This window comes from Salmo salar, chromosome ssa10 (genome assembly GCF_905237065.1).
Source record: "Salmo salar chromosome ssa10, Ssal_v3.1, whole genome shotgun sequence".
Classification (NCBI taxonomy): Eukaryota; Metazoa; Chordata; class Actinopteri; order Salmoniformes; family Salmonidae; genus Salmo; species Salmo salar.
The window spans coordinates 17,854,983-18,143,340 of record NC_059451.1 but is presented as its reverse complement, the minus strand read 5'-3'; the positions used below and the strand labels follow the sequence as shown (position 1 = coordinate 18,143,340).

The 288,358-nt window shown below is 43.0% G+C and overlaps 4 protein-coding genes and 1 non-coding gene across 22 annotated transcripts in view; 3 read left to right on the top strand and 2 right to left on the bottom strand.

The window, feature by feature from the left end:
- LOC106613666 (unconventional myosin-IXb) overlaps window positions 1–72,009 on the top strand; it is a 114,175-nt gene extending 42,166 nt beyond the window's left edge. For 3 of the 12 annotated variants that reach the window (XM_045687433.1, XM_045687432.1, XM_045687434.1), the window contains exons 2-44: window positions 13,142–14,048; window positions 32,019–32,113; window positions 36,981–37,043; window positions 38,185–38,284; window positions 40,509–40,609; window positions 40,924–41,053; window positions 41,578–41,667; window positions 41,806–41,922; window positions 42,200–42,334; window positions 42,458–42,579; window positions 42,804–42,945; window positions 43,156–43,351; window positions 43,809–43,884; window positions 44,854–44,946; window positions 46,488–46,601; window positions 49,119–49,158; window positions 51,890–52,012; window positions 52,179–52,259; window positions 52,629–52,739; window positions 54,721–54,846; window positions 55,049–55,198; window positions 55,439–55,596; window positions 55,833–56,975; window positions 57,122–57,191; window positions 57,384–57,539; window positions 58,477–58,577; window positions 59,644–59,753; window positions 62,436–62,587; window positions 62,752–62,859; window positions 62,958–63,128; window positions 63,552–63,593; window positions 64,174–64,285; window positions 64,507–64,580; window positions 64,702–64,894; window positions 65,126–65,254; window positions 65,508–65,613; window positions 65,763–65,894; window positions 67,104–67,227; window positions 67,548–67,598; window positions 68,576–68,694; window positions 68,899–69,026; window positions 69,133–69,192; window positions 69,409–72,009. In XM_045687433.1, coding sequence (XP_045543389.1) covers window positions 13,209–14,048; window positions 32,019–32,113; window positions 36,981–37,043; window positions 38,185–38,284; window positions 40,509–40,609; window positions 40,924–41,053; window positions 41,578–41,667; window positions 41,806–41,922; window positions 42,200–42,334; window positions 42,458–42,579; window positions 42,804–42,945; window positions 43,156–43,351; window positions 43,809–43,884; window positions 44,854–44,946; window positions 46,488–46,601; window positions 49,119–49,158; window positions 51,890–52,012; window positions 52,179–52,259; window positions 52,629–52,739; window positions 54,721–54,846; window positions 55,049–55,198; window positions 55,439–55,596; window positions 55,833–56,975; window positions 57,122–57,191; window positions 57,384–57,539; window positions 58,477–58,577; window positions 59,644–59,753; window positions 62,436–62,587; window positions 62,752–62,859; window positions 62,958–63,128; window positions 63,552–63,593; window positions 64,174–64,285; window positions 64,507–64,580; window positions 64,702–64,894; window positions 65,126–65,254; window positions 65,508–65,613; window positions 65,763–65,894; window positions 67,104–67,227; window positions 67,548–67,598; window positions 68,576–68,694; window positions 68,899–69,026; window positions 69,133–69,192; window positions 69,409–69,470 — 6,546 coding nt within the window. In that variant the 5' untranslated portion in view covers window positions 13,142–13,208 and the 3' untranslated portion in view covers window positions 69,471–72,009. Of the gene's footprint in view, window positions 1–13,141; window positions 14,049–32,018; window positions 32,114–36,980; window positions 37,044–38,184; window positions 38,285–40,508; window positions 40,610–40,923; window positions 41,054–41,577; window positions 41,668–41,805; window positions 41,923–42,199; window positions 42,335–42,457; window positions 42,580–42,803; window positions 42,946–43,155; window positions 43,352–43,808; window positions 43,885–44,853; window positions 44,947–46,487; window positions 46,602–49,118; window positions 49,159–51,889; window positions 52,013–52,178; window positions 52,260–52,628; window positions 52,740–54,720; window positions 54,847–55,048; window positions 55,199–55,438; window positions 55,597–55,832; window positions 56,976–57,121; window positions 57,192–57,383; window positions 57,540–58,476; window positions 58,578–59,643; window positions 59,754–62,435; window positions 62,588–62,751; window positions 62,860–62,957; window positions 63,129–63,551; window positions 63,594–64,173; window positions 64,286–64,506; window positions 64,581–64,701; window positions 64,895–65,125; window positions 65,255–65,507; window positions 65,614–65,762; window positions 65,895–67,103; window positions 67,228–67,547; window positions 67,599–68,575; window positions 68,695–68,898; window positions 69,040–69,132; window positions 69,193–69,408 lie in introns of all 12 variants that reach the window. The other 9 variants (XM_045687437.1, XM_045687440.1, XM_014216158.2 and 6 more) reach the window with 9 other exon arrangements.
- Window positions 72,010–75,034: 3,025 nt separating this feature from the next.
- On the bottom strand, window positions 75,035–86,324 carry cgl (Cystathionine gamma-lyase). The gene is made up of 12 exons (NM_001139993.1): window positions 86,101–86,324; window positions 85,622–85,703; window positions 85,362–85,457; window positions 85,139–85,248; window positions 84,681–84,815; window positions 81,401–81,458; window positions 81,234–81,311; window positions 80,776–80,928; window positions 80,362–80,483; window positions 80,082–80,134; window positions 76,150–76,288; window positions 75,035–75,904 (listed from the first exon to the last, which is right to left on the bottom strand). Exons 1-12 carry the CDS (start codon window positions 86,275–86,277, stop codon window positions 75,890–75,892), a joined length of 1,218 nt encoding a protein of 405 aa, NP_001133465.1. The 5' UTR covers window positions 86,278–86,324; the 3' UTR covers window positions 75,035–75,889.
- Window positions 86,325–94,573: 8,249 nt separating this feature from the next.
- Window positions 94,574–174,238, top strand: LOC106613664 (ankyrin repeat domain-containing protein 13C). The gene is made up of 13 exons (XM_014216155.2): window positions 94,574–95,232; window positions 103,563–103,604; window positions 137,187–137,291; window positions 154,843–154,928; window positions 156,065–156,110; window positions 157,445–157,511; window positions 160,055–160,199; window positions 160,373–160,504; window positions 160,840–161,001; window positions 168,772–168,851; window positions 172,287–172,385; window positions 172,910–173,010; window positions 173,151–174,238. The coding sequence occupies exons 1-13, from the start codon at window positions 94,851–94,853 to the stop codon at window positions 173,279–173,281; spliced, it is 1,578 nt and encodes a 525-aa protein (XP_014071630.1). The 5' UTR covers window positions 94,574–94,850; the 3' UTR covers window positions 173,282–174,238.
- A 1,220-nt stretch (window positions 174,239–175,458) lies between these two features.
- Window positions 175,459–183,294, bottom strand: LOC106613665 (serine/arginine-rich splicing factor 11). Of its 6 annotated transcripts, XM_045687431.1 has the most exons (14): window positions 182,986–183,269; window positions 182,409–182,413; window positions 182,020–182,153; window positions 179,648–181,108; window positions 179,294–179,403; window positions 179,084–179,170; window positions 178,155–178,204; window positions 177,897–178,027; window positions 177,655–177,730; window positions 177,342–177,455; window positions 177,134–177,223; window positions 176,892–176,981; window positions 176,609–176,780; window positions 175,459–176,431 (listed from the first exon to the last, which is right to left on the bottom strand). In XM_045687431.1, the coding sequence occupies exons 5-14, from the start codon at window positions 179,336–179,338 to the stop codon at window positions 176,201–176,203; spliced, it is 1,086 nt and encodes a 361-aa protein (XP_045543387.1). In that variant the 5' UTR covers window positions 179,339–179,403; window positions 179,648–181,108; window positions 182,020–182,153; window positions 182,409–182,413; window positions 182,986–183,269; the 3' UTR covers window positions 175,459–176,200. The 6 variants fall into 6 exon arrangements, with proteins under 6 accessions (XP_045543387.1, XP_014071632.1, XP_045543385.1 ...); XM_014216157.2 differs by lacking the exon at window positions 179,648–181,108 and having other exon boundaries at window positions 182,303–182,413; window positions 182,986–183,272; XM_045687429.1 differs by lacking the exon at window positions 179,648–181,108.
- Window positions 183,295–190,614: 7,320 nt separating this feature from the next.
- On the top strand, window positions 190,615–261,669 carry LOC106613663 (uncharacterized). 2 transcript variants are annotated; one of them, XR_001330536.2, is made up of 3 exons: window positions 190,615–191,088; window positions 222,023–222,156; window positions 259,780–261,669. It is a non-coding gene; the product is annotated as an uncharacterized protein (transcript). The 2 variants fall into 2 exon arrangements; XR_006756908.1 differs by lacking the exon at window positions 190,615–191,088 and adding an exon at window positions 198,750–200,085.
- The last annotated feature ends 26,689 nt before the right edge of the window (window positions 261,670–288,358 follow it).

The window sequence follows — 288,358 nt, the reverse complement described above, 5'->3', positions numbered from 1 at the left end:
ATGCAGGTTGAATGCTGTGCCATGATAGTGACTGCACATTACTGCTTATCACTTTATTAACCATTTATTCACTTGAATAAAATAATTAAATTGTCTTTTTGTTTTAGGCCTATTTGATGACTTTATTTCAATCCAAGTCATATCTCATTAGAGCTGCTGCCTATGCTGTCTGACTAAATAAGTATTTGAGTAGTTCTTCAAAGTAAAAAAGGCTGATTGATAGTTGGTAATCTTAGAGCATGTATTTTCAGGTAGATACCTCATGAAGCAACTGCTCTCTATCGCTCTCAAATCTTTTCTCCATTTCAGACCTGACAAATAGAGATGACTTGGAATGAAATAATTGTCATCAAATAAGCCTAAAACAAATGTAAACTGTGTGTGTACTACCGTTCAAAAGTTTGGGTCACTTAGAAATGTCCTTGTTTATGAAAGAAAATCACTTTTTTTTGTCCATTAAAGTAACATCAAATTGATCAGAAATACAGTGTAGACATTGTTAATGTTGTAAATGACTATTGTAGCTGGAAACGGCTGATTTTCTTTATGGAATATCTACAGAGGCCCATTATCAGCAACGATCACTCCTGTGTTCAAATGGCACGTTGTGTTAGCTAATCCAAGTTAATCATTTTAAAAGGCTAATTGATCATTAGAAAACCCTTTTGCAATTATGTTAGCACAGCTGAAAACTGTTCTTCTGACTAAAGAAGCAATATGCTGGCCTTCTTTAGACTAGTTGAGTATCTGGACCATCAGCATTTGTGGGTTCGATTACAGGCTCAAAATGGCCAGAAACAAAGACCTTTCTTCTGAAACTCGTCAGTCTATTCTTGTTCTGAGAAATGAAGGCTATTCCATGTGAGAAATTGCCAAGAAACTGAAGATCTCGTACAACGCTGTGTACTACTACCTTCACAGAACAGCTCATTCTGGCTCTAACCAGAATAGAGATTGGGAGGCCCCAGTGCACAACTGAGCAAGAGGACAACTACATTAGTGTCTGGTTTGAGAAACAGACACACCACAAGTCCTCAACTGGCTGCTTCATTAAATGGTACCCGTCAAACACTCGTCTCAACGTCAACAGTGAAGAGGCGACTCCGGGATGCTGGCCTTCTAGGCAGAGTTCCTCTGTCCAGTGTCTGTTCTTTTGCCCATCTTAATCTTTTTTATTTTTATGAATCCGCTTTCAGATAAGTAATTGAAAGTTATGGTCTTTGTGCATGCTTCCCCCCCTGTTTAATTTTTTAATTTTATTTTTTTTAAATACATTTGATTGATATGAGTGCTACTTTCATGACGAATAGTAATGATCAGTTTATTTAATCACTTTAGGTGAGATTAATATGTAATTCTACATAAGAACTATCCTTTTGTACATTTTTAACATTTTTGAAAAATAATTTAAATAGATCATTTTAAGAGGTGGGCTAATTTGGAACACCCAAGGCCTTAAAAGGTACATTCGGTAGCCTACCCATTAAGCAGTCTGGACTTTTCACATATTTTATTAAATATTTGTACGTCTTATTAAAACATTTAAGTAAAATTCATAACTTCACATTAGAGAATGAAATATTAATCTCATTTTATTACAGAAATTAGGGCAGTATATGATCGAAATGTCTAAACGTAGATATTGGGCTCAATAGGTACTTACTACAGGAGGTTGGTAGCACCTTAATTGGAGGACGGGCTCATGGTAATGGCTGGAGCGGTGTAGGTGGAATGGTATCAAATACATGGTTTCCATGTGTTTGCCATTTGCTCCATTCCAGCCATTGATAATTCAGAGGCGATAGGGGTACCCTCTACACCAATTAGCTACTTCTAAGGAAGTAGTTTGTTTTTGTTTTAATTCCTCTTCTGCTCATAGTAAGCAGCTTAGCCTCCACCACACAGACAATCCATCGATCCATTATCTTTATTTCTGGAATTCTGGGCATCCTCCAAGTTTCCAGGAGGTTCTGCGTTTGGCTAAAACATTCGCAGTAACCCTTTTCGATTATGTTCTGAGACCCCTCGCACGGCATTGCTTCTCTGCTTTGAAGCCGGTGTGGGTATCAGTGGAAAGAGTTAAATTGACAGATTTAAACCAGACCAGCTCATAATGGAGGATAATGATAATGCTGTTTTTTGTGGTCCCAGTATTTTTGCAGGCCTTGGCATTTTACAGGCTGGATTTCTGGGGTTGTGGTCAACAATTGAGTCACTGGCTGCTGTTTTGTAGCAATTCCCCTTCTGAATGATTCAGTGTCTTACTATTGATGCCCATCTCTGGCTATAGTCTCTTTACAGCTTTGTTGCTGTTCTGTTTGGGAGCAATTTATAGTGAATGTGGAGAAGAGGCCTACATTTGGTAATGCAGGCTTTTTGCATGTTTACCAAGAGGAAACAATGGCTTTTAAGATGTTTTGATTACAAAACAAACCGATTCCTGCTTTTGGGAGAGGGACTCGTTTTTTGGGCATGTAGTTCAACATTTTGTATTTTTTCACATTGAAAAAAAAAGAACTCTGGCCTGATGACAGCAGTGATAAATGATACAGTAATTTACGTCTTGTCTCGCTCTCTCTTTCTCGGGGTTCACTCAGTAGCGCCACCAGTGTCAAGTTAGGTTACATGATATGTTACACGGGGCTATAATCAGCTGTTTTCTGCTTTTGGTTTTAGCTCATTGTTTTACATCAATATTAGTTATAGATAGCTATATTATATTCCTTTGCTTTCTTCCTTTTGGATGTACTTGGATATGGGCAGATCCACAGTAACAGAATTATGCTGAGACTAGGGCTGTTGCGGTCATGAAAAATTGTCAATCAAATAACTGCCAGACTCACGGTAATTGACTGACTGTTAATTAGTGTAAACACGTTTAGCATCTTCTGGCTTACACGCATAGCCTACAAGCCACTGATGCAGACCTTTGGAACATCTACTTTTTAAAAACTCAAATAAATCCATTTAATATAGCCTACACCATCACAATAAATCCATTATTTATTTTAGACAGGTCTTAAGAAACATGAAGGAATATGTAGTCTATTTCAGAAGAACCGACTAGCATACGGGTCAATGACCTGCCGTGAATATTTTGGCGCCTGACTGAAATATTTTCCAAAATCAACAACCCATTTATACCAATGTTATGTAACTATGCCCTTTCTCTTTTTAGTCCTAAAAGAGTTATGGTTGAATGTGAGAAAAAAAACTGTCCCTTTCGGTGCTCTAAAGTTCAAACAAGTAATACGGAGCGACTGTCAGACTAATGCAATCTATATAAATGACAGTTTTATGATTTGAGATGTTTTATTAACAAATGGTTATTCTGGCATGATTTAAGGGTCTTTTGCACTATACGTCTGTAAACAACCTTGCTGGAGTCAAAGGAACCATGAAATTGCACCAGGTCACCTCCACAGTGGCAAGCGAGTGTCTTGCTTCTGCAGCAGACCAAGCATCTGCAACACCTGTTTCAGTGCTGTGGAAGTGAACTTCATTGAAAAACACCATCAGGAGAAGACCACCACTGAGGAACAGCAAGATGAAGCTGTGGCCAAGTCAACACTTGCTGAAAGTCTAGGCAGTTTTGTCATTGTCAGCTACGAAGACCGCCCCTTTTGTAGGCCAGGTGCTGAAGGTGATTGGGGAGAAAGTGCAGGTCACTTGTATGCAGCAGCATGAAGTGAGGAATGTTTTTGTCTGGCCTGCTGTACAAGACATTACCTTCCACTGAAGGAGATGTGAAGTCAATGATCAGTGAGCCCGAGCCCTTCAACTCAAGAGCGTCTCGGCTGTCCGACACAGACTGGGCTGGTTTCTTGTCACGCTAGTGCAACAACATCAAAAGCACTGTTTTAAGAAGGCAAGTTTGATTTATTGGGAACTTCAATGAGTTTAACTTTTGCTACAAAGTGATCACTTCTTTGTCTTTTAATGTTTGACTCTCATGAAGTTTGCACAATTAAACTTAATTCAAAATTGTAATCTTGCAATGTTCTGCTCAAACTTAATCACAGATGTTTTAATATTAGAATTAGAAAAACTTTGTCTATGCAATGTGGAGATTTTAATGTTAAGACATTGCACAAACATTTGACTATTTATTACAATTGTAATGTAGAATGTTAAATTACTGTATTTCAAAAAGTTGACTATTCATTTTACAATGTTAACACTGTTTTTAACATTGTTTGTTAAAAAAATTAATGATGGTGTTTGGGGTTGTCCAGTGAAAAGTAAAAAAACAAGGATATATTAATTTTACTGTTAACTTTAATATTGAATATTTGAGGCCGTGCACATATTCATATTTTACTCTTCTTTGCTTGAATTAATGGCCCGAAAACATTTCTAAAAATGTTTATTCACGATTAAGTCATTTGGTGCAATCACAAACTCATTTTTGATAGTTTTTAGCGACAAACCTTGAATGTGCATGGGTAACACTCAAGGGAACATAAAAAGTGTTTTGAAATTAAATTGTTTTCTCTTTTCAAGTTTTCACTTTTAAAACTTTGCCATTGACCCATACTGAGTTGTCTGTGTTAGGCCCTGATCTGTCTATGCCATGTAGCTGTGGGCTACACTAGTTCATTTAGCAGACAAGATGTGCTTAGAATTCCGTGTCTTTATTAGTATGGAGAATACAATTGAACATAGGTTAATAAAATAGGATATTTTCTCCAAACAATTTCAAAGGAAGTGCACTATTCTGTGAGCGGTTAGCAAAGAAACTGGTCCTCCTATATGCTTAATTTAGTTATTTATGCAACTTCAGTTGTGATACAAATGTTGGGCTATATGTTTAATACATTCTAAGGCTGCATGATGGGACTCTAATGATGAAAGTCGCAAGATGCACACACGTCATCAGTCTCTCATTCACAATTTTGATAAGCGGTTGATAATATTCTCACCAGGCCGCAAATTTCCTTGCGTGGCCGTAATGCCCCCTGAAAAATCCATGCCTTTTGTGGCCAAAGTAGCTATTGTGCCCTTGGGCTGAATGTAATAGGCTAATTATAATTCCCGGCTGCCGTGCTCCAAAGAACCTCACTCACATGGCTCTCGGATGTGGCCAAGGCTACAAGTGAATGAAGACTGACATATCGGGGACACAACTGCGCGCGTCCCTCCTTATTGAATTTCGAGGCGCATATTGAAGATGTCACAGCTGTCCACATTTGGCCTACTTTTCATCAGCCAACAAGAAGGCCTAACGAACCGCAAAAGCACTAGCCTATGCCAATCTACTATTCCCCCATAGTACAAAAATTGACCTATTTTATTGGTTAACTTGTCCTTCTCTGCAAGAATGAAATATTCCAAACATACATAATTAATACAACCACTTGCATCAAGAAAACATTTGAAAGCAATGAGGCTGATTGTTTAGCCTAAAATGTTGATAAACAGTGTGATCGCAATCTCCGTAGCTGACGTAAGACCTTATTTTAAACAGGTCAACATTCACAAGGCTGCAGGGCCAGACGGATTACCAGGACGTGTACTCATAGCCTGCGCTGACCAACTGGCAAGTGTCTTCACTGACATTTTCAACCTGTCCCTGCCCAAGTCTGTAATACAAAAATGTTATAAGCAGAGCACCATAGTCCCTGTGCCCAAGAACGCCAAGGTAACCTGCCTAAATGACTACCGACCTGTAGCATTCACGTCTGTAGCCATGAAGTGCTTTGAAAGGCTGGTCATGGCTCATATCAACACCATCATCCCAGAAACCTCAGACCCACTTCAATTCGCATACCGCCCCAACAGATCCACAGATGATGCAATCTCTATTGCACTCCACACTGCCCTTTCCCACCTGGACAAAAGGAACACCTATGTGAGAATGCTCTTCATTAACTACAGCTCAGCATTCAACACCATAGTGCCTTCAAAGCTCATCACTACGCTCAGAACCCTGGGACTAAGCACCACCCTCTGCAACTGGATCCTGAATTCCTGACGGGCTGCCCCCAGGTGGTAAGGGTAGGCAACAACACATCTGCCATGCTGATCCTAAACGGGCCCATTAGGGGTGTGTGCTTAGTCGTCTCCTGTACTCCCTGTTCACGCATGAGTACGTGGCCAAGCACGACTCCAACACCATTAAGTTTGTTGACGACACAGCGGTTGTAGGCCTGATCACCAACAATGAGAGAGCCTATAGGGAGGTCAGTTATCTGGCAATGTGGTGCCAGGACAACAACCTCTCCCGTAACGTGATCAAGACAAAGGTGATGATCGTGGACTACAGGAAAAGGAGGGCCGAACATGCCACCATTCTCAAAGGGGCTCTAGTGGAGCAGGTTGTGCACTTCAAGCTCCTTGGTGTCCACATCACCAAGACAGTCATGACGCGTGCACGACAATGCCTATTCCCCCTCAGAAGACTGAGATTTGGCATGGGTCCTCAGATCATCAAAAAGTTCTACAGCTGCACCATCGAGCGCATCCTGACTGGTTGCATCACCGCCTGGTATGGCAACTGCTGGGCCTTGGACCGCAAGGCGCTACAGAGGGTAGTGTGTACATCACTGGGGCCAAGCTTCCTGCCTTCCAGGACGTCTATACCAGGCGGTGTCAGAGGAAGGCCCTTAAGATTTGCCAAAGACTCCAGCCACGCTAGTCATAGACTGTTCTCTCTTCTACCGCACGGGAAGCGGTACCTGAGCGCAAAGTCTAGGTCCAAAAGGCTTCTTAACAGCTTCTACCCCCAAGCCATAAGACTCCTGAACAGCTAATCAAATGGCTACCCCGACTATTTTAATTTTTACGCTGCTGCTATTTGCTGTTTATGCATAGTCACGTCAATATTTGGGCCAAATCAAGTCCGGACCGGACCAAAGAATGAAGTCTGTGGACATTTGAAATCAACGCCAGGGCCGAGTGAACAAATGTAAACTGCTTTTCGACATCCGGTGTAGGTCAGTGCTCAGTGGGTGAGGATGCTGATTACAGTAAATGGAAAGAGGGTAGGTGGATGGCTCGTGACGATATCAGGATATTTTTTTCCCATGCCCAAAAAAAACACAACACGAAGCAGACTACTCATTGGGCCTATTAAAAACCTGCTGTATGTAAAATGTGTGCTATAGCTTGGATAATGTTTGTTTTCCTAAAGAAGTTAAATCCACTTCGTGTTTTTTATTTCCTCACAATGATGCTAACCAGTATCGCAATACTGGTATCGTCCCGGCCCTAGAAGGTGGTAAGTGTCAGTTATGGTTGGGTGACGTCAACCTTTCTCCTGATGTACTCCGCTATACGATGGTATCGCCCCCCCCATTGGCAAATCCAAAAAATACATAAAAATAAAAACTCAGCTAAAACCACAGTCCGGCTAAATCACATGCTACAACTGGACGAATCATGATGAAAGACGAGGTAGTTGAAAGCCTGGGCAGAGGCAGGCAAATAAGTGCAGGCAAATATTTTCTAATATTCCTTTCTGGTGGAGCTTCAGCATGGAACAGTTGTCTGTCTCGCACACATGATGGAGCAAAGTGACAGTCAACTGATGTGGAACGGGCTGTCTTACCACATTAGTGAGCTAAGGTATAAATCATGGGCTGGATAGAAGCAAACGTCTAACGTCTTCAGAACTAGAGAATTGCCTTATTTGCCTCATCCTCTCTTAATAGGCCATTGTTTGTTCTATCTCTCATAAAGCTGTGATTTGAGAATAGCCAATTCCTAGGCCTATAGACTCCCAATTTCATTCTTGTCAGTTCGATTCATTCATTGTTTGATCGGGAGAAAGCCATGCATGCATATAAGGATGTAGGCCTAAGCCTAGCCCAAAGTCATATCCATATCGAATGGGGACAGAAGGGAATATAGCCTACGTTTTTTTTTTTTTAAACAGCTAGGCACAATATGTTTAAGGAGTGTCTGTTTTTATAAAATAAAATAAATCCTAGCTTTTGGCTGAAAGCCTATGCTATGATCTGACGTTAGTGTTAAATAATATTTTCTGGACATTTTGCGCTGTTTTTGCGGAATTCTCCATTTAGCAAACCAAATGCAAAGCTGGAGCTCTGAGCTGGATATACTGTAAGTGTTGATATGACACCAGAAAAAAGTGAATTATCAGTTAGAGCATGTCCGTGTCTCACAGCCTAAATATCAAAAGCTGTTTAGTGCGATTTCTGATTTTTATTTCTTGCTTGAGATTTAGGGCCTGCCCCATCAGCGGTGAACTGCATTGTTGGTTAAGGGCTTGTAAGTAAGCATTTCACGGTAAGGTCTACACCTGTTGTATTCGGCGCATGTGACAAATACAATTTTGATCTGATGACATTTTGTGTTGATAATGGACCGTAGAATTCTCATCGGCTTGTTCTGTCCTCTCACCGTTTCATTTGGTGGTGGCGTGGGCACCTGCTCAGTGCGCACACTTCTGGCGTTTCTACGCTTAGCTCTCGTAGGTGTAGGTTCAGGTTGAGGCTCAGAATTATAAGAATACTCATCAGAGATTGTCATGATGAATTTCTTTCCCAACATCTGAGTCGTTTTTATTCAGATGTTTTAGCAACGCTAACGAGTGCATCGGTTAGTCATGGTCTTCTTGCCATTGTACGTTACGCACGCTCTTGCTGTGTACTCCAAGTAGGCCAGAAGACTTATAGAGTACATAACATTTAAAGTATTAGAATAGATCAATACATTAACAATTATGCATCGTTCGCTTCCCTTCGCATCAACTCATCCATTATTCCGCCTACTTCATTTATTTATTGTTTATAAAACATTTATTTCGGTATAGATTAGGCTAACTTTCAAAGCAGTTATCGGGGGGATTTTCAAATAGGCACAGCATCTTCAACTATCGGGAGGAAGAGGCGCAAGCCCTACTGTCGAGAGGAGAGGGGGACAACGGGGAAAATCATATAAAAAATGACTGTCCTCCTAAAACTGTCTAACACCAGTTCTCTTTGATATTAAGATTCTTACGACATTGTGTATTATAGACGTATTTAGGAAAGGTAATAGATGGAGGGGGGCGTGACTTTTTAAAAATGGCAGAGATGTTTTTAATTCATGAGCTGTCCAAATGACTGCTTTAGTGGTTCTATTGTGTGTTTTATAGTAACATGTCATTTAACTGTAAAAATGTATTAGCCTAACTTTTTTTTAATGTGGCATAAACACAACCAGTCATGTTTCCATCTGATGGTAAAACAAATCACTTCAAAAAGTGGTTACTTTCGCAAAATAGCATCGGATGTACTGAAACAGCGCGTTTCGTTCTTACAATATGTAGCCCTATGTATCTGATGCGGTTTGGCTAAAAAAATCCATTTTTTATATTAAAATATTTTAATTGGACTGGTAAGGATGTATGGTAGGGCGAGCCAGGATCAATGTTCCCTCCTTTTTTATCGGCACTGAGCAAATATCAGGTCTACTGAGCACAAACTTGAAAGTTCTGAAAATGCTGTGCAACTTCCAGCGTGCATTTACTGTGAACACTGAGGCTGTATCCGGTTTAAGTGGCCAAGTAGGCTAATGTGGCTATTTGATCGTAATGTAGGCCTATCAGATTGGCTGCCATCAAAAACAATGGAGAAAATTCATCCCATAACATTTTAACATGGAAATAGTACAGCTATCATTCAGCCTACAGTAGCAACTGCAGCCAATGTGTGGTGTTCAATGTAGGCCTACATTCCATGAGACTTTTGGGGAAAAAATAAAATAATAATTGCTGTGGTGTTTGATGCAAGAAACCACTTTACAAAATAAAATGCATTATTCCCATACCATTACTACACGGAATAAGACATTTTGCTACCCTCTGCCATTAGGCATGTTGCCTGACTGTGCCATTCTCTGTTGTACACTCTTTACTGCATGGTGCCAGGCAAGTTCAAATAGGCAAAACTATGGTCAGTCACATCGTCTTCACCGTAGATGATGGCTGTCAACCATCCGTTGATTTACGGTTCTATCGTAATATCGCACAACCCTAGTGTCAGTAAAAGCGGAGAGAGATGACATTAACTGGATAGGTAGTGAGGAGGTGTTGTCCAGACCTTTAGTCTTGCTTTGACCACCAGATAGTGGAAAGAGAGACAGTTATAAGCTAAACATAACAGTATGCTAGTGGAAGGGAGGACCGGACTGTACCAGATGACCCAGCTGCGGTTTGTGACTACTATGAGTACCCATTGTTGCCAAATCAATTGCACTAATTCTGTTACTGATTTTCTTTGCTAATTCCGTTACCAATTTCTTAACAGAATTACGAGTTTTAGTCACTTAATAATTCATAAACTTTATCAGTGAAAGCACTAGCTAATTGGTAGGTCTACCTTTTTTTAATTGTTACTTCAGTGAACTTTATCCTCCCTCATGAGGGAGAGCAGTTAGAAAATATCTTTAAGATATGTGGGTTTTTGGTGGCGGAATTACAAGGCAATGTTTCTTAAACTTACAGAAGGCAAATCATTTCTCCAAAGCTAAATATTAATTTGATATTAGTTGGCAGGAGTCTTTATTTCACATTGTGTTTTTATATTACCTACATACTTTTTCTGGTAGATGTTGTCTCTGTTTGACTTGAAATCAAAGGTTTTGCTTGTTCCAAATTTTTAGGGTTGAAAATGGTTGAAAAATGTATATGCCTTCATTTCTCAAATATAGACTGTTAGCTTTAATTTGACATGCTCCTATGTACTTCACATGTTGGTGCTCATGGATCCTTCTACAACAAATGCCCATATGTAAATCTGGGGTCTCAAGTTGGCCTTGAGCCAGAAGCTATTGGCATCAGCTTAACGAAGCATGCCAGTCTCATCTGGTCGAAGAGCGGAGGAACCGTGGCATTTACTAGTATAGCAAAGCTCCATGCCAGTCTCTCCACAGTCTGCCACTGTCAGCTTGTTGGAGGCGGCTGTGAAAGGGACTCTCTTCAATTAGATTTACAGCTCCATGAACTAAAAGCTTTAAAATGTCTGCCTATTAACTTCCTATCTATTAGCATTGTCTTAAAACCATTCCTGTACATTTTGTTAGGCGACATTGTGTTTTTATGTTGATCGTGTTACTCATCATCATATTACTTTTTGAGTTTCTTTGGCTGTCTTGCGGTTGACCATAAAGTGCTGCCCAATGCTTGAGATGGTTAGTGTCACTTCCCTCAGGAAATCGCTGTCTTTTTTTTGAGTTTCCAGCCTGAACAGCTTCTCCACTGTTTCTGCTTATTGAATTTGTAGGGTCCATAATGTAGTACTACTGGAGCTCTGCCAATGTGGAAATGGAATCATCCATGAATGGGAAGACGAAGTGTTTGACAGAGTGGGTGTCTGCTATTCTCCTGCTGGCTTTCGCAGATTCTGCCATTACTCTCCTGAAGTTGCTGGTAATGGGCTACATGGAGTCGGTTAACCTTTCTCATGTGGAATGCCAATTTCTTACCATTTCTCCCGATCTGCGTGCCAGTTATGGTTTTCATATGCAAATTCCAGTCCAAGTCAAGCACTTACAAGAAGTAATCAGGTAGGCCTATTTTATGACGTTTCCATTGGATCAGAGCATGACATTGTCCCCCCCGTCCCCAGTGCGTACCTGCTTCTTGCACTTCGCGGAGCAGTTGTCAAGGAAATGAGTTTGTGTTTATACAGGATGTACCGCCTCCATCCACCTACCATCAACAAATCATGTCAATGCAGAGATATACAGAGCCCTCCGCATTGTTACAAACTTTGGGAATAGCATGGCGATGCGGTATGGAGCTCATTTTGCGTCACACCCCCTCTGACCACATTTTCGGATCAAGCATAAATTGGCTTTAGGTCTATGCCGCCACAATGGATTAGTTCACTGAGATGGGCGCATATCTAGTGTGTGTGTTGGTTGAGCAGTAACATATACAATCTCGGTCGACCAACAGCTTAATACCAAACAATCACCCAGTCGACTAATTGGGGTCAGCCCTAATTTGGAGGCAGATGCTGAGGTGACAAGTTCATTCGACCTTTCCTGCTAACAGTAAAGTTTCTGTGGTGGTGCTATTTTTAGAGTAGGCCTTTCACGTGACGGCTACTGTAGTGATGTTGAAACATGAGTCATTATTATCATCCCATTAACTTCTCACATTTAGGCCATGCATGGGTGTCTGATCTGTGTCCAATGAACCCAAATTCTCACTAGTGGAAAATCTGGAAATTCCATTGAGGGAAATCAAATGTAGGCCAACTTGGTCAGGGAGATTTTAGGCTGGGTTCTAGATGCAGAAAACCAGAACATTAGTGTCAGATGGACAGTAGCACAAAACTGAAAGTCAAACTTGAATATCAGTCAACAGTTTGGTTGTACTGGCCCCTACCCCTTGGTATAGCCTATATTTAGTCAGCTTCTAATGACATAACCTTAAAATAAATATAGATTTTTACTTGAACAAAGAACCTTAAATGCATTGCATGTTCATCTATTATCAAAATTTAAAGAAACCAATAAATACATTTTACTCGGTTGTATTTTTCTAATTATGTTTCTCAAACTTTTGAATATTGTCCCATACAATAATCTTAGCTCTGAGTTTTGTTATTGTATTGATATTACTCAACCATTAAGTGGAGGGAAGGATGTAGAATTCCCTTGATGGTAGTGTAAATTGCTTGAATCAAATAGTTGAAGGATCTTTTTAACAAAAAAATAATTCAGAACCATGTTTTCAACTGCCTGCCTATGTGCTGTGATGCAAGTCACATGTTCACTCTTCAACAGCTTAGTCAAAGACACAGACGTTTGGAGTTTATACACACTCAAAATGCTCAATCCAAGCTTTCCCTGTGGGCTGTGAGTCTTTTGTTTAAAACCAACCCATTTGTTAGCATTTTGAAACACAGGCATAATGCCATTGTGGCAAACTGTTTAGACCTTTTGCGAGGCTGCAATGGGAAACTTCCACAATCTGGAATAGCTCAATGTCTTTCATTTAGCCTAAATTAAACTATTCTTAATTGATGACTTTATCCCACACAGGGTCGTTTGGCACTTTTAACGTAGATGTGGCTAACCGTTTGCACCACAGCTCTTGTTGCTTTGTCAGCTTCAGTTTTTTTTCACCATATGAGCTTCAATGTAAAACTGTCTCTGAACACAATTGTCTTCCTGTGCTCCCCAGGTGCTGGGTGGTGAGAGAACAGAAGGCAGTGTGGACGGCATGCTGAGGCGACTACACCTGCCCCAGAATGAGTGTCAATGATGGTGAAGGCGGAGCAGCTAGCAAAGATGGACGGGCCTACAACCTGCAGGTTTACCCACGGCTCTCAGCGGACTGCCCACCTTGCTGTTCCCTCAAGGTGCCCAAGGAGGCCACGGCTGCCTCAGTCATCCAGGACGCAGCCTCGGCCCTGGGTGTGGACCCACAGCGCCTCTACGTGCTGGCCGAGGTGAAGGAGTGCGGCGGGGAGGAGTGGGTGCTGGAGTCGGGGGACCTCCCCGTCCAGAGGGTCCTGCTGTGGCCTCGCAAGGCCCAGGAGCAGCACCCCCAGAGCGAGGGCTTCTACTTCGTCCTCCAGGAGAGGAACCGCGACGGCACCATCCACTACGTCCACCTTCCCGCCCTCTGCAAGGAGCAGGAGGCACAGAGGCTGGCGGCCAGAGGCTTCCTCCCCCCGCGCCAGGAGGACTTTAATGACCTGTGTAACCTCCCGGTGCTCAATGAGAGCAGCATCCTGGATAACCTGCGCAACCGCTTCCACAAGAAAAAGATCTACACCTACGCCGGATCTATCCTCATTGCCATCAACCCCTTCAAGTTCCTTCCCATCTACAACCCCAAGTACGTCAAGATGTACGAGAACCACCAGCTGGGGAAACTGGAGCCGCACATCTTTGCCATCGCGGACGTGGCCTACTACGCCATGCTAAGAAAGAGGGTAAACCAGTGCATCGTTATCTCTGGGGAGAGCGGCTCAGGGAAGACGCAGAGCACCAACTTCCTCATCCACTGTCTGACGGCCCTCAGCCAGAAGGGCTACGCCAGTGGAGTGGAGAGGACCATCCTGGGTGCTGGGCCTGTGCTGGAGGTAAGACTTTTTGTACGCATGTGCAATAGGGCTGGGAATTGCCAGGGACCTCACGATACGATGATATTGTGATACTTAGGTGCCACATATGTACTACAATTCTCACCATTCTATATGTATTGCGATTCGATACAGATTTTTTTATTTGATGTTCCAAACATTTTGCTCACTAAAGGCTATGTCTGCTGCAGAGCGACAAGATAGCATTAGAACATTTTGTTTTGATACGTCATGGAAATAAAAGGGCCGAAAACATGTTGGCTCACTATTTAAAAAGATGGCGAAAGGCTATAGGATGAAAATACCGGAGTTTTGGCGCAGGTACAGCCGACTAGCGCTAGCTAACACTACCTAGCAAGTAAAAAAATATTGTGATATAATATCGTCCCCCAAAAATATTGTGATCGGTAACGGTATCTTATTTTTTTATCCAATCACTAATGTGCAATGAAGTTGGAGCTCATACCTAATATCACACCTCTTCTAGCAGGATGTCTGTGTGGTTGCAATGGGGCTAAGGATGTGTGTTTCTGACTCACTTTTTCTGTCCGGCTCAGTTGGTAGAGCATGGTGTTTGCAACGTCAGCATGGTGTTTGCAACGCCAGGGTTGTGGGTTCGATTCCCACGGGGGGCCAGTACAAAAAACCAAAAAAAATGTATGAAATGTATGCATTCACTACTGTAAGTCGCTCTGGATAAGAGCGTCTGCTAAATTACTAAAAATGTAAAAATGTGTATGTGAACACTCATTCCCCATTATTTGTCCAGTCTCAGTCAAGGTTAGCAGGGAATTAAACCCAATGTGAAATGTTTTTAGCTGAGATCTCATTCCCAAGGCAGATGATTCCTCTTCACAGGTGACTAATCTTGTCAAGATGCATGAGCCTGCACTCTGTCCACATGCATATTATTGAAGAGCATCAAACCTAGTTCTTCCAGAGAAGAGGACTTTTGAGATGCGCCATTTGTCAAATGTGTTTTCCTTGAGCCAGGAGTTGGAGATCTGTTAGTCGTCCGTCATGTGACCTGAAAGAGGATCTGAGGCTGGTGTAGATGTGTGCAAAAGGAAGAAATGAAAGAAGATGTGGAGATATTATCCCAGGCATCAGTTTAACCCTTTAAAAATGTTTCTAAATATTCTCAAACAACTCCAAATGTTCTATGTCCTGAAGAAAGATTTACTTAAATTATGATGTTTACGCATTCAACTTTGGCTTTCTGGAAGATGACAAGCTGCTATATCTGAATGTTTTTGCTCAGTGATCCTGCTTTGTGATATACCCCCTCTGTTGCATATCAATGAGTCATGTCGTGTGAGAATAGAGCGACGATCAGGCCCTTGACCAGGAGTCATTGTCAGTTATGTTGAACAGCTGTGCATACTAAAGGAAAGCTCATGGAAATACTTTCTAGACACCAGCTTTAGAATATCTCTGATTAACTTAGAGCTCCCATGTGGTTCATTATGTTCCATCTTGTGGTCTAGAGCAAAATCAAATTGTACATTCTAATTGGATCACTCACGTTATTGCAGAACAATGGCTACCATTCATTACCTATAATTGGAAAAATTTGAATCAATCAAGTTTAGGCCTACTATAATACAAGTTGCAACAAGGGAACAACAATCCGCATAGAGCAAATTGTGTGTGCCTGTGAATCAGTGTTTTGGATCAGGTGACTGAGTTGTTTACACACACACAGAGGTGTAGCCTTTTTTTACATCACAAGTAGGATTGTAGTTATGATCTTAACACTGCGGGATGTAGCCTATTTGACCTGTGGCCTGACAGGCTGACTACACCGCTCGTGTCGTGTGCTTTTAGAGATCTATATTATTAAATTTAGAGATTTATATTATTTGATCATTGCACCCACACTGCTCGCGGGCTAAAATAGAAGTCAGTTCTATTTGTGACGCAGATCGCACTGCAAGTCCTGCCTCTCCCATCTCTTCATTGTTTATACCCACGTGGGTGATTTGAAAGATGAACTGTGTTGTCGGTTTTCGTGGTAATTCTATGAAAGTTTAGATGCCAATCACTAAATTCAATGAAGAAAAGGCCTGGAAGGAGGAGAGGTGACTAGAAACGATTCGGTTGACCGTTTTATGTGTGGATTAATTGTCAGAGTAGAGGACCTTGTGCATTTCAGGTAAAATAACAACTGAATGTTTTATATCTCAGGACAAATTAGTTAGCAACAGCAAGCTAGCTAAATAGGACAAATGAGCTAGCAAGTGCAAGCTAGCTAGCTAAATTGCCATTCATGTTTTATGCTTTTCGACCTGTCCCCAAATTAATGTAATTGGTTCAGAGTTTGTTTTGATATTTTAACCTGCGTGTCTTGATCGCGTTTGGTGTAGGGGGACAAAATACATTTACACACGATGGCGCACGAGAACAGCCGGTTTGGGTTCCGTGTGAGTCATGTGTTGTCAGTGAACTCTGGGCCCCTGGTCATGTGACGTTATGAAGCACTTCCTGTTAGAGATGGTAATCGGGCTGAGTCAGTCGGTGATCACAGGAGGACAGGCATGCTCTTCTCTGGGCCCCAGGCACCATGTCACCTCTGAGTCCACCTGGACATCCCAATACACATTTCTATTTAACTAGGCAAGTCGGTTAAGAACAAATTCTTATTTCCAATGACGGCCTACCCCGGCCAAACACTAACCGAGACGACACTGGGCCAATTGTGCGCCGCCCTATGGGACTCCCAATCACGTCCGGTTGTGATTCAGCCTGGAATCAAACCAGGGTCTGTAGTGACGCCTCTAGCACTGAGATGCAGTGCTTTAGACTTCTGCGCCCCCCGGGAGCCCCACATACCAGCTAGCAGAACTCCAAGCCCTGCCTTTAACACACGCTCAGATCAATGGTCCTGTGTGGCTCAGTTGGTATAGGGTTCTGGGTTAGATTAGAGACACACAACTCAGCAGAATTGCCAAATGTCTAACCCAGATATCACACACACTGGTCATTGGTTGTAAATGAGTGTGGAGCAAGGGCTGCTTTGGTGTTTGTAACTAATGGGCCCCAGTTCTAATATGGTAGCAAATCCCTCTCACATCTGTTTTATGCCTCAGTAATGTGGCTAAAAATAGGTCACAAACTGTTAAAGGCCTCAGGAGGAATGCAGTTTATTGGAAGTAAATGCAGCATTGTAACTTATCGGTATTAAATTCTCAGACCCCCTTGAATTCTAACAGTGTTCATTCTGGTTTCACACTAGAATGGCAGTATTTCTGTGTAAATGTCAACTGGTCTGGTCAATTCACTGCACTGCAGAGTGGGCAGAATAGAATACAGTATCTGGCATACTATCTGTCAAACTTTCAGCTCTCTGCAATGCCTCATGATCCTTTTACAGGAGAGACTAGTAACTGTGCAATGTTCTGAGGCAGCAGCAAGATGAATAGATGGTCCCAAGGCTTTGGTTGGAGAGAACTGGAGATTTTCCCCTCAATCAGCAGTCCTTGTTGCTTTGGCAGGCTGGATGAGGCTGGTTCTGTCTCTCTGCTCCAGACTGCCCTACTGCTTCCCCAGGCCTGTGGTCTGACGGGCAGACTTAGACTGGCCTGTGAAACAACCAAGACCCAATTCCTGCAGGACTGAGCCAGGACCAGATGCTCTATCCTGGCTCCTCCGTAACAGCCTTACCAGCCCTTCGGTAAAGCACACAGACCTGCGCAAACACCCACACTCGCGCACACACACACACAACGTTTCCTCTTGCTCTTGCAGAAGGCTCTGCAAGGTTTTTTAGAAGGCATAGCAAACGTTCTGCAACAAGCCCACATGATGGCTGACGTGAAAATACATTTTACAGAGGATGTAATATCTTAGAAGTTATGTTCTGTATTCTTCCTGTTTTTCAGACAAGTTTTGCCGTTTCCTCTTCCAACGAGTCCAATTCCAACTAATGACTTAAATATGAGGTTGCTTTCAATCTTTACATTTTGGCATTGGCTCTTTTTTTCTTGGAGGCAGTCCAAGTTACAATGGGTAAAAAGTGAACTGTGTTTTCTCTCTGTCTGGCCGCTGAAGCTATGAGGAATCTCTTCAGCTTTGGTTGCGTTTTGATAAGGTGAGATCATTGGCGTGTAGCGTGACTCTTTAAACTACAGTGTGCCTTGTGGACTACCTTAGCGTTCAGACAGCATTCAACATTTACCTCTTGAACACAACTCAATCATTTACCGCTATCCCGTTGCCCAGTCACTTTATCCCTACCTATATGTACATATCTACCTCAACTACCTCGTCCCCCAGCACATCGACTCCGTACTGGTACCCTGTGTGTGTATAGCCAATTTATCATTACTCATTGTGTATTTATTCCCTTTCTTTTTTTTCTGCCGTTTTTCTCTTTATCTTTTTCTGCATTGTTGGGAAGGTCCTGTAAGCATTTCACTGTTAGTCTACACCTATTAGGTATGAAGTATGTGACAAATAAAATTGGATTTGCTCGACTACGCAACGGCCTCTGAGTTCATCTGAACTTCAAAAAAAATGTGGATTTGTCACATTAGCCGAATACAACTTTAGACTTTACCGTGAAACAATGCTCCCTCTAATTTTCTCTGGCACTGAGCAGATTTCAGGTCTGCTGAGCGCCAACTTGAACGTTGTGAAAATTCTGGGCAACTTCCAGTGCGTGTTTTCTGTGAACACTGAGGATGTATCCTTTTTAAGTTAGTTTTAAGTGGACATGTAGGCTAATGTGGCTATTTGATCGTAATATAGGCCTACCAGATTGGCTGCCATCAAACAATGGAGAAAATGCATCCCATAACATTTTAACATGGAAATAGCTGTTCTATCATTCAGTCTACAGTAGCAGCCAATGTGTTGTGTTCAATGTAGGACTACATTCCATGAGACTTTTGAAGAAAAAAAAAACATGCAGGGCTTGACATAAACCTGTTTCTCTACTTGTCCTTCAGACAAGGAGGTGAATGAAAAGGTTGTGTTGCGTGATGCAAGAAACCACTTTACAATTTTAAAAAAATCATTATTATTCCCATAACATTATTACAGAGAATCAGACAAATTATGCTAGCCTCTGCCTACTGGCTACTTAGCTTATTCAAAGATGTCTAGAAATGTACATGTTTTGTGCTCTTGTAGAAAGCAATCCTCCCCTATTGCTGACAAAAATAACTGGGCTAATAACTCACTAACTAGCAAAGGATATGAGCTATGTGCACATGTGGCTACATGCAGCTCTTGCTTTGATCTCAAACAAGCCCATCTACTCATGACCGCTCATGCTTTAAACACAGTCCAGTTCAAAGTAAATGGCACATCCATACAGTGAGGGGCATTCCTCCTCCTCCTCCAAACACGGCGAGTTGAGTTGATGCCAAAGAGCTCCATTTTGGTCTCATCTGACCACAACACTTTCACCCAGTTGTCCTCTGAATCATTCAGATGTTCATTGGCAAACTTCAGACGGGCATGTATATGTGCTTTCTTGAGCAGGGGGACCTTGCGGGCCCTGCAAGATTTCAGTCCTTCACGGCGTAGTGTGTTACCAATTGTTTTCTTGGTGACTATGGTCCCAGCTGCCTTGATCTAATCTCAGTTCGTAACCTGTATAAAAGACACCTGTGAGCCAGAAATCTTTCTGATTGAGAGGGGGTCAAATACTTATTTCCCTCATTAAAATGCAAATCAATGTATAACATTTTTGACATGCGTTTTTCTGGATTTTTTTGTTATTCTGTCTCACTGTTCAAATAAACCTACCATTAAAATTATAGACTGATCATTTCTTTGTCAGTGGGCTAGCATACAAAATCAGCAGGGGACCAAATAATTTCCCCCCTCACTATATATGGCAATGGTCTATTTGCATGTAATCCTACTGTAGCTCTGACTGTTTTTGCCGCACCGGTCTGTATAGAGTAGACTGTCAATGCAATAGAATCCTACTCCGATGCATTCTGCCAACAACAAAATCTCTTGCAGTTTGTTTTGGTATGTTGCATTGAAACTGGCTAATATTACATTGATTCGATCACAATTGCCACAGTAAAGGGAAACGTGTTTGAATTTTTTTGCAATTAGGTTTGTGCAGTGAGCTATAGGCCAAATACATTATCACCGCAGATTGGTGTTGCTTGAATTTCCCTGCCAATGCATTGTTCGGGACATTTTTTGCCCCATTGATATATTTTAAAATTTAAGGTAGGCTATATGATCACACCTGTAATAGATCTGTTGTACTACTTGTGAAGCACAGCTGAGGGAGCATACATTTGAAATAATTAGCTTTTTATTTTACTGGGCTGATTGTTCCTGCATCTGATGGTCAGTCTCAGCTGAGGGAGAGGGCAGCAGTGGTCTGCCTCTCAACATCCCTTCGCTTTCCTCCACTGACTCTGACCAAAAAGGGACACGGCCTTCCAGCTGATGGCCAAACTCAAGTTGCGCCGCAATATTTCTGCCTCATGCACAAATTCATGTTATTCCTATGAACAGAGAAAGTGAAATATTCCTTGATATTAAGAAAGACCCAAGCCGCTAACAACAACAACAACAACAACAACAACGCAAGCCTATAGATGTACTTTCCTATTCATTTGTTACTGCTGCAGTGCATGTTGTAGCACTAAGTGGAAATGGGAAGAACGCACATTTTATGGCTTATAAAAGTGTTGAATACAAAGTGAACTCAGTCATGAATCAGCAGCTCTTTGCTGTATTCGTTGACAGTCTGTCTAGTCATGGTTTTGAAATCTCACAGTATCAACTTTGCTGTAGCTTTCTTTTATGCCGGCTATGTTACTGCAGACACGGTCATCTGAGCCATCTGATTGGCCAGCGGTAGGCCTATAGTGCACTTGATTTGCTCTCTGGGCCCGACGGGGAGGCAGCGTTTGTACCTTCAGACACATGAAATGGTTCAAAATGGCAACAGTTTGCCTACCTGGCGCAGGGCAGTTGAATCGGGTGCACCTACTGCCAATAGCCTGAGACACAAGTTTTTAGCAAATAGATTTAGATTTTTTTTTTTTTGTCACTCATATCACACTAAACATGGCAAATTTTTTTATAGAAAATTAGCTGCAAAATTCTCTCCAACAAAAAGGCTGAGAATAGTTTGTCATGAACAGTGCTTGTGCCCATAGAAATATAGACGTGTGGGGGTGGATGTTCCCTAATGCTGTAATGGGGGCCTAGAGTGAAAAGGTTTGGGGACCCCTGTACTGGAGTATGAGGTAGTTGGGTGATTGAGCTAATATCTACATTTTGGTTTGGTTAGGTGATTGATTTGAAGTACTATGTACATGTAGGTGAAAAGCAAAAAGTCTGGGTAGTTGTTTCATGAACTGTTAAGCAATCTTATGGCTTTGGGGTAGCTGCTGTTCAGGGGCCTTTTGGTCCTAAACTTGGCACTCCGGTACCTCTTTCCGTGCGGCAACAGAACAGACTGACTTTGGTGGCTGGCTTCTTTGACAATTTTTAGGGCCTTCCTCTGACAGGTCCTGGATGATAGGTAGTGCGTACTGGGCTGTACTCACTACCCTCTGTAGGGCCTTGCAGTCTCCTGCCTCAGATTGTCCAATGTACACAAACTGAAAGCCTGCTCTAAAACTTGATTTGTTCACACAACTGGTTATACAGGTACCACTGTGTTTCACCTGTGTGTTCTCATGTGCTTTGAAGAGCTATTTTAGACTGTTCCCTCTTACAAAGAGAGCCTGATACAGGAAGATGTCACTGCTCCTTTTCTTTTATTCAGGTGTCGTATTCTCACTGCAGGGCTAAGACTTGAACATAAACAATTGCAGTAGAACGTTTGAACTCTGAGGTATTTTTGGCTTGCATACTTTTGACACTGAGAAGTAGATTGAAGGTTTATTTTACTGCGAATAACCACTGGGTGATTATCAGTACACACCATCTCTAGATCTGCAAGTCAAGTCTAAACAGTATACTGCGTGCTGACAGTGTTCTCACGGCACTCCAGTATTATTAGCTTAGACTTTCAGATCAACTCAGTTAATCTTGTAATATAACATGCAAGAGTACACTTATTGTTGGGTTTTTTGTCGAGTGCAGCAAAGGTTCCTATCCCTCTGCAGGAGAGTTTGTAGTACTGCAGGTTTTGCTCTGGGCTGGTCACTGCATGACATCATTGTAGCTCAAATATCACTGTGTGAATTCAGCCCTGGGCTCAGGAAGCTAGCCATCTACCCACCACCGCTCCTCCCCTCAGCCTCCAGTCTGAGACCTAGCCTTAGCCAGCCAGACTGTCACCCTTTCTTTATCTTTACTCTGTCTGTGAGTGAAGTTTTTGCATAAAAACATTTCTATGGCTTAATGTATATGCCGTTCCATGAAATGAGTAACTTTTGATTTCACCTAATATTAACATTCTGTCATAAGGAGCAGAAGTTCAACTTAATGAACTTAGTTGCGCACGAGTCAGTTTTGTTGCTATGGGGCGAACCAACTGAGTTGGCTTATTGTTGACAACATGTAAACTATATTTTATCTCAATGTTTATTAAAAACAAACATTTGCACAATGAGCACTTTTTGTCTTTCAAATCCATTATGGTTGTTGGTTAGCTAGCTAGCGAATGTTTGGTTTATAGGGTGTCCGAAAATGTGCTTTTGTGAGGAAATGTCACTTATGTTATAAGAGGCTTTTTTACCAAGACAAATATGATTATTCATGTTCTGAATCGTTCAGTGGGATGTTTCTCTAACATGTCATTAACGTTATATCCAAAATGTCAGGTTTCCTAACATAATACATCCCATAATAAGCATCGAGCTCATGTTAAGATCACTGCTACTTTCTCGAAGGAACTTGTTTGAGAATTAACCTGTGGTCATCTGTGACAGTTATAAAGCAAAAATTGGCATGACACAAGCTAAATTAAATGTGAAAGGCTTTAATAAAATAAAGCTTGCGGTACGCTTAGTGCTCTGTTGACATTTCAGATAAGCTTGTTTTTGTGTAATCATTAATGAAATGAGTCACTAATCACATTTAAAAAATATATAAAAGCAACATGCAACAATTTCGAAGATTTATCTGAATTAGTTCATATAAGAAAATCAGTCAATTGAAATAAATACATTTGGCCCTAATCTATTGATTTCACATGACTTGGAATACAGATATGCATTTGTTGGCTACAGATACCTTTTTGTTATTTAAAGGTAGGGGCATGGATCAGAAAACCAGTCAGTATCTGGTGTGACCACCATTAGTCTCATGCAGCGAGACATATATCCTTCACATAGAGTTGATCAGACTGTTGATTGTGGAATGTTGTCCCACTCTTCAATGGCTGTGTGAAGTTGCAGGATATTGGTGGTAACTGGAACACGTTGTCATACATGTCAATCCAGAGCATCCCAAACATGCTCAGTGGCAGGCCATGGAAGAACTGGGACATTTTCAGCTTCCGGGAATTGTTTACAGATCCTTGCGACATGGGGCAGTGTTTTATCATGCTGAAACATTGTTGATGGCGGTGGATGAATGGCACGATAATGGGCCTCATGATCTCGTCACAGTATTTCTGTGTATTTCTGTGCATTCAAATGGCCATTTAAAAAATGCAACGGTGTTTGTTGTCCATAGCTTATACCATAACCCCACAGCCCACAATGGGGTACTCTGTTTACAACATTGACATCAGAAAAACTCTCACCCACACGACACCATATACGTGGTCTGCGTTTGAGGCAGGAAGGACATACTGCCAAATTTTCTAAAACGATGTTGGAGAGGTGGCTTATGGTAGAGAAATGAACATTAAATTCTCTGGCAACAGCTCTGGTGGATATTCCTGCAGTCAGCATGCCATTTGCACGCTCCCTAAAAACTTGAGACATCTGTGGCATTGTCTTGTGTGAAAAACTGCACATTTTAGTAGACTTTTCCCAGCACAAGGTACAAGTGTAATGATCATGCTGTTTAATCAGCTTCTTGATATGCCACACCTGTCAGGTGGATGGATTATCTTGATAAAGGAGAAATGCTCACTAACAGGGATGTATTCAAATTTGTGCTCTTTTTTTGTTGAGAAACTACTTTTGTGTGCCTGGAATATTTCTGGGGAATTTTATTTCAGCTCATGAAACATGGGATCAACACTTTACGTGTTGCGTTTTATTACGCAGAACAACAAAATAATCTTCATAAATGACTGTCAAAGCAACAAAATAACTAGGTCTTTACAATGATGGTAAACTTGGAAACATGTTTGGGTTAAGTGGGAGAAAATCTTCCTAGAAGTCAGAGGGTGTACAGAGGGACAAAAGGCTGAATGTTGGTACTTTGGCAAGTCTTTATTCATATACAGAATCTGATGTATTGAATTTTCCATGTCTATATTAAAGGTTGCTTCATTAAATATTACAGGCTTTTAAAATGCAATATTGATGTCAGGGTGGGAAATCAACGACAGCCACCAGCCAAATGCTGTTAGATTGGAACAACTCAAATGTGACCTCTTCTTGGATAATACAAATTAGTTGGTTCATTGATTTGATTGGCTGATGGGCCGGCCTAGCAGAAAGCCCAGAGTTAAGCCAAGTTTTAACCTCTACCTGACTCTGAGCCAGTCTAACCAACCATACCCACCCCATGCAACACACCGTCTCCAAGCCCAGAGACAGGAACCTCTTATTAGTGGGCTAAAACTGCAGACTCTGACAGGAAGCAGCAGTTTTATGCTACAGGAAGAGCTAGCTGCAGGAGCCTCCCCTCGCCTTTGGCCAATCAGCCCACTAGGCGTGTCGACAGATGTCACATTGTTGCTCAGGAAGTATAGAGGAGTCGCGGCCATTCTGTGTGCCTATTGTTTATCTCCCAGCCTGCCTGCATTTTCACTCTTCCCTGGCTATATTTGGCTAGGCTGGATGCCCAGTGGCACTACAGTGGGTTGGTGGTGTGGGAAACTGGCTCCCTGGCATGACACACAATGGCCTCAGCTCCTGTAAGACCAGTTCTTTTGTTTTGGCCATTCATCAGCAGCTACTTAGCAATTTGTCAGTCATCTACTGTGAGCTAGGCTATGTCAAATTAGCCTAGCTCTCAAGGGATGTGATTGTTTGCTCATATTTTAGGTCATATTTGTATTCTTGCACACCATACTAGTTGACTCTGTTCACTGGTTAGGAACATGAATGGCTGTGTCTTATTTTCCAAGTTACCAGCACAGGTTCTCATGTAACAGGCCAATTGTACAGTATTCATGGAATTGACCACAGACTATCTGGATATGGTGCCCTGGGTGTGGCTCCTGGAAATGGGACCAGTCTGGTGAACCATGGCATTGGAGCGAGACTCCCTGCAGCCCTGCCTGGCTCCAGTACACTGGATCCTGTACTAATGTGTGGCTAGCCATCTTCTGACTGCAGTAGAGCAGATGCATGTTTAAGCAATTTAACCGGAGACCTCTCCAATCAAATCTCTTATTTCCACTGAGCTGGCATTCAACCCCTTTTTTGTTTAGTTTCTACTCAAGGCAAATGAGTGCAGCTTGTCTGTAAGATTACTAAGCTCTGTTAACGTGTTTATCTGAGATAGGGCTGTTCTTTCCAGCATTGATTTCTGCACAGTTTTACAGTGCAATGATATCCCACAATGTATAGTGATTCACACAGAGTTAGAATTGATCATTCTAATTCGATGTGATTCAAACAGGGGGACCCTTGTCACATGCCACTTTCAGTACTGAATCCCCATCAATGTTCTCTAAGCACTAACACTGCCTAACACATACAGTTGCATAACAAAATGAATGATTGGATGCTCAGTTGAGCTGTGCCTGGAGACCTTTGTCTGGTTAGCCATAGAGATGACCTGCAGCAAAGCCAAACATACAAGATGAGTTGCGCAGTTATATTTAACTATCTTCTGAATGTCCCACAGACAAAAAGAAAGGAATTAGTTTGTCACAAATAAAAAATGTCTTAATCACTTTTTTTATAAATTGTAAAATGTATTTTCACATACGGTCAAGAGGGTTGGCAACTATGCCACATAAAATTACAAATGGTTGAACAGATTTGATGTCCCAATACCATGGCATCGGCTTAATGAATTGATATACAAAACAATTCTTGCTACAAAAAGAATGCTCAGTATATGGGGTATTCAACAGTCAGACCGGTGCAGACTGCCATGCGGAAACAGTCTTTTGGTACTGTCCACCGGTGGCTTGTTTTTGGAGTCAGGTCCAGGAATGGTGGTTATGCCATAATATCTGGGTGCTGTTGGACCTGCAAACTGTATTGCTGGGGGACTTAAAGGACCAGTCAGTAGGAAATATCATTGGTTTTGGGTAAAATGTTTATTTTTGGAGCAATTTGGGCAGAAATGTTGCAAATGGAGGTCCCTAGTGAGACGCAATGGGAGAATGGAGGGATGCATTGCGAGAGGAAATTGTAGAATTATGATTTATTGTGAAAGATGGGTTGATCTGTGACTGTCTGAAGGGTGGAATTGATGAGTGTTGGAAAAATTATCTACAGTATAAATGTTTGAGGTCCTCCAATCAGGGGTGAGGGTGGGGAAGGGATAATTTAGTTTTTCAATTATGTTTTCTGATTTGGTTTCATGCTGAGAGTGGTGTGTGCTGGTCCTGGTAGTTATGAGTACGCTCGCTTCCATGCTTGGTTTTTCCCGCCCTTGGAAAATCCCTTTGGGCCTGGGGCATTGCCTTGCCTGCGTCTCGGGGCTGGTGGGGGCGAGCGCACCCTCTGACCAGAGCACCTTCTGTGGGAGCGGACATTTTGGTGTGTGTGTGTGTGTGTGTGTGTGTGTGTGTGTGTGTGTGTGTGTGTGTGTGTGTGTGCATACATACATACATACATACATTGAGTGAGTACATCGTTTTTTCTAATCATCTTTATCAAGGGTGCCCTTTTTCTCGGCATCTGACATTTTGTCTTTGACATGCTTCACCTATATTTCAGGATGACATTTTAAAAGTTCTCTCCACGAATAAAAACACTTTCTAAAAGCTTTAACAAGAACAAGGAAAACAGCATGACATTTTGTAAATGCAGAATATTTCCTCACCAACACATCTGATTCCAAGTTACAACCAATTGATTGCAGCAATTGGTTCTCACTCACTCCACTCACTCACTCACTCACTCACTCACTCACTCACTCACTCACTCACTCACTCACTCACTACCACCAGTCAAAAGTTTGGACACATCTCATTCAGAATAATAGTGACGACGTCAACATTATGATATAACACATAAGGAATCATTTAGTAACCAAAAGTGTTAAATATATCAAAATATATTTTGAGATTCTTCAAAGTAGCCACCCTTGATGACAGCGTTGCACACTCTTGGCATTGTCTCAACCAGCTTCACCTGGAATGCTTTTCCTTCACTCTGCGGTCCTCCCAAACCATCTCAATTGGGTTGAGGGTAATTTGTGGAGGCCAGGTCATCTGATGCAGCACTCCATCACTCTCCTTCTTGGTCAAATAGCCCTTATACAGCCTGGAGGTGTGTTGGGTCATTTTCCTGTTGAAAAACAAAGGATAGTCCCACTAAGCGCAAACCAGATGGGATGGCGTATTGCTGCAGAATGCTGTGGTAGCCATGCTGGTTAAGTGTGCTTTGAATTCAAAATAAATCAGACCATGGCACCAGCAAAGCACCATCACACCACCACCTCTATGTTTCACGGTGGGAACCACACATGCGGGGATCATCCGTTCACCTACTCTTGAGTCTCACATACACGGTGGTTGGAACCAAAAATCTCAAATTTGGACTCCTCAGACCAAAGGACCAAATTTCCACCTGTCTGATGTCCAGTGCTCATGTTTCTTGGCCCAAGCAAGTCTCTCTTCTTATTGGTGTTGCAGTAATTCGACCATGAAGGCCGGATTCACGCAGTCTCTGAACAGTTGATGTGTCTGTTACTTGAACTCTGAAGCATTTATTTGGGCTGCAATTTCTGAGGTGACTCTAATGAACTTATCCTCTGCAGCAGAGGTAACTCTGGGTCTTCCTTTCTTGTGGCGGTCTTCATGAGAGCCAGCTTCATCATATCGCTTGATGGTTTTTGCGTGTGACTGCACTTAAAGAACCTTTCAAAGTTCTTTTAAATTCTCTGGATTGACTGACCTTCATGTCTTAAAGTAATGATGGACTGTTGTTTCTCTTTGCTTATTTGAGCTGTTCTTGCCATAATGTGGAGTTAGCCCTATTTGGTAAAATACCATCTTCAGTATACCCAACCCTACCTTTTCACAACACAACTGATTGGCTCAAACTCATTAAGAAGGAAAGAAAAGCCACTAACTTTAACAAGGCACACCTGTTAATTGAAAGGCTTTCCAGGTGACGACCTCGTGAAGCTGGTTGAGAGAATGCCAAGAGTGTGCTAAGGTGTCAATGCAAAGGGTGGCTACTTTGAAGAATCTCAAATATACAATCTTTTGATTTGTTTAACACTTATTTGGTTACTACATGATTCCATAATGTTGATGTCTTCACTATTATTCTACAATATAGAACATAGTAAAAATAAAGGAAAACCCTTGAAAGAGTAGGTGTGTCGACTTTGGACTGGTTGAGTGTGTGGGGGGGGACATGCAGGCTTTAGAACCCCTTGACTTTTTCCACATTTTGCTACGCTACAGCCTTTTTCTAAAATGGATGAAATTGATGAGGGGGGCAAAAAACAATTTACACACTGTACCCTATAATGACAAAGCAAAAACTTTTTATTAATTTATAAAATATATTTTTGCAAATGTATTAATGTAATACTGAAATGTCACATTTACATAAGTATTTAGACCCTTTTATGCAATACTTTGTTGAAGCACCTTTGGCAGCAATTACAGCCTCGCATTCTTGGGTATGACGCTACACGCTTGGCACACCTGTATTTGACGAGTTTCTCCCGTTCTTCTCTGCAGATCCTCTCAAGCTCTGTCAGGTTGAATGGGGAGTGTTGCTGCACAGCTATTTTCAGGTTTTTCCAGGGATGTTCGATCGGGTTGAAGTCCGGGTTTTGGCTGGCCCACTCAAGGACTTTCAGAGACTGGTCCCGAAGCTACTTCTGTGTTGTCTTGGCTGTGTGCTCAGGGTCGTTGTCCTGTTGGATGGTGAACCTTTGTCCCAGTCTGAGAACCTGCTCCAGAGTGCTCAGGACTTCATCAAAGATCCCTCTGTACTTTTCTCCATTCATCTTTCCCTCGATCCTGACTAGTCTCCCAGTCCATGCCGCTGACAAACATCTCCACAGCATGATGCTGCCACCACCATGCTTCACCGTAGGGATGGTGCCAGGTTTCCTCCAGACATGACACTTGACATTCAGGCCAAAGAGTAAAATCTTGGTTTCATCAGACCAGATAATCTTGTTTCTCATGGGCAGAGTCCTTTAGGTGCCTTTTGGCAAACTCCAAGCAAGGTTGTGTCATGTGCCTTTTAATGAGGAGTGGCTTCTGTCTGGCCACTCTACCATAAAGGCCTGATTGGTAGAGTGCTGATGAGATGGTTGTCCTTCTGGAAGGTTCTCCCATCTCACTCTGTCAGAGTGAGCATCGTGTTCTTGGTCACATCCCTGACCAAGGCCCTTCTCCCCCGATTGCTCGGTTTGGCCGGGCGGCCAGCTCTAGGAAGTGTCTTGGTGTTTCCAAACTTCTTTCATTTAAGAATGATGGAGGCCACTGTGTTCTTGGGGACCTTCAATGCTGTATAGATTTTTTTTGCTACCATTCTTCAGATCTGTACCTCGACACAATCCTGTCTCGGAGCTCTGGCCAATTCATTTGACCTCATGGCTTGGTTTTTGCTCTGACATGCACGGTCATCTGTGGGACCTTATATAGACAGGTGGGTGCCTTTCCAAATCATGTCCAATCCATTGAATTTACCACAGGTGGAAACGTTGTAGAAACATCTCAAGGATGATCAATGGAAACAGAATGCACTTGAGCTCAATTTTGAGTCTCATAGCAAAGGGTCTGAATACTTATGTATATATATCTCTGAATGTCCCACAGTGTCTCTGACCTACATTAGTGTTTTGTCATTTATTCTTGTAAGTACCATTTGGTTGTTGTGGTGTTACAGTATTGGTGCTATCACATATCAGCCTCCAGTTATAGGTTACGCAGATAAAGCCTGATTTTGTTACTGTCAATGCATTCCCAATGAGTGTGGATATGTTTGTCGTAATAAGCAGCTTAGGAATCTATTGTGCATGTAGCCAAGTGGTTGTGAGGTCAGAGCCTGGCGGTGATACTGGGAAACAAATATCAGTCATGTAAACCAAGGATCTTTCTTCTGAGATGCCTGTCCGTACAATAACGATGAGCGTCTAAGGCTGTGATTAGTAAGGAGAAGTGGTAAGAGTCTGAGGTGGCTCGCTAAGGGACTGAATGGGGAACTGAGCATTGGGCTTCTGTAGTGGAAATATACAGGGGGGCCGGCTGCCAGGGAACACTAGAAAAAGGAGCCAGTCAAGACAGTCAGGCGTTCTATATTAAATGTGTGTGTACACTCTCGCTTAACACTGTGGAATCTTAAAATCATCTCCCCCTCCTTTCTCTTCCTCTTTCGATCTTCTACCTTTGCTTTTCCTCGCTCTGTTCCCCAATCCCCTTGCTCTCTCTCATCTGCTTTCTCTTAACCCCCTCTTTCTCCATTTAACAAAAAGGGGGGTCAGCCTTTATTTCACTCTGCTTGGGTAGCCAAGCCTTTGAGCCACTTCCTCTTAACTGATGTGCCTCTCAACCAATCACAAAGGCTGCATAGAGGGATGTTTGAATGTGAATGATGCTGTGACACATTTAGCATTCCCTCCATGGCGGAGAGGCTGAGGCACAGGGGAACGTTCCCAGGGTCTGCTAGCCTTCACCCTGGGACAACCGTTTGACAACACTAGGCACCATTCAGACGGATGGGCGGTCAATGCCAGCTGACAGTGCCTTAACCTGGCCCTGTGTCAATGTTATCGCCCCCCCCCCCCAGTAACACACACACACACACACACAACCATACATTTAGACACACACACAACCAGACATTGACACACACTAGCATGAGGATGCAGTCTCCTGGGAAAGAGGAGTCTAACAGGTTCATGTTAAACCACATAATCCTGGCCACGGATGACGACATTTCAGACAGACTTTTCGTCTCCCCCTGTCAACTCCTGCTTCTACACTCTATTTGCTTCAAGTTTTAGTTATTTTCATGAAGTTCCAACTCTTTTCTGTGCCCTCAAAAAATGTAGTTTATTATTCTTCCAGCAGCACTCATCCTGGAGCTTAAGTTGATATAGTGAGTGTAATTCTGCTCATAAATTGAGCAATAGGTAAAGACTGCATAATACCCAGGCAGCCAGTCTACTGGAACAGTGGAAATGGGTCAACGGTTCACTGTAAGGAATCTTACCCCCTCTTTGAGGACCCCCTCCCCTCTAAATCTATTCAACCACCACTGTATCAAATTCAGACTGCTCCCTGTACAATGTGGCTCCTATTTAAAATGCACTGACTCAACTTCCCCTGTGGCTGCCTTTTGTTGCCTGTGTGCGCGAACAGGGCTCCCCATTCAGTCTGGTGGCAGGGCTGGGTTTGTGTCCCTGGCTGGGGGGAGGCTTCTAGACCTAACAGTCTCCCCATACCCTCAGCAATCTCACTAGTGTCATCCCCTGGACTTCTGCAAGAGAGAAGAAAGGAGGGGGCAGGGAGAGTGAGGAGTCCGTCCCCCCCCCGTCCCCGTCTCTCAGCTGCTGTTTTCATTTAGTGTTGACTTCTGGACTCAGAGGTCCCTGTGTTGTCATTCTGAGCAGACTGTTGTTAGAAACATTGGCAGCTTCTAATAGCCCCAGTTTTAGCACAAGTGTAGTTTATTCCTATTTCTTAACTAGACTCATTTTATGGTCCACACAGTGAATGTAACCATCTCGACCTCTCTCTCGGTCTCTTTCTACCAGGCGTTTGGGAATGCCAAGACGGCCCACAACAACAACTCCAGCCGCTTTGGGAAGTTCATCCAGGTCAACTACTTGGAGAGCGGGGTGGTGAGAGGGTGAGTACTGACCGCTGGCCCACACTGTGTGTTGTGATGACACACAGTCAATCCTCTTGTCTGAGTAACCCGGTAAACACACACACTACATTCCTCCTGTGTGGATGTTCCTGAGAATGTTTGTAAAACTTTAAAACACACACACCCACACCATACTCTGCCCCTTCAACACGAACAACATCAGCACACTCACACCGGCTCTCAAAGGCAGCCACAAGGCAGTTACCATTGAAATTCAGTAGAACTGTAATGTGACTAGCAGAAACCTCCATGACAGCAGACAGTGGCTGTTACTTCCATCATACCATACAAGGCTAGTGAGAAGTGTATTAGTTGTGTCTTAGGTTGTTTCTGTTTGAAGCCTGCTGGCCCAAGTTAACCTCTCTGGGTAGCGTCCCACTCGCCAACAGCCAGGGAAATGGCACAGCGCCAAATTCAAAACAACAAAAATCTCATAATTCAAATTTCTCACACATAGAAGTATTATACACCATTTTAAAGATAAACTTCTCGTTAATCCAACCACAGTGTCCGATTTCAAAAAGGCCTTACAGCGAAAGCATAGCGTTAGATTATGTTAGGACATCACCTAGACAAGAAAAACCACACAGCCATTTTCAAGGAGAGGCGTCACAAAAACCAGAAATACAGCTAAAATGAATCACTAACCTTTGATCTTCATCAGATGGCACTCATAGGACTTTGTTACACAATACATGTATGTTTTGCTCGATAAAGTTCATATTTATATCCAAAAAACCCATTTTACGTTGGCATGTAATGTTCAGAAATGTTTTGTCTCCAAAACTTCCGGTGAATGAGCACATCAATTTACAGAAATACTCATCATAAACATTGATAAAATATACAACTGTTATGCATAGAATTAAAGATATACTTCTCCTTAATGCAACCGCTGTGTCAGATATCATAAAAGCTTTACGGCGAAAGCACACTTTGCAATAATCCGAGTACAGCGCTCAGACACCAAAACAAGCCATACAGATACCCGCCATGTTGTGGAGTCAACAAAAGTCAGAAATAGCATTGTAAATATTCACTCTACCTTTGATCTTCATCGGAATGCACTCCCAGAAATCCCAGTTCCACAATAAATGTTCATTTTGTTCGATAAAGTTAATCTTTGTCCAAATACCTCCATTTTGTTCACGCGTTAGGTTCACTATTCCAAATGCAGAAGGCGCACGCACTAAAGTCCAGACAAAGTCAAAAAAGTTCTATTACAGTTTGTAGAAACATGTCAAATGATGTGTAGAATCAATCTTTAGGATGTTTTTATCATAAATCTTAAAAAATATTCCAACTGGACAATTCCTTTGTCTTCATGCTCATGGCCGTGCGCGTGACTAATGGCCTACTGCCAGACACCTGACTAAAACGGCTCTTATTTTCTCCCCATTCACAGTAGAAGTATGAAACAACGTTCTAAAGACTGTTGACATCTAGTGGAAGCCTTCGGAAGTGCAATATGACCCCATAGACTCTGTATATTGGATAGGCAATCACTTGAAAAACTACAAACCTCAGATTTCCACACTTCCTGGTTGGATTTTTTTCTCAGGTTTTTGCCTGCCATATTTACATACACATTTTAGTCATTTAGCAGACGCTCTTATCCAGAGCGACTTACAGTAGTGAGTGCATACATTTTGTGTTAAGTGCTTTTGAGAGGGAGGCTTCGGTGGGCACCGCACGGCTGGATTTGCCCTTGTAGTCTGTGATAGTCTGTAGTCCTTGCCACATGAGTTCTCGAACATCAATTCAAGAGTCTGTATTGTCTTTTTGCGTCCCTAATGGATTTGCAAAGCTCATACCTGCTTTCCTTGTACGTGTCGCGCGCCACCAAGTCATCAGGGTTCATTCTACTGACATTGAATGCTGCAGTACGGGCCCTCATCATTGTACAGATATCTTCGTTCATCCAGAGTTTTTGGTTGTGGCATGTCCGGATTGTTATTGTGGGTAAAACATCAATACATTTCCTAGTGAAGCCTGACAATGTATATTCCTCAATGTAGATGGTTGAGTCCTGGGTGGATTAATCATTTGAACATAAATCATCTGTATTCTCAAAACAATCCTGCAGCACCACAAACGACTTAAACGATGGCAGTCTCAAACTGAAGTATGTATGGAACATGGAGCAGAGGAATCATTTAGTTTGAGTTGTCAGGCAACCTAAAACAGGGACGCATCACTTTTTATTGAATTGCTTAGCTTGAGAGGGGCTAAAGTAATTGAATATCGATGGCTGAAATGTTGCCATTGAGACTTCAGTGGCTGAGCTGTAGTAGTGCTGGTTGAGCTTGTTATGCTTGTAGTAGAGGGTCTGTCAGTCAGAAGCCATTGATTACAGCTGGACAGTGCTGACATTCTGCTGAACAAAGGCTTGTTGTGCAGCAGTGTGTGGAGCAGCAAAGGAAAGCAGGTACTGTAGCGTAGTGATTTAAGAGTGTTGGGCCAGTAACCGGTTCGAATCCTGAGCCGTCTAGGTGAAAAATCTGTCTCTGCCCTTGAGCATGGCACTTAACCGTAATTGCTCCTGTAAGTCGCTCTTGACAAGGGCCTCTGCTAAATGATTAAAACGGAAACCCTGGTTCTACCTCTCAGCGCCGCATTAGTCTGGCTGGCTCACTGGGTCTCACTAGCTTTCACTGCCTGGGATTTGGAGATTACTCTCACTGTGATACCTGGAGTGGCTTCTTAGTTTGAGGATCTATCCAATATCCATAGTCTGGCCTTGAACTGTGTCTGTGTCGGTCATAGTGTGTCTGCATTGCATATGGACCTTAAGGATGAAGATAATATATTATAGGCAGCAGCCCCTTAGCTTGGTTGTGGTAATGCATTAGTGCACATTCTGGCCTGGCATTGCTTTCTATTAGATCAGCTCTATAAAGAGACAGAGGGCCAGTTAGTGAAGTTTCCATGCCCAGCACTGGGCACTCTGCCTGCCTGAGCTACTAGTGTTAACCCTTTCCACTCACAGAACCTGTCATCCTGTAAACAGTTAAAAATGCCAGATTGTCTTTGAGAAGTGCCTACATTGGAACACAGTGGCTGTAGAGTAACATGCTATACATGTCAGCGCTCAGGTTTTCTGCTCCACATCGCTGTATTGGTTTTGACTTACAGACGTTATAAACTTGAGCACCGCGCGCGTGACAGGAAGATGCCACCATTCCTCCCGCTAATTGCGCTCCTTTTCCTCATTTGTTTTCCGAGTGAGGGGAAACGCTGTACGTCGAGAGGAGTCTGTGTTCCGAAAGACGAGACGCTGAGGATTATAATACATACCGCTTTGACGTCGTACAAGCAAAACCACACACCTAGAAGTCCAAATGTGCACTTCTCATTTCCATGTTTTGAAAACTCATGTCATTTACAGTATCAACCTTAATGATCACTGTTTGCTCCACAGTTGCATGGATGACATGCGTTATAGCCTGGGTTGTCCTGAACACAATGAGCCTGTGTTTGTTTGTTTATTGTGAAGAAAAGTAGCTGTGGAACACGCATGTGAATGCACTCACAACTCCATTCTGTGCGGACCAGTGGCGGTTCTAGACCATTTCAACTGGGGGGGGGCCAAGCTGGGCCAGTTGTACTGTTAGAGGGGCCAGTTACATTAGACGTTATTGTTGTCATGTCGTTTTCTTCACTGCATTGCAGGCATTAGCAGGCAAAAGACCATGTTCATAATCATCATCGTTGCCACTGTCTAATAAAGGATGTAAAAAAAGAACGATAGCAAAAATTAGTTATGTAAAAATTATTTCATACTCCACATTTAGGGGGGCCACAAGGGGGTCCAAAATTGTTGTCACAGGGGCACTGCCCCCCCCCAAGAACCGCTAGTGGTGCGGACCAAAATTTACAATGGGTCTGAAGTGCCTTTTTGTAAGCGTAACATGATGCCCACCGGACCCAGATTGAGAATTATAATGAAATGTATTTTGGATTGCGTAAACAATGACAGTAATTGTGTGCCGGTGGGGATGCAGGGCTGTGTTCCAAACAAAGCTGTGCTTGCTTCACTTCCTCAACGGCAAAGCTAGAAGAGCTAAAAGAGTTGAAGGCTCTCTCCTTGAATCATTAAAGTGTATTGAAATGACGTAGGAACTGTTTGTCCCAGTTTGGAGAGGTGTATGGCCACTTGGAGACTCCAGTTAAACCTCACTCAAACCCTTGTAATAGTTTTTTATTATCTTGCACCACCTACCTCAATTTCAATGAATACTCTGTTACTGACAAATGCTGTGAAAAGTACAGGAAATGTAAAAATGCACAAAATCAAGTGTAATATTTTACATTGGTATGCTTTTTATAGTTATTCTGTTAGAAACATTTCAATTTGGCCCTATCCATATAGGCCAATTTCCACGAATGTAAGGGGTTAATATACACACACCACTCAGCCATCACCCTGACACTCTCTATTTTTAGTGTGTCAACAAACAGGAAGATTAGCTTAATGTTTTCCTTGTGCCTGAAATTCAATTAGAGCCGTTTTAAACTCTTGCTCGTAGTGGCTATGTTGATGCACGTTAACATGACCATGCCACTATGCACCAGGCTAAGGCTGTCCATATCTGGACTCTTTGTTCAAGTCTTTATTGTTCCACTGACCATCTGCCTTTGCTTCCCCTCCTCCTCAGTCACTACCATCCCGCTTTCACTGTTACGACCCTTACACATGGACTCGCCCGTGCACGCACGTACACACGAACACGAGACCCTCAGTATACACAGAGCCAAGTGAAAGGACCAGACTAACTCCAGTGTTACTTGATTGATGTTTTCATTCTCTCTCCCCTTTCACCTCTCCCCTCTCCCTCATTCTCAGGGCAATCGTGGAGAAATATCTCCTGGAGAAGTCTCGTCTGGTCTCCAGAGAAAAGAATGAGAGGTAAAGGGCAACAGCAGGGGTCATGATCTTCGACCCCCATTGATCTGTGGAGGCCCTCTGTACCAACAGAGGGAGGATCCCCTGGGTGCCTTTTTCATATTCAGTTAACATGCCATGTCCAAGGGTGACTTTCAGGCCTAGACACAGAGCTAACTTTTTACCCAGCCAGAATATGTGCCAAAGAGTTGCATCAATATGGGAACTGATACTTTAATTTTTCCAGGAATAAAAATGAAATGTAATATTTATTTACCCGTGACTAGCACTGTGGTGGGGCGGCAGCATAGCCTAGTGGTTAGAGCGTTGGACTAGTAACCGAAAGGTGCAAGTTCGAATCCCCATGCTGACAAGGTACAAATCAGTGGGTTAACTGCCCCTGAACAAGGGGCGGTCATTGAAAATAAGAATTTGATCTTAACTGACTTGCCTAGTTAAATAAAGGTAAAATAAAAATTAAGTGCTACCATTTCTACTACAAGTGCCTTGGTTGGGGTTGGCATAGCCTATAAACAGAATGAACCCTTGTTCTCACTAGATGTGTCTGAGTTGTAGTATTATAGGAGTTGTAGTATTATAGTATCATGCACGACTCATGTTGTTACTCATATACCAACACGTCTGTTGAAATGAGCTTCTGTTTTGATCACGTCTGTCTGCCTGTGAGTCTGCCTGTGTCTGTGACGTCAGCGAGACTCAGTAGTAAACATGGAAACTCATTACGCCCGTGTGGTTTTACAACAATGCAAGCTGACCGGCCACCTGATGGCAAGACTGGAAAAACTGATAGCAGCATTCACGCTCATTACTAGGCTGGCACGTTATAGACACAGAGTCAATGTTGGGTGGTGGAAACTAATACTATCGCAGTGTTGACTTCTGATTGCTAGGAACACAAGTGTTTCGCTACACCCGCAGTGACATCTGCTAAATATGTGTATGTGACCAATAAAATGTGATTTATTTCACAATAAAAGAAGCACCTTTTTTAAATAAATTAATGATTTATTTATTGCCACCTTAAAATATATCACCTTCACCAAATAACGAAAGCAAACACATAACAAAAGCCGAAAACCACACTGTATCCACACACAAAACAAATTTTACTAAACGCACTAAACATTGTTTTGTGTTCCTGTAGGAACTACCATGTGTTTTACTATCTGCTGGTGGGAGCGTCAGAGGAGGAGCGCAAGGAGTTCAAACTCCTACAGCCTGGAGATTACCTCTACCTCAAGCAGGTACCACACACCCACAAACACACACACCCCCACAGGAGGTTGGTGGTACCTTCATTGGGGAGGACGGGCAAGTGGTAATGGCTGGAGTGGAAAGGTATCAACATATAACACATGGCTTCCATGTGTTTGATGCCATTCCATTCGCGCCGTTCCAGACATTATTATGAGCCGTCCTCCGCTTAGCAGCCTCCACACACACTGGATTTACGTAGTTACACTACACTAGTAATGTTTTTCTTAGCACAGTACATGTATTTCTCTACCTCAAGCAGTATATATCCAGTTACTGTATACACCACTACTAAATCTAGAGCCACATCCCCATTAGTTAGTTCCCTAGGTACCCCTATCTGGTCTTCTGTGGTGTTTTTTTTTGTACAGTACCTTTTATCGTCCTCTACCAGATGCCCTTAACTACATAGTTGTCAGAAGTTTACATACAATTAGGTTGGACTCATTAAAACTCGTTTTTCAACCACTCCACAAATTTCTTGTTAACAAACTATAGTTTTGGCAAGTCAGTTAGGACATCTACTTTGTGCATGACACAAGCCATTTTTCCAACAATTGTTTAGAGACAGATTATTTCACTTTTAATTCACTGTATCACAATTCCAGTGGGTCAGAAGTTTACATACACTAAGTTGACTGTGTCTTTAAACAGTGTGGAAAATTCCAGAAAATGGTGTCATGGCTTTAGAGGCTTCTGAGGCCTACCTTCAAACTCAGTGCCTCTTTGCTTGACATCATGGGAAAATCAGAAGAAATCAGCCAAGACCTCAGTAAAGAAATTGTAGACCTCCATAAGTCTGGTTCATCCTTGGGAGCAATTTCCAAATGCCTGAAGGTACCATGTTCATCTGTACAAACAATAGTACGCAAGTATAAACACCATGGGACCACGCAGCCGTCATACCGCTCAGGAAGGAGAAGCGTTCTGTCTCCTAGAGATGAACATACTTTGGTGCAAAAGTGCAAATCAATCCCAGAAGAACAGCAAAGGATCTTGTGAAGATGCTGGAGGAAACAGGTACAAAAGTATCTATATCCACAGTAAAACGAGTCCAATATCGACATAACCTGAAAGGCCGCTCAGCAAGGAAGAAGCCATTACTCCAATACCACCATTAAAAAAAAGCCAGACTACGGTTTGCAACTGCACATGGGGACAAAGATTGTACTTTTTGGAGAAATGTCCTCTGGTCTGATGAAACAAAAATAGAACTGTTTGGCCATAATGACCATTATGTTTGGAGGAAAAAGGGGTAGGCTTGCGAGCCGAAGAACATCCCAACCGTAAAGCACGGCAGCATCATGTTGTGGGGGTGCTTTGCTGCAGGAGGGACTGGTGCACTTCACAAAATAGATGGCATCATGAGGAAGGAAAATTGTGGATAAATTGAAGCAACATCTCAAGACATCAGTCAGGAAGTTAAAGCTTGGTTGCAAATGGGTCTTCCAAATTGATAAGGACCCAAAGCATACTTCCAAAGTTGTGGAAAAATGGCTTAAGGACAACAAAGTCAAGGTATTGGAGTGGCCATCGCAAAGCCCTTACCTCAATCCTATAGAACATGAAAAAGTGTGTGGGAGCAAGGAGGCATACAAACCTAACTCGGTTTTACCAGCTCTGCCAGGAGGAATGGGCCAAAATTCACCCAACTTATTGTGGGAAGCTTGTGGAAGGCTACCCCGAAACGTTTGACCCAAGTTAAACAATTCAAAGGCAAAGCTACCAAATACTAATTGAGTGTATGTAAACTTCTGACCCACTGGGAATGTCATGAAAGAAATAAAAGCTTAAATAAATTATTCTCTGTACTATTATTCTGACATTTCACATTCTTAAAATAAAGTGGTGATCCTAACTGACCTAAGACAGGTAATGTTTACTCAGATTAAATGTCAGGAATTGTGAAAAACTGATTTTAAATGTATTTGGCTAAGGTTTATGTAAACCTCTGACTTCAACTGTATAATCCTTTGTACCCTGATTCTCATTCTATTCCCGGGTTTCGTATGTCTTAATAATCTCTTTCCCTGTACTTGAACTGGCTCAAGGTAACATTCCCCATCTGATTCAGTGGTAGTAAACCTGGTATGCGGTGTCATTGTTATGCAGTGAATGGCCTGCATATGCTCTGTTCTCCGAGTTTCCTGCCCATATGTGCGCTGCATGTTAATGAACCGCTCTCGCTCTCCCCATTGTCCTGTCTCTGTGCAGCAAAACTTTAAGATAGAAGATGAAGAAGACCTGCGTCATGATTTTGAGAGGCTGCAGCAGGCCATGGAGATGGTGGGCTTCCTGTCTGCCACTAAGAAACAGTGAGTGACTGCCCATGGCATGTTCAATCTCCACTACTTTAAGGGCACCACACCCCATTTTGATCCATTAAATGGCTGTCTAAAAGGCAAATGGGTCATATAGATTTGCATATGCTGTAGTCGGTTGGCGTTACTTGGATCCACTTGAATCTCCTGCCCAAGCGTAGCCAGACAACCCTTTCCTCTGATGCAGTTGTTCCAGTAGTTGGCAGTAATGTGCATCCAATATGGCAGAAAAATAGAAATACTGCAGAAGGAAGGCCTGTTCTATTCATTGTGGTTCTATGATAATGACACTTGTCTGTCTGCTGCAGGATCTTCTCTGTGCTGTCGGCCATCTTGTACCTGGGCAACGTGACGTACAGGAAGAAGTCTACAGGCCGAGACGAGGGACTGGACGTGGGACCACCGGAAGTCCTGGCTACCCTCTCAGACCTGCTCAAGGTAACAATGGCTCTGCTGCGCTCGTCTACACATCAATGAGTGAGTAGTCTTTACTCTGGGTCCTGGAGTGATGCAGTATGTGTGGGAACACTGATTCAGCAAAAAAAAAAAAAAAAATGTTTTGAATTGGGGCCTGCGCACTAAGCATCTCAGTGTAGGAGTGCTGATCTACAATCAGGCCCCATGTTAATTTATTATGATCTAAAATGACAAACTGATCCCTGCTCCAAGGAGACAGTTAAAATGGGCCCAGGAGTGTTAGTGTTCTACTGAGACAAATGTAGTTGAGTTTAGAGCATTGTAAAAACCTGAACATGTGGCTGGTTATCCGTTTCATCCTAACTAACATCCCCAAACAGTGAGTGTGTTCTATTATTGTCCACTGACGATGCCTGGTTCTCCCCAATGATTATACAGGAGGCCTCCTCTAAACTAACTGTATGTATTTTTGGTCTGTCCCTAGTAATGTCGCAAGCTTTGAGAATTGTGAGTGTAATGTCATCTCTCTCTGTGTGACCTCCCAGGTGGAAGAGGAGTTGCTGGTCGAGGCACTAACTAAGAGGAAAACGGTGACAGTCAATGACAAGCTGATTCTGCCCTACAGCCACAGTGAGGTAGGCAACCATAGACCGATATTCAGGGCCTATCATTATCTTGCTGGATTTATTCCCCGGGATAATTGTGTCATGTGTTGGTCTTCTCCTTTTCTCTGTGTCTGTCTACTCCCATTCACCCGTCTCATTCTGTCTCAGGCCATCACTGCGAGAGACTCCATGGCCAAGTCTCTGTACAGTGCACTGTTCAACTGGATTGTCCTGCGCATCAATCATGCACTGCTCAACAAGAAAGACATGGAGGAATCTGTCCCGGTGAGAGAGAGAGAGAGAGAGAGAGAGAACACACACGCACAACATCACAGACCTAGGAATGCAGCTTAGAGTTCTCCTCTCCATGTTTCGTCATTGTCAAGGCCAGACATGTCGGCAGTTCCCCAGAAATGACTAGGGGAAAAAAGCTATTTTTACTACGCAAATAACTATAAACTAGAATGAACTAACCAGCGCTCTAGTATGACATAGGTGACATTATTAGGCCATCTTACCTACGTTTCTAACTGACCTACTGTATGCATTTGTTCTGTTCCAGTGTTTGTCAATAGGGGTCCTGGACATATTTGGCTTTGAGGACTTTGAGACCAACAGCTTTGAGCAGTTCTGTATCAACTATGCAAACGAGCAGCTTCAGTATTACTTCAACCAGCACATCTTCAAACTTGAGCAGGTGAGTTGGCCCTGGGTGCGCCTCATTGAAATAGAATAACACAGATTGTAATGTGCTGTAAGGACAGTATAACAGCCCTGATCCTCTGTCTTTAGCTCTGACTGTGTTATTGGTCTGTTACAGGAGGAGTACCAGGCAGAGGGCATCACTTGGCACAACATAGACTATACTGACAACGTGGGCTGCATCCACCTCATCAGCAAGAAGCCCACTGGTCTCCTGTACCTACTGGACGAGGAGAGCAAGTAAGGACTTCAAGCCCCCTCCCCCCCGTATTTCACAAAAAGGATCGTTCACCCAAAAATGTGTTGATCTTCATGTGCCAGAAGTGACTGCAGCCTAAAGATTTGCTTTCCTACATCGTTGCCTGTAAGCGGCAATAAATTACATTTTAGATGAGATGCAGGTTCAAACGGTATACATCTCCCCCCTCTTTCTCTCACGCCCTCTTTTCTCTCCCTCTCTTCAGCTTCCCCCATGCAACTGAAAAGACCCTGCTGGCCAAGTTTAAGCAGCAGCACCAGGAGAATAAGTACTTTGTGCCCACGCCTGTGATGGAGCCTGCCTTTGTCATCCACCACTTTGCTGGGAAAGTCAAATACCAGATCAAGGTAGGGATTGATGGACAACCAACCACCAACGCAGTCAGACTCCCTGTTTACTATCATGTAATGTCTAAGGGGTTGGGGGAGGCTTCTTGCATTTGTGTAACTGTTCATTGTTAGTGACATGTAATTATTGTTCAGTGCGTTAATAATCTTAGCGGCGACTCTAAAATGGCCTCAACATGCTTAACTGTCTCCTTGTGACTCTCCTGACAGGACTTCCGGGAGAAGAATACGGACCACATGCGTCCGGACATTGTGGCTCTACTGCGCAGCAGTGACCGAGCCTACGTGCGTCAGCTGATCGGGATGGACCCTGTGGCCATGTTCCGCTGGGGCATCCTGCGAGCCACCATCAGGGGAATGGCTGCCTTCAACGAGGCTGGACGCCGCTGGGCCGCCAAGACCGCAGGTACATGTACAGCTGGAGCAGTGGTACAATACGTGTACAGCTGGAGCAGTGGTACAATACGTGTACAGCTGGAGCAGTGGTACAATACGTGTCTCAGAGTTAGAACTGTACTACCCATGCACAGTAACCAACAATAGCAGTAGGCTTAATTAGTTTAGCAGGGCTTGGGGGGAAACACGAGGCTTTTGAAATGTCAGGTTTTTCCCTGCAAGCTTCAGTCATTATCCGGCAGAGAAGTTTTGTTGTGTTGACTAGATGAGAAAAGTGGCCCATTGACGTAAGAGGGTATTTTAATAGGGATTAATGGTATTAAATCAAGGAAAAACAAAGCAGGGAAATGGCCCCTGGAAGGACTCAACTGGATTATTCTGTTTTTTGACAGGCAGGAGTCATGCGGTGCAGTCTTTTTGTCTTTTTAGAACCTATATGTGTGTCTGATGTCTGTCTGCATCCACAGGTGTGCAGCGCCCCACTTCCAGGACTCCTTTGGGGGAGCTGCAGAGGTCCAACACGCCTGTAGAAAGGATGTACCGGTAAGGCACAAACCTCTGACAGAGGGACACACAGGGAAGGAGGGAAACAATATTTGTCCCAATATCCACATTTCCATACCACTTAGAAAGAAGTGACGTATTGCCCATGCATAGGCCCCTCGTGTGTTTTTCCTGTCAGGTCACATGGTCACAAAAAATGGCTGGCCCTCGCCATGCGTACTAGATAGTATGTTAGTGTGGAAATTGAGACATACTCTGGTAGTGTTGGGAAATGGGCCATCTTCCTCTACTGTTGTTTTGGGTGTGATGTCTTGATTGACAGATGGGTCTCTCTCTCTCCCCTGAGGCACAACGGCAGGTGTTCAGTGATTACAATCTACCAGAGCGCCTGTGGCGTTAAAGCCCACGTGCAATGCCTCAGTCTTCCATCAGAAATCCACTTTAAATGCACAAACCCGACTACCTTGATCCAAGACCAAGTCATCTCACTGAATCTATACTATACAGACAAAAGATTTGTATTTAGGATTAACCAGAATAACTTAAATCAGTTTGCCTTACAATAACACGCCCCTTACTAGTTCTTGTTTGGGGGCTTCTCACAGAGCACATGTTGTGATTTGGTCATCAATCTCCATTTTATTGGTAAAGGTCTTTTTAAGAAAGGGTGAGCATCCGTTCTGTGGGATCCGTGTCCCTGCGCCTAGGATGACATGAAGCAGGATCAGACAGTGTTATCATGATTATGAATCACAAGATTGTTCAGGAAGTGTATCTGTACTGGGAGCCAAATAGAACTCCCACTAGTCCCCCGCTAAATGGAACTGAATGAAACGGTTGGCTTCCATGTGTGCTTCCTGGTCGCTTGTAGGACACAAGCTCTGTCAAATCCATAGAAATCCAATAATATCTCTATGGTGGAATGAATCCTCCTTCATCTCATCCTGGCCCCTGCGTTGTTTCCCCTGCCCCTGGGTGACCCCGTGTGCTGTTCTCTCCCCTCCACAGACGGGCTTCTATGCTCGATTTCTACTTTGATCACTCTGACGAGCGCCCACTAGAGGCCTTCGAAGACATCTTTGCTAGCTATGAGAGTAAGAAGTAAGTGGACTGGAGGAGAGCAGGAAGAAGGATGGAGGGAGGTCAAGCAGGAGGAAGGGACAGTATTGTTTTTACGGGCAGTTAGTCTCTGTCTCATTCCCGCTCTGAGTTTGCTCATATTCATAATGTCAGAGATACACGAGAGACTCTACGTCATGAAGGTTTGCAGCAGGCATTATGTTTTTTTAGTTTGGAAAGGGACGTCCTAATATGAAACGTGCAGAGTCAGACTACAGAAAAAGACTTCATATAAACATCAAACACGGCAAACATTTTCCTTTATAATCATCAACAGGCTGCATCTTGTTCGTATTCTCTTCCCCCGTTCTAGCTCTCTATTTTCCACCACATTGCTCTCGTTACTTTCTCACCTTTCTTTCGCTCTTTCTCCATCTCTCGGCCACGGTAATCTGTCTCAACACCCTGGTTTATTATTGTTAATGTAGAACACAGGAAGGTCTTAGTGCTGCCCTTCTCTGATAATCTACTGATTTACTGTGAGGAAAAACTAATAAGTGGTTAGTACAGCGTTTAAGAACGTATGCACACTAATAAACAGTAGTAGTAAAGTTTAGTTAATGAAACAGGTCAGGGCCAGTGCTATACATCTCAGGTCCTGGACTACTAGTGATGAGGTCGGAAATGTAATAAACAATTGCCTAGGGAGAAGTTAAGTGCATCATTGTAGTTTCTAAATGGACCAAAAGCCCCTGTTCTAATATGAGCATTCTCTGAGAGGAACTGAGCAGTTGTGTTTAAACCACCCCTAGCTTCTTCCTTAGGGCCCTACCCCTTATGTGTTTGCAGAGATGATAGGTGTTAGTAATATGGGTATAGCTCCACCTAGGCTTTCGATTAGCTTGGGGGAGTTTCCTCCATACTGCTTCCCCCTATCTGGTTCCTTCAGACCTGAAAATTCTGAAGACGTCATGTCTAGGGGCCGTTTTTTTCTATGGTACCTTTACTTATGGCCTGTCCCTTGCTGCCTGACCTCCCTTGGTTTATTGATCAGAGTGGTAAGTACAGTAATGCATGGATCCAGAGGAGCAGCCATCTTAACAACACCAGTCCACCCCAGTTTACCACCAGTATAAAACCAGTCCAATGACCAATCCCAGTCGCCAGCAGTGTAACACCAGCATGGGGAAACGATGTCAACCACTGAAGCTTTGATTCAGGAATGCATGCTCACAACACTTACTTACAGGAGTATGGCGTGTGCAAACATCCACACCGTGCACAACCTCTCACTTTCTACTGCAGCAATGGCTGGGTGATCTGAACTGAAGTGGCATTGTCCCACATGTTAACCAGAAGTTTTACTTGCTCTCGACTTCAGACCTCTAACGGTTCTGTGTGTGTTTCTCTTTGGAAGTGGGATCTTTGGTGGTGGGGGGGTTTTCTGTCTTTCGAGGTGTCCTAACAGCGGTGTTCCTACATCCCCTGCCCTCCCCTTATGCCCCGTGCCCAACCCCCCTCCTCCCTATGTCTCCTACCCACCATCCTCTTCACCCACTGTGGCACTTGCTGGGGTGAATCAGGGACATGCATGCCCAGATAATCAGCTCCATTAAGGACTTGCAGCTGGATGGTGAGGACCCTCGCAAGCTGCTGCAGTCCTGGGGTCGCCTGCGGTTCCCTCGACACCTCCTTCAGTGAGTCTGTAGTCCTGACCCCTTCCAGCTCAGTCCAGCCCAGCTTGGCCTAGCAAATCCAACCCAGCTTGAACAGTGTTCAACCTTAGTCCCCCTGAGGTATCCCCTTAGTTGCACATTTTGTTCCAGCACTAACACACCTGATTTGAGTACAAAAAAAATGTCTTCACCTCACATGGTTGTTAAAGCTCTCAACCCGTGACAGACAGTTGAAAACACAGGCTAGGTAATTAGCTGGTTGACCACACCTCATGAAAAATGCACCTACGAACAAAGACCTCACAGGAATCCTAATTATTTGCAGAAGGATACCCAACAACACAAGACTGCTCGTGATAGTGGAATGCAAGGCCCAGAGAGACTGGGTCCCAATGTGATGTTGATTAGCATGAGGCTGACGTTGTAGTGCAACAAGGCTTTTGCCCATATGGGCTTTAAAGGAGATGCAGAGGCCTTGATAAAAGCTGAGGATGCACTGATGGCTTGAATATCAGCTGCTGCATGAACAAGGATATTACTCACCTGAATGCATTGGCTTCTAGATGAAACTGTGTATGAATGTGAAGTCAAAAAGAACTTAACCTCTCTGGGGTATGTGGGACGCTAGCGTCCCACCCGCGGGACACACTATTCAACAGCCAGTGAAATAGCAGGGCGGCAAATTCAAAACAACAAAAATCTCAAACATACAACTATTATATCCCATTTTAAAGATACACTTCTCGTTAATCCAACCACATTGTCCAATTTCAAAAAGGCTTTATGGCGAAAGCACAACGTTAGATTATGTTAGGACAGCGCCGAGACAAGAAAAACCACACAGCCATTTTCCAAGCAAGGAGAGGCGTCACAAAAACCAGAAATACAGCTAAAATTAATCACTAACCTTTGATCTTCATAGATGGCACTCATAGGACTTCATGTTACACAATACATGTATGTTTTGCTCGATAAAGTTCATATTTATATCCAAAAACCCCATTTTTACATTGGCATGTAATGTTCAGAAATGTTTTGCCTCCCAAAACTTCCGGTGAATGAGCACATCAATTTACAAAAATACTCATCATAAACGTTGATAAAATATTCAACAGTTATTCAAAGAATTATAGATACACTTCTCCTTAATGCAACCGCTGTGTCAGATTTCAAAAAAGCTTTACGGCGAAAGCAAATTTTGCAGTAATCTGAGTATAGCACTCAGATATCAAAACAAGCCATACAGATACCCGCCATTTTGGAGTCAACAGAAATGACAAAAATTACATTATAAATATTCACTTACCTTTGATCTTCATCAGAATGCACTCCCAGGAATCCCAGTTCCACAATAAATGTTTGTTTTGTTCGATAAAGTCCATCATTTATGTCCAAATACCTCCTTTTTGTTCGCATTTAGTCCACTACTCCAAATGCAGGATGCGCGTGCGAAATGTCACGACGAAAAGTCAAAAGTTCTATTTACATTCGTAGAAACATGTCAAACGATGTATAGCATCAATCTTTAGGATGTTTTTATCATAAGTCTTCAGTAATATTCCAACCGGACAATTCCAATGTCTTCAAAAAAGAAAAGGAACATGGCTTACTCTCACGTGAGCGCGCACCACTGAACTCATGTCATTCTGTCATCTGACTCCAGGACCTCTTATTTTCTCCCCAGTCACAGTAGAAGCATGAAACAACGTTCTAAAGACTGTTGACATCTAGTGGAAGCCTTAGGAAGTGCAAAATGAACCCTAAGTCACTGTATACTGTATAGGCAATCACTTGAAAAACTACAAACCTCAGATTTCCACGCTTCCGGGTTGGATTTTTCTCAGGTTTTTGCCGGCCATATGAGTTCTGTTATACTCACAGACATCATTCAAACAGTTTTAGAAACTTCAGTGTTTTCTATCCAAATCTACTAATAATATGCATATCCTACCTTCTGAGCCTGAGTAGCAGGCAGTTTACTACGGGCACGCCTTTCAGCCGGACGTCGAAATACTGCCCCCTACCCTAGAGAAGTTAAAAGTGTGTTACAAATTATTGTTTCTTTTAACTTATATAAAACTATAGTTGTTGGGTATAGTGTCTGCAAGTATTTTCAACACAGTCAAGAAACAAAACAAAAGTTTAGTGTTGACCTCACAAATAACACACTGTCAAGCAGTGTAGTCGGCACATGGCAACAATTCCACTATAAACCCAAGGCTTATATAATGCTCTATATGTAGTGATGAAAACAAGATAGCTGGGGAACAGGCATCGTAATCCTATAGGTCGTATGGGTCTCGGCCGGGCTGGCTGATTTTGGTTGGCTAGGTTCCCCCTTCCTCCATCCTGCAACCTCCCTCCTCCATCATCCCCAGCCCTTGTCATACAACCCATACTCCAGGTGCAAGCCCTCACACCTCACTGACTGAGCATGACTCACCATACTAACACGGCTCGCCCCCATGCTCACCCGTAGACCTTCTCAGCGACGTCTCTGAGCTGAGCCTCTCTCACTAACCTATCCCTTCCCCACAGGAAAAACAAGAACGCGAAGCAGAAACAGATCATACCCAAGGTAAGCTTCATACATCATACATACGCCAGCTATGTGTACGCCTACATTAATGTCATTTGAAAAATAGATGTAATATACAATCCGAGATATGAGATCACAAAATCATCTGATAGAAAATGTTCCATATACCGGGTCGGATCTCGCTTTGCCTCCAGAACAGCCTGAATTCTTCAGGGAATGGATTCTACAACCTGGAAGCGTTCCACAGGGATGTTGGTCCATGCTGACGCAATGGTGTCACGCAGTTTCTGCAGATTGCACGGCGGTACAGCACCGCCACCAGCCTGTACTGTTGACACCAGGTAGGATGGGTCCATGAACTGTTGCTGCTTACGCCAACTCCTGACTCTGCCAACAGATGACGCCACAGGAACCGGAATTTGTTGGACCATGCACTGTTTTTCCATTAATTTGTCCAGTGTTTTTAGCTCATAGGAGTGGAACCTGGTGTGGTCGTCTGCTGCAATAGCCCATCCGTGACAAGGATTGACGAGTTGTGCGTTCCGAGATGCCGTTCTGCACACTACTGTTGTACTGCACCGTTATTTGACTGTTTGTGGCCCGCCTTTTAGTGTGCACGATTCTTGCCATTCTCCTTCGACCTCATCAACAAGCTGTTTTCACTGACTGGATGTGTTTCGTTTGTCGTGCTAAGGTTGGGTGCTATCCAGATTTGTCCCTCTATTGCCAGAATGCTAACAAAATTTGCACAAGTAATAGTGAATTTCCATGGAGGCTGCTAGCTAGATATGCTAACAAGCGCAAATGAGAATAAACTAATTGCAAAGACAGGCAATCCAGCTCATAAAATTATACATATATAGGTAGGAGCTACCAAATTTAATTTTTGTTGAGTTTGGACATAATACAAGTGAATGAGCTGCATTGTGCAAATGAACAAAGTTTTGACATGCTTGTCAGAAGGAAAACGGTACTGGCTCTGGAGCAGCATGTGTACACGCTGTGTCTGTGTGGAGTCTGGAGTCGCTAGGGCAACGGTCCTGCCTGCTCTGGTCTGAGAAGATGGGGGAGGAGCAGACGGTTCAAGAATGGAGGACAAAAAACGCAAGGATATCAAAAGATGGCAGTGGCAGCTGTACAGAACTCACCCAAAGGGCTTTGACTCAAGCACGGCAGAAAACTAACACAATATGATGCCCCTTCACCTTGTTAACTAAGTAAGTGGTTTAATTAATAAGCAAGGTAACTTAGGGGTCGCGTTAATGCAGAATTCTTAGGTTTTTTTACCCAGGAAAATATAAAAAGCATAAGGAATAGCTTGCTGCGTTTTGTAAACAGATCTAAAATGCTTATTGTAATTTCTGCTTGGCATCAGACTGATTTTGTACTTATGTGAATTCTCATCCGAGTGGAGAAGTGCAAAACAGGCATTCTATCAACAGACAGCGCTCTGACTCGGTGTAGCCATCCTACTTTTCTCTGGTAAAATGCAAGATTAGCTTTAAGCAAAACATTAGGAAATGTATCTGCTACATTATATAATAAACATGATTGCCATGCATTGTTTTTGCAAAAAATATATTGCTTTTTCATTGTAAGCTCTGCCAGGCAAATTGTGTTGCACTTCTAATGTAATGAAAATGAAGCTATTTTCTGCCGAATGTACACTGAACAAAAATAAACGCAACATGTAAAGTGTTGGTCCCATGTTTCATGAGCTGAAATAAAATATCCCAGAAATGTTCCATACGCACAAAAAGCATATTTCTCTCAAATGTTGTGCACAAATTTGTTTACATCCCTTATAGTGAGTATTTATCATTTGCCAAGATAATCCATCCACCTGACAGGTGCGGCATATCAAGACATGATCATTACACAGGTGCACCTTGTGCTGGGGAAAATAAAAGGCCACTCTAAAATGTGCAGTTTTATCACAACTGTTGCCAGAGAATTTAATGTTAATTTCTCTACCATAAGCCACCTCAACGTTGTTTTAGAGAATTTGGCAGTACATCCAACCGGCCTCACTACAGACCATGTGTATGGCGTTGTGTGGATGAGTGGATTGCTGATCTCAACGTTGTGAACAGAGTGCCCCATGGTGGGCTTATGATATGGGCAGGCATAAGCTACGTGACTGGCTCAACTGTTCTGGGAAACTACAGTAAGCTTAATATTGTAAACTAATCTGACCGATTTTAATGAAGAACCCAATCTGCTTTATCTCCTAACGTATTGCACAAGTTGACTGCAGTTATTTACTTAAAAAGTAGCTAAAAATATTAAAAAGTTATTGAAAAACTTCAAAAGAAATATTCAATGGTATTGACAGTATTGCAAAACCATCCTGTGGCTATTTCCAAATACCCTGGAATTCAGTATATATGGTGTACTTTGCCTGCGTTGCATCGTTCTCGGGAAACCCTAGATGTGTGCAAAGCACAGAAGGGTGGCCGTTTCTGAGATGCTGGATCCTGTGTGTCTGGCACCGACCATCATACAACGCTCAGTTGCTTAGGTCACTTGTTTTGCCCATTCTAACGTTCAATCGAACAGTAACTGAATGCTTGTCTGCCTGCTGCATATACCAAGCCATGGCCACTTGACTGTCTGTCGGAGCGATTCATTTTTGTGAACTTGGGGTGTACCTAATAAACTGGCCTGGTGAGGGTCTTGTTCCTTCAAAATATTTAATTTAACTCCGAGAGTATCAATGAAACTGTTATCTGCAGACGTTTAGAACTCTGGTGTTGATGCTGTTCCTTAGAGCCTGCTGGACTCTCGCTCCCTGAAGTTCATCGTCGGTCGCACCATCCACGACCGCTCCACCAAGTCTCTGCATCACCTCAACAAGAAGAAGAAGACCCCCAGCATCAGTGCTCAGTTCCAGGTCAGCTGATCTCACCAGCAAATACCGCAGCCATGCAGCCACTAACATACATAATAGCCACACTTCACTCAATGCAAACTTCATACAATGCAGATGCAGAACATGGGGAAAAGTTTATTTGTTGAGTTAAGTCTTAATTGACATGAAATCTCTTTTACATTGACAGACCTCTCTGACAAAGCTGCTGGAGAATCTGGGCAGAGCAGAGCCCTTCTTCGTCCGCTGTATTCGCTCCAACTCTGAGAAGGTAAAGTCACTTCACTAAAAACATGTTTTACCAGAGTTGGGAGTTAATTCTTTTTTTTTTTTATAAGTGTCACTCCACAATGATACGTTAGTTGACAATACAAAATACAGATTTTAAAAACCATGTTGTGGACAACTCATAGTTTTGTGACACTAAAAGCAGTTATAGTAAAACATGGTACAGTTCCATCAGGAGTCATCTGTAACACATAAGCATCTATACATTATTGGTATCAGTTATTATACATTACGTTGTCCGTACATAGGTATGCATAAATAAAGAACATTTAGGCTACTACTTACAACCAAGATGATGAAAATGATTGAGTTTGTTCCTCTAACGACGTGCTGTGTGTCTGTGTGTGTACAGAAGGAGATGTGTCTGAATGAGACCCTGGTGCTGCAGCAGCTGCGCTACACAGGCATGCTGGAGACGGTTCGCATCCGAAGGTCTGGCTATGGAGCCAAGTACACTTTCCAGGTACACTGCACCTGTTCACTGACTCAGATAGCCAGCAGACACCGGGAAGGAAGCAATATCTGTTGTTGATTATTTACCAATAGCTAACTGCGTAACTTTGACATATATACTGAACAAAAGTATAAACGCAACATGTTGGTCCCATACTCACAAAAAGCTTATTTCTCTCACATTTTGGGCACATATTTGTTTACATCTGTGTTAGTGAGCATTTCTCCTTTGCAAAGATAATCCATCCACCTACAGGTGTCTTGCGTCAAGAAGCTGATTAAACAGCATGATCATTACACAGGTGCACCTTGTGTTGGGAACAATAAAAGGCTACTCTAAAATGTGCAGTTTGTCACACAACACAATAACACCGATGTCCCAAGTTTTGAGGGAGCGTGCAATTGGCATGCGGACTGCAGGTCGACCAGAGCTGTTGCTACATAATTGAATGTTCATTTCTCTACCATGTGCCGCTTCCAACATTGTTTTAGATAATCTGGCAGTAAGTCCAACCGTCCTCACAACTGCAGACCATGTGTAACCATGCCAGCCCAGGACCTCCACATCCGGCTTCTTCACTTGCAGGATCGTCTGAGACCAGCCACCCGGACAGCTGATAAATTGTGGGTTTGCACAACCGAAGAATTTCTGCACAAACTGTCAGAAACCGTCTCAGGGAAGCTCACCTGCTTGCTTGTCATACTCACCAGTGTCTTGACTTGACTACAGTTTGGTGTTGTAAGAGACTTCAGTGGGCAAATTCTGACCTTCAATGGCCATTGTTATGCTGGAGAAGTGTGCTCTTCACGGCTGAATCTCGGTTTCAACTGTACCGGGCAGATGGCAGACAGTGTATGGCGTTGTGTGAACGGAGTGCCCCATGGTGGCATGGTATGGGCAGGCATAAGCTACGGAAAACAAACACAATTGCATTTGATTGATGGCAATTTGAATGCACAGATATACCGTGACAAGATCCAGAGGCCTACTGTCATGCCATTCATCTGCTGCCATCACCTCATGTTTCAGCATGATAATGCACGGCCCCATGTCACAAAGATCTGTACACAATTACTGGAAGCTGAAAATGTTCCAGTTCTTCCATGGCCTGCATACTCACTAGACATGTCACCCATTGAGCAAGCTTGGAACGCTCTGGATCGACGTGTATGACAGTGTTCCAGTTCCCAACAAACTCCAGCGTCTTCGCACAGCCATTGAAGAGTGGGACAACATTCCACAGGCCACAATCAACAGCCTGATCAACTCTATGACAAATGTCATGCTGCATGAGGCAAATAAATGGTCACACCAGATGGTCACACCAGATACTGACTGGTTTTCTGATCCACGCCCATATAGATTTTTTAAGGTGTCTGTGACCAACCGATGCAGATTTCTATTCCCAGTCATGTGAAATCCATAAATTAGGGCTTAATTTATTTAAATCATCTGATTTCCTTTTGTCTGTGTTAATGCAACCCACTATCATAAATGATTGTGTAATAGAAATTCATGACTGACACAAAAAAAGTACAAAAATAATTGTCCACCACACGATTTTGTATACAGTACACTTCAATCACAGATAAAGGCAGTAGGTTACTTTATACAGAAATGAGAGGAGGGAGTTTGGTCGGGGAGTATGTGCGAATCACATGATAAAAAAAGTTGTCTGATATGCGCTAATCCCACCCCCTCCCCTCCAATGGTTATGTCTGTGATCGTGTACATTGGCGTGGCCAATTACCGTAACCTATAATTCCAAGACCCTAACAACAAATTGGAATTCATTATGAAGAAAATTGTATACTGGACAAGAATGTGTTATGAAGAAAATTGTGCGGTGGACATGAAAAATGACCTAAAGTCATGTGGTGGACCCCAATTGTTATGTGTGTCTGTTATGATTTTCAAATAAGTAGTTTGTCTATTTCACGAAAATCTGTGATTGTGTTGGTCAACGAACTAAATACCTTTTCATAAATAGGAATTCATCGAGCAATTCCGAGTGCTGCTGCCCAAAATCACCACACCCTCCAAGCCAGAGGACATCTCAGCCTTGTTCCAGAGGATGAATCTAGACCACACCACCTACCAGATAGGCAAAACCAAGGTTAGACAAGCGCTCCTTCACTCTTTTTACTCAGAAACCTCACTTTCCTATGATAAGTTAAAGATATAGGCTATAGTGGTGTTACTTTCTAAACTATTAGCATAAGGAAAATGGATAGGTAGCCTATTTTCACCAAAGAGATACATAAGCGGAAAACTGTATCTTATTATATCTCTTGTATCTCTTAAATTGCGATCCTCAGGTTTACCTGAAGGAACTAGAGCGTCAGCAGCTGCAGGACACGTTGCACAAGGACGTGATGCATAAGATCATCTTCCTGCAGCGCTGGTTCAGGGCGCGCCTGGAGAGGAGGTGGTACTTGGAGATGAGACAGGCGGCCATCTTGATCCAGGTAAGCTGTGTGATAACCCTTCCTTTGTGTTCCACCATAACACTGTCTGTACAGAAAAGGCACAGATGTCAGTTCAAAGATATTACTTTTCCCTGTATGGAATGCCTTAAACTATCATTTTCTGTGTCTATTTCTGTCAAAGAAATACATATAAATTGTCCAAAAGCCTTCCTATATGAGACAATCATATTTCTGCAGACAGGCTAATAATGTGTTCTTGCCCCTGTTCGTCCCTTCCAGCGTGCATGGCGTAGGCAACACAAGGAGAGACGGTGTCAGGCGGCCACGCTGATTCAGGCCGTTTGGAGGGGCTCTAGACAGAGATCACAGTACCTCCGCAGGCGGACCAGCATCAAGAAGATACAGGCTCTGGCCAGAGGACACTCAGCACGGAGGAGGTACAGCACCAGGCCACACCATTGAAATACTTAATGTAGTATTTATAACGTTTGAAATGCCTCGAGCTACTGGTAAACAGTGACTAAGTTATTATTAACAACATCTCATGAATTCTGGTACTGGTGTTGCCAGAATCCCCACAGTTATTTGTTATAAATACTTCGACAATTCTAAGAGATGCCTAACATTGTGATATGGATGTTGAACCACCTCTGAATCATGTTGGACTTTACAGGTGCCATTCAATACGGGAAGACAGGAGGAAAAAGGAGGATGCGGAAGAGGAGGCCAGGAGGGAGGAAGCGGCAGCTAGGCTAGTGAGAGAGGCAGAGGAGGCAACCCGACTGGAAATGGATGCAGAAGAAGAGGCGTTCAGGAGAAAGAAAGAAGCAGAGTGGGAGGCCGCGGAGAGGAGGGAGAGGGAGAATGAAGAGGCAAGGCTGAGGCAGGCAGAAAGCGTCAATGAGGAACCTGAGACACAGGAGGAACCAGAGGCACCGGTGGCAGCTGAAAGGACTCTAGATGAGAGCCGACATTGGGACAAAGTGCCTGTCCAGGACAAGGAGGAGCAGAGGGAAGAAGTGGAAGATGGAGAAGCTGCAGCTAGTTCACCTCCTGAGAAGGTGGAAAAGGGGAAGGCCTCTGCAGTCTCCCAGCCTGATAAGGGCAACAGTACACAGGCTGAGGCTGGGCCCCAGCTGGAGGAGGAGAGCCAGGCTGTGGAGGAACAGGAGGAAGCCCACTCCGAGGAGGAGGGGACCACAGAGGCAGCTGCCTCCCACTCACCAGAGAGAGACAAGGGGGCTCAGGCGGCTGCGGAGGCTTCCCCCTCAACAGACCCCCAGTCGGGCCAGAAGAAGCTACGACCTCCCACCCTCCACAAGGTCCCAGCCTCCAGGAGCCAGGAGAAGAGGGAGCTTCGGCGCCAGCGGGGCCTGGAGCACAGCCAGAGAGAGAGTAAGCGGGTCGCCTCAGCAGTTACCAAGGAGGAGCCGGCCCCTAAGGTCATAGATCAGGAGGCAGCCAGCCGAGCCGAGGGAAAGCCAAAAGGCCGGCCGGAGAGAACGGACAGCAAGGAGATGGACCAGTACACCTTTGTAGCTTGGAAGAAGGAAGACAAGGGGAAGAAGGAAGCCAAAGCCGCCACCACCCCTGCTCCTATACGCCCCAGCACCTTACCCCTGAACCCCCCTGAGCCAATGGCTAACAGGAACGGCCATGAGGTCCTGGGTCCAGGCAACCTGACTCGCTACAGCCAACAGGACGCCATGAAGGAGAAGGCAGAGAAATGGAAGGGGAGGAAGATTGATGTACAACAACCAGAGAGTACCAGTCCTCCTGAGGCCCACAGCAAGGACAGGATAAAAAAATATTCACAGTACGACATTTCATGTTCTTCTTGATATCTACACTATACTTGCTTCAGGATGTCATTGTTTTTGCAACATGAGGAAGGACTGATGATTCTCCCAGTTATGAGCATGAATTTCCCTCATCTCTGTATCATACTTACTTTATTTCCAGGAGTGTTGGAAACTCGTTATCTTTTGATGCTATGTCCCCTGGATCGGCTGGTGCTACGTCAAACAGAGAGGTAACATGCTCGTTGCTCTAGTATTATACCCACCATGTTGTGTGCTTTGCCTTTTCTTATTAACTGTTAACCTTTTTTCATCAAATATGAGGGCAGCACATCAAATCTGAACAGGCTGAAGCTAGCCAATCACATCCTTCCTGCAAGGCATCTGAATGGAAGCTCAAAGTGTCGTTGTGCTTTTCTGGCTAGGTCAGATCACGTTACCGTAAACGTGCCAAACACAAACGTCGGCTAGCTCGTAGACGCTCGCCTTTTCAGAAAAGTTCAGAAGTGGACTATTGGACCTGCTTCCCTTTGTCCCCTGTGGGCCCAAGCAGGCCCTTGCACTCAAAGTCCATGGATAAGGTATAATCACAAAGCCGGAGCACAGCTTGCCACCTCAGAGAAACTGAGCCCTGCCAGCCAAAGCAAACCTGGTGCATCCTCGCACACCTTTGGCTCTTTATCTCTGGACTCCATTTTCTGCCCTTTTCTGCCATAGTGTTTAACCCCATCATCATACACTTCCTTAGATGTAACACAGAACATAATAAAGAGGCTTAGGAGTGTATACACTCCAGGGTTGATCAACTCCACAATTAAACCCTTTCTGGTCGACCGTCATGATTTAGCTTTTCGGGAGAGTTTGGGCAAGCCGTGTGTGTCATAATGGGCTATTTCACCCAGCAGTTAATCTTCTTTTATCAAATGTCATGTCCATGGCAGCAAAAAAAAAGTGTGTGTTATTAGGCAATGACTTTCCTGTAGATTATTAACACAACTCTCAATCTCCAATTTAATGATTTCATTTGTTATTTAAATAACAAGTGGTCCTAGATTATTTGTGGACTCAATAATTTGGCTTTCCCCAAATCCACCACAAAAAAAGGTCAATGTGCTGATGGGAATAAACATGGGTGTATTTTTCAGGTAATAAAATGAGAACGTCATCCATATTTGTGTATCAATTATGAGAAGTGGTGAACTTTTAAGGTAATTGTCCCCAAGATTGGGTGTTTCTGGAAGTTGGGTAGGTTTGTAACTCATGGAAATCTTTTGGAAGTTGTGTAGGTGGGGTTCTCATGGAAGTTTATTTTTGCTATTTGGTTGGGGCCATTCTTGATTGCTGGCATTGTCATCTCTTTCCTATCATACCTGAAACAAATGATCTATCACCATTGAGTTTCTAACAAGGCCTTATCTTCTCAAACTGTGCTTTTGAACACCTGTTCAATGGGAAGGGAATTGTGCAGTGTAGCTTGATTCCTCACATTGTTCTTCTTTTTTCTCCCTGTATCGCCAGTCTCCTACAGAGGATGGGTCAAAGGGCAGCATGAAGAGGAGGACCCATGACGCCTCAGGCCACCAGGACACTGTCCATACTCATCCTTCCACCCCAGAGAAGTACGCTGCTTCAGGGAAACTAATGGGAGATATTGTACAGCAGGATGGGGAACAGAATAGTCCTGCCTTGATTCATGGCTGATTCCTTTTGGGTTGTGAAAAGAGACTGGGTTGGACCTAGAAATATTGGTTTTGTTTATTTGGTGAGTCATAAGAGCGTTCCAAAAGCTTTTGGCAGGTCACAGCATAAAATGGTTTGGGAACTAGTGGTGTAGATTAGAACCTTACTTGGCCAATATTATGGTTTGATGCCTTGGGTTTTAGATGTCAAATCGCATACTTATGTCCTAAGGGTCTTCTGGATAACCCCAATGCTTGTGTGATGGTGATGTATAGAGGCTAATATAGTAACAGTGGAGGAAAACACTTCAGCAGACAATTTTGTCCACCCAGGAGGTCTGACTCAGATGGCCCATGGGAAAACACTTTCTTGTGTAATCAAACTGTCCAGCTCCATGTGGCTTGCTGCACAAACTAGAGTTTCCCATATATAGCTTTAGAGACAGTTTGTTATTGGATGGGATAAATTCCTTAACTTCATTTACTCTTTCATGAACTTTTTTGAATGTGCTGTGCCATGAGTTATCGGATTGGAAGATCGAATATTGCGCTTTGTTTTGATTTTGCTTTGGTTTGTTACCATGGTTCTCAGTGAGCCGAGTTGTAAACCCTGAAAATATGTGGTGCAGGACTGTACCGATGAGAAAATGTAGTACTGTAGTCTTACATACAAAAACCCTCACTGGTCTGCCTCTTGATATTCACACTTCATAAAGATGCAGCATTCACATCTCCCATATCTGTTCACTAAAACAAAGCATGTTCTATCCAATTCTCATGCATGGTGGCAGATGTGATCTATGTCTGAACAACGGGTACTCTTGTAATTGTCATACATGTTATTAGGATTCGATACATTACTCACCTGTGCCTATTTACTATAGTGCAGTCTCGCACCAAGAATTAGTCAAACCCATTAAAAACCCTAACACACGTTAATAACCCATGTTAGACTTACAGTGCATTTGCGTTGACTGAGTGTGGTGACAGTTTGATTGTGCTGTAGACCCTCAGGGTTCCTGAGGAAGATCCTGAAGAAACGGCCCCATAAGGAGCCTCAGACCCCTGACGATGTAGAACTGACCATGGCCCAGGCCCTGATCGAACGAGGAGAAGGTAAGCGGCACCTGGTCACAGCCAAATATGTGACCTGACCAGGAATAACTCTGTGTCCTAGTTCTACAATAGGTTACACAATAAGGCTCACATTATTTGTGCTGATCTGGTCTCGAATTGGCAGCGTTCTTAATCATGTGAAGGTTCTGGAAAAGTGCAGTGATGTAGGTAGGGGTGGATACAGGGTCAGCCACTTCCTGAACATGGGACCCAGAGAGAAAATCCAGGTGTTTGCTTTCAGGGTAAATAATGAGGCAAGTAGAATTAAGCTCTTATCAAAACAAAAATAGTTTGGACCTTTCATGAATCTGGCTCTAGCCTCTTGCTATGGCAGTGCATGAGAGTTTGGCGTTTAAGAGGGGTAAAAAGGGGATGGTATATCTACACATATCAACTGCTGTTGTCAGAGAACTGAATGTTCCTTTATCTACCATAACCCGCCTCCAACATAGTTTTAGAGAATTTGGCAGTACTTCCAACTGGCCTCACAACCGGAGACCACGTATAACCACGCCAGCCCAGGACCTACACATCCGGCTTCTACACCTACGTAATCGTCTGAGACCAGCCACCCGGAAAGCTGATGAAACTGAAGAGTATTTCTGTCTGTAATAAAGCCCTTTTGTGGGTAAAAAACGTATTCTGATTGGCTGGGCCTGGCAGGTGGGCATATGCCCTCCCAGGCCCACCCATTGCTGTGCCCCTACCCAGTCATGTGAAATCCATAGATTAGGGCCTAACGAATTTATTTCAATTGACTGATTTCCTTATATGAACTGTACAGTGGCTTGTGAAAGTATTCACCCCCTTGGCACTTTTCTTATTTTGTTGCCTTACAACCTGGAATTAAAATGGATTTCTGGGGGGTTTGTATCATTTGATTTACACAACATACCTACTACTTTCAAGATGCAAAATACTTTTTTTGTGTGAAACAAACAAGAAATAAGACAAAAAAACTGAAAGCTTGAGCGTGCATAACTATTCAAAGTCAATACTTGTAGAGCCACCTTTTGCAGCAATTACAGCTGCAATTCTCTTGGGGTATGTCTCTATAAGCTTGGCACATCTAGCCACTGGGATTTTTGGCCATTCTTCAAGGCAAAACTGCTCCAGCTCCTTCAAGTTGGATGGGTTCCGCTGGTGTACAGCAGTCTAAGTCATACCACAGATTCTGAATTGGATTGAGGTCTGGGCTTTGACTAGGCCATTCCAAGACATTTAAATGTTTCCCCTTAAACCACTTGAGTGTTGCTTTAGCAGTATGCTTAGGGTCATTGTCCTACTGGAAGGTGAACCTCCATCCCAGTCTCAAATCTCTGGAAGACTGAAACAGGTTTCCCTCAAGAATTTCCCTGTATTTAGAGTCATCGTTCAGTTCTGACCAGTTCCCCCGATGAAAAACATCCCCACAACATGATGCTGCCACCACCATGCTTCACTGTGGGGATGATATTCTCGGGGTGATGAAGTGTTGGGCTTGCGGCAGACATTTTCCTTGATGGCCAAAAAGCTAAATTTTAGTCTCATCTGACCAGAGTACCTTTTTCCATATGTTTGGGGAGTCTCCCACATGCCCCTTTTGGCAAACGCCATATGTGTTCGACAATGGCTTTTTTTACAGCTTAGCGGTCCTATGGACAGATACTCCAATCTCCGCTGTGGAGCTTTGCAGATCCTGCAGGGGTCTCTTTGTTGCCTCTCTGATTAATGCCGTCCTTGCCTGGTCTGTGAGTTTTGGTGGGCGGCCCTTTCTTGGCAAGTTTGTTGGGGTGCTTAATAATAATGGATTTAATGGTGCTCCGTGGGATGTTCAAAGTTTCAGAACTTTTTTTTATAACCCAACCCTGATCAGTACTTCTCCACAACTTTGTCCCTGACCTGTTTGGAGAGCTCCTTGGTCTTCATGGTGCCGCTTAGTGGTGTTGCAGACTCTGGGCCTTTCAGAACAGGTGTGTGTGTGTGTGTAATATATATACACACTGAGATCATGTGACAGATCATATGACTCTTAGATTGCACACAGGTGGACTGTATTTAACTAATTATGTGACTTCTGAAGGTAATTGGTTGCACCAGATCTTATTTAGCAAAGTGGGTGAAGAGCAAAGGGGGTGAATACATATTCACGCACCACTTTTCCGTTTTTGATTTTGTTGAATTTTTTTAAACAAGCCATTTTTATTTTTTTCACCAATTTGGACTTTTTTGTGTATGTCCATTACATGAAATTCAAATAAAAATCTATTTAAATTGCAGTTTGTAATGCAACAAAATAGGAAAAAAACACCAAGGGGGATGAATACTTTTGCAAGGCACTGTAACTCAGTGAAATTGTTGAAATTCTTACATGTTGCATTTATATTTGTGTTCACTATATATATATATATGTATGTATGTATGTGTGTGTATATATATATTTTATATATATATATATATATATATATATATATATATATATAAAATGCGCCCAGGTCCCAACAATCTACATTTTACAGCTTGTTGAACTTCTGAGTTTTAGAGCTTTGATGGCTATCAGATTCTATAGCAAAGTTAGATATCTTTATTCCAAGCACTGTTTGTTTTCAAATAATGTATTATGGTATTTGTACAAATTGACAACACTGCTCTCTCTCTCTTCCACACAACCCCGCCTCTCTCACACATCCCGCTCCCACCCAGACCCGGCAGGTGGAGGTCGGGCGGTGAGCCGGAACCCCACCATCAAGATCAGCCGGGCCACGCGGGTCTCAGAGCAGTGGAACGCCTCACTGGACCGGGAGATTACCAACGCCAACGAGCTCCGACACCTGGATGAGTTCCTGGGGAATCAGGTCGGACCGATTTTCTGCTTCTTCATACAGCTAAAGCCTAACTGTTACGAGGGTTGTTCTCCATGACACACCTTGTGTAGTTTCCAGGTGCATAGAGGTAAAATACACTTACTGTATGCTGCGCGATATTTTCAATTGACCATGTGTTTAATCTCTCTCTGTAGGTGAATGACTTCCGCTCCAGGGGGAAGCAGTTGTCGGCAACCGAGCACATCTTCATTACAGCCACCATGCAGTTCAGAGAGACCATCAAGGGAATGTACTCTCTCCCAGTATGTGGACACACACACACACTATGGATTATGAATGGGTGATGCTTTATGCATTTCTGACTCCCACTCTCGCTCTCGTTCTTTCCCGTGGTGGACAGAAACCCCACATTGGCTACAACGGTCTGATGCGTGGCTACCAGAATAAAGTGATCAGCCTGGCCGGAGACAAGCAGAAGGGTGAGGTGCAGCTGGTGGTCAACCTCTTTCAGTCTGTCCTGGACGGCTTCATACGGGGAGAGATCAAGAAGGAGGAGGCAGAACCAGCTAAGGTCAACTTGCTTATTTTGTCATATGGCTATTATCAAGGTTTTTTTCTGCGTCAAGAAGAGGCTTGACTTAGGTGGTAGGGGGCGTGGCAATGGGCGCAGTCTGCCGGTCAGCGCGGCTGAACATTTTAAAGGCCACCATCTTGGCGGTGTAGGCATTTTTAAGGCAATTTCCTGCAATTCTACACATTTTGCCATGGAGCGGAGAGAACATTTTGCAGTTTTAAAGCTAATTTCCTGCAATTCTATGCATTTTGCTATGACTAATGCTGTGCTTTGCTCAAATAGAAAAACAAAATCAAAACCATTAGTCATCAAAACCATTCACAAGGCTTTTGTAGAACCAGTGCCTCGTTGTATGATAAACACAGCATTGATTGATATATGGATTAAATAAATTAGGTATTGTGTTTGTCTGTATTTCAGCCTGATAAAACTCGGAAGAAGAGGCGCAAAAAATACAAGAGTGTAAGTACAAAGGATCAGCCCTAAAATCTGTCCACTCTGTTCTCAATATGGCAAGAAACATGTAACTGCCAAAATAAAGGAAACACCAACATAGTGTCTCAATAGGGCGTTGGGCCACCATGAGCCAGAACACCTTCAATGCACCTTGGCATAGATTCTATAAGTGTCTGGAACTCTACTGTTTTGTTGATGGGGAAACGCTGTCTCAGGCACCGCTTCAGAATCTCCCATAAGTGTTAAATTGGGTTGAGATCTCATGACTGAGACGGCCATGGCATATGGTTTACATTGTTTTCATGCTCATCAAACCATTCAGTGACCATTCGGGCCCTGTGGATGGGGGCATTGTCATCCTATGGGGGCATTGCCATGGTAGCCAAAATAATGGCCTGCCCAGAACGTTTATATATGTTCCTAAGTATGATGGGATATAATTGCTTAATGAACTCAGGAACCACACCGATGTGGAAGCAACTGCTAATTTACTCAAGTGTTTCCATTATTTTGGCAGGTACCGGTATGTATTCAATGAAATTACTCTCTAAAGATTTATTTCAATGGTCCTGTGGTTATGGTTTAGATGGAGAACCCTTTGGACCATGTGTTCAGCACGTACCAGGTTAACATCATGCAGTCCTGTGACCAGTGCAGCTCCTATATCTGGGGCATGGAGAAAGCCTGCATGTGTAGCTGTGAGTACCACTCAACAAAAATAGAGCTACAATCTATCTGCAATATTAAAGCTGATTTAGCCCCTAGATCACACACACATACACACACACACAAATATTCAGACAATATTCAAGTAACAAGTACGACACTCCAAATGATTGTGAATGTTGAGAATAGTTTTTACATTCTTCTGAGCCCCACCGTGAACACAAATGCTAAGTTAATATTTGTATTCCTCCAGATTGCAAGATGGTGTGCCACAAGAAGTGCCTCTGCAAAATTGTCACAGACTGCTCCACGTTTTGTGTCAAAAAGGTAAACTTTTTAACGCTCATTCTTGGACCATGATTTAGGTTGGCTGATGTCAAGTCAGGATTGGTCCCTATGTTACGCCTATGTGACTAACCTGCCACTGATGTTTGGCATCTGAATGCAGAGTGATGAGGAGTCTGGAGGCCTGCACTTTGGGGTGCGAGTCTGTCACCTGACCAGCGACAAGAACCCTGTTCCCGTGGTGCTGGAGATAATGCTGGAGCACGTGGAGATGAACGGCCTGTACACGGAGGGGATCTACCGCAAGTCTGGCTCTGCCAACCGCATGAAGGAGCTCCACCAGCTAATGGAGACTGGTAAGGACCAGCCATAGCATAAACAGTATAGCAGTACTTTCAAGAGAGCTACAAAGATATTGAAGGGTAACACTTGAAGGGTTCTACGTAAGACGTACTTAACATGTACCGCCTGCACAAGCACCAGAGTATTTGTTTTTGTTTTATTTCATAAAGATCTTGTGTTTGACGAAGTATGCCTCTTCATGTTCCCATTCCATGACTTGTTTAATGGTTGATGTTGTGTGGCAGACCCCCACGCTGTGTGCCTGGAGGACTACCCCATCCACACAGTGACAGGGCTGGTCAAACAGTGGCTGAGGGAGCTGCCTGACCCCCTCATGACCTTCATTCATTACAATGACTTCCTTCGGGCCGTAGGTGAGTCCTGTTATAACGCTAGGTTTAGACAAAACTCTGCCCCGCTATAGACCGTGGCTCTTCTCCAGGATTGAGAGAGATGGCTACTCTTCTTTTCTTCTTCAGCCCCTATATCAGCCCATGTGGGTTATGCTTTCCTTTGTATATTCTACTGAGCTATTCTACTGCATGTTGAAATGTGGTGTAATATTGTCGCGTGTCATTGCGTTACATTTGTTGTTGATCCAAATGTTGGTATTTGTCTCCTTTCCAGAACATCCTGAAAAGCAAGAACAGCTACATGCCATCTACAAAGTGTTGGAACAACTCCCCAGCGCATGCTTCAACACCTTGGAAAGGCTCGTCTTCCATCTAGTCAGGTGCGATATTCATGGCCGGGGCTCTCGATTGGTTGAATAAAGGATTAATGACAAACAATACCATGCTCAGTGTATGTTGCTGGACGAATACAATTTCAAAGGACACATTTTCCCCCTCAAACATGAGTAACGTTTATTTCCTCTCCCAGAGTGTCTAAGGAGGAGTCTCACAACCGCATGTCTCCCAACTCCCTGGCCATCGTGTTTGCCCCCTGCATCCTCCGCTGTCCAGACAGCGCCGACCCGCTCATGAGCATGAGGGACGTGGCCAAGACCACCACGTAAGTCTCTCTATGATCACTGCATAGACCGGAACCACTGTTACTTTATATATCTGGAACAACTGTTTAAATCAATTAAAATGACACATTAAGCATCTCCAATCCAAAATTAAATCTAGAATCGGCTTCCTATTTCGCAACAAAGCCTCCTTCACTCACGCTGCCAAACATACCCTCGTAAAACTGACTATCCTACTGATCCTTGACTCCGGCGATGTCATTTACAAAATAGCCTCCAACACTCTACTCAGCAAATTGGATGCAGTCTATCACAGTGCCATCCGTTTTGTCACCAAAGTCCCATATACTACCGACCACTGCGACCTGTATGCTCTCGTTGGCTGGCCCTCGCTTCATATTCGTTGCCAAACCCACTGGCTCCAGGCCATCTATAAGTCTTTGCTAGGTAAAGCCCCGCCTTATCTCAGCTCACTGGTCACCATAGCAGCACCCACCCGTAGCACGCGCTCCAGCAGGTATATTTCACTGGTCACAAAGCCACTTCCTCCTTAAACTGCCTTTCCTTCCAGTTCTCTGCTGCCAATGACTGGAACGAACTGCAAAAATCTCTGAAGCTGGAGACTCATATCTCCCTCACTAGCTTTAAGCACACAGCTGTCAGAGCAGCTCACAGATCACTGCACCTGTACATAGCCCATCTGTAATATAGCCCATCCGACTTCCTCATCCCCATACTGTATTTATTTATTGATCTTGCTCCTTTGCACCCCATTATCTCTACTTGCTCATTCATCTTCTGCACATCAATCACTCCAGTGTTTTAATTGCTATATTGTAATTATTTCGCCACTATGGCCTATTTATTGCCTTACCCTACCTCATTTGCACACACTGTATATAGACTTTTTCTATTGTATTATTGACTGTTTGTTTATTCCATGTGTAACTCTGTTGTTTGTGTCGCACTGCTTTGCTTTATCTTGGCCAGGTCGCAGTTGTAAATGAGAACTTGTTCTCAACTAGCCTACCTGGTTAAATAAAGGGGAAATTAAAAAAGGGGAAAGAAATACAATAAGATAAATGGTCCATTTTTAGAATGAATTTGATTGATCTCAACCCTAGTCTTTTGCTGTTATCAAGTGATTATTTTGTTCAGGCAACTAGGTAGGACACTCACTCTATGGAAAACAATGCAGTGCCTTTAACACAATAGAATTGGATGACTAACATGTAATGTCTGTGTCCCAGGTGTGTGGAGATGCTGATCAACGAGCAGATCCGAAGCTACAACGAGAAGATGGAAGAGATTGAACAGCTGGAGTATGCCGAGGCTCTGGCCGTCAACCAGCTCAAACTCAAGAGGCAGAACACGGTACGCACAATGCTACGTGCCTTGGTCTGTCTGAACAATACCCAGGGTTGGGGTCAATCCCATGTCAATTCAGGAAGTCAACTGACATTTCAATGTGTTTTTCTCAATGCCTCGCTATGAGAAACATCTGGAATTTGAATTTCTGTTTACTTCCTGAGTTGAAATGGGATTGACCCTGACACTTACCAGGTCCGTAGACTCACTAGGCAAACCGACCATAGTCACGGACTTGATGTACTGTTGGGCAGTGTTCTACTCTCTATTGTCCCATGTCCACCATGGGTTACTGCTCATTGTTTTGTGGTTCTCCCTTTCTTCAGCTGCACTGGCATTTGCCCCTCAGGTTTTCTGCTCCGTACAAAGGAGTGGTGGTACGTATCCACTTAGCTCCAGTTCTCCTGGTAGCTAGATGCAGTTTGCCATGTCCACCCGTCTGTGCATGACGTGTAGTAGTTGATGACCCCCCCCCCCACCCCCTCCCCTCCTTTTCATACTAACTGATAGTATACAATATTGCAGGGGTCACCCAACTATGGTTTCGGAGAACTACTGGGCATGCAGGCTTTTGTTCCAGCCCAGCGTTAACACACCTAAGTCAACGAATGGTGGACCCGAGTAAAGACCATGATCAGCAGAGTTGTTAGTGCTGCACTGTGACAAAGGCTGCGTACCTTACCCGCTCTTAGTAGCTCTCCGGGAACTTGTTAGACCCCTGTAATACTGCATATTTGTTTCAGTCCCCAGCGTCTGTGATGGGAAGGTTCTTCAGGGTGATGCTGTTGGGTTGGTGTTGTTGGTCTTTTCTACATAGGATTTTGTGTATGGTTTGACTTTTGTATGGTTTGATTCCGCACAGCACAACCTCGGGTTTAGAGGGATGGTTTGTCGATTCTTCCTGCTAACCGGTACCAAGCATTGGAACTTAGGAAAATGGGGAATGCTTGACATGAGAATGACTTGTCTGTCTTGATGATTTACTTTTTTCTCCTGGTGTAAAATAACCTTGTATCATATGACATGACTTCTGCTTAGATTTGCAGTCTCAAGCTGCGTTCAATAGTGCATCAAACCCTTCCCGTCCGATACTGACGTTTTCCTACATGTTGCGTGGTTGAATAACATAGTGCCTGTTTCTCCCTACTGATCGTGACACAACCCCTGCCTGCCTTAGGGTACGGTACCATGGTTCCCTGGTACCTTATGCAACACTATGCATGATTACTTAACACAGGCACCCCCTCACCATTCCCCTCCATTCATTCATCCTCTTAACCGGTGTGGTGTAGACTTGCCATTGCGATAGCCCATTCATTAAGGTGTCCTGAGTAAACTGTGTGTTCTCTCCCAGGTGCATGAGAAAGAGTGCTCTGACCTGACGGTGGTCCCTGGGAACGATGTGCCGCTGGACTCCGATACGGAGGCTGAGAAGAACCTGATGGCGCGCATCAAGTCCATCAAACAGGAGAAGTAAGAACCGAGCAGAGCCTCTGAGTCACGCCTAGATTCATCACTCAATTCAGCACATTTTAATACTGTGATTTATACACTGGTTATATTCCTATCCAATGGTTATATCTGATTGTTATAGTTTTGGGTTGTGGAGATACACCAACCCTTGGTTACTTTTATGACCCCTCTGTTTTCTGTCTCTCTCTTCCCCCTATTTTCCAGGGAGGAACTAGCCTACAGACTGCCAGAGCTGGAGCAGCCTGGTTCAGACCAGGAGAACCTGGATTCTGAGGCGTCTGTGAGCTCTGAGAGCCTGCTGGACGAGCGCTGCCACAACTCTGAGCCCGAAGGTCAGTATTAAAGGTACCGTCTCACCCCCCCTTTCCTACCTATTCACACCTGTGAGATTCTCATTGGCCTACCCGGGCCCGTCTGTCCGTGTTGTCTCTGATGCAGGTCTGGACAAGCTGGTGGTGGTGCATTTAAGGAGTGTGGCGGAGGTCTGCTCTCTAGCAGGTTGGAGGCTCCCAGTTTCACAAGCAACGTTTTGTGTGTTTGCATGAGTGTCTGTGTGGCACGCAGAAATATTGACCGAACTAACATGGTGTTTATTTGTGGTGATATTGAGCCCTTTCAGGATGGCTGTTACTCTCGAACTCTCTGAGTGGATGATGTTGGTTTTTCCCCTCCTAACACTTACTTTCTCATCCCTGTTCTCTCCTGCTGAATTAGGCCAAGCTGACCTGGCCCAGAGACCTAAGGCCCCAGGGGGCGTTCCTCTCTCTGCAACCTAGTCTCCTCTGGCACCACCTCCCGGCTACAACGCCATCGCCCCATCATCCCTGGCACGGTAAAGCTGCCGCCAGGCAGCCCCCCGCTGCGGCCCTCAACCCTCCTGCCAGCCGTGGCTTCAGCCTGATGATGAGGCGGAAGCAGCCCGCCCGACGCAAAGACGGCACCCAGTCCCCGTACATCAGTCCAGACAAAGACCTGTTCCCCTCTCCCATCTCCTCCCTCTCTAGCTCCACCCCACAAAGTCTCCAGACCACCAGCAAGGCCCTCAGACGCTTCTCAGACCCCACATCCCCTATAGTGACCCAGCCTGACACAGACAGGAGGCAGAATAGAACTCGATACAGAACTGGATATCTATGGTGGGCCCCCCTCAGTCAGGAGCGGCCTGGAGGATACAGTATGGAGTCTGTTATGGTCCCTGTTGCCATGGACACGGATCATGGATGTGTGTTTATATACTTGTGACTTATGCCTGATAATAACAGGATGTGTCACCAAGCACTTTTTCTACACTTAATATATTGTTGTAGTTTTTTTTAAGAGACAAATTAAATCAAGTTTGCGCGGCCGCATGGACTCTATGGACAAATGTTTTCTTTTTTAAATACTTAGTTTTCATGAGGAAAAACTGCAGGTTATTGCACATTTCCATTCCAAGGTCTCCTTATGAGAAGACCCAAACAGTTTGCTCAATGTAAAGTCAATAGTGCCTTGATTTGCACATTGTCAGTGTACAAATTCGTTGGTAATTTCTACTTTTAATATTCGATGGGGGGGGATATCTTTGTATGATACTCTTGTGCTGATTCAAAGAAATTGTACCAACTCAAGACATGCTCGAACGAGGACCAAAACACTTGTGATCCAGTTATGGTGCCTTGAACAGCCTTCTCGTCGTAAATGGATTAACGCCACGTTCTTCCCTCTCCAACCATTTCCTCCCTGTATAGGAACTGCTTTCACTTGTCAAAGGGAAAATGGGAGCAGCACTAGCCACTTTCCTCCTGTATGAAAACCGTTAACCCTTGTCAAGGTCTGCATGCTATGTCTTATAAATGGACCTTTTTAGATTCTACTTTCTGTAACGTTTCTGCAGCCTCATACATATGGCTTACTTACATACTGTACCTGCCACTATGTCAATCGGAGGGTCAGGATCACTATCGACTACAGAGGACCCCCCTCTTCAAAAGTTGTTTGACATGTAATACTAATGAGTGATTCCTCACGGAACCAGACCAAAACAAATACCATGATTTGGGGGGTTTTCACGAAATGTAATCTATGGAATAGTCCTTTGGAGGAAGGATTGTTATCATCTATTTGACGTTTTGTATCGGAAGCATAATTGAGAAATAATGAATCAAAGTTGGCATATGTATGTCATTTTGGACCTCACCTCGGCTTCCTTTTAAGGCTCCATGATGTTTCATCTGTAGATGCGAAAGCAAAGATTGGTATAATATGAGTAGTATTTTCATTTCAATAAAACATTTTTTACATTAATTGATGAATGTTGACAAATATAAATTTAATATTGAAAATATAAAATGTTTGATTTGGCCCATTTTTCAATATACTTTAGTCTACGTGCATATCAAAGTTCAAGAGTGGGATCTCTGCTAGTTTAAGTTACGGCCCATTTTTATCCAGAGAAATTGGCGTAGTAGGCATTGTAGCCAATCACAGCCCTCCTTTTAATCTTGTATCATTGCACATCCTGAAAATCACCAGCAAGAATCCATTTTCACATTCACTCTGTTGGTAATGCTTACAAATTGGATCATAACGCTAAAAATGGCAGACACCCCAGTCTGGAACTTTGATATGCCCGCAGAGTATATTATGTATCGATAGCAATGATTCTAATCTATCACTGCATAATAATCACCGCTCTATCGGACATAACACCTGAAACATCGCATTTAAAACAAAATTCTTGTTCATACACAATTATTATTATTTTTTTTTTACATTTGAGCTATTGCTCTGGGTAGGAAATAGTCAATGCGTTAGCACAGAACGATAGCCTAGCTCCTGCATCGCTAGAGCTAATAGACGCTTGAGGGACCTGGTATTATGAGTCTAATGTATTATCAAATGGCTCCCTCTAGCGTGTAGAGGAGAACCAACCCAATCGTCCAAGCCATTATTAACGTGTCCAAAATGTGAACCTGAACTGATCATTTGGGTACCTGTTTGTGGTTATTAGTAGGACCCCAGAGCAAAGCGTTAAAGCTTCATATGACACTAATTGTTGCTTTGAAGCATCTACAGATTCAACATTATGGAGTGTTAAAGGAGTAAGGACAAAATGTCAGAAATATGCCAGTAATACTTCCTCCAATGGATTACATTTTGGGAGGGGGAGTCTGGGTTTCGTGAGGAATCACTCTGGCCTTCTGCCTGCTGTTTGATGTTGTCTGTCTGTGCCTGTGTACTGAGAATGCCAATTGGGAATGTCTGGGATTGAATGGTGTGAATTGAATGATGTGAGCTGTAATGAATATTAACAGGACAATACAGTACATGCTTGTATCCCATGCTGTGGTCTTTTAATTTTTGGGACTTACCATTGATTCACCACTAGGCAGAGACAAAGTAAGAGACCAGTGTAGTGAATCTGGATGTTCAGTGTTGAGGTCAACCCATGTAGTGAGGCAGCTAATTATATATATATGAACATCCAACACAAGTGATTCAAAAACAAAGGTGCTGTATGGTCTTCCTGATTTTTATGCCAGTGTATGTAAGGAATCCTACTGGTGATGTTGCCCAGATTATTCTCTCTAAACTAAAGGCAGAATCTTGTATCACATTTTTAGTTTTTGTCTGTCCTTACAGTATGAGGAAGTTATCAAAGTGAACTGGGGTAACAACCAGGCTTAAGACGACAACAGGAACTGTTAATCATTTACGCCAACGATGTGTCTATAGTTTCCACAACGCCGCCCACAGCAAAGTTTGATACTAGCCTACGTGAGGTTTCATAACTTTTATAAAACCATGACCAGCGAAAGACTGCTGTTTTTGAGTTCGTTTTTATCCAACACTATTACAAAACACAGCGCACTTCTCCCTACTTTCACTCGCGCTGCAATGAATGAGTAGCCAAGTGTATGGATAGCCCTGCATTGTATTATTATTAGCAACTTGTTTATTTTAATATCATGGAATATTTCACAATCTCTGGTCATAAGAACAACATTTGTGCATGAGGCAGATATGGAAGCGGTGTGTCTTCAGTTAGAAGAGGTGTCCCCTCTGGAGGAAAGGGAGGAGAGACGCGGACCCTCTGCTGAGACTAATGCCGTGTTCAAAACTGGGATCTCAGACTTCCGACTTCAGTGCCTTCTAGACAACTGGGAACTGAAAAAAATGAGATCTGACTGGGAAAAAATTGTTTTGAACGATCATCTAACTCGGGTATCTTTCTAGAGCTCCAACTTTCCGACCTGAAGATCACTGACGTCATTTGACATACCAACCCTGGTCCTGGAGAGCTACCCTACTGTGGGTTTTTGTTGTAACCAACCCTGGTCCTGGAGAGCTTACCCTACTGTGGGTTTTTGTTGTAACCAACCCTGGTCCTGGAGAGCTACCCTACTGTGGGTTTTTGTTGTAACCAACCCTGGTCCTGGAGAGCTACCCTACTGTGGGTTTTTGTTGTAACCAACCCTGGTCCTGGAGAGCTACCCTACTGTGGGTTTTTGTTGTAACCAACCCTGGTCCTGGAGAGCTACCCTACTGTGGGTTTTTGTTGTAACCAACCCTGGTCCTGGAGAGCTTACCCTACTGTGGGTTTTTGTTGTAACCAACCCTGGTCCTGGAGAGCTTACCCTACTGTGGGTTTTTGTTGTAACCAACCCTGGTCCTGGAGAGCTACCCTACTGTGGGTTTTTGTTGTAACCAACCCTGGTCCTGGAGAGCTACCCTACTGTGGGTTTTTGTTGTAACCAACCCTGGTCCTGGAGAGCTACCCTACTGTGGGTTTTTGTTGTAACCAACCCTGGTCCTGCTAGTGGCTAACGCTAGACCCGGATGTTGCGTAGCTGCCAAAACATAAGGTTGTTTTACTCCATTGTTTATATTAAAAGACAAAGTTGCCGGCTAGGCCATATTCTACACTGCGTACACAATTATTAGGCAAGTGAGTATTCTGATCTTATCATTGTTTCTATTCACATTTTCGAACTCCAAACCATATAAACTTGAATGCTTATTGGATTTAATCATTTTCAGGTGATATGTATTTGTGTAATGAAAGTTAATAACACCTTATATCAAGGTGTGCATAATTATTAGGCAGTCTCATTACCTCAGGTAAAATGGGCCAAAAAATAAATTTAACTGACACTGAAAAGCCCAAAATGTAAAATGCCTTTCAGACGGATGCAACACTCTTTAAATAGCTAAACTATTGAGGTGTGACCACCGGACATTCAAACGTTTTGTTGCGAATAGTCAACTGGGGCGCAAAAAACACAAATTAACTGCAAAAGACTTGAGAAGAATTAAACGTCAAGCTACCAGGAACCCATTATCCTCCAGTGCCACCGTATTCCAGAACTGCAACCTACCTGGAGTGTTCAGAAGTACAAGGTGTCAAGTGCTCAGAGACATGGCCAAGGTCAAGAAGACTGAAACAAGACCACAAGTTGAAGCGTGAAGATTGGGCAAAGAAATACCTGAAGACAGATTTTATGGACAGATGAAATGAAAGTGACTCTTGATGGACCAAATGGATGGGCCTGTAGCTGGATCAGTAATGGACACAGGGCAGCACTTCGAGTCAGGTGCCAGCAAGGTGAAGGAGGGGTACTGGTATGGGCTGATACATTGAGGTAGTTGGACCTTTTCGGGTTGAAGATGGACTGAAACTTAACTCCCAAACCTACTGCCAGTTTCTGGAAGATTCTTTCGTCAAACAGTGGTACAGGAAGAAGTCCTCAGCATTCTAGAAGGCCATGATCTTTATGCAGGACAATGCTCCATCACATGCATCCAAGCACTCCACTGCTTGGCTAGCCAACAAGGGCCTCAAAGATGCCTGAATAATGACTTGCTCACCTGACTTTAATCCTATTGAGAACTTGTGGGCCCTTCTCAAATGTGAGATTTACAGTGATGGAAGACAATACACCTCTTTGAACAGCATTTGGGAGGCTGTGGTTTCTGCTTCAGTGAAAATTGATCGTGAACAGATCAATAAACTCAGACTCCATGGATGGAAGGCTCATGGCAGTTATTGAAAATAAGGGTGGCTATATTGGTCACTGAATATTTTTGAAAGGCCAAAAATGTTAATTGTCATTGTGTTATGTTACACTTACTCTAAAAATTGAGAATAAACAAGTGAGTTGAGAGAAATTATTTTTGTAATTTAGTTGCCTAATTGTGCACACTTATATTTCCCTGAGAAAGACAACTCACTTTCCCTTTGTTAAACATTCAGGTTTGAGGTTCAATAACATTTTGGATTGACAGAGCATTGTTTGTTCAACAATAAAATTAATTGTTGACGCAGTGTACAGTGTTTCAGGAAGTGAAAGGCACAGGTTAATGTAATGCAAACTGATTTTATTGAGTTTGGTAATGATCAAACAAGGTCTTTCCCAAACGAAGCACATTCATTGAGTAGCAGGCAGATACAGTATGTATATGTAATAGATTATTACACCGTCAGATGAGAGAGAACTTCAACATGTGGGGTTTGTTCTCAGATAGAAAACCCTGATGTCACTGTGTTTTGATCGGAGAACAAGCCTGTTAGTGAACTCTGGGTCAAGTTCAGCAACACCACATAGCTCAAAGTATAATCCTACCACGGCACTAGTTTGTCATTCCATTAAAAATATAAAACTGCTCGGCCAGGACAAGCTGGCACTCCGTCACTGGCCAACTTCCTTTAAGACAAAGCTTCTCCCTTTACTAGGCATACATTTGATCGTACCAGACAGTTATATTTAATCAAAACTGCTATCCAGACATTTCCAGAGCAAGACCTTATGGTTCATTAGTCCTCGAGTTTTTCTGCTTAATTTAGTTAAAACAACTGTTTTGCCTTACTCTAGTGTCCCGGATACCAGTTTTGATTGAATAACAACCTCATTCACAATGCCCCGTCAACACCCTCCAAAACAAAAGATAACGTAAAAAAAAAAAACAATGCAAAAGCAGCCAAATGGATTAAAGTTCTTGGAAGTGCTCCTGATAAATATCAGCATCCAAAGAATAAATGAAATAATTAAGGTGTAATGTTTTAAAGAGAAGGTTGTTCCCTGATGATGCTTTCATTGTTTATGTGCGTTGTCCTAAAGCGCCGCTCTCTCCTTGTACGCGGCTATAAACACCGGGTACTCCTGCCTCCGTCCCGCTGACGACAGACCACCTCTGGTCATGGGACATCCCGAAGACATTACTTCTTTGCATGCTGCTCAAAGAAAAAGGGAATAAATTAGATGGAAACAACTGTGTGTGGTCAGGATATTCAAGAGCAATGGGATATTCAGATCTGCTACAGATGTGGGGCAAAATATTCTAGGGATAATTATCACTTCTTGACCAGGACCCATTTGTCTGGACTTGGCAGAGATACCGTACTTCGCGCTGGGCAGAAATCTGTGGTTCTTGGTGTTAGGCTAGCTGAATTTAGAGAGTGTACTCTAGTGTACTCACAGCGGCATTCAGGGCTTGTTCCAGGTCCTCGACGATGTCCTGCTCGTCCTCCAGCCCCACGGACAGACGGATCATTGTGTCACTGATCCCCAGGGCGGCCCTATCACTCTCAGGAACAGACGCATGGGTCATTATCGCCCTGAGAGAGGGGGAAAGAAGAGGGTAATAAATAGCTCAATATTCAAAGAGAATCCACGTCTTAAAGTACAACAAAAAAAAAGCTTATTTCTGATAAAGGACAAATTATGCAGGGGTGTGTATAACGTGCCTCAATTAGCAGAGTATCTTTGAAAGCACTTGGAAATAGACATTTTATCATGACACTATTGGACAGGTATGATCAGAGGCCGTCTGGGCTCTTTTAAAAAGGTCCTTACTACTGAAGAGTGTCTGTTCCAGGTGCATAGGAGTCCAAATAAGAATACTGGAAGAAAGAGACCCACACACTGTCAAAGGGAATAGATCCAAAACTGAGGCTTGAATGCCAAATACATTTACGTCATTTAGGAGACGCTCTTATCCAGAGTGACTTAGTGCATTCAGAGCCAGGTGGGACAACCACATAACACGGACATCGAAAGTACATTATTCATCAATTTCGTAGCTATCAGTAGAGAGAGCTAGAAGGGGGATTATTTAAGATACTTTTTGAAGAGGTGGGGTTTGATGTTTTTCAGAAGATGGGTTAGGGCTCTGCTCTAGCTTTGGGGGGGGGGGGGGCTGGTTCCAACATTGGGGTGTCAGGACAGAGAAGAGCTTGGACTGGGCTGAGCGGGAGGGACAAAAGACCGGAAGTGGCAGAACAGAGTGCTCTGGTTTGAGGTGTAGGGTTTGAGCATAGCCTGAAGATAGGGAGGTGCAGTTCCGTAGGTAAGCACCATGGGCTCTAGTGGAGTGTGCAGAGGACCATGAGAGAACTTGGGAAGGTTTAAAACCAGGTGGGCTGCAGCGTTCTGGATAAGTTGCAGGGGTTTGATGGCACAAGCGGGGAGCCCAGCCAACAGCGAGTTGCAGTAAGTCCAGACTGAATAGGACAAGTGCATAAATTAGGACCTGCGGCGCGCGGTACTCTACGGATGTTGTAGAGCAGGTATCTCCCCCCCCCCAAAAAAAAAAAATCACAACCGCTACTCTCACGGGAAACCTAACATTTAGAAACGAAACATGACAATTTGAAAAATAAGCCACGGGAGTTTGAGCGAGAATAAAGACGACCTTCGAGTTGTAAGACGTATAAACGCAACAGACACCATTAATAAGAAGAGTCTAGAAGAGTCTTAGCTTCCCGAGTGGCTAGGACAGGCAAGCCCCATACTATTGTGGATGACTTAATTATTCCTGCTACCGTGGATAAGGCTGGGACAATGCTGGAGGAAAAGGCCCCAAAAAAACTACAGACAATGCCTTCATCAAACAACACATCAGTGACATGGCAGGAGATGTTTTGAAACAATTACTGCTTCGCATACAAGCCAGTGAATTATATGCGTTACAGCTGGCACAGCTCCTGGTATATGTCCGTCACATTTATGGGGGGGGGGGGGTCAATTAAGGAAGACCTCTTCTGCAAACCACTGGAAACCGGGAGAGGATATTTTTTAAGTACTGGACAGCTTTGTGACATCAAATAGACTTTGGTGGTCAAGTCATGTTGGTATCTGTACTAATGGTGCAAAAGCTATGATATGGAGACATAGTGGAGTGGTAACACATGTGCAAGCAGTTGCTCCCGACTCCACTTGGGTACACTGCAGCATCCGTGAGGCTCTTGCCACCAAGGAAATGCCTGACAGCTTGAAAGATGTTTGTTTTGGACACTACAGTGAAAATGGTTAACTTTTAAAGCAAGGCCCCTGAACTCGTATTTTCTGCACTTTGCAATGATATGGGCAGCGACCATGTAACGCTTTTACAACATACAGAAGTGTCCTGGTTATCAAGGGGCAAAGTATTTTAAATTGAGAGATGAGCTTAAAGTTCTTTACTGACCATAATTTTCACTTGTCTGACCACTTGCATGATGAGTTTCTCACACGACTGGCCCATCTGGGTGATGTTTTTTCTCTCCTGAATGATCTGAATCTAGGATCACAGGGACTCTCCGCAACTATATTCATTGTGCGGGACAAAAATTGAGGCTATGATTAAGACGTTGGCGCTCTTCTCTGTCTGCATTAACAAGGACAACACAGTTCTTTACATTATTGTATGATTTTCTTGTGTGCAAATAAAAAAAGCTTACGGACAATGTCAAATGTGATATAGCGAAGCACCTGAGTGAGTTGGGTGCGCAATTACTTTCCCGAAACGGACGACACAACTGGATTCGTTATCCCTTTCATGCCGTCTCCAGTCCACTTACCGATATCTGAATAAGAGAGGAACAATTGTAACAAGCGGTTCTGTGAAAATGTAATTTAAATTAGAAGCCACTGCCAGATTTCTGGATTGGGCTGCGATCGCGCTGTTAAGACACGGATGCCCTTTGCAACCACGTACCTATGTGTGGATTCTCGGCCCTCACGGGCATGAACTAAATACAGGCACATACTGCGTGTGAAAAATGACTTAAGACGGACTCTCTCCAACCCAAAATTGCAGAGTTATGGGCATCCTTTCAAGCACACCCTTCTCATTAACCTGTGGTGAATTATTCACATTTAAATTAACATACGGTTTAATATGTAAGATAGCAAAATAATTTATTCTTATATTATTTGTGCCCTGGTCCTATAAGAGCTCTGTCACTTCCCACGAGCCAGGTTGTGACAAACTCACACTCATTATGTTATTGTACAGTGTGTGGCAGGCTTACAATGATGGCAAAAAACAACATTTGAGAGTGCGCTGACCCTGGTGCTAGAGGGGGTACAGCTGGAGGTTGAATGTTTGAAGGGGTACGGGACTATAAAATAAGTTTGGGAACCACTGTTGTAGATCATCAACCTGCAGGAGCAGGTCACTGCTTTGATGTTTGCAGAGAACAACAGGGTGTTGTCCATGGTCACGCCAAGGTTCTTTGCACTCTGAGAGGCCGACACTGTTGTTGTCAACCGTGATGGAGAGGTCTTTGAGCGTGCAGGCCTTCCCCCAGAGGAAGAGCAGTTCCGTCTTGTTGAGCTTGAGGCGGTGGGCCGACATCCAACGTTGAGATATCTGCCAGGCATACAGAGATGAGTCTCGCCACCTGGGTGTCAGAACCCCCTTCTACGGGGTGCAGACACAGATCTTCTCCACGTCACCTGGTAGCTACGGCCTGCCAGGTAGGATGCAATCCAAGAAGCAGGTGGAAGGCAATAAGAGGTTGAGTGTCATCCGTATAGCAATGATAGGAGACCATGTGAGGATATGACGGAGCTGAGTGACTTGGTGTATCGAGAGAAGAGGGCCTAGAACCGAGCCCTGGGGGACACCAGTACTGAGTGTACGTGGTGCAGACACAGATCCTCTCCACATCACCTGGTAGGTACGGCCTGCCAGGTAGGATGCAATCCAAGAAGCAGGTGTGGGTGCCAACAATTTACACTGATGATGGCCTGAGGCCACAATGTTTGTTTCACCTTTTATTTATTCCCTTTCTTGCACTGATATATTCTTTGGGCACCATGATGTTTCTATAAACATCTTTATTTTGCATTCAAGCCTCAGTTTTAGATCCATTTATTTGACAGTGTGCAGGTCTCCATTTCTTCCACTATTAAACAGGTTAAATGTATTGTCTGATTCAAAATAAATACAAGTATCTTAACCAATGCTGCCCCCTTATGGCATTAAAAGTTAAGCAATTAAAATACTGTACATTTTCATACCACAGCATATTAATTGGTTCAGCTGAAACATTGTGATTAACAAGACTAGTGGAATAGTGAATGAATCGTAATATTGTAGCAGTTTAATGTTAAGGATTATTGATGATATTTGGATATACTTACGGAAGCTCTGCCAAGCTTTCATAACCACCGAGGCTCTCGGCAAGTGCAAACAACTTGAAATAAAAAAAACAGCACAAAATGTTATTTCAGTGTCCATCCGTGATTGAATCCTCAACACATACTGTAGTAAAATACAATGATGCCCGATTCATACTATAAGAGACGATCCTTGCAGTCACTTCCAGCAACTACGCTGTATGCATAACCATATCAGCCCAGTACAGCTCGTCTTGACATTGTCGTGTCAATCACACATGAGCATCTCAAATGTTGTAATTACCCTTAAGTTGCTGAGGAACATTGTGGCGTTCTCCAGTGTTCCCTTTATGTAGAAGGTGATCATCCCTGGGCAGCCTGTGCACTGTTTCTTCATCAGCTCGTGCTGGGGGTGGGAGGGCAAGCCTGTAGAGTGGAGAGGAAATAACAGAACCAGTCAGTCAACTGTTAAGATTCATTAACCACAAGATGCAGTCCATTCAAATCACAGAGACTATGAGGGTAACTGGAGATGCATGTGCTGTGTGACTGAACTGTGTTTATACTGGCCCAGGGAATTACCAGAGTGACTACATTGATTAAAAAAAATATATATATATATATATATAATCCAGAAAGCAGGTCATGTCAAAATGTTACATGTGTTTTATACAACATACAGAAAAACTAGTTAGACATTTTGATATCCCTCCGTCACCTGGGAAGATGACTCGGTCCACCCTGGGGTCGGCCTCCAGGAACGTGGCCACTGCCAGGGCGTTCTTGAAGTGCTGCCTCATGCGCAGGTGCAGGGTTTTCAGGCCGCGGTTACACAGGTAGCAGTCAAATGGGGACGGTACCGCGCCGAGGGCTTTAGGGTCAGGATTAGGGCACAATAAGGAAGAACAAAGTGTTACAAAACATACCAATCAGTCCCTCCGACAAACAACCAACAAGTCTGCTATACAAAGCCGCCTTTATCAGCGGTTTATAATTGGTGGAAAGCCCTGGCATCACGAGCATGTGCGGATGTTTGATGAGCGAAAGTAGGTCACAAGAGTTGAGCAACTGCTTCACTGAGAAGTTCAAGTGCTTCAAATCATAGGGTAAAAATGTGACGGTTTATCACCTAAACATACATGGCTTTTTGCCATTTGCTATTCATTAATCTCTCACCATTCTGTAGAAACCTCAGTCGGTCATACAGGTCCTCACGGTTCACAGACACCAGGCCCATTACAACGTCACTGTGACCTGTCAATCAAATATTTAAACTCAGATTTGATCAAACCCAATGGGAATTCTCTTCAGTCAACATCAATGTACAAACAGTGTGTACCTACCATTCATGTACTTAGTAGCTGAATACATGCATATGTCCGCGCCGAGGGCCAAGGGGCGCTAAAGAGCAAGAGACGAGCACAGAGTATATTTGGGTTAATCAATGACTTGGTTTGAGCCAGTCTATGAAGAGAGTAAATAACTGGATGTGTTAGGAAACTTAAGAGAGCGTGAAGTGAAGGAACATATACATTTCAAATTATTTCTTTATTCATCTCCAACGGTCACTGGGCTGAATGTAGCAATGCATAACCAACAACAATACCAGTCAAAAGTTTGGAAATCACCCACTCATTCAAGGGTTTTTCTTTATTTTTACTATTTTCTACATTGTAGAATAATAGTAAAGACAAACTATTATAATTACATTTAAGTCATTTAGCAGACGCTCTTATCCAGAGCGACTTACAAAATGGTGCATTCACCTTATGATATCCAGTGGAACAACCACTTTACAATAGTGCATCTAAATCTTAGAGGGGGGGGGGTTAGAAGGATTACTTTATCCTATCCTAGGTATTCCTTAAAGAGGTGGGGTTTCAGGTGTCTCCGGAAGGTGGTGATTGACTCCGCTGTCCTGGCGTCGTGAGGGAGCTTGTTCCACCATTGGGGTGCCAGAGCAGCGAACAGTTTTGACTGGGCTGAGCGTGAACTGTGCTTCCTCAGAGGTAGGGGGGCCAGCAGGCCAGTGGTGGATGAACGCAGTGCCCTTGTTTGGGTGTAGGGCCTGATCAGAGCCTGAAGGTATGGAGGTGCCGTTCCCTTCACAGCTCCGTAGGCAATCACCATGGTCTTGTAGCGGATGCGAGCTTCAACTGGAAGCCAGTGGAGAGAGCGGAGGAGCGGGGTGACGTGAGAGAACTTGGGAAGGTTGAACACCAGACGGGCTGCGGCGTTCTGGATGAGTTGTAGGGGTTTAATGGCACAGGCAGGGAGCCCAGCCAACAGCGAGTTGCAGTAATCCAGACGGGAGATGACAAGTGCCTGGATTAGGACCTGCGCCGCTTCCTGTGTGAGGCAGGGTCGTACTCTGCGAATGTTGTAGAGCATGAACCTACAGGATCGGGTCACCGCCTTGATGTTAGTGGAGAACGACAGGGTGTTGTCCAGGATCACGCCAAGGTTCTTAGCACTCTGGGAGGAGGACACAAGGGAGTTGTCAACCGTGATGGCGAGATCATGGAACGGGCAGTCCTTCCCCGGGAGGAAGAGCAGCTCCGTCTTGCCGAGGTTCAGCTTGAGCTGGTGATCCGTCATCAACACTGATATGTCTGACAGACATGCAGAGATGCGATTCGCAGCCTGGTTATCAGAAGGGGGAAAGGAGAAGATTAATTGTGTGTCGTCTGCATAGCAATGATAGGAGAGACCATGTGAGGATATGACAGAGCCAAGTGACTTGGTGTATAGCGAGAATAGGAGAGGGCCTAGAACAGAGCCCTGGGGGACACCAGTGGTGAGAGCGCATGGTGCGGAGACAGATTCTCGCCACGCCACCTGGTAGGAGCGACCTGTTAGGTAGGACGCAATCCAAGCGTGGGCCGCGCCGGAGATGCCCAACTCGGAGAGGGTGGAGAGGAGGATCTGATGGTTCACAGTATCAAAGGCAGCAGATAGGTCTAGAAGGATGAGAGCAGAGGAGAGAGAGTTAGCTTTAGCAGTGCAGAGAGCCTCCGTGACACAGAGAAGAGCAGTCTCAGTTGAATGCCCAGTCTTGAAACCTGACTGATTAGGATCAAGAAGGTCATTCTGAGAGAGATAGCAGGAGAGCTGGCCAAGGACGGCACGTTCAAGAGTTTTGGAGAGAAAAGAAAGAAGGGATACTGGTCTGTAGTTGTTGACATCGGAGGGATCGAGTGTAGGTTTTTTCAGAAGGGGTGCAACTCTCGCTCTCTTGAAGACATTATATCACACATGGAATCATGTAGTAACCAAAAAAAAGTGTTAAACAAGTCAAAATATATTTTATATTTGAGATTCTTCAAAGTAGCTACCCTTTGCCTTGATGACATCTTTGCACACTCTTGGCATTCTCTCAACCAGCTTCACCTGGAATGCTTTTCCAACAGTCTTGAAGGAGTTTCCACATATGCTGGGCACTTGTTGGCTGCTTTTCCATCACTCTGCAGTCCAAACCATCTCAATTGGGTTGAGGTCAGGTGATTGGAGGCCAGGTCATCTGATGTAGCACTTCATCACTCTCCTTATTGCTCAAATAGCCCTTATACAGCCTGGAGGTGTGTTGTATCATTGTCCTGTTGAAAAACAAATGAGTCCCACTACGCACAAACCAGATGGGATGATGTTTTGCTGCAGAATGCTGTGGTAGCCATGCTGGTTAAGTGTGCCTTGAATTCTAAATAAATAACCGACAGTGTCACCAGCAAAGCACCCCCACACCACCTCCTCCATGCTTCACGGTGGGAACCACACATGCGGAGATCATCCGCTCACCTACTCGGAGTCTCACAAAAAACATGGAAACTATCAAAAATTTAGACAGAATTCCACCGGTCTAATGTCCATTGCTCAGGTTTCTTGGCCCAAGCAAGTCTCTTCTTATTGATGTCCTTTACTAGTGGTTTATTTGCAACAATTCCACCCTTAAGGCCTAATTCACACAGTCTCCTCTGAACAGTTGATGTTGTCTGTTACTCTGAAGCATTTATTTGGGCTGCAATTTCTGAGTCTGGTAACTAATGAATTTATCCTCTGCAGTAGAGGTAACTCTGGGTCTTCCTTTCCTGTGGCGGTCCTCAGAGCCATTTTCATCATATCGCTTGATGGTATTTGCGACTGCACTTGAAGACACTTTCAAAGTTCTTGAAATTTTCCAGATTGACTGACCTTAATGTCTTAAAGTAATGATGGACTATTGTTTCTCTTTGCTTATTTGAGCTGTTCTTGCCATAATATGGTCTTTTACCACCCCTACCTTGTCACAACACAACTGAATGGCTCAAACGCATTAAGGAAAGAAAATCCACAAATTAACTTAAGGCATTAAGGCACACCTTTTAATTGAAATGCATTCCAGGAGAATACCTCATGAAGAGTGTGCAAAGCTGTCGTCAAGGCAAAGGGTGGCTACTTTGAAGAATCTAAAATATATTTTTGTTTAACACCTTTTTGGTTACTACATGATTCCATGTATTATTTCATAGTTTGTAGAAAATGTCATACAATGTTGAAAATAGCAAAAATAAAGAGAAACCCTGGAATGAGTAAGTGTGTCCAAACGTTTGACTGGTACTGTATATCAATAAACAAACATTTACATACCTGGAAGTAGGCAGACATGAAAGTGTTGTCCACAACCACCACGGTATCACGGTTGTGTTGGTGGACCACATCTGCACAGGCCTGGATATCCACCACTTTCATGGTGGGGTTGGTGGGGGTCTCGATCCATACCAACTACATAAAGAGAAAATAAAAGAGCATATTTTTTTTTAAATAGAAGTTCAACAGGTGTTTGGGTTTCATAGTTTGGCTCCTAACCAAAAACTCAGCTATAACATGTAGGGACTGGAGAGACAAGTCACAGTGAGAGTGAAGCGATTACCCCTTGACTAACGGCAAAGCTCAGGGTGGAGCACTTAACATAAAGAACAAAAGGGAAATAGTAGCGCTGATGCTGGATGACATCTATTCTTGTACAAATAAGAAACCTGGGTTGATTTAGGCAAAAATAAATATAGTAAAATAAGGTAATTTAGTAGACTTAGAATCCCACTCACTTTTGTGTTCGGCTTAAGAGCAGCCTGGAGCAACTCGATTTTGGTGCAATCAGCAAAGGACACAACCAAGCCAACTTCTGCAGCAATCTTTCGGAAATAACGATTGGTACCTGTAGAGAGAAATCAAATACAACTTACATGTGTGCGATCTTCCACCCACAACGTTGTCTACCTTTTGGTGGTCCTCTAGACAGTTTTACAGACACTGTGGGCCATGTCTCACCTCCATACACATCATTCATGCAGACAATGCCATCTCCAGCTTTCAGCATGTGAGAGATGGTCATAGTCGCAGCCAGCCCAGAGGCAAGAGCAAGACCTACACAGGAAATGCAGTTAATGATAGTTCAAAGAATACATTATCTTCACATGAGGCTAGTTAAAGATTTATTTTCTACCTTTTTAGGCTATACATTCTCTAACTTGTTAAATTTTTATTAGATACAAATTCACGAGGAAATGGTGTCTGACATGAACACTTACAGTGTTTTGCTCCATCCAGAGCAGCAACAGCTTTCTCCAGACAGTTTCTGGTCGGGTTTCCACTCCGACTGTACTCAAAACCCTGATAAAAAGAAAGTACATTTAGAGAACACACATTTGCCACAGCTTCTGTAAATAAAACAGATGCTGGTACTGATGATCACCTGGTCATTAATGATTCGGTAAAATCGAATAAATCGTTAACTTTCAATGTTCGGCACAAAAAAGCGAATTTCCCCATCACTGTCGGAGGTTGCGCAAACAACATTCTGACTGTGTAATAAAATGGGTAACGTATGTGCTAGGCAGGGAAAGACTAGCAACCATACTTTCATACATAAGAATATTAACACCAACATTTTCCCAGAAAATTCGTTGAACGGGACCGGTTCAGTATACCGGATTGGTATAAAGACACCCCATACGGAACTAACAGCCTTCGATACCAGACACCAAGGTTATTGCATCAGGCAACTTACAGCATGATCTCCAGGTCTATACTGCTTGAACGTGGTGGACAGAGAAATAGGTGGCACCACAGCCATAGATTTCCATTGCTCCGGTTCTTGCCCAACGTGGATCGCCTCTGTTGCGAAAGATTTGAACTGCGGGTGGAAACCGCTAGACAAGTCGTTTTGATGGTGTGAAGAAGCCATGTGTTACAAATCCAGTCCGGTTCCCTGAGAGTGACGTGTCACTATGCCTTACCGTTGAATACTGTTAAACGAAAACTAAATTGCGATTTAACAGCGACGTGTAATGACCAAATCCTTTCTAACCCAATCACCACTTCTCTACAAGGGGAGGATGTCACCGATTGGTATTTCAATAAGGACTTCCCGTAACCCGAGTTAGCTTGTGGGTTGTTTGCTATGCTTGCTTGCATGATTTATTTTTCCTCCACAGCAATGATGGTATGATGCAATGCATGGTTTAAGCCAATAGGAGGAAGAGTATGCTACATTATATATTAACATTCTCGCCGGGGCGGACTGGCTATCTGGCATTTTGGTGGGCTGGTCCATTTGTAGCCCAGTGGGTCTGTCCAACTAGTTTTTTTTAAAGCAAATTTTGAATTATCTGGTTAGTAATGGGGGTCTCCAGAAAAAAATGGCCCGGTTTTGGAGCCTTGAGGGGAAAAAAATGGGCCGGTGTGGGGGCCTCAAGGGAAGGGAAAAAAGTGTGTTAGAAATGCCAGTGCCAATTTCTGGTCCCAGTCCGCCCCTGATTACATACAAATCATTTTGTTTGTTCTTAGTTTCAAAATAATCTAAGACACATTTATACCACTAATTTGTTGAAGACAGTTTTGTGTATTTTTTCCACATTCATAAACATAAACACAGAGTTATTATAACACAATTTGTATTTTTCTACTTAGTACATAATAATGTAAATGTTGTAAAACAACAACAACATTGATGCTACGGAGGAGAGTCAAGGTATTGCTGTGATAAAAAGCAGTAGTTATTCTCTATCACACTATTTCCAGTCCTGTGCCACAGGGGGGAGCAGGTGTGCTTTGTTGTTCAGTGTTTCAGGCAGAAGACAGTTTGACTCTAAAGTCAAATGTAAATGTTTATAGATCGATAGTCCATCTAGGGTCTACTCTATAACCACAGACTATGCACCTGGCAGAATATTTCTTTACCGGAGTTATACAGTGGTGTAAAGTACTTAAGTAGTACTTTAAAGTATTTTTACTTAAGTCATTTTTTGGGGTATCTGTACTTTACTTTACTATTTATATTTTTGGCAACTTTTACTTTTACTTCACTACATTCCTAAATAAAATAATGTAATTTTTACTCTATACATTTTCTCTGACACCCAACAGTGCCTGTTACATTTTGACAGGAAAATGGTCCAATTCACACACTTATCAAGAGAATATCCCTGGTCATCCCTACCTCCTCTGATCTGGCGGACTCACGAAACACAAATGTAAATTCTGTCTGAGTGTTGGAGCGTGCCCCTGGCTATCCATCAATAAAAAAACGTAGCACTTTTACAATTCAGAAGGACTGTTTTGAGATAACAGAACCAACATTTGGTACGGAGGTAGATTCATGTACCCTGAAAATAATTAGATATGGAGACACCACAGATTTGCCCCCTGGGGGGTCATGGCAGACATTTTACAAAATGGCCCCCAACGGTAAAACTGTTTTACAATTCAGGACTATTTTTATATTAAAGTACCACATTTGTCAGAGAGGTACATTTTTATATACCTTGGAAAGGTTTCGTTATGGAGCCACCACAGATGTGGCCCTTGGGGGCTGTAGCTAGGGCCCCAGGGTTCCAGTCTAGAAGTACACTTTACAATGTGCTCATAGGACAATTTCCTATTGCAGTTTAGCTAAAGTCGAGCCCAAAAATACATTTCCCATAGATGGCCCCATAGAGAAGTCCATTTAGAAAATTCCTAAAATGACACTTTTCGTCTCCGAGGCCACATTTTTTTTCTTCCATCACTCACACCGCAGATATTCATATTTTATATTCATCCAATTTCTGTCATGTTTCTTGATGACGTGATGGCGTCGCCGCTGCTCCAGTGCTGCTCCAGTGCTAACACAGTTGTACAATTCAGAAGGACTATTTTGAGATAGTCATATCTGGCACAGAGGTAGATGTATGCAAAATGGAGAGACGGCGCCACCACAGATTTGGCCCCTGGGGGCCGTAGGCGCCATGTTACAAAATCCCTTTGACCCCAATAACCAGCTTCATGAGGTAGTCACCTGGAATGCATTTCAATTAACAGGTGTGCCTTGTTAAAAGTACATTTGTGTAATTTATTTTCTTCTTAATGCATTTGAGCCAATCAGTTGTGTTGTGACAAGATAGGGTTGGTATATATGAAGATAGCCCTATTTGGTAAAACACCAAGTCCATATTATGGCAAGAACAGCTCAAATTAGCAAAGAGAAATGCCAGTCCATCATTACTGACAAGAAGGTCTGTCAATACAGAATATTTCAAGAACTTTGAAAGTTTCTTTAAGTGCAGTCACAAAAACAATTAAGCTCTACAATGAAACTGGCTCTCATGAGGACCGCCACAGGAAAGGAAGACCCAGAGTTACCTCTGCTGCAGAGGATAAGTTCTTTAGAGTTACCAGCCTCAGATTGCAGCCCAAATAAATGCTTCACAGAGTTCAAGTAACAGACACATCTCAACATCAACTGTTCAGAGGAGACTGCGTGAATCAGGTCTTCATGGTCGAATTGCTGCAAATATACCACTACTAAAGGACACCAATAATAATAAGAGATTTGCTTGGGCCAAGAAACACAAGCAATGGATATGGAAATCTGTCCTTTGGTCTGATGAGTCCAAATTTGAGATTTTTGGTTCCAACTGATGTGTCTTTGTGAGAAGCAGAGTAGGTGAACGCATGTGTGGTTCCCACTGCAGAAAATCATTCCTCATGAAGCTGGTTGAGACAATGCCAAGAGTGTGCAAAGACAAGGCAAAGGGTGGCTACTTTGAAGAATCTAAAATATATTTTGTTTGTTTAACACTTTTTTTGGTTACTACATGATTCCATATATGTTATTTCATAGTTTTGATGTCTTCAATATTATTATATACAATGTAGAAAATAGTAAAAATAAAGAAAAACCCTTGAATGAGTAGGTGAGTCCAAACTTTTGACTGGTACACTGAGTGTACAAAACATTAACAACACCCGCTCTTTCCATGACAGACTAACAAGGTCAATCTAGGTGATCCCTTATTAATGTCACTTGTTAAATCCATTCAATCAGTGTAGATAAAGAGGAGACAGGTTAAAAAATATATTTTTAAGCCTTAAGACTATTGAGACATGGATTGTGTATGTGTACCATTCAGAAGGTGAATCGGCAAAGCAAAATATTTAAGTGTCTTTGAACGGGGTATGGTAGTAGGTGCCAGGTGCACCGCTTTGTGTCAAGAACTGCAAGCTGCTGGGTTTTTCACACTCAACAGATTCCCGTGTGTATCAAGAATGGTCCACCACCCAAAGGGGGTGGAGACAAGCACAAAGACAGGTGAAACAGATCAGGGTGTGACAGTACCACCCCTCTAGGGGCGCCACCTGGCGTCCTACCTGAGCGCATACCTGGTTGACCGGGGTGCCGGTGTTGGAAATCTGCAAAGAGGCCTGGGTCCAGGATGTCTCTGGCAGGGACCCAGCACCTCTCCTCCGGGTCATAACCCTCCCAGTCAACAAGGCACTGGAACCCTCTGCCCCGAGGTTGAACCAACAGGAGACAAAGGGCTTGAGACATGGGCTTAACTCTGGACACATGAAAGGTGGAAAGTATATGAAGGGTACGGGGCAACAACTGACGAACAGCAGAGGGGATAATGATTTTGGAGATGGGAAATGGGACGATAAACCAGGGGAAGAGTTTGCGGGATTCCACCCGAAAGGGCAGATATTAGAGTTGGCGGAGAACAGGCAGCGCAGAGTAGTCTCAAGGTCCTGGTTGGCTCGCTCCGACTGGCCGTTGGACTGGGGGGGGAACCCGGAGGATAGGCTAGCTGACAACCCAATGAGGGTGCAGAATGCCTTCCAGTACCGGGACGAGAACTGAGGACCCCGGTCGGAGACCATGCCAGCTGGCAGTCCATGGATCCGGAAGACGTGCTGCACCATGAGCTGGGCCATCACTTTGGCAGAGGGTAACTTGGGAAGAGGAATGAAGTAGAAAACCGATCCACAACGGTCAAGATGGCGGTGTTGCAATCAGATGGGGGGAGACCCGTGACAAAGTCCAGTGATGGTGAAGGACAGGCAGCGGTTGGAAGAATCCAGCCGGAGCTTGCCGATGAGTCTTGTTCTGTGCACAGACCGTGCAAGGGGCATCAAATGCGGAGACGTCAGGAACCATGGTAGTCCACCAAAAGCGTTGTCGCACAAAAGCCAGGGTCCAACGGGAGCCCGGGTGGCAGGCAAGCCTAGAGGAGTGGGCCCACTCCAGGACCACGTCAGGCACGAGCATCTGGTTATCTGGACCCCCCCCCCTGGAGTTTGGCTGGGAAAGCTGCGCCTACCGAACCTGGTCCCCTATTCCCCAGCTGAGTGCCATCGCCAGGCAAGAGGCGGGAAGGATGGTCTCAGGTTCCGGGGTAGTAGTCGTGGGGCTATGGCGGTGTAATAGTGCATCCGGCTTGACATTCTTGGATCCCGGCCGATAGGAGAGGGGGAAGTTGAACCGGATGAACAGTAGGTTCCATCTAGCCTGCCTGGAATTGAGGCGCTTAGCAGTGCAGAGATATTCCAGGTTCTTGTGGTCGGTCCACACAATGAATGCATGTTCTGCCCCCTCCAGCCAGTGCCTCCACTCCTCCAATGCCATCTTCACCGGAGGAAGCTCACGATTCCCCACATCGTAGTTCTTCTCCGTGGCATTGAGGCGGTGGGAGAAGGCGGCGCAGGGATGCAACTTGAGGTCCAGGGCAGACCGCTGGGACAGAACAGCCCCCACTCCGACATCCGAAGCATCGGTCTCCAATACAAACTGGCAGGACGGGTCAGGATGAACCAAGATGAGAACTGTGGTGAAGCGGTGTTTGAGATCCCGGAACGCCCGGTCAGCAGCTGGGGACCACATGAACGGAACCTTGGGAGAGGTGTGTGCAGACAGGGGGAAAGCCAGTGTGCTGTTGCCCCAGATAAAGCAGTGATAAAAATTGGTGAAACCCAGGAAACGCTGCAGCTGTATGTAGGACGTAGGCTTGGGCCAATCCACCACCACTCTTACCTTCCCGGGATCCATCTGTACGCTCCCTGCAGTGATGATGTAACCCAGAAAAGGGATGGTGGAGCGATGGAATTTGCACTTCTCTGCTTTTACAAATTGCTGGTTCTTCAGGAGGCGTTGGAGAATCTGTCGGATGTGGAGCACATGTTCTTGGGTGGAGCGGGAGAAGACGAGGGTGTCATCGAGGTAGATGAAGACAAACCGGTTCAACACATCATTAACCAGAGCCTGGAACACAGCAGGGCTGTTGGTAAGGCCAAAGGGCATGACCAGGTACTCGTAGTAGCCGCTGGCCGTGTTGAGGGCAGTCTTCCACTTGTCCCCTTCCCGTATCCGCACCAGGTGGTAGGTGTTCCGTAGGTCCAGCTTGGAGAACACTGTGGCCCCCTGGAGCGGCTCGAAGGCTGAGGAGATGAGAGGTAGCAGTTAGCGATTCTTCACTGTGATGTTGTTGAGACAATCGGTAGTTGATGCACGGGAGCAGCGATTTGTCCTCCACAAAGAACACTGCGCCGGCAGAAGGACGGATGAACCCAGCAGCTAGGTTCATCCGTTCATCCGTATGCTATCTTAGAGTCCTCTATGTAGGTCTCCATAGCCTTGGTCTCTGGACCCGGCAGAGAGTACAGTCGTTCCCGTAGCGGAGTGATGCCTGGAAGAAGAACAATCCTGCAGTCATATGGTCGGTGTGGCGGCAGCGAAGTGGCCTGGGCCTTACAGAACATCTCCCGGAGGTCCTGGTACTCCGCGGGAATGGTGGAGAGGTCCGGGGCAACTTCTGAGGCCCCAGGAAGATGAGCGTAGCAGAACGGGCTCCAGCCCATGATGGCACCGGCAGACCAGTCAATAAGGGGATTGTGTCGCTGGAGCCACGAGAATCCCAATACCACGTGAACCTGAGGAGACTTGCTATGGCTAGACGTTCGGCTTTCGACAACATCCGGTGAAATTGCAGAGCGCAAAATTCAAATTAAATTATTAGAAATATTTAACTTTCATAAAATCACAAGTGCAATACACCAAAATAAAGCTTAAAGAGCAGGAGTTGGATCGTCTCGCTGTGGTTCCCTGACACACGTAGATTGATGGGTGGTATTGTGGGTGACCTGGCCTATAGAGCGCCCGTCCAGTGCTCTAATGTCCATGGGAATGGAGAGGGGCTGAGTGGGGATATCCAGCTCGGAAGCCAGGGTAGCGTCCATAAAGTTCTCATCGGCCCCAGAAACGATGAGTACCCGGAGAGATTTCGACTGGTTCTCCCACAGCAACATGGCATGAAAGGGGATGCGAGTAAGGGGAGAGGAAAAGGTCTCCGTATGGCCCACCAGAGTACCCATTCCTACCAGTGAGCCTGGTCTTTTAGTGGACAGGTGGAGACGAAATGACCAGTAGTCCCACAATACAGACAGCTCTTAGTGTGAAGCCTGTATAGCCGTTCTGCTGGAGACAGCCTAGCTCTGCCTAGTTGCATGGGCTTGGGAAGAGGTGGATCAGCAGTCTTCGGAGGCTCCCGGGGAAACTCGGGTAGCCTTGGGTTCTCTCGGCAACGGAGCCATCGGGGACTTCCAGGATACTTCAGAGGCGAGGTGGAATCCTTGGATGGGCGAGTGAAATCGAATCTCCTTCCTTCCTTCATTCTCGTAGTCGCCCATCGATCCGAATGGTCAAGGCGATGAACGAGTCGAGATCCACAGGTAGTTCCTGGGCAGCAAGCTCGTCCCTTACTTCCTCCGAAACTCTGTGCAGGAACATGTCGAACAGTGCTTCCGGGTTCCAGGCACTCTCAGCTGCCAACGTGCAGAAATCCACTGCGTAGTCTGCTACACTGTGGGAGCCTTGCCGAAGCTGGAGTAACTTCCGGGCAGCCTCTCTCCCATACAATGGAGCATCGAAAACCTTCTTTACCTCTGCCACAAACTCCTCCAGACTGAAGCATACGGCCGACTGTTGTTCCCATACTGCCGTAGCCCAGGCGAGAGCCCTCCCGGACCTCAGTGTGATGAGGTATGCTATCTTAGAGCAGTCTGAGGGAAAGGATGAGGGCTGCAGCTCGATGATGAGTGAACACTGAGCGAGAAACGCTCAACAGGTGCCCGACTCTCCATCTAAGTGCTCCGGCGGAGGTAAGTGGGGTTGCCGGGAAACAATGGTGACTGCGCTGCTACCAGCCGGGTAACTGAGGGGCTGGGAGGTTACCGTCGTGGTAGGCTGCATAGTAGACAACCCACGGAATTGCTCTAGCAATGTGTTCAATGCTTGGTAGTGGCGTTCGGCCAAGGTCTGGAACCCTTCCATGAGACCACAAAGAAACTCCTCGTGCCTTCCAATTGTGGCTCCTTGAGAGGAGTTGACGTAGCAGAGCTGGTCTGAGTCTGCTGGGTCAGTCATAGCCAATTCGTACTATCACAATTTAAGGTATGACCCAGATGCAAATGACTGCTGTCTGAACACGCATAAATCTGATTTAGTTGTAACATGCTGTTTGGACCATCATTATTCCAAAACAGATTTGAAAAACAAGCATTAATGCCTTCAGTGTGAGCAAGGCTTAAGTGTCACCTATGAGTTGTAACTGTGGATGCAATATCGGTCTATGGTTGAGATGAGTTGAGCAGTGTGTCATTTTCTTGGGAACAGGAATGATGGTGGTCATCTTAAAACATGTGGGAATTGCAGACTGGGACAAGGAGAGGTTGAAAATTACCGTGAACATACCTGCCAGCTGTTCTGCACATGCTCTGAGAATGCACCCTGGAATACCATCGGCCCCGCGGCCTTGCGGTATTGACCTGACTAAAGACTTTACTGACATTGGCCTTTGAAGAGCGAAATCACCTAATCTTCTGGGTCGGTGGTGGCCCTCACAACCAACACAATGTTGTTATTGTCAAAGCGTACATAAAACCATTCACTTTTTGAGAACACTAGAATTTCACTTGTAGTTGCTAGTGTCCTAGTTTGCTTTGCAACATTTTTTTTTACAACTAATGTTAATAACTTATTGATCCTTAGTGTGCATAATAGTAGCCAATACATTTCATGATGAGTAGGCCTAAACACTGTAGCTATTGGGTTGTAACATTGTAACCACACTGGTTTGTAATATCCCCTGATACAATGTAACAACCATAAAATAAATCATGTAAAATCTGTAACCGTAAACTCTCGCGATACTACTGGCGGAAGATGGCAGATGCGCTCTGTAGGAGCCGCTTATGCAGGGACAGTTTCGGCAATGAGAAGAAGGGGACAGAGTTCTGGTAGTTACTTAGTTATTGTGGAGTATTTGCTACCGATTTAAATTGCATTGTTATTTCATTGTATTCATTGAATAATTTGTGGTTTTCATGTTATGCAATCTACAGTTTTTGGGTGAACTACCATTGGCATTCTTGCCAACGAAATACATATATTTGCCCAGAGGGTCATCGTCAACGGCACCCTCAGTTCTGCTGTCAATTGTTTAGAAAATGACCGGAGAAAAGATCCGCTCCCTGCGCAAGGATCATAAACCGAGCAAAGAAGAGGATTTACTGGAACCGGACGAGGAGGCTGCAACTGGGACATTTACTTTAACCAAGACTAATAATAAAGGCAAAGCAAGTAAAATCTTTAGCAATCACAAGTTGGTCAAATCTCCATCGACACAGCAACAACATCAGAATCAGCAATCGCAGATAAATGCAAACACTAACACATTATCTACGGCGGACGTTATCGATGATAACAACAAAAACCCTATCATACGAACCCGCGAAGACTTTCCGGTCCATGAATGTGTATTCAAGGGGGATGTCCGACGCTTGTCCTCGCTCATTCGAACTCAGAATATCGCTCAGAAAGATATCCATGGTAAGAATCGAATTGCTCTTTATCTCCATGTTCCAAACTAGGATACTTGACCCGGATGACACCAATACCGATACCGTCGGTAATATCGTTTTGTTTGAACTTTTCAGCTGATTAAATTGACAAACCATTTTTTATTTTGGACGCAGTAATTACAGATTAACTGCAGTGTACTGCAGTTAAAATGCAGTTATACTACTCTGTAACTGCTGTTACAAAGCAAAATGACTGCAGTAAAAAAAACTGTGTTATTTTGGAAGCAGTATTTGCAGCATACTGCAGTTTTACTGCATTCTAACCACAGTTAAACTACAGTGTACTGCAGTTATACTGCACTCAGACAGCAATCTTTTTTCAACAGGGAATTTAGGGACACATCGCAATTTACTGGAGAGGGTGGGTTTGGCAGACTTTTATTTTTGCTTTGGGGAGGGTTGTGTGTTTTCTTTATTGGGCACAGGGAAGGGTAGTGTATTTCCCCCCAAGTTGCACTATGCTTTTCCTTTTCAGTGTGCTAACTCTTATTGTAAACTGGGTGGTTTGAGCCCTGAATGCTGATTGTTTGAAAGCCGTGGTATATCAGACCATATACCACGAGTATGACAAAACATTTATTTATACTGCTATAATTATGTTGGTAACCAGTTTATAATAGAAATAAGGCACCTCATGGGTTTGTGGAATATAATAATATTTATTTAACAAGGCAAGTCAGTTAAGAACAAATTCTTATTTACAATGACGGCCTACCAAAAGGCAAAAGGCCTCCTGCGGGGACGTGGGCTGGGATTAAATAAAATAAAAATATAGGACAAAACACACATCACGACAAGAGAGACAGCACAACACTACATAAAGAGAGACCTAAGACAACAACATAGCATGGCAGCAACACATGACAACACAGCATGGTAGCAACACAACATAACAACAACATGGTAGCAACACAACATGGCAGCAGCACAAAACAGGGTACAAACATTATTGGGCACAGACAATGGCACAAAGGGCAAGAAGGTAGAGACAACAACACATCACACAAAGCAGCCACAACTGTAAGTAAGAGTGTCCATGATTGAGTCTTTGAATGAAGTGAGATAAAACTATCCAGTTTGAGTGTTTGTTGCAGCTCGTTCCAGTCACTAAGCTGCAGCAAACTGAAAAGACGAGTGACCCAGGGATGTGTGTGCTTTGGGGACCTTTAACAGAATGTGACTGGCAGAACAGGTGTTGTATGTGGAGGATGAGGGCTGCAGTAGATATCTCAGATAGGGGGAGTGAGGCCTAAGAGGGTTTTATAAATAAGTATCAACCAGTGGGTCTTGCGATGGGCATACAGAGATGATCAGTTTACAGAAGAGTATAGAGTGCAGTGATGTTGCCAATATACCACGACTAAGGGCTGTATCCAGGCAATCCACGTTGCATCGTGCCTATGTAACCGATGTGAAATGGCTAGCTAGTTAGCGGTTGTGCGCGCTAATAGCGTTTCAATCGGTGACGTCACTCGCTCTGAGACCTTGAAGTAGTTGTTCCCCTTGCTCTGCAAGGGCCGCGGCTTTTGTGGAGCGATGGGTAATGATGCTTCGAGGGTGGCTGTTGTCAATGTGTGCAGAGGGTCCCTGGTTCGAGCCCAGGTTGGGGCGAGGAGAGGGATGGAAGCTATACTGTTACGTTGGTGCCGTGACCCGGATCACTGGTTGCTGCGGAAAAGGAGGAGGTCAAAAGGGGGGTGAGTGTAACCGATGTGAAATGGCTAGCTAGTTAGCGGTGGTGCGCGCTAATAGCGTTTCAATCAGTGACGTCACTCGCTCTGAGACCTTGAAGTTGTTGTTCCCCTTGCTCTGCAAGGGCTGTGGCTTTTGTGGTGCGATGGGTAACGATGCTTTGTGGGTGAAAGTTGTTGATGTGTGCAGAGTTTCCCTGGTTCGAGCCCGGGTAGGGGCTAGGAGAGGGACGGAAGCAATACTGTTACACCTAAGAACAACCTTGAGCAGTTGGTATATTGGCCATATACCACACCCCCTCTGACCTTATTGCTTAACTATAACACAGGTCAGTATAGTCTACCAGTCTAACGGTTCATCCTGCCCTCCATCCACCATTCATTGTGACAATAGTGCTTGTTGGATAGTTTGTCCAGATCTGCAATAGGCTAACAATCATACCACACATAAAAGCATTCAAAGCTGCATCAATTTTGAATATTAACCCACAAGAACAAATAGGAATAGTTGATAGGCAGCAGAGAGGCCAGGTACTGTGTGAGTGAACAATGAAGACATGACACACAGCTCAAAAAACTCCCCGTATTGATCATGTTTAGGGACAATACAATTATATTCTAGGCTGCAGTGAAAATGTCATTTGAATAACGTCTCAAAAGCCCTGTGATTTGAATATTTAATTTGATTTGGATCAGTTGTGGAACTACTCTGGAAAGCTTCAATATACCCTTAATATTTATAATTTAACTTTTAAATTGTATGACCTTTTATATGTGGCAGAAACACAACCAGTCACAATGTTTTAATGTGGTTCGGCCACTTCAAAAGTCTCCCGTAGGCATGCACATGTTCATCCAAAATATAATTCAAGCATCCTCAAAATGGCTTGACATTAACCAGGTTTCCATTCAACCTTTTCATGCGATTAAAGTAGCCTACATGTCAGATATGTTTTTTCATGACATCATGACAAAGCATGCAGTTTATTAGGCTACAGATGAAATAAGTTATGATGAACTTCACAGGGTGGTGAAAGTGCACAGTGATGCGCTTTATTCTCCTATACAATAAATATCGAGGGTCTTATTCTGGTGACATGACGATCAATGCTTGGCTGCCGTTTGACCAAAATAATTCTTGCACTTTTGTCCATAATCTCATCATGCAGTAGGCTATATCTGCGCTGTATCTGCAAGCTGTTGGCTAGAGTGCATGTGCCAATACCAGAATGGGCACATAAAATTAAATGTATTGGTCACATACACATGTTCAGCTGATGTTATTGCGGGTGTAGCGAAATGCTTGTGTTTCTAGCTCCAACAATGTAGTAATATCTAAAAAGTAATATCTAACAATTTCACAACAATACACACAAATCTAAGTAAAGGAATGGAATTAAGAATATATAAATATTTGGATGAGCAATGTCAGAGCGGCATAGACTAAGATACAGTAGAATATAATAAAATACAGTATATACAGTGCCTTGCAAAAGTATTCACCCCCCTTGGCATTTTTCCTATTTTGTTGCATTACAACCTGTAATTTAAATGGATCTTTATTTGGATTTCATGTGATGGACATACACAAAATAGTCCAAATTGGTGAAGTGAAATGAAAAAAATAACTTTTTTCCAAAAAATGTAAAACGGAAAAGTGGCGCGTGCATATGTATTCACCCCCTTTGTTATGAAGCCCCTAAATAAGATCTGGTGCCACCAATTACCTTCAGAAGTCACATAATTAGTTAAATAAAGTCCACGTGTGCAATCTAAGTGTCACATGACCTGTCACATGATCTCAGTATATAAACTCAGCAAAAAAAGAAACATACCTTTTTCAGGACCCTGTCATTCAAAGATAATTCGTAAAAATCCAAACAACTTCACAGATCTTCATTGTAAAGGGTTTAAACACGGTTTCCCATGCTTGTTCAATGAACCATAAACAATTAATGAACATGCACCTGTGGAACGGTCGTTAAGACACGAACAGCTTACAGACGGTAGGCAATTAAGGTCACAGTTATGAAAACTTAGGGCACTAAATAGGCCTTTCTACTGACTCTGAAAAACACCAAAAGAAAGATGCCCAGGGTCCCTGCTCATCTGTGTGAACGTGCCTTAGGCATGCTGCAAGGAGGCATGAGGACTGCAGATTGGGCCAGGGCAATAAATTGCAATGTCTGTACTGTGAGACGCCTAAGACAGCGCTATAGGTAGACAGGACAGACAGCTGATTGTCCTCGCAGTGGCAGACCACATGTAACAACACCTGCACAGGATCGGTACATCTGAACATCACACCTGCGGGACAGGTACAGGATGGCAACAACAACTGCCCAAGTAACACTAGGAACGCACAATCCCTCTATCAGTGCTCAGACTGTCCACAATAGGCTGAGAGAGGCTGGACTGAGGGCTTGTAGGCCTGTTGTAAGACAGGTAAGACCAGATACCATCGGCAACAATGTCGCCTATGGGCACAAATCCACCGTCGCTGGACCAGACAGGACTGGCAAAAAGTGCTCTTCACTGATGAGTCGCGGTTTTGTCTCACCAGGGGTGATGGTCGGATTCGTGTTTATCGTCGAAGGAATGAGCACTACACTGAGGCCTGTACTCTGGAGCGGGATCGATTTGGAGGTGGAGGGTCCATCATGGTCTGGGGCGGTGTGTCACAGCATCATTGGACTGAGCTTGTTGTCATTGCAGGCAATCTCAACGCTGTGTGTTACAGGGAAGACATCCTCCTCCCTCATGTGGTACCCTTCCTGCAGGCTCATCCTGACATGACCCTCCAGCATGACATTGCCACCAGCCATACTGCTCGTTCTGTGTGTGATTTCCTGCAAGACAGGAATGTCAGTGTTCTGCCATGGCCAGCGAAGAACGTATTAAAATATAAAACGCAACATGTAAAGTGTTGGTCCCATGTTTCATGAGTTAACATAAAAGATCCCTGAAATGTTCCATATGCACAAAAATATTATTTCTCTCAAATGTTGTGTACAAATTTGTTTACATCTCTATCAGTGAGCATTTCTCCTTTGCCCAGATAATCCATCCACCTGACAGGTGTGGCATATCAAGAAGCTGATTAAACAGCAGGTGCACTTTGTGAGAGTTGCCTTTAAAAAGGCAACTCTAAAATGTACAGTTTTGTCACACAACACAATGCCACAGACATCACACATTTTGAGGGAGTGTGGAATTGGCATGCTGACTGCAGGAATGGCCACCAGAGCCATTTCCAGATAATTGAATGTTAATTTCTCTGCCATAAGCAGCCTCCAACATAATTTTAGAGAATTTGGCAGTACGTCCAACCAGCCTCAGAACCGCAGACCACGTGTAACCATGCCAGCCCAGGACCTCCACCTGAACAGCTAATGAAACTGTGGGTTTGTCAGAAACCGTCTCAGGGAACCTCATCTGCATGCTCTTCGTACTCACCAGGGTCTTGACCTGACTGCAGGTTGGCTTTGTAACCGACTTCGATGGCTACTGGCATGATGGAGTAGTGTGTTCTTCACGGATGAATGTATGGCGTTGTGTGGGGCGAGCGGTTTGCGGATGTCAACGTTGTGAACAGAGTGCCCCATGGTGGCGTTGGGGTTATGGTATCGGCAGTCCATGAACACAATTTAATTTTATTGATGGCAATTTGAATACACAGCAGTGGAGGCTGCTGATGGGAGAACGGCTCATAATAATGTCCGGAACAGAGCAAATAGAAGGGCATCAAACAGAGATAGCGTGACGAGATTCTGAGGCCCATTGTCATGCCATTCATCCGCCGCCATCACCTCATTTTTCAGCATGATAATCCACGGGCCCATATCGCAAGGATCTGTACACAATTCCTGGAAGCTGAAAATAGCACAGTTCTTCCATGGCCTGCATACTCACCAGACATGTCATCCGTTGACCATGTTTGGGATGCTCTGGATCGACGTGTATGACAGCATGTTCCAGTTCCCGCCAATATCCAGGAACTTCGCACAGCCATTGAAGAGGAGTGGGACAACATTCCACAGGCAACAATCAACAGCCTGATCAGCTCTATTCGAAGGAGATGTGTTTGAGCTGCATGAGGGAAATGGTGGTCACACCAGATACTGACTGTTTTTTAATCAAATTCTAACAACTTGTTTTAAATAGGCTAAACAGACTTATAGGCACCATAATTGCTTCCAGTGGGCATATAATATGGCAACAACACAAGACTATGGATGGTTTTATGCACATCCAAACTTTTCACATTAGCTGGGCAAAATCCAATATAAAGAGAAGAGGAGAATGTCCACTCACTGTTATAATGCTCCCAAATAGGCCTACCTTTTATATACATATTGGAACCATCTTACAGATCGCATTTACACTTCTCCAGAAGTTGTATTGCATGCGTGCCACGGACATTGTCACCATAAACCCAGGACAGTGAATCATTCTAATAAGTGTTTATAGCAATCTATTTGTTTTTTAAACAACAACAAATACATATAAAATCTAATGACATTATAAAATCGGCAGTATAAAAAATTACTTGACGCATTGCTGTTGAACCAGCCTTCGTTATACAGTTGAAGTCAGAAGTTTACATACACCTAGGTTGGAGTCATTAAAACTTGTTTTTCAACCACTCCACAAATGTCTCGTTAACAAACTATAGTTTTGGCAAGTCGGTTAGGACATCTACTTTGTGCATGACACAAGTCATTTTTCCAACAATTGTTTACAGACAGATTATTTTACTTATAATTCACTGTATCACAATTCCAGTGGGTCAGAAGTTTACATACACTAAGTTAACTGTGCCTTTAAACAGCTTGGAAAATTCCAGAAAATGATGTCATGGCTTTAGAAGCTTCTGATAGGCTAATTGACATCATTTGAGTCAATTGGAGGTGTACCTGTGAAATCAAATCAATCCCAGAACAACAGCAAATAACCTTGTGAAGATGCTGGAGGAAACAGCTACAAAAGTATGTAGATCCACAGTAAAACGAGTCCTATATCAACATAACCTGAAAGGCCGCTTAGCAAGGAAGAAGCCACTGCTCCAAAACCGCCATAAAAAAGCCAGACTATGGTTTGCAACTGCACATAGGGACACAGATCGTACTTTTTGGAGAAATGTCCTCTGGTCTGATGAAACAAAAATAGAACTGTTTGGCCATAATGACCATTGTTGTGTTTGGAGGAAAAAGGGGGAGGCTTGCAAGCCGAAGAACACCATCCCAACCGTGAAGCAAAGGGGTGGCAGCATCATGTTGTGGGGGTGCTTTGCTGCAGGAGGGACTGGTGCACTTCACAAAATAGATGGCATCATGAGAAAGTACAATTATGTGGATATATTGAAGCAACATCTCAAGACATCAGTCAAGAAGTTAAAGCTTGGTCGCAAATGGGTCTTCCAAATGGACAATGACCCCAAGCATATTTCCAAAGTTGTGGCAAAATGGCTTAAGGACAACAAAGTCAAGGTATTGAAGTGGCCATCACAAAGCTCTGACCTCAATCCTATAGAAATTTTGTGGGCAGAACTGAAAACACGTGTGCGAGCAAGGAGGCCTACAAACCTGACTCAGTTACACCAGCTCTGTCAGAAGGAATGGGCCAAAATTCACCCAACTTATTGTGGGAAGCTTGTGGAAGGCTACCTGAAACGTTTGACCCAAGTTGAACAATTTAAAGGCCATATACTACTACCATATACTAATTGAGTGTATGTAAACTTCTGACCCACTGGGAATGTGATGAAAGAAATATAAAAATATGAAATAAATAAATCATTCTCTCAACTATTATTCTGACATTTCACATTCTTAAAATAAAGTGGTGATCCTAACTGACCAAAGACAGGGAATTTTTACTAGGATTAAAGGTCAGGAATTGTGAAAAACTGAGTTTAAATGTATTTGGCTAAGGTGTATGTAAACTTCTGACTTCAACTGTAGTAGGCTTAGGGTAAGGGTAGCCTATGGGGGGCTTGATTTAAAAAAAATATGAAATGTAAAACAAACCATTGTTACAGGAAAATAACTTCTAAATATGAGGTTCATCTCTCGTTTCATGATGTGCATGGACATGTAGCCTACATCACAGAGGGGGTTTTATGCACGTCCAAAGCATGGCTAAAATAATGTAGGCCTGCCTACAATACATATATAAAAATGGGATGTCACATCTTGTCCCACGCATATATCGGCATTGTGCACCACCGCCTGCATTTCCGCTGTCAAAATTCATGCCATAACCAACTGCCTTACTGCTAAAACCAGCTTTTGGTTGGTCTTAAATATCCCTACCAGCACTGCCTGAAATTAGCACTTTGGATAATGTTTTTAAACACACCTCAATTATTTCCACCCCTCCCATCTGAACACAAGCGTGCTGATGTTAGACAGGTAAATTTCCGAACATGGCGTTAGTGCTGGAAAATGCCAGTGTGCCAGTTTTTACATGACGAAATTGCAAGCTAACGTGCCTTAGACACTAGCGCTGCCTTAATGGCAGCCAGAAATAGAGCCATTAGAGTGTCTGTATGCAGGCCTAACTGTAATGCACAGTCTAAACTCTGTATTGTATTTATCCTCTTCAGGAAACACACCCCTACACCTCGCTGTCATGATGGGTCACAAAGGTGAGTAGTGCACTGAGTTCATTAGGGTGTTTGTGTGTGTGTGTCTCTGTGTGTGTGTGTCTCTCTGTGTGTGTGTGTCTCTGTGTGTGTGTGTGTGTCTCTCTGTGTGTGTGTGTGTGTGTGTGTGTCTCTGTGTATGTGTGTGTGTCTGTGGGTGTGTGTTTCTGAGGGTTTTTGTGTGTGTGTGAGTGTGTGTGTGTGTGTGTGTCTGTTTGTGTGTGTGTCTGTGTGTGTGTGTGTGTGTGTGTCTCTCTGTAGGTGTGTGTGTGTGTCTCTGTGTGTGTGTGTGTCTCTGTTTGTGTGTGTGTTGTGTCTGGCATGTGTGTGCCTGGTATGTCCATATGCGGAGGGTAAAGTGCCAGACTTTTGTCACAGATCACAGCTCTCTGAGGCAAACTCTAAAAGGCAGGATGCTCAACAGGTTGATCTTTTGGATTTATAACTGACCAAAATAAGTTTCCACTGGCAACCCCTTTTAATGGACTTGCCTTCAGACTAAAACCTCTAGAGTGGACTCCCGTGCTACAACGGACTGTCACGAGAGTAGTGAAGATTGCATAACTAGCCTACTATTGAATCTAAGGCTGCACAAAACAGAGACTCTCCATTGCCGCTTGTCTATGATTGAGATGGGTAAATGTGGCACATTTGGCACACACATACCCTGACAGATGGAACTTGGCAGTGATGATGATTAGCTGTACAAATGACTAGAGATTTGTTTCTCCTAAATGTAGTCTGCTATGACTGTTTCAGATCCTTCATGTTAGTGATCATCTCTCTGGATCAAGGAAGATACCGAGATGGTTTGATAAAGGGATTTTGTTCAAAGTCAGACTGTTCAAAAGGTAGCTAGTCTCATCCAATGATTTATACAGTATATACACGTCATTGGCCTCATCCCAGAAATATCTAGGCAGAGACCATACCCTGTCTCATCAGTTCTGGCATGTTGCATATTACGGAAGTTACATATTTTGTATTTATTTACACAGTGGGATAATATATAGCCTATGTGGGTAGTTTGACACAAATAACTATCGCCACAACTGCTAGAAGGCTTTGTGGAATCCATTAGTACATCTATATTATTGTGTTGAGTTATATTGGCTCGACCGGAAACATACTTCTGAGTAAAATATTAATGGAATACCCCTTTACTAGATGCCTACATGCAATTTCACTGGGAGACTAAAGTACATGCTATTGAAAGATTTATGCGTTTTTGCAGGGGACTTTCAGTGCACGATCTAGGCTTATGTTTTTTTACTTATATATATTTTTTATTTCACCTTTATTTAACCAGGTAGGCTAGTTGAGAACAAGTTCTCATTTACAACTGCGACCTGGCCAAGAATAAAGCAAAGCAGTTCGACACATACAACAATACAGAGTTACACATGGAATAAACAAACATACAGTCAATAATACAGTAGAAAGAAATCTATATACAGTGTGTGCAAATGAGGTAAGATAAGGGAGGTAAGGCAATAAATAGGCCATGGTGGCAAAGTAATTACAATATAGCAATTAACACTGGAGTGATTGATGTGCAGAAGATGAATGCGCATGTAGAGATACTGGGGTGCAAAGGAGCAAAACAATATAAATAAAATAAATAACAATATGGGGATGAGGTAGTTGGATGGGCTATATTACAGATGGGCAGGTGCAGGTGCATTACAGCTGCAGTGATCTGTGAGCTTCTCTGACAGCTGGTGCTTAAAGCTAGTGAGGGAGATATGAGTCTCCAGCTTCAGTGATTTTTGCAGTTCGTTCCAGTCATTGGCAGCAGAGAACTGGAAGGAAAGGCGGCCAAAGGGGGAAATGGCTTTGGGGTGACTAGTGAGATATACCTGCTGGAGCGCGTGCTACGGGTGGGTGCTGCTATGGTGACCAGTGAGCTGAGATAAGGCGGGGCTTTACCTAGCAGAGACTTGTAGATGACCTGGAGCCAGTGGGTTTGGCGACGAGTATGAAGCGAGGGCCAGCCAACGAGAGCATACAGGTCGCAATGGTGGGTAGTATATGGGGCTTTGTTGACAAAACGGATGGCACTGTGATAGACTGCATCCAATTTGTTGAGTAGAGTGTTGGAGGCTATTTTGTAAATGACATAGCCGAAGTCGAGGATCGGTAGGATGGTCAGTTTTACGAGGGTGTTTGGCAGCATGAGTGAAGGATGCTTTGTTGCGAAATTGGAAGCGATTCTAGATTTCATTTTGGATTGGAGATGCTTAATGTGAGTCTGGAAGGAGAGTTTACAGTCTAACCAGACACCTAGGTATTTGTAGTTGTCCACATAATCTAAGTCAGAACCGTCCAGAGCAGTGATGCTGGTCGGGCAGGCAGGTGCTGGCAGCGATCGGTTGAAGAGCATGCATTTAGTTTTACTTGCATTTAAGAGCAGTTGGAGGCCATGGAAGGAGAGTTGTATGGCATTGAAGCTCGTCTGGAGGTTAGTTAACACAGTGTCCAAAGAGGGGCCAGAAGTATACAGAATGGTGTCGTCTGCGTTAAGGTGGATCAGAGAATCACCAGCAGCAAGAGTGACATCATTGATGTATACAGAAAAGAGAGTCGACCCGAGAATTTAACCCTGTGGCACCCCCATAGAGACTGCCAGAGGTCCAGACAACAGGCCCTCCTATTTGACTACTCTCTCAGAGAAGTAGTTGGTGAACCATGCGAGGCAGTCATTTGAGAAACCAAGGCTGTTTAGTCTGCCGATAAGAATGTGGTGATTGACAGAATCGAAGCCTTGGCCAGGTCGATGAATACATCTGCACAGTAATGTCTCTTATCGATGACGATTATGATATCGTTTAGGACCTTGAGCATGGCTGAGGTGCACCCATGACCAGCTCTGAAACCAGATAGCATAGCGGAGAAGGTACGGTGAGATTCTAAATGGTCGGTAATCTGTATGTTAACTTTGCTTTTGAAGGGTAGGATAGATATAGGTCTGTAGCAGTTTAGGTCTAGAGTGTCTCCCCCTTTGAAGAGGGGGATGATCGCGGCAGCTTTCCAATCTTTGGGAATCTCAGAGGTTGAACAGGCTAGTAATAGGGTTTGCAACAATTTCGGCAGATAATTTTAGAAAGAGAGGGTCCAGATTGTCTAGCCCGGCTGATATGTAGGTGTCCAGATTTTGCAGCTCTTTCAGAACATCAGCTATCTGGACTTGGGTGAAGGAGAAATGGGGAGGCTTGGGCGAGTTGCTGTGGGGGTTGCCAGGCAGTTGACCAGGGTAGGGTTAGCCAGGTGGAAAGCATAGCCAGCCGTAGAAAATTGCTTTTTGAAATTCAAGGGCAGAAGGCGAGACCCAAATGCAGACACAGGAGGCAGATGGTTGAGCTCCGATATTTATTATAACAAAAGGGGTAGGCAAAAGGCAGGTCAGGGACAGGCAAGAGTTCATAAACCAGGTCAGAGTCCAAACAGTACCAGGCAGTAGGCAGGCTCGAGGTCAGAACAGGCAGAGTGGTCAGGCAGGCGGATATGGTGTCAGGACAGGCAAGGGTCAAAACCAGGAGGGCTAGGAAAAAACAGAGACTGGGAAAAATAGGACCTAGGAGAAACACTGGTTGACTTGGCAAAGCAGGATGAACTGGCACAGAGAGACAGAAAACACCAGGATAAATACACCGGGGACTAATGGGGAAACAGGAGACACCTGGAGGTGGGTGGAGACAATCACAAAGACAGGTGAAACAGATCAGGCCATGACATTATGTTCCTTGTTCACTGCTTTGTGTTTGTCAGATCTAAACACAACTGGATTGAATTTACATGGAAATCTCATTCCCACTAGAGTATACAGTGCCTTCAGAAAGTATTCACACACTTTGACTTTTTCCACATTTTGTTGTGTTACAAAGTGTGATAAATTTATTTCATTGTCATTTTTTGTCAACAATCAACACGAAACACTATGAGAATTAATGAAAAATAAATCACAAATAAATATTTATATTAGATAAGTATTCAACCCGATGATGATAGAATCAGCTATGAGTCTTTCTGGGTAAAAGGCTTTGCATGGTCAATCTGACATCTGCAGTGGCCAAAATGCTAGCTGAGATCTACCGCACAGATCTATTTTTTTGATTTACTTAAAAAATGTTTACCAATTAAAAACAGTTCTGTAGCAATGAGGTTTGTGCAGTAGGCTATAGGCCAAATACATTATTACAGCATATTGGATATGCTTGAATTACCCTGCCAATGTTGTTCCTCTCAGACCATTTTGAAATATAGATTTGTTGATTAGGTATATTTAAAAAAAACACATTTTTAATTTAACCAGGCAAGTCAGTTAAGAACAAATTCTTATTTACAATGATGGCCTACCAGGGAACAGTGGGTTAACTGCCTTGTTCAGGGGGAGAATGACAGATTTTTACCTTGTCAGCTCGGGGATTCGATCCTTTCGTTTACTGGCCCAATGCTCTAACCCCTAGGCTACCTGCCGCCCCAGTATATGACCACAATGGTAATACATTATTTGTTGTATTACTTGAGGCACAGCTGCGTGAGCAGAATTATGAGCTTTTTTTTTTTACTGGACTGATCTCCTGCATCTGATGGTCAGTCTGAGGGGAGGGAGGGTGCAACGGTGAGGCTGACACCGTCCCTCCGCTCTCCCTCCCTCCCTCACTCCGCTGAGAAAATGGGACACGGTCTTCCAGCTGATGGAGAAACTCAAGTCGCACTGCGTTATTTCTGCCTCATACACCAATTCATATTGTTACTCCTATGACCAGAGAAAGTGAAATATTCCTTGATATTAAAAGGATCCATGCTGCAAATAATAACAACGCAAGCTTATCGGAAAACTTTGCTATACTCATTAATTGCAGCTGCAGTGCTGGCTGTAGGGAGAATGTGCATTTTATGGCTTATAGAAGTGTTGAATACAAAGTGTTGACAGTGCTGAATAACAACTTAAACATGAACTTACTCATAAAAACAGCAGCTCTTTGTTCTATTTTTTGAGTCTCTCTCTCTAGTCATGTTTTTAAAAGTTTTTAAATCTCACAGTATCAACTTTGCTTTGAGTTCGAGGTTTCTTTTTACAGTCTATGACTTGAGGAAACTGTGCAGACACGGTGATCTGAGCTATCTGATTGGCCAGCGGTAGGCCTATAGGTGCAGTTAAATTGCTCTCTGGGCTCTGCCGGATAGGCGGAGTTCTACCTTCAGACACATGAAATGGTTCAAAATGGGAACACGTTGCCTTCCCGGCGCTGGGACGGCTGAATCAAGAGCCAACAGCATGAAATTAATACAAAAACTAGTAACGCAAGATTTTATCGTTGGATTTTTAACAAAAATGTTGGGTGATTGACTAGGAATGCCTTGGTGATCAACCAGTCGATCATGATCGACCAGTTGGTGACCACTGCCCTACAGCATTTACTGCGATGTGACTTCCGCAGACATCAGGACATTCATACTTCTTGTGCTTCGCGGGGCAGAGGTATTGTGAAGGAAGCAACAGTTGAAGTCAGAATTTTACATCCACTTAAGTTGGAGTCATTAAAAATAGTTTTGCAACTACTTCACAAATTTCTTGTTAACAAACTATAGTTTTGGCAAGTCGATTAGGACATCTACTTGGTGCATGACACAAGTAATTTTTCAAATAATTGTTTACAGACAGATTATTTAACTTATAATTCACTGTATCGCAATTCCAGTGGGTCAGAAGTTTACATACACTAAGTTGATTGTGCCTTTAAACAGCCTGGAAAATTCCAGAAAATGATATTGTGGCTTTAGAAGCTTCTGATAGGCTAATTGACATCATTTGAGTCAATTGGAGGTGTACCTGTGGATATATTTCAAGGCCGACCTTCAAACTCAGTGCCTCTTTGCTTGTCATCATGGGAAAATCTAAAGAAATCAGCCAAGACCTCAGAAACAAAATTGCAGTCCTCCACAAGTCTGGTTCATCCTTGGGAGCAATTTCCAAATGCCTGAAGGTACCACGTTCATCTGTACAAACAATATTACGCAAGTATAAACACCATGGGACCACGCAGCCGTCGTACCGCTCAGGAAGGAGACGCGTTCTGTCTCCTAGAGATGAACGTACTTTGGTGCGAAAAGTGCAAATCAATCCCAGAACAACAGCAAAGGACCTTGTGAAGATGCTGGAGGAAATGGGTTCAAAAGTATCTATATCCACAGTAAAACGAGTCCTATATCAACATAACCTAAAAGGCCGCTCAGCAAGGAAGAAGCCACTGCTCCAAAACCGCCATAAAAAAGCCAGACTACGGTTTGCAACTACACATGGGGACAAATATTGTACTTTTTGGAGAAATGTCCTCTGGTCTGATGAAACAAAAATTGAACTGTTTGGCCATAATGACCATTGTTATGTTTGGAGGAAAAAGGGGGACGCTTGCAAGCCGAAGAACACCATCCCAACCGTGAAGCAAGGGGGTGGCAGCATCATGTTGTGGGGGTGTTTTGCTGCAGGAGGGACTGGATTGTGCAACATTTGCCCATTATTCTTTTCAAAATTCTTCAAGCTCTGTGAAATTAGTTGTTGATCATTTCTAGACAACATTTTTCAGTGTTGCCATAGATTTTCAGGCAGATTTAAGTAAAAAAATTAGGACCATTCACTGTCTTCTAGGTAAGCAAGTCCAGTGTAGATTTGGGCTTGTCTTTTAGGTTATTGTCCTGCTGAAAGGTGAGTTCATCTCCCAGTGTCTGTTGGAAAGCAGACTGAACCAGGTTTTCCCCTAGGATTTTGCCTGTGCTTAGCTCCATTCCATAAATTTTTTTATCCAGATAATATCCCCTGTCCTTAACAATTATAAGCATATCCATAACATGATGCAGCCACCACCAGGCTTGAAAATATGGAGAGTGGTACTTAGTAATGTGTTGTATTGGATTTGCCCCCAACATAACACTTTGTATTCAGGACAGAAAGTGAATTGCTTTCCCAAATTTTTTTAGGTTTACTTTAGGGCCTTGTTGCAAACAGGATGCATGTTTTGGAATACAATGTATTGATCCATCCTCAGTTTTCGCCTATCACAGCCATTAAACTCTGTAACTGTTTTAAGGTCACCAATGGCAACATGGGGAAATCCTTGAGCGGTTTCGTTCCTCTCCGGCAACTGAGTTAGAAAGGACGCTTTTATCTTTGTAGTGACTGGGTGTATTGATTCACCATCCAAAGTGTAATTAATAACGTCACCATGCTCAAAGGGATATGTATTTGTATTTTTACTGATCTTCCTCTAAGTACTACCCTTCTTTGCAAGGTATAGGAAAAACTCCCTGGTCTTTGTGGTTGAATCTGTGTCTGAAATTCACTGCTTGACTGAAGGACCTTAAAGATAATTGTATGTGTGGGGTACAGAGATGACCCAGACAGTAAAAAATCATGTTGAACTCTATTATTGCACATAGATCCATGCAACTTATTATATGACTTGTTAAGCAAATGTCTACTCCTGAACTTATTTAGGTTTGCCATAACAAAGGGGATGAATACTCATTGACTCAAGACATGTCAGCTTTTCATTTTTTATTAATTTCCACTTTTACATTATGGGGTATTGTGTGTAGGCCAGTGACAGAAAATCTAAATTTAATCCATTTTAAATTCAGACTAACACAACAAAATGTGTAAAAAGTCAAGGGGAGTGAATACTTTCTGAAGTCACGTTAGATATTGCTTAGTGCTTTCTAGCCAACTAAGTGTGTATAGTGGTTGAATTGATTGTTGTAATGAGCCTAACCCTAGCTAATGACACTTCCCTATTCTCTGGAGATTCCTCCGGAGATTCCCTGGCTAGACAGGCGATAGCAACAACATCTCATGTTGTGGGTGTGGTCCTCCTATTGGGATTTCTGTTTGGAAGGAGACACTGCACTGCTTTGTGTGTATGTGTGTAATGTGTGATTGCCCCTGTAGCATACAGTGAGGGATGTGTCTTGTTTGTGATTAGGTGATGGATACTGACACTAATACACACACACTCTACACATGCGTACATATATGGATTTGGTTTTGTACATATGTTGTAGTAGTGTGTAATAATGTGTTTTGAAGTGTAATGTTTTAGCTGAATGTAAATTGCCTTCATATTGCTGGACCCCAGGAAGAGTAGCTGCTGCCTTTATAGCAGCTAATGAGGAATGGGCATTTCCATGTAAAGGACCCATGAACACCAACATGTGAAGTTCATAGCAGCATGTCAAATTTGGTGTGAAATGAAAGCTAAGAGTCTATATTTCTGTTGTTGAAATGAAGGCATATACATTTTTCAACCATTTCTTTGCATGCTTTGATTTCTAGTCAAACAGATGTAAAAAGTATTAAAAGGAATTAGATATACATCAAAACACAATCATTTTGAAGTAAAGACCAATGCCAACTAATATTACAACTTATATTTAGTTTTGAAGAAATGATTTTCCTTGTGGAAGTTTAAGAAACATTGCCCTGTGCCTTGAAATGAATTCCATTACCAAATACCCACATATATTTAAGATATTATGAAAGTTCACAGAAGTAACAAGTCAAATCAAATGAAATGTATTTATAAAGCCCTTCTTACATCAGCTGATATCTCAAAGTGCTGTACCCAAACCCAGCCTAAAACCACAAACAGCAAGCAATGCAGGTGTAGAATCACGGTGGCTAGGAAAAACTCCCTAGAAAGTAAAGGTAGACCTACCAATTAGTTATATTATTTTGACTGATATCTATTTGGTTTATGAATGAATGATTAAAACCAAATTGGTAATAGAATTTCAGAAAAATCTGTAACGGAATTACTGCAATTGAATTGGCTACAATGAGAAATCATAGTAGTCACAAACCACAGTTGGGTCACCTGCTACAGTCCTGTCCTCCCTTCCACTGGCATCGTCCACTGGCATCGTCCACTGGCATACTGTTCTTTTTCTTTTTGTCATCTGGTGGTCAAAGCAAGTGTGAAAACAGTCTGGACAACCCCTCCCTCTGTCTCTCTCTCTCTCTCTCTCTCTCTCTCTCTCTCTGCCCCTCTCTCTGTCTCTGCCTCTCCTGTCTCTGCCTCTCTCCCTCCCTCTCTCTTTCTCTCTCTCTCTCTCTGTTTGCCTCTCTCCCTCCCTCTCTCAATTCAAGGCATGGGAAACATATGTTAACATTGCCAAAGCAAGTGAAGTATATAATAAACAAAAGTGAAATAAACAATAGAAATTAACAGTAAACATTACACTCACAGAAGTTCCAAAAGAATAAAGACATTTCAAATGTCATATTATGTCTATATACAGTGTTGTAACGATGTGCAAATAGTTAAAGTACAAAAGGGAAAATAAATAAACATTAATATGGGTTGTATTTACAATGGTGTTTGTTCACTGGTTGCCCTTTTCTTGTGGCAATGTGTCACTAATATGGTCATATATTTGGCAGGAGGTTAGGAAGTGCAGCTCAGTTTCCACCTCATTTTGTCTCTCTCTCGCTCTCTCTGCCCCTCTCTCTTCTCTTCTGTGGTCAGTCCACCCTGACCTTGATTTCAACGTCCATAGATGTTGATTTTTGGTCCGGAATAGGGCTGTGGCGGTCACAAAATATCGTCACCCGGTGATTGTCAAACAAACAACTGTCGGTCTCACAGTAATTGACCGTTAATTAACATAAACACATTTAGCATCTCCTGGCTTCCCCACATAGCCTACAAGCCACTGATGCAGACCTTTAGAACATCTACATTTGATAAAGTCTAATAAATCCATTTAAAATAGCTTACACCTTCACAATAAATCCGTTATTTATTTTAGACGGGTCTAAAGAAGCATGAAATGAAGAAAATGTAGTCTTTTTCAGAATAACAGAATAGTATAATCTGAGTTTTCCTTATGTTAGGGCCTGATCTGGCTATGCCAAATGGCTGTGGGCTACACTAGTTCATTTAGCAGACAAGATTTGCTTAGAATTCCATTGCATTATTTTATAGAATGAATAATACAATTGAACAAAGCTGAATAAATTAGAAAGGTTATTTTCTCCTAACGATTTTGCTTAATTTTGAGATATTCATGTTATTTTAGTTGTTCTACAAACGTTAGGCTATATGTTTGGATTTTAATACATTGTAAGGCTGCAAGATGCAACTATAATGATGATTTGAAAAACATTGCTTGAAAAGGCATGAGCTCTGCTTTGTTTTTTTGTGTAGGCTGTACACACTACATAATAATGTAGTGTGTACAGCCGTAATGCACCCTAAAAAAAGTCCAGGCCTTTTGCGGCCAGTGGCCGTTGTGCCCTTCTCCCTGAGTGCTGTGCACTCCATCACGTGATCGGGTCTTTCTCACAGGCTACAAGTGAAGACCGACACATCAGGGACTCAACTGCGTGCGCCCTTATCCAATTCCGAGGTGCATATTGCAGATATTAGAAGAACTGTTCACATTTACTTTTTGTCAGCCAAAAGAGATGAGTAGGCCTAACAAACAGCAAAAGCACTAGCCTATGTCATACTGTCCCCCATAGTACAAAAGTCGACCTATTCTGTGCAATAAATAAATATTGCAAACATAGTCTTGGACAGTTTTGTGATGCGATAGATCCCAAATTAATACAACCACCAGCATCAAAAAAATGTTTTTATGCAATGTGGCTGACGCAACAGATCAGAACGTTTAGCTTAAAATGTTAATAAACTATTAGGCTATTTTTTCACATTATAAGCGCAGCAATGCGCACATGATAGTAGGCCATAAGCGTGAATGTTCCATTAGCGGAAAACACCATTATCCTAAGTGACCGCAATTACAATTATGCATGTAATGCTTTTATTATAAAGATGCATTTTATGGTGAAAATTAACTTCCCCAAACTTGAAACTCATGCGCTGCTTGTGTATGCCAGTTAGTCTCTACACCCCTTGTAAAGCGGATTAATGTGCTTACATTTTAAGAAGTCAGATGGCCACTTTAGTTGTGATACAAGCCTTATTAAAGCATACAGGCCTTTGGACTAGGCTACATGAGGTTTGCGACTATGATTAGAAAAAGTCGGGGGGGGGGAATAAGGCATATTTTCTAATGCTGGGCATCATTCACAAGTGATAATATATAATTCACAAGTGATAGGCTAATATTGTCCCCCATCAGACTATTCTTGATTGAATCTTGTCTTTACATATACTAAATAATATATGTGTGAAATTTGTTTTGATTTAGAATGGACCATTATCATGCACCTTTATCGAAACAGGGGCAGCGGGAAAAAATACATGTCATTTATGCACTTAAACAGCGAATGGAGGACGCTTTTCCCCATGGTTTATTTTCATGCCGGCTATACTCTTGTTGTAAATATAAGCAATGTGCTTAATATTAGGCAAGTTGAGAAATAAATATAGTAGGCCTAGCCTATAGAAAGCTGATGGGGTCCTCTTCTTTTTAGTAGAGGCCATCACTCTGTTTTCTCGCGCAATTGCATAGCCTATAGAAATGTTGCGCAAAATGAGCTCATGGGCTATCAGGAAGTGTTTGATTAGATTTTCGAAGACATTTGCATTGATGTCAGAGTGATTAGAGGGACAATAGAGTGCTGAGTACTGTATCGGTCACATGGAATTTTACTGCCTTCTTGACTCGTGACCGCCTGTGTTGCGGTAATATGGCCACCGTAAAAGCCCTAGTCCGGACCGGCCTTGACTTGGCCCAAACATAGACGTCCATGACTGTTTCAGATTTGGTCCAGTCCGAATCTGAACCAATCATAGACGTCTATGGTTTACAAGTTTGGAGAGTACAGTACAGTACAGTAGAGTACATACAGTAAAATAAAGTAAAAAAAATGTATGTAAGGGATAAACACAGAAGTTCTGTACTAATGGACGACACAGCGGGACGAGGCGGAGCTGAGTCCCTTTGTGGAGTTTATTTTTCTAAGGTAATGTACAGAATGGAGGTGTTTATCCTGCTTATACCACAGTTGCCAAAGAAAACAACACTAAAGCACACATTTACCGGTTGAAATAAAAATAAATCATTTATATTTTCATTTTTATGGCGTCGGGCTGAACAACTCCATTTACATGTAACTGTATTCATGCCTTTTGTGCGTTATTTCTTAAGTACAGTACACAGTAGAGCACACTGAATATGAGTACACTATAATGTACTGTATTGTACTGTACTGAACAATACTGCACATTACTGTACTCTACTCTACTGTACTCTACAGTGCTGTGCCGTACTTTGATGTCCAAACTTAGACGTCTATGATGTAAAACATAGACGTCTATGATTGCTTCAGATTTGGTCCTTCAGCATAACGTTTCCTACAGGTTTCCTCGTTGTTCTATTTAAAGTCATGTTCTCAAATTGTTCAGAGAACGTTAAGAAACAACGTTCTTCTTTGGTAATTTCATTACTTCAGCATAACGTTTCCTACATGTTTCGTCATTGTTCTATTTAAAGTCATGTTCTCAGATTGTTCAGAGAGTGTTAACTAACAACATTCTTCTGTGGCAATTTCAATACTTCAGCATAACGTTTCCTTCAGGTTTCCTCCTGGTTCTATTTAAAGTCATGTACTCAGAACGTTCCGAGAACGTTAAGAAACAACGTTGTTTTATAGGAATTTCAGTGCTTTAGCACTGTGACGTTAAAAGAACATACGTTATTTCAAAACATACATTCTGTTCTCAATGTCATCCAAACTCCTCTATCTTGTTAAGTGTGTTCAGGTGTTTTGGCCACACCCACTAATTGGCCACACCGGATCTTAATGAGGGATTGTTTCCTTTGAAATAGGGTCTGTTTGAATAGACTAAAATGAACAGTTTTGTATGAGTTAAAAAAACACAGCATGCAAGCCCCATCCTGGTGGCACAGTGGACTAATTCCCTGTGATAGCAAACAGAATATCATAGGTTATCTCACTGATTAATTTCCATGTGTCCTATCTGTGCTTGGAGTTCAAAAATCACTAAACAAAAATATAGATTTAAAGTGTTGGTCCTATGTTTCATGAGCTGAAATAAAAGATCCCAGAAATGTTCCATACGCACAAAAAGATTATGCACAAATTTCTTTACATCCCTGTTAGTGAGCATGTCTCCTTTGCCAAGCTCATCCATCCACCTGACAGGTGTGTCATATCAAGAAGCTGATTAAACAGCATGATAATTACACAGATGCACCTTGTGTTGGGGACAATAAAAGGCCACTCTAAAATGTGCAGTTTTGTCACACTACGCAATGCCACAGATGTCTCAAGTTTTGAGGGAGCATGCAATTGGCATGCTGACTGCAGGAATGTCCACCAGAGCTGTTGTCAGATAATTGAATGTTCATTTCTCTAACATAAGATAATTTTAGAGAAATTGGCAGTTTGTCCAACCAGCCTCCTAACCACAGACCACGTGTAACCACGCCAGCCCAGGATCTCCAAATCCGGCTTCTTCACCTGTGGGATCATCTGGGACCAGACACCTTGACAGCTGATAAAACTGGGGGTTTGCAACTGAAGAATTTCTACACAAACTGTCAGAAACCGTCTCAGGGAATCTCATCTGCGTGCTCATCATCCTCACCAGGGTCTTAACATGACTGCAGTTCGGCGTCGTAACCGACTTCAGTAGGCAAATGCTCACCTTCAATGGCCACTGGCACGCTGGACAAGTGTGCTTTTCATGGATAAATCCCGGTTTAAACTGTACCGGGTAGATGTCAGACAGCATGTATGGCGTTGTGTGGGCAAGCAGTTTGCCCCATGAACTTTGTGAACAGTGCCCCATGATGGTGGTGGCGTTATGGTATGGGCAGGCACAAGCCATGGACAACGAACACAATTGCATTTTATTGTTTGCAATTTGAATGCACAGAGATACTGTGATGAGATCCTGGGGCCTATTGTCATGCCATTTATCCGCCACCATCATATCAAGTTTCAGCATGATAATGCATGGCCCCATGTTGTAAGGATCTGTACTCAATTCCTGGAAGCTGAAAATGTCCAAGTTATTCCATGACCTGCATACTCACCAAACATGTCACCCATTGAGCATGTTTGGGATGCTCTGGATTGACGTGTACGACAGTGTGTTCCAGTTCCCGCCAATATCCAGCAAACTTCACACAGCCATTGAAAAGGAGTGGGACAACATTCCAAATACCACAATCATCAGCCTGATATCAACTCTATGCGAAGGAGATGTGTCGCGCTGCATGAGGCAAATGGTGGTCACACCAGATACTGACTGGTTGTCTTATCCACGCCCCTACTGTACCTCTTTTTTTATAAGATATCTGTGACTAACAGATGCATATCTGTATTCCTGGTCATTTGAAAACCATAGATTAGGGCCCAATGCATTCATTTAAATTGACAGATTTTCTTATATGAACTGTAACTCAGTAAAATCTTTGAAATTATTACATGTTGGGTTTATATTTTTGTTCAGTGTCGTCAACCCAAACTAGCAGTGTTATTAAAAGTCTTATTAAAACATTTTGTGAAAGTTGTAAAAAGTTATTCAAAACCCTCCAAATAACCTTTACATTTCAATCAAAACATTCACAACATTTAGAAAATGTTCTCAGAATGTTATTTAATTACCTTCAAATAACCTATAATTTAGTAACAGAACATCATGTCTGACGTAGTTGTTAGGATGGTGTTTGTTTGGCATCCTGTCCTGTTGTGCCTCATGTCCTGTAGTGCTTGCACAGAGAGACAAAATGATAGGCCATCTCAAATGGATTTGTAAGATCCAGGATAACGAGTTGCGTGTTTGGTACCAAGGTACGAGATAGAACTTGTCGACAGACAGCAAAATCTGACATTCAAGTGCATCAAATCAAGTGCATCAAATCAGAGAAATGCCTTCAACATCAGGAAGGACAGTATCTATTTAGAAGATAGATGAGAAGGCCGAAAGCCAAAATACGTAGAAGTTAGGCTAATTATCGAGGAGTGCAACCAATAAATTGAGATATTTATTTGCTCCTGTCCCTAACCAGTGACTGTTGCAGCATCTCACTTCTGTTAGAGATTATGGAAAAAATGAAAATAAGACAGAAGAGAATGAATGAGAAAGCCATATATATTTCATTCTCGATTAAATGTTATAGAGCAGGGGTGACAAACTCATTCCATGGAGGGCCTAGTGTCTGCAGGTTTTTGGTTTTTGGTTTTTCCTTTAAATTAAAACCTAGACAACCAGGTGTGGGGAGTTCCTTACTAATTAGTGACCTTAAATCATCAATCAAGAACAAGGGAGGAGCAAAATCCCGCAGACACTCGGCCCTATGTGGAATGACACCTGTGCTGTAGAGATTGTGATAAGATAAGTTATCTTACCAATGAGGTTGTACAGCAGTGGTCCACTCAGTAGGACTAGCCCACCCTAGCCTAGTGCTCCTATTCCCTGAAATGCCAAGCCCTGCTCTTGGGGCCTTGCCAGAGAGACATGCCCTGCCGTGCCCTGCCCTGCCCTGCCTAGCTGGTCTGCTTGCTTGCTCAGGCTTACATAAAGCATTTCTGCTAAATGCTGTGCTTATTACACAATCAGGGAATAGGCAGGGAAATATAGGCCAGAGGGGTGAGTGCTGGCTGGCTTATGTCACCCGGGTGGATGCTAGTCGTGCACTCAACCGCCTGGACCACGGTGGCCGGACAGGCGAACTCTGTTTCCTCTACATCAGGGGTGTCAAACTCATTCCACGGAGGGCTGAGTGTCTGCTGGTTTTAGTTTTTTCCTTTCAATTAAGACCTAGATAACCAGGTGAGGGGAGTTCCTTACTAATTAATTACCTTAATTCATCGATCAATTACAAGGGTAGAGCGAAAACCGGCAGACACTCGGCTCTCCGTGGAATGAGTTTGACACGTGATCTACATTAACCAGTTTTATCAGCTGGCCCTGGGCCAAGAAGAGGCATGTGAGCATTTTGCTTTTCAGTTCGGAGATGGATGCACAACCTTTTGTGACCCAACGTCACCTCATCAGTGGAGGACAACTTTATTATTATGAATCATTTGATTTAATCATGCAATAGGCTATATTACCCACTTTCCTATAAACACTGGCCCTGTCCGAATACATATATTTGCATCCTAAATAGTAGGTTGTTTGAGTATGCGGAAAAAAATCTAGTTTAATACTATACCTTTAAATGCCCGGATGTCATACTAATTTCTGCTTTGACAACAGCTGATCAGTTAGATATGGGGATGCGCTACCAAAATCAACAAATAGTGGGAAGCAACGCAATCACGTGTGACCTGTTCTCAGCATGCGAAAATATAATTTTTAATAGTATGCAACATTTCGAAAATCATTTTTGAAAACAGTCTTTAAAAAAAACGTTTTACCCAAAGTGGATTTGTGTTTTTTCATTGAAAATGGTTTCTTCATCTCTTGGGCTTCGTCAGAGCTTTTTAACTAAATACTAAACCATGTTCAGATTTGGAATTGAAAATGAACTATTATCAGGCTGGTTAATGCTTTGCCAGTCTGTTGAATTTGGAAAAATCCACCTGCACTGGGCCCCGCCCAACCTACTCAGCCAATCAGAAGCTACTACTGCGTTACGACCGTGGCATACTGCATACTTTTTACTAAACAGTACGTGCTAAATAGTATTCGACGATGAGTAAATAGTATGCAGTTTAGTATGTGGTACGCTAGTATGGGTATTCGGAAACGGACAGTATGTTCCCCTTCTCGTTAAAATTTTTTATTCCGTTCTCATTTTCCGCTCTTTCCTCACAGTTACTGACCTCTTCAAGAGGAATTGACTAGAAATGCTGCTCTAATTCTCTCTAAGTATGTGGAAGCTGAGCTCCCAACTGTTCTCTGTACCTAATACCTCCCATTTGTCCAATTATTCTGAAATGTATCATTTCCATTTTCCTTCTTCCACACTCTGGCCGACATTCAGTAGTCATCCAACCCATCTTATTACTTTATTAGGTTGTAATTGCACTCAAGGGGGACACCCAACCCACTGGGCACAAACTGATTAAATCAATGTTGTTTCAACGTTATCTGTCAATGTATTGTGACATTGAATCACTGTGGAAAATACATTGGATTACAAAAAAGTCAACGCAACTGTTGTTTTGAAGGTAAAATCATCATCATTATGGTAACCAATTTTCAACAAAGACAACATTTGTATAAAATATGTTGCATTTTTGCCTTTGAAACAACGTCAGATCTTCAACATAATATCCACTATACAAAAAAACAATAGACTGGGCAGCACCTCACATCCTACTGGAGAGTTGATCTATCTACAGCTATCTCTTAGGTCTCCCATCCAGGGTTTTAATCAAGCCCTGCATAGCTTTGATATTTGTCACTGAAATCTCCACTTAATAGATTCATTGTTGCTTTCGAAGTAATTCCAAAGAGTCGGGTTAAACAAAGCAAATGTAACCATACTTTATCAATCAAACACCATACAGTATATACAAAAGTATGTGGACATCCCTTCAAATTAGTGGCTTTGGCTATTTCAGCCACACCCGTTGCTGACAGGTGTATAAAATCGAGCACACCGCCATGCAATCTCCATAGACAAACATTGGCAGTAGAATGTCCTGAAGAGCTCATTACCTTTCAAATAAGTCAGTTTGTCAAATTTCTGCCCTGCTAGAGCTGCCACTGTCAACTGTAAGTGTTGTTATTGTGAAGTGGAACGTCTAGAAGCGACAACAGCTCAGCTGTGGCAACAGTTTGGGGAAGGCACTTTCCTGTTTCAGCATGACAATGCCACTGTGCACAAAGCGAGGTTCATACAGAAATGGGTTGTCGAGATCGGTGGGGAAGAAATTGACTGGCCTGCATAGAGCCCTGACCTCAACCCCATCAAACACCTATGAGATGAATTGGAACGCCGACTGTGAGCCAGGCCTAATCGCCCAACATCACTAATGCTCTTGTGGCTGAATGGAAGCAAGTCCACAAGGAAACATTACAACATCTATAGGAAAGCCTTCCCAGATGAGTGGAGGCTGTTATAGCAGAAAAGAGGGGACCAACTCCATGATTTTGGAATGAGCAGGTGTCCACATACTATTGGTCATGTAGTGTATGCCATCAATTAAGCTAATTAGGTCTATATAGCATTTGGGAAGTCATCAACAGCTATTGTTTAAATTCAGCCCAGGATTCAACTAAAATAGACAATACATATAGGCTTAGGGTTTCAAGCTTTAGTTGATTTCAAATGGAATCTACAAGGTAATAATACATTTGTTGGATTCACGTCTCCACCTCCAATAAAAGTTAAAGAATAGGATCAAATCAAACTATTTAAAGTGCATTTAAAATGTGATTTTATTCAATTTAGTTCCTATTCTTTAACTTAGATTTTTGGTTAAAATGGTGTGAATATCCAACATATCAATTATTAATTTGTAGACAAAATGGTATTAAAGCCAGACTCAGTGGCACAGATGGAGCTATCAAAGCAGAAGATACATCTCCTTCAAATGTTGATATTTGGTTTAATATCACTTTTGCAATACAGTAAATAGCCTATTAACTTGTCGACAATTTAACTAACTTTATGTTGGATTCATATCTTCATTTCAACTAAAAATAAAAGTTAAGGAATCCCAGCTAGCACATTTGGTTTCTTGGAAGTTTTGGTTTCCCATTGGTTCTGGGAACAAAGCCATACGTTTCCTGGTCTGTAAAACTGAACGTTTTTTTTTTTTACAGAAATTAAGATAAATTAATCAAATTGGAAATGAGCTATAATCAAGCTGGTTAATGCGATGTATGTCTGTTGAATTTGGAAAAATCCACTGGAACTCGGCCCCGCCCCACCTACTTGTTCTAAGAACAGAAGTGAACATTTTGCCTGCTCTGGGAAAGTTCATTTTTAGGTTGCAGGGAGGTTTTAAGAACGTTTTACTATGGTTCCCTGAAAGTTTTCCATTGAGGTTTTATTAACTTTTTGAGAACGGAAATTATAGGTTATTTGAAGGTAATTAAATAACGTCTGTAAACATTATAACATTGCTAGCTGTTTGAAGCTGGCAGACCAAAACCAAACTTTTGTTTTGGTCAACCAGCTTCAAACAGCTATAAAATATATTTCACAGCAATTTTATGGGACTTTGAGCAAACTGGAAACCGCACATCCTGAGGCCACATTTGTTGTAGCTGGGGATTTTAATAAAGGAACTCTTAGGAAAATGTTCCCGAAATCTCCTGTGCCACACAGGGAGAGAAGACGCTTGAACAATGTTATTATCCCTATTCTGTGATGGTTACAAGGCCCACCCCCGCCTGCCCTACAGCAAATCAGATCACTCCTGGGATATGTTCCGAGTCGCCTCTGGGAATATCATCGACGTCTACACTATCTCTGTCACTGGTTTCATCATCAAGTGCATAGAGGATGTTGTTCCTACAGTGATTATTAAAACATATCCAAACCAAAAAAACGTGGTAATTGGCAGCATTCGAGCAAAACTAAAAGCGTAACCACCACATTTAACCACGACAAGGTGACTGGGAACATGGACAGGTACAAACAGACCAGCTACAACCTCTAATTCAATCAAAGCAGCAAAAATATATTAAAGGGGCAAGGTGCAGTCACAATTCAGTGGCTCAGACACAATACGCATGTGGCAGGGACTTCAGACAATCACAGACTATAAAGAGGAAACCAGCTATGTTGCGGACACCGATGCCTCACTCCCAGACAAACTTAACACATTCTTTGCCAGCTTCAAGGAAAACAACACAGAGCCGCCATCGTGGGCCCCCACTGCTCAAGAGGACTACAGCTTCTCGATTATAGGACTTTCAAGCATGTTAACCCTCGCAAGCTGTGCCCTCAGTGTATGATGTAGACCAGCTGGCTGGAGTGTTTACGGACATATTCAACCTATCCCTATACCAGTCTATTGTCCCCTCTTGCTTCAAGATGTCCAGCATTTTTCATGTACCCAAGCAAGCTAAGGTAACTAAACTATGTGAGAATGCTATTCATTGACTACAGCTCAGCATTCAACACCATAGTGCCCTCAAAGCTCATCAATAAGCTAAGGACCCTGGGACTAAACACCTCCCTCTGCAACTGGATCCTGGACTTCCTGACGGGCCGCCCCCAGGTGGTAAGGGTAGGTGACAACATACCCGCCATGCTGATCCTCAACACGGGCCCCTCAGGGGTGCGTGCTCAGTCCCCTCCTGTACTCCCTGTTCACTCATGACTGCACGGCCAGGCACGACTCCAATACCATAATTTGCCAATGACACCACAGTGGTAGGCCTGATCACCGTCAACGACGAGACAGCCTATAGGGAGGAGGTCAGAGACCTGGCCGTGTGGTGCCAGGACAAAAACCTCTCTCTCAATGTGATCAAGACAAAGGAGATGATTGTGGACTACAGCAAGAAGATGACCGAGCACGCCCCCATTCCCATCGACGGGGCTGCAGTGGAGCAGGTTGAGAGCTTCAAGTTCCTTAGTGTTCACATCACCAACAAACTAACATGGTCCAAGCACACCAAGATAGTCGTGAAGAGGGCACAACAAAACCTATTCCCCCTCAGGAGACTGAAAAGATTTGTCATGGGTCCTCAGATCCTCAAAAGGTTCTACAGCTGCACCATTGAGAGCATCCTGACTGGTTGCATCACTGCCTGGTATGGCAACTGCTCGGCCTCCGACCGCAAGGCAGTACAAAGGGTAGTGAGAACGGCCCAGTACATCACTGGGGCCAAGCTTCCTGCCATGCAGGACCTCTATACCAGGCGGTGTCAGAGGAAGGCCCTAAATATTGTCAAAGACTCCAGCCACACTAGTCATAGACTGTTCTCTCTGCTACCTTTCTGCTACAAGCGGTACCGGAGCACCAAGTCTAGGTCCAAGAGGCTTCTAAACAGCTTATACCCCCAAGCCATAAGACTCCTGAACATCTAGTCAAATGGCTACCCAGACTGTTTGCAGTGCACCCCCCCAACCCCTCTTTACACCACTGCTACTCTCTGCTGTCATCTATGCATAGTCACTTTAATAACTCTACCTACATGTACATACTACCTCAACTAACAGGTTCCCCCGCACATTGACTCTGTATCGGTACCCCCCTGTATATAGTCTCACTATTGTTATTTTACTGCTGCTCTTTAATTAGTTGTTCATTTTATCTCTTATTCTTATCCGTATTTTTTGAAACTGCATTGTTGGTTAGGGGCTTGTAAGTAAGCATTTCACTGTAAGGCCTACACCTGTTGTATTCGGCGCATGTGACTAATAACATTTGATTTAATTTGATATAAATCGCCCCGTAGCACTCACCTCTGTTATCATGCTTTGAGAGGCTGGTCAAGGACCATATCACCTCTACCTTGCCCGACATCCTAGACCCACTCCATTTTGCATACCGCCCCAACAAATCCAAGGACGACTCATTCGCCATTGCACTGCACATTATCCTATTCCACCTAGACAATAGGAATACCTATGTGAGGATGCTGTTCATCAACTACAGCTCTGCTTTCAACACCATAGTACCCACCAAGCTTGTTACTAATCTCAGTGTTCTGAACCCCTCCCTGGGCAACTGGGTCCTAGACTTCCTGATGGGTTAACCCCAAGTGGTGAGGGTAGGCAACAACATCTCTGCCATGCTGATCCTCAACACGGAGCCCCCCAGGGGTGTGTGCTCAGCCCCCTCCTGTACTCCCTGTTTACGCATTACTGTGTGGCTACGCACTACTCCCAACTCAATCATCAAGTTTGCTGAAGACACGACAGTGGTAGGCCTGATTACCAATAATGACGAGACAGCCTACAGGGAGGAGGTTAGAGCCCTGGCGGAGTGGTTCCAGGAAAATAACCTGTCCCTCAACGTCAAAAAACAAAGGAGGACTACAGGTGACAGAGGAGGCAGCACGCCCCCATCCACAACGACGGGGTTGCAGTGGAGAGGGTCAAAAGCTTCAAATTCCTTGGCATGCACATCACTGAGGACCTGAAATGGTCCCACCACACCAACACTGTGGTGAAGAAGGCGCAACAGCGCCTCTACAACCTCAGGCGGCTGAAGAAATTTGGCATGGTCCCTAAGACTCTCACAAAGTTCTGTAGATGCACCATTGAGAGCATTCTGTTGGGCTGCATCGCTGCCTGGTAGGGAAACTGCAGTTCCTCTGTCCAGTGTCTGTGTTCTTTTGCCCATCTTAATCTTTTCTTTTTATTGGCCAGTCTCAGATATGGCTTTTTCTTTGCAACTCTGCCTAGAAGGCCAGCATCCTGGAGTCGCCTCTTCACTGTTGACGTTGAGACTGGTGTTTTGCGGGTACTATTTAATGAAGCTTCCAGTTGAGGACTTGTGAGGCGTCTGTTTCTCAAACTAGACACTCTAATATACTTGTCCTCCCACTCCTCTTTCTACTCTGGTTAGAGACAGTTTGCGCTGTTCTGTGAGGGAAGTAGTACACAGCGTTGTACGAGATCTTCAGTTTCTTGGCAATTTCTCGCATGGAATAGCCTTCCTTTCTCAGAACAAGAATACACTGATGAGTTTCAGAAAAACGTCTTTGTTTCCTGTAATTGAACCCACAAATGCTGATGCTCCAGATACTCAACCAGTCTAAAGAAGGCCAGTTTTATTGCTTCTTTAATCAGAAGAACAGTTTTCAGCTGTGCTAACATAATTGCAAAAGGGTTTTCTAATGATCAATTAGTCTTTTAAAATGATAAACTTGGATTAGCTAACACAACGTGCCATTGGAACACAGGAGTGATGGTTGCTGATGATGGGCCTCTGTACGCCTATGTAGATATTCCATAAAAAAATCTGCCGTTTCCAGCTACAATAGACATTAACAACATTAACAATGTCTACACTGTATTTCTGATCATTTTGAAGTTATTTTAATGGACAGAAAATAAGCTTTTCTTTCAACAGCAAGGACATTTAAAAGTGACCCCAAACTTTTGAACGGTAGTGTATGTACTGGATTCTTGACATAGCTCACTGTAATACAGTATATATTCTGCTGAACAGTGCCTTCAGAAAGTATTCACACCATTTCACTTTTTCCACATTTTATTGTGTTACAGTTGATCAAATTTAGATTTGTTTGTCCCTGGCCTACACACAATACTCCATAATGTCAAAGTGGAATTATGTATTTAAAAATGTTTACAAATTAATAAAAAATGTAAAGCTGAAATGTCTTTAGTCAATGAGTACCAAACCCCTTTGTTATGGTAAGCCTAAATAAGTTCAGGAGTAAAAATGGGCTTAACAAGTCACATAAGTTGCATGGACTCACTCTATGTGCAATAATAGTGTTTAACATGATTTTTGAATGACTACCTCATCTCTGTACCCCACACATACAATTATCTGTAAGGTTCCTCAGTCAAGCAGTGAATTTCAAACACAGATTCAACCACAAAGACCAGGGAAGTTTTCCAATGCCTCACAAAGATGGGCACCTATTGGTATATGGGTAAAAATAAAAGAAAGCAGACACTGAATATCCCTTTGAGCATGGTGAAGTTATTCATTACACTTTGGAGGGTGTATCAATATACCCAGTCACTACAAAGATGCAGGTGCTCTTCATAACTCAGTTGCCGGAGAGGAAGTAAACCGCTCAGGGATTTCACCAGGAGGCCAATGGTGACTTTAAAATAGTTACAAAGTTTAATGGCTGTGATAGGAGAAAAACTGAGGCTGGATCAACAACATTGTAGTTACTCCACAATACTAACCTAATTGACAATGTGAAAAGATGGAAGCATGTACAGAATAAAAATATTCCAAGACCTGCACAAGGCACTAAATTAATACTGCAAAAATATGTCAAAGCAATTTGCTTTTTGTCCTGAATTCAAAGTGTTATGTTTGGGGCAAATCCATTACAACACATTACTGAGTACCGCTCTACATATTTTCAAGCATAGTGGTGGCTGCATCATGTTATGGTTATGCTTGTAATCGTTAAGGACTGGGGGGGGGGGGGGGGGGGTTCCAGGATAAAAAAAGAAAAGGAATGCCCAATTTGACAGAGCTTGAAGAATGTTGAAAAGAATAATGCAAATGTTGCACAATCCAGGTGTGCAAAGCTCTTATAGGCTGACCCGGAAATAGGGTTGGGCGGTACCTTACCAGGGTATTACTGGAAGTGCACACAAGGGGCAACATTTGTTTTCAAATCAAATCAAATCAAATTTTATTGGTCACATACACATGGTTAGCAGATGTTAATGCGAGTGTAGCGAAACGCTTGTGCTTCTAGTTCTGACCGTGCAGTAATATCTAACAAGTAATCAAACAATTTCACAACACCTACCTTATACACACAAGTGTAAAGGAATGATTAAGAATATGTACATAAATATATGGATGAGCGATGGCCGAACGGCATAGGCAAGATGCAGTAGATGGTATAGAGTACAGTATGTACATATGAGATGAGTAATGTAGGGTATGTAAACATTATATAAAGTGGCATTGTTTAAGTGACTAGTGATACATTTATTACATACAAATGTTAATTATAAAAGTGGCTAGAGATTGAGTCTGTATGTTGGCAGAAGCCACTCAATGTTAGTGATGGCTGTTTAACAGTCTGATGGCCTTGAGATAGAAGCTGTTTTTCAGTCTCTTGGTCCCAGCTTTGATGCACCTGTACTGACCTCGCCTTCTGGATGATAGCGGGGTGAACAGGCAGTGGCTCGGGTGGTTGTTGTCCTTGATGATCTTTTTGGCCTTCCTGTGACATCGGGTGGTGTAGGTGTCTTGGAGGGCAGGTTGTTTACCCCCGGTGATGCGTTGTGCAGACCTCACTACCCTCTGGTGAGCCTTATGGTTGTGGGCAGAGCAGTTGCCCTACCAGGCGGTGATACAGCCCGACAGGATGCTCTCGATTGTGCATTTGTAAAAGTTTGTGAGTGTTTTTGGTGACAAGCCAAATTTCTTCAGCCTCCTGAGGTTGAAGAGGCGCTGATGCGCCTTCTTCACCATGCTGTCTGTGTGGGTGGACCATTTCAGTTTGTCTGTGATGTGTACGCCAAGGAGCTTAAAACTTTCCACCTTCTCTACTACTGTCCCGTCGATGTGGATTGGGTGGTGCTCCCTTTGCTGTTTCCTGAAGTCCACGATCTCCTTTGTGTTGTTGACGCTGAGTGTGAGGTTATTTTCCTGTCACAACACTCCGAGGGCCCTCACCTCCTCCCTGTAGGCCGTCTCGTCGTTGTTGGTAATCAAGCCTACCACTGTAGTGTCGTCTGCAAACTTCATAATTGAGTTGGAGGCGTGCATGGCCACGCAGTCATGGGTGAACAGGGAGTACAGGAGAGGGCTGAGAACACACCCTTGTGCTGCCCCAGTGTTGAGGATCAGCAGGGTAGAGATGTTGTTTCCTACCCTCACCACCTGAGGGCGGCCCGTCAGATGGTCCAGGACCCAGTTGCACAGTGCGGGGTTGAGACCCAGGGTCTCGAGCTTAATGATGAGTTTGGAGAGTACTATGGTGTTAAATGCCAAGCTGTAATCGATGAACAGCATTCTTACATAGGTATTCCTCTTGTCCAGATGGGTTAGGGCAGTGTGCAGTGTGGTTGCGATTGCGTCATCTGTGGACCTATTGGGCGGTAAGCAAATTGGAGTGGGTCTAGGGTGTCAGGTAGGGTGGAGGTGATATGATCCTTGACTAGTCTCTCAAAGCACTTCATGATGACGGAAGTGAGTGCTACGGGGCGATAGTCGTTTAGCTCAGTTACCTTAGCTTTCTTGGGATCAGGAACAATGGTGGCCCTCTTGAAGCATGTGGGAACAGCAGACTGGAATAGGGATTGATTGAATATGTCCGTAAACACATCAGCCAGCTGGTCAGCGCATGCTCTGAGGACGCGGCTAGGGATGCCGTCTGGGCCAGCAGCCTTGCAAGGGTTAACACGTTTAAATGTTTTACTCACGTTGGCTGCGGTGAAGGCGAGCCCGCATGTTTTCGTAGCGGGCCGTGTCAGTGGCACTGTATTGTCCTCAAAGCGAGCAAAGAAGTTGTTTAATTTGTCTGGGAGCAAGACATCGGTGTACTCGACGAGGCTGGTTTTATATTTGTAGTCCGTGATTGACTGTAGACCCTGCCACATACGTCTCGCGTCTATGCCGTTGAATTGCGACTCTACTTTGTCTCTATACTGATGCTTAGCTTGCTTGATTGCCTTGCGGAGGGAATAGCTATACTGTTTGTATTCGGTCATGTTTCCGGTCATCTTGCCATGATTAAAAGCAGTGGTTCGCGCTTTCAGTTTTGCACGAATGCTGCAATCAATGCACGGTTTCTGGTCAGGGAAGGATTTAATAGTCACCGTGGGTCCCACATCACTGATGCACTCGCTAATAAACTCGCTCACCGAATCAGCGTTATTGTCCAATGCTATCCGGAACATATCCCAGTCCACGTGATCGAAGCAATCTTGAAGCGTGGAATCAGATTGGTCGGACCAGCGTTGAACAGACCTGAGCACGGGCGTTTCCTGTTTTAGTTTCTGTCTATAGGCTGGGAGCAACAAAATGGAGTCCTGGTCAGATTTACCGAAAGGAGGGCGAGGGAGGGCTTTGTATGCGTCGCAGAAATTAGAGTAGCAATGATCCAGAGTGTTGCCAGCCCGGGTCGCGCATTCAATATGCTGATAAAACTTAGGGAGCCTTGTTTTCAGGTTAGCCTTGTTAAAATCCCCAGCTACAATAAATGCAGCCTCAGGATATGTGGTTTCCAGTTTACATAGAGTCAAATGAAGTTATTTTAGGGCCGTCAAGGTGTCTGCTTGGGGGGGATATACACGGCTGTGATTATAATCAAAGAGAATTCTCTTTGTAGATAATGTGGTCGGCATTTGATCCTAAGGAATTCTAGGTCAGGTGAACAAAAGGACTTGAGTTCCTGTAAGTTGTTATGATCACACCATGACTCGTTAATCATACATACACCCACCACCCTTCTTCTTACCAGAGAGATGTTTGTTTCTGTCGGCGCGGTGCGTGAAGAAACCGGGTGGCTATACCGACTCAGATAACGTATCCCGAGTGAGCCATGTTTCCGTGAAACAAAGAATGTTACAATCTCTGATGTCTCTCTGGAAGGCAACCCTTGCTCGCATTTCATCTACCTTGTTGTCAAGAGACTGGACATTGGCGAATATTATACTCGGGAGCGGTGGGCAGTGTGCCCGTCTACGGAGCTTGACCAGAAGACCGCTCCGTCTGCCCCTTCTGCGGCGCCGTTGTTTTGGGTCGCCTACTGGGATCCGATCCATTGTCCTGGGTGGTGGTCCAAACAGAGGATCCGCTTCGGGAAAGTTGTATTTCTGGTCGTAATGTTGGTAAGTTGATGTTGCTCTTATATCCAATAGTTCCTCCCGGCTGTATGTAATACGACTTAAGATTTCCTGGGGTACAGTGTAAGAAATAATACGTAAAAAAACAAAATACTGCATAGTTTCCTAAGAACGCGAAGCGAGGCGTCCATCTCTGTTGGCGCCAAATTTTTTATTTTTGATGCACCAAACAATTTTAGGAACTGGGATCTTGATCCAGCAGGGGTTTGAATTTCTCTTGTCTGGGTACCAGTCTTTTTGGCTAACATTCCACTCCTTGCCACTCCTTTCGGCAATCTCAATGATCAATATGCAGCTGGATTTACAGTGGAGTTGCTCAATGGTTGTTGAAAATACCATTAATATTTTTCATTACAACATTTGGCACCTCAAAATCAAACATTTAGCTATTAGCTAGGCAAGCTATTGTATTTTGAGGCTTAAAATCAAATCAAAGAGGTTTTGTGGTTGGAATTGCAGTATGTATTTTGTTTGAGAATGTAGACTAGTGGTGGGGATTCCTCGACTCCTTGCCCTTCAACTCCCATTTCTGGGTGTCAACCTTCTCCTAAGATTCAGTATTTTTTCAACGGAGGAAACTAGTTGCTGTAGTCTACGTCGAGAACACAAACTCTCGCATCTTTCACAGCAAAGAAAGAACGAGCTAGCAACTCCAACCACAGGAGTCGGAGTCTACTCCAAAAATCCCGGAGTCGTGCACCACTAATTTAGACGTCAGCTAGCATCTTTTGACTGACTGGTTTTGTCGGGACAGACAAAAAAATGTGTGCTTAATGTATGCTTAGCAACCAGATACCAACTGTTCTGTGGGGAGAAAAAAAGTTATAGAGTTCCAATATTTTGATAATTGTTGTGATTGGAGGATACGTTGTGAGGGTTATCGAATTAGGATTGACCCCTCGGTTTTCCTCGATCTCATTAATTATAGAATGTTGGCAATGACAAGGAGTGGCAAGGACCCCATAGGATGACAATACCTCCATCCACAGAGCATGAGTGATCACAAAATGGTTTGATGAGCATGAAAACAATGTAAACCATATGCCATGGCCATCACCAGATCTCAACCCAATTGAACAATTATGGGAGATTCTTGAGTGGTGCCTAACACAGTGTTTTCCACCACCATCAACAAAACACCAAATTGTGGAATTTCTTGTGGAAGAATGGTGTCACATCCCTCCAATAGAGTTCCAGACACTTGTAGAATCTATGACAAGACGCATTTAAGTTTTTCTGGCTTGTGGTGGCCCAACGTCCTATTAAGACACTTTATGTTGCCGTTTCCTTTATTTTGACAATTACCTGTAGATCAGAGGTATTTGCTGTGAGTGCATCAGTACGAGTGCATCAGTACGATTACGAGAGTGTTTTTTTTTTCGGCCATCTCATTGTCATCGTCCGGGTTTGGCCGGGGTAGGCCGTCATTGTAAATAAGAATTTGTTCTTAACTGACTTGCCTAGTTAAAAAAAGGTTACATTTAAATAGAAAATATATATAACAGTTGTGTGGAAAACACAACCTCCAGAAATACAAACTGTGTGCTTGACGGTTGTGCCGAGTAGGAGAATTTCCCATTGTCATGACTAAGGGAGGAATGTTTTGGGCATTTTCTGTGACGTTTGGCAGAGTAACTAGGCAGAACAATACGTTTAGACTTGATTGAAAGAGATTAAACTTGGGTTCAATTAGTTGGGTAACAGGGTTGTCTGGTTGACACACGTGCCCAGGATAAAGAAACGCATTATTGTTCCACACAGAAGAGCATCCATGTGGCTTTTCTTCAATGATTAGAGTCATGCATTGTAACAGGTTGCCAAACAAGGAGTGATGAAAGTCCCAGTTCCAGCCCATGAAACACCTGGCCTATATATTTTCCATTCAGCGGATTGTTGACAATTTCCGCATTTGACCTGCTTGTTTGGTGCTATAAATGGCATTAGCCAAAAAACATAGTTGCATGGAAGCCACCATTTTAATTAGAGATGTCACTCCTATATTGACAGTCGGAACAACGGGCTCCATTTTCTCTCTCTATTGTTGTTGACAAGTTGCCCAACCCAGGAAGTAGAGAACTTATGTTATTCACATGCTGCTGTGCTGCTTCCTGTATAAATATAGGCATGGCCTGGGGGTTTGCGCTGTTGTATTGTCCCATCAGAGTACACATGAATTGATGTCTGTTTACTTCCTGGCCTAGAATATGTTCTGGTCACGCCAGAGATCAAAAATCTAATTTCCTACAGACTTCATCCCGCTGGGCAAAAACTGGTTGAATCAACATTGTTTCCATGTTATTTCAACGCCAAAAAATCTATGCGATGATGTTGAATCAACATGGAAAACTGATTGGATTTGCAAAAAGTCACTAACGTAAGGGCATTTCGTCTTTATTTCACCTAACTTTGAACCTAAATACAATCACATGGTGAGCTTCTTTGTTGTTGAATTCACATTAGTTGTAAACCCAAGCATATGCAAATCAAAACTAGACGCTGAACTGACGTCTGTGCCCAGTGGGATGGTTGTTTGACATTGCATATGTTGTTTGTGTATGGCATATCGGAAGGGATCCTAGCTTTAAAGTTATAAGCCTGTATGAATGCATGAGGTCATGTGGTTTAACGGAATAGTTCTGAGTCATCCCACAAAATGAGTCCCTTTTGGGTAGTTCAACTTGGGGAAAAAAAACATTCACTTAATTATAACATTTTTCACGACGAACACGTTCAACTTAATAAAAAACATGTTTTCCCATTTTAAGAGGTTAAATAACGAATGGATTATAGTAAGTGCATATTAAAGGGGAATACATTCCGGAAATCTGTCTATGTGCCTAAACCTCTGACTCATTGTTGCACTGTCTGTCACAGTGCGTACCTCTCTCGCTCAGGGAGAGTGGAGGCAGAGCTCGAGCCTGCTATGTCACAAGGTTATATTACTGCAACGCTAGATAGAACTTTGTGGAATAATGCAAATCTACGGAAAAAATGTTGTCACGACGATCATACTAAATTCTGGAAGCCCAATCGATTGTGAGATATGGCATATACATTTTATGTGATAAACGTCGCAATTTGAACTTTTCTGAGATCTGTGCCAAGCAAGGAGGAAACAGCAGCCCATGTGCTTACTGCTCATGCGACAACACACACACACACACACACACACACACACACAACACACGTGGGAACTCCTCATAAACACAACACACTAGGAAGTTTTCAAAATACATCAGACTTTAGCACATCACCCAACACAACACGCCTTTTACTATATTGTCAGAAGCATCATCAGATGTTGGTATTAGCCTATTTCGAAACTCTCTTTCAATGCATTTATCTGGAAACCAAGCAGAAATGCTGTGCGCTAAAGATGGCATTGTAGACACACAAATACATTCAAATATAATTGTCGATCTGATCAGAAACTCTTTATCTCCTAAATGGTGTTGCTGTTTTTTGTTGTTGTAATCTTTGAATATATTGCTCAAAAGCTATAAGGGGGAGGGGGGAACATAGCCTGCTCTAGCTCTGCCTCTGCTCTCTCTGAGTGACAGAGATGCGTACTGTGATAGACAGTCCAATAGTAAGTCAAGAAGGTTTAGGCACTTAGACACATTTCCCGAAATATGCAATTATTCCCCTTTAAGTGCCAAATAAAGTAGCAGGGTTGACTGTAACAGGGTTGACAAGTTCATTTTAAATCAGCCATAAATCCCCTTGTGACAGGGGGAGTGGACCCTTGTTGTGTGCAACAGGGAAGGACAATTGAATGCAAGCTTCACAAAAATGTTAAAGCATTTCTAGCATGTCTATCTATGGGTAACAGGATTGAGGTGTTCTGCTCGACCCACTCAGTTTGCCACCACAAAACACCAGAAAATTGACAAAAAGAGTAGAACCAACTCACCTGCTTTTACGCTATGATTTGACTATTAGATGTGCAATGTTTATTTTGATAATTATAATAAAAAATGAATAGTTTCACCGGTGGTGTGTATTCATGGATGCCAAGGGAAGCCAGACTTCCCCCCCAAAAAAAATTTAGCAAGAAAAATGTTTTTCAAACATTTGAAATAATGTATCTTTCGTCTCTGTGTTTCATCATTTTCCTTCAATTCGCAATAGGCTGAATGTATCTCACCGGAGATAGCATCCGAGCGAGCAAAACAGCACTCCTCTGTCTCTGTATGTGTAGGCCATCTATTTGACGCTGTCTGGTCAAAAAGTGTATGACATTGTTACCGCCCGTAGCATTGAATGCAAGGGAAGCCAGCAAGCATTTGACCTCCCTTGATGTAAAAAGTTTAAAATAATAGCCAATCAGTGTTGAGCTAAACTGAGTGAGCTCAACTGTGAACGTTCCGGGAGCACCAAAAAAAAGTGTCAAGGGAAGTGATGTGATGTGATTGGCTTCACACCAATCACATCACATCAAAAGCAAAACATAATTGATGAAAAAACATGAATTGTTGCATCTCCTTGTGTCATTGTCCTCCAGTAGCAAGCTCGCTAAAATTGGCCCTTTCCTAAATTAGCCATGGATGGAGATAGGGATTTGGACTTGTGGTTTTACTCCTGTTTTCTTTGCGACTTGCAGTAACTCGCCGTGGTTGTAAATCAATACTTGTTTAGTAGTCTGAAAATGTCGGAAACATGAACTTACTTTACCATGTTGTAGGTCATGTAACTGTTTGTTACATGCAATATGCTTGGTGTACTTCACCGGACAGAGGTTGCTCTCTGGTTTTGTGATGAAACGAAGGTGTTATAATTATAATTTATATAATTTTGTGTTCTTATTGTCTCTGCCTTAGGCCTATATATCACGGTGGCAAGGCATATGAACTAACAGGTTACAGAGCAAACAACACAATTATCACAACACAGGTTGTAATATGGCTTTTTTTTACCTCCGCACCGCTACTGAGTTTCACCATATTAAAACAAGAGTTTTGTTCACAGGGTTGACCTTAAAATGAGGGACAGGTTGTTGTTGTCTTTTTTTTTTCTTAAAATGAATCACTAATCACATGAAATAAATAATCATCTTCAGAAATTACTTTATCGAAGCAACAAAATAACTAGGGCTTTACAGTGATGGTGAAAACTTGGAAAAACTTTGGGGTTAAGTGGGTAAAACTCTTCCAAGATGTCAGAAAGACTGCACAGAGGGACGTGCTGAATTCTGACACATTACCAAGTCTTTATTAATATAAAACATGATGTATTGAATTGTCCATGTGGTCTCTATATTAAATAGCACTTCATTTAATATATAGGCTTTTAAAATCCAATATTGGTGCACAATTTCTACTTAAAATACCAAAGGGACTCAAAACGGACTCATTTCGTGAAACGACCCTTCTATTTCCATCCCATTCTTACTCCCTATCTGACCCTCCACTATTCTCAGGTTTAGATGAATGATGCTCTACTGCTACAAAGCATTTGTCTCCTTTATTATTCGACATGAAAACTGTTACACAGAAAGAGAGAGCCTCACAGTGGAATGTATGACAGTACATTCCCTTTATAAAATCAGAATGAAATAGTCGGATTGGGATGGCTAAGAATTCAGATACAATCCTATGAGGCCTTTTCGAAGGTCTATGTGACCAAAATGTTGCATTTTGTCAGTAAATATATGAATTTGAAGTTAATTATATTTGAAGTGAAGCATACACAATGTCTCACTTTATTGCAAAATTCAATTTCAGGAAGCTTTCCCTGGAGAAGGGAAGTTAAATGTCTAAATTAGAGCTTGTTCCGACATGGGCATGGTGTCAGGTTGGAGATAAAATTAGCTTCCAGGGCCTCTTTTGTCTGTTTGATGGGAAAGCTCAGTGGAGTTTGAATGAAATACTTCACAACAGAGGGCTGGTGGGACGTTTTTGGTGGGAAACATGGTGTACTGTTGACTTGTCATTCTTTGTTCGTTTCAGGCTTCAGGCTATGAAGAAACCGTTACACAGAACACAGTTGTTAACGATTTTGGAGGTCAATAATTTAGTGTCTTTTCCATGCTCGACCCTTGTCCCCTCTAGTCGGTCCACACTGGGCCATGTAGCAGCGCAAATCAGATTAACCATTGATAAATTGTCAATTAACCAACAAGGCAGTACTCTCTCCCACTAGCTCTAACTCTCTCTCTGTAATAAGTCAATTACTGTTTCCTCTTGTCTCTTTTTCCCACAGAGTGTGCCCATCTGCTGCTGGCCCACAATGCACCAGTGAAGGTGAAGAACGCTCAGGGATGGAGTCCCCTCGCCGAAGCCATCAGCTACGGAGAGCGACAAATGAGTAAGCAACTACTCCCTGACTCATATACTGCCACTATTGTCACTGTACTGAGACCATCAATCCTGACCAGAATCGTTCCACCTATCATAGAAGGGGGTGGGTGGGCGTAGCCAACACATCGATGTCTATTGCCTTCCTAATGAAAATGATTTGGCCTCAATTGGTGTCCATGGAGGATTTTGGTATCAGAAGTGCATCTTTTCTTGAGGGCCCCACCTGTGTGCGAGAGAAATCAACATGTAGGGGGAAACACGGTGCCACTTCCGATCAACAGATGCTTTGTGCTTTCCTCCACATGGCTCTCAGAGTGGGCACCAAGCCGTCCTCTTTGTCTGTCAGAGAGGCGGAAATTCCTCACGGATCTCAGGCTTTTGTGTTCAGATGAAAAATAATACATTAGAAAATGCAAGCCTCTCTCTCTGCGCTGTGTGTCCCACAGGCATGGCCTGGCAGTGTTACAGTGCCTGCAGAAGGTATTCGTACACCTTGACTTATTCCACATTTGGTTGTGTTACAGCCTGAATTTTTCTCACCCATCTACAATACCCCATAATGACAATTTTTTGCAAATGTATGCAAATGAAATACAGAAATATAGTTTACATGAATATTCACACCCCTGAGTCAATACTTTGTAGAAGCACCTTTGGCAGCGATTACAGGTGTGAGTCTTTCTGGGTAAGTCTCCAAGAGCTTTCCACACCTGGATTGTGCAACATTTGCCCATTATTATTTTCAAAATTCTTCAAGCTCTGTGAAATTGGTTGTTGATCATTGCTAGACAACACTTTTCAGGTCTTGCCATATATTTTCAAGTAGATTTAAGTCAAAACTGTAACTTGGCCACTCAGGAGCATTCACTGTCTTCTTGGTAAGCAACTCCAGTGTAGATTTGGCCTTGTGTTTTAGGTTATTGTCCTGCTGAAAGGTAAATTCATCTCCCAGTGTCTGGTGGAAAGCAGACTGAACCAGGTTTTCCTCTAGGATTGTGCTCCATTCCATTTATTTTTTATCCAGAAAATATCCCTGTCCTTAACAATTATAAGCATATCCATAACATGATGCAGCCACCACTAGGCTAGAAAATATGGAGCGTGGTACTCAGTAATGGGTTGTATTGGATTTGCTCCAAACATAACACTTCGTATTCAGGACCAAAAGTTAATTGCTTTGCCACATTTTTTGCAGTACTACTTTAGTGCCTTGTTGCAAACAGGATGCATGTTTTGGGACATTTGTATTCTCTATAGGCTTCCTTCTTTTCACTCTGTCAATTAGGTTAGTATTGTGGCGTAATTACAATGTTTTTCATCCATCCTCAGTTTTCTCCTATCACAGCCATTAAACTCTGTAACTGTTTTAAAGTCAGCATTGGCCTCATGGTGAAATCCCATGGTGAAATCATGCAAAGGTGCAGTATTCTGTGGGAATAGGAAAACCGTGAAAACGAGTGTTTTTTTCTCCAAACTGATTCAGCTTCACACGGGTGACGCAGATTGGGACTGCATTCTGTCACTTTGACCGTATTCTGTCACTCTGACCGTGGCCAACCACCGGCCACTGTTATGGACCTTACTCAGCACAAAGGGAGCTTTTGAAGTGTTAAAGCGAGTGAGAGACAGAGCAGGCGGCCATAATGGAAAATTGCACTCAAAAAGGGACTAGAATGACGTATCTTTTGAAAGCTGTTCCTCTTTCTTCCCCTTATTTCATTTGGCTGTCCATCACTGTCTCTCTAGCCTTGTGAACTTCTGCTTGTCAGAATAATGATAGCTGAGTTAGCATTAGCCGTTCTAACTCTTCAAGAACACACCGCCCCAACTTCTTCCCTCTATGGCCAGCTTTGATGTCTTTTGGGTGTGTAAGAAGCCAGAGGTTTTGTATACTACCTATTTTTTCCCCATGGATCCTGACTGTACAACTATGAGAGGAGGAGTGTGCTTTTATGGATTTATTTGGGTCTTTGGTTGCACTGCAGCCAATGCCCTGTGGTATGAACCAGTGTACACCATGGCTGACCTCTGTAGTGTACATGGCTACCCAGCATCCATTTGGTCTGTGTGACTTAGTAACTGTTTCAAAGGAGAGGCACTCTCATTCATTTTAAAAACGGATACTTTTTAAATAAATTCTAGAATTAAATAAACAACTAGGTCTACCAGTTTTGAAAGGAGCAAAAATGGCACATCTCTTTTGAAATTACTATGATGTTCGGCTACACTTCGACTTGTGTTGGTCGATGCATGTACCTACCAGTGGTGGGAAAAGTACTCAATTGTCATACTTAAAAGTAAAAGTAAAGATACCTTAATAGAAAGTGACTCAAGTAAAAGTTAAAGTCCCCCAGTAAAATACTACCTGAGTAAAATTCTAAAAGTATCTGGTTTTAAATATACTTAAGTAGAGTGGTGGGAAAAGTAATTCATTGTCATATTTGAGTAGTAGTAAAAAGTAAAAGTAAATGCTATACATCAAATTCCTTATGTTAAGCAAACCAGATGGCATGATATTTTTATTTATTTTTATTTACGGACAGCCAGGGGCACACTCCAACACTCAGATATAATTTACAAACGCAGTATTTGTGTTTATTGAGATCAGAGGCAGTAGGGATGACAACGTGTTATATTGATAGGTGCGTAAATTAGACCATATTGCTGTCCTGCCTAGGCATTCAAAATGTAACGAGTACTTTTGTGTGTCAGGAAAAATGTATGTGAGTAAAAAGTACATATTTTCTTTAGAAATGTAGTGGAGTAAAAGTTGTAAAAAATATAAATAGTAAAGTATAGATACCCAAATAAAACTACTTAAGTAGTACTTCAAAGTATTTTTACTTAGTTCATTTACACCACTGGTACCTACCTTCTGACTCACTAACTGTCTAATTTCAAGGCATCATGGGGCATTGTTATCACACTGATATCCTCGCTTAAATGAATCACTTTTATTCCTGGCAGTTGACTCCTGGGAATGTTGCACATTGTAAATGATTACAGTAGGCGCATAATCCTGGCCCTGTGATATGACCTGGTAGGAGAGTAGCACTGAAGGAAACAGTGGCTGCTTTCCCTATTCAGTAATATAAAATGGAGTAGGTAGTTAACATGGTTCGCCTAGAAAAGCACTGCCCAGTGTTTCTGAAACATTAGCAGGTTCAGCACTTTTCTGGATATGGTAGGGAAGTGGGAGGGGATGTCTGTGAGAGGATGGAAACATCTGAGTGAATGAGGCCACTGAAAGATGCTGATATCACACTTTTCCAGGAAGAACTGGTCTGGTCTTTATAGAGATTCTAAAACCCCGTATTCAAAGTGCCCTTTCTGATTTCTAAAAAGACAAGACCAGTACTCTGCCCTACAAAGGCAAATCGCAGTAACTACATTTTTCAGACTGAAATCAGTCTTTATAGTATCTGTTTTATCTTGTGATAAAGTGTCCTTGTTCAATTATGCTCAGTTTCAGAGAAAATATAGTGTAAAATGTGCAGAAACTTCAAAATCTAAGTAAAAACCAAGGCAAACAGCAGTTACTGAAGTTACTGTACTTTGGCTTTGTTCCACCGTGTTGTGACTGTAGTTATCCGCTCTGCCATACAAAGGCAAAGAGCACTAACTACACAAACAGTGAAACTGAGAAAACATTTATTTAAAGTTTATTAGCTGTCCAGCTAAATATGTTGTAGGTAGATAAGTGATAATGCACTGATGTATTATCATATTATGAAGTACATTTTTATGCATATCAACAATGACTACTGATTTGACCTATGACCTCTAAGTCAATAAATGACCATTCCAGGCTGTATCACAACCGGCCGTGATTGGGAGTCCCATAGGGCGGTGCACAATTGGCCCAGCGTCGTCTGGGTTAGTGTTTGGCCGGGTTAGGCCATCATTGTTAATAAGAATTTGTTCTTAACTGATCTGCCTAGTTAAATAAAGGTACAAAAATAAATAAGTGAAACAGAAAAACACAAGGAAATTGGGTAAACACATTAAGATTGTAAATACTGCACAAAGTAGTATAAGTATAAACATTCTACGTCATGAAATTCTACCTAATGGAGAAAAATGCTTAAGGGTTACTACAATACAACATAAAAACATGAAAACATAACTACATAAAACCATTAAATACAGTTGGAATATAGTTAGAACTATCCAGCAAACAGAAAAACAACAAGGAAGTTTAATAAACACATTTAGATTGTAGATACTGCACTTTGCCTTTGTTTTACCCATATAGTTGTTTAAGGTCATGCAAAGGTGCAGTATTTGCATTTTAGGGGTCATAGGTTAAATCAGTGGTTATGGTTTATATGCATTCAAATTACTTTTTCAATGATAGCAGCCCATACAGTACCCCTCCTTCACCTTGCTGGCACCTGACTCGAAGTGGTGCCCTGTGTCCATTACTGATCCAGCTATGGGCCCATCCATTTGGTCCATCAAGAGTCACTCTCATTTCATCTGTCCATAAAACCTTTGAAAAATCTGTCTTCAGGTATTTCTTTGCCCAATCTTGACGCTTCAACTTGTGAATCTTATTCAGTGGTGGTCTTGTTTCAGTCTTCTTGACCTTGGCCATGTCTCTGAGCACTTGACACCTTGTACTTCTGAACACTCCAGGTAGGTTGCAGTTCTGGAATACGGTGGCACTGGAGGATAATTGGTTCCTGGTAGCTTGACATTTAATTCTTCTCAAGTCTTTTGCAGTTAATTTGCGCCTTTTCTTCTCCATGCGTTTTTTTGCGCCCCCAGTTGACTATTCACAACAAAACGTTTGATTGTCCGTTGGTCACGCGTCAATAGTTTAGCTATTTCAAGAGTGTTGCATCCGTCTGAAAGGCATTTTACAATTTTTTACTTTTCAGTGCCAGTTAAATCTCTTTTTTGGCCCATTTTACCTGAGGTAATGAAGCTGCCTAATAATTATGCACACCTTGATACAAGGTGTTATTCACTTTCGCCACACCCTCCCTCATTACTCATTACACAAATACATATCACCTGAAAATGATTAAATCCAATAAGCATTCAAGTTTTTATGGTTTGGAGTTGGAAAATGTGCATAGAAATAATGATAAGATCAGAATACTCACTTGCCTAATAATTGTGCACGCAGTGTACACACAAATCTAAAAAGTAAAAAATTTAATTAAGAAGTATAGAAATATTAGGAGTATAAATATATATGTAATGGGGTGAATAGACAATATGGACAGTATATGGATATAATATGTAGTATATTAACTATGTACAGCAATAGTTCAATTGGATAGGCCTTAACTAGAAGTATTTACAGTACCAGTCAAAAGTTTGGACACACCTACTCATTCAAGAGTTTTTAATTATTTTACTATTTTTATTACATTGTAGAATAATAGTGAAGACATCAAACGATGAAATAACACATATGGAATCATGTAGTAACCAAAAAAGTGTTAAACAAATCAAAATAGATTTTATATTTGAGATTCTTCAAAGTAGCCACCCTTTGAGTTGATGACAGCGTTGCACACTCTTGGCATTCTCTCAACCAGCTTCACCTGGAATGCTTTACCAACAGTCTTGAAGGAGTTCCCACATATGCTGAGCACTTGTTGGCTGCTTTTCCTTCACTCTGCTGTCCAACTCATCCCAAATCATCTCAATTGGGTTGTGGGCAGATGATTGTGGAGGCCAGGTCATCTGAGGCAGCACTCCATCACTCTCCTTCTTGGTCAAATAGCCTTTTCACAGCCTGGAGGTGTGTTTGGTCATTGTCCTGTTGAAAAAAAATTATATTACCACGAAGCGCAAACCAGATGGGATGGGGTATTGCTGCAGAATGCTGTGGTAGTCATACTGGTTAAGTGTGCCTTGAATTCTAAATAAATCACAGACACTGTCGCCAGCAAAGCACCCCCACACCATCACACCTCCTCCTCCATGCTTCACTGTGGGAACCACAGATGCGGAGATCATCCGTTCGCCTACTCTGCGTCTCATAAAGACACGGCGGTTGGAACCAAACATTTCAAATTTGGACTCATCAGACCAAAGGACAGATTTTCACCGGTCTAATGTCCATTGTTCGTGTTTCTTGGCCCAAGCAAGTCTCTTCTTCTTATTGCTGTCCTTTAGTAGTGTTTTTTTTTGCAGCAATTCGACCATGAAGGCCTGATTCACGCAGTCTCCTCTGAACAGTTGATGTTGAGATGTGTCTGTTACTTGAACTCTGTGAAGCATTTATTTGGGCTGCAATTTCTGAGGCTGGTAACTCGAATGAACTTATCCTTTCCAGCAGAGGTAACTCTGGATCTTCCTATGGCGGTCCTCATGAGAGCCAGTTTCATCATAGCGCTTGATGGTTTTTGCGACTGCACTTGAAGAAACTTTCAAAGTTCTTGAAAATGTCCATATTCTCTGACCTCCCTGTCTTAAAGTAATGATGGATTGTGATTTCTCGTTGCTTATTTGAGCTGTTCTTGCCATAATATGGACTTGGTCTTTTCCCAAATAGGGCTATCTTCTGTATACTAACCTTACTTTGTCACAACACAACTGATTGACTCAAATGCATTAACTTGTTATGGATAGGGGGCAGTATTTTCACGGCCGGATAAAAAACATACCCGATTTAATCTGATTATTACTCCTGCCCAGAAACTAGAATATGCATATAATTATTAGCTTTGGATAGAAAACACTCCAAAGTTTCTAAAACTGTTTGAATGGTGTCTGTGAGTATAACAGAACTCATTTGGCAGGCCAAAACCTGAGAAGATTCCAAACAGGAAGCGCCCTCTCTGACTATTTCTTGGCCTTCTTGATCATCTCTATCCAAAACAGGGGATCTCTGCTGTAACGTGACATTTTCTAACGCTCCCATAGGCCCTCAGAAGGCGCCAGAACGTTGAATGATGACTTTGCAGGCCATGGCTGAAAAACAGTAGTGCATTTGGTAAGTGGTCGATCTGAGAACAATGAGACGGGTGCGCGCGTGCACGAGACGACTCCATGTTTTTATTTTCAGTCTTTGAACGAAAACAGGGTTTCCCGGTCGGAATATTATCGCTTTTTTACGAGAAAAAGCGCATAAAAATTGATTTTAAACAGCGTTTGACATGCTTCGAAGTACGGTAATGGAATATTTTGAATTTTTTTGTCACGAAACGCGCCGGGCGTGTCACCCTTCTTTACCCTTCGGATAGTGTCTTGAACGCACAACAAAACGCCGCTATTTGGATATAACTATGGATTATTTGGAACCAAACCAACATTTGTTATTGAAGTAGAAGTCCTGGGAGTGCATTCTGACGAAGAACAGCAAAGGTAATCCAATTTTTCTTATAGTAAATCTGAGTTTGGTGAGTACCAAACTTGGTGGGTGTCAAAATAGCTAGCCATGATGGCCGGGCTATCTACTCAGAATATTGCAAAATGTGCTTTCACCGAAAAGCTATTTTAAAATCGGACATATCGAGTGCATAGAGGAGTTCTGTATCTATAATTCTTAAAATAATTGTTATGTTTTTTGTGAACGTTTATCGTGAGTAATTTAGTAAATTCACCGGCAGTGTTCGGTGGGAATGCTAGTCACATGCTAGTCACATGCTAATGTAAAAAGCTGGTTTTTGATATAAATATGAACTTGATTGAACAAAACATGCATGTATTGTATAACATAATGTCCTAGGGTTGTCATCTGATGAAGATCATCAAAGGTTAGTGCTGCATTTAGCTGTGGTTTGGGTTTATGTGACATTATATGCTAGCTTGAAAAATGGGTGTCTGATTATTTCTGGCTGGGTACTCTGCTGACATAATCTAATGTTTTGCTTTCGTTGTAAAGCCTTTTTGAAATCGGACAGTGTGGTTAGATTAACCTGTTAGGGCTAGGGGGCAGTATTGACACGGCTGGATAAAAAACATACCCGATTTAATCTGGTTACCACTCCTACCCAGTAACAAGAATATGCATATACTTATTACATATGGATAGAAAACACCCTAAATTTTCTAAAACTGTTTGAATGGTGTCTGTGAGTATAACAGAACTCAAATGGCAGGTCAAAACCTGAGAGATTCCTTTACAGGAAGTGGCCTGTCTGACCATTTCTTGAACTTCTTTTCCATCTCTATCATTTACTAAGGATCTCTGCTCTAACGTGACACTTCCCACGTCGTCCATAGGTGCTCAGAGCCCGGGAAAAAACAGAATGTCGTCATTCCAGCCCCAAGCTGAAACACATTATCGCCTTTCTCAAGTGGCCGATCAAGGGACACTGGGCTTATGCGCGTGACCCGACCGCCCCCGCCTTTGGGATTTTTTCCTCTGTTTGCCGAAAAGGAGATTCCCTGTCGGAATATTATCGCTTTTCTACGAGAAAAATGTCGTAAAAATTGATTTTAAACAGCGGTTGACATGCTTCGAAGTACGGTAATGGAATATTTAGAATTTTATTGTCACGAATTGCGCCATGCGCGCGACACTTCTTTACTATTTCGGATAGTGTCTGGAACGCACGAACAAAATGCCGCTATTCAGATATAACGATGGATTATTTTGGACCAAACCAACATTTGTTATTGAAGTAGCAGTCCTGGGTGTGCATTCTGACGAAGACAACAAAAGGTAATCAAACTTTTATAATAGTAAATATGATTATGGTGAGTGCTAAACTTGCCGGGTGTCTAAATAGCGAGCCCGTGATGCCTGGGCTATGTACTTAGAATATTGCAAAATGTGCTTTCACCAAAAAGCTATTTTAAAATCGGACATATCGAGTGCATAGAGGAGGTCTGTATCTATAATTCTTAAAATAATTGTTATGCTTTTTGTGAACGTTTATCGTGAGTAATTTAGTAAAATGTTAGCGAATTCCCGGAAGTTTGCGGGGGGTATGCTAGTTCTGAACGTCACATGCTAATGTAAAAAGCTGGTTTTTGATATAAATATGAACTTGATTGAACAAAACATGCATGTATTGTATAACATAATGTCCTAGGGTTGTCATCTGATGAAGATCATCAAAGGTGAGTGCTGCATTTAGCTGTCTTCTGGGTTTTGGTGACATTATATGCTGGCTTGAAAAATGGGTGTCTGATTATTTCTGGCTTGGTACTCTGCTGACATAATCTAATGTTTTGCTTTCGTTGTAAAGCCTTTTTGAAATCGGACAGTGTGGTTAGATTAACGAGAGTCTTGTCTTTAAATAGCTGTAAAATAGTCATATGTTTGAGAAATTGAAGTAATAGGATTTTTAAGGTTTTGAAAATCGCGGAGTTTTGTCTCCTCTACAGTAGTTGCACAGGTAGTAGTTGCACATGATGGTAGAAATGAAGTGAAACGGATGTCAGTTTCTCTGCATTAAAATCATCGGCCACTAGGAGCGCCACCTCACGAAGAATATAGATGAAACTCTCTTGTTAAATAATATGGTCTACAGCTTACCGTGAGGTCTTCTAACTCAGGCGAGACTTCCTTAATATAGATTGCACACCAGCTGTTGTTAACAAAGAGTCACACCCCTCCCCCCTAACCTTACCCGACAATGTCGTACGGTCTTGACGATGTGTCGAAAAAACATCTAGATGTATATTATCCATGTTCTTGTTCAGCCATGACCCTGAGAAACATAGTTATTCAGGTCCCATAGAAAGGATTGTCTTTTTTTTCACCCCTATTTTATCCCCAATTGGTAGTTACAGTCTTGTCTCATCGCTGCAACTCCTGTACGGACACAGGAGAGGCAGAGGTAGAGAGCCATGCATCCTCCGAAACACAACCCAACCAAGCCACACTGCTTCTTGACACAATGCACATCCAACCCAGAAGCCAGCTGCACCAATGTGTCAGAGGAAACACCGTACACCTGGTCAGTGTGCACTGCGCCCGACCCACCACAGGAGTTGTTAGTGCACGATGAGACAAGGATATCCCTGACGGCCAAACTCTCCCTAACCCAGACGACGCTGGGCCAATTGTGCACCGCCCCATGGGCCTCCCGGTCGCGGCCGGCTGCGACAAAGCCTGGGCTCAAACCCAGAATCTCTGGTGGCACAGCTAGTATTCAGTATTCAGACATAAAAAAAATAGTCAGACTCACAACAACACCAACAACAAAAAGACACCGAACGTCTCGAAGGCGAGGGAGGGGCCGTACTGTTGGGTAGGTGTAGAGTAGACAGTACCACACCCTGCCTATGGGCTGTAGAGTAGACAGTACCACACCCTGCCTATGGGCTGTAGAGTAGACAGTACTCCACCCTGCCTATGGGTAGTTGAGTAGACAGTACCACACTCTGCCTATGGGCAGTAGAGTAGACAGTACTACACCCTGCCTATGGGTAGTAGAGTAGACAGTACCACACCCTGCCTATGGGCAGTAGAGTAGACAGTACCACACCCTGCCTATGGGCAGTAGAGTAGACAGTACTCCACCCTGCCTATGGGCAGTAGAGTAGACAGTACTACACCCTGCCTATGGGCAGTAGAGTAGACAGTACTCCACCCTGCCTATGGGTAGTAGAGTAGACAGTACTACACTCTGCCTATGGGCAGTAGAGTAGACAGTACTCCACCCTGCCTATGGGCAGTAGAGTAGACAGTACTACACCCTGCCTATGGGCAGTAGAGTAGACAGTACTACACCCTGCCTATGGGCAGTAGAGTAGACAGTACTCCACCCTGCCTATGGGCAGTAGAGTAGACAGTACTACACCCTGCCTATGGGCAGTAGAGTAGACAGTACTCCACCCTGCCTATGGGCAGTAGAGTAGACAGTACTCCACCCTGCCTATGGGCTGTAGAGTAGACAGTACTCCACCCTGCCTATGGGCAGTAGAGTAGACAGTACCACACCCTGCCTATGGGCTGTAGAGTAGACAGTACCACACCCTGCCTATGGGCTGTAGAGTAGACAGTACCACACCCTGCCTATGGGCTGTAGAGTAGACAGTACTCCACCCTGCCTATGGGTAGTAGAGTAGACAGTACTACACTCTGCCTATGGGCAGTAGAGTAGACAGTACTACACCCTGCCTATGGGTAGTAGAGTAGACAGTACTACACTCTGCCTATGGGCAGTAGAGTAGACAGTACTCCACCCTGCCTATGGGCAGTAGAGTAGACAGTACTCCACCCTGCCTATGGGCAGTAGAGTAGACAGTACTCCACCCTGCCTATGGGCAGTAGAGTAGACAGTACTACACCCTGCCTATGGGCAGTAGAGTAGACAGTACTCCACCCTGCCTATGGGCAGTAGAGTAGACAGTACTACACCCTGCCTATGGGCAGTAGAGTAGACAGTACTACACCCTGCATATGGGCAGTAGAGTAGACAGTACTCCACCCTGCCTATGGGCAGTAGAGTAGACAGTACCCCACCCTGCCTATGGGCAGTAGAGTAGACAGTACCCCACCCTGCCTATGGGCAGTAGAGTAGACAGTACTCCACCCTGCCTATGGGCAGTAGAGTAGACAGTACTCCACCCTGCCTATGGGCAGTAGAGTAGACAGTACTACACCCTGCCTATGGGCAGTAGAGTAGACAGTACCCCACCCTGCCTATGGGCAGTAGAGTAGACAGTACTACACCCTGCCTATGGGCAGTAGAGTAGACAGTACTACACCCTGCCTATGGGCAGTAGAGTAGACAGTACTCCACCCTGCCTATGGGCAGTAGAGTAGACAGTACCCCACCCTGCCTATGGGCAGTAGAGTAGACAGTACTACACCCTGCCTATGGGCAGTAGAGTAGACAGTACTACACCCTGCCTATGGGCAGTAGAGTAGACAGTACTACACCCTGCCTATGGGCAGTAGAGTAGACAGTACTACACCCTGCCTATGGGCAGTAGAGTAGACAGTACTACACCCTGCCTATGGGCAGTAGAGTAGACAGTACTCCACCCTGCCTATGGGCAGCAGAGTAGACAGTACTACACACTTTCCATGGTGCTGATACAACCAAGCCGAGATACAGATTTTGCGCCAACCTGTCTCTTCAAAATCCCTAAGTGGTCTCAGCATTGGAACTTTTATGTTTATTGTGGTATAGTGTTATATAAGCAGAATTCAATCTAATTCCAATGCAGGAACTCAAATGATGCCCCTGGGTATAGCAATGTATCGGTATGTTTCATCATAACTACTTTCAGCATTTAGTTTGCATTATTTTGGTAAGACAGCTGTGTGAACGGCCGCATTCCCATAGGCTGTTTGTAATAGGTTAATTACCCTATCTATCTTGTAGCCTATATCCTCAAATTAATTGTGCCCCCTTGCTGATTTCAAATGCCCCCGTAGTCACTTTATCCTGGTGCCGGGCCTGCTAATAAGTGAAGAAAAACAATAATTAAAAAAACATAATGTTCTCGCTCCTGATAATTGCATGAAAGTCGTTAGTTAATGACTCACATTGTGCTCACATCAATCGCCATGTAGCTTATGAAATAGTTCAAAAGCAGCCTCTGGTCCCCGGGGCGGGGGTCTATGGTGGCTAATTGTCTATGGGGCTTTTACTGTCCAGTGCCCTGCTGGGTGCCCTGCTGGGTGCTTTGATGAGACTAACAGGGGACTTTATCCATCAAAGCCCAGTAGAGATGGAAGGGATTTGTCCCATAGCCTCTGATGTGGCAGCTGAACTGGAAAACGGGAGCACCCTGGCCTGCCTTGCCATGCTCTGTCTGTGACTGACTGCTAGCTTAGCTTGGTCTGGGAGGTAACCTAGCTAGCTGTCGTCTTAGCAGTTGTGTAACCAATAATGAGTAGGCCCTTGGCCCGCAGTGAAGCCTGGTGCAGCCTACACTGTGTCAATATTTACTGTCCTATCTCTGCTACTCGGAAGCTGGCTGGTAGCCGTAGTACATTTTTCACCAGTGGGGGTTGGAGGAGTGTTAGATAAACAATATTGCCTCAGGTCTTTTGCCTGTTTCATGTCTTGGTTATGTGGGTGATTCTTTAGCATTAATAATACATTATTTAATATTATTAACACTCCAGACCCCTTTCAGACAGGACATTTTGCTATTCTATTGCTTCTATTACATCTACAGTGCATTCGGAAAGTATTCAGACACCTTGACTCGTTCCACATTTTGTTATGTCACAGCCTTATTCTAAAATTGATTAAATACTTTTTTTTTTATCATCAGTCTACACGCAATACCCTATAATGACAAAGCTAAAACAGGTTTTTAGACATTTTAGCAAATGTATATTTTGAGGAACATGGTCTGATGAAATCAAGACTGAACTCTTTGGCCTGAATGCTGAGTGTCACGTCTGGAGGAAACCTGGCACCATCCCTACGGTGAAGCATGGTGGTGGCAGCATCATGCTGTGGGGATGTTTTTCAGCGGCAGGGACTGGGAGACCAGTCAAGATCAAGGGAAAGATGAACGGAGCAAAGTACAGAGAGATCCTGGATGAAAACCTGCTCCAGAGTGCTCAGGACCTCAGACTGGGGCGAAGGTTCACCTTCCAACAGGACAACGACCCTAAGCACACAGCCAAGACAACGCAGGAGTGGCTTCGGGACAAGTCTCTGAATGTCCAGCCAGAGCCCGGACTTTAACCCAATTGAACATCTCTGGAGAGACCTGAAAATAGCTGTGCAGCAACGCTCCCCATCCAACCTGACAGAGTCTGCAGAGAAGAATGGGAGAAACTCACCAAATACAGGTGTGCCAAGCTTGTAGCGTCATACACAAGAAGACTCAAGGTTGTAATCGCTGCCAAAGGTGCTTCAACAAAGTACTGAGTAAAGGGTCTGAATACTTATGTCAATGTAATATATCAGTTTTGTTTTTTAATACATTTGCAAAAATGTCTAAAAACATGTTTTTGCTTCGTCATTATGGGGTATGGTGTGTAGATTGATGAGGGAAAAAAACAATTTAATCAATTTTAGAGTAAAGCTGTAACATAACAAAATGTGAAAAAGTCAAGGGGTATGAATACTTTCAGAATGCACTGTATTTACCTCCTCAGACCACTTTCAGAAAGTTATTGCAGCAAAATAGCCATGATGTGTGAATGAGGGGGAATAGGCCTAAGCCTAAGAGCGAGGGGAGGTCCGGTGGACGGACCACCCGTGTACGGTGGGTGGTCCGTGGGCAGATGGTGAGTTAGTCCTCCCTCCTCTCCCCCTCTGGTCTCCCACGCCGATGGGTGGTAAGGATCAGGAGGCTGTCGAATCTCATTAGGCAGCCAGGCCTGAGAGGGAGAGAGACGCCTGGCCCCCAAAACACCAAAACATAGCCCAGCGTGTGTAAGGAGTGGAGCCCAGCCCAGCCTTTGTTTGTGTATTTGTGTGTGTGGGTGTTTGGCCCCAGACTGGGCCTCCGTGGCCTAGTTTCATTAGCAGCACCAAGGTCCCAGCTCCCTTTGTTTGCCTCTTTAGGTTGGTGGACTGGGGTTACACAGGATTAAGGGTACCAGTGTAGGACTACAGTTAGCTCATTATTGTGGGATGTATTGTGTATGTATGTGTGATAGGAAAACATCCTGTATGATTGAATAGATACAGTAGGTTAGGCCTACTTCAGCCCCTGCATTTGAAGTGACCATATCAAACACTAGGATTGATCTGTGACAGTCAGTCATAATTCCATACCTTGTATTACAGGTTTGTTGTTTTGATCGAATAAAATGCTGTGTTTTCTTCTAAAAGCATATTACAGGTGGATCGCCCCATTGTCGTTTATTCCCCTGACACCTCCCTAACTGCAATTAGCTGTTGTTCCCACCTCTCTCCAATAAACATGGGTAAACATTAGTCGAATGTGGCTGTTTCAGCTCGGTCTGAAAACAAGCGAGCTCGTATTAACCAGTCAGTCAGGAAAGCTGGGCCGTCATGGTTAGAAGTCTCTATTCTGTTTGGCTTCCTTCGGGTCATTAAAGCGCTTACAGACGTATCTCATTAACGGTCAACTTTATTGTTTATCTCCCAGACTCTTCACCTCTTTGAACTTCCTGGAATATATGTGATCCTACCGGCGGTGTAGTGGGCGAGGTCCTGTTATGTCATTTCACCACGGGAAGCCAATATAGTGTAGGAACTAGAAATACCAGTCTCACCACGCTAGGCGAGCCTCTCCCATTATTGACATTCATCGACAGTCCTGTATGTGCTTTGATACTGTGGAATACTGTACTGTGTGATCAAGTTTTGCATGATGTGATATTTACTTACCCGGCGGCCAAATGATTCAGTCATCGCAACTAAGCTTACACACATAAAGTATAAGGTGGGATTTGCATGGTGAAATGTGGTCCTCTATTTAGCAATACGCAATGCAGTTGATTGGATACCTTATCTTGATTACCTTTACGTACACTCTCAGAAATAAAGGTTTAGATTTGTTCTTAAAGGGGTACAAACTATTCACTGTAGTGGTACCCTTTAGTCCTTTGTACCTTTAGTTATAGTTAATTGTACCCTTGCAGTTCGTACCTTAAAAGAGCCAATAGTGTACCTTAGGGGACAAGATAGTACAGGTACAAAGGGTACCTTTGGAAAAGGTAAAAGAAATTGCCTTTTTAGGGGACCGCCACCATGACAAAGTCGTTTGTTCTCTTTAAGTGGCTGAAATGTACCTCTAAAAAGGTTTTTGGATGTTGTTTTAACACTGTAGGGTGTAAAGCCTTGTTTGCATGTTTCCCAGGGTGCCTTTCAAGTGAATTGTAGAGTTACCAATACCACCCATGACTGTGTTTGCTAGTGGTTATTGCATTCAAAGGCTTTCAGTCCTGTAGCCTAAACCAAGTGAGTGCTTAAGTGAATATTTTATTAGCGAAATTATACTCTTTCATTTCTTTCTTTCATCAAGATGCATTTGCCGAAAAGAAACCCATACCTTCTGTAAAATATCTGTGGTGGATCTTTGATGTTATGGGGCTATTTTGTTTACACTAGCCCTGAGGCCCTTTGTTAAGGTCAACAGCATCATGAACTTTACCCAGTAACAGGACATTTTAGCCAAAAAACCTGGTTGCCTCTGCCAGGAGGCTGAAACTTGGCCGCAAGTGGATTTTCCAGCAAGACCATAACCCCAAGCACACATCGAAATCCACAAAGAAATTGTTAATTGGTTGCAAAATCATACATTTTGCAAGGGCCATCTCAGTCTCTGGACTTGAACCCCATTGAAAACCTGTGGTTTGAATTGAAGAGGGCAGTCCATAAGAGCAGACGAAGGACATCAAGGATCTGGAAGGATTCTGTATGGAGGAATGGTCTAAGATCTCTCCCAATGTGTTCTCCAACTCATAAACCATTCAAGAAAAAGGCTCAGTGCCGTTATCCTCACAAGGTGAGGTAATGAAAAGTATTGAAAATAGATTTGTCAATCATTTTGAATCCTACCTATTTGAGATTTTTTTTATTACTTTTTAAACACAAAATCTTTGTCTGAGCAATTGTACTAGCATAAAATAATAGAATTTCCCCATACAATTTCCCTATACAATATAGCTCAGTATTTGAATTATTTATTTTATACAGTAATTTTTGCTCATCTTTATCAAGGGTGTCTATCATTTCAGACCCCACTGTATATCATAAGCCACTACTTTGACAGCCTAGTTTTTACCTCAACACAGTGGTCTGAAACTCGTTGTTTGCAGGCCACATCGGGCAAGTAACATTATGCTGGCTTGCAAAGTGATATGTACAGTAAATCCTACTTTTAATCACGTGCAAACTGTACTTAGAATGATTGCCAAGGTAAAGAAAATGTATAAATGAGACCACCTAAACTATCTAAATGGGAACAACCATCTCAGTAATGGGTGCAATAAATCCAACTACTAACAGATTGTATTAGTTTAGAAAAATGTATGTTATTTATCTTTGTGTAGCATAAGATCAATTAATCAATGTATGTGCAAAAACACACATATTGAAACAAACTATTTTAGAAAATCTACCTGCAATAGGGCATGCTGGGAAATATGATAATGATGGTTATGAGATTGTGATGTTTGTACATTTATATTTAAAATATTGGGTACAAACATATACCATTATACTACATTATCCACACCCTTAAATGTACCAAACAGTATCATGCAATGATGTCTATAAACCCTGGATTGCTAATGCTATCTATTGGCCAATAAGAGCCTTTGAAGCCACCGGTTGGCCAAGAAGCATTCCTCCATCGGAATGAACGGAATTCTACAGTATTTCAATTAAATGTTTGAAGGACAAAATTACATGTATTTCATTATTTTAGGAAAATAAGTGTATATATATATTTTTAATGTGTTTCTATAGCTTCCAAAATATGTTTTACAATGATGGGGGAATACCAAGATGGATTTGCGGTGGCTTCAAAGCAGCACCCCCTGTCAGTCATCTAGTGTATATATAAACCATGTGTACTTCGGGAGGTACATTATGTGCATTTTCCCATTTTTGTACCCCCAAGAACAATACTGTACCCTAACCATACCTTTTTATCTGAGTGTAGAGATTCCAGTAATGATGCTTGATGTTACTGTATGTAGATGTTGTTGTCTCACCCCTCCCTCCCTCCTCTCTTCTCTCTGTCAGTCACAGCGCTGCTAAGGAAGCTCAAACAGCAGTCCAGAGAGACTGTGGAGGACAAGAGGCCAAAGCTACTGAACGCCCTCAAAGAGGTACAGTACATTCTCTCTCTCTCTCTCTCTCTCTCTCTCTCCCTCCTTCCTCTAGTTTCACATCCCTGATCCCTCATATCTGAAACCGATATGAAGGCTGATATATTGTGTATTCCCGTCTCGTCTCTACCCTCTCCCCCTCTCCCCTCCCTACCTTACTCCTCTCCCAAAATGAAGCATGATCCAATGCGCTGTGGGGCAGTCTGTGTACTCACTCCACATCTGCCAGCAGAGTCCTCCCAGTCAGAAATGCCACTCTGCGGCACGCACACAGACACGTACAGATCCAGGCCCTCTCTCAGTCACTCAGTCACACACTATCTATGGTCATCACAACAACGCGGCCCCTTAGCACAGCCCTCGGCATGCAGTAAGCATTCCCCCAGGCCTACGCTCAAGGAATATGCAAACAGACAGCAACATGGGCCCTGGGCGGGAGGGAGTGTCAAACTGCAGGAGCGGTGACATTCTCACAAACCTCCCTGGATGGCATGGCACAGGGGAAGGCAGATGCTTCCACTCCACACGCATACACACGCATGCGCACGAACGCATGTGCACACACACACGTACACACACACAGTTGATCGTCTGGGCTTTGGGGAGCCTCGCAGTGCTGCGGCTGGCATGATGTTATTGAGGGTTCTCTGTGGGCATAAACATCTGGTGCTCTGGGCGTAGGCCACAGCCAGGTTAACTGTGACTCCCCAAGGGGAGCGATAAAGGGAAGGAGAGAGCGGTGGAGGAAAGGGATAAAAGAGCAGCTTTAGGCATGGCCTTGGAGCCTGTCGTGTGTTCGACACGAGAATTTCATACTGTAACTCCTGTGATGAAGCAGGCGTAGATGTCACCGATAGTTTTTCTCCTGACTCCAGGGGATTATATTTCCTCAGAGATGCGCAATCATTCATATTACGTCACTGGAGGTTTTTTATTTCCGGTCAGTATTACCCTGAGATTAGGTGGGCCAGCTGTGTAATTTCAGAGCATTTGAACTACATATTGGATCCTAAACTCATTCGAGAAAATATATGTTTGATACAGAAATGTTTATCAGTTCTACTGTTCCTCCACTTTTACTCTCTGTGGTATATTTTGATTGCTAATCATATTGTTATTCTATTTTTTTTCTCCAGCTGGGAGACTTTTATCTTGAGCTTCACTGGGACTTTCAGAGTTGGGGTGAGTTTGCTTTGCATCTATACAAGTATATGATAAGTATATGACCAGGCCAACTCACTACAATGGTTCAGTTTCTTTGCAATTTTCAACTACACAAAGTGCATTTAACCAAATTAAAGTTGATTTAGAAGCGCTAGAATGGTTGATGTTGTTAAACTGTGTGTGTGTGAGAGAGAGAGAGTTAATGTGCTAGCATCTCTTAGAGCCCAGTTATGTGGGTGTCTGTAAGGGCTCTCTGCCCAGCTGGTTGGGGACAGAGTGATACTGAGAGATTGTTTACAACACTGAGGTAATCCTCTGTAGGGAGTGGCCTCGCCTCCCCACACAGGCAGACCCTCCCCCTGGTGGTGGCTATACGTCATTACAACGTCGCACCACCAGCATTACTAAGGCCTATGAACGCTTACATCAATTAAGCTTATGTTTTAGATCCATTGATCTTCCTTCCTACCGTTTCACTGAATTAATTAGAGAAGAAATGCTGTTACAAATGTCCCACATTTCTTTGGCTAAATGTCTAGTGGACTCCAGAGAGCATGCTAACAGTGTGTCAACATGTCAAGTTAAATATTGACCTGCTTGGAAAGATTATGTGACTGTTGACAACAGTAAAGAAAGGGTTGCTGATTGTGTTAAAGTGTGTTACCTGGTAGTATTTGACAGGGGATGTAGTGCCCCTGAGTGGCAAGGGCTCAAATCCAAAGATTGTATTGGGAGATGCCTTTCTATTAGGACTGTTCAGGAGGGTGAAACTTTACAGAACTTTCACATAGAAATGTATAGTGCAGAGCAGATATAATAGGGAATTGTGCCAGCTCTATTCATTCCATTTCTATCTGCAATGTTCTGAACGTTTCACCTCACAGAATACACCCCAAGTGTTATGCACTGCACACACATTGAGAGAAGCCAGGGCCCCACCGGCCCTATACAATATGCTGGGGGTAGAACAGTCTCAAACAGACACATTGTCCAGTCTGTACTAGTGCAGATCAAACGGAATTCATTTCCTATCGGAGAGGTGCACTGAGTGCACACATGGCATTCACAGGCTCTGTTCCAATATCCACACTAGCATACCTACATATACTGTACATTAGAATTAAGCAATATATTCTAGCATGTTAGTGTGGTGATTGGAACATGGATGGTGCCCTCCAAGGGTTTGAATTGGCCTCATACCGTACTTGTAAAAAGAGCATTACATATTCAACTGCAGAACTACATATTCTGTTGCTGGTATGGGCTCTGAAGCGGTTGGTGATTTTCATTATTAAGCGGAGTTTCAATACCTAGGCCTATCGATATCCCTGTGTCTTTTTCCCATGTTGCAGTGCCTTTGCTCTCCCGAATCCTGCCCTCTGACGTGTGTAAGATCTACAAACAGGGCATCAACATCAGGTAAGTCAAGTCATCCTTTTAATAATCCCTTGTTTTCAGGAAGTTGTAACAAGCAATAATTAGCGTGAAGCCAGTAGATAAGGCCTTATGCCTTATGCCAATGAGATCATTGTAAGATATAAGCATGTCAAACAGATCACCACACACGTAAGAATCAACACAGTATCACTGAAGGACCCCTTGGCTATGCCTTGGACAGATCTGTCTGTCTGTACTGGTCTCAGCTGTCCCAGCCTATGTACAACTCTCCCACACACACACGGTACACAATGTTGCTTGTCCTCCTCAGCTGAGTTGATACACTGATCATCACCAATCTTTAGTCTTGGTTGTGTGCCAGTCTGTTTCTGCCCCAGCCATCTGGTTCAGTCTTGGCAGAGCATAGATGCAGTCTTATTGGATGGAAAAAGAGTCAGGTACTGATGGTTGCCATGTTGACATACCAACAACATTTACTAGACTGGCGCCTCTACGGAAGGATGTCCACAGCCTTCAGTATTATACTGAAAAGGGCAACGTGATATGGTAAAACCCGCGATATTAAAAGTAAATATGCCTTGACAAAGCCCTTTTTTGAAGCACTTTCAGGCTTTTAGGGCCCTTTTTCAGTTGATTAGAAAACCCTGGCTTTGAACACTACACCCTCTCCCAGCTTATGGGAAGCTGTAGTGCCAGCCCCAGCACGGCGGCTAACGACAAGCTTGGTTAACCAGAGTGTGAAATCCGTTCTCGCACTGCTGTGACTGAGTAACACAGCATCTGTTTGCAGATCTATTACCTCTGCGCCCCTCTCCAAATAATTACACTTAGATCGAGGGAACCAGCACGTACCTTTGCCTTAACTTTTACCCACCTACCGGCTCCATCATAATTGGACCAGCGCCGAGTAGTCCCGTCCAGTAACAAAACACGATTCACTATTCACAGTTGGAATACACAGTGCGGTTAGAATTGCTTGTCTGAGTGCTAGAGGCATCACTACAGACCCGGGTTCGGTCCCAGGCTGTATCACCACCGGCCCTGATCGGGAGTCACATAGGGCGGCGCACAATTGGCCCAGCGTTGTCTGGGTTAGGGGAGGGTTTAACAGGACGGGCTTTACTTGGCTCATCGCGCTATAGCGACTCCTTGTGGCGGGCCGGGCACCTGCAGGCAGACCTTGGTCGTCAGTTGAACGTTGTTTTCCGCCGACACATTGGTGTGGCTGCCTTCCGGGTTAAGCGGGCGGGTGTTAAGAAGTGTGGTTTGACGGGTCATGTTTTGGAGGACGCATGACTCGACTTTTGCCTCCTGAATCCGTTGGGGAGTTGCAGTGATGAGACAAGATCGAAACTGGGGAGTAAAAGGGGGTAAAATACAAACAGAACATTTTTTAAATAACAAGAACGAAAGACAATTTGCTTGTCTGGCTTTGATGTGCTAGCAGGCTGGTTAATGTATGCTGATCTGCTGAGCTTCAGTGTTCAGTGAGAAGAAGCCAGGTTTAGGCTGTTTTGTTCTTCAAATGGCCTGTATTTTATCCCACACAGCAATGACACACACACTCACACACACACACACACACACACACACACACACACACACACACACACACACACACACACACACACACACACACACACACACACACACACACACACACACACACACACACACACACACACACACACACACACACACACACACACACACACACACACACAGACAAATGAATGAGTTTTAAAGTGTTGCTAGGTTACCTGCCTCACAAATTGCCCCCCTCCTCCCAACCCCCTCTACCATGCTCTGAATCTATCCAACACTGGAGATTCAGGGCAAATCATTCTCAGGCACATAAAACTGTGCGTGTGGTGGTGAGAAAGTGGTGAAGGGAGGGCGTAGGTTGTCATATATTTACCAGGGTTGAAAGCTGTCTAATAGACTTTCATAATGTCTGTTTGATATTCCCGAGGCGGGGAAAGAAACCGACCGAGGCATAACTTCATTTACATTCCAATGGTTGAAATTCTCCAGCTCTGTCATACCTCTCACTCTCCACTTTGTGTCTATGTGCAGCCCATAAAGTAGTTCAGTTATTTTCTTTGTTGTGACACCTCATTCCTCCACTACTCCATGAAACTAGCTTTTGTCGGAAAACATGGAAATGGGTTGTCGCCCATGGCAACTATTAACACAAAAGCTGTCTCATAGCTTTTAGAGACCAAGTTTGAGTTCTTTAGTTTTATTGAAAAAAGCTTTACTTTTACACTGTATGTTGCTTGGTAACAAGAACGTGTACTTATACTCCGTGTGTGTGTGTGTGTCCCTCACTGTTGTCTCTCTCTTTCTCTATTTCTCCTTGCTTCTTTCAGTCCTCTTTTGGTTTCTGAGGGGTGTGGAGGGATTATGTAGATGTGATGAAGCAATTAGTATAGACATGAACTAGACGCAATATGTGCTGTTTTAATGCGCTGTTGCTGGTGCTATTGACATTATGTTGGCCCATGAAGTGGTTTTGAATTTCAATTCTATCCCTCCTTCCCTTTCTTTCTGATTGGTCATAGACTGGACACCACCCTAATAGACTTCACAGATATGAAGTGCCAGCGTGGTGACCTTAGTTTCATCTTTAATGGTGATGCCATCCCCTCTGAGTCCTTTGCGGTGCTGGACAATGAACAGAAGGTGTACCAGCGGATACACCACGAGGTGAGACCCACGCACGCGCACGCACGCACGCAAACATACCGTCGTGCATTTCTGCATGCAGAAGTCGAGCTAGGGACGCTCGACGTCTCGTACTCTGCCTTTCAAAATGATCCCTGTGTCTGTGAAGTGTGTGTGTGTGTGTGTGTCAGAGGGCTGTGTTCCCTATGTTGCAGGAGTCAGAGATGGAGACAGAGGAAGAGGTGGACATCCTTATGAGCAGCGATGTTTACTCTGCCACCCTCTCCACCAAGTCCATCACCTTCTCCAGAGCCCAGACCGGCTGGCTGTTCCGAGAGGACAAAACGGTTCATACATCTCCTTTGTCAAATACTACCTCTCCGTCTCTAAATGTGACCTTTGCTGATCTACAGTTATGGTCTTGTTATTCAATGCCGTACAGGACGCCCATGTCCTTTTCACATTAACCGCGCCGTATCTCCCCACCACAAAGTTCAGGGGCAACAGAGTAACCAAAACATAGTGGTCGTGTTTGATAAGCCTCCTGGGAGAGCCACAGGTGTTCACCTGAGGGCAGAGTTCAGGTGGGGGGGGGTATTGCTGTCTGTCTCGGTCCTTTGAAGTGTATTGAAGGGAAATTTGTGACTCAGAGGTTTTATTTTCTTGTCCTTTGTGGCTCCAGGAGCGTGTGGGAAATTTCCTGGCGGATTTCTACTCAGTGAACGGGCTGGTGCTGGAGTCACGGAAGCGTCGGGAGCACCTGAGTGAGGAGGACATCCTGAGGAACAAGGCCATCATGGAGAGCCTGAGCAAAGGAGGGAACCTCATTGAGCAGAACTACGAGGTGAGCTCTGCTGTGAGGTCCTCTGGCTGCAGAGTACGGGAATATGGTCACAATGTAAACATTCACCCAACTCTTAACCATATTTTCATATCCAGAACGTTCTGCTGGGGCCTACTGGTATGATGTTGCGGTTGTGAGCTGGCTGCTATGTGTTAAGTGAAGATACTGTTTGCTTGTACCTGCAGCCTAAGTGTGAGTCCAGTCCGGAAACTCTCCTCTCCTACTGGACCCTCGGAGTAGGCCCTCTGGCTTGCCACTCTTATATCACCATCCTATGGGATCTCCTCTCACCTCCAGTCACTCCTACCAAAACATGAGAGCGTTATATTTTTCCCCTTAGCATCGGGCTCTTTTGATGTAGAACACGTCTGCATGGTTTAATTGGACATACTTCAATTGGACTCCTCACCCCTCTTCGGTTTCTTTGTAGTTTTATATGGACATACCGTCTGTCGGAATGAAAACCGCCCTTCTGATCCTCGTCTGTGGCATTCCGACCCCTTTCCTCCACCTTTGCGCATATATACCAGGCACAGCACCCCCCTCTAGTGATGGAAGCTCACAGCTGAACTTTACACAAAGTTCCAGTGCTTTCCCTCTCTTTCGGCCTCTAGATTGTTCGAGAGTTTGCTTTGGGAGCCCTTGTCTATGCACTGTACATAAAGCTGCCACACAGGGACGTCACTGCCTCACAATGCTCAATAGATGCTTTTTAGTGGCTCTGTTGTTTTCGTTAGTCCTGTCCTGTCATGAACTGGGTTTTGTGTTGTCGATGTGTCCTATGGTATTTACTTCTTGTGGTATTGTTGTCTTTGTACTGCGACGGTAAATGCTTTTAAGCATTTTTCATCTGTTGTCCAAAGTTTATTTTTACTGTGCATTTAACCGGTATTGAAACACGTGAGCATATAGGTCAAGGTCAGTTCAGCACAGTATTGAACGGGGAAAACTGCTTACACAGTCCGTTGTGCATCCATCCATCCATGTTTGTACAAGTGCTTCCCTGCTCAGTGTAAACTGTTTCGCAGAAGTAGGTTGAGGGAAAAACAACAGTCCAAGTTCATCCAAGCACTGACGTCCCCCTCTGTTTACTCCGACGGCGGTGGCATAGCAGAGCGGGTCAGCGCGGCGCCTGGGGACACGGAGAGCAGGGGGTTTAAAGCAGGGCTCTGCACTATTGACTGTGTGGATGAAGGCTAAAACCCCTGGTGCCACGGAGCGACGGGGGGGCACCGGCAGACAGACGGACTGGCATACCAGGAGATCACTGGCTGGAGGCTGTGTGTACTCTGCCCCCGTCACAACAACAGCGGTGGCGGGAGCGAGAGGCGTGCGAGCCAACGGCCATCATGATGCCACAGCAAATGCATCAAAACACTGTGATCCACCACCGCTCAGTGTCACATAGGGATAATAACATTGTCCGGTTTGAAGTAAAGGGAACCCTACGTTTGAATGATGAGATACTGACAGTGTCATCTGGTGCCAGTTCTGTCTTTCTTCTCTTGAAGTAGGCCATAGGTACATTATAGTGGATGCTTCTCAATTCACGTTTCAGAAAACACAGCCATTCCTAGTGAGGGGTCAGTTAGAGAGAGTTCAGTATTAGTGTGGGTGTGCTTGTGTTTTTGTGCATACGTGCGTATTTGTGGACGTGCGTCGGTTGGTATCCTCGATGTGGCCAAGTCCTCAGTATTGGCAGTAGCCTACTGTTGAGTAGCCAGGAGTCCTGGCCAATGTGAGGTAGTAAGCCTGTGTGGGTCAATCGCTAGCAACGCGCAAAATCCACTTAATAAATCTCGCTGGATTGATTGCTCTCATTTTACTCCTGTGACTCTTTCCTACTCTTGCTTGTGCCTGTAGTTTGTTTTTCGTTAACGTGTGTAATGACCTGTCAAACACGCCGGTAATGGCTGAAATGGGCTCGATGGAAAATACTGCCTTTCCGTTGAATCTATAAGAACGTTAAAGCTCTGTTGGGAATTTAACACACCTCCATCACAAGAAAGAGAAGGAATTTTTAAAAAGTAACCATTTAATACAGTCAAAATGTTTACAAATTAGATGCGCTGGAATGAAAGCAACTTTCGAAAATGAACACTGATTGTAAATAATCATATTATGTTTGATCTCGCAAACAATGTAAAGGATGTTTAGATAGGTGTAATATGGAGCCAAGCCTGTTGGTTTTTAATCCGAGGGTATCCTGCTAATGACAGGCACTAGGCAGTGCAGAGGTGCGCTCAGTTCAATGGTTTGTACTGAATGACACGTTTCCCCAAAATGTTCTTGTACATTCTTGAACAGACTTTGAGGTACGTCCGTTTGGTGGGTGGGGTTGAGGTGTGGCTTGAAGCAATGCAAGTGACGTATTTAAAGGGCAGTTGCCATGCTGACAGCGTTCCCCTGCCCACAACCCGACGCCTCCCCGTTTTTCAACAGGTCATTCAGTACAGCACCTTTTCCGTTCAATTTAACGTTTGAGAATGTAAAAACGTACTGGTCACATTTCAACTGTCCAGAACATAAAAACATCCCGATTGATTGAACCTTTGCTACGTTGCAGAACAGTTTATACTGAACGACACATTTCCCCAAAACGTTCTTGAACAGACTTTGAGGCATGTTTGCTTCCGTTTGGTGGGTTGACAGCCCTGGTGAGTGCAGGTAGGGTAGACAGCCCTGGTGAGTGCAGGTAGGGTATCAGCCCTGGTGAGTGCAGGTAGGGTAGACAGAGCAGGTAGGGTAGACAGCCCTGGTGAGTGCAGGTAGGGTAGACAGCCCTGGTGAGTGCAGGTAGGGTAGACAGCCCTGGTGAGTGCAGGTAGGGTAGACAGCCCTGGTGATAGCATGTAGGGTCGACAGCCCTGGTGAGAGCAGGTAGGGTAGACAGCCCTGGTGAGAGCAGGTAGGGTAGACAGCCCTGGTGAGAGCAGGTAGGGTAGACAGCCCTGGTGAGAGCATGTAGGGTAGACAGCCCTGGTGAGTGCAGGTAGGGTGACGGCCCTGGTGAGTGCAGGTAGGGTGACGGCCCTGGTGAGTGCAGGTAGGGTAGACAGCCCTGGTAAGTGCAGGTAGGGTGGACAGCCCTGGTGAGAGCAGGTAGCGTAGACAGCCCTGGTGAGTGCAGGTAGGGTAGACAGCCCTGGTGAGAGCAGGTAGGGTGGACAGCCCTGGTGAGTGCAGGTAGGGTAACGGCCCTGGTGAGTGCAGGTAGGGTGACGGCCCTGGTGAGTGCAGGTAGGGTAGACAGCCCTGGTGAGTGCAGGTAGGGTAGACAGCCCTGGTGAGTGCAGGTAGGGTAGACAGAGCAGGTAGGGTAGACAGCCCTTGCTTCTTCCTTACGCACATACATACACACGGACAGTAGATATCCTACGCACATACATACACACGGACAGTAGATATCCTACGCACATACATACACACGGACAGTAGATATCCTACGCACATACATACACACGGACAGTAGATATCCTACGCACATACATACACATGGACAGTAGATATACTACACACATACATACACATGGACAGTAGATATACTACACACATACATACACATGGACAGTACGTAGGATGTATCCCTCCCCAGAGTTGTCACCACTGTTTATCACTACCCAGCACTGTCCGTTCCATTCCCCCGAGATTAGAGGAGCCTTGAGAAGTACTCCCTGTCCTATCATAAGTTTCTCATTGTTCTAGCCAGGTCGAGCCAAACACAGTCTTAATTGTTCTCGGTATTTCCTTAGGCACACACACACACACACACACACACACACACACACACTTCTCTTCCTCACAGGTCTCTACTGAACCTTATGGGACTTACGTTTAGTACTTTATTATTCATTATACATGCTGCATGAACTAATAATCACTAATAGTTAGGTTTCAGGGTAGACTTATTTAATCATTACATTTAAACATATAAATCCCTTATCAGGTAGACAGCCCTGGTGAGTGCAGGTAGGGTAGACAGCCCTGGTGAGTGCAGGTAGGGTGGACAGCCCTGGTGAGTGCAGGTAGGGTAGACAGCCCTGGTGAGTGCAGGTAGGGTAGACAGCCCTGGTGAGTGCAGGTAGGGTGACAGCCCTGGTGAGTGCAGGTAGGGTGGACAGCCCTGGTGAGTGCAGGTAGAGTAGACAGCCCTGGTGAGTGCAGGTAGGGTAGACAGCCCTGGTGAGTGCAGGTAGGGTAAACAGCCCTGGTGAGAGCATGTAGGGTAGACAGCCCTGGTGAGTGCAGGTAGGGTCGACAGCCCTGGTGAGTGCAGGTAGGGTAGACAGCCCTGGTGAGTGCAGGTAGGGTAGACAGCCCTGGTGAGTGCAGGTAGGGTGGACAGCCCTGGTGAGTACAGGTAGGGTAGACAGCCCTGGTGAGTGCAGGTAGGGTGACAGCCCTGGTGAGTGCAGGTAGGGTAGACAGCCCTGGTGAGTGCAGGTAGGGTAGACAGCCCTGGTGAGTGCAGGTAGGGTGGACAGCCCTGGTGAGAGCAGGTAGGGTAGACAGCCCTGGTGATTGCAGGTAGGGTTGACAGCCCTGGTGAGAGCAGGTAGAGTAGACAGCCCTGGTGAGTGCAGGTAGGGTGACAGCCCTGGTGAGTGCAGGTAGGGTCGACAGCCCTGGTGAGTGCAGGTAGGGTGGACAGCCCTGGTGAGTGCAGGTAGGGTGGACAGCCCTGGTGAGAGCAGGTAGGGTAGACAGCCCTGGTGAGAGCAGGTAGGGTGGACAGCCCTGGTGAGTGCAGGTAGGGTTGACAGCCCTGGTGAGTGCAGGTAGGGTAGACAGCCCTGGTGAGTGCAGGTAGGGTAGACAGAGCAGGTAGGGTAGACAGCCCTGGTAAGAGCAGGTAGGGTTGACAGCCCTGGTGAGTGCAGGTAGGGTAACAGCCCTGGTGAGTGCAGGTAGGGAGGACAGCCCTGGTGAGTGCAGGTAGGGTAGACAGAGCAGGTAGGGTAGACAGCCCTGGTGAGTGCAGGTAGGGTAAACAGCCCTGGTGAGTGCAGGTAGGGTAGACAGCCCTGGTGAGTGCAGGTAGGGTAGACAGCCGTGGTGAGTGCAGGTAGGGTAGACAATGCAGGTAGGGTAGACAGCCCTGGTGAGTGCAGGTAGGGTTGACAGCCCTGGTGAGTGCAGGTAGGGTAGACAGAGCAGGTAGGGTGGACAGCCCTGGTGAGTGCAGGTAGGGTAGACAGCCCTGGTGAGAGCAGGTAGGGTAGACAGAGCAGGTAGGGTAGACAGCCCTGGTGAGTGCAGGTAGGGTAGACAGAGCAGGTAGGGTAGACAGCCCTGGTGAGTGCAGGTAGGGTAGACAGCCCTGGTGAGTGCAGGTAGGGTAGACAAAGCAGGTAGGGTGGACAGCCCTGGTGAGTGCAGGTAGGGTAGACAGCCCTGGTGAGAGCAGGTAGGGTAGACAGCCCTGGTGAGTGCAGGTAGGGTCGACAGCCCTGGTGAGTGCAGGTAGGGTACCACAATGCAGGTAGGGTTGACAGCCCTGGTGAGTGCAGGTAGGGTAGACAGTGCAGGTAGGGTAACCAGCCCTGGTGAGTGCAGGTAGGGTAGACAGTGCAGGTAGGGTAACCAGCCCTGGTGAGTGCAGGTAGGGTAGACAGTGCAGGTAGGGTTACCAGCCCTGGTGAGTGCAGGTAGGGTAGACAGTGCAGGTAGGGTTACCAGCCCTGGTGAGTGCAGGTAGGGTAGACAGTGCAGGTAGGGTTACCAGCCCTGGTGAGTGCAGGTAGGGCAGACAGTGCAGGTAGGGTAACCAGCCCTGGTGAGTGCAGGTAGGGTAAACAGTGCAGGTAGGGTTACCAGCCCTGGTGAGTGCAGGTAGGGTAGACAGTGCAGGTAGGGTAGACAGTGCAGGTAGGGTAGACAGTGCAGGTAGGGTAGACAGTGCAGGTAGGGTTACCAGCCCTGGTGAGTGCAGGTAGGGCAGACAGTGCAGGTAGGGTAGACAGTGCAGGTAGGGTAGACAGTGCAGGTAGGGCAGACAGTGCAGGTAGGGTGGACAGTGCAGGTAGGGTTACCAGCCCTGGTGAGTGCAGGTAGGGCGGACAGTGCAGGTAGGGTAGACAGTGCAGGTAGGGTAGACAGTGCAGGTAGGGCAGACAGTGCAGGTAGGGTGGACAGTGCAGGTAGGGTAGACAGTGCAGGTAGGGTAGACAGTGCAGGTAGGGTAGACAGTGCAGGTAGGGCAGACAGTGCAGGTAGGGTAGACAGTGCAGGTAGGGTTACCAGCCCTGGTGAGTGCAGGTAGGGTAGACAGTGCAGGTAGGGTAGACAGTGCAGGTAGGGTAGACAGTGCAGGTAGGGTGGACAGTGCAGGTAGGGTAGACAGTGCAGGTAGGGTAGACAGTGCAGGTAGGGTAGACAGTGCAGGTAGGGTAGACAGTGCAGGTAGGGTAGACAGTGCAGGTAGGGCAGACAGTGCAGGTAGGGTAGACAGTGCAGGTAGGGTAGACAGTGCAGGTAGGGTGGACAGTGCAGGTAGGGCGGACAGTGCAGGTAGGGTCGACAGTGCAGGTAGGGTGGACAGTGCAGGTAGGGTGGACAGTGCAGGTAGGGCAGACAGTGCAGGTAGGGTAGACAGTGCAGGTAGGGTGGACAGTGCAGGTAGGGTGGACAGTGCAGGTAGGGTAGACAGTGCAGGTAGGGTGGACAGTGCAGGTAGGGTGGACAGTGCAGGTAGGGTAGACAGTGCAGGTAGGGTGGACAGTGCAGGTAGGGCAGACAGTGCAGGTAGGGTAGACAGTGCAGGTAGGGTGGACAGTGCAGGTAGGGTGGACAGTGCAGGTAGGGCAGACAGTGCAGGTAGGGTGACAGTGCAGGTAGGGTGGACAGTGCAGGTAGGGTGGACAGAGAAAGTGTTTGGTGGTTGCAACTCTGTTCCTTCCCTTTATGTTAATATGTTCATATATACAAACACACCTGGTGTATTTATGCAAAAGAGGCACATGTGTATTTCTTTATTTTAACACAGAATAAGAACTATTTGCTGATGCAGTAAGAAAATGTATATATGAGTGTATTCTAAGAGAAAAAAAAAATGAATATTTCAATACATCCCACCAAGTCCCTGAATTCCATTCGTTATTTGTCCGTGCCAGTAAAATGTTTTATGTGATATAATTCAGTCAACATCTGATGGATTATACAAATTCAAAATGTTTGGAGTATCTTTATCCATTGTCCAACTGTTGCATTTATTAAAACCTTTTAACGATTTCGATGAACGTTCCTACTTTGATGTCCAGAGAGATAATAACCTAAGGTCAAGGTGCTGTTAACGAGGCACGTGTCGAGAATTAAGACTGAGTCTGTGCTTTATTGAAATGACCCCTTTTCATTCATGCCGTTTGTGTGCAGCTGTATAATCATCAAGTTGTGTTGTTCATGTGGTCAATCCCACTCTCAGCATTAGTGTTGTATTTGGGCCCTCTAGTGACCCAAATGTGGTTGTGCATCCTACATTTCATTCACCTCAGGTGGATACAGGCAAAATCTTACAAACACCTTAGCAAAAAAATATAGCCATTTTGAGAAGCTCATAAAAAAATCTATATTGAAGTCATTAGCTTGGGATTTTTAAGCTTTTAGTGTGCTGTTTGTTTTATGTGAATGCGTTTTTGTTTTTCTTTGTAGTCTGACTATGACTTTGTTTATGATATTTGTGTACTCTGGGCTGATGTCTGACTTTGTTCTGTGTAGATTTCTATTGCCAGGTGTCTGTTCTTGCCACTCATATGTGTTTCTCTCTCTCTTTAGCCTGTGAGGCGACAGTCACTAACTGCCCCTTCAGCCAACACTATCTCCTGGGAGGAATACATCAACGCAGAAAACGGGAAGTATGTGTGACCATCACCTTCTCACACGTACACTTCTTACACGCTTCCTTTCACGAGGGCCCTCTTCCTCATTGTTAGTCTCAAATGTCTACATACAGGGTTAAATCGAATCGAATCAAATGTTATTTGTCACACGCTTCGTAAACAACAGGTGTAGACAAACAGTGAAATGCACACTTAAAGGTCCAACAGTGCAGAGTTAAAAGTCAGATATAGTGACACGAGGAATAAATACACAGTGAATAACAATAAAGAGTAAAAACAACATGGATATAGACAGGAAGTGGGAAAGCCAGTATGAGGGTTATTCCTCAGGCTAGAATGAACCGCGGCCGGTATGCGAGGGAGAGAAAATATCTGTAGTGTTCGGAAAAAGTACTCAACGCACTCAAAACCATGAAGAGGAAAACCCCAAGGGGGCCGAGATGCAGAAATAATATCATTAATTTAGCAAGTGGAAGTGCAAGGTGCTATATAAAAACAAGGAACCTTATGCCTTTATCAGTGCTGTACAAACAAATGAAGAAGACACACACAGCAGGTGCGGGCATAGTTAATTAGAGACTGGCGAATCGGGAGTCAATGTATATGAACAAGGAATATATATATATATATATATATATATATTATGAGGTAATTGAGGTACCTATGTACCTCAACTCCCCGTGCTTACCGTGGGGGGCGAGTGATTGAGCAAGCACCATGTTATGCGGGGATGCGCACTGTGTTGCCAGTGCACAGCTACAGCCCGGTGCGCTCGGTGCAAGCTCCCCACAGTTGCTGTGCTAGAGTTGGCATTCAGCCAGGAAGGAGTGTGCCTGCTCAGCGTTCCTGGTCTTCGGTGTGTCTTTTCGGCCCAGGTTATCCTGCGCCAGCTCTACGTACGGTACCCCCAGTTCGCCAACACAAACCTGTGCGACCTGTCACAACGCCTCGCGCTTGCCGGGCTATGGGGGTTATCCAGCCAGGACGGGTTGTGCCAGCCATAAGCGCCAGACCTCCAGTGCGCCTCCACGGCCCAGTATACCCTGTGCCTGCTCTGCGCACCCGGCCTCCAGCGACGTTCCCTAGTCCAGAACTCTCAGCAACGTTCCCTAGTCTGGTGAGACCTATTCCAGCTCCACGAAAGAAGCCTCCAGTGATGATCCATGGCATGAAGCATCCATTTACATTTACATTTACATTTTAGTCATTTAGCAGACGCTCTTATCCAGAGCGACTTACACTAGTGAATGCATACATTTCATACAATTTCATCCATTTTTTTTTTTTTTTTTTTGCTGGCCCCCCGTGGGAAACGAACCCACAACCCTGGCGTTGCAAACACCATGCTCTACCAACTGAGCTACAGGGAAGGCCAGTGATGATCCATGGCACGAAGCCTCCAGTGATGATCCATGGCATGAAGCCTCCAGTGATGATCCATGGCACGAAGCCTGTAGGGATGATCCATGGCCCGGAGCCTGTAGGGATAATCCATGGCAAGAAGCCTGTAGGGATGATCCATGGCCCGGAGCCTGTAGAGATGATCCATGGCACGAAGCCTCCAGTGATAATCCATGGCCCGGAGCCTCCAGTGATGATCCATGGCACAAAGTCTCCAGTGATGATCCATGGCGCGGAACCTGTAGTGATGATCCATGGCACGGAGCCTCCAGCGACGCTCCCCAGTCCGGAGCCTCCAGCGACACTCCCCAGTCCGGAGCCTCCAGCGACGCTCCCCAGTCTGGAGCCTCCTGAGTCGGCCTGCAGCCCAGAGCCTGCAGCCCAGAGTCTTCAGCGTCGGCCTGCAGCCCAGAGTCTTCAGCGTCGGCCTGCAGCCCAGAGTCTTCAGCGTCGGCCTGCAGCCCAGAGTCTTCAGCGTCGGCCTGCAGCCCAGAGTCTTCAGCGTCGGCCTGCAGCCCAGAGTCTTCAGCGTCGGCCTTCTGCCCAGAGTCTTCAGCGTCGGCCTGCAGCCCAGAGTCTTCAGCGTCGGCCTGCAGCCCAGAACCTCCAGCGATGATCTACAGTCCGGTTCCTTCGACGACGATCCACGGTCCAGTGGTACTAAAGCAGAGGGATCAGCGGGTGGAGCGGGGGTTACGCCCCGAGCCGCATCCGCTGCTGGAGGATAAGGTTACGTGGACTGCAATAGAGCCACCATAAACAGTAGTTACCCACCCTACCCTCCCTTTTTAGTTTTTGTTTAGTAGGAGCATTCGGAGTCTGCACCTTTGGGGGGGGTACTGTCACGTCCTGACCATAGTAAGATGTTGTTTTCTATGGTAGAGTAGGTCAGGGCGTGACAGGGGGTGTTTTGTTTTTCTATGTTTTCTATTTCTATGTTTAGTTCTAGTTTTTCTATTTCTATGTTGTTGTTTTTTGGATGATCTCCAATTAGAGGCAGCTGGTTCTCGTTGTCTCTAATTGGAGATCATTTTTAAGTAGGGTTTTTTTCCCAACTGTTTTTGTGGGTAGTTGTTTCTGTTTAGTCTATGTACCGGACAGTACAGTGAGCTGATCGTTTTCGCTTTTGTTATTTTCGGTAGTGTTCTGTGTTAAAATAATAATACATTTCATTATGAGCACTCAACACGCTGCGCTTTGGTCCCCTTTCTACGACAGCCGTTACAGAGATCCCGCACCAACTGTTGTTAACAAAGAGACACACCTCTCCTCCTCCTGTTCAGCTAAGACTCTGAGAAACATAGAATATTACAGTTTTTCAGGTACCGTTGAGAGGATACGGAGCTCTTCCAGTTTGTTCTCGAGTGACTGCATGTTCGTCAATACAACAGAGGGCAATGGTGGTCTATTTGCTCGCTAATGTACTCTCGTCAGGTTGCCGCCTCGCCTGTCTCTCTTTCGCTGCCGATTCCTCTTTCGAGTCCCAGGGATTAGTTCTTGGTCCGGAGGAAGCAGAACGTCCAGAGGTTCCGACTCGTTTAAGTTGGAATGTTTGTCCATTCTGATGCCTTGAAGCTGTTTTCGGTCATAGGAAATGATGCTGGAGACATTATGTACAAAAAAGTTACGATCAGCGTAAAAAACACACAAAATAGGTCAGGAGCCCGTAAGACGGCTGCAATCCACCGGAGTGCCATCTTGCCAGGGGGAATGATGGACAGACAGACAGATCACTTATCTACAGTTGTGACAGGGTGGATAGTGCCATTTAAGGCCATTCCCTCTTACCTCATCAGTTAAAGCTGTGGAGAGCTGTTCTACTTCCTGTTGGAGAAACTTGACCCATCGACTTGATGGGTATGGGGTTTCAGTAGCAACTGGTTACTGCTTCCCACTTCCATCACCTAGCAGTGAGTGGTTCCTCACAGAAAATGTGTATTCTATTGTAAGACAAATTATTTAAAAAAATTGCCCAAATTACCCAAATGCATCATACCCATACCATTATTACCACACATTTACAAAATTCTCCCTCTTCTTCTCCTTCAGAGCACCTCATCTAGGAAGAGACCTGGTATGCAAAGAGAGCAAGAAGAACTTCAAAGCGACCGTAGCCATGAGTCAAGACTTCCCTCTGAGCATTGAATCGTAAGCATCCTCTTCTGTTACGCCCAGATGAACTTGACGTCTAGACTGACACAAGTAGTTGCCAGACGGGATACATTTTAATAAAGTTTATTTTTTTCTTCATAAAGTATTGAAATCTGAGATGATGTTTGTGTGAATGAATGGGCTAAAGAGGTTGATGGGCACAGTACATTTATTTATTTGCACCAAAGAAAACACATGATAGAAACACATGAATACTAAAAAAAACGGTGTGCAGAAACAACAGAAACAATATACAATACATAAGTACAAAAATAAAAAGGTTTGTTAAAACAGATAACAAAACCTACTCATTATAAATGTATAAATGAATTGATCAGTAATTACACCAACAACAAAAATGTTAAACTCACTTTTGGGGTGTGCAGAGGCCTCATTTTCTCATGATTATCCCCATCGCTAATTGAATGTGCTCATGTACTCTCTGGCATGAAGTGATGCATGAAATCCATTCTTCATTGAGTGAGAATGAAAGACTGATCTTTTTTGTTGTTTATTTTCAGGTTATTAAACGTTCTGGAGGTGATAGCGCCCTTCAAGCACTTTAATAAACTCAGAGAGTTTGTTCAAATGAAACTCCCTCCTGGTTTCCCTGTCAAACTGGGTAAGTACTATGTATAGTATACTGCTTAGCGGGAAACATATTCTAAAATATAAGAGATCCAGTTGGATGCCTGCTGACTGGCTGACCAGCTATATTCCCTGATGTTATAACATGTTTACATTTGTCGTTTCTCCACAAAGATATCCCTGTCTTTCCAACCATTACGGCCACGGTGACCTTTCAAGAGTTGCGCTACGACAAGTTTGAGGAGTCCATCTTCACCATCCCCAATGAGTACAACGAGGACCCCAGCCGCTTCCCTGACCTTTAACCCCTTTGGGTGGACACCAGAAAGGGGTCATCTATGAAAGGGCATTGATATTTCATCAAGTTGTCATCGGAGAAGAAGACGAGAAAAGGAAATTGTATGTGTAATGTTTTAAATGGAAGTGAAAAGATGTAGCTACTATCCAGAGCTTTGTTTGGAGGTTCACTGAACGTTGGGCACTGGTTAGATGCACTACAGCCAGTCAGTACTGGGCTGAGTTGGCCTTGGCAGCAGAGGGGAAGACCTACTGTGCCAGTCGATACTCAACTCTTTGGTACTCCACCTGAAAGCAATGATAGACATGCTAAGAAATTGAATTGTACCAGAGCGAAGTTGTCTTTTCCTATTTGACTGGCAGCAAGTGTGGCATTATAAGTATTGCATATAAGAATTGTTTTCATATTCTACCTTTTTAAACTATGTAACAAACTGTACAATTCAGTTAAAGGAAATGAACCAGGAGTGAAAGTTGTCTGTAGATGATTAGGTACGATTTAAGTACAATGTAAAGGGCTCGATTCAATCCATATCACAGAAGTTCAGCGCCACAGCGCGATAGAAATGTAAAGTCAACGTGCCGCGTTAGCAGAGACTGCGTCCACGGTAAACACTGCATATGTCGGCTCAATAGAAAATTACCTTTACATTTCAATCACACTATAGAGTTAAACTTCCGCGGTATGGATTGAATCGAGCCCTAAATGCAATTTTTAAAGCTAGCAAAAACCAGGCCTTTTCCTTGCGCAAGGTGTAAATACCGCTGTCTTTATTTTGTGTTTTTTTTTTCACTTTCTTTGTGTTAATATGGGTGTAGATGTCTTCTATGACAAGAACAGTTTCTGAAGTTTGATGCCAAGCCAAGTTGATGTGAGTTCACCCAAGAGGTAATTGGTTTGTATCGTGGTGGCAATGGATATTTTTGTACATATAATATTGTGCTGGTAAAAGTCTCCAATTCTCCTTTGTTTTTTGTCTTCATTGTCACACTTATGTCAACTCTTTGTGGACTTCTCCCCTGTAGACCTATGTATGAGCCAAGTGTACAAAGCACTGTGAGGTCTTACATCCTTGAGTTTTACAAGGACTGGATTATTCAGCAGAGTTTCCGTCTTCAGAAGAACAGTTTCAGTTGAGTCCTGGTTGCTTCTGAACATTGCAAAATGTTGCTCTTCCTTTAAGCCCCGTTTATACCTGGTTCCAACATGCATCCTTGTCCTGATTTTGTTCACATTCTGATTGTGCCCACATTTTCAGATGGTGTAAACTATTAAAAGACTCATTGTTATCAGATCTTTCTGACCACCTCCGGAGGTAGGATATCTTACAAGTGTAGACAGATCTGGACAGTGAAACCATTGAAATCATTATCCCTTCTAAAATCATTGACAGGTGGCACGATTGAATTATGGCATCAATATGTGTCTTAAAACAAATCAATATTATTTTGAAAGAATAGCTGTCAAATAATTTGCATATAGGGAGGGACCTGGAACTCTGGTCACAATGCAGACACAAAGGATGGATATTAAACACGTTTTAATTACTTGTAGACATAAATATGGGCAATCAATGTGGACAAGATCAGGACAAATAACGCATGTTAGCACCAGGTATAAACAAGGCTTTACGTTCAAGGAAAAGGTCAAATCCAATAAGCTTAGCTATGCCTTGCTTCAGGAATGACATAGGACTTCTCTGAAATGGTGCTCATTTGGTTCTGTGTACAACAGGGTTTGCTGAGCTGCAGTGTGATCAATACTGCACCAGCAGCAATAGAAATAGCAGAATGCTTTGTACTCCCGACTCACTTCCTTTGTACATTGATCAGGTCCCTATTGACCCCTCCAGTAGTTATAAACCTTTCCATCATGCTTCCATGCCACACTATTGGTTAGTGCTGCAAATGGAAATGTGCTTTCTTCACTTTGTGTTGTGGGCTGAATGTTGTTTTACTCCTTACCATGGCTTTAGCTGCCAGGTGCCGATGTAAACACGTTTTCATTCATCTACATGCCAGTTGTACAACAAGAAACCTTGTATAAGCCTGACATTATTTTCATATGAAAAACATTTTTACTAAATTAAAATGTCCACATATAATGAACTTGTGTACCATTTGTTTATTATGCATTTCAAAACTGGTGCAGGCTATCAAACATATCCCACCACAAAACCATAGCTATTTTGACCACGTTTTATTAGACTTTCCTTTGTTAAACATGTAGACAGTACAGGGTGTTCCATCATAATAATCCAAACACTGATTTGGATCTACAGTATATCATCACGGGTGGAAGGGTATGTCTACAACAGTATTAAGTGCTTTACAGATTGAGTCAATTTGTCAAGATTACAACAAAGAATAGAAAGCTGCACTGCACCGAAACCAGAATGGTACCAGGCTAAATACGATTTAACAGTCTGAGTAGGCGAGGGGCAAACAACCTGTCCTGTAAAAGGTTTAAGTACACATAAGTTCAGTGAGTCATTTAGGAGAAAACAGTTCCTCTATGTTCAAGATAGATAAAATCTTTGAGGCCAAAAAAGGAAATCACTTTCAAAACCCCTCACATTCAACAGGCCCTTCAACTTAAAAGTACAGCAATTTGACATTTTATTTTTTGCAAAAATCATTTGGGACAGAATTCCTACACATGCTCACCAGACACGGTCCACTACAGAAATAAACTGGCTATTTCAAACAGGAACAATATTTTCCCTAACCAGTCTAGAGATGGAAAGTGTCTATAACTCTAAAAACTGTACATCTTCCCCAATAGGACTACAACCCACCAGACCCCCATAAGTATTCATTTAAAAGATCAGACACGTTATCTAGGCGCCTTTAAAAAGACAACGGTAGGGAATGGAGCCTATGTCGGTTTTCAGTGACATCATCTGGCTGGGTTTCCCTGGGCGTACTCAGTCGCTCATCTCCATGTCTTCCTCATCATGGTGGTCATCTCCGTTCTGTTTGGACTTCTTGCCGCTCTCCCCTGCAAGATTCTCGTCAGACTCCTGGGGCTTTGGGGGAGATGCAGAATCTGAGTCGCTCTTCCTCTCCTCTTCGTCATCTACCTCTCCCTCTTTTCCACTGTCATAGCCTTGCTCCTCCTCATCGTAATCCCTGGTCACCTTCAAGAGCAAAGCGTTCTGAGCAAGAAAGGAATAAATGGCACACGAAACAGGTCAAACTCAGGACATGAAAACATTCAGGGTCGGTGTCCCTGTACAGATTAAGCCTAGTCATGGCTAAAAAGCTATTTCGATGGACATTTAACAATACGATTAGAATGAGCCGTTAATGTGGGAAAGTCAGTGGCTGCACACCTTGACATCTCCTTTCTCACTGTCAGATTTGCGGTCTCGGTCCTTATCCTTGTCTTTGCTCTTCTTGCTAGTGGAGCGTTCTCTTTCGTCTCGGCTCCGATCTCTGACGTCTTTCCTCTCCCTCTCACGGTCCTTCTCTCGCTCTTTGTCCTTCTTTTTGTCCTTCTTGTGCCTGTGGGAACAAAAACTATTGTTTAAATACAGACAGGTACACCTACAGATTACTGCACTGTGAAGCCCAGTGTGGTTCTGAACTAGGAGGACCCTCTTTTGTACCACTCACCTTCTAGGGGAAGGGGACCGGGACAGTTTCCTCTTTGGGGACCTGGACTTCTTCGGTGACCTAGAGGCGCTGCGGCTTCTTCTACGTCTCCTGTGGAAGACCAGATATTAAAGATGGGAGAGAAACCTTTAACCCTACATTCCACTGGTTGTCTTTGGGTTCCTGAAAGGTCTAGAACATCAAGCGGGATCAATGCATTTTGGTCAAGCTAACTAGACTCCTCCTGTATTTAAACCACTCACCGATTGATGCTGCGAGACCTCCTGGTACTGCTGTAGCTCTTGGGCGGCGTCTTGGAGCGCTTCTTGGATTTCTCTTCTTTCCTCCTATCCCTACAAGCAGGAAAAACAATGAAGGCAAAAGGATTTGAAGGAATCCTGAGAGGTACATCATGCACCATATTTCCCCTGATCCCCCGCTGTGAATATAACACTGTAGATGGCCACCCACCTGGATTTGCTGCGTCTACCCCTCTCTCTGGAGTGGGACTTCCGTCTGCGGGGGCTCTTCGACCGCCTCCTGCTCCTCGAGTGGGACCTCCGTCGAGACCTGCTCTTTGATCGCCTGCAATGATTAGACCGTTTTTTTTTTTTTTAACCAGAACTCAGAGCTGTCCCAACTAATCCATGCCCTCAAATCACTCAAGGTGCATCGTGACTGATTTGCTGATGTTTTCCAACATGCATGTAAAGTGGGGCTAACCTTCAGCACATCCAAAATTGCTGATTTAATTAAGGTATGCAGTTTCTCATCAGCGGCGTACCTGTGACGAGACCTGGACCTCCTCCGCCTCGACCGGGACCTGGAGCGGGAATGTTTGCGCTTGTCGTCTTTCTTATCTGCAAAGAGGAAGAATGAAAGCTCAGGAAACTCCAAAGTAACAATACAAATCTGTTGGAACTGACTAACATGACAGCCGTCAACGTCTGAAAAGAGGAATGAGTAATTCAGTCAAAATACACGTGTAATACTGCAAATATGGGGTCTAAATTAGTGAGAACTCACTTCCAGGCTCGATAGCGGCAGAGATGAGTGACTGGGCCTCTCTGACCCTCTTCATGGCCTCCTCTATCTCCTTGTTGGAGTCATTCTTCATACCAGAATTAATCATCATACCAGCAGCCATTGGATTCATCCTGCAATGGTCAAACCCCAGTTAGTCACCCAGAGAAATGACAGATGACTTTTCCACATACTCAATAATAACAATAACAGTTCTTTAATATTCTTTATAAACTGGCCAGAATTGGAGGTGATACTTACTTAGTAGGATCCATGGACTGCATAAGCTTCAAAAAGTCAGCAGAGAGGGTCTGAAATAGAGAACATGAAAATGCGTAGCTATATACATTAATGTGATAAGTAGATCAATAGGTTATTATTGGGGGGGGGGGTCTACTAAACTAACATATGCAATTGTTTTAAGATGGTCATACCATGTTTGATTTCATTTTTTATTTTTTTTATTGCCTTTACTACTATAACTCATAGAAACGCATTGAATAACATTCATAAATGCCCAAAAAAAGAATCACAAAATAAATCATAAGGAATATAGTTTTGAAGTGTCTGTCCTATATCTAGGAGATAAGAAAGCTCAGGAAATGTTTGTTTTTTTCGACACGTTTAACACCTTATATTTGTTGCCACAAAACTACCTACATACTTCCATTCATTTGTGTTAGCCAGGTCCTGTGACACTTGTGGGGGTGTAGCGCAAAACAGAGAACACAATTGTGTTTGTGAGTCTCCCCTTTCCACAATGGGGTCATTAGTTTGTAGCCCAAACAATTTGGATGCTACAGACAGAAGTTGGCACATCACCGTTACCGACTTTAGTCGTAAAGCAAAAGACAGAACAACCATCGTGTTCGTAGGCATTCCATAGAGTGGAAATATTATTAGTTTGTAGACCAAACAGTAGGAAGCTTTGTGAGAAGTCTGATTTTTGTCTCATGGTCTGACAAAGACCGCTGTAGCTCGGCCACTTTCCACCACAGATGCGGAAGGCCGACATAGTCGGATGCGGTGGATTGAGACGCAGCCCATGCAAAAAAAAACAGACATCTCTAGCTTAAACTGACAGATTGAGACGGGGATTTTTTTTATTAGGTTACTTACAGGTGAATACTATAACCTACACCCGTTTTAAAATACAGAGAGTTGTGAAATAGAAAGTAGCCATGTCCAACCTGGGGGTTGATGTTGCCAGACATGCCCATGGCAGCCATGTGATCCATGTTCGGATTTCCGAGAGCTGAAAGAGGTACGCCTCCCATCTGCAAGGACAAGGGATACACGTCAGACAAATCTTCCTTCCAGGTACTTTTTTTGTTGTCAAAATGGGGCCTTTGGTTACACAGTTGATAGGTCTCATTTCGACACCAACAGCTAACACTTACGGATGCCAAAGGATTTGGAGTGGGGAGAAGGCCTCCTCCAGGCATGCATCCTGCCACGGCGTTCGCTGGTGCCAGCAGTGACAGAGCTTTAGACTCATCAGGAATCACTCCTAGAGAAAAACGCCACAGAATCAGTACAGGTCTTTGCAAACATCCACCACATTCAAACAGAGCCACAAACACACCACCTCAACCTAACTACTCTTACCACAATAGATATGTAGTAAGACATACATTCCATTTTGTGTTGTCGGAAAATGTTGGTCCCTGATTTGCTAAGTATGATTTCAGAATACTACTACGAGAATAAAGTCACAATACACACTGTGGTCAACACTGCCAAGATTGTATCACCTGAACTTGTTTTTCTAAGTCATGAACCAAACGTAAGCAAGCACAGCCAGTTGTCCAGTGGGATGTGCTCTCAAGTTTCATTAGATGTTTTATGAACAAGCGACTCGTGACGGCTGCTTCGCTACAAAGCACACAAAAACATCAAGATACACAAAACAAAGTTCAGGGAAAAGGTAACTACTTTTGCCGAAAAACACTTACCATTACAAAACAAACCAAACAGAAAAAGGCTCAACCAAATTCTGTTTTCTGGGCTTTTGCTGGTGGCTTCTTTCTTCCAAAGAGCCTACAGCACTGTTGATTGGCTACTGTATTCACCAGAGGGGTATACTACGAAGCAAGCTAGATCTACTCAGGGGTTTCTACAGCTAACCAGCATTAGTTAGCTTCACATTCCACCTCCGGCTTCATCCATACTACAAAAGGTGGATATTGCCCGTCCGCCTGCCTCTAACTCTAGCAGGCCTATATCTGCGTGTCTATGTCACACATGGCTAAGCAAACGCTGAAATGTAAAAAAATGCATTCTGTCATTACTAAATGTGTAATGTGATATATTAACATGACTATTTTTAACACAAAAACATTTGATTAATAAAAATACTGAATCAATTGTCTTCCTCAAATGAAGCGGATGACGCAATCTATGCAAGAGGGAGGGAATCAGATTTAATTGGTCCTCAACTCGTTGCTCAGTCATTTCATTCAGGGTAAGTGGAGTTGGCCTGCCCTGGAGCTGGTTAGGATCTGTTGCCATAGAAATTTACCTGGCTAAAAGGCGGTTTCGTATGACTGGTTATCCTGACTTGACCAAGTTACTTCGACAACTCCTCAAACACGCTTCGTAGGATACCACTCATGTACAGTGTTGTAAAATGTAACTTACAACTAACTGAAAGAATAATATATAATAATTTGGGGGTTGTTTATATTTCATCCTGTTACTCACAAGTGTGTAATTGAAAATGTGTTTATTTTTCTAAATATCCCAATTCCCCGAGAGTGGGGTCACAGTCACAATTGTACAGCGCCCCTGGAGCAATTAGGATTAAGTGCCTTGTTCAAGGGCAAAGCAACAGACTTTTTCTTTCTTCACCTTGTCGGCTCTGGTATTCGAACTGGCCCAAACTAACCTCGAGGCTACCTGCCGAAGAGTACTGAGTAGGCTCTGACAAAAAAGGGAAAATGCCAGCAAAAGCCCAAATAGAAATGGTTAACTATGTGCCCAATGCTGAAGAAAAAAAACTATACAATAGTGAAATAAAAACGAAAATCTTATGAGATGGTCCATGGGTGTGCAATCTAAAATTAAGCTCATTTCAAATCAAACAAGGTTTCATCTTTTCGGAGAAAAAAAATAAATAAACGACACTTGAGAAACAGGATAAGCTGCAGAAGACAAAACTGTTGGGTGGCATTTTCAGCAGGGCCTGGTGTATAGGGCTGAACCAGGAAAAACAACTGTAAAAACAACAAGAAAAGCCTCCGTTAAATGTGTGACTTACTAAACCCGTTCAGAGTCAAGTGGAGAGGATCATTATAAAGCATTTCACTACAACAACCAGTCCTACTTTTACCTGCAGTTAGTGAAAATATATGGGGACAGAGATGCACATATGTATAAAAGGACTGCGAAACAAAGCTATTCAAATTGGGTGGGTTAAGTCCAAACAACAGATAAGCATGTAAATCATAACCAAAATGTTCAGAATTTTCCAGGCCAGTAGCTGAAAGTAGCTAAATGGATGATGGCCGAGTACTATACAAATCTACTCTGGCATGCATTGTCGTAATCAGTTAATTTACTTTTGTATGCTTCCTTTAGTTTTATTAGACGCATACCTACTATAGATTGTGGCCTTTAAACTTGGATTACTTTAATCTCGTTTCCAGATTTAAGATTGTTGATATGAGGGATAGGGAGGGCCGTTGGCCCCTGCTATTGCTATGGTTCATTGAGTGGTTATCCTTACAATGAAAATATGCTTTGGAGATAAAGATAAACTTTCTTTCTCTACAGCAGAACAACAGTGGGAAGGGGCTCAGGAGCCGAGCAGCCATTTATGTGTCTAATCTCTTGATGGCTGTAGAGGACCCTGTTCAGTCTGCAAGGAAGGGAATCAGCAAATGCCTTGTCCATTTCGAAAAACCACAACACACAAATTACAGATACAACTATTTTTTTCACTAATAGGCTACACTAGAACCGCAAGATTACACATGTATTCCCGTTTACCCCTATTATATGGTCAATCTCTGGTAAGACTTTTGTACTAAATCTTACTTTAAATGAAATATTGATAAATAAATGGGGTTTAATTGAGCTTTGTTGCATGTTGGAAAACGTTAGAAATAGGACAAAGATTACCAACCTTCTGCGAATGGGACGACAATCAGGGCTCTGTCCACAAAGACAGTGTTGGTCAGATGCTGGGACACTCCAACCGACTCAGACTCAAGGAACTTTACAAAACAGACACGTGAAGTCACAGGCAAGGAAGATTCACTGGAAGAAAATACACATTTGTTGTGCAAGAAATACAAAGATTCTCGACATATGGTATTAGAAACGTGGTACTGTCACTGTTAGTATACTTTCTTCCTGAAAACATAAATGCTCACTTTCCTAATTAAACATATGTCTGGTTTAATTACAATTGGGAAGAGAGAGCAATGAAAGAACGTTGCATCTCTTGCAGTCTTTTCTTGTCTTTGCCATGAGAGCTTCAGAGGGATGATCAAGACGTCTTGTAATTCCTACCTTAACTGCAGTGCAGCCAGGTGTAATTCGACAGGTGAAAAACAGCAAAGCACAGAACAGATTAATTAGCTCCTACTACCCTGCCCTGTTATTCAATGGAGCCATGTGTTTTCACAGTATCATTGTAATTCAAAACAGTTTGATTCGCGACAGTTTTTTTGTCAACTAGTTACTATAGTACTGACTGCAGGATTGATTTATTATTCGATATCACAAGATAACTTACTAGCCAGTTGTTTCTCAGTACAGTTAGCTGGTTAACGTTAGATGTTTCATATAGGCACTGAGGGACAAGAGTTCGCAGATATCCTACTCCATGAGCTTGCTGTAAGCAGTGTTTACTAGATAGCCATCTAGCTAAATTGCGAGCTCACAGCCAAGTAGGCGCGAGTTTGGCTCCTCTGTATCAGTTGCATGAGCAAGCGCACACTCGTGTGTGCTAACTAATTACTACTAGCTAGGGGTGGACTGAGGCCGCACAGGCCCCAACCTATGTGATGGCCAAATTTGGCAGAATTTTCATGGAAAATATACGTCGCTACTAGCTAGCTAATTGTTTAATATTCATAATACTCACTCTGGTGGAAATAACTTCAGTTCTTCAATATTTCCAAGAAACCCGAAGAGAGTTCTCATCTGTTCTGAGGTGGTACTCGGAGAGACATTTGTCACCTGAATAACGTTCGTCATTTTCCACGACTAGATGTTAATTTGAAACGCACAGACGTCTAGCTAGATGTAACAACCCGACTAATTTAGCATCTAAAGAACGTAACATATAATTGTGCAGTCAAGCAAGCATAAACAACAATCATTTCCACTAGCTAATGCTACACAATTGAATTCCCACGATCATTAGCGCGCTAACAAAGATTTGTATAACTAAACCAAGATAGACCACAGCCTTTCGTTTCAAACGGGAACAAATGAGTAATATGGGGCAGAGCCAAGCACGAGCTGGCGAGATGCAATTGGCTCGTTCTAGCGGACATCTGCATATTTACGTTATGGAACGCCACCTCTGAAGTGCACATGTGCAATAACTCAATTCGCCTTTGCACTCCTTATAATACAAAATAAAAAAATACATGTTTTTGTATTTAACCTTTATTTAAACAACGCGATTAAAAAAGGAAAAAAAAAGTGCAACGAGTAAAGTCTACAAAACGTAGTCCACTTTGTTCATAATTCATTTTAGTTTTGGGAACAGAAAACTATATCGAGGTCAAATGTTTCATCGGGGAGAAAATTTGCAGAATGTCCGCCAAAATCCATTTCGTTCCATCTTCTCCCAATGCCGGCCACTGGGCTTCCTCTTACTACCATATTTGGTAGTGAGTGGAAATGCAACGCGGATGCTTCACATTTAAACATCCGGTGAATATCTGTCTCATTGTTCTATCTGTGACGCTACTGTAAGGAGTACAACGCTAGCTTCTGCCTCTACTTCTATGATATTATGGCGGTCCGCAAACAAACGTTGAGGTGCATGCCGCCACCTACTATACTGGAGTGTAGTCAATCACAGTTTACAGATTCAATTAATAAAGGTACAAAACATTAAGAAAAACGAAACCTTCCTACTTAATCCGTACTACTAATAAAATTTTAAAAAGAGCCCTACTAACAAACTCTCCCCATCCCCATCTTTCCTAATAATAATAATAATAATAATGATGATGTAAAATTAACACATTTACAGAAAGACCTGTGTGAAGGCCAACTTATAGAAGAGGAACTTTTTGAGGCAATACAATATTTTCAGTCTGGAAAAACACCAGGGCTTGATGGTATACCAGTAGAGGTATTTCAGACCTTTTTTGATGTACTCAAAGATCCATTATAAATATATGTCTTAATTACTCTTATACAAATGGTAGACTTTCAGGTACTCAACAAGAAGGTCGGATTTCATTACTACTAAAACAGGACCCAGGTGGCAAGTAAAGATCCAGTCCATTTAAAAAACTGGAGGCCTCTAACGCTTCAATGTTGTGATGTGAAAATCCTGGCGAAATGCATAGCACATAGAATAAAAAAGGTTTTACCAGATATTGTTCATCCTGACCAGACAAGTTTTTTTTACATGGACAATAAACAACAATTACTTAAAACAATTGAACATTATGAAACATCGAAGATACCAGGCTTGGTCTTCATAGCAGATTTTAAAAAGGCGTTTGATAAAGTAAGACTAGAATTTATATATAAATACCTGGATTACTTTAATTTGGTGAATCTCTCTTTTACATCTGGGGTTGCTGTACATACTGTAACTTTAACCCATTGTATAAATGGGTTAAAGTTACAGTATGTACAGCAACCCCAGATGTAAAATAGTAAATAATGGTTACTTCTCAGAAAGTATTGAGCTTTTAAAGAGGAGTAAAACAAGGCTGTCCATTGTCTCCATATTATGGCAATTGAAATGCTAGCTATTAAAATTAGATCCAACAAGAACATCAAGGGGAAAGAAATTCAGGGGATAAAAACAAAAAAAGTGTCAAAGTATGCTGATGACTAGTTTTTTTCTTAAATCCCCAATCTGGATCCTTGCACAGTCTCATTGAAGATCTTGATCACTTTTCTAGCCTCTCTGGATTAAAACCTAATTATGACAAGTGTACCATATTACATATTGGATCGTTAAAAAAAGTGTTTACGCTACCTTGTAGTTTACCAATAAAATTGGTGGATGGTGAAGTAGACATACTTGGTATTCACATCTCAAAAAATATAAATGAATTTACCACAATTAATTTCAATAGAAAGTTAGCAAAAATAGACACGATTCTGCAACCATGGAGAGGTAAATACCTGTCTATTTATGGAAAAATCACATTGATTAACTCTTTGGTCTTATCCCAGTTTACTTACTAATGGCACTGCCTACTCCAGATGACTAGTTTTTTAAATCTAGTGAGCAAAACACATTTTATTTGGAATGCTAAGCCAGACAAAATTAAACATGCCTATTTATATAATGAATATGAGTTTGGGGGGCTAAAATTAATAAATATTAAAGCTTTAAACCTCTCACTAAAAGCTTCACTCATACATAAATTATACTTAAACCCAAAATGGTTCTCCAGTAGATTATTAAGAAAGGCTCATCCTTTGTTCAAAAATTGCCTTTTTGCCTTCATACAGATTACAATTTCTCATTTCCGACTAATTGAAAATGAAATTTTGTTTAAAGTATCACCCTTTCTTAAACAAGCCATACAAAGCTGGTTACAATTTCAGTTTTATCCTCCAGAAAAGATAAAACAAATATTAAAACAAATGTTATGGTTAAGCTTAAATATACTGATTAATAAAAAACTATTCTTTTGGGATTTTTTTTCAAATTTGTTTTATATTTATTAATGATATTCTGAATAGAAACAGAGGAGTTGTCACATATGCAGTTATCAAAAATATATGGGAATATCTGCTCAATCCAAACTTACAACCAACTGATTGCAGCACTACCCCAAAAATGGAGGAGGCAGGTGGAAAAGGTAGGGAACTTGTTTGCCTGCCATATATTAAATGATACAAATCGTCTGAAAGAAACTGGCATAAATAGAAAAATGTTGACAGCTGCGCCAGACAGGTTGAAAAATAAATGGGAGGAGATTTTCGATGTACCAATTCCATGGCACATGGTTTATGAACTGGTACAAAAAAATGACACTTAATTCAACACTTAGAGTTTTTCAATTTAAATTATTATATAAAATTCTTCCCACCAAAAGAATGATTATATATATACTGCTCAAAAAAATAAAGGGAACACTTAAACAACACATCCTAGATCTGAATGAAAGAAATAATCTTATTAAATACTTTTTTCTTTACATAGTTGAATGTGCTGACAACAAAATCACACAAAAATAATCAATGGAAATCCAATTTATCAACCCATGGAGGTCTGGATTTGGAGTCACACTCAAAATTAAAGTGAAAAACCACACTACAGGCTGATCCAACTTTGATGTAATGTCCTTAAAACAAGTCAAAATGAGGCTCAGTAGTGTGTGTGGCCTCCACGTGCCTGTATGACCTCCCTACAACGCCTAGGCATGCTCCTGATGAGGTGGCGGATGGTCTCCTGAGGGATCTCCTCCCAGACCTGGACTAAAGCATCCGCCAACTCCTGGACAGTCTGTGGTGCAACGTGGCGTTGGTGGATGGAGCGAGACATGATGTCCCAGATGTGCTCAATTGGATTCAGGTCTGGGGAACAGGTGGGGCAGTCCATAGCATCAATTCCTTCCTCTTGCAGGAACTGCTGACACACTCCAGCCACATGAGGTCTAGCATTGTCTTGCATTAGGAGGAACCCAGGGCCAACCGCACCAGCATATGGTCTCACAAGGGGTCTGAGGATCTCATCTCGGTACCTAATGGCAGTCAGGCTACCTCTGGCGAGCACATGGAGGGCTGTGCGGCCCCCCAAAGAAATGCCACCCCACACCATGACTGACCCACCGCCAAACCGGTCATGCTGGAGGATGTTGCAGGCAGCAGAACGTTCTCCACTGAGCCACTTGTGTGGGTTGTAGACTCCGTCTCATGCTACCACTAGAGTGAAAGCACCGCCAGCATTCAAAAGTGACCAAAACATCAGCCAGGAAGCATAGGAACTGAGAAGTGGTCTGCGGTCCCCACCTGCAGAACCACTCCTTTATTCTGGGTGTCTTGCTAATTGCCTATAATTTCCACCTGTTGTCTATTCCATTTGCACAACAGCATGTGAAATTTATTGTCAATCAGTGTTGCTTCCTAAGTGGACAGTTTGATTTCACAGAAGTGTGATTGACTTGAAGTTACATTGTGTTGTTTAAGTGTCCCCTTTATTTTTTTTAGCAGTATATATATGGGGCATACAACATATGGGGCATATATGGGGCATACAACAATATATATATATGGGGCATACAACATTCTCAGCTCTGTAGATTTTACTGTAAAGAGACAGAATCAATTGATCATTTATTCTGGTATTGCCCCTATGTAGCTTGTTTCTGGACACAGGTTCAGGAATGGTTAAAAAAAATAAACATGCATTTAAAATTAACCTTACAAATAGGAGTGTTGGGCGATTTGGAAAGCAATAGTGAGTCAATAAATAATGTAATAATACTCGTAGGAAAGGTTTTCATCTTTAGCTCACAATCTGTGGATAATATACGATTAGAAAGGTTAACATTTTTTGTAAAACATCACAACAGAATTAAAAAATATATGGCACATGGAAACCAAATGAGGGTGGTCTATGGTGATAGGTGGGATGGGCTGAGGGTTGGGATTAATGCGTTTATGTTTGGTAATGTATTATTGTTATGTGATTGCTTTATATAAAAAGTACCATGTATGTAAAATGTCTATGTAAAAATGTATGTATATGTAGCACAAACACTGTAAAAAACGAAGATATTTTGGGGGGGGTGATGGAGGGGTTAATACTTTTTTTAAATAAAAACCCTACACATGAATATCCCCTCTCTTCCACATACTAGTACCTACAACAATACATCTACATATGTTTCACTATTTCATTAACCATATATTCCACACAAACCATTTACATGCTTGCAAACCAGATGTAATGACTTCAATGTCAAATCAAAACCAATTTTATTGGTCGAGCACACATATTTTGGAGATGTAGTTGCAGCAAAATGCTTATGTTTCTAGCTCCAACAGTAAGTATAGTAATACAATACACACAAATCCCAAAAATAAGAAATATCAGAACGAGCAATGTTAAGAGTCTGGAATATAAATATATACAGTACCAGTCAAAAGTTTGGACACACATTTTCATTCAAGGGTTTTTCTTTATGTTTTACTATGTTCTACATTGTAAAATAATAGTGAAGACATCAAAACTATGAAATCACACATATGGAATCATGTAGTGACCAAAAAAAGTGTTAAACAAATCCAAATATATTTTATATTTGAGATTCTTCAAAGTAGCCATCCTTTGCCTCGATGACAGCTTATCTCAGCTCACTGGTCACCATAGCAGCACCCACCTGTAGCACGCGCTCCAGCAGGTATATCTCTCTGATCACCCCCAAAGCCAACTCCTCCTTTGGTCATCTCTCCTTCCAGTTCTCTGCTGCCAATGACTGGAACGAACTACAAAAGTCTCTGAAACTGGAAACACTTATCTCCCTCACCAGCTTTAAGCATCAGAGCAGCTCACAGATCACTGCACCTGTACATAGCCCATCTATAATTTAGCCCAAACAACTACCTCTTTCCCTACTGTATTTATTTATTTAGCTCCTTTGCACCCCATTATTTATATTTCTACTTTGCACTTTCTTCCACTACAAATCTACCATTCCAGTGTTTTACTGTTTTACTTGCTATATTGTATTTACTTTGCCACCATGGCCTTTTTTGCCTTTACCTCCCTTATCTCACCTCATTTGCTCACATTGTATATAGACATATTTTTCTACTGTATTATTGACTGTATGTTTGTTTTACTCCATGTGTAACTCTGTGTCAAGTGCAGCGGTTTCTGATAGCACGTAATTATATTCCATTCTGTGGAACTTTCTGTCCATTGATGAAAATAGGGTGTCCATCAACTCTGTCACATGTTTTAAAAAAAAGTAAAAATATTTAACCTTTATTTAACCAGGTAGCTAGTTGAGAACAAGTTCTCATTTACAATTGCGACCTGGCCAAGATAAAGCAAAGCAGTTCGACACATACAACAACGACCCCAGGTTTAAGAAGTTTGCCTTCAGTGATGCCAGAGCGATTGATGAGGCTCTTCAAAGAATAACCTCAGTAGCAGGGAGGGATAGCCCCAGCAGTCAGCTGGCTCAGGCACTGTTTGACGGGAGAGCAACTGGGGATGCAGCACAAAGGAATCCCTCAGCAGGTGCCATAATGGAGGTCCGATCCTATTTGGAGGAGCCCCTCCTTCCTCTAAAGATCTGCAGATCCTCTGAGTTGGTGGAAGAACAAGGCCTCTGTCTACCCACGTCTTACTAAAGTCATGACAGGGAGACTTTGCATAGTGGCCACATCCGTTCCCTCTGAGAGGGTCTTCTCGAAAACGGGACAAAAAATAAATTATTTATTTTTATTTGATATGGTGCAATATTCTATTATGCTGTTCAGAATGTATTCGTTTTGAATGGTTAGATAAATATGCACTTTGTTTATATACATTAAAAAGTTATACTTTAATGCAAATGTTTAATAGCATTCTTTTTCATAACAAACCAATGCATTTGTAAATACATTGTGGTTAAGGTAGAGTATGATTTCATTTAATAATTTAATTAGAATTGTTTTAACACCAATCATAGTCAAACTATCGCAAACAGATTGACTTGAAAAAATACAAAACATATTTTTTTTAAAGAGCCGTTTGGGAGCCAAAAGAGCCGTCTCTTTTTGGTGAGCTGAGCCAAACGAGCCGGCTCACTGATAAGAGCCGGAATGCCCATCCCTAGTTCAGTCGTCAGTGCATCAGCTGCTGTCTTACCAATCATAGTGTCTGCGAGGATAACAGCAGCGGGCACTCTAGCGAACCGAGCAAAGGATAACGGGCACTTGGCGCGAGCAGAGAACCAAACCCCGGGCAGGCAGAGGCCAGGTAAACTGTGCAATACACACGCACCGAAACTAAATTTGAAAAAGTAGGCCTATAAAATATCTAGAGATTTCACACCAGTGACTCCAGTAAATGTTTTCCTGCCTATTATGATTTAAAAAACTTGAACATATTGTTTTCCCTTTTCAAAATTCTTTCCACATACCTTCTGGGGACTGCCTTCTTAAACATATGGGTACTCCCTTTTTGGAAACACAGCTCTAGGACAAAGTGACTTATCAACATATTCGCCTATATTCACACTCCAGTGTAGTGGGATACACGGCACATCCAGAAGAGGACTGGCCATCCCTTAGAGCCTGGTTCCTCTAGGCTTCTTCCTAGGTTCTGTCTGGTCTTTCTAGGGAGTTTTTCCTAGCCACCGGTGCTTCTACACCTGCATTGCTTGCTGTTTGTGGTTTTAAGCTGGGTTTCTGTATATCACTTTGTGACATCTGCTGATGTAAAAAGGGCTTTATAAATACATTTGATTGATTGTAAGCACCTTTCAGTTGGTTGTGATCCGCCAATGCAAATTTAAAGAAGAATAAGAAGTATGCTGGTATTTACGGAATTACGAGATGTGTAGGCAGCATAATGCCGCGTTCAAAACAACTGGGAACTCGTGAAAAAAATCGATCTGAACGGTTATCCAACTCGTAATTCCACATCGAACTCGGGCCTTTTTATAGAGTTCCGACCTGATGATCCCTGACATGATTTGACCTCGTATTTTTCCGAGTTCGCAGTTGTTTTGAACGAGGCATTAGACATCACCGGAAGTGTAATTTAGATTAGTGTGACAAACTAGCTAACTACAAGCAAAACATTATCAACATTTCAGAATACACATTTTATGGAATGGTTGTTATTTCAAGTTGACAAGCTATAGAGTCACCTGTAGAATATTTTGCGGACTTCACAGCGTTCGTGACATTATTTTGTCTGTATAAACCTGTTGCGTCCATTTAACGTTAATGTACATCTTTAGCAGCTAGCTAACTATCAACGGTCTACCTGCTCCAACTCGGCTGACTGCATCGACAGTTCTCCAACCCCAGAGTGGTCAGTAAATCAATGTACTTTCTTTCAAAGGTGTACATTTGTCTTACTGTTCTTGACTATGTTGCATGCTCATTGCTAGATGAGGCACACTCCACTCCCTTCGTTCTCTTATATCGAGACGGAGTATAGACATTGATAAATGGTCGCGGTATTTGTTAGGAACAACATTGAGTCAATAACTACTACTTGTAAAAATTTATTTCGAAAACGCTTACCAGTACATATGTTTGACCTGTACAACTGTGGTCCTTCCGCAGCGTGTTTTTAAATGAATACTTTTAATAAAAACGTTTCAAATACAACCACCGACCTTTTCCTAATTTGTGTTGTTCAAATGCTGTTGTCAACCGAGCTTCAATCGGCACAAGCGCATTCGGACTGATTTGAGCAACACATGAGGAAAAAGTCGGTGGTTGTATTCGATAATAAAAAATAAATACATTGTTGAATTTAAGCACCCCACGGAATGAACGTAGTTGTACAGCTAAGCATTTTTATAAGTATCGACTGTTGGTGATTCAATGTTTTTGCTAGCAAATTGCGCGACCAGTTATCAATAGTGAACTTATTGGGCGATCCTCACGGAAGGTCATTGCATGCTGGAGAACCTAGCTTCACGAAAAGCTCCTGTCTTTACAAGGTCAGCTTAGCTCTTCACACAAGAATGTCTGCTGTTGCAAGAATCGCTGTTTTTGGTGGGAGGGGGAAGAACATTACATTATTTAATGTGACTCAGCTACTTTGTATTCTGGATGTATTTAATTTGCACTACACATCACATTTCTTTCATGTGACAATATTAACTTTGTTGTATTGTACAAAGGTACACCATTATGAAGGGTAAGACTGACCTTAGTTATACATTCATTCCAACTTTATAGGAAAAGGACTACTCAAACTTGTCAGGGTGTGGACAAGACTAGTAAATTAATGGCTTCTTTCTGAAACCAACACTGCATTAGAAACATACAGGATGTTGAACTCAGGGTTCATCCCCACATCTGTGGGAGTTACAGCATGGGCACCTTCAGGTTCCATCAGTTTGTCCTACTCCTCGCAGAAGCTCTGGCCGTTGTAGCCTTCTACTACTTTGGCTCGGAGAGGCATGATTTCTCAAGTACCACCAAGCGCATCAAGCAGACCCAGGCCAGCCAAAACGCCAACCAGAACGACGCAGACCTTTCCCTGGACACCAGGCTGCTGCACCCTGAGGGTGGAGATGGGGAAGAGAGCGAAGGCAGGACTAGGAGGGCGGATATTGGGGCAGACAGTGGACCCAAGGTCAGCCAGTACTACCATGCCCTCATGATGTTCACCAAGGTGGACAAGAGCCGGAGCCTTCAGGAGAAGTTCCGGGTGGCCATGTTATCCATGGCCAAATACGGTCTCTTCCTGGACGAAGAGGTGCTGGTCCTTCATTTTGTGAGCGACGAGGCCAGCCGAGAGCTGGGCGAGAGGATGCTCCCGGAGCTGCTCCTCGACGCAACGTTTCAGTATGAGGCAAGTCTGATTGGAGCCCTGATGCATTTCTTACCAGGGTGATCACTTATCAGTCAGTGTATATGTGCTGGTGTTACATGGCATGTTAGTCCTAAAGTGTGGAGACCCAAATTTAATTCTTAAAACGAGGCTTAATCCTGAATCTGGCAAGCACAGGCCGGCTTGGAGGAGCAGACTGGCTAGGGAGTGCAACAATGCACTGAGTGAACAGTTTTATTCTTTAACACAGGGGGGCAGTGTTGCCCTTCCAAAACATATTACGGTTTAGAAATACCCCTCTTCTGCTTTTTTCAGCCACTGGGAGGATTATGCTGTACCTAATATAGTCCATGCATGGTCTTGATGCATCTTTAGAATGTCTTCACTGACAGAAGCCCTGTACCTGAAGAGTATATGACAGTCTGATTTCAAACCTGCGTAAGAGCAAAACATGGCAGACTTTCTGCCATAGGAATCGGAGGTCAAATTTCTAACTATGAATTCCTGTCTTCCCCTTGATCTGTGTACAGTTTGTTGCAGTAAGGGACTCAACTCACCTCTTTTGTCTGCATCACAGAGCACGCGATAACAAACTTGTTTACAAGTTGTTTATCCCCATCTAATGAAAAGAAATCCTCCCTCACCAGCCAGGCACGTCCCCGGTAACATATCTTCATCTGATGGGGAATGTTGAGGCACTGCATTAGCTTAGTCTGATCCTCTGCCTTGGATTGAGTAGCAGTTTCCTCAGCTTAGCATCTTAGGCGGCTCATAGCCAGAGGGACAGATTACTCCCTCTTCAGCTAATGCTCCTCTCCCTCGCTCCCAACCGAACCATGCTCCAGCCCCCTTTGCCAGGCACAACAGGGTAATGCTATATAATGACAACTTGACAGGCCGTGACATCCAGTTTATTCCTCTGCGCTCCTGTCAGCCCCTGCCATGGGATTCAGCAGCAGCTCTCAGATGAGTAGCGCTTTACTGAACACCCAGGGCCCACTGAACACACACAAACACATCCTGCACAGTCACTAATGGGACGGATCTTCATGGGGCTGGCTATGAACTGCAATGGCCTGTGAGCATGTTGACATGCTTTTCAGCAGATCCTCACCTAATTTATTTAATTATTTATCTCTCAGGAGCACCAACACAGGACAGTGGTTATGTAACCCCTCCGTGACTTTTTAGTGACAAAACACTGTCTGAGACCCAATGGTGGAAAAAGTACCCAATTGTCATACTTGAGTAAAATAATAGAAAATGATTTAAAAAAAAAGACTAAAAGTCAAAGAATTTAGTTTTAAATATACTTAAGTATCAAAAGTAAATGTAATTGCTGAAAAATACTTAAGCATCAAATGTAAAAGTATCAAATGTTCAAATTCCTTATATTAAGTTAACCAGACAGAACCATATTCTTGTTTTTAAAATGTACGCATAGATAGGGGCACACTCCAAGACATAATTTACAAACGAGGCATACGTGTTTAGTGAGTCCACCAGATCATCAGTAGGGATGACCAGGGATGTTAAGTGTGATTTTTGACCATTTCCCTGTCCTGCTAAGCATTCAAATAATGAGTACTTTTGAGTGTCAGGGAAAAGGTATGGAGTAAAAAATACAGTATTTCCATGAGGAATGTAGTGGAGTAAAAGTTGTCAAATACCCCCAAAAACCACTTAAGTAAAAATACTTTAAAGTGCTACTTAAGTACTTTACAACACTGCTGAGACCCCTGTAAAACCAGCGCAAACAGCCTATACAATCCCACCGCTGGGGGCCATGCTCATTACAGCAGCTCTGACCCACACTCACACGCGCATGTATAAGTTACTCGCACTCTAACAAGTGAGTGTATATGCTTGTGTGTGGCCTTGTTGACAGAGTAGCCCATATGAACTGAATGAAAATTGTTGTTTCTGTTATTGCCCAGTCCCATGGGTGTTGCCCACATTGCTTATGATTTGTTAGGCACTAGGTACAAGCATGGGACAGGACAATGGGCTTTCCACCATCCCTGTGGTTGCTCGTACTGCAGGCTCTCATGACGTAGAGGGGTGACAGTCGGTGACCCTAGTCCCCCTGTTCAGTGGACTGGAGTCAGCGAGCCAGCCAGGAAAAGCTGAAAGGAAGCTTTTCTCAATGTGGGCTTCCCTTCTCAAACTAGTGCAGAACCAAATACCTGCCCACATTTAAATTCTTATTAACTTGCTTGCATCTAACCCTTTGATTGTGTTTTTGTATGTTTTATTTTGACTGTACTGTATCCTGTTAATGTGAGCTAGGCTACGTATTTAGGCCTATACTGAAATGGCTGTTTTCAATTGAAAACATTCTTCTCAACAAAGCGGAAGTTTGACTCAGATTTGGAAAGGAAACTGTTATTCTCTACCCAACAAGGTGACTGGAAATGTCACCTTTTTTGTTTTTCTCACTTGTGAGTCACTCACAATGGAACATTTGCTTTGCTTAGACTGAGTATTTTATTCTTCTTACCTAATTCTGTCTTGTTTGCTAGCGTATAACCCAATTGTTATGAAGAATATTTAAACTGAAAATCACTTTTGTAGCCAACTTTGTAGCCTAAATATGGATGGAATTGTGACTTATCAATATAGTGTTGGCTTAGCAAAATGTTCTCACTCTCTGTTTTTGTTTGACACATTGTAGCCTCACATGAGTCATGATCGTGTAGTGAGTTACGCTATAATGCTAGAACTAGTAGAGATAATGGGATAATTATGTGGTCATGCCATGGTCTCAGGCCTTAGTGGTTTTTCAGATAATCAGCCTGCTGCAGACAGACTGACAACCAGCTGCCTCTGTGCTAATGTCCCATAGGGTTTAATACAGAGTGGCCTTTTTTAATTTGATAAAGCTCCCCTTTCCTCAAGTAAGTAATTATCCCAGTGCTTTGTGTGTAAAGGAGGCTTAACCTCTCCTCTGTTGGGTGTCATGTACTTAGTCAACTATCCAACTCAGAACATGCTCTTCTTATTGGCTTTAGTAAGCAATTGGATTTAGTTGTACTCAGTGGCATTAGTAAGCAACTTGGTTCAGTCTGCGTTGTTCGGTTTAGATTCAACGTTTTCTTGATTGAATTTATGCTGAACAAAAATATAAACGCAACATTCAACAATTTCATTTATTTTACTGAGTTAGTTCATATGAGGAAACGAGTCAATTGAATGAAATCCATTAGGCACTAATCTATGGATTTCACATGACTGGGAATACAAATATGCATCTGTTGGCCACAAATACCTTAAAGAAAATGAGCCCCAGGATCCCGCCACAATGTTTTTGTGCTTTCAAATTGCAATCAATAAAATGCAATTGTGTTGGTTGTCTGTAGCTTATGCCTGCCCATGCCATAACCCCTCTACCACCATGGGGCACTCTGTTCACAATGTTGACATGCGCAAACCGATTGCCCACACAACGCCATACACATGATCTGCGGTTGTGAGGCCGGTTGGACGTACTGCCAAATTCTCTAAAACAACGTTGTAGGCGGCTCATCATGCTTGCATCATGCATCATCAATACATCATGCTTGTCTCTATGGTAATATACAGTATATTAGTATCATATCATGCTTGTCTCTATGGTAATATACAGTATATTATAATATTAGTAACATATCATGCTTGTCTCTATGGTAATATACAGTATATTATAATATTAGTATCATATCATGCTTGTCTCTATGGTAGTATACCGTATATTAGTATCATATCATGCTTGTCTCTATGGTAGTATACCGTATATTATAATATTAGTATCATATCATGCTTGTCTCTGTGTGTAACAGTGATAACACCAAGTAAAACTGAAATAACTTAAAACAAAATATAAATATCCATTAAACTTCTTATAGCTTATCAGACACATTTCCACTTGCTGAACACATACTACTTAAATAAAACATAGCCTTTCTTAGTAAAAATGTAAAAATGAAATACATTAATATTCAGCTCTGATAGATATTCTTGCACTCAGCATGCCAATTGCACGCTCGCTCAACTTGAGACATCTGTGGCATTGTGTGACAAATTTACACCTTTTTTTGTCCCCAGCACAAGATGCACCTGTGTAATGATCATGCTGTTTAATCAGCTTCTTGATATGCCACACCTGTCAGGTGGATGAATTATCTTGGCAAAGGAGAAATGCTCACTAACAGGGATGTAAACAAATTTATGCACAACATTTGAGAGAAATAAGCATTTTGTGCATATGAAACATATTTATGGGATCTTTTTATTTCAGCTTATGAAACATGGGACCAATACTTACAGTTTGCTTTTTTGTTCAGTGTATAATCACAATGACAGTCGTAGACAGCCTATTTTATGTTAGGTGAGTCTATTCTCTACTAGAGGTCGGCCGATTTATGATTTTTCAATGCCGGTACCGATTATTGGAGGACCCAAAAAAGTCGATACCGATTAATCGGGCGATTTATTTATATTTTTTGGTTATTTATTTTTAAAAATATTTTTTATTTTTTATTTTTTTAGATATTTATTTGTTATTTTGTTACATTTTTGTTTTTTGTAATAATGACAGTTACAACAATACTGAATGAACACTTATTTTAACTTAATATAACACATCAAAATCAATTTAGCCTCAAATAAATAATGAAACATGTTCAATTTGGTTTAAATAATGCCCAAAAAAACTTGTTGGAGAAGAAAGTAAAAGTGCAATATGTGCCATGTAAAAAGCTAACGTTTAAGTTCCTTGCTCAGAACATGAGAACATATGAAAGCTGGTGGTTCCTTTTAACATGAGTCTTCAATATTCCCAGGTAATAAGTTTTAGGTTGTAGTTATTATAGGACTTTCTCTCTATACCGTTTATTTCATATACCTTTGACTATTGGATGTCCTTATAGGCACTTTAGTATTGCCAGCCTAATCTCGGGAGTTGATAGGCTTGAAGTCATAATGGCGCAATGCTTGAAGCACAGCGAAGAGCTGCTGGTAAACGCAGGAAAGTGCTGTTTGAATGAATGCTTACGAACCTGCTTCTGCCTACCACCGCTCAGACTGCGCTATCAAATCATAGACTTAATTAGAATATAATAAACACACAGAAATACGAGCCTTAGGTCATTAATATGGTCGAATCCGGACACTATCATCTCGAAAACAAAATGTTTATTCTTTCAGTGAAATACGGAACCGTTCCATATTTTATCTAACGGGTGGCATCCCCAAGTCTAAATATTCCTGTTACATTGCACAACCTTCAATGTTATGTCATAATAACGTAAACTTCTGGCAAATTAGTTTGCAACGAGCCAGGCGGCCCAAACTGTTGCATATACCGTGACTCTGCGTGCAATGAACGCAAGATAAGTGACACAATTTCACCTGGTTAATATTGCCTGCTAACCTGGATTTCCTTTAGCTAAATATGCAGGTTTAAAAATATATACTTCTGTGTATTGATTTTAAAGGCATTGATGTTTATGGTTAGGTACAGTCGTGCAACGATTGTGCTTTTTCACAAATGCGCTTTTGTTAAATCATCCCCCGTTTGGCGAAGTTGGCTGTCTTTGTTAGGAAGAAATAGTCTTCACACAGTTCGCAACGAGCCAGGTGGCCCAAACTGCTGCATATACCCTGACTCTGTTGCAAGAGGTGACACATTTTCCCTAGTTAAAAGAAATTCATGTTAGCGGGCAATATTAACTAAATATGCAGGTTTAAAAATATATACTTGTGTATTGATTTTAAGAAGGACATTGATGTTTTATGGTTAGGTACACGTTAGAGCAACGACATTATTTTTTCGCGAATGCGCACCGCATCGTTTATATGCAACGCAGGGCAGGCTAGATAAACTAGTAATATCATCAACCATGTGTAGTTAACTAGTGATTATGATTGATTGTTTTTTAAAATAAGTTTAATGCTAGCTAGCAACTTACCTTGGCTTCTTACTGCATTTGCGTAACAGGCAGGCTCCTCGTGGAGTGCAATGTAAAGCAGGTGGTTAGAGCGTTGGACTAGTTAACCGTAAGGTTGCAAGATTGAATCCCCGAGCTGACAAAGTACAAATCTGTCGTTCTGCCCCTGAACAAGGCAGTTAACCCACTGTTCCTAGGCCGTCATTGAAAATAAGAATGTGTTCTTAACTGACTTGCCTAGTTAAATAAAGGTGTACATAATTTTTTTTAATGGCCAAATCGGTGTCCAAAAATACCGATTTCCGATTGTTATGAAAACTTGAAATCGGCCCTAATTAATCGGTCGACCTCTATTCTCTACTGCTCCACTTTGCCTCCCCTTTCCTTTGTTCTATGTAAGTCAAAATAGAATGTATGTTGTAATTTGGTTCAGTACAGCTGAGGAATATAACGGTATAAGAGTATAACTTCTCCTGTATTAGGCTATTTAGTACATGTGGGTTGTTGGGAGTGGTTTGCGATCTGAATTATTCATACATAGCTCTTAAAAAAAGAACGTAATCTATTAAATATACAAGCAAAATCTAGAAATAAACATCATAAATGTTTAATTTGCTGCTCTCATTCCCGCATTTTCTAAGTCGAGGCTCTCTCAGCTGCATGTCATTTGGGAGAGGCAAAATCAGCACAACATTCAGATTTCACCCAGTTAGCTTTAGAAGATGTATTTGATTAAAACTACAATTAATGTGATGGTCTTTTAATTGCACTGTGGGTAGTCTATGGGCTAACGTAACAGTTTGCTGTTTCCAAAGCTAGGCTTACGTTCCACAATACAATCTCCAGGGCTGTTTTTATTGCCAGACGTAGGGGAGGCTTATCTTAATCAGTTATGGAACATTAAATTATGTCTGCATGTCCAAATCACACATCTGCTTTTAAATATGTCTAATCCCCACCTTTATCACACACAGTGTCTCTCTCTCTCTCTCTCTCTCTCTCTCTCTCACACACACTTCTTTTAATGCAGTAGCATTTAACTGAGACACAATCTGGAACATATTTGTTTCTGCAGTAATAAATTACTGCAAAATCCTCTTTCATTAATCTGGAGGGAGATCCACATGATCTGAATGGGGACCGCTGGAGCCAAATCCCTGCCCTGCACTGTGGGCTTAGGCCCACTGGGGGCAGCAGGGTTTCATGGGCTGGGAGAGTGACCTGCAGAGGAGAGGAGGGAGGGAGGGGAAGTGGGACAGGGGAACCTTTGTTTGAAAGTGATGAACCCTTATGCCCATCCCGATTTTGCCCATGGCATTATTATTCTAATCGCATGTGTCATGTGCAATTGACAATATCAAGTCCGAATGACTTGACTGTCTGATTGAGATGTTTCTCATATGACTGACTGCCCTCGTTTGGGGGCGGTGTTCCACGACGGAGGTGGTGTTCCACGACGTGGGGGTCCTGAGCCAGAAGCTCTTCCCCATCGTGGAGGCCATGCAGAAGCACTTCAGCTCCGGCTCCGGGGCCTACTACAGCAACGCCATCTTCTTCCTGTCCGTGGCCATGCACCACATCTTGTCCATAGGTAAGGGTTGCCTTAGTTACAAAGATAAATATGAATGTGTAACTTTTTCATAGGTATTTACAGTATGTCCAACTCCACAGTTAATACCATCAGAAGATGTCTTGGCGGGTTGACATGTTTTTGACCATTACTGTTTAAAACTATGAAGTTCAGTCTTCCACATTATACTAATTGGGTGTTTTTTTTGCTCCCACACTCTATCAGATGTTTACTGCTATTTATTTATTTATTTTTGGGGGATGACTCAAAGTGCCCCAAAGTACACCCCAAGGTGACCAGCTCAATCTGAAGTTATGTTCTTGGTGGATGACTAATCTAGCCCGGGTGCCAGTCTGTTTCGGCTCTCTTATGGAATGCTCATGCAAAATAGTTTTGGCATGACAATGGAGTGGGCAAAAGCACAAACAGATCTGGGACCAGACTATGACTAATCAATGTTAATGTATTCTAACGAAGTCAGAGTCCCAGAAGGCTGTGTGGAGTAGACAGCTAGCCTCGAAATAACACCTTCCTGTCTGTCTCTGCACACTATCTTGTTTCCTCAACCTGTCTCTCTCCAACACTCAGTGAGCCATGACTAGTGAGTGGGCTCTCAATGGAGACTGAGGAGTGTTTTGCAAACACTCACTCTCTCACACATGCATACTCTTTCATGCTCAAATACACTCATGCATTCTCTCATTCACACCCATACACTCTCCCTCTTATATAAACAAACCGCAACACTGTTTCTTACAGTTACACTCAGTGAAATGTATACGCTTTTGTTTATTCTGTGTTGCCTCACAGGATGCTTGGGGAGAACTGAGGGGATGGGTGTTGAGGGTAGGGGTGGACACAGCTGGATAAAGGTGTACGCAAACTGCACCAAACATGTTAGTTAGATGTAAAATTGCGCGACTAAGATCTCGTCAAAAACGTCAAAATTAATGACAGAGTTCTTGAGTTGTTTTTTTAATGGAGTATGCGAGCGCACTTGTTCGTTTTGCCTAGCCGAAGCATGCGGTAGACTGGCAGGGGCCTGAAGGACACTTGGCATGGAACGCTCTCCCAGGGAGGGAGGGAAGTGTTCTGTTCGATGGTCACATGACGCTTCAGTGTCCCTCCGTGTGAACTGATGATGGCAGTCCCCTCTGGCTGAGCACTTTTAACACCCCGCTGGAAGGACGCATGGGGCGCCACTCAGCCAGTAGAACCAGTGGCCGGGCTTTTGGGGCCAAATTAGGGCTGGGCGATTATGGCCAAAATATCATATCACAATATATACAGTACCAGTCAAAAGTTTGGACACAAAAAAGTAGTAACCAAAAAAGTGTTAAACAAATCAAAGTATATTTGAGATTCTTCAAAGTAGCCATCCTTTGCCTTGATGACAGCTTTGCACGCTCTTGGCATTTTATGGAAGGATGGTTTGGAATAATAAAAGTTAAACATTTGCTTTATGAGTTGTGCGTGACTCTAGAGTTGAAACGCATACATTGTAAGTGATTTTCAATGGGGCTTTCTCCATTTGTGATTTGTTTTATACCGTTCAATCAAACTTCAACCAAAGTTGATCTCATTTGAGATAATTTCGACACTGCCTTGTAGGGCTGCACGATATGGTCAAAAATCGATTTCACTTCCGATTTAGATCAAAACACTTGCGTGAAATGTTGGAATCATGGAAGTAGAATTATTTAATGTTTAAAAATGGTATACCGCCTTATACCGAATCAATGCTCACTACACAACACCTTGACACACACACACACAGTGGCCCTACTATGAATCACTTTCATAAGAGGAGTGGGCATTGGAACATGAGTGTGTTGTGCTCCTTCCTTACAGCAATAAGGAAGCATTAGGAGTAGAAGAGTTCAATGAATGCTTTTCCATCCAGAGGTTATAAGGTCATGGTCAGTCAGTTGTCCATTTAAGTCGTAGGTTTCAGTGTAAAAATTACGTACGGTGCCCTTTAGAAATGAATGCACCTGAATACCAAGAAATCCTGAATTCCTATAAGAAGCAACATCCAGGAGAAGACCTTAAGGTAGACAGACTTCACGGACTGGTGGATGAGCGCTTTTTTAAAAATACTTAAGAACTAGAAGTGTCATTCACACTAGACTGGTTAATAATGCCTGGGCCTGGAGCGATGTGAAGGGGCCAGAAGAAAAAGTTAATTGCACACATGAAAACACTCAAAGGAACCATACAAAGTCAACAGTCTGAGAGGGGAAGGAGTAGGTTGAATGCGCTGTGTTCCGCTGTCTGAAGTGACCAGTTGTCACTCAGCTTTCAGTTCTGTGAGGCTAATTTACTGAAGAATCCGATCCATTTTCCAAAGGACTTTGAACATGGTTCTTCAGTTCAACGTTGGTGTTTGCCAAGCTGCTTGCCCCTTCAACTAGCAATTGAAGGCTAACCTGAGGTTGAATAGATGTTTTTCTGCCCGTCTAAATTGCAGAGGCGTGTGTGTGTTCGTGTGGCTTCTTTGTTTACTGTGTTCTGAGCTGCTTTCTCCAAAGGTTGCTTCAGAGTCACCAAGTAGCTATTCCTCTGTCGGAGGAACTGTAATATCTGCAGGGGGCTGCTGGAATCTTCACTTGAAGATGAGCAATTTGTGTGAATATGATAGTGTGTGTGGACCACTGGACATTATGTTTTCTGCACAGTTAAGCGCTAACTAGAATTGACACAGATGTGAGGGGGAAGTGCATTTGTATTTTATTTATCGTTTTGATGTTGATCGTTTGTGCGGAAATGTTCCAGCTATTTCGGAAGGATGTAGGTCTCTGTGGGGGCAATAGATGAGTTTTGTTAGGCTTCCTCCCTCTCTTACCCTAACCATACAGAATGCTATGCACCCACCTGAGTAGCATGAGGCAATGCAAATGGGGGAAATGGCAACCTGGTTATTCCAGGACACAAAAGTTTCATCATACAATGCAGTCAGTTGTCAAACGTTCATCTCCAAAGGGATACAATGGATTGAACAACAGCCTAAAAATAAGTATCATAAGTAGAACTCGCTCTTCAAAATAGACGAGGGGAAGTACACAATGGAAATATTTCTCACTATCTTAATTTAATGAAGCCCCTGAGTGATTTCATCCTTTTATAGATTATGAGTTTGCCTGTAAACTCCCAGGGGGGGGTCTCCAACATGTTTTGACCTGACTGTCCCCCTGGCCTCAACCACACCTGGCCCCCTTCCTTTTCCACCTGGCCTTTTTAATAGAGCAAGAGAACGGAGTCTGTGTGAAGTACTTTGTTAGTGTGAAAGTGGTTGGGCAACAGATGGAGCTGTTTGAGGTGGCAGTCGTGCTGTTTTTCATCTATAATCAATATGATAGAAGACAGATGGCGCCTGTTTAGTACCTAGACAGTTAGGCCTGGACAACTTTGACGGGATCGGGGGCCACAAAAAAGCTGAACTCATCGTGAGGGGCCGCAGTTGCTCAAGGGTCTGCGTACCAACATCCATACCATGGCTCAACAGTGATCAATAATAGCTTATTTTTATATCTCGTACAGTGGTAGAGAGCAGTGTGTGTGTGAGACAGGTCCTTCAGCTTGGCTTGTCTAGCAATTATCGACAGCCAATTTGACGGAGCTTGAAGAATTTTGAAAAGAGGGCCATTGTTGCAAAATCCAGGTGTGGATAGCTCTTAGAGATTCAGAGCAGTAATCGCTGCCAAAGGTGCTTCTACAAATTATTGGATGTGAATACATATGTCAATGAGATTTCTGTATTTCAGTTTCAATACATTTGCAAAAATTTCTAAAAACATGTTTTCACTTACTCATTATTGGGTATTGTGTGTGCATTTTTAATTCAGGCTGTAACAAGAACATGGGGGAAAAAACAAGGTGTATGAGAACTTTCAAAGTCCTTGTCCTCCTCCCAATTTTTATCTAGACCCACATCTTTTAGTTTTTTTTTTTGCAACAACAAAAAACACCCCCACACACATCACTAATCGGCACTAGATTATGTTTAGGAAGTGAGTGCAGGTCGCTGACTCAACACAATTGTTGAAATATACTAACTGTTTATTTTTCATTCATTCTGTCTTAAGCAGTATGTCCCCTAAGTCAGTGGTTCCCAAACTGTGGGGCCAGCGGGGCATGGGGGTCCCCCCCCTCCATTTTTTTTTTTTTTACCCTTTAGACCCCAGTAGTATTCTAGAATGTTGCTGTACATTACTGAGAATTTAAGATTAAGCTTGTTTCCTCACACATTTCAAACATAGACATAGCTCAAAAACAAAGAACTTGTATTTGTAATTTGATAACTTAGTTTAAGAGCACAACCTATTTAATGACATCACATTCATGTCAATAGAAATAACACCAATTTTGTCTTCCATTGTGTAAAGACACTCGCTGTCAATGTTTTTTTAAACACCAGATCTGAACATTAAAAAAAACAGAATCCTACCACTTTTAAAACAACTCCAAAACCCCTGCTACTGTCACTTTAGGCCCAGGGTATGTGGTACAAGGGTGAATGGTGGGAATTGGGGCAGATGCCCTCCATGGAAATGTAGGCTACCCTCTCAGGTGTGCTCTCCTCTGCTGCCTCCTCTCCCTCCACTCCTCCCTCCACATCTCTCCGATCATCTCATAACTGCGCATCCTCCATGCCTTCTGCTGCTGAACCCTGAGTCTCCATATCACTTCCCTCGCTTTCACTGACCTAGAGGAACAGACTAACAGGGAGGGAGGGGAGAGAGAATAGAATTTTGCTCAGGATCATCATCTCTTCCTTCCTGTTTTTTTCTCAACCATACACATTCTCTTCCTAATAATCACCTCTTAGAGGTTTCCATAATAAATTGTATGATAGCTACATGCCTCCATTACACACACACACACACACACACACACACACACACACACACACACACACACACACACACACACACACACACACACACACACACAGTAAACAGTATCATTTTCAATCAATCAATTAAAAGGATTTTATGAAGTTTGTAGCAGCCAGATTGTTTCTCAGTTCACGGTGTGCATATGTATGACTAATGGATAATATGTTCATAGATGGGCCAGATTATAACCAAAAAGGCAATATAGGATACACGTACTTCAAGACCCATGGTCAGATTTATTTTTCATAGATGGTAAGAAGTCAAAGTATGTTGCACAACGGTTTACAGATTCAACACATCAACTGGAGGTCGACCGATTATGATTTTTCAACGCCGATACCGACTATAGGAGGACCAAAAAATGCCCATACCGATTAATCAGCCGAATTAATATTATTATTATTATTATTATTATTTATTTTATATATATATATTTGTAATAAAGACAATTACAACAATACTGAATGAACACTTATTTTAACTTAATATAATACATCAATAAAATCAATTTAGTCTCAAATAAATAATGAAACATGTTCAATTTGGTTTAAATAATGCAAAAACAAAGTGTTGGAGAAGAAAGTAAAAGTGCAATATGTGCCATGTAAAAAGCTAACGTTTAAGTTCCTTGCTCAGAACATGAGAACATATGAAAGCTGGTGGTTCCTTTTAACATGAGTCTTCAGTATTCCCAGGTAAGAAGTTTTAGGTTGTAGTTATAGGACTATTTCATATACCTTTGACTATTGGATGTTCTTATAGGCACTTTAGTATTGCCAGCCTAATCTCGGGAGTTGATAGGCTTGAAGTCATAAATGGCGCAATGCTTGAAGCACAGCGAAGAGCTGCTGATAAATGCAGGAAAGTGCTGTTTGAATGAATGCTTACGAGCCTGCTTCTGCCTACCACCGCTCAGTCAGACTGCTATATCAAATCATAGACTTAATTAGAATATAACAAACACACAGAAATACGAGCCTTATGTCATTAATATGGTCAAATCCGGAAACGATAATTTCGAAAACAGAATGTTTATGCTTTCAGTGAAATACGGAACCGTTCCGTATTTTATCGAACGGGCGGCAACCCTAAGTCTAAATATTGCTGTTACATTGCACAACCTTCAATGTTATGTCATAATTATGTACAATTCTGGCAAATTAATTACGGTCTTTGTTAGGAATAAATGGTCTTCACACAGTTCACAACGAGCCAGGCGGCCCAAACTGCTGCATATACTCTGACTCTGCTTGCACAGAAAGCAAGAGAAGTGACACAATTTCCCTAGTTAAAAGAAATTCATGTTAGCAGGCAATATTAACAAAATATGCAGGTTTTAAAAAATGTACTTGTATATTGATTTTAAGAAAGGCATTGATGTTTATGGTTAGGTACACATTGGTGCAACCACAGTGCTTTTTTCACAAATGCGCTTGTTAAATCATCACCCGTTTGGCAAAGTAGGCTGTGATTCGATGATAAATTAACAGGCACCGCATTGATTATATGCAACGCAGGACAAGCTAGATAAACTAGTAATATCAACCATGTGTAGTTACCTAGTGATTATGTTAAGATTGTTTTTTATAAGAAGTTTAATGCTAGCTAGCAACTTACCTTGGCTCCTTGCTGCACTCGTGTAACAGGTGGTCAGCCTGCCACGCAGTCTCCTCGTGGAGTGCAATGTAATCGGCCATAATTGGCGCCCAAAAATGCCGATTACCGATTGTTATGAACACTTGAAATCGGCCCTATTTAATCGGCCATTCCGATTTATCGGTCAACCTCCAACATCAACTATTGTTATTTATTTAGGATGTTGAAAGTAAAAGATTACAGGTATTTGTGTCATCTTTGTAAATACCTATGAAAAAGTTACACATTCATATTTATCTTTAACTAAGGCAACCCTTACCTGTGGACATGATGTGGTGCATGGCCACGGACAGGAAGAAGATGGTGTCGCTGAAGTGCTTCTGCATGGCCTCCACGATGGGGAAGAGCTTCTGGCTCAGGATCCCCACGTCGTGACGCAATTTAGCCAAACGGCTTTAGAAAAATGTTATCTATTTCGATGGGCATAGTTAGCTGGTTGTCTTTTGTAGGGAGGGAGTGACTGGATCAAGTGTGACAGCGTTGCGAGCGAAGCACAATGTTGCTTCTAGCTCTCATTTTCTTGCCTTATAGACCAACTACAGAGTTTGCCAATGTTAGCTCATTAATTATGAAGGTGGGACAGTTTCCAAATGAATTGCATCGGTAGGTACATGACCAAACATTTCCATATGAATTACATCAGTAGAAACGAGACAAAACAACCAACTATTTAGCTGATTATTTACAGCTAAGCACTGCAACTATTTCCATGAGACAGAGAACAATCATTCAAGCTCCACTGCTGATGTGCTCACCTGTACCAACCAAGTGATCATGACAGGATTTGCTAATCTGAGAACTATTCCCCAAGTTTCACAGCATCAATCAAAAACAACAAACATATCTGCTGTTTTACTTATTTCACTCACCTCGACATCATCATCATCGCTTTCAAAGTGCAAGGACGTGTCCGAAGCCGTATCACCAACCAACCTAGGTACAGCTTCTTCCACAATGAAAATTCGTGGCCACTTCAGCACTTTCATTTTGAGTAATTAAGTAACTTTTTCTTTTAAAAGTCAAATGACCGCAAACCCTGTTTCCGGTTTCTGATCGATGACAGCCACACGAATACAACAGATTGTTAACAAGTTAATTTTGCGATATTGATACAGTTATTACTGTTAGAAAAACAAGGCTGTTCGCGGCCGCTATAGTAATTTAAAGAAAACTGACAGCCGCTATGGGTTCAGAACTCAGTCCATCTTTCAACTTACTCTTCAAAGTTGTAATAGTAGAATGCACAATGAGAAATTTAGAAATTGGGTAGTGCATCGTCAGTATTCCTCTTGCCATGTCTGTCATTACATTAGAGAGCTATTTTATAAATGGTCAAATGTCCAGATCAACCAGCCCATGTCAGCTAATGTTTTTAGCTAGCTTTTTTAGCCCATAGATTTTGTAGTAATGTTTAAGTTACTCAAATATCACATGAATACACATTAGACATAGTCAAAAACCCAAGCCCCCCATTCAATGCCACATACTTGACCTCAGACACAACATTCCTTCAAGGCATGATTTAGACAAAGCAGCGTTGTGCAGCCAGCCCGCCTGCCCCATCATGGCCTGCTGAAACCTGGTCCGTGGAGACGGTCTTTGCTGGTCCGCACGCTCGGCTGGTCACCAGAGGTGTGCTGTGGCAGTGAACCTTGCCGTGATCCCTCCGGTTCGGGAATTGGTCTCTCCCTCCGTGTAAACTAGGCCTGGTGAAATGAATCTGAGTTGGCCGAACACAAACATTCTGTTATCGTGCACTGTAACGTTACCCCGAGGCACCGGCCAGAGAGCCTCCAGCTCCTCCGATATGGTCAAATGTCACCCTGCATTGCCCTATTGGTATTAATTGGGAATTTGACCTCTTGCAGTTCATGTCAAAATCACATTTCTTTTAAAGGCCATTCTGCACTGCCTGTCAGCATTAAATGGTCTCATAATAGCTGTCATTGACGGTTAAAGAGAAATGGCGATTGGAGAGTGTGCGTGAATGTGGCTTTGGCTGTGTGGGCCTTCATGATTTATGTGGTTATATTATAGCTTAGCACAATCATGTATCAGCCGAAGACTCTCTTCCTGCTTTCCACTGTTCCAAAGCAGGCTGTTTTAAGCCCCCTCAGAACAAACAAAGTCAGCGTTAGCCGGTCGGGGCAAGACTCGCCGCCAACCTCCCTCTGCTAACGCAACACATGAAGGCATTTTGAGGGGGACTTCCTTGTTTAAAGAGCAGGGGAGAAAATGGTTGACACTCTGCAGACAGTTTAGTTTCCGCTGCTTGTTTGGACAGAGACCGACCCTAAAATATCTCTCTGGCCAAGGTCTCCGTGGAAGCCCTGCTCTAGCCCAGTCACCCAGCATTGTTCTTGTTTCAACAGGCTTAGTTTAGGACACTTGTTTTCCTTTTTCCATATACAGGGCCATTGTCTGTGCAGTCTGGCCTCTCCAGGCCAGGGCCCCGAGTTGGGTTGGCCTTTCCATTGTGACTTCAACCATCAGATTGGGACAGAGACACGTTTGATTGCAGTGCATGCCACTGTCTGACCGCAAGAAGCTGGAAAACTGTTTCTTGTTCTGTTATTTGTTAGTATTGTTAACTGGAATCACGTTTTTCTTGCTTGACTTAGGCAGCGATTGCTTCTACTGTAGATAGGCCTATATTATATTGGCTTGAAAAACAGTGAGCTGGGTTGGGGTCAATACCGACACATCACTGGTGTCTTACTTTGCGTTATTGATACTCAGCGTCATGGGTGTCAAACCCCTTACCCTAATTAACATTATTGATCCAATAAATTAATCCGAGATGATTTTTTGGGGGGGAATTTTTTTTTTTTTTTGCTGAAGTCCTTGAATGGTTTAGAAATCAAAAAACGGGTCTCGCACCCAGGGGTGTAGTGAAGGAGCGGCTCTCCCTCACTTTTTCAATTTGAGAATACGCGGAGCTGGTAAATGTATTCTGATAACTTATTTATAATTTATATTTAATTACCACTAGAATTCCATGAAAAATGATAGTATGACAACCAGATAAATATGTATAGCAGCCTAGAGGTAGGTAAATGGTGGTTTCTAACCAGTCTTCTCTCTGGCAGTGGTGAGAATGATGAACTGTAGGCTACATGTGTGCACTGCGGAGGCCCGTCAGGCTTGGCCACTTTAATCAATCAGAACGTAAAAAAACCAAATCCTTAGATTTGTCATCATTACATCACTTTGCAGCATGCACGGTTAGCAGAGGTACATTTTTGGACAGCTGGCTAGCTGTCATAGACATAATGGCGACAAAACAAACGTTGGTGCATTTTTTTTTTTTGGTTGTTGCAAAAGCTGCAGCAACTACTACAACCTATAGGCCTGACAACAACACAAACAGCCAGCAAGTTGACCTAGGTGACTATCCTGATCCAGCTCCCTCATCTGTCCTGGCTACTAGCATGCAGCCCGCACCACAACCTTGACGGCTCCCTCCCTGCCCTGTCCCCAGGTCCAGGCCTGATCTCCGCAACACTCCGATCACACGTCCTCAGCTACCTCTGTTCCCTCAGATGACAGAACAGCTCCTCTCCCTGCAGCTGGCACCACCACCACGGCACCAATAGGCCTGCTACCATGTGCTGACGTATGGACAAACAGTATGTGGAGGAACAAACAGGAGGCATACTCATGAATAGTTTGTAAAGAAGATAGGTGCAGATGTCACACGTCTATCATTTTACAAGTCAGATTCAGATCAACTTTATTATCCCATCAGGGGGAAATTAATTTGGTCATGTGCTTAAGAAGACAGTAAATAAAACATTAGAACACAGAAACGACACACAATAATTCATTCAAAGTGCTATAGCTACGCATTTATAGTGAAAGTGCAATATGCTGTATACTGGAGGGACCAACAGACTATCTATTATACAGCCAAATGGCTCTTGCAATAAGAGTCCCCATATCTATCTGTTTTAATTTTCTTTTTAAGTATTTTTTTTCTCCCTGAATTTTGAGGGAAGGGGATGAGTACTGTCCTGTAAAATGCTTTCAAGTTTTAGGAGGATGAGTTTTGTGTACAGGATAGTTGCTGATTTCTTGATCTATAGCAATTATCCTTCCTCGCCATCTTAATCAAGACCAAGCTTGACTTGGTCTTGCACTCGCATATCAGACCAACCCAGGGCCATAAGCTTTTTTTTTGTTGATGAGTCTGCAAGCCTTAGCAGCAAAACTACGCTCATAGTTTATTTCAAATGTAAAACCGACAAGCCCCGTGACCCAGATTTTGTCTTGATTTTATCAAGCTTCCTGACCAAAAGGCGGAGACTGTGAAACATTTGTGTGGTAACGGATTCAACGACAATTGTCTGAAGAAACACTTGGTGTCCTTCGCAAGTGATTGTGCCAGTGTCATGCTGGGGAAGAAATTAGGCGTTGCACGCAGGCTCTCCCAGCACTATCCAAACCTTGTGTGGCACTGTCTAAACCATAGACATGAACTGACGGTAGGGGATGAAGTGTCAGAGGTTGGTGGTGTGAACCACTTCCATATCGTCATGAACAAATTGTACACTAAATACAGTCGATCTCCCCAGAACCAACTTGCTGATTGCACTGCCGAACTGCAGAAACAAGTAGCAAAAATAAGGCTCGTATTGGGAATACGCTGGGTGGCTAGCTTTTTCTGCACAGTGTGTGTGGTATGGTCCATCTTTGAAGCACTCTGCTCACTTTTCAGATTCAGAGATTGAGTGTTTAACAGTCACAAGTACAGGGTTGCAGGTGTGATTGCGGGGTACAGTGAAAATATTAGGCTCCGAGCTCCAACATGCAGGACAAAGTGAAATAAAATAATGAAAATGGTAATAATAAAGCAACAATAAAAATATAAATAGCACTATATACACTTCATAACTGTAGAAGGGATGAATAAATGTCCATTTGGAGTGGAGGCAGAGTGAAGACTGTTTAGGGGATGTGGGGGAATGACCATAGGGGGAGCAGCATAAACATATAGGGGTGGGGACCAAAAGAAATAAAGACAATTATAATTAGTCAATAATATACATATTAACTGCAACAGTGATGAATGTCGTTGGGGTGGGGGAAGAGTAAAAGCCATTTGGTGGGGGGGGGGGAGAATGTCCATAGGGGGAGCAGCATGTGAGGTAAGTGACCATTGAAGGGGTGTGAGGGGGAAATGTCGAGGGGGGGGTAAATGTCCATAGGGGGAGTAGCAGGTAGCTGACTAGTGGTGGCTATTCAGCAGCCTGATGGTCTGAAACTATTTTCCAGTTTTTGCCATGATGTTCCTGTACTGCCCGCATCTGAGTGATTTGAAGCAGGGAGAACAGGTCATGGCTTGGGTGGCTGGGGTCCCTGATGATCTTCTTGGCCTTCCTGCGACACCTGGTGTTGTAGGCGTCCTGGAGGGCAGGCAGTGTGCACCCAATGGTGCGTTTCGGCTGCTCGTGTCAGCTTCTGAAGCGCCTTGCGGTCTGTGGCGGTGGAATTGCCGTACTAGGTTGTGATGCAGCCTGACAGTATGCTCTCAATGGTGCTCTTGTAGAACACTGAGGGCCATAGGGGACAGGCCGAATTTCTTCAGCATCCTGGGGTTGACGAATTGCTGTCGTGCCTTCTTCACCATGGTGGCCATGTGGTTAGACCAGCTTTCAGCTTCTCCGAGATGTGTATGCTGAGGAATTTGAAGTTATTGACCGTCTCCACGGGAACCCCATTGATGAGAACGGGAGTGTGTCCAGCCTGGTTCCTCCTGAAGTCTACAACCAGCCTACTTCCACCCTGTAGGCTGTCTCGTCATTGTTGGTAGTCAGGCCCCACTACTTTTGTGTTGTCATTGAACTTGGAGACTGTGTGAGGCCACGCAGTTGTGGGTATACGGGGGGGACTGATGAGGGGACTGAGGACGCACCCTTGTGGGACCCCAGTGTTGAAAATCAGTGTTGAGGAGGTAATGTTGCCTAACTTCACCACCTGGGAGCGGCCCGCCAGGAAGTCCAGGACCCAGTTGCATAGGGAGGAGTTCAGACCCAGGCCGTGAGCTTTAATGAGCTTATTGCGCACTATGGTATTGAAGGCCGAGCTGTAGTCGATGAACAGCATCCTCACATATCCATTCCTTTTGTCCAGTTGGGTAAGGGCAGTGTGCAGTGCAATGGCGATTGCATTTTCTGTGGATCTGTCAGGACAGTAGGCGATTTGGAAACGGTTGAGTGTGTCAGGGAGGGAGGAGGTGATATGGTCTTTGACTAGCCTCAAAGTACTTTATAATGACAGAAGTGAGTGCTTCTGGTCGGTAGTCATTCAGTTCAGGTACTTTCCCTTTCTTGGACACCGGGATGATGGGACATCTTGAAGCAGGTGAGTATAGCGCCCTGAGCTAGGGAGAGATTGAAAAGGTCAGAACACAACTGCCAGCTGGTCTGCAAATGCTCTGAGGGCATGGCTCGGGATGCCATCTGAGGGTTAACACGTTTAAATGACTTACATACGTCCTCAGTGGAGACTGAGTGTGTAGCCCACATTGTCATTGGGGGCTCGCCTTGGCAGCTCAGCGTCATTGTGCTCAAATCGTGAGGCAAAATGTGTTTAGCCTATCTGGTAGGGTAGCGTCGGTGACGGCGACGTGGCAGGCATTCTTTTTGTAATCAGTGAACGTTAGGAGCCCCTGCCACATACGCCTTGTGTCCGACTCGCTGAATTGCTTCTCCACTTTGTCCCTATACTTGTTTCACCATCTTTATCGATCTTCATTGGTTGTATTTATACTGTTTAACCACACTATTGTCCTCGGTCACCTTGCCCTATTTATAAGCAGCAACCCTCTTTCAGTTTTCCTACAAGGCTGCTATCAATCCATGGTTTTTGATTCGTGAATGTTTTGAAAGACACTCGGTATCACAACTATGCATCATTTTTTTTTTTTTATCCTGTGACTGAGTCGGCGTTATCATTTATGTTATCTCATTTACATTACATTTACGTCATTTAGCAGACGCTCTTATCCAGAGCGACTTACAAATTGGTGCAATCACCTTATGACATCCAGTGGAACAACCACTTTACAATAGTACATCTACATATTTTTTTTTTTGGGGGGGGGGTTAGAAGGATTACTTTATCCTATCCCAGGTATTCCTTAAAGAGGTGGTGTTTCAGGTGTCTCCGGAAGGTGGTGATTGACTCCGCTGTCCTGGCGTCGTGAGGGAGCTTGTTCCACCATTGGGGTGCCAGAGCAGCGAACAGTTTTGACTGGGCTGAGCGGGAACTGTGCTTCCGCAGAGGTAGGGAGGTGAGCAGGCCAGAGGTGGATGAACGCAGTGCCCTTCTTTGGGTGTAGGGACTGATCAGAGCCTGAAGGTACGGAGGTGCCGTTCCCCTCGCAGGCAAGCACCATGGTCTTGTAGCAGATGCGAGCTTCAACTGGAAGCCAGTGGAGTGTGCGGAGGAACACCAGACGGGCTGCGGCGTTCTGGATGAGTTGTAAGGGTTTAATGGCACAGGCAGGGAGCCCCGCCAACAGCGAGTTGCAGTAATCCAGACGGGAGATGACAAGTGCCTGGATTAGGACCTGCGCCGCTTCCTGTGTAAGGCAGGGTCGTACTCTGCGAATGTTGTAGAGCATGAACCTACAGGATCGGGTCACCGCCTTGATGTTAGCGGAGAACGACAGGTTGTTGTCCAGGGTCACGCCAAGGCTCTTAGCACTCTGGGAGGAGGACACAATGGAGTTGTCAACCGTGATGGCGAGATCATGGAACGGGCAGTCCTTCCCCGGGAGGAAGAGCAGCTCCGTCTTGCCGAGGTTCAGCTTGAGCTGGTGATACGTCATCCACACTTATGTCTGCCAGACATGCAGAGATGCGATTCGCCACCTGGTTATCAGAAGGGGGAAAGGAGAAGATGAATTGTGTGTCGTCTGCGTAGCAATGATAGGAGAGACCATGTGAGGATATGACAGAGCCAAGTGACTTGGTGTATAGTGAGAATAGGAGAGGGCCTAGAACTGAGCCCTGGGGGACACCAGTGGTGAGAGCACGTGGTGCAGAGACGGATTCTCGCCACGCCACCTGGTAGGAGCGACCTGTCAGGTAGGACGCAATCCAGGAGTGAGCCGCGCCGGAGATGTCCAACTCGGAGAGGGTGGAGAGGAGGATCTGATGGTTCACAGTATCAAAGGCAGCAGATAGGTCTAGAAGGATGAGAGCAGAGGAGAGAGAGTTAGCTTTAGCAGTGCGGAGAGCCTCCGTGACACAGAGAAGAGCAGCCTCAGTTGAATGACCAGTCTTAACCTGACTGATTTGGATCAAGAAGGTCATTCTGAGAGGGACAGCAAGAGAGCTGGCCAAGGACAGCACGCTCAAGAGTTTTGGAGAGAAAAGAAAGAAGGGATACTGGTCTGTAGTTGTTTACATCGGAGGGATCGAGTGTAGGTTTTTTGAGAAGGGGTGCAACTCTCGCTCTCTTGAAGACGGAAGGGACGTAGCCAGCGGTCAAGGATGAGTTGATGAGCGAGGTGAGGTAAGGGAGAAGGTCTCCGGAAATGGTCTGGAGAAGAGAGGAGGGGATAGGGTCAAGCGGGCAGGTTGTTGGGCGGCCGGCCGTCACAAGTCGAAAGATTTCATCTGGAGAGAGAGGGGAGAGAGGTCAAAGCATAGGGTAGGGCAATGTGAGCAGGACCAGCGGTGTCGTTTGACTTAACAAACGAGGATCGGATGTCGTCAACCTTCTTTTCAAAATGGTTGACGAAGTCATCCGCAGAGGGGGAGGAGGATTCGGGAGGGAGGAGAAGGTGGCAAAGAGCTTCCTAGGGTTAGAGGCAGATGCTTGGAATTTAGAGTGGTAGAAAGTGGCTTTAGCAGCAGAAACAGAGGAAGAAAATGTGGAGAGGAGGGAGTGAAAAGATGCCAGGTCCGCAGGGAGGCTAGTTTTCCTCCATTTCCGCTCGGCTGCGCGGAGCCCTGTTCTGTGACCTCGCAATGAGTCGTCAAGCCACGGAGCAGGAGGGGAGGACCGAGCCAGCCGGGAGGTTAGGGGACATAGAGAGTCAAAGGATGCAGAGAGGGAGGAGAGGAGGGTTGAGGAGGCAGAATCAGGAGATTGGTTGGAGAAGGATTGAGCAGAGGGAAGGGATGATAGGATGGAAGAGGAGAGAGTAGCAGGAGAGAGAGAGCGAAGGTTGCGACGGCGCAATACCATCTGAGTAGGGGCAGAGTGAGTAGTGTTGGAGGAGAGCGAGAGGGAAAAGGATACAAGGTAGTGGTCGGAGACTTGGAGGGGAGTTGCAGTGAGAATAGTAGAAGAACAGCATTTAGTAAAGATGAGGTCAAGCGTATTGCCTGCCTTGTGAGTAGGCGGGGACGGTGAGAGGGTGAGGTCACAAGAGGAGTGGAAAGAAGGAGGCAGAGAGAAATGAGTCAAAGTAGACGTAGGGAGGTTAAAGTCACCCAGAATTGTGAGGGGTGAGCCATCCTCAGGAAAGGAACTTATCAAGGCGTCAAGCTCATTGATGAACTCTCCAAGGGAACCTGGAGGGCAATAAATAATAAGGATGTTAAGCTTGAATGGGCTAGTGACTGTGACAGCATGGAATTCAAAGGAGGAGATAGAGAGATGAGGATTCCAGTGCCACCACCCCGCTGACCAGATGCTCTCGGGGTATGTGAGAACACATGGTCAGACGAGGAGAGAGCAGTAGGAGTAGCAGTGTTTTCTGTGGTAATCCATGTTTCCGTCAGCGCCAAGAAGTCGAGGGACTGGAGGGTAGCATAGGCTGAGATGAACTCTGCCTTGTTGGCCGCAGACCGGCAGTTCCAGAGGCTGCCAGAGGCTGCCAGAGACCTGGAATTCCACGTGGGTCGTGCACGCTGGGACCACCAGGTTAGAATGGCAGCGGCCATGTGGTGTGACGCGTTTGTGTGGCCTGTGCAGAGAGGAGAGAACAGGGATAGACAGACACATAGTTGACAGGCTACAGGAGAGGCTACGCTAATGCAAAGGAGATTGGAATGAAAATTAACTAAACAACTGGGGAAGCGAGAGAGCAGGGCCTCCCTCACTAACCATTCACTGAAACACTGAAATGTAACTTTTCCAACTTCCACTTTAGAAATTATAATTGATGTAAACTACAGTAGTTCAATGTTTCCAGGAATAGGCTTAAACTTAGTTTATTCAGCTAGATAACTTGGTACAGTATTCTTCCGTGAAACCCACCCAGTGCACCGTATCCTATGACGCCGTAGCTAGCTAGCATGCTAGCATCCAATAACACACGGTTAGCACCAATACTTGGTTACAACAAACTACCAATGGATCATTCGTGTCCGTGTCTAGTTCCTTTCATAATGCAGAAGTAATTAAACGTTGGCTAGCTAACACAAAGTCAGTCCTGCTAGCTACACAAGTGGACTACACAACTCGAAAGTTCAGAAAGTTAAACTTACGTTGCAAAAATCTTATTGACTAAAAATGATACTGTACTGCTAGCTGGTAGAGTTGGCTAGCTAGCAGTGGCTGCGTTTACATTTATCTTTGATACAAAGACTGGCTAGCTAACCTTCTTAGTTTCTCAAAGTTAGTTTCTCAAAGCTACACCTACACCTTTAGCTACACCTTTATCCTTGTTGCAAAGACAGCAAAGACATCTATGTAGCTAGCTAGCTAACATACACTAATCAAATCGTTCCGTTGAAATATAATATTACCCGCGGAGCGAAGTACAGCACGACTACTCACTCCAGCATCCGGTAAACAGAGGCAACCCGGAATATATTAGTCACGTGATCAAAACAGCCTTGGAGCGTGAATTCTGATTTTGGTCTGACCAACGCTGTACAGACCTGACCCCTGGAACTTCCCTTTTTAGTTTTTTTTGTAGGCGGGGAGAAGCAAGATGGAGTTCTGGTCGGATTTGCTGAAGGAGGACGGGAGAGGGCCTTATACCTGTGTCGACAAAGCGTGTAGCAGTGGTAGGTCTGTCCCAGACAAAAACAATATCTTGGTCAACTGAAAGTCGGCGGTTCTTTTGACCAATTGATTCGTCGAAATTTTAAAAGGTGTGTTTATCCTTATATAGACACACCCTATGTGTTTTAATTAGAGGTCGACCGATTATGATTTTTCAACGCCGATACCAATTATTGGAGGACCAAAAAATGCAGGTACCGCTTAATTGGCCATTTCTTTTTTTTTCTTCTTTTTTTTATATAAAAAAAAATGTATTATTAAAAAAAAATGTTTTTTACTTTAAATTCAAAAAATATATATGTTAGGGTTGTACCTGGTAGGTTCCTTGATAATTTGTGTGAGATTGTGGGCATCTAGCTTAGATTGTAGGACGGCCGGGGTGTTAAGCATATCCCAGTTTAGGTCACTTAACAGTACGAGCACCGAAGATAGATGGGGGGCAAACAATTCGCATATGGTGTCCAGGGCACAGCTGGGGGCTGTGGGGGGTCTATAACAAGCGGCAACGGTGAGACTTGTTTCTGAAAAGGTGGATTTTTAGTAGTAGCTCGATTTTGTTTGGGCACAGACCTGGATAGTATAACAGAAGTCTGCAAGCTATCTCTGCAGTAGATTGCAACTCTGCCCCCTTTGGCAGTTCGATCTTGTTGGAAAATGTTGTAGTTGGATGGAAATTTCAGAATTTTTGGGGGCCTTCCTAAGCCAGGATTTAGACACAGCTAGGACATCAGCGTTGGCGGAGTATGCTAAAGCAGTGAATAAAACTTAGGGAGGAGGCTTCTGATATTAACATGCATGAAACCAAGGCATTTACGGTTACAGAAGTCAACAAATGAGTGCCTGGGGAATCGGAGTGGTACTGGGGGCTGCAGGGCCTTGGTTAACCTCTACATCACCAGAGGAGGAGTAGGATAAGGGTATGGCTAAAGGCTATAAGAACTGGTCTTCTAGTGCATTTGGAACAGAGTAAAAAGAGCAGATTTCTGGGAGTGGAAGAATAGATTCAAGGCATAAATGTACAGACAAGGGTATGGTAGGATGTGAGTAGAGTGGAGGTAAACCTAGGCATTAAGAAGTTTTAGGTTGTAGTTATTATAGAAATTATGACGCGTCTACTATTTCTCTCTATACAATTTGTATGTCATATACAGTTGAAGTCGGAAGTTTACATACACCTTAGCCAAATACATTTAAACTCAGTTTTTCACAATTCCTGACATTTAATCCTAGAAAACAATCCCTGTCTTAGGTCAGTTAGGATCACCACTATATTTTAAGAATGTGAAATGGCAGAATAATAGTAGAGATGATTTAATTCAGCTTTTATTTCTTTCATCACATTCCCAGTGGGTCAGAAGTTTACATACTGAAATAGTATTTGGTATCATTGCCTTTAAATTGTTTAACTTGGGTCAAACATTTAGGGTAGCCTTCCACAAGCTTCCCACAATAAGTTGGGTGAATTTTGGCCCATTCCTCCTGACAGAGCTGGTGTAACTGAGTCAGGTTTGTAGGCCTCCTTGCTCGCACATGCTTTTTCAGTTCTGCCCACAAATTTTCTATAGGATTCAGGTCAGGGCTTTGTGATGGCCACTCCAATACCTTGACTTTGTTGTCCTTAAGCCATTTTGCCACAACTTTGGAAGTATGCTTGGGGTCATTGTCCATTTGGAAGACACATTTGCGACCAAATTATCTTCCTGACTGATGTCTTGAGATGTTGCTTCAATATATCCACATAATTGTTCTACCTCATGATGACATCTATTTTGTGAAGTGCACCAGTCCCTCCTGCAGCAAAGCACCCCACAACATGATGCTGCCACCCCCGTGCTTCATGGTTGGGATGGTGTTCTTCAGCTTGCAAGCCTCCCCCTTTTTCCTCCAAACATAACGATGGTCATTATGGCCAAACAGTTCTATTTTTGTTTCATCAGACCAGAGGACATTTCTCCAAAAAGTACGATCTTTGTCCCCATGTGCAGTTGCAAACCGTAGTCTGGCTTTTTTTATGGCGGTTTTGGAGCAGTGGCTTCTCCTTTGAGTGGCCTTTCAGGTTATGTTGAAATAGGACTCGTTTTACTGTGGATATAGATACTTTTGTACCTGTTTCCTCCAGCATCTTAACAAGGACCATTGCTGTTGTTCTGGGATTGATTTGCACTTTTCGCACCAAAGTACGTTAATCTCTAGGAGACCGAACGTGTCTCCTTCCTGAGCTGTATGACGGCTGCGTGGTACCATGGTGTTTATACTGGCGTACTATTGTTTGTACAGATGAACGTGGTACCTTCAGGTGTTTGGAAATTGCTCCCAGGGATGAACCAGACTTGTGGAGGTCTTCAATCTTTTTTTCTGAGGTCCTGGCTGATTTCTTTTGATTTTCCCATGATGTCAAGCAAAGAGTCACTGAGTTTGAAGGTAGGCCTTGAAATACATCCACAGGTAGACCTCCAATTGACTCAAATGATATCAATTAGCCAATCAGAAGCTTCTAAAGCCATGACATCATTTTCTGGAATTTTCCAATCTGTTTAAAGGCACAGTCAACTTAGTGTATGTAAACTTCTGACCCACTGGAATTGTTATACAGTGAAATAATCTGTCTGTAAACAATTGTTGGAATACTTACTTGTGTCATGCACAAAGTAGATGTCCTTACCGACTTACCAAAACTATAGTTCGTTAACAAGAAAATTGTGGACTGGTTGAGAAACAAGTTTTTATGACTCCAACCTAAGTGTATGTTAACTTCTAACTTCAACTGTGTGTATATATACAGGTGTGTGTGCCTTTCCAAATCATGTCCAATCAATTGAATTTACCACAGGTGGACTCCAATCAAGTTATAAAGACATCTCAAGGATGATCAATGGAAACAGGATGCACCTGAGCTCGATTTCGGGTCTCATAGCAAAGGGTCTGAATATTTATGTAAATAAGGTATTTCTCTGTAGATTATTGCGGAACAAAAAATTGTTTAATCCATTTTAGAATAAGGCTGTCATGTAACAAAGTGGAAAAAGTCAAAGGGTCTGAATACTTTCCCATATACACATTTCAGTCCAATATACCAGATGTTGCAATTGTAGGATGCCTTTTATGCATATTCTATAATGATGGCCTATTCAATTGGCTACATCTGTCGGTATTTATTTTTTGCACTCCCTCACCTAATCAAATTGTACTACACCACTGCTCGCACCAATGGATCATGTGGTTTTCCCATCAAATCACCCTTCTAGATTTGGGACTTACTTCTTCTTGTACCTGAATTTCCTTCTTGGAGGTTGGTTAGCAATTCAGTTCTTGGAACCACAGATAACTTTCTTGAACCATCAGGGGTCATACCGAGATCGCTTTCTTAGACTACTGGATTGGCTTTTTGGACCATCTGCGTACGTGGTCTAGATCTGTTTTTTGGACTTCCAGAGGACTTTTTTTGGAGGCCCATCAAGTATCTAGATACTTTTTTTTTTTTTTGCACTTTAAGGTTACTATTTTACTATAACACTTGTTAACTGCATGGTATAGCATACACAATTGTGAGTGACATCTTTAGAGTCACTGTAACATTTTAGCAGTTCAAGATGCCAAGATCCAATGCATGGTTTTCAGATTGACACCACTCTGTAAATCCAGATTGGCACAGTATTTTGTCCATTGCACAGCAGTCCAGCACCCTAAGAATGTCCTTACTTTTCACTGCCATGCCAACCACCAAAACACAGGAAGGTGAAACAATGAACAGAGGAGTCTGTATTTCCTGGTAACTGGGGTGACTGTGTCCACAGAGTGCTGCTTCCTGGCTATTAGTGATGGGGGGGAAAAATCGATACAGTTACATATCGGGATATTGTTTTGACTATCACAATATTATTTTTGGGCTAGCTGGCTCTACCTGCACCAAAACTCCAGTATGTTTCCTTCATAGCTTGTTCTACACATGCTTTTTAAACAGACTATTTTGTTTTCAGGACTTTTATTTCCATGACTGTTCAAAACTCGTCTTCTCATGGCTCTCTCTTGTCCCTCTGCAGCAGACATATGATGAGCAATATGTTTGGAACATCAAATGGCAATAAAATCACAATGCATATAGAATCGCAATCCATATCGTATCGGCACCTAAGTATGGTGGTAATATCGTATCATGAGGTCCCTGGCAATTCCTAGCCCTGCTGGCTATTGACCGGTGGTTGCTACCCAGAAACAGGGCCTACATCAGAGCTATGATTAGAGATGCATGATATATCTTCATATCGGTATCAGATGATGGCTTAAAACATATTGATATCAGATAATAATCAGAGTAATTTCATAGCTGATCATTTTGGCTGATATGATGTATAGCCAATGTAATCTGCTACTCAAGGGGTGCTAGCAATACGTTTGAATTTCTGAGTAAAAATGTATTGAACTCTTTGTTTCAGATCTGTAGTGCATTGTACAGCTGGACCTGGATCTGAAGTACAGGAGCAACATCAGGGAGCTGTTTCTGGAGTTCGATCGCTTCTCTTCTGGAGTTGTGATCGGCATTGCCTGAGAGATTCAGCCGGGTATACAGGTATTCAACACATAATAAACACACGCATACCTTTTTGTTTTACTATCCTTGTTGGAACCAAACAATTGATTCCCATTCAAAGTCCCTAAGTGTAAACCTCACCCCTAAGCCTAAAATACCCTTTTTTCTTTTGGGGACCGGTGAAAATATGTGCCCACAAATATCCCACACAACACAAAGACATTATGTATAGTGTGGTCTGAAATTATTGACACCCTTGAGAAAGATGAGAAATAATGACTATATAAAGTAAATAATTCAAATAGTGAGCTATATTGTATGCTTCAAAAAATTGGGAAATTATATTTTATCGTAATACAATTGGTCAGAGAAAGAGATTTTGTTTAACAAGTAATACTTTTTTTTCTCAAGGGTAGGGGTCAAAATTATTAACACCCCTAAAGATTCTTATAAATAAAGTAGTAAAATTTTCCTTGTTTTACTATCCTTGTGAGGACTTTGGTCACCACAAGGATAGTGAAACCAAGCACACATGTGCAAACATGACGTGTGGACTCTTGGCGTTCAAAAACATCAGTGTGTTACTGAAGAAATTAAATCACTGCCACAAACTATTGTACAAACCATTTCACATCACAAAAATCTATATCTTAAACTGGGAGAAACAACATCACAGTACTTAGACGAGAGAGCAGACCAGAACTTTCTCCTGAAACATATGGCTTTGGGTGGCAGAGGGGCAAGACTGGTCGATATGGTCTTGTGGCCAGTCGTGGCCAGTCGTGGCCAGCCTGTTTAAAGTGGGGCACTCTAAAAGCTGAAAGGAGATGGCACTTTTTGCGTTCCGAGTGCTCCCTTGCCACACATTCCCACTAAAGTGACAGTAACAGGAGCTGGCAGAGAGGAGATCCGCTCAGAGCCCTGCTGTCAAGGGCTGTCCAAATGGAAAGGGGGAGGAAGTGACAAGAGGGGAGTTGAGAGAGACCGAGATGTGTTGAGTCTGAGGAGGAGGGTCGAGAGTCCAGTGGGAGGGGAGAGGTTGGAGGTGGGGGAATCGGAGAAGGGGACGGACTCGAGCACCAAAAGGAAACATGTGAGTGTGGACATGTTATGACATTCTGAAGGTCACTGTGTTTTTAGCCTGCAACAACAGGAAGCACTGTGCTGCTGTGCTCATCAGTGCTGCCTTTCTCTCGCCACTGGAGGACAGTTGCCGTTCTTCCTCTCCTTTACTCTGATGCCCTCTCCTTTCAGGTGTCAAGTAAAACTAATTGCGGAGACATAAGAGCCAAGTTTATGGTTCTAGGAAGCATCCAGTTGCCCTGTGTGTGTCTACTGTCCACAGTCCTCTGCTTAATTACTTTCCTCCCTAAGGAATTTGTATGCTCACGTTAATCCCACGGTAATTAGCTCTGCCACAAAGCTGTGTTTTGAAGGGAAAACTTGCACTAGATAAACAAAACTCTGTAATATTCAGGGGACAAACAGAGAATGTTTTAACAGGTATTTATCAAGCAGAAAAATGTTTTATTTGTCTTGCCATTACATCAATGTCATCGTCATCCATCAAGCAGCTCTGGGGTCGATTTAAAAAAAAAAAAAAATTTTTTTAAACGTTTCAACTACTTAGTTCAGTAGACAAGCTCCCAAAAAATACCATATTGTTCGATTTGGTATAGAAGTTTGAAAATTGGCAGACTTGTATAATATTTAGCGCTGAACAAAACCTGAAATAGTGCTATTTCAGTGAACACTGAAGGTCAGACTGTAGCGACCTCCTATAGATTAATGGTGAAAATGCATTTACCCGCGATTGGGTCTACTTTGCCCCAAAATAGCTTAAAATGTTTGTATTGATTTGAGGAACACACTCTATCAATGACCAAAACCATATGTTCTTTGTTTTTACCTTGATGATCACAACAATGATGAAATAGCAGTAAAATGTTGATATTTTTACTTTCAAAGTGGTGTATTAACTTCTTTGGGCTAGGGGGCAGTATTTTCACATCCGGATAAAAAACGTACCCGATTTAATCTGGTTACGACTCCTGCCCAGTAACTAGAATATGCATATAATTATTGGCTTTGGATAGAAAACACCCTAAAGTTTCTAAAACTGTTTGAATGGTGTCTGTGAGTATAACAGAACTCCTATGGCAGGCAAAAACCTGAGAAGGTTTCATGCAGGAAGTGGCCTGTCTGACAAGGTGTTGTTGTTCTTGCTTCTATGTATTGAAGAGTCAGGATCTTAGCTGTAACGTGACATTTCCTAGGGCTCCAATAGGCTCTCAGAGCCCGGGAAAAACCTGAACGATGACGAGGCAGCCTCAGGCTGAAACACATTATCGCCTTTTCCAAGTGGCCCATCAGAGGACAATGGAATTAGGCGCGTGCCCGATTCGACCCCGTGCAGTATTTTCCTTCGGCTGTTTAGCTAATTGCAGATTCCCGGTCGGAATATTATCGCTTTTTTACGAGAATAATGGCATAAAAATTGATTTTAAACAGCGGTTGACATGCTTCGAAGTACGGTAATGGAATAAATGCGCCATGCGCACGACCGTTATTTACCATTTCGGATAGTGTCTGGGACGCACGAACAAAACGCCGCTATTCGGATATAACGATGGATTATTTTGGACCAAACCAACATTTGTTATTGAAGTAGCCATCCTGGGAGTGCATTCTGACGAAGAACAGGAAAGGTAAGACCATTTTTGTTATAGTAAATGGGATTTTGGTGAAGGCTAAACTTGCCGGGTGTCTAAATAGCTAGCCCTGTGATGCCGGGCTATCTACTCAGAATATTGCAAAATGTGCTTCATCCGAAAAGCTATTTTAAAATCGGACATATCGAGTGCATAGAGGAGTAATGTATCAATAATTCTTAAAATAATTGTTATGCTTTTTGTGAACGTTTATCGTGAGTAATTTAGTAAATTGTTAGTAAATTCCCCGGAAGTTTGCGGGGTATGCTTTTTCTGAACGTCACATGCTAATGTAAAAAGCTGGTTTTTGATATAAATATGAACTCGATTGAACAAAAAATGCATGTTTTGTATAACATAATGTCCTAGGTGTGTCATCTGATGAAGATCATCAAAGGTTAGTGCTGCATTTAGCTGTCTTCTGGGTTTTTGTGACATTATATGCTAGCTTGAAAAATGTGTCTGATTATTTCTGGCTGTGTACTCTGCTGACATAATCTAATGTTTTGCTTTCGTTGTAAAGCCTTTTTGAAATCGGACAGTGTGGTTCGATTAACGAGAGTCTTGTCTTTAAATAGCTGTAAAATAGTCATATGTTTGAGAAATTGAAGTAATAGCATTTCAAAGGTTTTGAAAATCGCGCCACAGGATTCAACTGGCTGTTACGTAGGTGGGACGAATTCGTCCCGCCGGTCCCATAGAGGTTAAATAAAGTTACTTTTATACCATTATAAAAAAGTGATGTGTTCCCTGATGTCTACTAGTTGCATGTTACCATTTATATATTATGTATCATTGTAACAATTCCAAAGATTATCTTGCTGAAACATAAGGTGATGGTGGCGGATGAATGGGCCTCAGGATCTCGTCACGGTATTTCTGTGAATTTAAATTTCCATCGTTTAAATGCAATTGTTTTTGTTCGTAACTTATGCCTGCCCATACCGTAACCCCACTGCCACCATAGGGCACTGTGTTCACAATGTTGACATCAGCAACTGCTCGCCCACACAGCGCCATACACGCTGTCTGCCATCTGCCCAGTACAGTTGAAACCGGGATTAATCTGTGAAGAGTATTACTTCTCCAGCGTGCCATTGGCCATCGAAGGTGAGCTTTTGCCCACCAAAGTCGGTTACAACGCCGAACTCCAGTCAGGTCAAGACCCTGGTTGAGAACGACGAGCATGCAGATGAGCTTCACTGAAGTTTTCTGACAGTTAGAAATTCTTTGCTTGTGCAAACCCACCATTACATCAGCTGTCCGAGTGGCTGGTCTCAGACGATCCAGCAGGTGAAGAAGCCGGATGTGGAGGTCCTGGGCTGGCGTAGTTACACGTGGTCTGCGTTTGTGAGGCCGGTTGGACGTACTGTCAAATTCTCTAAAACGACGTTGGAGACCAGCTTATGGTAGAGAAAATAACATTTGATTTATTAGGACCCCCATTAATCATACATGTCAAGCAGGGAAGTTTCAGCTCTGTCTGTGTGGCCTCTTCCTTGGTGCGCACTGTCACTGTGTCTGTTTCCATCTTATCCAGCTGTGTCTGTAAAATTTCACGTAAACCCTTTTTTTTTTTTTTGTCTGCATCAAAGTAGCGGTCCTTGTACCTAGCATCGAGCATGGTGGCGACAGGAGTAAAGAGGCTCAGAGAGAATGACACCGAATCGCTTGTTCACAGCCTCTTGTAGAGTACTTTTGCAAGTTTTAACCCCACAATATGTCGACAGTTTTGTTGAGGCGTTTTAATGTCTGCGTTTTAATGTCTGCAGATGCAGTTGAGCTTATTTCTCAATTCAGTTGTTCGGATGGAGCTAGGAGTGTTCATGTTTCAAACATGTTCACAAATGTTGTTGAAATGGCAGCACATTCTTGAGCATGCAATACAGCTTTCCTCAGTATGAAATCCTTGTTGACCCACTGTGCTGTCAGACTCGGCATGCTCATGGGGCTGACATCGCTAGTCGCTTTTGTTATGTGTAGCACTGTATTTTTCATGCTGTCATTATGTCATCTAGAAAGGGAAAGGGGGATACCTAGTCAGTTGTACAACTGAATGCATTCAACTAAAATGTGTCTTCCGCATTTAACCCAAACCCTCTGAATCAGAGAGGTGCGGGGGGCTGCCATAATCGACATCCACGTCTTCGACGCACAGGGAACAGTGGGTTAACTGCCTTGCTCAGGGGCAGAATGACAGATTTTTACCTTGTCAGCTCGGGGATTCGATCCAGCAGCCTTTCGGTTACTGGCCCAACGCGCTACCTACGTTATATAGGTATGCACGTCGGCTTTGGCATCGGTTTTGCACATCGGTGTTAAACTAGACATCGGGCCGATGTTGGTATTTTTGGCTAATATCGGCCGTTTACGATATGCTTACCGATATATCGTGCATCCCTAATATACAGTGCATTCTGGAAGTATTCAGACCCCTTGACTTTTTCGACATTTTGTTACCTTGCAACCTTATTCTAAAATGTGTTAAATACTTTTCCCCCTCAACAATCTACACACAATACCCAAAATGACAAAGCGAAGACGAGTTTAAAGAAATGTTTGCAAATTTATTACAAATAAAAAAAAACTGATACCTTAGTATTCAGACCCTTTTGTTATGAAACTCGAAATTTAGCTCAGGCGCATTCTGTTTCCATTGATCATTCTTGAGATGTTTCTACAACTTGATTGGAGTCCACCTGTGGTAAATTCAATTGATTGGACATGATTTGGAAATGCACACACCTGTCTATGTAAGGTCCCACAGTTGACAGTGCATGTCAGAGCAAAAACCAAGCCATGAGGTCGAAGAATTGTCCGTAGAGCTCCGAGTGCCAGGTCTCTCCATTTAGAGACACCAGTATCAAGCCAGTCTGTCAGACTGGACTTCATCACATCATGCAAGTCTCTATGTGCTGGCTCTGTGAACACATACACATGTAAACTGTGTTTGAATACCCTTACTAACATACTGTATACTACATAATTAATGAGTATATACTATTAGTTCATTTTAGTATACTGTTAACGAACGGTATTCTTTCAGTTGAGCGTACTAGCGCTTTGCCTGTCTACCGGAAGTTGATACTGTTGCTATGCAACCTCTTGTAAATTCAATCTGGTGTGCCAGAGTGCGCTCTGGGTGTTTGTAAATTCAGGGCGTTGTCAGATTGTCCGTTCATAAATTGAGAGCGTTTCACTCTCGGAGCTTCCAGAGCGCACACTGGACACTCTGGCTGAGGAGTAGGATTGATCTAAGCGTTCTGACCTCAACAGCAGTCAAGCACCCTAGCTAACTTGCTAGCTACTTCCAGACACAAATGAGAGAACACATCTTACATTTACATTTTAATCATTTAGCAGACGCTCTTATCCAGAGCGACTTACAGTAGTGAATGCATACATTTCATTTATTTTTTTTTTCCCATACTGGTCCCCCGTGGGAAACAAACCCACAACCCTGGCGTTGCAAACACCATGCTCTACCAACTGAGTCACATGGGACCACACCTCACTCTGACCATTTTACTCACCCTAGCAGAGCTGGTTATCCAGAGCGTTAGTGACTAACTGCTGCTGGCTTCAATTTAATTACGTTTTTTTGCCAATGTTTACTGACACCTGCCACATTCAACCGGTGTTGATAGTTCGTAAATTCATCAGTTATTCTGCGCTCTGCCTCTGGCAGTCAGATTAGACTGCTCTGAAATCAGAGTAGATAGCTAGAGTGAATTTACGAACGGACCTGAACGACTATACCACTTAGCTAAGCTATAAATAATGTGAATAATCAAGTAAATAAGCTTTGGGTAGTTAGATAGCATAAAGTAAATATACTGGCAAATTCGATGTACTAGTAACCAACTAACGTTACAGTAGGTAGCTAACATACCCGGTACTGCTGTAATGCTATGCGTTTCAAAAGGATAGCATAGCTAACATTGTCAGCCAACGCAATGTAATTTATTAGAAAAGTTATTACTTTATTACATTGCTCAACATTTTCTTAGTATTTGTGATAATTATTTAAAGCAACGAATTTGTATCCGCTCGCGTCAGACTTCGGCTGCATATTTTCCGCAATTTTCTTCAATTCTGAAAACGTTCACATCCATTTTTGGAAGAATTGCATTATGGGCCCTAAAAGCACGGAAATAGTGTCCATTGCTTGTATACTTCGTATTTTGGCAAATGTAGTACAACATCCGGGAACATTTGGCATACTAACTATATCCATACTAGGACCAATAAGCATACTGCATACTCAATTTACATCGCAAATGGTAGGGTTAGTGCAGTTAGTATGAGTATTCGAACACAGCTATTGTCATTGTTCTATTATCATTGGCAGTTAAGTAATATCTGACCCACAAACAGATACTATCCTATGTTGAAGTTTTAACAGGTCAGATAAAACCTACCAAATGATGGTTTCCCCATCAAACGACCGAGGCTGGCATCTGGCAAAAGCATCTACAGTCCTCCATCTGTAGAAATAGGCAGAGTTGAGGCAGAGTTCATCAGTGACACAAGGAAGGAAAAGGGTATTGCAAATACTGAACATTTCTGCTGTATTGTATTATTAGTAATCACCTTCAGTGCCAGGTCTCTCTCCGTTATTAATAGACGTCCGTATTGAGCCTGTCTGTCGGTCAGGACTCCCATCACATCATCTTGCAAGTCTCCAAGTGCTGGCTCCATAGATGCATCTGTGAACTTATATTCTATTACCAATAGCAGTAAGGATAGGTGATATCTGACAAACACATTCTTTTAACAGGTCAGACTAAGCTTACCCAACTCCCCATCGACGACCGGTGGTGAGCAGGCAAGAGGTGAGGCTGGAGGTAAGGTCTTTGCCAGTGCCCCATTGATGGCCATGGCAGGGCAGATCAGCTCTTGGGCCCTCATCAAAGATACTGGTCAGTCACACACCGAGCACTGATTACATTGTCAATGGTGGTTATGATTAGCATGGTGGAACCAACCTGATTGCTGCATTCACCTTTCTATTTCACTTCAGAGATCATGATATGTGAAGTGAAGTAGAATAGTAAACGCAGGCTAGGTTATGAAGGTGAATTGGGACAAAACTCCAAACGGTTTTGACCTTTTGACCAGGTCAAATCTCCCCAACCTGATTTCAAGTGTCCTCCCTATTTCATTTATAGGAATGTTCACAGCGAGGGCATGTCTGTGTGATGCTGAGAGTCCACTTGCTGGTATTTTCTATGTTGCTTGTTTGGTTGCAAAACTGGACATCTCTCGAACAACTGCAGCAGGCAATCCTCATAAGCAATGTGCTTCCTCATCTTATGAGGTGATGTGGAAGATGTCAAGGGGTGTGAATACTTTCTAAAGGCACTGTATAATATCATTATGTATCATTGTAACCAGTAGACTTCAGGTTACACTTAAAGAAAATGTTTGTTTAAACTAGGGTGAAAACATTTTCAAAAACTAGTAACCCGAGTTTATTTTGGGGCAGTTTTCTTTCCAGCTTTCTGCAAGTGTACAAAACATTAAGGCCCCCTTCCTTATATTGAGTTGCCTCTCCAAGGTGTCGAAAGCATTCCACAGGGATGCTGGCCCATGTTGACTACAATGCTTCACACAGTTGTGTTAAGTTGGCTGGATGTCTTTGGGTGGTGGACCATTCTTGATACACACAGGAAACTGTTGAGTGTGGAAAAACCCAGCAGCGTTGCAGTTCTTGACACAAACCGGTGCGCCTGGCACCATACCCCGTTCAAAGGCACTTAAATATTTGGTTTTGCCCATTCACCCTCTGAATAGCACACATACACAATCCATGTCTCAATTGTCTCAAGGCTTAAACATACTTGAACCTGTCTTCTCCCCTTCATCTGCACTGATTGAAGTGGATTTAATAAGTGAAATCAATAAGGGATTATAGCTTTCACCTGTATTCACTTGGTCAGTCTGTCATGGAAAGAGCAGGTGTACTTAATGTTTTGTACACTCAGGGTACATGGCATATTTGGGCCATTTTATTGTGTTCGCAACACCAACTCAAACATTTTAAGCCATCATTGGGCATTATATAGCAATTATGTATTGAAATACTGTCATGTTAAACCTGTCCTATTTGACCCCATGGAGTTGGTTGGTGGCCATTTTGGGAAACTGCTGCCTTAGAGTGTAATAGGTTAAATCTGCAATGGCATTATAGCTGGACATCTTTGAGACATCCTAGCTTTTTGTAAACGTTCTGTGGTCTCATCAAGGGATTTTGTTTAAATGGGTTACCTCTGTCCCTGCTGGACATAATCCATTCTGTCATGACTTTCCTTTCATTAATCTTATGACTTATTTATTGAATCCACTAACTATGTTTGTTTAATTGTTACCCAATTACATTATAATCATGTAACAATTAACTCATTAGGATTTGGGGCACCACGGAAGAAGTTGTTTAAGGAGTTACCATCTCCCAAATTAAACTCTAAGGTATATCTATTTGATCAATAAACAGACATCTTATTAATCATTACCTCTTATCATATCATCATTCTGAACAGTCATAACCTTCTTGGATCTACAAAAACCCCAGCCTTGTTCATTATTCAGTACTACACAAATTGGTTTAATTATTTATTTACTAGCTAACTAAATAATATACACACACACACACACACACACACACACACTTACTTCATGAGACAAAGGTCCCTAGCGGACTTCCACAATATGGCATTTTACCCAACAACATAAATAGAAAGACACTTATCGTCGATACATTATATAACTATTCTCCCATTAATCATGTACTTTGCACACAAACTGCCACCCGTTTGGAATAAGACATCATGAATGTATTTACGTATGGCTGTCCTTGTCCGTCATGTAGTCCTGAACAGAACTACAGAGTTCACTCTTCCATTTGCTCCTAAAGCTGCTAATTTGACGATAAGCCGGCCGTGCCGATGGTTCCAGTGGGGTGATGAGAGTAGAGTACGGTGATTTGAGAATCGTAGTAGGATGGGATGGTTTGAAGAGTTTGAGATATTTGACCCAGGACCGCTAATCAGCTGTACGAGTTATTGTCTGAGAGGGGAGTTTTTTGCCTCTTCCTCCTCGTGTTGATTATTCAGAGTTCAGGATTCAGACCACTATGGACATGAGCTGCTGCTCTTTGTCTCTCTGGTCTAAAGGAAGATGAGTTTTTCTTCACCTCATGTTGAGGTTCAAAGTTTCAACCATTACAAACATGTAGCTAACACCTCATGTTTCCTGGTTTAACCTGTTAGGGCTAGGGGGCAGTATTGACACGGCTGGATAAAAAACGTACCCGATTTAATCTGGTTTCTACTCCTGCCCAGTAACTAGAATATGCATATAATTATTGGCTTTGGATAGAAAACACCCTAAAGTTTCTAAAACTGTTTGAATGGTGTCTGTGAGTATAACAGAACTCATATGGCAGGCCAAAACCTGAGAAGATTCCATGCAGGAAGTGGCCTGTCTGACAATTTCTTCCCCTTCTTGATTATCTCTATCCATTACAAAGGATCTCTGCTGTTACGTGACACTTCCTACGGCTCCCATGGGCTCTCAGAAGGCGGCAAAAAGCTCAATCGTGGCTTTGCAGGCTCTGGCTGAAAAAAAAGTAGCGCGTTTGGGTAGTGGCTGGTTCGTTGTAAAGCCTTTTTGAAATCGGACAGTGTGGTTAGATTAACGAGAGTCTTGTCTTTAAAATGGTGTAAAATAGTCATATGTTTGAGAAATTGAAGTAATAGCATTTCTAAGGTATTTGAAAATCGCGCCACGGGATTACACTGGCTGTTGCGTAGGTGGGACGATTTCGTCCCGCCTAGCCCAGAGAGGTTTAACCTCTTACATCTAGACGTTCCGCTAGCGGAACACCTGCTCCAATATCCAATGATGGGCGTGGCGCGAATTACAAATTCCTCTAAAATCCGAAAACTTCCATTTTTCAAACATATGACTATTTTACAGCATTTTAAAGACAAGACTCTCGTTAATCTAACCACACTGTCCGATTTCAAAAAGGCTTTACAGCGAAAGCAAAACATTAGATTATGTCAGCAGAGTACCCAGCCAGAAATAATCAGACACCCATTTTTCAAGCTAGCATATAATGTCACAAAAAAAAAAAACACAGCTAAATGCAGCACTAACCTTTGATGATCTTCATCAGATGACAACCCTAGGACATTATGTTATACAATACATGCATGTTTTGTTCAATCAAGTTCATATTTATATCACAAACCAGCTTTTTTACATTAGCATGTGACGTTCAGAACTAGCAAACCTCCGGTTAATTTACTAAATTACTCACGATAAAGGTTCACAAAAAACATAACATTTATTTTAAGATTTATAGATACAGAACTCCTCTATGCACTCTATGTCCGATTTTAAAATAGCTTTTCGGTGAAAGCACATTTTGCAATATTCTGAGTAGATAGCCCAGCCATCACAGCTAGCCATTTAGACACCCACCAAGTTTAACCCTGATCAAACTCCGATTTACTATTACAAAAGTTTCATTACCTTTGTTGTCTTCGTCATAATGCACTCCCAGGACTGCTACTTCAATAACAAATGTTGGTTTGGTCCAAAATAATCCATCGTTATATCCAAATTGCGGCGTTTTGTTCGTGCGTTCCAAGACACTATCCGAAATGGTAAATCAGGGTCGCGAGCATGGCGCAATTCGTGACAAAAAAATTCTAAATATTCCATTACCGTACTTCGAAGCATGTCAACCGCTGTTTAAAATCCATTTTTATGCCATTTTTCTCGTAAAAAAGCAATAATATTCCAACCAGGAATCTCCGTTTAGCTAAACAGACAAAGGAAAAGAAAGCTTTCGGTCGACTCGGGCACGAGCCTGAGTCTCACAGTACTGTAACCAGCCACTACCCAAACGCGCTACTTTGTTTCAACCAGAGCCTGCAAAGCCACGATTCAGCATTTTGCCGCCTTCTGAGAGCCCATGTGAGCCGTAGAAAGTGTCACGTAAGAGCAGAGATCCCCTGTAATTGATAGAGATAATCAACAAGGCCAAGAAATGGTCAGACAGGGTACTTCCTGTACAGAATCTTCTCAGGTTTTGGCCTGCCAAATTAGTTCTGTTATACTCACAGACACCATTCAAACAGTTTTAGAAACTTTGGAGTGTTTTCTATCCAAAGCTAATAATTATATGCATATTCTAGTTTCTGGGCAGGAGTACTAATCAGATTAAATCGGGTACGTTTTTTATCCGTCCGTGAAAATACTGCCCCCTAGCCATAACAGGTTAAGGTTGGTTTCTCTTCCAAGCCTTTTATGCACTCTTGGTCAAAAGGGAGTTCTGTCATGCTGACAAACTCTCTGACCTCACTCTGGGTTGGGCTAGTTACTGTGCAAAGTACACTGCTCAAAAAAATAAAGGTAACACTTAAACAACACATCCTAGATCTGAATGAAATAAATAATCTTATTAATACTTTTTTCTTTACATAGTTGAATGTGCTGACAACAAAATCACACAAAAATAATCAATGGAAATCCAATTTATCAACCCATGGAGGTCTGGATTTGGAGTCACACTCAAAATTAAAGTGGAAAACCACACTACAGGCTGATCCAACTTTGATGTAATGTCCTTCAAACAAGTCAAAATGAGGCTCAGTAGTGTGTGTGGCCTCCACGTGCCTGTATGACCTCCCTACAATGCCTGGGCATGCTCCTGATGAGGTGGCGGATGGTCTCCTGAGGGATCTCCTCCCAGACCTGGACTAAAGCATCCGCCAACTCCTGGACAGTCTGTGGTGCAACGTGGCGTTGGTGGATGGAGCGAGACATGATGTCCCAGATGTGCTCAATTGGATTCAGGTCTGGGGAACGGGCGGGCGGGCCAGTCCATAGCATCAATGCCTTCCTCTTGCAGGAACTGCTGACACACTCCAGCCACATGAGGTCTAGCATTGTCTTGCATTAGGAGGAACCCAGGGCCAACCGCACCAGCATATGGTCTCACAAGTGGTCTGAGGATCTCATCTCGGTACGTAATGGCAGTCAGGCTACCTCTGGCGAGCACATGGAGGGCTGTGCGGCCCCCCAAAGAAATGCCACCCCACACCATGACTGACCCACCGCCAAACCGGTCATGCTGGAGGATGTTGCAGGCAGCAGAACGTTCTCCACGGCGTCTCCAGACTCTCACGTCTGTCACATGTGCTCAGTGTGAACCTGCTTTCATCTGTGAAGAGCACAGGGCGCCAGTGGCGAATTTGCCAATCTTGGTGTTCTCTGGCAAATGCCAAACGTCCTGCACGGTGTTGGGCTGTAAGCACAACCCCCACCTGTGGACGTCGGGCCCTCATACCACCCTCATGGAGTCTGTTTTTGACCGTTTGAGCAGACACATGCACATTTGTGGCCTGCTGGAGGTCATTTTGCAGGGCTCTGGCAGTGCTTCTCCTGCTCCTCCTTGCACAAAGGCGGAGGTAGCGGTCCTGCTGCTGGGTTGTTGCCTCCTACGGCCTCCTCCACGTCTCCTGATGTACTGGCCTGTCTCCTGGTAGCGCCTCCATGCTCTGGACACTACGCTGACAGACACAGCAAACCATCTTGCCTCAGCTCGCATTGATGTGCCACCCTGGGTGAGCTGCACTACCTGAGCCACTTGTGTGGGTTGTAGACTCCGTCTCATGCTACCACTAGAGTGAAAGCACCGCCAGCATTCAAAAGTGACCAAAACATCAGCCAGGAAGCATAGGAACTGAGAAGTGGTCTGTGGTCTCCACCTGCAGAACCACTCCTTTATTGGGGGTGTCTTGCTTATTGCCTACAATTTCCACCTGTTGTCTATTCCATTTGCACAACAGCATGTGAAATATATTGTCAAGTGTTGCTTCCTAAGTGGACAGTTTGATTTCACAGAAGTGTGATTGACTTGAAGTTACATTGTGTTGTTTATTAAGTGTTCCCTTTATTTTTTTGAGCAGTATATTATAAAAAATATAATTAGAAAGCTAAAATCACATTCCTATCTTAACAAAAATACTTTAATGTTCATATTATATGCACAACATGTTGGATGATAGTTTGACAGATAAAAGGGGATATACTTTTCAAGTTACAGTATTTTTAATGACAACACAAAATGAAAACCCATATTACATTCATTTTTCATAGTTTCCCCACATTGTTACGTTAGAAATACTGTTTCTGGTTTTCACTTTTTGGATGTTAGTTTTGGCGGTAACAAGTCTGTGAAACAAAGGCACATTCCTTTCACCAATACTGGAGGGTAGAGAGGGAGAGAGTCCTCGCCTGCTTAATTTATGACCGGGTGTGGAGGTGTCAACCTCCACACCAGTTCCCTCCTCCCCTCTGCGGGTGAGAGAAAGTCTGGTTATTATTGGCCATTGCCAAGCTGATCTGACTCACTGTGATCCTCACAGGACAGTCATGACAATTCCTATGGGATTTTGCATAGAGTGACGTGTACAGGGCAGGTTTCCTATCACATTTCTTAAGTGACAGAGGATATAATATCATATTCTATATCATTGTAATCAGTAGACTTCAGAGAACATGGAATTCTACTGATTATGAAAATGCACAATGTAATCATGTATGTTAAAAGCACTGTGTATGTTTGAGAGTGTCCATAACCTTGCCCACAGATAGAGCTATGAATGGATCAGTGATTCACCAATCAGGACCTTGATTGGTTTAGCAACAGTAGCAATGCATGATGTGTAATGACATTTTACATTTTTGGGGGAGTACGTTTCTTTGGGACCATCAGAAGACATCCTGACAACTGATACACAGAAATATTACTGCAACGTTCCCATTATTAATCAATCAATCAAATGTATTTAGAAATCCCTTTTTACATCAGACGATGTCACAAAGTGCTGTACAGAAACCCAGCCTAAAACCTCAAACAGCAAGCAACGCAGATGTAGAAGCACGGTTGCTAGGAAAAGCTCCCTAGAAAAGCAGGAACCTAGGAAGAAACCTAGAGAGGAACCAGGCTCTGAGGGGTGGCCAGTCCTCTTCTGGCTGTGCCAGTCCTCTTCTGGCTAGCCAAGATGTTCATAGATGACCAAGCAGGGTCTAATAATAATAATAATAATAATAATAATAATAATAATAATAATAATAATCACAATGGTTGTAGAGGGTGCAACAGGTCAGCACCTCAGGAGTAAATGTCAGTTGGCTTTTCATAGCCAATCATTCAGAGTTAGACAGCAGGTGCGGTAGAGGGAGAGAATCGAAAACGGCAGGTTCGGGACAAGGTAGCATGTCCGGTGAATAGGTCAGGGTTCCATAGCCGCAGGCAGAACAGTTGAAACTGGAGCAGCAGCACGACCAGGTGAACTGGCGACAGCAAGGAGTCATCAGGCCAGGTAGTCCTGAGGCATGGTCCTAGGGCTCAGGTCCTCAGAGAATATATTAGAGGGAGCATACTTAAATTCACACAGGACACCAGATAAGACAAGAGAAATATTCCAGATATAACAGACTGACCCTATCCCCCCCGACACAAACTATTGCAGCATAATTACTGGAGGCTGAGATAGCAGAGGTTGGGAGACACTGTAGCCCGTCCGACTAAACCCCCGGACAGGGCAAACCAGGCAGGCTACACGCCCACCCACTTTGCCATTAAATGTGTTTAACCTCTATGGGCTAGGTGGGACGCTTGTAATCCCGTGGCGCGTTATTCAAATACCTCAAATGCAAAAACTTCAATTTTTCAAACATATGACTATTTTACACCATTTTAAAGACAAGACTCTCGTTAATCTAACCACACTGTCCGATTTCAAAAAGGCTTTACAACGAAAGCAAAACATTAGATTATGTCAGCAGAGTACCCAGCCAGAAATAATCAGACACCCATTTTTCAAGCTAGCATATAATGTCACATAAACCCAAACCACAGCTAAATGCAGCACTAACCTTTGATGATCTTCATCAGATGACAACCCTAGGACATTATGTTATACAATACATGCATGTTTTGTTCAATCAAGTTCATATTTATATCAAAAACCAGCTTTTTACATTAGCATGTGACTAGCATTCCCACCGAACACTGCCGGTGAATTTACTAAATTACTCACGATAAACGTTCACAAAAAGCATAACAATTATTTTAAGAATTATAGATACAGAACTCCTCTATGCACTCGATATGTCCGATTTTAAAATAGCTTTTCGGTGAAAGCACATTTTGCAATATTCTGAGTAGATAGCCCGGCATCACAGGGCTAACTATTTAGACACCCAGCAAGTTTAGCACTCACCAAAGTCAGATTTACTATAAGAAAAATGTTATTACCTTTGCTGTCTTCGTCAGAATGCACTCACAGGACTTCTACTTCAATAACAAATGTTGGTTTGGTCCCAAATAATCCATTGTTATATCCAAATAGCGGCGTTTTGTTTGTGCGTTCAAGACACTATCCGAAAGGGTAAATAAGGGTGACGAGCAAAAATCGTGACAAAAAAATTCTAAATATTCCATTACCGTACTTCGAAGCATGTCAACCGCTGTTTAAAATCAATTTTTATGCCATTTTTCTCATAAAAAAGCGATAATATTCCGACCGGGAATCTGCGTTTAGGTAAACAGACGAAAGAAAATAAAGCATGGGGTCGACTCGGGCACGCGCCTAAGCCCATAGTACTCTGATCGGCCACTTGCCAAACGCGATAATGTGTTTCAGCCAGAGGCTGCCTCGATATCGTTCAGCTTTTTCCTGGGCTCTGAGAGCCTATGGGAGCCGTAGGAAGTGTCACGTTATAGCAAAGATCCTCAGTCTTCAATAAAAAGAGCCAAGATGAACAACAACTTGTCAGACAGGCCACTTCCTGCATGGAATCTTCTCAGGTTTTGGCCTGCCATATGAGTTCTGTTATACTCACAGACACCATTCAAACAGTTTTAGAAACTTTAGGGTGTTTTCTATCCAAAGCCAATAATTATATGCATATTCTAGTTACTGGGCAGGAGTAGTAACCAGATTAAATCGGGTACGTTTTTTAACCGGCCGTGTCAATACTGCCCCCTAGCCCTAACAGGTTAAAACATTCTTATATTCTGAGAACATGGCAACTATGTTTATTGTAACGTTGATGGAATATTCTCCTAACCTACAGAACTGGACACATGAATGTTCTTGCAACGTTCCCATGAAATGTGTCTAGAACATTAAAATCATATTGTTTGAAAGCAAAAACATAAACATTTTACTGTGATTTCTGATGCCATTGTTAGGACAAAACACAGGCCATAAGGTTTATGCTGTTGATTGAATGTGTTCCCCAAACCAATGCTAACATTTTAAGCTATTTTGGGGCCTGTGGACCCAACACGGGAGGACATTAACTAAAACGTCATTACAGTAATTGTTTTTACACCACTGACCTGTAGGGGACGCTACAGGTCGACCCCTGAGCTTTGCTGAAATGGTGCTATATCAGGTTTTGTTCAGCATAAAAATTATACAAGTGTGCCAATTTAAGCTTCTATACCAAATCGAACAATTTGCAGCATTTTTACTGGACTAACTCTGATTTAGCCAGAATACTTCTCTCATAACAACTGATTCAGACTCGCCTCATGTTGCTTAGTCACACTTGACTTGAGTAAACCTGTTAACTGTGTTCACCAGTGTAAACCAGCCAGCATCACCCACCTACAGTGACCTTGGCTTTTTCCACATTTACAGCCTGAATTTAAAATGGATTAAACTTTTGATTTTTTTGCTGAAGGCACTATACCGTAAACATGCCATAGACCCCACCTCCTCTACGTCAGTGTTTCCCAACCTTGGTCTTCGAGTACCCCCAACAGTACACATTGTTGTAGCCCTGGATAAACACACCTCATTCAGCTCATTGAGGGATTGATGATTAGTTGACAAGTTGAATCAGGTGTGCTTGTCCAAGGTTACAATAAAAATGTGTACTGTTGGGGGTACCCGAGGACCAGGGTTGGTAAACACTGCTCTAAGTGGTACTAGAGACAGCTAATATTCTGAGCTCATGGTTTTGTTTTCTCCTGTTCCCTCCCTCCCCCTCTGTCCAGCCATCCTAGCCGGAGAGGGAATACACAGCACTCAGCCCATTGTTTTACACCTTCCAAAACAGATGTCAAGCTGCAGCAATGTGCGTACCAGCACATCCCGTAAATAGCTGTAAACATAATACTTCAGTCAGTGTATGTTGAGTCAGTAAGTGTTCACTATATAAGGCCCCATTTTCATTTACTGTTATGTGAGTGAAGTAAGACTTGAAAAATATATTGGAGTATAGTGTCAACATTTTTGCTTGCAGGTGTGAGACAAACTGATATAAGCATGGATGGATGTTGCCTAAGGAAAAGCAGACTCCCAAATCACAGTGCTGTGAAGTTCATCCAATGAGATGATCTAATATGTGATCCCATTCCCCACCACACACATTCCCCCTTCTCTCCCACCATCTGTGGCTTGGGCTGGAGGAAGGCACACAATTTATACATTTTATTTAACCTTTATTTTACTAGGCAACTCAGTTAAGAACAAATTCTTATTTTACAATGATGGCCTATCCCGGCCAAACCCTCCCCTAACACGGACAATGATGGGCCAATTGTGCGCCACCCTATGATGACATAATACAGATTAGGGAGAGGCTCAACCGTACCTAATGCTGTGTATAGTATATACAGTGCCTTCAGAAAGTATTCATACCCCTTGATTTACTCCACATTTTGTTACAGGTTTTTTGTTTTTTATTCTGTCACCCATCTATACGCAATACCACATAATGACAAAGTGAAAACAGGTTTTTAGAAATGTTTGCGAAATGTATTGACAATTTAAATGAAGAAATATCTCATTTACATAAGTATTCACACCCCTGAGTTAATACTTTGTAGAAGCACCTTTTGGTGGCGTTTACAGCTTTGAGTCATCTTGGGTATGTTTGTATCAACTTTGCACATCTGGATTTGGTGATTTTCACCCATCCTTCCTTGCAGATTTTCTCAAGCTTTGTTAAGTTAGATGGGAGCGGCAGTGAACGGCAATCATCCTGTCTTTCCACAGATTTTCAATGTGATTTGAAGTCTGGACTTTGGCTGGGGCCACTCAAGGACTTTCACATTCTTGTTCTGAAGCCATTCTAGCGTCGCTTTGGCTGTATGCTTGGGATCATTGTCCTGTTGGAACATAAATCTTCGCTCCCAGTCTGTCATTTGCACTCTGAAGAAGGTACTCATCAAGGATTTGCCTGTATTTGGCTCCATTCATTGTTCCCTCAATCGTTACCAGTCCCCCGGGTACTGTCGCTAAAAAGCATCCCCATACCATGATGCTGCCACCACCATGCTTCACGGTAGGGATGGTGTTCGATGGGTGATGAGCTGTGCCTGGTTTTCTCCAGACATGGCGCTTTGCATTCAGGCCAACGAGTTCAATTGTTGTCTCATCAGAATCTCTTGCTTTATGATCTGTCTTTCACATGCCTTTTGGCAAACTCCAGTAGTGCTGTCATGTACCTTTTTTCTCAGGAGTGGCTTCTGTTTCCCATGAAGCCCAGATTGGTGAAGTGCTGTAGAGACTGTTGTCCTTCTGGCAGGTTCTCCCATCTTAGCCAAGGGACTCTGTAGTTCTGTCAGAGTGGTCATTGGGTTCTTGGTCAGGTTGGTTGGACGGCCAGGTCTGGGTATTTGCATATTTTTTCCATTTAAAAAAATGTGCTCTTGAAAACAATTTCTAGAGTATTTCAAGTTTTCTACCCTTCCGCTGAGATATGCCTCATCACAATTCTATCTCTGAGCTTTACGGACAGTTCCTTGGACTTCATGTTATAGTTTCTGCTCTGACATTGCACTGTCAACTGTGGGACCTTTATATAGACAAGTGTGTTTCTTTCTAAATCATGTCCAAATAATTGAATTGGCCAATCAAGTTGTTGTGACATCAAGGATGATGGATGCACCCGAGCTCAATTTGGAGTGTCATAGCAAAGGGGTGAGAATACTTTTGTAAGTTAGATTTCTGTATTTCTTTTTCAATACATTTTGAGCACATTTCTAAAAACATGTTTTCACTTTGTCATCATGGGGTATTGTGTGTAGTTGGGTGAGAGGGAAAAAAATGGATTTAATCCATTTTTAATTCCGGCTGTATCACAACAAAATGTGGAAAAAGTCTAGGGTATATGAATACTTTCTGAAGCACTGTATACTGTACTATAGGGGGAGACTAAACGGAGTGAACGCTTTAGTATAGGAAGAAGAATAATCACCCTCCATTCTCTGAGAAAAGAGCCATGCTTACACGTGAGCTGTACTCCTTAAGAGATGTGATGCAATATTGTTGTATCAAGAGACTTATCATAGATGTTCATGCTATTTTCAGAAAAATATTTGTTCTACTTTACTGCCAAGCTGATCAGTGGTCAGATAGGTAAAGGGTGTAAGATAAGGCAGCATGGTATTGGACCTGCTCCAGAGTTGTGTGGGAGGGAGCCTGGGCTCCGGGCTCCGGGCTCAGTCATCCCCAGCCTTTGTTCTTGGCCTGATTGTGACATCCCATTAACAGCCACTAACAGAAACACCACTGGTCCGTTTAAACTGCAGCGCTGTTTTCCACCCGGGTCCTGCATCAAAACAGGACGTCACGGCCGGAGGGAGGTGTGTGTGTGTGTGTGTGTGTGTGTGTGTGTGTGTGGGCCATGCTCACAGGAAGGGGTTGTGGAGCAGCTGCTTACTGCTGTAAACAAAAAAGTCTAGGATTTTAGAGGGAGTGTGAATGTGTGTGTGAGCGAGTCTGTGTCTGCAAGTGTATATGAAATGAAGATGGAGTGAGTTTAAGTGTTTGCATCTTAGCATTTTAGACTTAGGCCTGTTTTGCTGTTTAACCCCTCTCTCACTTTTGAGTAGAGGTCCCACCTTTTTTGAGTACAAATGCTATGGAGATGGATGGGGCAGTGTGCGCTGTACCTATTACATGCATCACTTTTCATAGAACATTCTATGCAATTTATGAGTAGTTGAAGTGCACAGGATCTCTCTGCTCATATTCACCCAAGTGTCAGAGGGGAGTCTGTCTAGAGCAGGAAATGTTGCTACTTTTCACCACATCCGGAGCAAATTCATCTCAGCAAGACTTTGAAAGGAGGAAGACTGAGAAGGGATCCAATTTAACTGGACTTGCATATCATCAATCTTGCACACACTTTAAAGAAAAGCTTTTTTCCTCAATATTCACTCTCCAGAAGGTTGTGTAGACTAGATTGTTTTTTGTTTACTGCTCATTGTTTTACTCTTAGCAGAAACCCATTACCCATACATTTGCATGAATGTAAATTGGCTGGTTTAAGTACCATTTTACACTACAGAGCACTTTTCACTCCTGAGTCACTAAACCGCATTCCTCAGCAAAAAGAAAAAAATTGATTCTGCAAGTCTCCAGTGAAATAAACAGAACTTGTATAGGCTTTGTATGGCAGTTCATGCCAAACTGTATCTGGTCACTGTGTGTACTCAAGCAGTCTGTTGTTGAAGACATCGGTTCTGGTGGATTTTTTGTATATAGTGTATAAAGTGTTTTTTTGTGTCACTCATGTCCCCTTGTCTCACATGTATATCTCCTGTTGTCTGTCCCCCATGGAAGTGAAGACTCCAGCCCTGTCTATCCTGTGCTCGCCTTTCTGGTCCTCTTTTCGGGTTACACTGGTGTTCACATAGAGAGGTTATCGTCCTAACGCTGTGTCTCTGAGTGTTTTTCCAGTAGAGATGCTGTCTGCCTGGGCCAGAGCAGAGGGAGGGTTTATATTTCAGGGGAACCCCAGCATTCTTGGCAGGTCGCAGAGGGCTCCAGTTTCTCCAAACAGATCCCTGTCTCTGCTCCCACCGTAGACCTGCCACTGTTGCCACTCATTGGGGGAACCCCCCCCCCCCCTTAATGTTCTCTGTTCCTGGATGTACACAAACGGACAAGTGTCCACATAACTTACTGCACACAGTTGTACTGGCCTCTAGGATTTACCGTATCCCACGAGGACCTACGTCAAGACCCAGTATTTTTTCCAATTTGTGTCTGTTCCCAGGCAGCGATGATGTGTTTGTCCAAGTCGTGGTGGCAGCATAACTCAACAGGCTGAAGTAGAATCAGTAAAACAAGTCAGCTAAAGTTGTGGGAAGAAAAGGGGACAAGAAAATGGGTGACAGCTTTTTGGGGGGGGGAAATAAAATGTTTTTACAGCAGTGTATTTAGTTTGTCAGACAAAGGCCCAAGGTTTTTTGGCAAAAAAAACTCTTGAATTTAATTGTAATAAATCTGCTTAATCCCAAAAGCAATTTGTCTTGTTGAATATCAACTATTTTGTAGGATTTATCTGCCGCCAGCCCTTAAATGCTTAGTAACGACAGTAGGCAGCAAATGTTAATGATGTGATTGTGGGATGTTTTCCAGTATTACAGATACACTAGGAATATTAGCATCATATTCCTACAGTTCGTTTTCTGCTGTTATACACCTTGTATGTTCATGCAAAAATATAAATAGTTTGTGTGCATGCATGCAAAGGGATTTGTGAATGAATACTGTTTTGTTTGTGTAACCACCTCGGGTGATCTCCGAATGAGTGAGAGGGCTGAGAAGGGTCTCTGCTCCTTATCTTGTTTGTTGCTAACAGAAAACGTGTTATGCAGGAGTGCACAGCCCTCCTCGTCCTCATTCACAACACGTCCCTCCAATGAAAAGTTAATTACTGGAAAACATGTTCTTCCTGTCTCATCCTTAATGTTTTAAAGCCCAGTAGCCCCGCTTACGTAACACCTGGATGTACAGCCAGACCATTGTGTACCAGAGACAATAACTATAAGCCATAAACTATAAGATCTGGTTTACTTCAACACGTCCATAGTCAACTTAAGCTGTGTTTACACAGACAGCCCAATTCTGATATTTGTTCCACGAATTGGTCTTTTGACCAATCACATCGGATCTCTTCACATCAGATTTTTTCAGAGCTTATCTGATAGGTCAAAAGACCAATTCGTGAAAAAAAAAGATCAGAATTCGGCTGCTTTATAAAAACAACCTTTGTTTGACAGGGGAGATCTGGAGTAAGAAGACATCCTTGTAAAAGCCTATTAGAAAGTAATACTGATTGAGCTCAATTATGGACCATTTATCAAATAAAATGTTATTGGTCACATACACATGGTTAGCAGATGTTAATGCGAGTGTAGCGAAATGCTTGTGCTTTCAGTTCTGACAGTGCAGTAATATCTAATGAGTAATCTAGCAATTCCTCCACAACTACCTAATACACACCAATGTAAAGGGATGGAATAAGAATATGTGCATATAATATATGGATGAGCGATGGCTGAGCGGCATAGGCAAGATGAAATAGATGGTATAAGATACATTACTCATCTCATATGTATATACTGTAAGATATGTAAACATTATTAAAGTGGCATTATTTAAAGTGACTAGTGATCCATTTATTAAAGTGGACAATGATTTCGAGTATGTAGGCAGCAGCCTTTGAGTTAGTGATTGCTGTTTAACCTCTATGAGCGTCCCACCTACTCAACAGCCAGTTGAATCCTGTGGCGCGTTATTCAAATACCTTAGAAATGCTATTACTTCAATTTTTCAAAAATATGACTATTTTACACCATTTTAAAGATAAGACTCTCGTTAATCTAACCACACTGTCCGATTTCAAAAAGGCTTTACAACGAAAGCAAAACATTAGATTATGTCAGCAGAGTACCCAGCCAGAAATAATCAGACACCCATTTTTTCAAGCTAGCATATAATGTCACATAAACCCAAACCACAGCTAAATGTAGCACTAACCTTTGATCTTCATCAGATGACAACCCTAGGACATTATGTTATACAATACATGCATGTTTTGTTCAATCAAGTTCATATTTATATCAAAAACCAGCTTTTTACATTAGCATGTGACTAGCATGTGACAAGCATTCCCACCGAACACTGCCGGTGAATTTACTAAATTACTCACGATAAACGTTCCCAAAAAGCATAACAATTACTTTAAGAATTATAGATACAGAACTCCTCTATGCACTCGATATGTCCGATTTTAAAATATCTTTTTGGTGAACGCACATTTTGCAATATTCTCAGTAGATAGCCCGGCATCACAGGGCTAGCTATTTAGACACCCAGCAAGTTTAGCACTCATCAAAGTCAGATTTACTATAAGAAAAATGTTATTACCTTTGTTGTCTTCGTCAGAATGCACTCCCAGGACTTCTACTTCAATAACAAATGTTGGTTTGGTCCCAAATAATCCATCGTTATATCCAAACAGCGGCGTTTTGTTCGTGCGTTCAAGACACTATCCTAAAGGGTAAATAAGGGTGGCGAGCATGGTGCAATTCGTGACAAAAAAATTCTAAATATTCCATTACCGTACTTCGAAGCATGTCAACCGCTGTTTAAAATCAATTTTTATGCAATTTTTCTCATAAAAAAGCGATAATATTCCGACCAGGAATCTGCGTTTAGGTAAACAGACAAAAGAAAAGAAAGCATTCGGTCGACGCGGGCACGCGCCTAAGCCCATAGTACTCTGAGTGGCCACTTGCCAAAAGCGATAAAGTGTTTCAGCCAGAGCCTGCCTCGATATCGTTCAGCTTTTTCCCGGGCTCTGAGAGCCTATGGAAGCCGTAGGAAGTGTCACGTTATTGCACAGATCCTCAGTTTTCAATAAAAAGAGCCAAGATGAAACACTACTTCTCAGACAGGCCACTTCCTGCATGAAATCTTCTCAGGTTTTGGCCTGCCATATGAGTTCTGTTATACTCACAGACACCATTCAAACAGTTTTAGAAACTTTAGGGTGTTTTCTATCCAAAGCCAATAATTATATGCATATTCTAGTTACTGGGCAGGAGTAGTAACCAGATTAAATCGGGTACGTTTTTTATCCGGCTGTGTCAATACTGCCCCCTAGCCCTAACAGGTTAACAGTCTGATGGCCTTGAGATTGAAAAACAACTTCTATCACTCGGTCCCAGCTTTGATGCACCTGTACTGACCTCGCCTTCTGGATGGTAGTGGGATGAACAGGCAGTGGCTTGGGTGGTTGTTGTCCTTGAGGATCTTTTTGTCCTTCCTGTGACATTGGGTGCTGTAGGTGTCCTGGTGGGCAGGTAGTTTGCCCCCGGTGATGCGTTGTGCAGACCACACCACCTTCTGGAGAGCCTTGCTTTTGAGGGCTGTGCAGTTGCCGTACCAGGCGGTGATACAGCCGACAGGATGCTCTCAATTGTGCATCTGTAAAAGTTTGTCAGGGTTTTAGGTGACAAGCTAAATTTCTTCAGCCTCCTGATGTTAGAGGCACTGTTGTGCCTTCTTCACCACACTGTCTGTGTGGGTGGACCATTTCAGTTTGTCTGTGACGTGTATGCCGAGGAACTTAAAACTTTCCACCTTCTCCACTACTGCCCCATCAATGTGGATAGGGGGTTGCTCCCTCTGCTGTTTCCTGAAGTCCACAATCATCTCTTTTGTTTTGTTGACATTGAGTGAGAGGTTGTTTTCCTGACACCACACTCCGAGTGCCCTCACTTCCTCCCTGTAGGCTGTCTTGTTGTTAGTAATCAAGCCCACTACTGTTGTGTCGTCTGCAAACTTGATGATTGAGTTGGAGGCGTACATGGCCACGCAGTTATGGGTGAACAGGGAGTACAGGTGGGGGCTGAGCATGCACCCTTGTGGGGCCCCAGTGTTGAGGATCAGTGAAGTGGAGGTGTTGTTTCCTACCTTCGTCACCAGGGAGCGTCCCGTCAATGTCCAGGACCCAATTGCACAGGGCGAGGTCGAGACCCAGGGCCTCAAGCTTAATGATGAGCTTGGAGGGTACTGTGGTGTTGAATGCTGAGCTGTAGTCAATGAACAGCATTCTTATCTCGTGTCATTTCCTGAATGTTCTTGACACACAGAATGACTACACAGCATCCACTTAACTACCAAGGTCATCGTGAGTGCTATAATCATTAGCTTCTGATTGGTCTTAATACTATTTTCCTCACTGCACTGTCAAAGAGCCATCTGTCAGAGAAATCAGACCTACCTACCTGTAATTCTGGTTGTTTCAGAGAATACACATACTGTAGACCTATGTGATTTGATGACAGACTCATGCTGTGTTTGTGGTCGAGGGGTTATTTTTGTACCAAGGTGTAATTTCCTTCTGAGGGGGTTGGTACATAATTTAATGTGAATGCGTATGAAGTGTAGGCTGATGTTTCCACCGGCCAAGTAGTTTCTTATTACATACCCCTTTGGCCTTTTTCTGGATGAATCAAAATATTACTTTTTTTTTTTTTTTTTAGAGGGGGTTCTGTTTTCGTGCGTCACGTTGTCAAAGGATAATTGGTCGGGAATATAGCGTGAATGTTTTATTAAAGGTGTGGACGTTTTCACCTGCCAATTTCCAACTCTTTTTATATTCTTGTTATAACCCCATTTCTTTCTCCTTATTGAAACACTCTTTGCAGGCATAGCAAAATCTGCCGAACAGCAATGCAATGCAGAGAACAAGCGTTTTTTTTTTTTTTATCTCTGTAAAAATAGTATTCCCCATCTCCGACTCATATTTAATCTGCTCTGTGAGATCTGGTTGTTCCATGCTCTGAAAAATGTGGAGGCAAGATTTGAATGAGGAGCGTTACAGATCATCCCTGACGTTCTGTCATGCTACTGTTTTTGAGAGGCTTCACGCCACAGCCTGGTGTCTTCCTATGAACTCACAAAGAAACAGCAGATGAGAGCGCCGACAGTGGACTGTTCCGAATCTTGACCTACTTCATGTACCAAGTAGAGTACTATGGTCTCAAAGGCAAAGAATGACAATTCAGCCATTCAGTCCAACACCCAGGCCCTTTTGGCCTCATGCGAATTGGTTACATATTCGTTGCCTGTACCCCCTCATCTACATGCATCGAGTTCATTTTAATCAAATGTTGAATCCTGGTTTTTCTGTTGCTTTTAGATTTTGGGCTGAAAAACAGCAGAGAACTATTTGACATGGAGAAGTGAGTGGTGAAATGTTCTGGTACACTTGTAATTGTAAACGCGTGTCTTGGCACATTAACCATGCTGTCCCCTTTTGAACAGTTCCTTCTGGGCTCTTCTGTAAAGCTTTTATTGGAAATAGTTTCATGCACATTTCGCTCGATTGATGTAGATGGATGGGCCTGAACAGAGTTTATTTATTTTTTTGTTTTGTTTTAGTATTTTGTGTGTGTGTGTGTTCCATTCCTATAAGGGAACATGTTAACTCAACCATTTGTCTACAGTACCAATCAAAAGGTTGGACACACCTATTCATTCAAGGGTTTTTCTTTATTTTGACGATTTTCTACATTGTAGAATAATAGTGAGGACATCACAACTAGGAAATAACACAAATGGAACCAAAAAAGTGTTAAACAAATCATAATATATTTTTTATTTGAGATTCTTCAAAGTAGCCACCCTTTGCCTTCATGACAGTGTTGTACATTCTTGGCATTTTCTCAACTAGCTTCACCTGGAATGCTTTTCCAACAGTCTTGAAGGAGTTCCCACATATGCTGAGCATTTGTTGGCTGCTTTTCCTACACTCTGCAATCCATCTCATCCCAAACCATCTCAATTGGGTTGAGGTCAGGTGATTGTGGAGGCCAGGTCATCTGATGCAGCACTCCATCACTCTCCTTCTTGCGCAAATAGCCCTTACACAGCCTGGAGGTGTGTTGGGTCATTGTCCTGTTGAAAAACAAATGATTGTCCCACTAAGTGCAAACCAGATGGGATGGTGTATCGCTGCAGAATGCTGTGGTAGCCATGCTGGTTGTGGGCCTTGAATTCTAAATCACTGACCAAATCAAAATCAAATGTATTTATATAGCCCTTCGTACATCAGCTGATATCTCAAAGTGCTGTACAGAAACCCAGCCTAAAACCCCAAACAGCAAGCAATGCATGTGAAAGAAGCACGGTGGCTAGGAAAAACTCCCTAGGAAAAACTCCCTAGAAAGGCCAAAAACCTAGGAAGAAACCTAGAGAGGAACCAGGCTATGAGGGGTGGCCAGTCCTCTTCTGGCTGTGCCGGGTGGATATTATAACAGAACATGGTCAAGATGTTAAAATGTTCATAAATAACCAGCATGGTCAAATAATAATTATCATAGTAGTTGTCGAGGGTGCAACAAGCACGTCCGGTGAACAGGTCAGGGTTCCATAGCCGCAGGCAGAACAGTTGAAACTGGAGCAGCAGCACGGCCAGGTGGACTGGGGACAGCAAGGAGTCATCATGCCAGGTAGTCCTGAGGCATGGTCCTAGGGCTCAGGTCCTCCGAGAGAGAGAAAGAAAGAGGGAAAGAGAGAATTAGAGAGAGCATATTTAAATTCACACCGGATAAGACAAGAGAAATACTCCAGATGTAACAGACTGACCCTAGCCCCCCGACACACTGACAAGGCCCACCAGCAAAGCACCCCCACATCACACCACCTCCTCCATGCTTCAAGGTGGGAACCACACATGCGAAAATCATCCGTTCACCTACTCTGCGTCTCACAAAGACACAGCGGTTGGAACCAAAAATCTCAAATTTGGACTCATCAGACCAAAGGACAGATTTTCACCGGTCTAATGTCCATTGCTTGTGTTTCTTGGCCCAAGCAAGTCTTTTCTTATTATTGGTGTCCTTTAGTGGTTTCGTTGCAGCAATTTGACCATGAAGGCCTGATTTCATGCAGTGTCCTCTGAACTGTTGATGTGTCTGGTACTTGAACTCTGTGAAGCATTTATTTGGGCTGGTAACTCTAATGAACTTATCCTCTGCAGCAGAGGTGACTCTGGGTCTTTCTTTCCTGTGGCGGTCCTCATGAAAACCAGTTTCATCATAGCGCTTGATGATTTTTGCGACTTTCAGTTCTTGACATTTTCCGGATTGACTGAACTTACTTTAAGAAATTAACGATGGATGGACTGTTGTTTCTCTTTGCTTATTTGAGCTGTTCTTGCTATGATATGGACTTGTTCTTCTACCAAATAGGGCTATCTTCTGTATACCTCCCCTACCTTGTCACAACACAACTGATTGGCTCAAACGCATTAAAAAGGAAAGAAATTCCACAAATTAACTTTTAACAAGACACACCAGTTAATTGAAATGCATTCCAGGTGACTACCTAATGAAGCTGGATGGGAGAATGCCAAGAGTGTGTAAAGCTTTCACGGCAAGGGTGGCTAATTTGAAGAATATCAAATATAAAACATATTTTGATTTGTTTAACACTTTCTTTGCTTACTACATGATTCCATATGTATTCTACAATGTAGAAAATAGTAAAAATAAAGAAAAACCTTTTGAGTAGGTGTGTGCAAACTTTTGACTGGTACTGTATGTCACTGTGATGTTAACGTCCTTGGACATGAGGACTTTAAAATGAGTCATTTTCACATTGCAATTTCCCTCATCAGAGGATTGGAATTACTTAAGTGGACAGAAGTGCGTGTACTGCATACTTGTGGGTGTGTGTTTATGCATGTTACCTTGTGGACATTTTCAGTCAGCCACCAAGATAGAATTTTATCCAACCCTAACCCCACGCTGTACTCTCCCCTACGTATGTATTTGGACACTGACGCAAAACCATTTTTTATCAAATGTCTCCTTTTTTTGTCACCTTTTGTTAGATGTTGTATACATACCTGATTTACCGTTTAGAAATATAGATCTAGTCCCCCCATTTCGAAGATGTCAAGTATTTGGACAAATACCACTTATAGTGTACAAAAGTAGTCAAGTTTAGTATTTGGTCCCACATTCCTAGCACGCAATGACTAATGATGACTGGAGTAATTTTCTTTCTGAGTAGATAAGATGTTTTTGAACACTTAAAGTCAACCCTGATAATTCCATGATTTAAGCAAACTCATGAATAATGATGTGAGGCTTCAACAACGCATGCTACCTCTCAACATTACAAAGAGTGGAGGAGATGAGCATTTTTGGGGGGTGTGATCTTTGTCCCTCAATCTTCCTCGCTCATCATCATTCACGATTCATTTATTATTATCCATAATCATGGTAGTGTCCACATTCTTGTCAAAGTGTTCAAACATGATTCTTACTTACAATAAAAGTGACTCCAAAATGACACAATGCATTATTCACCATTCACTTCCTATTGGACAAAACATTATCCGAAACACAACCAAAACAAGCTGTAAATGCATCCAACAAGTTTGTGGAGTCACAAGCTTGATGTAGTCATTGTGTGCAAGGAATGAGACCAAATACAGCATTTTGGACTACTTTAATACACTGAGTGAAATTTGTCCAAATACTTATAACATCTTCAAATGGGGGGGACTAGACATGTAAATTGCTTTCATTTCTAAACGGTCAAACAGGTGTATGAAAATATCTTAAAATTAAAAGTTTACATTCTTTACTGTCGCCTCATAAAACATTTGATCTCAAATCCAAATTGCTGGAGTAGAGATCCAAATTTAAAATGTTAGCATCACTGTCCGAATACATATGTAGGGGAGTGTACTTCCCCCTTCGTAGCTCACTCCTCACCTTGACCCTAGCTCAGCAGTTGGTATAGGCCAGGGTTTTCCTCCACTGCAGTCTTAGTGCCGTTTATAAGATGGCTTCCTATTCAACGTAAAGCCTGGTCTCAAACAGCCATGTGAAAGGCTGTGTCAATGTTGCCCTAGTCGATTGCAGAGGGCCCAAATATGTGGCTGAGTGTAAGTAGCACTCTGCCTAACTTGACTTAGGAAAGAAGGATGGTTTCCAAGATCTGGATTGAGGCACAACAAGTGCCTTCTCATAAATAAGATGTGAAAACCACCAGGCCAGAACATTTTCACCAAAACACCTATGCTTTCCCTTGTTTTGTTGACACATGATGTCAATAAGATAAATGATTCCAAGAAGCATTTTAAAAAGGGACAAAGACTGCATTGGGAGGTTGACATTTGACGCCAGTAGAAAACTCTGAGCTGAAAGATTTTGTTCATGTGATTTGGCTGGTAATTGTGATGGTTCACCTTTCGTATTCCGCTTTTAGATCCTCATCTCATAGTGAAGGCCGCTTTGTGCGGCAAAGATTGTTGACAAGGTCATTATGTATTTTAACTTTCGCCAGGCAAAGGTGGTGGCCCTGCAAATTCATCGTCCTCTTCCTCTTAAGCATCAAAACTTTGATCCTTTGATTTAAAAGGTTTCAGTCATTGTATTACTGGGATTACTATTTCATGGTAGAGCTCACAAGTTAACCTGGTGCACTTTAAAGACAACCCATGGAATGGAGATGCAGTACAGTAACTCAGAAACTCTCAGTTCACCAAATCAGGTAGTGGAGACAAAACAATTGGTTAGACTTTCAGTTCTCCCTGTTTCTTATAAGTTTTCTTGTTCTTGTGGCTTTTCAAGCTAAAGTCCTGAGTGGAGGTTACACAGATAAAAAGCAGGAGGTGTAACATTGCAGGTGCCTCCCGGGGCTTCAAAGAGCAGAAGTTAATTCCAGGAGGACTTTGAGATGTGGTTGCGATCACCTGGTTGTTTACCTGGACAGCTTTCAGCTCCAAAGTAGAGGAGGGAGTTTCTCTGAATTGGAGGGATGTGGATAAGTCTTCCTTGACAGTGCCTGAGCCTCTCCACAGCAGTCAAGGAGAGTTTGGCAGAGCTTCTCTACTGGGAGGCCATTGTTTTCTGACTGTAGACACTGAGTTAACCTCTTACATCTAGACGTTCCGCTAGCGGAACACCTGCGCCAATATCCAATGATAGGCGTGGCGCGAATTACAAATTCCTCAAAAATACAAAAATTCTATTTTTCAAACATATATGACTATTTCACAGCATTTTAAAGACAAGACTCTCCTTTATCTAACCACACTGTCCGATTTCAAAAAGGCTTTACAGCGAAAGCAAAACATTAGATTATGTCAGCAGAGTACCAAGCCAGAAATAATCAGACACCCATTTTTCAAGCTAGCATATAATGTCACAAAAACCCAGAAGACAGCTAAATGCAGCACTAACCTTTGATCTTCATCAGATGACACACCTAGGACATTATGTTATACAATACATGCATGTTTTGTTCAATCAAGTTCATATTTATATCAAAAACCAGCTTTTTACATTAGCATGTGACGTTCAGAACTAGCATACCCCCCGCAAACCTCCGGTGAATTTACTAAATTACTCACGATAAACGTTCACAAAAAACATAACAATTATTTTAAGAATTATAGATACAGAACTCCTTTGTGCAATCGAGGTGTCCGATTTTAAAATAGCTTTTCGGGGAAAGCACATTTTGCAATATTCTGAGTACATAGCCCAGCCATCACGGCTAGCTATTTAGACACCCACCAAGTTTAGCCCTGACCAAACTCCGATTTACTATTACAAAAGTTTGATTACCTTTGGTGTTCTTCGTCAGAATGCACTCCCAGGACTGCTACTTCAATAACAAATGTTGGTTTGGTCCAAAATAATCCATCGTTATATCCAAATAGCGGCGTTTTGTTAGTGCGTTCAAGACACTATCCGAATTGTAAATAAGGGTCACGAGCATGGCGCATTTCGTGACAAAACATTTCTAAATATTCCATTACCGTACTTCGAAGCATGTCAACCCCTGTTTAAAATCCATTTTTATGCAATTTTTCTCGTAAAAAAGCGATAATATTCCGACCGGGAATCTGCGTTTAAGCAAACAGACGAAAGAAAACAAAGCATGAGGTCGACTCGGGCACGCGCCTGAGTCTCACAGTACTGTAACCAGCCACTACCCAAACGCGCTACTTTTTTTCAGCCTGCAAAGCCACGATTCAGCTTTTTGCCGCCTTCTGAGAGCCCATGGGAGCCGTAGGAAGTGTCACGTAACAGCAGAGATCCTCTGTAATGGATAGAGATAATCAAGAAGGGCAAGAAATTGTCAGACAGGGCACTTCCTGCATGGAATCTTCTCAGGTTTTGGCCTGCCAAATGAGTTCTGTTATACTCACAGACACCATTCAAACAGTTTTAGAAACGTTGGAGTGTTTTCTATCCAAAGCTAATAATTATATGCATATTCTAGTTTCTGGGCAGGAGTAGTAACCAGATTAAATCGGGTACGTTTTTTATCCGGCCGTGTCAATACTGCCCCCTAGCCCTAACAGGTTAAAACAATTACCTGCACTCCAGATCGCAAAATCAGCCAGTAGATGGTATACCTATCTGGAACAAATCGTCATGACAAAGTATTTATTTAGTTAAAATGTCCTTAATGTCCCAATGCAGCCATTTTTGTGTCTCAATATTAAATCATGTCTGGGTTAAAATTTAACTAACTTACTGTAATAGTTTTCAATTAAAATTGACCAAATTTGGCTTTTTTAGCAAAAAACTATTTCTCAAGCAAAAATGTTGATAGGACTGTCTGGGTGGGAAGGGGAAAACTTAAAACTAGTTGTTTTTATCCCCAATTTCATGATATCCAATTGATAGTTAGTCTTGTCCCCTGGCTGCAACTCCCGTACAGACTCGGGAGAGGCGAAGGTCGAGAGCCATGCGTCCTCCGAAACACGACCCTGCCAAGCCGCACTGCTTCTTGACACGCTGCTCGCTTAACCCGGAAGCCAGACGCACCAATGTGTCGGAGGAAACACCGTCCAACTGGCGACCATGTCAGCGTGCATGCTCCCGGCCCACCACAGGAGTCGCTAGAGCGTGATGAAACAAGGACATCCCGGCCGGCCAAACCCTCCCCTAACTCGGACGACGCTGGGCCAATTGTGCACCGCTCAAACCAAGATCTGTAGTCAGTGCAAAAATATAAATAAAATGGAAGGGTCAATGCAGATAGTCTGTGTAGCCAATTCGTTAGCTATTTAGCAGTCTTATGGCTTGGGGGTAGAAGTTGTTGAGGAGCCTGTTGGTGTCAGACTTGTTGCGCCAGTAGCGCTTGCCGTGAGGAAGCAGAGAGAACTGTCTGTCTTGGGTGGCTGGATTCTTTAACAATTTTCCGGACATCCTTTCACACCGCCTGTGTAGAGGTCCTGGATGGCAGGGAGTTTGGCCCCAGTGATGTGCTGTGCTGTCCGCACCACCCTCTATAGCGGTGTGATGTGGATGGGGGTGTGCTCGCCCCCTCCGTTTCCTGTAGTCCACGATCAGCTCCCTTGTTTTACTGATGTTGAGGGAGAGGTTTGTGTCCTGGCACCACACTGCCAGGTCACTGACCACCTTCTTGTTGGCTGTCTCATCATCGCCGGTGATCAGGCCTTCCACCGTTGTCATCAGCAAACTTGATGATGGTGTTGGAGTCATGCATGGCCACACAGTCGTGGGTGAAGAGGGTGTAAAGAAGGGGACCAAGGACACACCCCTGTGACTTCTTGTACATGTTCGTAGCCATAGCCTTGTGTGCAGTAGCCCTGTCCTTCTAGTTTAGCGCCAAAAACTCTGTTAATCCAGGGCTTTTGATTGGGGATGCAGCAAACCTTCACTTTGGGCCAATGTCGCCGATGCATTTCCTAATGAAGTCAGTGAAAGAGGTGGTTAGCTCATCGACGCTATCAGCGGAGTAGCGGAACATATTCCAGTGATCACTAGCAAAGCAGTCCTGTAGCATAGCTATAAAGACATGATCTGATTTGCTGAAGCCTTCTATGCTTGCTTGTGGGTATAGTAACAATGGTCTAGGACTTTATCGCCCCTAGTGGCAAAGGAGACGTGTTGACGGAAGTTGGACATTACATGTCTTGACGCGGAATTAAAATCACTGGCAACAAGGGAAGCATCCTCCGGGTGCATGGTTTCCTGCTTGTTCATAGCCTCGTACAGTTCGTTAAGTGCCAGCTTGTTGTTTTTCTTGTCCTTAGGTGGAATATATACAGCAGTCACAATAACGGCTGAAAACTCTCTCGGGAAGGTATAAGGGTCGCATTTGACTATCGGGTATTCCAAAACGGGTGAACAATGGGTTGAGACTTCCACTGCGCTACAGTCAGTGCACCATTTGCTGTTAATAAAGAGGCCTACCCCTCCCCCTCTCGATTTTCCTGAATCCAATTTCCTGTCCGCAAGGTGAATGGAGAAGCCATCGAGTTGGATAGCCATAGGGGGTATCTTGTCCAAAAGCCATGTTTCGGAAAAACAGAGAATGTTGAAGTTATGAGATTACCGTTGCTGGCAAATCCACAATAGGTCATCCATCTTTATTATCAAGCCAATAGAATGGAGGGAAGTGGTGGCAGGTTTTCCCTTTGCCTTACTCTCGCCAAGACTCCCCCTCTAATGCCTCTTTTTCAGCAGCATTTTCTCTTGGGTAGCCCAAGGTAGATGAGTTAAAGTTGAAGCCGAAATTGAGGTTTGTAACTGACGATCTGATGTTCAAAAATTATTGTTGATCATAAGAAATTATAGCGGATACATTTTACTGCCAAAAAACTAAAGATAAACACCAAAAGAATCACAAAATGACAAAGCTCACAAGACGGCAGCCATACAGTATGGTGCCATAAGTAGAAGGTCCTGTGTAGATTGTATTTTCACCAAGCAATTATCTTGAAAAAACACTTTAAAACAGTAAAAACTTTCTTTTTTTGTTTCATCAGCTGTTGTACAATATGATACAAAACACAGGAACAACAGAATGTTGACTGCACTGGGCTTTTAAGGGGGGGGGATGTAACTATTTGTAACATATTGATTTGCATTATTATACGCATCAAAAGTAGGCTTCATTTCACTGGTCACATAATTTTACATTGAAGCTTAGCGTAGTTCCCCAGAACAGCTAAGCCAGTCACGTCTTTGTTTGTAAGTACCACAATGGGAGAAAGCGGGAACAGGTGAGTCCAGCTGGGTGGCATTGCCATGCTGAAACAGGAAAGGGCCTTCCCCAAACTGTTGCCACAAAGTTGGAAGCACAGAATCGTATAGAATGTCATTGTATGCTGTAGCGTTAAGATTTCCTTTCACTGGAACTAAGGGGTCTAGCCTGAACCATGAAAAACAGCCCCAGACCATTATTTGTCCTCCACCTACAGTTGGCACTAAGCATTGGGGCAGGTAGCGTTCTCCTGGTATCCGCCAAACCCAGATTCGGCCATTGGATGGTCAGATGGTGAAGCATGATTCATCCCTCCAGAGAACTAGTTTTTATTTTATTTCTATTTAACCTTTATTTAACTAGGCAAGTCAGTTAAGGACAAATTCTTATTTACAATGACGGCCTACCACAAAGGGCAAAGGCCTCCTGCAGGGACGGGGGCTGGGATTAAAAATAAAAAATATAGGACCATACACAATTCACGACGAGAGACAACACTACATAAAGAGTGACCTAAGGCAGCAACACATGACAACACAGCATGGTAGCAGCACAAAACATAGCACAAACATTATTGGGCACAGACCACATCGCAAAGGGCAAGAAGGTAGATACAATACATCACGCGAAGCAGCCACAACTGTTAGTGTCCATGAATGAGTCTTTGAATGAAGAGATTGAGATAAAACTGTCCAGTTTGAGTGATTGTTGCAGCTTGTTACAGCGAATTGAAAAGACGAGCGACACAGGGATGTGTGTGCTTTGGGGACCTTTAACAGAATGTGACTGGCAGAACGGGTGTTGTATGTGAGGATGAGGTCTGCAGAGTCCAATGGCGGCGAGCTTTACACCCCTCCAGCAATTGTTAGGCCTTGCGCATGGTGATTTTAGTCCAATTTGCGGCTGCTCGGCCATGGAAACCCATTTCTTTAAGCTCTCGACAAACAGTTATTGTGCTGACATTGCTTCCAGAGGAAGTTTGGAACTCTGTAGTGATTTTTGCAACCGAGGACATGCAATTTTTACGCGCTACGTGCTTAAGATGTTTCCACTTCACAATAACATAATTTACAGTTGACCAGGGCAGAAATTTGACAAACTGACTTGTTGGAAAGGTGGCATCCGATGAAAGTCACTGAGATCTTCAATAAGGCCATTCTACTGCCAATGTTTGTTTATGGAGATTGCATGGCTTTGTGCTCACTTTTATTCACCTGTCAGCCACGGGTTTGGCTCAAATAGCCGAATCCACTAATTTGAAGGGGTGTCCACATATTGTTGTGTATATAGTCCACATCATTTTATTTAAACTTTTATTTAATGCCATCTAACCAGTTATCAAAGAATGTTCTCTAGTTATCCTAACCCGGCAAGCTATCCAGCCAGCTAACATTTGTTTTTTTAACACGCTAGCTAGCCTAGGCCCTAGCCAACCACCACGGTCGGCATAAGCACCAAGCCAGAGCCTGTCAACTCGAGACTAGCCAGCACCGGCAGGAACCCACAGAACAAAACTTAAACAAAGCCCTTGCCAGCAGATCAAAAGCAAAGCGAGAGCGGAGACTTACAGATTGATGGCTGGGCCCCATCCGAGAGAGGGGAGAGGACCTAGTAGTTATAGCTAGCCAGCAAACAAGGAGGGGGAGGTGGGATCGATTTTCATTGGGCAGAGGGAGAATCAGTGAGGGTAATCAAATAGCGATGTAAATCAAAAGTAGATGGATTCCAGAGGTAATAATCCAGAGCCAGCACAGGGGACAAGGGGAACAGTCAACAAGACTTTACTCCCTCAAAACCATATATCTTTGTGGAGACGGAGGTCCATAAGTTTTAATATTTTAATTGACTTAAAGTGCAGGTGCAATTGTGCCAAACTTTTTGCTCCCAATTTGCCATCAGTGCCATCTCTCGGTCTCCCACACAAGGAAAATACATATTCTCTACACTACCTCTCGATCTACCTCTACATTGCTTTATCTACCTTGTTCTAAACATCCTGCTTTACTGAACAACCAATGGTTATTTCTCTAAACTTTCCTTTGTGTCCCCTTCAGACACACCTTCTGGCAGTACCGTAAAGAGAACCCTCAGTCCCATGTGGGTGAGCTTACTCCGGACGGCTTGCCGGGCTTCAACAGTGGCGTGATGCTGCTGGACCTGGGGGCCATGCGGACCTCGGCCCTCTACAACTAGCTCCTGGAGCCCAGAAACGTGTCCCTGCTGGCTGACCAGTACCACTTCAGGGGCGACCTGGACTTTTTCACCATGATCAGCATGGAACACCCAGGGTTGTTCCATTCACTGGCTTGTGGCTGGAACCGCCAACTGTGCACCTGGTGGAGGGAGCACGGATATGGGGGCGTGTTCCAGCTCTATTACCACTGTGACGGGCCGGTGTATCTACCATGGAAACTGTAATACGCCCATACCCGATGACTTAGTTGATACCTCTTAAGGTGTTTTCCAAAATGGTGGACCTAGACCAACTGGTGGGGTGTGGTGAACTCATTGTAAGTCTTGCTTCAAGACTTGGTTCTGGAGAGAAATAAGATATTTGCTATACAACTTTCTGGGTCACAACAAAACTCCAAAAAGGCTTTAGTTTGGCAACAAACGTTTTGGAACCAGAACCACTTTGGTACTGTGCCACTGCTACTGTAAACGCCGCTCCCACTCCAGCCCCATGCTGGGCTGGTTTGCAATACAGATAGTACAAGGCGTCTCACTCACTCCACTAATGTCAAGTGGGTAGCTAATAACCAATGTGGACCATTAATCCTTTAAGCGTCAATCTAAGTAACATAGAGATATGTTTTTTGCATGTGCTGCGTCTCGATCCACTGCATCTGTCTATGTTGGCCTTCCGCATCTGCAGTGGAAGGTGGCCGAACTACAGCGGTGTTTGTCAGACCATAAGACATCCTGAAAATCGGTCTTCTCACGAAGAAGTCTGTAGTGCCTAGAAACTAATATGTTTTACTCTACGACCCCCACAAGTGTCACAGGACTCATCTGAAGGTAACTCATACAAATGAATGGAAGTATGGAGGTAGTTTTGTGCCAATAACAATAAGGGGTTAAATGTGTCAACAACAAAAAAAATATTTCCTGAGTTTTCATATATCTCCTACATATAGGACAGACACTTCAAAACCTTATTATATAGTTTTTTTACTGTCTTTTTTGCCATATATGAATGTTATTTGATGCGTTTCTATGGGCTATAGTAGTAAAGGCCAAATTCAATATTTTATCCCCCCAAAAAGTATATATATTTTTTTATATCTAAAGGTCCTAAAATGCAATATCATATATCTAAATGATCCATGGTATGACCATCATAAAACAATTCCCCAACGGCTTAGACTTTTAGTGACTCCCTTTTTATCACCCTCCGGTTTGAGACTAGGTCAGTGTTAATAATCAGTGCCCATTCACTTCACGTCCCGGTGACAATCTGAGGGAGCTTTTGTTTGCCAATTCTGGACTCTCTGGCAGGCTGAGTGGGCAGGAGGCAAGACACACTGGCACCCACTAGGACATCCCACTGAGAGCCTAATGGAGAGAAAAGAGGGAGAGGGTAGAGGTGAGGGATGATGAGACTGCTGATAGGCTACACCTACAGATACTTGACCCAATCACACACAAGGTTTTTTTCAAGTGAGACGCAGACACCATAGTGACTGTACACACTGACCCACTTTTGTTCCCTATTTCATCAAAAAAGAGGAAGCTTTTAACCTGTCTGGGAACCACCCTAGTCAACAGCCAGTGGAATCGCGTCAATTTCTCAAACATATGACTATTCTACACCATTTTATAGATACACCTCTCCTGAATCGAACCACGTTGTCCGATTTCAAAAAGGCTTTACAGCAAAAGCAAAACATTAGATTATGTTAGGAGAGTACCCTGCCAAAAAAAATCACACTGCCATTTTCAAAGCAACTAGATGCATCACAAATACCCAAAACACAGCTAAATGCAGCACTAACCTTTGACAATCTTCATCAGATGACACTCCTAGGACATCATGTTACACAATACATGCATTTTTTGTTCGATAAAGTTCATATTTATATATAAAAACAGTATTTTACATCGGCGCGTGACGTTCAGAAAATATTTTCCCTCAAATGCTTCCGGTGAATCAGCGGTACAATTTACAAAATTACTATTCGAAAACATTGTTCAAATGTAATATTGTCATTCAAAGAATTATAGATTAACATCTCGTGAATGCAACCGCATTGCCAGATTTAAAAATAACTTTACTGGGAAATCACACTTTGCAATAAACGAGGTGCTATGCTCAGAAAAATAGGCTAGGCGATACATGTTAGCGCCATCTTGGAACCATCTAAAATCAAATATAGTATTGTAAATATTCCCTTACCTTTGATTATCTTCATCAGAAGGCACTTCCAGGCATCCCAGGTCCACAACAAATGTAGCTTTGTTCGAAAAAGTTAATAATTTATGTCCCAATAGCTCCTTCTTGTTAGCGCGTTCCGAAGGCTACTCATAATGTACTGAAGCGCGCGGGACTTGTCGTCACGAATGTGCAAAAAATATATATTTACGTTCGTTCAAACATGTCAAACGTTGTATAACATAAATCTTTAGGGCCTTTTTCAATCAGAGCTTCAATAATATTCAAGGCGGACGATTGCATTGTCTTACTAAATGTTTCGGAACAAAAGGCTACCCATGGGCGCCCACGTCATAGTAGTAATGGCACTCCCCCTATGACCAACTTTCCAAGCCTCTCTTTCGGTCAGTTTCTACCGGAGAAGACTCAAACCACTTTGTAAAGACTGTTGACATCTAGTGGAAGCCTTAGGAAGTGCTAAATGAATCCTAACTCACGGTGTGTTTCATAGGCAAAGTGTTGAAGGTGATTCCACAAATCAGATTTCCACTTCCTGCAAGGAATCCACTGCTCTAACACATCAACCTGAGTACACTGTGTTGTGCAGCCAAGAATAAGGATATGCCACTCCAGACTTGTCGATGCACTCCAGACCATATAAAACAAAATGCAATAGGAGAGGTCATCTGCTGCTGTTGTTGTGTGATGGAGCCAAAGTCATGCATTTTCTTTTCATTTGTCGAGTGAAACAGAATCACTTGTCTTTTTTTTCTTTTTTTTCTTTAAAAGCTTGTCAAGTTAATTGTTGTCTATTTTGGGCTCTGTTGGTTATGACATTTACATGTTTTTGTGTTACTGCTTTTGTACTGTACTTATTATTTAAAAACGTCTTATTTTGGTGCTGTGGATGTTCATGTGATGAGTTGTATTATTGTAGTCAGTGCCACTTGTTTGTGTCATTTTAAAGGGCAACTAGGGTTCAAAAGACCCCAACTATACTTTCTCGCATGTATCTTTTAAATTACCTGTCTGCATTCCAAACCACTGCATAGACTGGACTCAAATGCTCCTGTATTGAATGTAAGTGTTGTGTTTTCTACAAGGGCATATTCAGCAAACAAGTGAAGTCAACACAGTGAAACACATGTATTATATTTGTAAAAAATCTCAGGTCCTTGTGTGTCTTTGCAGTCTGTAGCATTTTTTTTATGGCTTTTTTGTAACCTCTGTCTCCTCGAAGATATCACTTTAACATTGACTGAAAAGGAGTACCTGTCATTTGTATTCAGTATTATGCTCTACATTAAATGGGAAACCACTCACTGATGGCACTTCTCATACTTTTCTGTAACATTTACCTTTGGCATCGTGAAAGGATCCCTAATCAGTCATTGACGTACCCTGGTTTTTATCATATTTGTTAAATAAATGAAAACATTTTGGATATTTTTGTTTCAGACTAGCTTGTGGGACCTCTGATAATGGTAGATGGAAGTAACATGAATAGAGTAGATCATCTGTTTCATGTGAAATTCTGACAATGGCTGTGTGTGTCCCAATAGACAAGGCAAGAACAAAGTGTGTTTTCAAGAGCGATTTTGTAGTCAACATTCAATGTACAGTATCTTTCGCCAGGCAGCTAAAACTCCCAATTTGGCGGAATATGATTAGATTCATTTATATTTTTACAGAAAAGTAGGTTGATTTTGTTAAATATTTTTGGTAGTTTGTACTATGAATGTACAAAACATTAGAAACACTGGGTGATGAAACTGTGGGTTTGCACAACTGAAGAATTTCTACACAAACTGTCAGAAACCGTCTCAGGGATGCTCATCTGCGTGCTTGTCGTCCTCACCAGGGTCTTGACCTGACTGCAGTTTGTCATCGTAACCAACTTTAGTGAGCAAATGCTCACCTTCAATGGCCACTGTCACGCTGGAGAAGTGTGCTCTTCACAGATGAATTCCGGTTTCAACTGTACCGGTCAGATGGCAGACGGCGTGTATGGGGTCGTGGGCGAACGTTTTGCTGATGTCAACATTGTGAGTAGAGTGCCCCATGGTGGGGTTGTGGTATGGGCAGGCATAAGCTACAGACAACAAACACAATTGCATTTTATCAATGGCGATTTTGATGCACAGAGATTAGATGAGTTTCTCAGGCTCATTGTCCTGCCATTCATCCGCTGCCATCAACTCATGTTCCACGGCCTCATGTTGCAAGGATCTGTACACAATTCCTGGAGGCTGAAAATGTCCCATACTCACCAGACATGTCACTCAATGAGCATGTTTGGGATGCTCTGGATCAATGACAGCGTGTTCCAGTTCCCGCCAATATCCAGCAACTTCGCACAGCCATTGAAGAGGAGTGGGACAACATTCCACATGACACAATCAACAGCCTGATCAACTCAAAGGAGTTGCGGCGAATGGTGGTCACACCAGATACTGACTGGTTTTCTGATCCACTCCCCTACCTTTAAAGTATCCATGACCAACGGATGCATATCTGTATTCCCAGTCATGTGAAATCCATAGATTAGGGCCTAATTTATTTCAATTGACTTATTTCTTTTATGAACTGTAACTCAGTAAAATCTTTGAAATTGTTGCATGTTGCGTTTTTATATTTTTTGTTCGGTGTATATGAGTTTTGTCAACCAGCCAGTACATCGCACCACTCTTAAAAAATACATTGGCTCTTGCAGGGACGCCCTATGCTAGTACTAAATCACTAGTGTCCCCTTTCATACCTCTCTGTTGCCTCATGTCAGGCACTACACAGATTATCTGAAGATGACAGAGTGTTTTTTGTTTGAGAGAGAGAGAGACACTACCTATTTCTGTCCCTTTCCTCCCACACATGCCATTCTTTCATCCCAAGGTGCTAGTCGCTTGGTAGCATCACTGTACGGCCATTCCACACAGAGCAACGACCAGTAACCTTGCCTCCCAACGTGTAGAGTAAGGTGAATTTCACAAGCCGTTTCCTACATTAAGATAGACGCATCCATGTAGTAATTAATGCTTGGATAAAAAGTGTCATTTTCCTCCTACTTGTAATTGGTAGCCATAGTAATTTCAAGCTGGAACAGCACTCTGCAAGGACATTCATTAGAGATACTTCACCTGTGTGTCTTCAAGGGACCTGTCATTGTCTCTCGGCTCTTGCCACTTATTCTACACTAGGTAGTAGTCATGACTTGAGTCACGTACTGTAAAACGTCAATTTAAATGCTGTGTCAAATAGCTGCCTGTCCCTTTTAATAGGAAGGCATCGGCACACATTTCAGCCAATAAACACCTGTTTCAAATAAACGCTGGGTCTTAATGAATTGCTTCTGAGTAGGCTACCGTAAAGATTGCGCAAAAGAAGATGGAGAGCAACATCATTGCTTGGATGAGACATCGGTGTGGTTTGACATGGTTGGCTCAACTGTGGTGCATATAAGAGGGGCAATGAGTGAGATTGCTGCTGAAGCGCGAAATTGGGTGCTGTATGATAGGCCGCCTAGTCTGATCTACGATAGATTTGTTGTGTTTTTACTGGTCATAATAAACAGTTTGGTAGTCTTTTCAACATTTTATTGAGCAAAAGTTGTGTGCATGAAGGAAATAGACGCCAGGCTCAAATAGAAGCGCCAGTTGTGTTCAGTGATTGAAGCAAATAAATGCCCAGGCTATTAGAAGTTTTACGGTACATTATTCCTATATGACAAGCTTGCATTTTTCACAGAATTCAGCCAGATAGACAATGGAATGGCCTCTTATTCTTACCGTCTAGGCTACACACAGAGATTGTCTATCATTAACGTTGTGCATGCATAGGTTTGTGGAATAAATTGGAAGTTAATTAATTTGAAGAGTAAAATGTTTATACCTTATCAACATTGTCTGCATATTCATGTTGCGAAATCAGTTCCATTGAGCGGAATTTACTCCTGCAATTGGATGCCACTGTTTGATAGTCCCCCTTCACTTGAAAGAGCTGTGGTAATGCACACCTCTCCAATTACACTTTCTGTTCCCACTCTGCCTGCCAGCCCTGCTTCTGTTCTTCTGAAAGGCAGAGGAAGAGAGAGGGCAAGAGAGAGAGTGAAAGAGCAACAGAGAGTAAGTTCTTGACTTTCATCTTCGTCAGAATGTGGGTCAAACTAGAGGTGGACATGGCTGCTCTAGTAAATCAAATCAAATTGTGTTTGTCACATGCGCCGAATACAACCGGTGTAGACCTTACAATGAAATGCTTACTTACAAGCCCTTAACTCTATTTCTTGAACTGCATTATTGGTTAAGAAAATATTTACTAAAACTACGTTTAAAAAATCAAATCAAGAAGTAACACAAGAAATGTACATAACAATAACAGGGCTGTATCCAGGGGGTATCGGTTCCGAGTCAATGTGCCGGGGTACAGGTTAGTCAAGGCGGAAGGAAGTAACCCGCACCGTGACTAAAATACCAATTCAATCATGCAAACGACACATCAGACTCATTAGGCTGTTGAGGACCAGACATGGTCTCACTCACACACACACAGGCCCCTGTGTCCTGTCTCTGTTACACATCTGGCCTTTAAGACAGTGGGATTGGTTTGTCTTGTAGTGACGGAGGTGAACAGGTGACAGATATGGCCTGCAACATACTGAACCATATCCCTAAGATTGTACTCCAATGATTGTAAATCTCTATTCTCTTCTCTACCTCACCATTTAAGGGACAAAGACGTCACCCCAGTGCTTCCCAGTAATGATGGAAAATTGTTTTGCTGATATTTGCCCGTATAAATGTGTAGTTTGAGGAAAATAAATAGGTATACGTCAGAGAATGATGAGCCTCACAACAAAATAAGTTGGACAGCATGTTTTTCCATTAGTGGTTTTCTATTCCTGGTGTCCTTAAATTAGGAGACTAAACTCACCAATCAATAGCTCCAACAGTGATGACACGTGACACTGCTCTTTGAAAGAGAGTTCTGCTGGCTGCAGCAAGTTTCCATTTGCCAAGCGGCAGCAGTTATCTTAGTCTTAATTAGGCCATTTGACATCCTGGTCCTCGTCAGAGGCTTTATGTAAGAGGAACTGCAGGGGGATGAGAGCAGCAGTAACAGATTCACAGAGGCATCACAGCACACTATAGTTCTCCCTCTGAACCCAGGAAAGCCTGAGTCAGTACCAGTAATATTGCCTCCTTCACACATCTCCTTTCCTTCAGGACTAGAGCCTGGAGATTTTACTGACTATCTGATCTGTCCGGGAAAAACTATTGGTCCCACAGAGGATATAACTTGGGCCTGTTCTTTTTCCTGGTCAGGTCATTCATGATTACTGATTTATGAAAGGACTGAATAGTTCGATCAACTGCACCCAGGAGAGATTTTTGGGGAAACAGGAAAACCAGAGGACGGCACCCACTCCAAAGGTCCTCAAATTGAATCATGGAAAAGTGAGTAAACATACACACAGGGGGATAGGAGGAGGAGGAGGGGCGTGCACTGCCGCCGAATCGCTGAATGACACTGATGAAGGCTTAGGCCAAAAAGTTTGTCTATCTACTCACTCCTGAATGTAATAAATACTAAAAAGAAACCTTGAATCTCCTTTTTGAGTGCGGACTAACTACACAATTTTGGACTGGATAGTTTCCGTCATATTACTAACACCTACCAGGGTCATATCAAAGGAAGGGTTCAAGGACAATAATATACAGTATTGAAAGACCGTAGCCAGGGATCCCACCGGGCAGACGTCAGTTCAACATCTAGTTTTCATTTATATTTGGTTGAGTTGTCAACTAATGCGAAATCCAATAATTTTTCCCACATTGATTCAATGTCTTCACATAGATTATTTATTTTTTATTACAATGATGTGGAAGCAACGTTGATTTCAACAAGTTTTTTTGCCCAGCGCGATGTCTCTCCGGTTCCCCATATACTGTTGCCTTTTCTTATTAGTTATGACCAGCTGTCACTTATACCCCTATAAGTCTAAACATTAATGGCATCCATTTCTGGTCCCTCCCACCTCAATTCATCCTCAGTGGGTGTTTTGAAGGAAGTTGACTGATTTCAGTTTCCACAAAGTTGAGCTCTATAGGAGCTGCCGGTCAAGTCGGGTGTGACGGATGATGATTATGTTGGCGGTCTGAATTAGTTCTTTGCAGGTAGTGATTATAGTCCTTCTGTGGAGGGATGAGGGCAGAGTAATTGAGCTTCACACACTGACGACACAGATTGGTGATTCTACAGTGTGTGGTGACGTTGAACTAGTTTTGAAAGAAATTGCCACCTTCTGAGATGCACTACCACCCTGAATTGGTTTCAGGGGATCAGGTGTGCAGTATTACGGCGCAAACTCACATGTAGAGTATCATCAGGTGCTGCGTATTACCTGTGATTGAAAATGTGCTGTCAGGCGACTGGTGTCTTTGTGTGTGTGCGCATCAGTGGAGGCTGTTTCCCCCGAAAATCTTTGAATCATTCATTTCTTAGCCTATTATTCAATGGTTATGTTACAAAAGAGCACTAGGAAACCTTTGAAGTTTGTCTATTTTGAGACCTCATCTCAGGATAAAACATTATATGGATCAGTATCAAAATGGGTCAGTCTCATGGTCTGGTTACTCATACCGCCTTTGTAGTTGTGTCCTGTGAATAGACGGCTTAAACAGGCCTGGTTTAGCTCTTGAGACAGCTTTTTCCTGTATCACACTGTTCATTATGACCAATAGGGATCCCCTGTGGCTGGTGACCAGGACTTCTCAATGCACTCTCTATTTCTATTTCCATCAGTCCTTCTCAACCCTGGCAGTCTTGCATCACTCACATGATGGAAAATAAAATGTGGCGTATGCACAGGAAAAACAGGTCAAGATGTCCTAACTCGGTAATACTTTACTTAACACCCAGTGTCATAACATGTTATGACACGGTCATAAACAAGTCATAGTATGTCATAACAGCTGACATAACTTGTCATAACACTGTCATGACTCATATATGGGGCGGCAGGTAGCATAGTGGTTAGAGCGTTGGGCCAGTAACTAAAAGGTTGCTAGATCGAATCCCCGAGCTGACAAGGTAAAAATCTGTCGTTCTGCCCCTGAACAAGGCAGTTAACCCACTGTTCCTAGGCCGTTATTGTAAATAAGAATTTGTTCTTAACTGACTTGCCTAGTTAAATAAAGGTTAAATATTTTGCATTATTTTATGGCTGGTTATGACACCTACATAAGTCTTTTCTTCAAATTATTTTTTTCGAGAAGTTTCCTTTCAGTTCAAAGTTTGTTTCTTAAATCCGTTGTTGTTGTTGTAATGATTTCTTTACAGTAGTTTTTTTTTTCATTATATTTTAAATAACTTGACACTGTCAAAAAGCATTATGACCATCCTGTGTCACTTTACTTGGACTAAGAAAATACACTTTATAACACTGTCAAGAAGCATTATCACCATCATAATCATATAAGCCAGATAGGCATATCATGTACTTGCCCTTAAATCAGTCATCAGTAAAAAAGAGGGTGTCTTGTCCTGCTCCCAGTCATCAGCAACAGAGCATTGGGGTAAGTGTATGTCTGACATTAATATGTACACAATTACAATGATCATTTAATATGGTCAATTAAAAATTTTTTTTTATATATATATATATATATATAGCATAAACATACTGTTGTTGATAAGTAGGCTATGGTCTAATGGAATGTTTTTCCTTGTATGGAAGGTTTTGTGCGTTTTGACACTCTTATGTATGTGTTATAACCAGCCATAAAATAACTACTGTGGTAGGTTTTGTTGGTTTTTACACTCTTATGTATGTGTTATAACCAGTCATAAAAAGAACGCAATATATGTCACAGCAGGTCTATGACAGTGTTATGACCATGCTATGACAAGTTATGTCAGCTGTTATGACATTATGACATTGTTCTGTCCATGTCATAATGTGTTATGATGCTGGGTGTCAAGTAAAGTTTTACCAAAAATTATAGAAACAGAAAATTTTCCTCTAACTTTTTACCTGGGCTTTTCTCCTTTCATATTTCTTTTGATCCTGACCAACTCCCAAGTCCCTGCCGTTGACAAGCATACCCATAACATGATGCTTCCACCACAATATTTGAAAATACAAAGGGTTTCACTCTGTGTTGTGTTGGATTGGAATTGACCCAAATCTGTAGTTTCTAATTTAGGCCAAAAAGTACATTTATTTGCCGTGTTGTCTTGCACTATTATTTAACGGCCTGTTGCAAGCCGAATGGATTATTTGGAGTGGATATTTTTTTACCACAGGCTTCCTTCATTTCACTTTGTCATATAGGCCAGTAATGTGAAGTGAATGCAATGTTGTGGATACTCTGTATTTTCAAGTATTGTGGTGGCAGCATGATGTTATGGGTATGCTTGTCATTCGCAGGGACTGGCGAGTTTGTCAGGATCAAATTAAAGATGAAGGAGCAAAGCCCAGGAAAAAAGTTAGATAACCTCAATCTTCTGAAAATCTAACTCTGGGATAGTCTTAAATCTGCTTGAAATCAGAGAAGGTTTGAATATTGCTGTCCATCAATGATTCCCAACCAAATTTACTGAGCTTGAGCGATTTTTACAAAAATAATGGATATGTCATCTTAAGAGTTGTGCAAGGTTGATAGAATCTTGTTCAAAATGATTCACAGCTGTAATGGCTGCCAAAGGTGCTTTCATCAAGTGTTAACTCTGGGGTGTGCAGACATACACAATCAATACATCATTCATTTTTTATTAATTTGGAGAAAACAATTCTGACTTTGAAAATGTGGAGTAGGTTGTGTAGATTGGTAGGAAAACAAGTGTAATCCCTAGATCACATTTTAAGGCAGCAAAATGTGAAATGGAGTGAGTAGACTTTCATTAGCGACTGAATGTGCATGTCTGTCAAGGATTTGGCCCTAAGCTCCCATATTGATAACAGCAATTGAACAGTGTGTTCCTGTGTTTTCTGGGTTCTCAGGGATGGTATTGGTATTCTGTGGCACAGTAGTAATCAGTGGCGTGCTGACCTGGTTTCCTGCACACTGGCTCTCTACCCACTGAGCCATACAGCAATGCTCAGGAACCATTTCCCTCTAATTTGTATAAATTATGGTGTATGTGTGGGTGTGAGAAAGAAGAGGGAAAGCCCCCCGGACAATGATCCTGCTGCAGGCGACGGCGTTCTCCCTTTACTTGCATCCGTCCTGACCTCATCATCCTCGCTTCAGCTGATTAGTGGCACTTCCTCCCCACCAGAGACCTGTCCTGATAGCAGATAATAACATCATAACGTCAGCCAGACCCCCAAGGGATGGACAGACACAAGAGCTGCAGAACACACTGCCTGTCTGTGTTTCCGTCCATCTGTCTATGTGCTCTCTCTGTCTTTCTGCCAGCCTGTCTGTCCGAGATATCCAACAAAGTGAACCAAAGCTTGGGATATCTGGTCCAGACCAGTAAGTGATATCCCTACAGGAGTCCCCCCAAGGTCCACATCCTGTTGTGACTCAGTTCGTACTTGTGGCAAACACGCTATAATGTCAACACACTGTCCGTGGTGACGCAGAACTTCAGATCGACTGAACGACTGACCTGTATCTGGAGGAAGAAAGGTGCGTGCTAGTTCTCTAACTGGTGATGCTTCATTAAGGTTCAGCTGTTATTAAATTGGTAAACAACTAGTCAACTGCTATAACGGTTGTAACGTGTATGGAGGATCATGTAGTAATGTGTAGACTACCAACTTTCCAGTGATGCATATAATCAGCATGTAAATACATCGTTTTTCCCCCGCACAATATAGAATGGGATTGAAAATTGTTAACAGAAAACTAACATTTTAACAGATAATGTCAACAGAAACACCAACTTGCACTAAATACCCAACCGAGAGTAATTTCGCAAACATCCTCCTGAATTTTCAGTCTGACACATGAAGTCTTCCCACACATCAGGCGTTGTGCAGCGTTGGCCCTCTCCTTGAGATCGGGCAGCATTTTGCCAAACTATTCATAGAGATGTCAAGAGAAGATGGAAAAATGTGCCTGCTTGCTTTTAGGCTGCTCAACAAAACAGGCAGAAAGGTCTGAGAAAAACTGATTTTACCTCTGAGCCTGTGAGTGAATGGAAGGCTTTTTTTTTAACAGTTTTTAGGGGGAATAATAATATGTTAAGGCAAGCTCAGGCGAACCTGGTTCTGTCTAGAAGAAAAGCACCATCATAGGATGGAAATGAATAATGAGGCTAAATGTACTTATTCTGGTGGCTTTGCTTTCAGCAAACAGAATAAAGACAGCAAATGGATTTCAAAACAGAAATGATCAATATACGGAAATGGCTAAATTAACATTGATATATGAAAACATAGAAATATAGCCTTTAATCTGACAGTCAATGTGATGTCGGGATTGATTTATGTTGCAGACTGAGGTACCTTTTGCACCCAGACACACCTCTCTCTCTCTCTCTCTCTTTCTCTCTCACACACACTCACACACACAGGCACAGACTGGGGGTGGATGTGTGCAGATGGATGAAGGTGGTCCATTGTCAGACATGAAACTGGGCAGCACAGAAGCTCCTTCCTGGCCTGGCTGGCTGGCTGGGGACAGACCCAGAGAGCACACGGGAAGTGCAGCACACACACTGGCACCCAACCACACATACACTCAAGCAGACACATACTGTAGGTAAACATACACACACACACAATCATGTCTCTTTGATGTTCCTTCAGCAGCTTCTGCCGCCAGTCTGGAAATACATTGTCCTGACAGGTCAAGCAATTGCAAAGCTTACTCACTCTAGGGTTGTGTGTGTGAGTGAGTGTGTGCGTGCATTTGTGTTTGTGCACAGGAAATATGTGTTTATGTCTGTTTTGGCGTCAATGGGGAGAGAAGACATCACCAGTTTTGGATTTGACATGGCCTGAGATGTCCAGTAGACAGTTATATAAAGTCATTACTGCCAGTGGAGTCTGTGTTTTTTTATTGATTATTTCCTGTATTATGTTAGATCAGTTTTCTGTCTCTCCTGCCTGCATCTTTTTCCCCCATCATAGATTCTCTCTCAGCATTTATCTGGTTTTCTATTACATCCTTCTATTGACATGATGTGTGTATAATAGAATTGTGTGTGTTCACTTAAGAGACTCAGTCTATTTTGAAGACTTGATGGGTTTTTTTTCCCCTGCAAGCTTTCTCGCTGTAATTGCCATGGTGACAAGGCCAAAACTGTGCGATGGATAGGACCAGCAAAATATTCTGCACATGCCTACAAGCCTCCAAGTTGTTTGCATGCTACATGAAAGATGTTTGAACATTTGATGTTAGGCTTGGGCGGTAGCCAGATTGTCATACCTTCCTACCGACCTTGTGCCATCCAGGTATTGTTGGTAATACCGGCACTGAACACAAGGGGTGCTATTTTCAAACCCCACTTAGCCTCTGTCATCCGAAGGTTACCAATGCTAACAAGTACATGTAAAGTCCCATTGCGAGTGCTAGCTAAATGCTAACAAGCTCATTGCAAACATTTTCTACAGTCTTCGACATAAACTATTTGTAGGACAGACATCCCAGCTAATAAAGTTATAGATGAAACACAAAAGTATTACTCACAGTTTGCTGCACGCACAAAACAAAAATTAGACAGCAAGGCTCTTGATCCAGGAGGGGATTCTCTGCTGTTACCAAGACGAGCTTGATTTTGCAAGAAGCTAACCAGCTAGATAACTAATAAGTTAACAAACCAAATGCACAACTGCAAAGCACATTTTAGATAGTTAACTTAATAGTCAGAAGATATCTAGCTGGCAAACATTTAGTTGTGAATTCCATATTGTAACTAGATCACCTGCCACGTGCTGCACAACAGTCGATGACTCACAAGGCTCCAGTCTCTTGTCGCTGTGTGCTTGTAAACAAACACCATGTGACTGGGGACTACTGGTAAGCTTCATAATGAAAAATAAGTGAAGTGAAAACGAAATCTGCTTTATCTCCCAACGTATTGCACAAGATGACTGCAGGTATTTATTTAAAAAGTTGAACAGATTTTTAAAAAATAATTAAAATAAGTAGTTTAAATGGTATAAACGGTATTGAAAAACCATCCTGTGGCTATTTCCAAATAGCCCGGCATACTGTACAGTCCTTCAGAAAGTATTCACACCCCTTGACTTTTTCCACATTTTGTTGTGTTACAGCCAGAATTTAAAATTGATTGAATTGAGATTTTGCATTTTGTCCTACACACAATACCCAATAATATACAAATGAATTACAAATAAGCTGACATTTCTTGAGTCAATAATTATTCAACCCCTTTGTTATGGAAAGCCTAAACAAGTTCAGGAGTAACAATGTGCTTAACAAGCCACATAATAAGTTGCATGGACTGTGTGCAATAATAGTGTTTAACATGATTTTTGAATGACTACTTAATCTCTGGCCACACATACGATTATCTGTAAGGTCCCTCAGTCAAGCTTGCTTGTGTGTGTGTGTGTGTGTGTGTGTGTGTGTGTGTGTGTGTGTGTGTGTGTGTAGGCCTACTGTATGTGTATATGTGTGTGTTTGTACATGTAGGCCTATGTATGTAGAGATAATCTAAGGATACTCACATGCTGCGAACTAGCTGAGTGAGTCAACAAACAATAGACTAGTGAAGTAACTTCTCTGCCGCTGTAGCACTTTAGCCTTGTCTCTGATGTCAATCTGTCGGAGTCGGAGAGCCATAGCACTCCTCTTGACTCTCACACAGAGCAGGATCTAGTTATCTGTGATTCTTTGGATTGGGAACAAGAAGACTAGGATGCTGTTTTCAAGCTAGGTTGTTATAAAACATGTAGTTGTGTGTATGATTGGAACTTGGCAGAAGAGATGAAAGCATTTTGAGGATTTCATCCGTTCCATCGTGATCTACTGTTACCGTGGTGGGTACACAGTGTAAAGTGTAGTGGAATTAAATGTCATTTTTGAAGATCCGAGTATCCAGACAACACTGAAGCCAAAAATAACATTTCAATCTCAAATGGAAATGGAACAGAATTGTATCAAATTATTTTATCATGCCCCTCCACAGGTGGATAATGGGATGATGGAGTTGGATAACAAAGTGCGTGCATGTGCGTGTGGATGCCATGTTACCATGGAGACTGCACCTGACTCTGTGTCATAGTCGCACATTCTCTCCAGATATTCTCACCAGATATAGCAGTCACTTCATGTTTACAGACATTCCATGCAACAATTGCCCCTAATGTGCTCATCATGACTGTTTTAGCCTGGCTATTATGGTAGCTAATGGGCAATATAAAGGCGTATTGCTCTCATGGTGATAGAAAGGCTGGTCATGGCTCACATCAACACCATCATCCCAGACACCGAGGCCCACTCCAATTCGCATGACCCCCCATAACAGATCCAGATGACGCAATCTCTATTCCACTCCACACTGCCCTCACCCACCTGGACAAAAGGAAGATGTATGTAAGAATGATGTTAATTGCCTACAGCTCAGCATTCAACACCATAGTCCCCTCCAAACTCATCACCAAGCTCAGGACCCTGGGACTGAACACCTCCCTCTGCAACGGTATCCTGGACTTCCTGATGGGCCGCCCCCAGGCTGTGAGGGTAGATAACAATAAATCTGCCACCCTGACCATTAACACGGGACCCCCCTCAGGATTGTGTGCTTAGTCCCCTCCTGTAATCCCTGTTCATCCATGACTGTGTGGCCACGAACGACTGCAACACTATCATCAAGTTTGTTGACCACACGATGGTAGTAGGACTGATCACTGACGACGATGAGGCAGCATATAGGAAGGATGTCAGAGACCTAGCACTGTGGGGCCAGGACAACAACCTCTCCCTCAATGTCAGCAAGACAAAGGAGCTGATCGTGGACTACAGGAAAAGGGGGGCAGGCACGCCCCATCCACATCGATGGCCCTGTAGTGAAGCGGGTTGAGAGCTTCAAGTTTCTCGGTGATTCCAATCATCCAAGGAATGAACATGGTACACACACCCCCCACACAGTTATTAAGATGTAAAGACGGCACTGCAGTGGATAGCAGCCGTTTTACGGTCTACTGACCAATGCTGCTATTTAGTGTTTTTTTTTTTTTTACACCTACCTTAACTTTTTTTGTACATAATGTCTCCGCCATCCTGTTTTTTGACCAAAAACAGCTTCTGGACATCAGGACACTGATCAGGATAGCAATCACTGTCCTGATGTCCACAATTTCTACTTCAACGAGTTGGCAACTCTGGACTAGGCCTTAATCCCTGGGACTTGAAAGAGGAAGCTGTTTTTTCTGTTGATCATCAAGGCCTGTCGGCAGCGTCAGGTAAAACGAAGGGGGGAGGGGTGTGTCTCTTTTTTAGCAACTGCTGGTGCACAATCTTTAATGTTAAAGAAGTCTGGTTTTTGCTCGCCTGAGTTAGAATACCTCATGTTAAGCTGTAGACCATACTATTTACCAAGAGCGTTTTCATCTGTATTTTTCGTAGCTGTCTATTTACCACCACAAACCGATGCTGGCACGAAGACCTCACTCAATGAGCTGTATAGGGCCATAGACAAACAAGAAAAATACACATCCAGAGGTGGTGGTGCTTCTCGTGGCCGGTGATTTTAATGCAAGTAAACTGAAATCAATTTTAACATATTTTTACTAGCATATCACCTGTACAATTAAAGGCGACAAAACTTTAAATCACCTTTACTGCACACAGAGAAATGCATACAAGGCAGCCACCCGCACCTCTCTGATTTTGAGGGGTTGGGTTAAATGTAGAAGACACATTTCGTTTGAATGCATTCAGTTGTGCAACTGACTAGGTATTCCCTTTCCCTTCTCTTTGGCAAATCTGACCATAACTCTATTCTCCTGATTCCTGTTTACAAGCAAAAACTTAAACAAGAGGTACCAGTGACGCACTCAATACAGATCTGGTCCGATGAGTGGATGCTAAGCTACAGGACTGTTTCGCTAGCACAGACTGGAATATGTTCCTGGGATTCATCCGATAACGTTGAGGAGCTTACAAACATCAGTCACCGGCTTCATTAATAAGTACATCGACAATGTTGTCCCCACAGTGACCATGCGTACATATCCCAACCAGAATCTATGGATTACAAGCAACATCCGCATTGAGCTAAAGGCTAGAGCTGCCACTTTTAAGGAGCGGGACACAAATCTGGACACTTATAAGAAATCCCGCTATGATCTCAGACGAGCCATCAAACAGGCAAAGGGTCAATACAGGACTAAGATCACATCCTACTACACCAGTTCTGACACTCGTCGGATGCGGCAGGGCTTGCAAACTATTACAAAGTGAAACCCTGCCGGGAACCTTCCAGTGATGAGAGCCTACCAGACGAGACAGATAATTGTAGTACAGAGATGAGGTAGTCGTTCAAAAATCATGTTAAACACTATTATTACACACAGAGAGTCCATGCAACTTATTATGTGAACTGTGAAGCAAATATATTATATATTTTTTTACCCCAATTCGTAGTTAGTCTTGTCTCATTGCTGCAACTCCTGTATGGACTCGGGAGAGGCGAAGGTCAAGAGCCGTGCGTCCTCTGAAACACAACCCAACCAAGCCACACTTCCCACTTAACCCGGAAGCCAGCCGTGCCAATGTGTCGGAGGTAACACCGTACACTTGGCGACCGTTTCAGCATGTACTGTGCCTGGCCCACCACAGGTGTCACTAGTGGGCGATGGGACAAGGACATCCCTGCCAGCCAAACCCTCCCCTAACCCGGACAACGCTGGGCCAATTGTGCACCACCCCATGGGTCTCCTGGTCGCAGCTGGGCACATCAGAGCCTGGACTCGAACCCAGAATCTCTAGTGGCACAGCCTTAGACCACTGCGCCACTCGGAAGGCCAAGCACATTTTTACTCCTGAATTTATTTAAGCTTGCCATAACAAAGGGGTTGAATACTTATTGGCTCAAGACATTTCAGCTTTTCATTTTTAATTACAAAAAAATTCCACTTTCAATTTCATTTCAACTTTTCATTTTTAATTAATTCGTAAAAATGTGTAAAAACCTAATTCCACTTTTACATTATGGGGAAATTGTGTGCAGGCCAGAAATACAAAATCTAATTTTAAATGCAGGCTGTAACACAACAAAATGTGGAAAAGTCAAGGGGTGTGAATACTTAGTCAAGGGGTGTGAATACTCAATCAAGGGGTCTGAAGGAACTGTACGTAGGTGGTGCCATGCTTTTCTCCTGGAAATACTTTTTTCTAATGATGCATGCTGTACAGCTCCTCAGAGAGTGATGGAGGGTTAGTGGAGAATGTGACCTTATGATGCAATTCCGTCATATAGCCGAGTAGGCTATATTTTTGTTGATGGTTGCAACTTGGAAAATATGAGGTTCACACAAAATGCGTAAGTGATTTGAAGTTGTATGAACTGTTGTTTTTGATGAAGAGAACAAATGTATTTTAGATGAATTTCAATGGTTTGGGCTAGATTTACAGTAGACCGAGGGCCACTCACTGCCCATATGGTCTCTAATACTCCTCCTTGGCAGTGCCACTTCCACTTCACCGCTCTGGCCCAGTGGCCTCTGCCAGGCCAGCCTTGGCACCAACCTGTGCCACTCACCCATGGCAGGCGTTTGGTTATGGAGCCGCTTTATACATGGCACCGCTGATAGCTCTTACGCAGTGTGGCTGCCGAGAGGGACAATGAGATGAGCGCCCCCACTCAGATGTGCTGCCAGGCTGATATTCATTCCTAGAACTGGAGCAGATGCTGTGCCTCCATCTTATCGCTCTTGTAACATTGGTCACGGCTTATTATTTAGGGTCCGTTGGCTCTGTGTGACTATGCTGCTTTTAAAGACACACTGCAGTTCATCTACATCGTTAGGATTTCATTTTCTCTTACCGTGTTAGTATGGTTGGATGTATTTCCTCTGGGTTTCGGTGCAGGTAATTTCACAGCAGCATGGATCAATAATATATGTATTTATTTAACTAGGCACCTCAGTTAAGAACAAATTCTTATTTACAATGGCGGCCTAGGAACAGTGCCTTGTGTTCAGGGGCAGAATGACAGATTTTTACCTTTTCAGCTCGGGGTTTCGATCTAGCAATATTTTAGTTACTGGCCCAACGGTTTAACCACTAGGCTACATGCCGCCCCTGATAATGGGGTATTCACATATGTTGTGATCTCAGGAGAGACTGAGGAGAGTGATCAGACAACCAGTAAATACAAACACACAAACTGAGATCAGAGAGAGGGTTGCAGGGAGCACTAAACCAGCTGAGTGACATTCACGCCCTCCAGGTGGGACATACAGTCATTAGCCGTGACTTCCCTTCACTGCCTGTAGGGGCCACCTACATTCTCTTTAGAAGACTGCTTTACAGTTGCTTGAACCACTCACAATAAATGTGCATGCACACACTTTAGTCTAATCTGAAATTTTTATGAATTTGTTTATGGGGGTGTTTATTTGTATCCCCAACAGATTGCTAGTGAGTCTAAGCAGCTTGAAAAGTGCAGCCCTCTATTTCTCTCTCTCTCTCTGTCTCCCTCCCTCATCCCACTGGGGATTAGTCTGGACCAGGTGCTGCTGTCCCATCTGCCAACCCCAGAGAAAGAGAGGGGGATAGACACTGAGGGAGAGAAAGGAGGGCATGCTTGCAAATTGGGAAAGAGAGAGAGTGTGAGAGATGAGGAAGACAGAATGCACAGGGAGGGTGGAGGGAAAGAGGGGATAGTCAGGGAGAGATCAAGGGAAAAGAAGAGAGAAGGGAATGAGAGAGAGAGAGAGAGACCCAGCTCTGGTGCAGTGGATGGAGTGTGAGACTGAGCACTTTAGTTTTACTGAACTGGTCTTTATCACAGTATATAGCTTTAGTCTTGGGAATTCCTAGGAAAGAGTGTGAGTTTTATTCCTCAGATTTGGTCTCAGCTTTTCTCATGTGAGAATCTTTAAACTTACCCTTCGCCAATTTTAGTCCCACATGTGGCAAAACTTTTTCCTTCTTGCTTTTCATAGTACCACATCACTTCAAATCTGCTGCAAATGCATTGCCAGATAAGAGCTGAGAGCAGTCACTGTAGCATGCACATACCCTTCCACTTAGATAATACCAATACTATTGCTTTTCTTCACATATGAGCTGATAGCGTTTCTATGTTGAGCTAGGTTACTGTGAGGGTCATATGAGCTACACTGTACTCAAGTATACTGTACACTACAGAGAAATACAAGTCTATAAATAGTAAAAGGCCAATCGATCTGTCAAACCATTCTTCACTTCTTTCTCTGTCTTTGTCCCATGTCTCTCACGTATCTCTGTCTTTCTCTGTTGCTGTATTTCCCTCTCTGCCTCACTGTGTTGTTTTCTCCCTCTTATTCTCCTCCTTCCCCCTATTTCTCCTCTGATCTTCGAAGGTGTGCTTTGCTGTTCTTTACACACTGACATACATTTGTGAATCGATGACCTACATTCAGGAAACTCATGTGTTATGCTCCTTGGGCCTCTGTCTTCACAGGCACTCACTCTCTCACACTCTTCTCGCTCTGTCTCTCTCTCGTTCATTCTTCAGTACCTCTGTTTCTACCTTTCACACACTACCTCTCTTTCTTTATCTATCTACCTCACTCTGTCTCTTTATCTACCTCTCAATTCAATTCTATCTCTGTGTGTCTCTCTCTTTGTCTCTTCCACTCCTTTTCGTCAACACCCCACTATAACAGACTACAGTGCTTTTGGAAAGTATATAAAAAAAAAATGTTACAACCTTACTCTAAAATGGATTAAATAGTTTTTTTCCCCCCTCATCAATCAACTCACAATACCCCATAATGACAAAGCAAAAACAGGTTTTAATACATTTTTGCAAATGTATAAAATATTTCGACTGAAATATCACATTCACATAAGTATTCAGACCCTTTCCTCAGTACTTTGTTGAAGCACCTTTGGCAGCGATTACAGCCTCAAGTCTTCTTGGGTATGACACTACACGCTTGGCACTCCTGTATTTGAGGAGTTTCTCCCATTCTTCTCTGCAGATCCTTTCAAGCTCTGTCAGGTTGGATGGGGAGCATCACTGCACAGTTATTTTCATGTCTCTCCAGAGATGTTCGATTGGGTTCAAGTCCGGACTCTGGCTGGCCACTCAAGGACATTCAGAGACTTGTCCTGAAGCTACTCCTGCGTTGTCTTGGCTATATGCTTAAGGTCGTTATCCTGTTGGAAGGTGAACCTTCGCCCCAGTCTGAGGTCCTGAGCAGTCTGGAGCAGGTTTTCATCAAGGATCTCGCTGTACTTTGCTCCGTTCATCTTTCCCTCGATCCTGACTAGTCTCCCAGTCACTGCCGCTGAAAAACATTCCCACAGCATGATGCTGTCACCACCATGCATCGCTGTAGAGATGGTGCCAGGTTTCCTCCAGACGTGACGCTTGGCATTCAGGCCAAAGACTTCAATAATGGTTTCATCAGACCAGAGAATCTTGTTTCTCATGGTCGGAGAGTCCTTTAGGTGCCTTTTGGTTAACTCCAAGAGGTCTGTCATGTGCCTTTTACTGAGGAGTGGCTTCCGTCTGGCCACTCTACCATAAAGGCCTGATTGGTGGAGTGCTGCAGAGATGGCTGTCCTTCTGGAAGGTTCTCCCTTCTCCACAGAGGAACTCTGGAGCTCTATCAGAGTGACCATGGGGTTCTTAGTCACCTCCCTGACCAAGGCCCTTCTCCCCCGAGTGATCAGTTTGGCCGGATGGCCAGCTCTAGGAAGAGTCTTGGTGGCTCCAAACGTCTTCCATTTAAGAATGATGGAGGCCACTGTGTTCTTGGGGACCTTTAAAACCTGTTAGGGCTAGGGGGCAGCATTTGCACGTCTGGATAAAAAAATGTACCCGATTTAATCTGGTTACTAATCCTACCCAGTAACTAGAATATGCATATACTTATTATATATGGATAGAAAACACTCTAAAGTTTCTAAAACTGTTTGAATGGTGTCTGTGAGTATAACAGAACTCATTTGGCAGGCAAAACCCTGAGACATTTTCTGACAGGAAGTGGATACCTGATGTGTTGTATTGACTTTAAACCTATCCCATTGAAAAACACAGGGGCTGAGGAATATTTTGGCACTTCCTATTGCTTCCACTAGATGTCACCAGCCTTTACAAAGTGTTTTGAGTCTTCTGGAGGGAGATCTGACCGAACAAGAGCCATGGAACGATGATGTCCCATTAGACACCTGGCGCGCGAGTTCATGTTGGGTACCCTCGTTCCAATACGTTATAAAAGAGTATGCATTCGTCCACCTTGAATATTATTCATGTTCTGGTTAAAAAAGGCCCTAATGATTTATGCTATACAACGTTTGACATGTTTGAACGAACGTAAATATATTTTTTCCCCTCGTTCATGACGAGAAGTCCGGCTGGCTTAGATCATGTGCTAACAAGACGGAGATTTTTGGACATAAATGATGAGCTTTTTTGAACAAAACTACATTCGTTATGGACCTGTGATACCTGGAAGTGACATCTGATGAAGAGAATCAAAGGTAATGGATTATTTACATAGTATTTTCGATTTTAGATCTCCCCAACATGACGTCTAGTCTGTATCGCAACGCCGTATTTTTCTGGGCGCAGTGCTCAGATTATTGCAAAGTGTGATTTCCCAGTAAGGTTATTTTTAAATCTGGCAAGTTGATTGCGTTCAAGAGATGTAAATCTATAATTCTTTAAATGACAATATAATATTTTACCAATGTTTTCTAATTTTAATTATTTAATTTGTGACGCTGACTTGACTGCCGGTTATTGGAGGGAAACGATTTCCTCAACATCAATGCCATAGTAAAACGCTGTTTTTGGATATAAATATGAACTTGATAGAACTAAAAATGCATGCATTGTCTAACATAATGTCCTAGGAGTGTCATCTGATGGAGATTGTAAAAGGTTAGTGCATCATTTTAGCTGGTTTTATGGTTTTGGTGACCCTGTCTTTGACTTGACAAAACATTACACACAACTCTTGTAAATGTACTGTCCTAACATACTCTAAATTTATGCTTTCGCCGTAAAACCTTTTTGAAATCGTAAAACGTGGTTAGATTAAGGAGATGTTTATCTTTCAAAGGGTGTAAAATAGTTGTATGTTTGAAAAATTTGAATTTTACATTTATTTGGATTCAAATTTGCCGCTCTTGAAATGCACCTGCTGTTGATGGAGTGCACCACGGGTGGGACGCTTGCGTCCCACCTAGCCCATAGAGGTTAATGCTACAGAACATTTTTGGTACCCTTCCCCAGATCTGTGTCTCGACACAATCCTGTCTTGGAGCTCTACGGACAATTCCTCCGACCTCATGGCTTGGTTTTTGCCCTGACATGCACTGTCAACTGTGAGACCTTATATAGACAGGTGTGTGCCTTTCCAAATTGTGTCCAATCAATTGAATTTATCACAGGTGGACTCAGATTGAGTTGTAGAAACATCTCAAGGATGATCAATGGAAACAGGATGCACCTGAGCTCAATTTCAAGTCTCATAGCAAAGGGTCTGAATACTTATGTAAATAAGATATTTATGTTGTTTATTTTGTATAAATGTGACTTTTTTCAGGAAACTAGGAGCGCCATTTGAAAGTAAACAATTTTTAAAAATCAAAATGCGTTTTTTTTGGCAGAAATGTCTTCTTGACATGTGAACTTTCATGTGCCTTAATAACAAACGTGAATGCCATCTGTAAATACGAATAAAATTGTTCAATTACAAGCCTGTTTGGTTTAGCCTTGGAACATATCAATGGTTAAACAATAAGTACATCATACGGAGGATGTTTAAGAAGGTCACACTGTCGTAATAGTGTGATGTGTAACTTCAGACACACTCTGCCGAGTAAAATAAAATTTGTAATCCAAAAATGCTAACAAAAGCGTTTCTTGGCAGTGACTTTTCTACCAAATCCAAAGTGTGTATTGCAGTCATTCCTTAAAGCAGTCTAATGTCGGTTAACCCAGAACTAAAATCTCACGTAATTTGGTCAGCTGCGTGATTAAGTTCTGGGTCCATACGTGTTAGAAACCAAATATTTTTTTACTTTTACTCAATTAGTATTTTACTAGGTGACTTTCACTTGTACTTGAGTCCTTTTCTATTAAGGTATCTTTACCTTTACTTAAGTATGACAATTGGGTGCTTTTTATACCACTAGTTGTGTGCTTATTCTTTTAGTATTGATATGTTCCGAGTACGAATTAGACTGTGACATTCAGGGGTCTCTTTATTTCATGGGACTTCCTTGCACACATTTTATTTATGGGCCTAATAGTAGGGGCATGTATTTTAAAGGTAAACATGCATTACCTTTTTGTAGGATGAACATAAGCAGTGGCAATTTGAGTATGTACATCTTGTTGGGGCCAACTAAAGATGTTTTTGGGGGATGCATGCCAGCAAAGCCACTACACAACACAAAACAATACATTTATTGCACTATGACGGTGACAAACGGTGCCCACAAACTGTTAGGGCCTTCATAAAGCTGTCCCAACAGCAGAGCTTTCTTTTCAGCACCATGGTGTGAGTCCTTACCACTGTTACACCTGGCTATCAGCGGAGCCTTGTCTGGCAGCGAAACAGTTCATTCAGCCTCATTTACTGCCTTTTTAAAAAACAAACGCTACCGTTCAAAATTTTGGGGTCACTTTGAAATTTCCTTGTTTTTGAAAGAAAAGCTAAAAAAATTGTCCATTAAAATAACATCAAATTGATCAGAAATACAGTGTAGACATTGTTAATGTTGTAAATGACTATTGTAGCTGGAAACAGCTGTTTTTTAAATGGAATATCTACATAGGCGTACAGAGGCCCATTATCAGCAACCATCACTCCTGTGTTCCAATGCCTAGAAGGCCAGCATCCCATGTAGGGGAGCTTGTGTCTCTGAAATCATCCCCTATGAAGCATTTGGATTTCTGTATTTTGAAAGTTACATGTCTTGAAGACTAATTTTCAACCTCTCCTAGTCCCAGTCTGTAATCCCCACGTTTTAAGATGACCAACGTCATTCCTGTCCCCAAGAACTCTAAGGCTTCATGCCACAATGACTACTGCACTGTAGCACTCACTTCTTTAATCATGAAGTTCTTTGAGAGGCTGGTTATGGCACACATCAACTCCACAATCCCAGACACCATAGGCCCACTCCAATTTGCATACCACCCCAACAGATCCATAGTTGACGCAATCTCAATTGCTCTCCACACTGCCCTCACCCACCTACTGTAGATGAGAGGAATACCTATGTGAGAATGCTATTCATTGACTACAGCTCAGCGTTCAACACCATTGTCCCCTTCAAGCTCGTCACCAAGCTTAGGACTCTGTGTCTGAACACCTCCCTCTGTAACTGGATCCTGGACTTCTTGACCAGCCGACCCCAGGTGATGAGGGTAGGCAACATCACCTCCACCGCGCTGACCCTCAACACAGGGGCCCCACAGGGTGTGCTTAGTACCCTCCTGCACTCCCTGTTCACCCACGACTGCATGACCACGCACGATTCCAACACCATCAAGTTTTCTGACTACACGACGGTGGTAGGCCTGATCACCGGCAACGATAAGTCAGCCTAAAGTGACCTGGCAGTGTGGTGCCAGAAGAACAACCACTTCCTCAATGTCAGTAAGACCAAGGGGCTGATTGTGGACTACAGGAAACTGGGGGCGAGCACACCCCCATTCACATCGACAGGGACGCAATGGAACAGGTTGAGAGCTTCAAGTTCCTCGGTGTCCAAATCACTAAAGATTTTAAATGGTCCAAACACACACGCACAGTCATGAGGTTGAAACAGTTTGGCATGGGCCTTCAAATCCTAGAAGTGTACCATTGAGAGCATTTTGACTGGCTGCATCACTGCCTGGTATGGCAATAGCACCTCCCTCAATCTCATGGCGCTACAGAGAGTGGTGCGGACAGCCCAGTACATCACTGGGGCCGAGGTCATCTATATCAGGCGGTGTGGTAGGAAGACCCGTTAAAGACTCCAACCACTCAAGCCATAGACTATTCTCTCTGCTTCCACACCGCAAGCGGTACCGGTGCATCAAGTCTGGCACCAACAGGCTCTTGAACAGCTTTTGTCCCCAAGCAATAAGACTGATAAATAGCTAATAAAATAGCTACACGGACTATCTGAGTTAACCTTGTATCCTCATTGACCTTTTTATTTCTGTATCTATGCACACTCACAGGGCCCTACACTCTCACACACACACTAACTCCATCATCTGCTCACTCACACATAATATGCACGTACATTTATACTGACTCTTCACACGCACACACCCACTCACATACAAGCTGCTGCTACTCTCTATCCTATACCCTGATGCATAGTCACTTTACCCCTATAAATATCTACCTCCATCACTCCAGTATCCCTGCAAGTTGTAAATATGATATTGGAAATGACCCCGTATATAGTATGCTTACGTACTTACTTATTGTGTTATTCATATTATTTCTCATCTTTTTTTAGTATTACATTGACTTGCCTAGTTAAATAAAGGTTAAGTAAACATTTTTTTTAAAACATTGTTATTGATTATTGCATTGTTGGGTTTTGAGTTTGCAAGAAAGGTATTTCGCTGTACTTGTGCATGTGAGATTAGAACTTCAAACTTGAAACATGAAACTAGACAGGTGGACAGATGGGCAGACAACCATACGGACAGATAAACAGATGTACAAATTGTCAGATGGACAGACAGATACATGGATACCTGGTTACTGTTTTGATTGAATAAGGCCCCCAGTCATGTTCCAGTGGGGACTGACGCCAGACTCACCCTCTCTCTCTCTCTCTCTCTCTCTCTGGGTGGCTAATGTTTCCCCAGGCCCCTACACAAGGGACATGCATCCTCCCTATGGAACCCAACACCTCTTGCTTCAGTAGACACAGAGACAAGACTTTATCTAACAGCTCTTTTGGAGGTCTGGCTGGAACCAGCAGTCTCACTTGAGCTGAGTGAGGTGACCTGTTACAAAAACCAAAACAAATTGCTAGGAGTGCTTCTCTTTTCGCAAAAATAAATAAAAAGATTTGCTTCAGAGATTTGTTCTGCCTCTCCCATACTTGTTACTTGAGGTTTTCTGGGTGGTGTACTGTTGAATTTCCCACAGCTTCACCACCTCTCTGTGTCCTGGAGGAGTGCTTGAGTTCTGAGACAACATTCTACATTCTCATGTTCTGTGTATGGAGCTAAAATTACAGCATTACACAGTTCCTCTCTTCATTCCTTTTGGATACATGCTCTTAGTTGTGGAAAAAGTACCCAAATGTCAAACTTGAGTGAAAGTAAAGATACCTTCATAGAAAATGACAGAAGTAAAAGTGAAAGTCACCCAGTAAAATTATACTTGAGTAAAAGTCTAAAAGTATTTTGTTTTAAATATACTTAAGTATCAAAAGTAAAAGTTAAAGTATAAATAATTTGAAATTCCTTATATTAAGCAAACTAGACTGCACCATTTTCTAGTTTTTTTACGGCACTCTCCAACACTCAGACATTATTTAGAAACGAAGCATGTGTTTAGTGAGTCCGCCAGATCAGAGGCACTAGGGATCACCAAGGATGTTCTCTTGATAAGTATGTAAATTAGACAATTTTCCTGTCCTGTTAAGCATTCAAAATGTAACAAATACGTTTGGGTGTCAGAGAAAATGTATGGAGTAAAAAGTAAATTATTTTCTTATTTTCTGCATGCTCTTGATCAACTCTTAAATGAAAGAAAGATGACAGGAGTACTGATTGAAAAAGGTTCATCTAGTTACTTTGATGTTTATATCATCTGGCATAATGTTGGAGATACATGTAGACTATTTTGGTCAGAATGGTTTCTCCTGGGTGTGAGAACACAAGCTGTAAGACCATGGTCAGTTGGTGGTGAAGCTAATACATTCAGATACTAGGCTTGGGCGGTATCCAGATTGTCCTACCTTCATTCCGACCTTGTGCCATCCCGGGACATTCAATAATAAGGTTGCAAGATCGAATCCACGAGCTGACAAGGTAAAAATCTGTCATTCTGCCCCTGAACAAGGCAGTTAACCCACTGTTCCTAGGCTGTCATTGAAAATAAGAATATGTTCTTAACTGACTTGCCTATTAAATAAAGGTAAAATAAA

What these genes read in the sequence shown, in the direction of transcription:
- cgl (NM_001139993.1), bottom strand. Translation starts at nt 86,277, where the DNA reads ATGGCTTCTTCACACCATCAAAACGACTTGTCTAGCGGTTTCCACCCG. An exon ending in TCTGGATGGAGCAAAACACT is followed by an intron (nt 85,458 to 85,621) that starts GTAAGTGTTCAT and finishes TTTCCTGTGTAG; the next exon opens with GTCTTGCTCTTGCCTCTGGG. An exon ending in TGTTCCTCAGCAACTTAAGG is followed by an intron (nt 80,135 to 80,361) that starts GTAATTACAACA and finishes TTTTATTTCAAG; the next exon opens with TTGTTTGCACTTGCCGAGAG.
- LOC106613664 (XM_014216155.2), top strand. Translation starts at nt 94,851, where the DNA reads ATGACCGGAGAAAAGATCCGCTCCCTGCGCAAGGATCATAAACCGAGC. An exon ending in TGTCATGATGGGTCACAAAG is followed by an intron (nt 103,605 to 137,186) that starts GTGAGTAGTGCA and finishes TTTTTCCCACAG; the next exon opens with AGTGTGCCCATCTGCTGCTG. An exon ending in ACCAGCGGATACACCACGAG is followed by an intron (nt 160,200 to 160,372) that starts GTGAGACCCACG and finishes CCTATGTTGCAG; the next exon opens with GAGTCAGAGATGGAGACAGA.
- LOC106613665 (XM_014216156.2), bottom strand. Translation starts at nt 183,098, where the DNA reads ATGACGAACGTTATTCAGGTGACAAATGTCTCTCCGAGTACCACCTCA. An exon ending in CTGGCAACATCAACCCCCAG is followed by an intron (nt 178,205 to 179,083) that starts GTTGGACATGGC and finishes TCTCTATTTCAG; the next exon opens with ACCCTCTCTGCTGACTTTTT. An exon ending in GTGAGAAAGGAGATGTCAAG is followed by an intron (nt 176,432 to 176,608) that starts GTGTGCAGCCAC and finishes TTTCTTGCTCAG; the next exon opens with AACGCTTTGCTCTTGAAGGT.